We start from the raw sequence: 267,500 nt of genomic DNA on the forward strand, positions 1-267,500 counted from the left end.
ACGTGCTCGGTGTTATACTTACCCCAAGATCTTTCTCCTTGAGCGAGGTTTGCAGTCTTTGGCCACCTAGCTTATACTCCGTCTGCAGTCTTCTGTGCCCTTCCCCGATCTTCATAACTCTGCATTTGGCGGGATTAAATTCGAGAAGCCAGTTGCTGGACCAGGTGTCCAGCCTGTCCAGGTCTCTTTGAAGTCCTACCTGATCCTCATATGATTTAATTCCCTAACAATCTTTTATTATATATAAACTACACTATCTGTATACTGCATAACAGCAAAAAGGAATTTGAATTTGATTTAAATTCTGTGCATTAGGTTAATCTGTAGTGGAGGGAAGGTGGGGTAGGGGTTGGGCTAGGAAAGGTTGAGGGAGGGGGTAAAGGAGGTTTTGTGCATGAGGGGCCTTGACTTCCAGCAAGCATGCATGAGCATGTTAGATAGGAGCGAATGGAGACAAATGGATTTTAGAACTTGACGTGCTGTTGGAGTGTAAGCAAGGTAACATTTATGAAGGGTTTCAGGAAAACTGGCAGGCCAGATTTGAGCCCTGGAGATGGGAAGTACAGTGCCTGCACTCTGAAGGAGGGGTGTTAATGTTGCAGTTTTATAAATGTAGTGTAAACACACCTTTGGCAAGACAGTGATGGAGTGAATGATGAAAGTTTTTCTGTTTCGGGCCACCCTGCCTTGGTGGGAGACTGCCAGTGTGTTAATAATAATAATAATATAATGGGTTAATCATTGATAAGTAGTAGTAAAATGAAAAAATAGGGTCTGCTGAAAAGATATCAAATTCTAATCAAATTGTGGATACCATATGTCCATACTATACATTTTTTAGAATGAAATTGAGTAGAGATAGGAAATTGCAAGCAGGATTGACACATGGGTCTGTTCCTTTTTCTTGATATTAACAGGATAATCATGTATGACAAAAAATTTAAAAACTACCAATAATTGCAGTCATTATGACAGAAAGATAGCTTAGACATGGTCACTGCTTAATTTGGGCTTATTTTTTTATTATTACTATTATTCTGCTCTTTCCTTCTACTGGTGATGAGCAAATAAATCATTGTTTGTGGTAGTGTAGAAGGAGACAGTCTGTTGAGCTGCCTGATAAAATATTTTTATCACCAGAGAAGTTATTGAGATAATTTGATTATGTATAAAGAATGGAGCTAGATGGTCATTTTTAACCCTTTCAGGGTCGGCAGGCCCTCTCCTAAACTTGTTCTCAGGGTCAGAAATTTTTCGAATAAAAAATAATTATTTTTTTCTTATGAAATGATAGAGAATCTTTTCCTGATCATAATGACACCAAAAGTATGAAATTTGATGGAAAACTTACGGAATTATGCTCTCACAAAGTTAGCGGTGTTGACGATGTTTACACATCGACGATTTCGCCCACTTTGAGCCCTATTATCGGTCAATTCCAATGTACCAGTCGACAAAAATCATACCTATTTCGCTAGAACTCCATTTTGTCTATCGAATGAGTACAAGAAACCACCCATTTACCTATTTCAACTAACCAATAACGTGGTCAGAAATTGGCAATTTTGCCAATTTCACACAAATTTCAAAAGATGCCAATTTCCAAATAGGGTCCAGAATAAACCAGACAGACATTCCCGGCACTAAAATAACATTTTCTCTGTTGATTACTCACATCCCCAGGCCCCTCCCACATTTCTTTTGCTTTCCACTTTGAAGTTTTATTCTCACAAAGAATAGAAGATTTATGTTATGCAGACTACTGCATTCGTGTAGAAATGGTGTAGAAATGGTATAAAAAATATCAGCGCACTTGTGAAAGAATATTAGACTCTCCAGTTGTCATGTATTGGACATGTGGCATGATTTGTTTACCTTTGAACTTTGGCAAAAACCGAACATTTCTGCTACTTTGAGCTCAATTTCAAGGTACTTTTCATTGTTAAACTAATCAAAATCATCTCAATTTCCATAATATGTCTTCCATTCTATAAAATGAGACCAGGAAAACTAGAATACAACCATAAACAGCATACGAAAATACACTGCAAAGTCGCTGTTTTAAACCAAAAACACGGTCGGAGTTTTTTTTTCTCATTTTGCACTGTGTGCTGCAGGATTTTTTTTATACTGTGCACACTGACCACATAGACCCATTCTTTCATATGTAGGCCTACCAGCTTTCTCACTAGATTTGAAGGCGCTAGAATTTATGCGTACTAGTACAGCACCAACCCTGGCGTGCAAGCCGTACTAGTACGGCACCAACCCTGAAAGGGTTAAAAATTGATTCAGTCTGAAGAAAAGTTGAAAAGAGATGGTGAAAACAGTACTACGGTAATAAGAGCTGGAACATACAGCATTCATATGTACGGTTGTTAGATCAAGGTAAGTGAAAGCAACATGCTGGCAGCATGCTGTCGGATTGTGAGCATGGCACCAATTGAGTCAGGAAAAAAGCTAACTTAAGTTTTGATAGGATGTACAATGCTTGCACTGTGGAAGTCTGAGATGTGGCATTTGACTGGATAATCATTAATTCATGATATCTGGGAAGGCAACTAAGGTGCATTTAGGCGTTATTTTTTCTTCTTTGGGCCATGTCTTTGTGGGGTAGGGTGCATATGGGATTAGTGCTTTTCTTTGTTAATATAACAAAAAAATTTTCCAAAGGCGACTAAAATGCCAGGAGCATGGGGGCTAGAAACCCATTGTCTTATATAATTTTTTTTAACACATCAGCTGTTTCCCACAGAGGTGGGATGTCCCAAAAAGAAAAAAAAATACACAAATAACCCGCACATAGAAGAGAGGAGCTTACGACGACGTTTCGGTCCGACTTGGACCATTTACAATGTCACACTAACCAGAAGTGGAGCAGGACGGGTATATATAGGCAGGAAGAGGTAGTGGTGGTAGTAGCAGTAGTAGTAGTGGTGGTAGTAGTAGTAGTAGTAGTGGTGGTATTGGTAGTAGTGGGGAATTAAGGAGAAGGAGCCAGTCAAATACAAAGAAAGGGGAGCACCGCAAGGGAGCTAGGTGCCCACAGAGGGAAAGCAAGTGCACAGAGGTGGGGGGAAGGGGAAGTGATGAAATAAATAATGAAGGAACAGAAACACGAGACAGAAGAAAGAAAGACAACCCAGAGGAGAAAAAAGGAAAGAGGAAAGGGGAAGAGGGAGAAGAAGAAAAAATGAGGAATCAGGTTAAGTCACGGGTGTTCTGAAGTTTGGAGCATCATTCAGTGCTTTCACCATCACCTGAAAAAGAAGAAAAACTTTGTAGTTTTCTTCTTTTTCAGGTCACCCTGCCTCATCGAGAGATGGTCTGTATGTTGAAAAAAAAATAATTTGCAAGAAACATTGTGTTTAAACAAAACTTGTATCCTCTTCACAGGATCCGAAAGCAACATGAAGCATGGGTTGACAGGTTACCTTGCTGGATTGTCTGTGTTGGTGGGTGCTCTTGAGTCTCCACGAGTCCTCTCTTGCCTCACACGCTGCCAAGAAGCTCTCGATACTCCGGCCATGGAACTGCTGCAGCCCAGCATGGAACTTCTCACAAACAATGGTATATTTGTTCAGTCTCCACCTATGGTATAGCTCATGTTTAGTTGTGTAGGAGAAGGCTAATATGGATGATGACACAGTAGAAGCTTGAAATGTAAATACAATTAGGCTACTGTGGTTCACAATAATTGAAAATTTGTGCTGTGGCCTATGTAATTAAAGGTAGATATTTATATCTATGTTTTCAGAGATGACACAGATCACAATTGAAGGCAATAATGTGACCAACTTGGAGACTCTTGTCCGGCGCGTTGCTTATGTCAATGGTAGAGACTTCCCCACACCAGGACGCCGGCCTATTGCCCTCACCACTAATATTTTGTACGTATTACTCTAACTGAAGTAGAGATTTAATTCCACTCACGGTAGATGTTTTGTGTACAGCAGTATATTAGGTACAGTATTTGTTGAGGAATTAAATAAAATTAACAGTCCATGTTAGTATATAACGGTTGTAAAGTAAAAGGACACAAGTGCAACTAATGTGACATTTTATTGTGGCAACGTTTCGCTCTCCAGGAGCTTTGTCAAGCCGTAACGGCTTGACAAAGCTCCTGGAGAGAAAAACGTTGCCACAATAAAATGTCACATTAGTTGAACTTGTGTCCTTTTACTTTACCTATTGTTGGTAATTCTACCAACTTTATTACACTATGTAATGGTTGAATAACATATATTTTTACATGTTTAAGTTAGACTTAAACTTGTCCAAAATGCTCTGCATAACCATGGGCTTTCTGCATGACAACCAAATGTCACCCATCTTTGTACAAACCTTGTATCATGTGGAAATATATCTTTGTCTTCTTGCAACACACTGCCTGTATCCCACTGAAGTAGGGTGGCCCAAAAAGAAAAACAAAAATTTCTCTTTTAAAATTTACTATTTTATACAGGAGAAAGGGTTACTATCCCCTTTTATCTTTGTCTTGTGTTATTGTTTTTTTTTTTTTTTTTACGCTGAGTTGTAAGTAACTGAATAATTTTTTAAAGAACAGAGTGCTACATTAAGATTTTTACGCTGAGTTGTAAGTAACTGAATAATTTTTTAAAGAACAGAGTGCTACATTAAGAAAGATAAGACCAGGATTAGGAAGAATTAGGCATTCATTAGTCCAAAAAGGTCAAAGGTGTTAATAGCTGTTCATACTATTGTAGCAATGTAGTGAAGATGAAAACATTTCTGACTGGCCTCAGGATATGCAACTCTTATATAATGTATGAAGCACTAAGGTGCTCAAGTAATGATAGCACTATCAGTTGTATTTTTAGTGAAAGTTTGGGTGATTTGATCATTTGAAGGAAAGGTACGAGATGCACAGTGTTTAGGATGTGGAAGAATCAGAATGTTTGCATGACACATCTGAAGAAGATCAAATTTGATAAAGAATACAGACTTGAACACCTCTTTAATACCAGAAAGACTTCATTCTGCTGGAAGAGGAATCCTAAAACAACATTCTTCTTTAAAAACATAAAAAAGAAGGTCCTGCACCAATAGCATACAAGCCTGACTACCGTGTGTGTATGTTTATTGTACCTGGGAGGAGCACAGACTTGCCAGTTTGTGTTAGAGGTCACTAAACACAGCACAAGCGGTCGGCTGAGTAAAACTCTTCCTTAATGTATCCTTATCAAATTGTTTGTTTAATTCATGTTAAGAACTAATCCCATGTGGGTCATTCAGTGCAAGACATGATGGAGGCTCGATCCTCCATCTGCTCTATCCTTTTTTTTTTTTTTTTATTTATTTTTTTTTTTTTTTTTTTTTTTTTTTTTTATCACACTGGCCGATTCCCACCAAGGCAGGGTGGCCCGAAAAAGAAAAACTTTCACCATCATTCACTCCATCACTGTCTTGCCAGAAGAGTGCTTTACACTACAGTTTTTAAACTGCAACATTAACACCCCTCCTTCAGAGTGCAGGCACTGTACTTCCCATCTCCAGGACTCAAGTCCGGCCTGCCGGTTTCCCTGAACCCCTTCATAAATGTTACTTTACTCACACTCCAACAGCACGTCAAGTATTAAAAACCATTTGTCTCCATTCACTCCTATCAAACACGCTCATGCATGCCTGCTGGAAGTCCAAGCCCCTCGCACACAAAACCTCCTTTACCCCCTCCCTCCAACCTTTCCTAGGCCGACCCCTACCCCGCCTTCCTTCCACTACAGACTGATACACTCTTGAAGTCACTCTGTTTCGCTCCATTCTCTCTACATGTCCGAACCACCTCAACAACCCTTCCTCAGCCCTCTGGACAACAGTTTTGGTAATCCCGCACCTCCTCCTAACTTCCAAACTACGAATTCTCTGCATTATATTCACACCACACATTGCCCTCAGACATGACATCTCCACTGCCTCCAGCCTTCTCCCCGCTGCAACATTCATCACCCATGCTTCGCACCCATATAAGAGCATTGGTAAAACTATACTCTCATACATTCCCCTCTTTGCCTCCAAGGACAAAGTTCTTTGTCTCCACAGACTCCTAAGTGCACCACTCACCCTTTTCCCCTCATCAATTCTATGATTCACCTCATCTTTCATAGACCCATCCGCTGACACGTCCACTCCCAAATATCTGAATACATTCACCTCCTCCATACTCTCTCCCTCCAATCTGATATCCAATCTTTCATCACCTAATCTTTTTGTTATCCTCATAACCTTACTCTTTCCTGTATTCACTTTTAATTTTCTTCTTTTGCGCACCCTACCAAATTCATCCACCAATTTCTGCAACTTCTCTTCAGAATCTCCCAAGAGCACAGTGTCATCAGCAAAGAGCAACTGTGACAACTCCCACTTTATGTGTGATTCTTTATCTTTTAGCTCCACGCCTCTTGCCAAGACCCTCGCATTTACTTCTCTTACAACCCCATCTATAAATATATTAAACAACCACGGTGACATCACACATCCTTGTCTAAGGCCTACTTTTACTGGGAAATAATTTCCCTCTTTCCTACATACTCTAACTTGAGCCTCACTATACTCGTAAAAACTCTTCACTGCTTTCAGTAACCTACCTCCTACACCATACACCTGCAACATCTGCCACATTGCCCCCCTATCCACCCTATCATACGCCTTTTCCAAATCCATAAATGCCACAAAGACCTCTTAGCCTTATCTAAATACTGTTCACTTATATGGGATTAGGTCAGGGGTTTCAAATAGAGTTAGAGCTAAAGAAGGAGTAGCAATAATGTTGAAGGATAAGCTATGGCAGGAAAAGAGGGACTATAAATGTATTAATTCAAGGATTATGTGGAGTAAAATAAAGATTGGATGTGAAAAGTGGGTTATAATAAGCGTGTATGCACCTGGAGAAGAGAGAAGTGTAGAGGAGAGAGAGAGATTTTGGGAAATGTTGAGTGAATGCGTGGGGAGTTTTGAATCAAGTGTGAGAGTAATGGTGGTTGGGGATTTTAATGCTAAAGTGGGTAAAAATGTTATGGAGGGAGTAGTAGGTAAATTTGGGGTGCCAGGGGTAAATGTAAATGGGGAGCCTTTAATTGAGCTATGTGTAGAAAGAAATTTGGTAATAAGTAATACATATTTTATGAAAAAGAGGATAAATAAATATACAAGGTATGATGTAGCACGTAATGAAAGTAGTTTATTAGATTATGTATTGGTGGATAAAAGGTTGATGGGTAGGCTCCAGGATGTACATGTTTATAGAGGGGCAACTGATATATCGGATCATTATTTAGTTGTAGCTACAGTTAGAGTAAGAGGTAGATGGGAAAAGAGGAAGGTGGCAACAACAAGTAAGAGGGAGGTGAAAGTGTATAAACTAAGGGAGGAGGAAGTTCGGGTGAGATATAAGCGACTATTGGCAGAAAGGTGGGCTAGTGCAAAGATGAGTAGTGGGGGGGTTGAAGAGGGTTGGAATAGTTTTAAAAATGCAGTATTAGAATGTGGGGCAGAAGTTTGTGGTTATAGGAGGGTGGGGGCAGGAGGAAAGAGGAGTGATTGGTGGAATGATGAAGTAAAGGGTGTGATAAAAGAGAAAAAGGTAGCTTATGAGAGGTTTTTACAAAGCAGAAGTGTTATAAGAAGAGCAGAGTATATGGAGAGTAAAAGAAAGGTAAAGAGAGTGGTGAGAGAGTGCAAAAGGAGAGCAGATGATAGAGTGGGAGAGGCACTGTCAAGAAATTTTAATGAAAATAAGAAAAAATTTTGGAGTGAGTTAAACAAGTTAAGAAAGCCTAGGGAAAATATGGATTTGTCAGTTAAAAACAGAGTAGGGGAGTTAGTAGATGGGGAGATGGAGGTATTGGGTAGATGGCGAGAATATTTTGAGGAACTTTTAAATGTTAAGGAAGAAACAGAGGCAGTAATTTCATGCACTGGTCAGGGAGGTATACCATCTTTTAGGAGTGAAGAAGAGCAGAATGTAAGTGTGGGGGAGGTACGTGAGGCATTACGTAAAATGAAAGGGGGTAAAGCAGCTGGAACTGATGGGATCATGACAGAAATGTTAAAAGCAGGGGGGGATATAGTGTTGGAGTGGTTGGTACTTTTGTTTAATAAATGTATGAAAGAGGGGAAGGTACCTAGGGATTGGCAGAGAGCATGTATAGTCCCTTTATATAAAGGGAAAGGGGACAAAAGAGACTGTAAAAATTATAGAGGAATAAGCTTACTGAGTATACCAGGAAAAGTGTACGGTAGGGTTATAATTGAAAGAATTAGAGGTAAGACAGAATGTAGGATTGCGGATGAGCAAGGAGGTTTTAGAGTGGGTAGGGGATGTGTAGATCAGGTGTTTACATTGAAGCATATATGTGAACAGTATTTAGATAAAGATAGGGAAGTTTTTATTGCATTTATGGATTTAGAAAAGGCATATGATAGAGTGGATAGAGGAGCAATGTGGCAGATGTTGCAAGTATATGGAATAGGTGGTAAGTTATTAAATGCTGTAAAGAGTTTTTATGAGGATAGTGAGGCTCAGGTTAGGGTGTGTAGAAGAGAGGGAGACTACTTCCCGGTAAAAGTAGGTCTTAGACAGGGATGTGTAATGTCACCATGGTTGTTTAATATATTTATAGATGGGGTTGTAAAGGAAGTAAATGCTAGGGTGTTTGGGAGAGGGGTGGGATTAAATTATGGGGAATCAAATTCAAAATGGGAATTGACACAGTTACTTTTTGCTGATGATACTGTGCTTATGGGTGATTCTAAAGAAAAATTGCAAAGGTTAGTGGATGAGTTTGGGAATGTGTGTAAAGGTAGAAAGTTGAAAGTGAACATAGAAAAGAGTAAGGTGATGAGGGTGTCAAATGATTTAGATAAAGAAAAATTGGATATCAAATTGGGGAGGAGGAGTATGGAAGAAGTGAATGTTTTCAGATACTTGGGAGTTGACGTGTCGGCGGATGGATTTATGAAGGATGAGGTTAATCATAGAATTGATGAGGGAAAAAAGGTGAGTGGTGCGTTGAGGTATATGTGGAGTCAAAAAACGTTATCTATGGAGGCAAAGAAGGGAATGTATGAAAGTATAGTAGTACCAACACTCTTATATGGGTGTGAAGCTTGGGTGGTAAATGCAGCAGCGAGGAGACGGTTGGAGGCAGCGGAGATGTCCTGTTTAAGGGCAATGTGTGGTGTAAATATTATGCAGAAAATTCGGAGTGTGGAAATTAGGAGAAGGTGTGGAGTTAATAAAAGTATTAGTCAGAGGGCAGAAGAGGGGTTGTTGAGGTGGTTTGGTCATTTAGAGAGAATGGATCACAGTAGAATGACATGGAAAGCATATAAATCTATAGGGGAAGGAAGGCGGGGTAGGGGTCGTCCTCGAAAGGGTTGGAGAGAGGGGGTAAAGGAGGTTTTGTGGGTAAGGGGCTTGGACTTCCAGCAAGCGTGCGTGAGCGTGTTAGATAGGAGTGAATGGAGACGAATGGTACTTGGGACCTGACGATCTGTTGGAGTGTGAGCAGGGTAATATTTAGTGAAGGGATTCAGGGAAACCGGTTATTTTCATATAGTCGGACTTGAGTCCTGGAAATGGGAAGTACAATGCCTGCACTTTAAAGGAGGGGTTTGGGATATTGGCAGTTTGGAGGGATATGTTGTATCTTTATATGTTTATGCTTCTAGACTGTTGTATTCTGAGCACCTCTGCAAAAACAGTGATAATGTGCGAGTGTGGTGAAAGTGTTGAATGATGATGAAAGTATTTTCTTTTTGGGGATTTTCTTTCTTTTTTGGGTCACCCTGCCTCGGTGGGAGACGGCCGACTTGTTGAAAAAAAAAAAAAAAAAAATTATATGTTTCACTGTAAACACCTGGTCCACACACCCCCTACCTTTCCTAAAGCCTCCTTGTTCATCTGCTATCCTATTCTCCGTCTTACTCTTAATTCTTTCAATAATAACTCTTCCATACACTTTACCAGGTATACTCAACAGACTTATCCCCCTATAATTTTTGCACTCTCTTTTGTCCCCTTTGCCTTTATACAAAGGAACTATGCATGCTCTCTGCCAATCCCTAGGTACCTCTATCCTTATCGAAACAAAATTACACTAAGTAGGGGGATTACTATAACTAAAAAATCTACTGGTAATACAGGGTGTTTCACTCATAGAAGGCCCAGAGTTGGTATTCAAATAGTTGCAACCATCTTGTTTGTATATTATACAAATAAGATGGTTGCAACTACAGGAGTACCAGCTTGGAGCCTCCTACAAGTGAAACACCTTGTATAATTCAAGTATAAACTCGTGATTGCAAACAAACCATGGTACAGGTGGCACTTGAACTTGTGGCAAGTGAGTTGTAAAACATCAGGCCAGTACATAAGCCCAGTGGCTTATGCACTGGCCTGGAATTTTACCACTCACTTGCCGTGAGTTTGAGCCCCACTCATCCAGTGGTTTAATTTAAGTGTACAGTGGTATCTTGGGATACGAACAGCTCAAAATTTGAACAGTTATGTAAGTGTATTTATGTAAGTGCTTTTGTAAGTGTATTTTTGGGGGTCTGAAATGGATTAATCTAATTGACATTATTCCTTATAGGAACAAATTCGTTCGGTATCGGCACTCAAACAGCCTTCTGGAACGAATTAAATTTGTATCCCGAGGTACCACTGTATTATTATTATTATTATTATTTACTTAGTTTTACTTCAACAGGTGTGATTCTGGAAAGGCACTGAAAGTTGCAACTGCCCAGAGCTTTGTGGTGGTTATGCAGCCACATCAGCCAAGTATTGAGCTCAATGGCACCACCAACTTTGCTGAGGAGTATGAATCATTCCGCCAAGGCCTTCGTGTTTTCCCTGATGTTGGTGTGTATCTGTCAGCAGCTGCTGAGGAAGCCACTGCTCCGACCCCAGGGGGACAACTGGATGAGTGTGTAGTGTCTGTGTACCCACCTCTCAACCCTGACCATGAAACTTTGGTCCTCCCAGACAACCTTATTTCAGAACTTGGATTGGTGTCATCCATCACTAGGCAGGGAGCAACAATATCAGGAGCACACACAACACATCACTACCAGTCCATTCTTCGTCAGATTCATTATGCCAACCGCAAGCCTGCATATTACCTCAACCGTGCATTCAAACTATCTTGCTCTGAGCTGGGTGGCAGATTTACCAGCAATGAATATGTCCAGACGGTTTGTATTATCCTCTTCAATTTTTTTTTTTTTTTTTGCACAAAGTAGGCTTCTGTTACTTAATTCAAGAGTTAAAAATTTGCTGTTATTATTTCCAAAAGCTTTAAAAACTAACTTAACTACAGTTTAAATTTAATCCTTAAACTGTCCAAATGTAGATCTACGTTTTTTCAACATTTGAAAGTATGTAAAAAAAGTAGATCTTCTCTTCTTTTTTTTTACATTTGAAAACGTGTAAAAAAACTTTGATCTACTTTTTTTTTATATTTGAAAATATGTAAAAAAACGTAGATCTACTTTTGGAGCACTACGCATGTGAACGTAAATTTGTTTGGACAGTTTAAGGGTTAACAAATATTTCTGACATATGGTAAGGACTATGTAAAAAGGATTTTTGGAACAACGTATTTTTCAACATATTTTTCCCTTCCCCTTCTCAACTTGCATGTATTATGGGCTTGCTTTTTGAAGTTTTTAAAAAAATTGCTATTAATATTAAAATAAAAAAAATTTGTATACATCATTGAATTCTTACAGGTGACTGTGATCCACCCACAGTTGAGTGTTGACAGGGGTTCAGGTCTAACTGGCAGTAGCAGTCCCTTGGCCAACACCATTCCTGAGAATCCAGGTCACTCTGGCCACACCCACAGCCAGGGCGCAGAGAGTGGTGGCCCCCTTACTCATCACAACCCACTTCCTGTACCAGCCCATGCCAAGATTGCCGCTCACCATGTGGAGCTCAAACCAGCTCATACTGTCAATGACGTCTACTTCACCTCCAATGTCATGGAAGGAGTGGCAGTGAATAGCGCAGGTAAGATCACTATTGCCTATTTTTTTTTTAAATGTATATTTAAAAATTTTAATGATTAGACCTTGTTTGCAGTGAAATCCAATTTATTTGTAGTTTTTTATTTTACAAATGGTAAAGTTGGTATAATGTGTATACAGTGGACCCCCGGTTTATGATATTATTTCATTCCAGAAGTATGTTCAGGTGCCAGTACTGAATGAATTTGTTCCCATAAGGAATATTGTGAATTAGATTAGTCCATTTCAGACCCCCAAACATACGCGTACAAACGCACTTACATAAATACACTTACATAATTGGTCGCATTGGGAGCTGATCGTAAAGCGGGGGTCCACTGTATATGGAAACATGTTCACTTTGTTAGGTTAAAGGACATAGTTACAACTAATGCGACATTTTATTGTGGGAACATTTCACTTTCAATAACAGCTTCATCAAGCCTTTACCAAAGCTCCTGGAGAGTGAAACATTGACACAATAAAATGTCCCATGAGTTGTATCTGTGACTTTTTCATTAATTCTACCATTATGAGCCTGGCCCACAGGCAGGCTCCAGGAGGAGAAAGACTTGAAATTCATCAAAGGTATATATTATTTATGTTCTCTTTGTCAAGGTCAAGAAATGATACTAATATATTACATTAGTATTAGTGATACTGTACATTTCATCACTTGTTTTCTTTAGATATAGAAAAAAGTTATCCCTCATAAGAGTTTAATTCACTGCTGCATATTTCAGTGTATTTTTAAGGTGAGTATGTTAGCATACCTGTCAGTTTCTGTGGTAATCAGATTAGTATGCTGATCTCAAAATATAAAACCATTAATTCTAAATTCATGCTTTTTTTTTATAACATTTTTCAAAAACAGAATGATACACGATTCTCGGTATACCCAACTTATTTTTGTGTTTAATGTTATGAAGGTTCCATGTACCTCTTACAACAACAACTTAGTTATTAATTATTATTATTATGTGATAATTTCAATAATGGTGCCACAGGTAACTAATAAAGAAAAATGGGAAACTTTAGCCAAAGACCATGTATCAAGGCAATAGTTAAAGAACTACTATGTTTCATGTGTCTTTTTCCCTTTCTCCATATTTTTTTTAGTGGGCACGTGTGTACAGAATTTTGTTGCGGAAGCTTAACGTAGTATTTTTACTGAATATTACATATAATGTGACTACCAAATTCTTTTTTCTGTTTGTGAATTAATGTATCTGTCTGTATCTGATTTATCGTTCATGAGGGGCAGATATTGTCTGGCATTATCTCCAGGCATCTCTAATGCCTTTGAGTTTTAAAAACATGAAGGAACAGCTGTAAATTAGCCAAGGAATTCCACATGTTGGCTTGCCTGTCAGATAAATAAATGAAGCGTTTGGAACTTGCCTGCATTAATAAGAAAGTGAGGAATGATTGAAGATTACCTCACCTTTCATGTTGAAGGCAGCAATTGGTAGGGAAAAAATGAAAAGGTAACTTCTGAAGCTCAGATAAGGAAACTGCAGTGGGCAAAAACGTGGGAATGGTGTACTGGATTTTGAAAGTACAGTTTGGAGGCAGAGGAAATGAAGACCACTAACATGCACTGCTTTATATTTATCCTCTTCCCTCTCTCTCTTCCCTTCCCATCAACACAAAACATTTGGGAAAAAGACTTTTTTTTTTCCTCAACAAGTCGGCTGTCTCCCACTGAGGCAGGGTGACCCAAAAAAGAAAGAAAATCCCCAAAAAGAAAATACTTTCATCATCATTCAACACTTTCACCACACTCACACATTATCACTGTTTTTGCAGAGGTGCTCAGAATACAACAGTTTAGAAACATATACGTATAAAGATACACAACATATCCCTCCAAACTGCCAATATCCCAAACCCCTCCTTTAAAGTGCAGGCATTGTACTTCCCATTTCCAGGACTCAAGTCCAACTATATGAAAATAACCGGTTTCCCTGAATCCCTTCACTAAATATTACCCTGCTCACACTCCAACAGATTGTCAGGTCCCAAGTATCGTTCGTCTCCATTCACTCCGATCTAACATGCTCACGCACGCTTGCTGGAAGTCCAAACCCCTCGCCCACAAAACCTCCTTTACCCCCCTCTCTCCAACCCTTTCGAGGACGACCCTTACCCCTCCTTCCTTCCCCTATAGATTTATATGCTTTCCATGTCATTCTACTTTGATCCATTCTCTCTAAATGACCAAACCACCTCAACAACCCCTCTTCTGCCCTCTGACTAATGCTTTTATTAACTCCACACCTTCTAATTTCCACACTCCGAATTTTCTGCATAATATTTACACCACACATTGCCCTTAGACAGGACATCTCCGCTGCCTCCAACCGTCTCCTCGCTGCTGCATTTACCACCCAAGCTTCACATCCATATAAGAGTGTTGGTACTACTATACTTTCATACATTCCCTTCTTTGCCTCCATAGATAACGTTTTTTGACTCCACATATACCTCAACGCACCACTCACCTTTTTTCCCTCATCAATTCTATGATTATCCTCATCCTTCATAAATCCATCCGAGAACACATCAACTCCCAAGTATCTGAAAACATTCACTTCTTCCATACTCCTCTTCCCTAATTTGATATCCAATTTTTCTTTATCTAAATCATTTGATACCCTCATCACCTTACTCTTTTCTATGTTCACTTTCAACTTTCTACCTTTACACACATTCCCAAACTCATCCACTAAACTTTGCAATTTTTCTTTAGAATCTCCCATAAGCACAGTATCATCAGCAAAAAGTAACTGTGTCAATTCCCATTTTGAATTTGATTCCCCATAATTTAATCCCACCCCTCTCCCGAACACCCTAGCATTTACTTCTTTTACAACCCCATCTATAAATATATTAAACAACCATGGTGACATTACACATCTCTATCTAAGACCTACTTTTACCGGGAAGTATTCTCCCTCTCGTCTACACACCCTAACCTGAGCCTCACTATCCTCATAAAAACTCTTAACAGCATTTAGTAACTTACCACCTATTCCATATACAGTGGACCCCCGGTTAACGATATTTTTTCACTCCAGAAGTATGTTCAGGTGCCAGTACTGACCGAATTTGTTCCCATAAGAAATATTGTGAAGTAGATTAGTCCATTTCAGACCCCCAAACATACACGTACAAACGCACTTACATAAATACACTTACATAATTGGTCACATTCGGAGGTAATCGTTATGCGGGGGTCCACTGTACTTGCAACATCTGCCACATTGCTCCTCTATCCACTCTATCATATGCCTTTTCTAAATCCATAAATGCAATAAAAACTTCCCTACCTTTATCTAAATACTGTTCACATATATGCTTCAATGTAAACACTTGATCTACACATCCCCTACCCACTCTGAAGCCTCCCTGCTCATCCGCAATCCTACATTCTGTCTTACCTCTAATTCTTTCAATTATAACCCTACCGTATACTTTTCCTGGTATACTCAGTAAACTTATTCCTCTATAATTTTTACAATCTCTCTTGTCCCCTTTCCCTTTATATAAAGGGACTATACATGCTCTCTGCCAATCCCTAGGTACCTTCCCCTCTTTCATACATTTATTAAACAAAAGTACCAACCACTCCAACACTATATCCCCCCCCTGCTTTTAACATTTCTGTCATGATCCCATTAGTTCCAGCTGCTTTACCCCCTTTCATTCTACGTAATGCCTCACGTACTTCCACCACACTTACATTCTGCTCTTCTTCACTCCTAAAAGATGGTACACCTCCCTGGCCAGTGCATGAAATTACCGCCTCCCTTTCTTCTTCAACATTTAAAAGTTCCTCAAAATATTCTCGCCATCTACCTAATACCTCCATCTCCCCATCTACTAACTCCCCTACTCTGTTTTTAACTGATAAATCTATACTTTCCCTAGGCTTTCTTAACTTGTTTAACTCACTCCAAAATTTTTTCTTATTTTCATTAAAATTTCTTGACAGTGCCTCTCCCACTCTATCATCTGCTCTCCTTTTGCACTCTCTCGCCACTCTCTTCACCTTTCTTTTACTCTCCATATACTCTGCTCTTCTTATAACACTTCTGTTAATGATTATTTGGGTGAGAATAGCAACCTTTTGAATATAAAAAATGCAGTGTTGAAAATATTGAGCACTTCTTAGCCAATCAGGTTTGTTGATGTAGTGTAGAAATGATTGGAAAAGTAGCAAGAGTTCAAACTAGGGATGTGTAAGATGTAATAAGGTATTATAGGTGCTGACTGTGTATCCTACTTGTGGCCGACAGACCTGTATGGGGGTAGCAGGACTCAGGCTGCTGTGCTGGCGGCGGGTGAGCTCAATACATGCCATGTACTGTTGGCTCTATAGAGGAATAATTCATAGCACTTACTTGGGGCTTATATGCAGGCTGCTTATTGTAAAAGAAAAAAAAAGTGTATTTTGTTATTTCTAAGATCTGGTAATATAGTCCCGGGAAACTATCGAATAAAAGATGTATTTCATCTCAGTACAATGTACAGTATTCAGATTTCAGGAAATTTGCTCTCACCTTTTTGTTTATTTGCAAATAAATTGTATTGGTATTTAATATTGCTGATATATCTCTGCCACTTTGCTTTCATGTGAAAATAGCTTCTCTGATAATATAGCACACCAGCCTGGATTTTGCCCTTGCTTGTAAAACTTGCACCATTGTCCAGAACCACATACAAAGAAGTGAGCTAGATGTTTCGCACATTTATCCTGAACTTCTCAGTTTCACGTTCAGGATTATAGCACAGCTGCACAAATAGGGCACTAGTATGATTGTAAAATACAAAATGTAAAATGTGTAGTATTTATCTCCTAGCTCCTATAACTGTCTTTATATGAGATAGCATTGTTTGCCCATTATTGCAACTAGTTCTAGATGTCTGGCTGTAAATATTTTGAAATGCCACAAGTACCATAGCAATATAAGTGATGTAAAGCAAAGAGCAGAATAAGGGCTATTGAAATGGTTTGCTCCTACAGAAAGAGATGCACAAAATCATTAGGTTCACTAATGCCCCAACACCAGCCTTATACAAGTGCAATGATCACCAGTTTGACAAGTGCATGGATTGGCAGACTAAAACAGGTGCACAGATCACCAGTCTTAGAAGTGCACAGATTGCCAGCCTTACACAAGTGCACAGATTGCCAGCCTAACACAAGTGCACATATTACCAGTTATACATAAATGCATGGATCACCATCATACATTAGTGTTCAGATCACCAGTCATACACAAGTACGAGGATCACCAGCCATACACAAGTACAAGGATCACCAGCCATACACAAGCAAAAAGATCACCATCCATGCACAAATACAAGGATCACCAGCCATGCACAAATACAAGGATCACCAGCCATACACAAGTACAAGGATCACCAGCCATACACAAGTACAAGGACCACCAGCCATACACAAGTACAAGGATCACCAGCCATTCACCAGCACAAGGATCACCATCATATGCAAATACAAGGATCACCATCATATGTAAATACAAAGATCACCATCATATGCAAGTACAAGGATCACCAGCCATACACTAGCACAAGGATCACCAGCCATACACTAGCACAAGGATCACCAGCCATACACAATCACAAGGATCACCGTTACATGCAAGTACAAGAATCGCCAACCATACACAAGTATCAAATTACAGCCATACAAACATTTAGGAATTACCAGCCATACACAAGCACACCGATCACCAGTCATACACACATCAAGCATCTCCAACCATACAGAGGTGCAAGGATGATAACCATACACAAGTACAGTGGACCCCCGGTTTACAATCAGCTCCCAATGCCACCAATTATGTAAGTGTATTTATGTAAGTGCATTTGTATGTGTATGTTTGGGGGTCTGAAATGGACTAATCTAATTCACAATATTCCTTATGGGAACAAATTCGGTCAGTACTGGCACCTGAATATACTTCTGGGATGAAATAATATCGTAAACCGGGGGTCCACTGTACAAGGATCACCAACCAAGCACCAAACAACCAGTCAGACACATGTTCATGAATTAAATGCCCTTGTATCATACCTGTACTTACCATGATCAGACCACAAGCACCAATATGTAATTAGCATAGTAATTTTGTTCTGTAACACTATTTACATAAACATTTTAAACGCATTAATTTACAGCAAACATTAACTTAAAAATACGTATACGCAGAGATCTTAATGAAATAAACCTTTTAAATAATATAGTCGTTGTTTGGCAGTGATTATCAACAAACCCTTCAGTCCAGTAAACCAACACTTAAACCCACTCAGGTTTTTTTTTTTTTATATTTTGTAATTAAGAATAAAGTTGATTTACACTAATAATCCTGGTGTATAACTTTTTTTTTTGTATGGGATAAAAAAGATTGTGTTATGGCCAACTGTATATGGGTGTAGTGCCTGCAGTTTAAAAGTTGGATGGGGATATTACCATTGAGTGGGTTAACATGGAACTTTAATGCCTGTGCCATTTTGGAAATAAGTAAGTTTATTCAGGTATACACAAATACAGTTACATAGATTATCATACATAGCAGCATATGTGTAGAGAACCTGGGATAACCCAAAAAAGTCGGACAGAGTGACTTATTTCCATTGGGGTCCTTTATATAATGAAGTTTGTGAGTAATGATGAATGATCTTCAGTATTATTTCAGTAATAATGATACTCATGTTTAGATGTGCTATTAAATAATTTAGTATAGCTTTTGTGAGGTCAAAAGTACGCTTGACTTCTCAGACATTAAAATGTCAGTCTGTCTGTATCTCTGATGCTCTTTTTTTCTCTTATGATCTTACCTTTAAGAAAGTGGCCAAAATGTAATAATAACCTCTAGGCATTCCTGCTCCTCGACTAAAAATGGTTCGCCTTATGGTATTTTGACTTTATGATGATGCAAGAGCAATTACTTTCCTGATGAAACTTAAAGATAATTACCCAGCATGAAGGCGGCAAGTCCATAACTTGTAGTCATTTATTTACTTTTCATTACTGGTATTTAATTAGTTACAATAATTATTTGTTTATATACTCATTCAGCGATAGTAGTTATTTATTTATTTACTCATTCAGTGATAGTAATTATCTATGTATTTATTTAGCATATTCATATTCGACATACGTATTTTCAACTTAGGATGGATTTGTCAAAACATAACCCCATCATAAGTCAAGGAGCACCTGTACTTTCTGTGTGTCCTCATAGAATCTTTCTTATATGTCCTGTACCCCACATATCCTTACCACACTACAGAATATTAATATTAACCTGCTTTACTACTAATTCCACCTCTCCTTCCTTTTGTCACTCCTATCTTCCATACCATTTCTTGTGAATTTTCTCTCCCTTGTTTCTTAATTATACTGCATCCATTTTTTAGTTCTCTTTTGTAGCCTCAGCTTTAGATTTGTGTCTAATTCCATGGCCAAATTTTTCTTCCAAAGGCCAGGGTTGTAGGAATAATTTTTTTCAATGCTCTGGCCTTGTAGGAGTAGTCTAATCAGAAAATACATTTCAACAGAGCTAAAGATCTTGTTGAAAAGACCTGTTTTAACTAAAACAACTTATAATTTAAAAAAAAAATTTTACTGCAACACGTAATGGTTACTTTATCTTGCTTAGGAAAGGTAATTCAAAAACAAATGAGTTGATATATTTTCTTGAAAGATACTTTCACTCTGGTAAAACAAACTTGATACTGTGCTTATATGATTATGTGAATGTTTTAATGAGCTTATTATAATAATTCTCCAGTTTGGAAAGTCTCTGAGTTTGAATAGATCATTTAGAAAACCAACAAGTTGATAAATGAGACACTTGTCCAACATTTGGTTATCTTTATTCTGGAAATGTTTTGCCAGCCAGTGGCTTCTTCAGTCTAGTGCTGAGAAGCAGTGATACGTTTCCAGAATAAAGATAGCCAAATGTTGCATGAGGGTTTCATTTATGGTATCTTAAGTTAATTGTTTGCAGTGTGACAGCCAAAGGAGCCATGTGTTCAAGACTGTAAGGTGGCCTTTTTTGGATCTAGCGACAGACTATAATACAAGATTATGAAGTGATGAAGGCACTTTGAATGTTTTGAGCATGATGGTACATTGCTAAACTAGTTTTCTGTGATACTTTAAAGCATGAGAATTGTAAAAGAAAAATATGTGAATATGACATCTTTTAGAGCTTAGAAAATGTTGGAGTAATTGGGACAGTACATTAACTTGCAGTATGTTTCCTTCCCCTTTTGGTGGGAAAAGTGCCTCCCACTTTCAACATTAAGAAATGTAGTAACCTCTGTTTTCCTTTCAAGGAAAACAAATAATGGATTGATTGTTACAGTGCCTGCACTCTAAAGGGGGATTTTGGGATATTTACTGTTTAGAGTGACATCTAAACTGTCGTATCTGCAGGCCTCTGGCAAAACAGGGATGGTGTGAATGATAGTGAAAGTGTTTCTGTTTTGGGTCTCCCTGCCTCGGTGGTAGACAGCCAGCATGTTAAAAATTTACTGTATCAGTGCCATGGTATTGAACTCTACCGTACAGCTCACTTTTGCATATTATGTTTTGCAGATCAGCTGAAGACTGGTAACAAAGGTGTTCCCAGTTAACGTTAGAATGACATAATTACTATGATGCTTATTCTTGTAAATAAATCCATTGATTATAACAGGACATGCAGTGACGATCATCATTGTTGTGTGTGTGGGCTTCCTGGTGTTTATGGTGGTGCTGGGTGTAATCCGTGTTCGTGCTGCCCACACCCGTCATGCTCACGAAGATGTGGCCGATGCAGAGATGGCATGGGATGATTCCTCGCTTAACATCACAGTTAACCCCATGGAGGTATTTATTTGATGTTTTCTCAGTTTAATCTATACTTTTGATTCATGACTGAAACATTGTCGTAAGCTCCTCTCTCTTATGTTTGTGTATGTATGTATGTACATACATACACACACGTGTGTATTATATATATATATAATACACACACACACACATACATACGGCCGACGTGTTAAAAAAAAAAATACGCACACACACGTATGTACCTCATTGATTTTCTGTATAATTGTTTGCCAATGTCCACAGTTCTCAAGATTGTCAGATCATGGCATCATATCTTTGGGCCAGGGCCACTAAACAAAAGGTCACAATGGGACCCCTGTGTGTTTTAACTGTAAGCCAGACTGTTTATTGCTGTATTTTCTAAGCAAAATGTGTATCTCGTCATATGAAGGTAAATTGCCTAAGGTGTACTCTTAGAATGCCTGGTAGCAGAGAGGCTTTTAAATACAATGTTTCATCTTAAGGCTCAGCTTCGGCAATATATTTGTGTATTCCTGTAAACTAGCCTTGGGTAAAATGTATTAAGAGGATTCTCTGCTACCACTCTCTTTATTTTCCTTTGCATGAACATTGTCAAAATAATTGAGTTCCCATCTAAATGGAAGAAATATGCATTGTTAAACATTTTTTTTTATCAATGCGTACATAGCCAAGTATATGTTGCAAGTGCTGTATATGGAATAGGTAGTAAGTTACTAAATGCTGTAAAGAGTTTTTATGAGGATAGCGAGGCTCAGGTTAGGGCATGTAGAAAAGAGGGAGATATTTCCCAGTAAAAGTGGATCTTGGACAGGGATGTGTGGTGTCACCATGGTTCCTGAAATTGTAATGACACGATTGCAAACAAACCATACCGCGGGTGGGGTTTGAACCCATGGTCAGAGAGTCTCAGAACTCCAGACTGCCGCGTTAGTCACTGGGCCAGCTAGCTTCAATAAGATTCATCCAACTAAGTATATTTCTACACCATAGGAAGGTTAACATTGGAAAACCGGTTATTTTTATATAGCCGGACTTGAGTACTGGAAATGGGAAGTATGATGCCTGCACTTTAAAGGAGGGGTTTGGGATATTGGCAGTTTGGAGGGATATGTTATATATCTTTATATATGCTTCAAAACTTGTATCTGGGAGCCTCTGCAAAGACAGTGATTATGTATGAGGTGAAAGTGTTGAATGATGATGAAAGTATTTTCTTTTTTGGAGATTTTCTTTCTTCTTGGGTCACCCTGCCTCGGTGGGAGACAGCAAACTTGTTGAAAAAAAAAAAATAATAAATAACCTACAATTAAAGTAGGCCCTCCTGGGTGAAAGTTATACACCCTCAATCTTGGCACTTTGAAATTAATTAAGCAATGATTTATTAATGCTGGTCTGCAGACATGATTGTTTGCAAATACTCACACAAAAAAATTAATTAAAAATGTTCCAAGCCAGTTTTGCACTAAATGCATTGATAGTTTATATCTTCATTTTATGCAATTGGGGAGAGTTCATATTTGTTCGGTAGAGGCTGGTAAAGAATTTTAGATCTAATATTGACATTGTTCTGTTGTTCTTGGATGGCCCATCTATCCACATCCAATACCTGTCAGGGGTTGATGGGTGGGGGAACACACACACAGATGGTTGAGATGCCAGTGTGTTGGTTGGGTTGCCAAGGAGTCTTTGGAGACAAGAGACCCTCCAGTCTCTGACTGGTGGTCATGGAGAAGAGGACAAGGGTATGAGTGAATGATCTCCTTTTTTTCTCCCCCTACTCTAGCTCAGCCTGATGCACTACACTTTCACCACGACCCTTCCTCCCCATACAGTTATTCTCGCTATGCCTTCCCTACACCATATGCCCAGACACCTAATACCTTGCTATAACAGTGAGAGGGTATAGAACATGTGGAAGTGTGTTGTTTCAAATACAATGGGAAGGAGAATGGAAGAGAAGAGAATAGGAGGGAACAGGAGGGAGAGAAGAGAAGAGCTTGTACAAGTAGTACAGTGGTACCCCGAGTTTCGGCCATAATTCGTTCCAGAAGGCTGTTCGAGTGCCGTTACTGAACAAATTTGTTCCCATAAGGAATAATGTAAATTACATTAGTCCATTTCAGACCCCCAAAAATACACTTACAAAAGCACTTACAGTAATACACTTACATAATTATTCGAGTTGGGATCTGTATGAAACTCAAGGTACCACTGTACTACAAACTAGATACAGACTAATATATCTCAGTAACCCATCTCCAGTTATATGAGTGGTGTCCTTGGGAAAATTAGTTCAAATTCCAAAGCACTCGAGTAAGAAACAGTTTTCAAGAACACTTTAGGATCATAAATGGGGATGTACTATATAACAAATGTCCTACTTAATTTTCATTCACTTTTTTATTGTGGTGGATAATATCTACTGCTACATATTATTATTAATTTGTCAGGGAATAGCACCTGATGTGGGTCTTCATGATGATTCTCTCAACAACTCATAAAGACATAGCTGTTGCTTAAATAGCTGTGTCCTTGACTCAGGGTTACAGATTTAGTGTAAGCTGTACACTTATTCCAATAGGCATCATTTACCAATATAGGGCATTTTAAATGCTTACACATTGCCCAGTGAACATGTTCATTATCTCAAATACTCTACCTCAAGAGGTTACCCTGCATGTTTTTTATGTTTTTTCAACATGGTGGCAGTCTTCTATCAAGGCAGCGTGACCCAAAAAAGAAAACCATAAAGTTTATCTTCTTTTTGCATTTAGTAATTTATACAGGAGAAAGGGTTTACCCTGCATTTATAAACTGCAATTCACTTTTGTTTCAGCAACAACTGGAACTAGCAGAAACACAGCGTCTAAGAGACGAAGATGATGACGACGACGATTCATCAGACGATGGCAGCAACTTTAACGATGATGTGGATTCATCGGATGAAGATGAAGGGAAGCCCAAAGACCTGGAGTGGGATGATTCTACCCTCAAGATATAAGATTTTTTATTATTTTTTTAGTTGTCTTGATTGAGTACCTACAGAGACACAGTGGGCTGGGTCATAAATGACAGAATGATCACATCCTTCTTTAGTCTAACCCAAAATTTTAGTATTTTTTTTTTTAATTGATTTAGAAAATGTATAAAAAGCTAATAATTGCCCTTAACAGACTAATGCGACTGTAAAGTGCCAGCTAAGCATTCTCCGCATTTCTTTTTTTACTTCCACGAGTAGCTGGTCACTCTTTCCTGCCAAGCATTTCAATTTTGCTGTCACCCAGATGACTAACCTTCAGAAGATGAGCTTGGAGTGCCAGTCGTTCATTCATCAGTCCTGTATAGGGGCGTCGTAAGTGTCTCAAGAGATAGTAGAGGATTATATGCCTGCAATATTCTTTAGGGAATACTGTATTGCATGCAAAAAGTTCCTGTTTTGGGAATAGTCATACATGCCACTAGTTATTATGACTTTTTTTTTTTTTTTTTTGTTGCACCAATATTTTAGACGTATGATAGAATGTATATCACTTGCAAAATTTTATAAATTGTCTGAACATTGAAGGGTCTGTCTATGTTGAGTCACCCTGCCAAGATGCGAGATGGCCAGAATGTTAAAAATAAATAAATATAAATACACATATATATATACATATACATATTCACATATACATATTCGCATACACATACCATAACATACATGCATACATTAAACAGTTCCAGGATATAATGGCAGATGTTGGTTCATTTAAATGATGGGTCAGCTTGTACCTAGTGTAATATAGTGTTGTAAATGATTGTACAACACATTCCTCAGGCAGGTACTCTGAAGACATTGTTGTCTTTGTGACACTGAAGGTTGCTAGCAGATGTCCCTCACTTGGTGTAGTCCTCATGACTGAGAAGAGTAATAAAAGCAATCTTAAGAGTTGGATTTGGAAGTAGTTCCTGGAGGTGCAATTGGGAGACTTTGTATCCAGTTTAGTATAATTATATTTTTGAAGGGTGTGGTGGCAGCTTGTGCATTGGCAAAGACAATGACCTGGCAATATTTGCACGGAATGATAGAAATGTTTACATATCTCAACCTGCCTATATTATTTGGTATCATATTACTTTGTAGAATAATCAATATAGCAAGATATATGTATTTAGTAGTCCAATGTAGTCCAAAAATGAAGTGTTTAGTCACAAGCTATGTAAAAACAAAATACAATAATTTTGCTAATATTAATCTTTTTAAGGTGCCAGAATGTGAAGGACAAAAGATACTGGAGAAAGTATCATATGTGTGATATACAAACGTGTCACTTCACAGAAAGCCCGAGCTGGCAACCAGGCACAGGGATGGCTCTCCTACGTTGCATTTTAATGATGTGTGAGGAAAAATGGACCCTGTGGATTGTTAATGCATGGCCCAGTCACTTGACATGATGCAAATCTAGGCAAGAGGCATATCTTAAGGTGTATTATTTTCTTTATTTAGAATGTACATTTTTTGTCTGGAGATACTATTTATTCTCAGAAGGCCTTATGTACTTACAGAGAGTCGAGAGGCTTGATAGCGGCTTGACAGCACGTGTTTTAGACCTCAGGTTATCTTAGCCAGTGTGGGAGAACTATCGCTGTGTTTCACAGACTACTCCTCTCATATTGTCAGATTTTAGCATTTGCACAGCAAATCTTAAACCCAGGAGTCTTCTGCTGGTTGCTTCACATCTCTGCTATTCAGAAAACTAACACATATCATTGCTTTTATGTTCATATGTTATATTAACATCATCTTTTCTTTTAACTCTTTGTTACCAGGATCAGTGAATGTTACACAGAAATTGTGGATCTTCTGGCAGATGCAATATTGCATTTAGGTCGATATGAGAGGACAGTCTGTGTTGAATCTTTTTTATAAATATTAACCACTATCTTTTACATATTAACCTGAGTTTGAAGTTTAAGACAACATCTGTTTCAGCTCACAGTGGAAGACAAAGTTTATCAATTCAATATTTTCATTACATAACTGTATAAAGCTGAAGCTTTAGCTGTAAATTTTAAGATAGCTTCTTGTCTGACAGTGTGAGATGAGCAATAATTTGGTTATATTGTGGTTGGTATGTATCAGAAAACATGATCTATAATAAAATAGTAGGTCTCCTGTAGAGATAGCTAAGCAGCACACTTTTGTTATATTATTCTTGGCAGCCGTTTAAAATATAATTAATCTGAGAGCTTACTTAAAAATCCAGTACTAACTCTTGAAATAAAGTGTGTTTGTTGAAGCATTTTATAGAAGGCCTTCTATCTTTTGTAAATTAAATCTGTACAATGAGTCCCATCGTCAACCTTTCCTATGTCGCTTCTCAATTGTACTGCTATCCTGACATGTACTTATGGTAGCATATATTTGCCAGGATATCTACAAGCTCTTAGATAATAACAATCAAAAGGTTATCCTAAGTGTAAATGTGGAGAGGTTCGTGATTGCGACCTTTGATTAGAAGTTCTGTACGGCACATTTTCATATTAATAACACACAAAATGTGTTTTATGGAAGTACTATCCAAGGCTCAAAGATCACATCACATCTTAAATTGCAGCATTCAGGGCAACAGCCACCTTACTAGACCTCTTTCAAAATATCAAGTGCAGTGTAAACATATTGCATTGCAGTTTTAATATGCTGATCATCATTTGATATGATATGGTGATTCTTTGTATGAAACTAGTGCTTTGTGGCATCAGTTATACCCATCACTGAAGGTGCATAATTGATCATTTTTGGAAGTCGTCTGTCAAATCCTTGTTGCGCCGTTTGTTGAGATTGTTAGCTCGTATATGAAATTCTCAGTGTTGATGTAAAATATGTAATGAGTACAGATAATCTGTGACGAATCGGTAATGGATCTGTAACATTCCGTTGTAGATGACAGCAGCTGTTTTGTTGTTTGAATGATAGACTTAAAGGACCAGGTTTTTTTGTTTTCAAGGCGGCACGCATCCCTCCCTAAAGAACAAAATTTAGTTTGTGTACTTGCTTATCTTGTAGGATCTGTATAGAGCAGCAAGCAGCAGTTGCCTAACAGAGAGTCATCAGCAACTTTGTTTCTTTTAACAGTTCTATGCTTCTTGCTTGTGCTTTTATGAAAGTCACAGATAAGCTTTTAGTTAGCATATAAAGTTTTGTTAGGACTTAACCATAAACATGAATCATGATAGTTTTATTTTGATACCTCACAAAGCAAGATTTGCCAGGATTTTTGTAATGCAGCCATTTGTAAAGGAACTACCATGCACCAGTGACACCAAATTACAAAAAAAGGGGGCGGGTATACATAAAAAAATTCTATGTTGCAAATGTTAAACAATTACAATACTATGTGTATGTATGCATATTCTGTATGTATGCATATATGCACAAAATAACCACATCGTAGCCAGCACTTTTTCATGGGTTTACAATAATGGAATGGAATAATATCAGCCCAGGAAGGCAAGTCTACGGAGGCATCCCACAAGGAAGAGAGTCATGTGAGGCCACCTAGCCTGACTGCCAGGTGCTAGATGTCAAAGGTTCAAGGAAGTGTTTTAAGAAACAGCAGAAAAAGACATTCCATAAGTGTTATAGGTGTGATAATAAACAGGAGAATACATCATTAATAACGTGTCAAGAATCAAGAAAGAGCCAACGAACCTGGTAGGATGCCTCCGTAGACACACCTACCTGGGCTGATATTTATTCCTTTCCATTATTGCAAACTCTTGAAAATGTATTGGTTGCAACATGAAAGGCCTAGATTTATCATTCAACTTCCCCCTGTGGTGGTTTTGTGTGTGTGTATATATATACATATGTATACTTACAATATACAGTATATAATCATAAGAGTTATTAAATTTGTAATAAATTAATTAATTTGTGGAAGAAGTTTGTGAAATTCGACTTGAAAGAGTACAGTACAGTAATTAATGACTAATTGTTTACAGTAATTTTTTGGCGGCACTGGTGAAACGAGGCAAAAGAAGGGTTGGGATGGCGCTGGCCGCAGGGTGTAGGCAGTCTGCACAAAACCCCTGGCTTATGTAATCCGTCATCAATAAAAAACCTACACCCAATAAATTTTCTTTATGAGCCTTATTAGATATGCTGATTTATGTCATATATATACATGCAGTTTTATTGGCTAATTGAAATATAGTTCAAGTTCATCAGGCTTCCAGTGAGCAGGAACCAAGGTAAAGTGGCTTTTAAAAAAGTCAGAATAAAAAGTTGAGTATGAGACACGCTTGAACCACTCGACGGCAGAAGAGGAATGAAAACGACTTTGGAGTAATAATGTGGGAACACCTTGTGTTGCAAGCTCACAAGTGTTACAATCACATCTGCAGAGGATATGGTAGGCAGTTCACCTCTTCCCCTCTACCATGTTTCTCCTTTGCCTTGCTTCTACATGTTCATAAATTTCCCTGATTATGTATAATAATAGTTGGGTATGCATTGACACTTTTCACTTTTGCCTGTCTTCTCTTCACCTGAGAAAAAGGTTACCTGCTGGTCCACACTACCATTAATGTCTAACTTCAATTAGTCATACAGTTTTTTTCCTGAGCGGAATATAACTGAAAATATTTTCTGATGAAAACAGACTTGTATTCACGTCCTGTGTTAGCCATAGCATCAACTTTCCTACCTCATGTGTCCAGGTTTACTGCCCATGTGAAGTATTCTGCACAAGCTGTTGCCTACCCAAGTTGTGGGTAGTAAATTCCCATGCCCAGCTAAATGCAGTGCTGCACAACTGTACAGCCTCTCCTCACTTATCAACGGAGTTCCGTTCCTAAGACCATGTCGGTAAATGAATCCGTCGCCAAGCAAGGAGCATACTATAATGGTAGTGGGTTTGTGTCAACCATTTTTTATATTGTTTTAATGTCACCTTTACACCATTTATAACATTTTTAGTATATATTTGAATGTTTATACAGCAGTGTACTGTATATTGGAATAAAAAGAGTAGAGGAAATCAGCTCTAATATACATTATTTAAGTATGCATACTGGCCAGAGAGCCCGTCATAAGTCCGAGTCATCAGTAAATGAGTACATCGCTCAGTGAGGAGAGGCTGTATTTTTCAGAGACAATCTGCTTCACACAGTCTTTTAAAAGTTAGAGTATTTAAAATGATTTATAAAGTCTGTTCAATTTTGTCTTCTCTTAAGAAATCATTATTTTTAATAATTATACCTGGACCAATGTCAGTTCTCAAACTCCTATCAGCTATTGTATTGTTCTGTATTTTTTCCATTGCTCTACATTTTGATTCAATGATTCTGGATGATCTCACAGCAGTAATTGTACTGCATGAGCATGTTTGATAGGAGTGAATGGAGACAAATGGTATTTGGGACCTGATGATCTGTTGGAGTGTGAGTAGGGTAATATTTAGTGAAGGGATTCTTAGAAACCAGTTATTTTTATATAGCCGGACTTGAGTCCTGGAAATGGGAAGTACAATGCCTGCACTCTAAAGGAGGGGTTCGGGATATTAGCAGTTTGGAGGGATACGTTGTGTATCTTTATACATATATGCTTCTAAGCTTCTAAACTGTTGTGTTCTGAGCACCTCTGCAAAAACAGTGATTGTGTGTGAGTGAGGTGAAAGTGTTGAATGATGATGAAAGTATTTTCTTTTTGGGGATTTTCTTTCTTTTTTGGGTCACCCTGCCTCGGTGGGAGACGGCCAACTTGTTAAAAAAAAAAAAGCCATCACTCGCCTGTGGTCACAGGAATCTGGGAATTACCTCTCTCTGTTGTATCTGTTCACCTCTGGCAAGACTGTGATAGTGTGAATGATGATGAAAGTGTTTCTTTTTCAGGTCACTTTTTCTTGGTGGGAGATGTTAAAAAAAAGTCATCACCATTTTAGTCCTTTTTTAGGGCCTCTTCACCCTCTTAAAATTCCAGTTTTAATATGATGACTGGTTTCTATGCATTGTCCTTTTCTTTATCCCTTCTACTTTTGTTACAACCCTATATTACCACCTTATTTTCTGCTATTGCTGTCAGTCTCATAGGACTTAGGAAGGTGTATTCTTAAATGAATATCTTCGTGCGCTATGTTTTCTCTCTTGTTAACAGATCCAAGAAACTGAAGCTACCCCTATTCCTTAAGTCTGATGACCTCCCATTCCCAGGGTGCTGTATAACCCCCTGCGATTTTAGCATGTTCATCCCGTATGAATGTAATACTGATTTCTTTTTCTCGGTGTTAAATTGGCTTACCAAGCATCTGTGCCACAACATATATTGTGTATAGCCTTTTTTCTTGTAGAATATTTTTTTTTAATTTTCTTTCTACACCCTATTTTGTCTTGTTCTAACATGTTCTGCATGTAACTAGCAAAGTGTAAATATTGGTGCCACAGTTCTTTTAAATCCTTTTCAATAATGTACTCTCCTGCATTTTGTGAAAGCTATAATGTGGATCACTTAAGAAATGCAATAGACATTAATCTAACTGTTTATAGAGACGATGCACTATTTCAAACATACTGTATACTGAATTTTTTTAAGAGCGAGTATGGTAACTAGAACCAGGGCGGACTCTGGTTCAAGTCTCCACACTTCATCTTGAAAAGTTGCAATTATTTATTGTGAAGTTTGCAGTCGTACTTTGTTATTTATGTTCATTACCTAGACTAATCAATTATATTTTTGTGTCCTTATGCATTTCAAAAATTTGCTAAAGCTTTTATCTGAGTTTTTTTAGATTTTAATAAAAAGGTGGATGTAAAATTTTTGCAAATGAAAGGTAATATTATACTGTTATAAATTTTCATTTAAATGTGGAGAGGCAAGTAAGTACTATTCATTTCATTTTTCTTGAAAATAGAATAGTTTTGTTGGAATTATTTTTTAATTTAGCGAAGTACAGCGGACCCCCGCCTTAGGAACGCATCGCATTATGTTAAATCTGTCATACAAAGCATTTGAACGCAAAAATTTTGCCTCGCCTCATGATAAAAGTCTCACCTTGCGTGATTCGTCTGGGACGCATCCCATGTGTGGCCTCAGCACCAGTGTTTACAAGCCAGCCAGTGCAGTCGCATCTACGCATACATTCGGTACATTTCGCATTATCCCAGTGTTTTTAGTGCTTGTAACTGCAAAATAAGTCACCATGAACCCCAAGAAAGCTTCTAGTGCCATCCCTGTGGTAAAAAGGGCGAGAATTAGTATGGAATTGAAAAAAGAGATTAAGGAAATGTCTGCAAAGTGTGTTGAACTGCAAACATTTACGGATGAAAATCACCCTGACACAGCTACTGCAAGCCGTGTTGGCAACCTGTACAGTGACAATGTTATGGCCCATCTTAGGAAAGTCTTAAAGGAACGGGAGGTACAGAACTCTATGGACAGATTTGTTGTGCGACAGAGGTCCAGTGACTCTCAAGCTGGTCCTAGTGGCATTAAAAAAAGAAGGGAAGTAACCCCGGAAAAGGACTTGCTACCTCAAGTCCTAATGGAAGGGGATTCCCCTTCTAAACAATAACTTCCACACTCTCCCCTCCTCCTATCCCATCAATCATCACCAGATCTTCAATAAAGTTAAGAGTCATGTATTTATTCTTAGTAGAGTAGTAATTGAGCAGGTCTTCTTCAGTTTGTGTGTATTAAAATTAATATTTCATGTAGTAAAAAAATTTTTTTTTTTCATACTTTGGGGTGTCAGGAACAGATTAATTTGATTTCCATTATTTCTTATGGGGAAAATTAATTCGACTAACAATAATTTCAGCTTATGATGAGCTCTCAGGAACGGATTAATATCGTAAGGCGGGGGTCCACTGTATATCGCAGGAATTAATTAATGTCATAATTATCTACATGTATATGCACCTAAGTAAAGGCAGGCTATATACAAAGCTTTATAATTAGGCATGATAGGGCCCACACAGTTAGAAGTAAACCCAGCAACAACCAGTTTAAGGAGGGCCAAGAGCTGGGATTCAACCTCTGTAACTACAAACAGGTGAGTAATATACATATATAGGTTATTTAAAAACATTATTTGTTCAGAGTACTGTATATTAAATAATTTTTATTGGGAACAACTAAACAGTAAGAATATGACTGTTTAATAAACCGTTATTGTCAAACAAGTAAACAGTTTAAACTTGGCACTTGAATAACTGTCATAAACAAAAGTTAACAGTTTGCAAATGACATTTAAATAACAGCTATGATAACCCTTAACAAGTAAACATTTACATCTGGCACTGAGCAAAAGCGTCGACTACATATACTTATGAAGTACAGTACAGCAAATGGCATATAATTTTTTTTTTTTTAGCTGCTCATAAAATTTCTTTTAAACCTAATATAACATACTTTTTTTGGCTTCACCTTTTGTTTTTTTCCCAATATAAAAAAATGGAACATAAACACTAACTAAGAAAAACGCACTAGATGCAAACAGTTTCGTGGCGGAAAACGTGCTGATACTAAACTTTAAACTAAAATGATTTATGTTTTCAAAAGTCTGAGGTAATTGTTACAAAAATAAAAATATTCAAAATTTCTGTTGGCATTAGGTACAAAAAAAAAAAATTTAAAAAGAAGTAAAGATAACATACTGGTTTGAGAATATGGCGGCTATATAAACAAACTTTTGTCAAAAAATACTTTCTAAAATTCATACACTTACTGATTTGTATTACAAACACACATAATCCTGGAAAAATATATATATGCTCATGTATATCCAACTGAGTCTGCCAAAATCATACACACTTAATTCTAAAACATAGTTTCTTATACATCACAAAGTGACACGATGGCACTGATGATTCATCTTGGTAAACTGGAAATGTTGTTGGGAGCCGTGTTGGTATTGGTTTGTTGGTGTAGCACACAAGTATTATCATATTAATGGTATAGAATACTGACAAGTAGGCAAGAAAGACTCATGTGCAACAGGCTTGATCATGGACTGGGCTGCACGGGCATTGACCCCTGGAACACCTTCTAGGTATACTCCATGTATGAGATGCTTCACCTGTTCTGCAGTCTACCTACCTGGAGGGTGTTTTGGGGGTCAAACTCCCCTCCTTCCCCATGGTCCAGTCCTTGACCAAGCCTCCTAGTCAAAATATAGAAGAGATGCTACTGCATCTCAACTGAGAAGACTGCTGAACAGGTGAAGCATCTCGTTGCTAAAGGTAATAAACTTGCATGTATCTTGCTCAGTGGTACAGTAGTGTTAGCCCTTAGTCCAAGTTGTCAAACAATCCATCCTCCACATACTAAGTTTGTTTTAAAATCTATTTTAGTGTGTTAATTTCTGCCTAGCCTAAATGAAGACTAGGTTAACATAACCTAATAAATCCTAAATTAATCTATAGTTATGTGTACATTAGTTGATCACCAATAATGAAATTCTGTTAATAGGTGGGTTATTCTTGACAGCAGAATTGCCAGTATCTGGCAGCCTCACACACTGTTTAGGTTGAAGGACGGGTTGCATATCGGAAACTGGTTGGTGACAGTGTGCTGAATTCTATGACATATTATACCATACCAGTTGATCTTGACAGTGAAGGAAGGATGTTATTCTGTTATGTGGGTCAGCACAAGGAGTGGTGGAGGCTTGATTATCTGTCAACTTATTGTGAGACAGACACTACCTAGTTATACTTACCTAGTGGTTCTATTAGAAAAAGATATTAGTATAGAAGAGTATATGGATTTTATTGATAATGCTAGCCAATGTGTTTAACATTAGACTAGTAATGCAAAGCTTGGTAACACTGATTTTTCTTATTTAATAAAATTTCTTTTCCTGTCATCAATTATGCAAATATTTCTTTTCCTATCATCAATTATGATAGGAAAAGAAATATTTGCAATGTTGGTATTTATTATGAAAATTAAGCTGCCAATATCAACTAATAAAGTAGAATTGTGTGGGGACAGTAAAGATAGCCCTGGGCTTGTAATGTTGACACCTTATGCAGGATTCTTGAGTGCCAACAATTTTCTAGTATTGTGGGTTTCATGTGTGCCACCATAGCTAGTAGTGGTGATAGTGAATGTCACTGTTACCAACACCAAACTATTAGTCGTAACTGTGAGGGGTGCCAACAATTGTCTATTGGGAGTAATGTAATGGGGTGCCAACACTAGATTAGTAGTGGTGGTAGTCATGGTAGTTGTCAGGAGTGCCAACATCAGCAGAGGGTGGATAGGAAGAGCTGTCAAAGAGAGCTTCCAGGACACTGTAGTCGAGGGGGTCCTGTGTGTCAAGGCTAGGCTGAGGATCCAAGGTATAATGTGGAAAGTAGCCAGAAGTGAGGGAGGCATCAGCCATAGGTGTGGGGTCTGTCAGGGGTCCCGTGCCCATGCTCGGGTACACCAGGGTTGGCTCCTCGTCACCGGCTACAGGCACCTGTGGGGGTAGTGGATCATACTCGTGGGTAGTTGTAGAGGTGGGTGGGGGTACATCATATTTTTGTTGGTGTGGTGGTGGTAGGTTATACTTGTGGGATGATGGAGGTGGTGGGGGTGGCAGTGGATCATCAAGGGGAGGTGGGGGGTGGTGGTGGTGGTGTTGTTGCTGCTGCTGCACCTTGAGAGTGGATGGGGTGTTGTACTTGTGGACAGAGCTACCAGGCTGGTCATAGGAGGTATGACTGCTGGCAACATCGTAACCTGTGTCGTCACAGCAAAGAATTGAACGGGCAGAGCCTGTTGGGGGCATTACTGGTGATTGACTGACCATTGGTGGTGGTGGTGCTGTGGGGTTACCTGCTGATTGACTGACGATAGACTGGGGTGGTGCTACAGATGCAGACATGACAGGCGACTGGTTGATGGATTGGGAGGGTGGAGCCACGATGGGGGTGTAGGCCTGGGATATCTGAGCTTCGTAGGCCTGGGCGTCCTCCTGGAGGCGCGCCCTCTTCATCGCTCGAAGCTCCTGATTTAGCTTAAAAAAGAAGGCAGCATGATGCAAGAAGAATCCTTGTTTTCCTTTGGGGCCGGTTGGTGGCGGACGCTGTTCATGTTGGCATCCCTCTTCTCGTGGAGAAAATCCTCTGTCTTCACCTCTTGCAGGTAGTCGTATGTCTTGAGGGGGCCGTTTCCGAAATCCCGCATTCCTGTCGACGGCTGGAAATCTCCCGCTCGCATCTGGCCAATGGGATTCGTAAAAAGGGATTCGTTGATCCCCATTGGCTGAGAGAGCATGGGATAGCTATATCCTGGGTTATGATTGGCCGAGAATGGGTAGGAGGCAGGACCCAAAAGGTTGAGGTGGGTGGGATCATAGGAGGAGGAGTAGCTCCAGGCATCTCCAGAATTGAAGGGGGAGAGGGTGCTGAGAGAGTTGAAAGTGCCCCCAAGGCCACCGCCCATGCCACCTGTAAACAAGTTAAGACATGTTAGGGCAGTAATACTTTTAAGACTGGAATATTATTGTACTAGCAGTCCTATTTAAGGCAAACAAAATTGTAGATCTGTTTAAAGAGTACATTAAGTGATACTTAAAAGGGTCCAACATCCTTTACATATAAGTTAAATTACAAATAGACCCTCTCTGTCTTTAAGAAGGTACTTTACAAGTTAATTCAGTAAGCATGGGCTTACTGCAGTGCTACTCTATTCTTATGTTCCTGATCAGCCAAGCTGTGGTACTTACATTGGACTATGATCAGTCAGGCTATTGGTGCACCAATAGTCTGACTGATCAAGCCATCAACCAGAGGGCCTGGACCAGGAGAACATCACAGGAGGCAATGATTCCCAGAACTATCAATAAATAGGTAATCAACCCATAGTGGTAACATGCCCTCCTGTCCTACTCCTAACCCCAAGGTAGTGGAAACATACTGACTGAGGCTCAGTGATCAGCCACCCTGATAATAATTATTATTCTTGCATGCTAAAAGCAACAGTCACTGCTCAGACCGGGCCACAGGGGCATTGACCCCCAAAACCCTCTCCAGCTATACTCCAGGTATGCCCAGGTAAGGAGGAGAATTGTGATTATTTGGCTACACATTTGCCAATTTTACAGATCTTCTTTCAACATACCAGCCGTATCCCACCGAGGCAGGGTGGCTCAAAAGAAAAAACTAAAGTTTCTCTTTTTAAATTTAGTAATATATACAGGAGAAGGGGTTACTAGCCTCTTGCTCCCGGCATTTTAGTCGCCTCTTACAACACGCATGGCTTACGGAGGAAGAATTCTGTTCCACTTCCCCATGGAGGTAAGAGGAAATAAACAAGAACAAGAACTAGAAAGAAAATAGAAGAAAACCCAGAGGGGTGTGTGTGTGTATATATATGCTTGTACATGTATGTGTAGTGTGACCTAAATGCAAGTAGAAGTAGCAAGACATACCTGAAATCTTGCATGTTTATGAGACAGACAAAAGACACCAGCAATCCTACCATCATGTAAAACAATTACAGGCTTTCGTTGTACACTCACTTGGCAGGACGGTAGTACCTCCCTGGGTGGTTGCTGTTTACCAACCTACTACCTACAATTTTACAGATATACCTTTTTTTTATAGTAACATATACAAACTTTTAACTAATTTTACTGTTGCCAATGTTTTATTACAGTGTTAAGAGTGCTATATATTTTAAAAACACACTAAATAATTTACATCCTCTGAGCATAGGATTTTTCACAATACATCATATGAGTTTTTTAAGTAACTATTGATGGTATGCTTACAAATTTAGTCAAAATTTCAGTGATTTTTAGAAGCTAAAGTCGTACACTTTTAAAAATGCAATGTATCATTTGATATATCTGTTTATTTTATAATTGGCTAAAGTGTAATATAAATGATCTTTGCTTATAATGCCAATGTATCGAAATGTATGAAGGTCATTACAAACTCGCATAGAAAAAATAAAAACGGGTGATTTATTTGATAAAAAGCTAAACACGACTATTAACTACACAAAAAATATCTATCATCTATATCCTAAGTTAAAACCCCATTGATGAAGGATTTTTAATTAAAAATAAACAATAAATTGTTTAAGGTGTACTTGGGTGCTGGTTCCCTGCACCTGCAAGATTATGGATTATATAAGTTGCAGAAATGTTCACCAAAACGTAAATTTACCTGGTGGTATATAATTCTTCCTCGGCGGTTCTCTCTTCCTCCACTTGGCTCGGCGGTTCTGGAACCACACCTGAACACGTGATTCAGACAGATTGAGTTTTACTGCTAATTCCTCACGGGCAAACACATCTGGATATGGTGCTCGCTCAAAAGCTCGTTCTAGTTCCTCCAGTTGATATGCTGTGAAAGTCGTCCTGTTGAGGAAACAACAAATTTGCTTTTAGCATTAACAATAAATATACACATGGTACATATAAACATTAAATTAAATTTGTATATGCATAGTATGTATACAGTATATATAGAGTATACATGCATTCACTTTGCACATTATCATAAGATGCTAGTGAAGCTGTTTTCTTTATGTTGCATGGCAGAAAACTAATATTGCATGCCATAAATTTGAGGGCAAATAACTACTGCCCAGAGCAACCAGGCTGTGATGGATATGTGGGTTGGCAGACCACCAGCAGCAACAGCCTGGTTGACCAGGCAAGCACCAGACGAGCTTTGCCTATGGCTCAACTCCGAAAGTAGGTATGTATGTCAAAGGCCCATGTTACAAGCCAATTCCTGTTAGAACACAATGGGAAAAACAAGTGTTCTGTGAGTAATCCTGATTGTGAAATACTGAAGAGAATGATATAGGTCAGTACAGTTAGAGCCAAAGAAGGCCAAGAAGTTACTGAATATGTGGACTGAACACAAAACAAAGTGCCCCATTTAATGGCCTTATGAAAAGGGAGAATGACCCATCGTGCTATAAAACAGTGTGTGAACAGGAAGAAAAGCTGTGAAGCTATGAACCACTCTCTGGAGTAGGTGGTTACTGTTTTATCATCGGCTATATAAAGAAATATGGAATAAAATAGAACAGAACTGCATTACAGAATACCTGAGAACTCCAGTATAACAATCATCTACTTAACCTAACAACAACAACCATCCACCTCAGCCCAGTAGTGCCACACCAACCATCTTCATGCATGTCAAGGCCTACAAACACCTCCAACCAGATTTTCAGGAAAGAAATTTTTTTTTAAGTTATCTTGTATGGATTTATTTGAGATATTGGAACCCTAACCTTATATTCTCCACAAGTTCTTCACTTTGTTTAACAGGGATTTCAAATGGAAAAATTTTTTAGGAATGGAACTCCCATGTTTTGTGGGGTCTCTACTATATACTATGGGTTTAGTACTTTCTCATGGCTATAATAATTAATTTACATGTGTATAGTGTTACCTTGTCAGTGGCTCTTAATATTCCGCTAGCCTAGATAAGCTATACCTATAGGCCAACCTGAAAATTTTTAGTGGCTAGACAATAACTTCCTTTAGAGTCTACTATATAAATAGCCAAACCACAAGAATTAAAATCTACAAGCTGAGACTAACTGCATGTGCAGGAAACCTAAATGTTACTGCAATAACCCAGACCAGGTTCAGTCTGAAAAATAGGAATGGGTATTATTCCACACTGGTAGAGGTAACAGGAAAGGGGACAGGTTTACTATATATCTTGTGTCAGACAAGATATAAAGGCAGAAGGAACAGACACACAATCTGGCTGCAGTTTCTTTAAGGGCATGAAACAATAATTTTAGATGTAAACTTATGAAATGTTAACACATCCAGACATGAAAACTGGTTTTATTGCAGGATGGACATGAATGTGCTGGAAAATATACAGAGAAGAATAAAGTTGATTGCATGTAGGGAAAACCTGTGCTATGTAAACAAGGTGAAAACATTTAACTTGTACTCCCTAGAAAGTAGTAGAGGTAGGGGAGATATGACTGAAGTGTTCAAATGGAAAACTGGAACAAATATAGGGGATATTAATAGTGTGTTGAAAATATAACTTGAAAATATATAAGGAAGACAAAACTTGCAGCATGGATTGAGATTGGTGAAATCTGGATTTAGAAAGCATATAGGGAAGTGCTGGTTTTGGCAACAGAAGTGTATATGACTGGAACAAACTCCCAGGTAGCATCATTGAGGCAAGAACTTTGGGTAGCTTCAGATGACCTTGACTCACGAAATCGTAATGACACGATTGCAAACAAACCATACCACGGGCAGGGATAGAACCCGCGATCTGAGAGTCTCAAAACTCCAGACCGTCGCGTTAGCCACTGATTTTTTTTTTTCAGATGACCTTGCCTAGAATGGGCCAGTAGGCCTACTGCAGTGTTTGCTCTTGTGATACAGGTTTACCACTTCCCTGTGAATATATTATTGACCTAGCTTCGAGAGTAAGTAAAGAAGTTATTTAGGTACAGGTACACATTAGTACCATACAATTATCATACATAGTAATGTCTGCAAATACTTAGGATAACCCAAAAAGTGACTTAATTCCACTGTGGTCCTTGTAATATCTTAATTATCATTTTTTTTTTTGAGAGAGAGAGAGAGCCCATGATTGTCAGTTTAATAACACATCTGCATAAGCTAGATAAATACTGTAAATAAAAAAAGGTTAACATTCAAATATTAAGTTGGAAAATGTACGAAAAATTTTGAACTTCAGAAACTCCCTTTGATGATACAAAACTTTAAGGGTGTTTCTATATACTGGTGAGGGGCTTTTGATCCAAGGACTTACCCCTGCTCTCCACTTCCTTGGATCAAACCAGATTGCCTTTCATTATTCCAGGCAGCTATGTGAGTCCCCATGGGTTTAGCACTCCCCTTATAACTATGACAGTATAACATATGCAACACAGCATATTCAGTGGAAAAATGACCTATGGACACAAAATAGCATTTTAGGTATTTACATTTCCTTACATCAAAATTTCCGGTTAAGGTAACCCTCGTAGGTTTAGCGCTTCTTTATTATAATAAAAGATAACGTAAGGTTCTGAATTCACAGCATAGAAAAATCGAATCTTTCTGCCTCCCAATACCCGGGAGCTGTACTACCCTTACGGGTTTAACGTCCCCTAAATATAATTTAATGTCGTAGTCCTTTATTTTATTGATGTGAACCCCTCAAGGAAGGTTCCTTGATGTTGGTGAGGGGCTCTTGATTTAGGGAATTGGATCTGTGCTCCAGTTCCCCGAATTAAGCCTGAATGCCTTCCACATCCCCCCCCCCAGGCGCTGTATAATCCACCGGGTTTAGCGCTTCTCCCTTGATTATAATAATAATAATAATATTGATGTGAACGGGTTTAGCGCTTTCTTGTGAACAAAATCTTTTCTCCGTTAATATAACAATAATAAGAGTTAATTTTATAATAAAAGTTAGGCAGTAAAGTGATATTTGTGTAACAGTAACAACACAAGTCCTGGTAGCCTCTACAACAACGTGTGACAGGTTCTTCCTGGGAAGATATTGACAATATTGACAATATTGACAATATTGACAATATTTCATCATTGCTCCTCGTAAATAGTGCTAGAAATTGCACAGCATTTCCCGTATAGCTGGCGAAATTGCTGCGAAAATTCGGAGGTGAAAGAGAGAGAGAAAAACAACTAAACACATGATAAACGTCAGGCTGGCTTCCTCACTCCAGCTGAGAAGTCTTTTTTGACCCCTGTGTGTTATGGATTTATGGTTATAAAAACGTAACCGTGACAGACAAATGGAAAAAAAAATGACTGATATTGCTGGTAAGTACGTCAAAACATTCACTTCACCCCCTCCCCCCCCCCCTCTCAGTTACAGCCACATTAACAACTAGACAAACAACCCTTCTACGATTTTGACCTTTATGACACTGGTAGCATGACCGTAATTATCCCTACATTGGATAAATACAAAACCCGGAGAGTTTCTGGCGAAATATTACCCCGATATGAAATTTTTGTTTCAGTTGTGGAACAATTCGTACGGCAGTTAATATATAACCTTTCAAACAAGCTGGGTCCCCCACCATTACCTCAGGGAATGACTTAATATTCAAAGTTGTTCAGGATGTATCAGGAAGACTTGGAACTACGCAGCGTGTCAGTAAGGTACGAGTAGCTTAGTTATCCTGACGACCCTTGTGGTTTAGCGCTTCTTTTTGATTATAATAATCTATCTTGATGTATCACCACACACACACACACACACACACACACGATCCCTGTATTTTATTATCAAAACCGTATATAAGTTATTGTATGGCTAAACTCGGCACTGCATTTACAAGGTTAGGTCATTAATTATGTTTACTTACTATATCCGTCACTCAGAATTGGTTTCCTGCCACTCCATCACAATATGGAATTCGCCCCTGGTTAGGAGGGCCGGGAATTGGCTGGATTAACGTTTATGAAGGTTACGTAAGGTTTGTCTTAATCTGCTTAAAACCTTAATTTTTAAAAGGGGTGGACCGGTAAGCCAGCGGAAGGCCTCGGTCAGATGACCAAAAGCTCCAACGGTGGGTCATCATCTAGACCAGCGTCAGGAAACACTTGTCCTGTTTCCTGACGAACCTTACCTTACCTAACCTAAGGTTTGCCAGGAAACAGGACAAGTGTTTCTTGACGTGGGTTTTAGTCAGAAAATGTCCCACAGTTGGAGCTTCTTGTCATTTGACCGAGGCCTTCCGCTGGCTTACCGGTCCACCACTTTCAAAATTATGGTTATGATTATAACCATAAAATAATGATACAGGGGAAAGAGGATAGTCTCTCCTGTTTCAGACCTTCCTTCCAGAAGTCCTGTAATCTACATGGAACAGTAGAGCGCAACTAGGTTGGGCGTCTTTCGCGTGATTAGCAGGAGGATCGAGCCTCCAAAAACCACAAGAGAAATGGGTTTACACAAGGTAACGAAATCTATCAGCCTAGAGAAAATTTTATTATTTTTGTAGCTGTCACAGTAGGTCCAGCCACAAACACCGGCAGCAATAAAGGGCTGGGATGGGTTACCTGATTGTACCAAGGCCAATCATTTTATAAATCAGTTTAAGATTAGAGCTTTAGAATATATATCTGATGAATGAAGAGGCAGAGAGGGAGAAAAGTGACGCCCAAAGCCATTAACATAGCACTGTTCTATATAACCCATACGACTTTAATGCTTCTTTTTGTTTTAATGTAGAATTTATTTTTTGTGATATTCTTAAGGGATGAAGAGCCCCTCAGGGAAGGTTCCTTGATCTAGGGAATTTGATACGTGCTCCAGTTCCCTGAATTGAGTCTGAATACCTTCATCCCCCCACAGGCACTGTATAATCCTACGGGTTTAGCGCTCCCCATGATTATAATAAGGGTTGGAGATAACGTCAAGTATTATTATTATTATAATCATGGGGAAGCGCTGAACTCGTAGGATTATACAGCGCCTGTGGGGGAGAGAAGGTATTCAGGGAATTGGAGCACAGATCCAATTCTCTAGATCAAGAGCCCCTCACCAACGTCAAGGAACCTCGCTTAAGGGGAACGTCAAATATGTGTGCTTAACTTGGAAAAAATAATGACTAATGGAAGAGTCACATTGTTCAACTTTATTGGGTTATTCTGTTTTAATGTACATAATTTACTATATTAACTCACATGTATATAACCTCAGAAATATTGCATAAATTTCTATTATTGTTTTTAAAACCATTTGTAAGTTTTCTAAATAGAACCTGTGATGAGTCGGTATCTAAGCAGTGCGATGAAGATATCGTTAAGTATTTCTATCTTGGACGAAGAAGTGCTTCCTTTGTTCATTCGCCAGAAACAGCGTCCTGACATGTATTTTTCAGGTGACCCGATCACTGACTTCAGAAAGGAGGGTGGGTGATGTAAAACTGGAGGTACCGATAATGGTGGCTCCATTCATGTCAGAAAATGTGTCAGGCTGAAACCCATTGTTGGCAAGTCCTAAAACTCAGACCAATATGCTTACCACCAGACCAGCTGACTTTAATAGGATTAATCCAACTAGGTATATTTCTATACACCATAGGGATGTTATATGGGCCCTACCGTGACAAATTCTGTTTTTTTTTTTTTTTTGAGACAAAATCCACATCAGCATAACTGGCGTACTCTAGCTGAAGTCCCTTCAAAGTCGCTACATCAATGCTTTGTGGGAATCGTCTGTAAGAACTTGTATTTCTGGCCATAGCAGTGCCCATGCTAGCATCCGCTAGCATCCCTATGATGTACACAAATATACTTAACAGGATGAATCATATTAGCCAGCTGGTCCAGTGGTAAACACTGGTCTGTGAATTTTAGAACTCGCCTGCCCCCACTAGTTCTGTGATTTGTTTGCAATCGTGTTATTACTGTTTCTAGAGTCTTGGGATGGATGATTGCTGTAATATAATTGTGGCACCGGTAGCCCAATGGCAGAGGCGCGGCAAGTCTTGCACAAATGTGGTGCAAAAGTAATCTAATGTCAGCTATGCGTAGGTCGTGTCTTGAGTCTGGTGTTCTCAAAGGAGCAGCTCTTCTCAAACTCAACAAACGCAGCTGTGTGTTATCATTGGTAGAATATGCAAATAAGTATGTGCATTACACAATATGCAGTTAACGGCGTTTTATGAAGAAGACTTTTGGTTCACAATTCACAATATTTTGACTCGATAAAATGCCATAAACCTCACACTGTCTTATTCACAAACTCTGCTCTATCATATTAACAATTTACACTACCCACAAATTGATGAATAAGACACATATGCAACACTTAGATATCTTTGCCAAAACGTTTCACCTGTGTAACAGGCTTCATCAGTTGAATAAATAAGAATATAACGCTGGAGAGAGTAGAAGTGGAGAGGCAATTTTATGACTAAGCGACCGAGGGCAACTCCAATGTTCTAGATCAAGAGCCCTTCACCAGCATCAGGGACTCGCTTTTAAAGAGAATAAATCATTTTTTTTCCCTAAAACTATTTACGGACGTAGCTGTATTAGTAGTAGGTGATTCTCCTCTTATTTGTAAGTTATGTTACTGCTACTTCCCAAGTAATGGTGGTAGTGGGTGTAGACAGCCGTGAGAGCCTTGGCGGTGCTCAAACTGCGGTTTAATTTAAGAGTTTTATAATAAAACTTATACCCATCCTGTGGGCGGTAGTCAAGAGATGAGAGGCACAAAATGGGTTCAGGGACCCGGGCCCTGAAAGTTTGGATAGCTAAGCAAGTTCCAGTCGTAATTAACTAGTTATATGGTTATGATCTGGTTACAGTCGTAATACGTTGTTCATGCAGAGCCACAGGGGAACGTAAATCCATATACTCGCTTAAGAGGAATTTACCCGACAGTTCACTGGTGCTAGTAACCACGTTGTTGAAGCAGCCTAAGCTAAAACGATGGTGTTTTGTGAGATGTTGCGTCGTTCTTGTTTCTCCTGTCTTATGTGGGGATATACCGTTTACAACTCTGCGCCCTTCAAGGGAGGGGTTTTGATACTGGTAAAGGGCTCTTGATCCCAGGAACTAGAGCTATTTTTACTCTGGGTCAAACGTGATTACTTTTCGATATCCTGACGCTGAATTACTCCCTACGGCTTTAGCGCATTCTCATGAGGTAATAATAAGAGGAGACAGCTGTATGGGTCTTGTGGGTCTAGCGCTTGGTTATGATTATGACAACTCTTATCATTATTATTATTATTATTATTATTATTATTATTATTATTATTATGTACATACAGTCAACATTGGGAGCTCTCACTCAACGCCTTCCCAAAACTTTTTTGGGTGATTTATTTTTTCACTAATGATGGGACGATGCACAAATTATTGCTAATACCAATACTTTATTTTAGGCCGTTACCGATACTGTCAAAGCCGATAACCACCGATAACGATGTTTTGGCACACCCCTGTTTTTCAATATCTTTATTCTCCAAGTATCTTTTAACCTATCATGATTATAATATAATAATTTCTACAGATAACATGGTCAAAATATTACAGAACTAGTTGTCATCATTGGCATACTATATATAAATCCCCTGGTTATGCAGAGCATTTCGGGTAACATGGGTTAATCTTGTCCCCCCAGGATGCTACGCAGTAGTATGCTAGCACCCGGGTACCTACTTACTGCTAGGTGAACAGGAACAGCAGATATAAGGAAACATTTCCAACGCTCACGAGCGGACCCAAAGACACTTTTGGTATACTAGATGTAAACTAAGGCTCTGCTCCTTTAAAATCGGTGTCAGGCAAAAGCCGGGCTCATACGACATACACAGTTGCCCTTAAAAACCACACAAATTAGACTCCACCATCAAATAGACCCACGTCACTAACCAATAGAAAATTTCGTGTTTGTTTTTCAATTGTTACATATTGTTAAGATATTAATGAAAATAAGGTATTAAACATATTAAACTAATTTCCTGGATTTGCTTGCAACAGATAAGCGAACTGTAGGTGTAAATCCAGAGATACTCCCGTAAACTCTTTTGGGGCCTAGTTCCTCGGCCTTTTGTTTAGCTAGGTGCTATATTTTTGGGGCTCTAAGACCCTAGTAGGTTTAGTGCTGCTTTTTTATTATATTTTTGGGAAGCGCTAAATCTGTAAGGGTTATACATCACCTAAATAATGTGAAGCATTCAGGTTTATTTCTAGGAAGGGAGGGATGGCTCCAGTTCTCATGTCAAGATGCTGTCACCAGCATCAAGGCACATCTCTTGAAGGGTCATATCTCTCAAGAAAGGTGGCCAGATCAGTGGAATCCTTTACGTATCGGTCTTCAATTTGTGCTATAGTTTTCGAATTTTTTTCTCTATAACTTAATAAATTATCAAACTGAGATTGAAAATCAAATTTGTGCTTTTCTTTAAGAGCTCATAGAGAAATTCGCTAGTGAGAAACATGATTATCCAACATTGATAAGCCCCAGATATTGAAAATGTCAATGAAAAATATAACTAGGTTTGATGGATGAAATTGGGGTCTTCCCGTGTCTCCCCTGAAGGGAAGTCAATCATGCACTAGTTTGATACAGTCTGATGATGATTATGATTGATAATGGTGGCGGTGGAGGTGGTTGCGATAATAGTGATGGCTGACAGTCACAACCTGAAGCAGCCTACACCAGTTCATTGGTCAGTTATAAGTTGGAGTCACCCTCCCCTTGAATCAAATCCGATTATTACCCCTCGATCCCCAGGAGCTGCATGACCTATACGGGTGTAGAGCTTCCTCACCGAATATAATAATAATCGTACGGAGACATCCGTAAATAACTAATCACCAACTTTGGCGATATGAAAGGACATCTGTTGTTAGCGTTAGCGACCCATTCAGATTTAAGGAGTATTTTTTTATATATAATAATAATACAGCATACAAAAAACTCGTTGTCTTACCTCGTTTTCTTTTTTTTCACACCAGGTGTGTCTGAGGATTTCTTAGATTTAGAGTCTGACTTCTTGGTAGACGGTTCTCCTGCAAGACGAAAGGAGGGATAATTTAATTATAAATAAATATTCTTATCAGACATTATTATAGTACTACAAGATTATCAAAACTCGCCTCTCCCATCTCTCCCATTACTGAACAAAGTACAGCCCTACGATTCTAATTACAGTTCTAAAAATAATCGAACAGGTATAAGCTTTGAACTTTTTATGGGCTTAGCGTTTTCCCCTAAATATAATAATAACAATAATAATCCATCAATACATTTTGTTCATTGTTACTCCGGACACAGTGTACTGATATCACATCTAGGGGAAATTTTTGGGAAGTCTTGTTGACATCGGCGATTAATATTTTTTCGGTTTTCAACTCCTTGTGGCAGTGTTTATTTGTTCATTTGTGCTTGTCATCATGAAATTTTTTTTTTCTTACTAGGTTTCCCCGAAGAGGTACCTTTAAGATGTTGCCTGATTTTTTCCCTCTAAAGTTTTCATTTATAACTCGAGAAGGCCTTATTTGATGGGCTTCGAATTTTCAGTGTTGGTGCACTGTAACCAGGGAAAGATTTGTGCAACTGTGAGCATGTACAAGTGCCTCTGGTGAATTTTATTTAGATAATTCCCGATTTTGATTTCCGTGTGATTTCTCGAGAGTGCATATGACGTTAGTGTTAGCACTGTTACCATACTGTAGACTGACGTGTTAGCACTGGTTGCCACACTGTAGAATGATGTGAAGTGTTAGCACTGGTTGCCACAATGTAGAATGACATGTTAGCACTGTTGCCACAATGTAGAATGACGCGTAGTGTTAGCACAGGTTACCACTGTAGAATGACGTGTAGTCTTAGCACTGGTTGCCACACTAGAATGACGTGTAGTGTTACCACTGGTTGCCACACTGTAGAATGACATGTAGTGTTACCACTGATTGCCACACTGCAGAATGTCGTCTCCTTAATAAACATCTCGATCAGGGCATCATTCTTTCACCTTTCTCGGATAGCATAGTTACTGAAACACATTTTATGAGGAAAGCCAAGGCTGGAGTTGACATCGCTAGTGGCATATTAACTATTTGGGCTGTAATGTACTGCTTTCCTGGCGGTAAGTTCGCACACTGGATGAGTGTCGAGCTGTCTGATATCGTCTTTGTAACACTACTTATTCACAGGTTGAGTGCTGCTATCTAATACTGTCCTTATAACAATATACTCGCTCATACAACGAGCGCCATTCTTCAGTAAACTCTCAAGTACGAGCTCCACTCCCCAGTAAACTCGCAGAATTTTAAATATGTGGGATAATTTTGGCTTGCCAGTGTTAGTGTGTATGACTGTATATTAATATTTGAGACGAGCACTCATTGACCATCACGTAGGTCAAAATGTTATGTAACTTAAAACTTTCTACCCTCGCGTATCTGATTTCCATCCTCTCCTATAATCGCAATCCATATGGATTTTGCCCTTCAAGGAGTACCTTGATACTGGTGAAACACTTAAGGCGCTGGCCCCCGAGGGTTCAACATTTCCCCGTCAATATAATAAGGATGTACAAAATGGCGGCGTGTTTTCCAAGCTTGTTGATGACATCACGTGACCTTTACTAGAGATGACTAACATGTAGTGGTGTTACTGTAGGACTGACGTGTCTACCTGGAGGGTGTTTTGGGGGTCAACGCCCCCGCGGCCCAGGCCTTGACCTCCCGGTGGATGGGGGCCTGATCTTGTAGTGCCACACTGCAAAATGACGTGTAATGATATACATTTAGAGCCAAACTGCAGAATGACGTGTAATGCCACATTGCAGAATAAATGCCACATGCTTGTAGTGTCACACTCGCAAGTTTTATTAATATACTTGTAAAAGGAACTGAATGACGACTCTTATGAATGCAATAAATTGTTTAATGAAATAATCGCGCTGAATGACCCACGCTCGTGCAGCGGTTTTTGGGAAAATAAAAACAAGAAGAGAAAAAAGAAGACCCTGTTTAGCCTCGTGTGCTTAGACTAGTGATAGTTTAAGATATATTGAATGCCAGGGACACGAAGGCAGCAATCTACTGTACCTTGTTTAGGACATTTAAGTAAATTTTACCTCTTAGAAGAAGCTCTTGTTTTTTTAACATAACTTCTTAAAGGGCGCTAATGATTAAACTCGATATAATATGTCTTTTTTATTCTCATATATTATTCCTGTTTTTTCTGCACAGGCACCACACCAGCGGTGTTTTCCGGTATCGGCCTCACATTCGTTACTTTGGTGTTGGTGGATATTGTTCCAGAAACGATATTGTCCTTTATTCTTCATGTGTATGATCTTCCTGGTGTAATGTTTTGTCAGTGATGACCCTTGGATTCTTATTCGCTCTCTCTCTGTGTAGCTTATAATGTTTTATCACACATTTTTAACACGTTGGCTGTCTCCTACCGAGACAGGGTAACCCGAAAAAGAAACACTCACCATCATTCACACTATCACTGTCTTGCCAGAGGTGCGCAGATACGACAGTTTAGATGTCACTTTAAACAGCAAATATATCCCACCCCCCTTTAGAGTGCAGACATTGTACTTCCTTCTTGTAAATCATTCTCACAAATTAGAAGTATCGGATCAAGTACAGTAGTACTACTATTGTGCCACCGCGCTGGTGCTAGTTTTCCTGAGCAGTTTCTCGTTATCATTGTTCGTATTTTCCCTATAGATATATTTTTTTATGTGATCTAGTAAGTGCAAAAACCACAAAGTATGTTCTAATGTTTTAATCTTGGGTTATTTTGGATTTCTTAGTCATGTATTTATTATTATTATTAATAGTAGTAGTAGTGCTACAAGTAGCAGTAGTAGTAATATTATTGATAGTACTGTAGTAGTGGTACATTATTATTATTATCAGGGGAAGTGCTAAATCCGTAGGCAGCCTCAAGTAACCCGCCCACACCTACTTATGTACCGTCCAACCTATATTTAAAACTGCCTAACAGTCTTACCCCAATGACTCTACCTGGGAGTTTATAGCATTCATCAACATCTTTATTTCCAACCAGTACTTCCCTATAGCATTTGTAAATCTAAATTTCTCTGTTGCTGCGAGCCTTGTCTTGATTAGAAATTTTCAACGTGCTGTTTATATGTTGAAGTGTATAAATGCTTTCCATTTGTACACTTCAACATATCTCTCCTAATTCTAGGCCTTTCCAGGGAGTGCAAGTTCAGTGCCTTCAGTCTGTTTTTGTATGAGAGGTTCCTAATACTTGGAGTCAACTTCGTCATCATCCTCTATATATTTTCCAGCGCATTTTTGGCCATCCTGTAATGCAGAGACAAGAACTGAGCAGCTTAATTTCATTGAGGCCTTGAGAAGCCAAAAATTCTTTTAGCTTTGTTGCGAACAATAATGCACTGTTGTCTTGGCTTTAAATTTCTGCTAACTTAGAACTTCTGAATCATTTTTCGCATTTTGACTAGGAGTTACATTATTTAGCGTTTAAGTGCATATGCGATGACCTACATTCGTCACTTCTTTGATCATAATATCAACCTTTCCAAGTCATCCTGTAGCCTACTAGCGTCCACATCAGAAATTATTTGACGTATTTTAGTATCGGCAAAATCGGTTACGTTGCCTTATTCCCTCATCTGTGTAGATTGTGAACAAGGGGTTCTAACACTGACCTATGTGGCACAAAACTCGTAACGGGTCCAGAATCTGATTTCTCCCTGTTTATGCAGTCTTTCTGTTGCCTATCGGTCAGCCATGTCTCAGGAGATAATTTATCATCCTATACCATGTGGTGCTACTTTTTTAATCAGTCTCCTGTGTGGAACCTGATCAAAGCCCTTACTGAAGTACATATACACAATATCGTTTCTTTATCTTGGTCTACCACCTTGAATGCCTTAGTGAGGAAGGTGAGTAAATTTATAAGGAAAGAACTCTCTTTTGTAAAACTATGCTGAGGTTTCTAATCAAATTATATCCTTCAATGTGGTTTCGAAATGAATCAGCAATTATTGATTGAATAAACTTTCTCACAATTGAGGTTAGGCTGATTGGTCTATAATTTGAAGCTAAGGACCTATCAACCACTTTGTAAGTGTGTATCACATTTGCCATTTTCCACTTGTCCAGTACGATACCCGTTTGTAGTGATCTGTTGAAGAAACTGGCAAATGGTTTGCTAAGCACTTCAGAATCCTTGAAAACAGCTCATCAGAGGCTGGTGACTGCGACTTCGCTAAATTTTGTCTGAGAACCATATCACTAGTGACTAGGAAAACGTGGTCTAGCTAGGAAAGGGGATAGAACCAGGAGCTAAGTAATTTTTGCGGTGATTGAGGCTGGGAGTGTGGTAGGACGGTCCAGGCGTTGTCCCTGGATCTATGACATTTCTTGGCTAGGCTAAGAGAAGATGGTAGACCTCTGAAGAGCAAGTGCTTTGACGCTTGTGAATGGTTCTTGATTTACGGAATTGGAGTTACCCTTCCCATCCCCGGATGAAACCTGTCTTCCGTTCCCCAGACTCTGTATGACCCCAGTTGTTTAGCGTGACGAGAATGTGAGAATAATAATAAAATAAAATAGGCTGCGACTCATCCTTTCCTCTTGAGAAAGTGTTGGGTTATATAACACCTGGGATATGGGAGGTAACTAGGTTTGATCCGAGGACTGGGGGGTAGGCGGTGGAGCTGGGTGATATGGAGGGTAGGCATTAGGTAGACTAGATTAAAGGAAGTGGGTAGGAGGAAGCTAGGTGTGGCTGGGACTGACCTGTAGAGCTAGGAGGTTGCTGGGACTGGTTAGGTGGAGTGGAGGCCGACTGTCCTGGGTAGGATGGTCCCCCCTCATCCAACTTCCTCTTCTCCCCCACCGCTGGCCCAGGTAAGGGCGCCTCCAGGGAGCTACCGGCGTGGGCGTGCGAATGAGCGTGGGCGTGAGCTGGTTGAGCCTGGGCGTGGTTGTTTTGCACGTGCGAGTGGGCGTTTTGGGCGTGCGAGGGCGTGTGCGGGTGTGTGTTTTGAGAGTTGAGATTTGTAAGAGCGTGCTGGTTCTGCGTGTTGTAGTGAGTGGGTTGTGGGGGCGTGGGCGTGTTAGGGTGGGTGTTGACGTGGGTGTTGGGATGGGTGTTGGCGTGGGTGTGCGGCACGGGCGTGTTGAGGCCCTCCTGGTACTCCCTGTGGTTGGGGGCGAGGGAAGGAGCCACCATAAAGTCAGCGGGGAGACCAAGCATTACTTGGATACTGTGAAAGGTACCACCAGTGCCGGCCGAGCCTCCAACACCACCCCCAACGCCCCCACCGGTGCCCCCTCCACATCCACCACACCCGGCTCCACCAACACTCTTCCCTATACCGCTACCGTTCACTCCAACATTGCCTCCAACACTGGCGGGGCTAGTTGAGTTGGGCTGACCGTTCATAATGGCCAAGGATGCTGTATGGATGATCTCCGTAATGAGCTAATTATCTCGGTGGCCACTCTGCGTTGGCGGCGCAAACCGCCGTACACTTGCGAGTTAAGTGGTGGTAATTAACATGGGTGACGGGGTACGGGTGGAGGAAGTATTAGAGTAGGCTGAGTTAGGGTGGTTGAAGGTAGTTAAGGGTGTCGGGAACTCCTTAGGCCGGCGACAAGGAACACCAATGGGCACAATTGGCAGCCCCCCGCCTCACAATCCCCGAAATGGCGGGTAACGAGAACAATGTGGCGGTAATCAGCCGGTGCTGCTTTCCCCGCACCGACTCAATTCCGTCCACGCCAGCACTAACTAGTCTCAATTGGTCTCCGGCTTCCACTAATTTAGCCAGGAAGGCAAAGCGCTCAGATCGACTTGATCAAATCTAACCACCAACTTTTCTTTATATACGGCAATTATCCTTGTTAGGCCCCGTTGGCCCCACCCTCCTCCTCGGTGAGCCAATCCCACAGCTGGAAGGGGCACTGCTGCCATCTTGGTGTCAGCAGGCAGCCAATAGGAGCGCGGGACTCATTTTAGGGTACTGGCGCCGTGGTGGACCAATGAGAGAGAGCCTAGCCCTCATGCTGACGTCACCCACACGTGCACCACACCTCCCCTTCCATCAAACCACCTCCTCCCCACCACTACTGCGTGTTCACTGTTCCTTGATATCGTTGCTACCTTTGCTATGGAGTCTCAGCCGTTAGGGTATGGAGCGCAACAAGTCTTGCACCACGAGGGGAGGTTGCAGGGATGGGCAGCGGTAGAGGGGTAGGGCAGGCCGAGGCTGAGCTGCTGGGTAGCACCCCAGCACTGCCTGAGGGCTGACTACCCCTTATTATTCTATTAAAGTGCTATTACCCCTCTATTGTGACCCCCGGGCTCTCTCCCTTTCCCTCCCAGGTCTGACTCTCTCCCCTCTTCCCCACCAGCACAGTCCTCACCACAGCTACTGCCTCGATGCTGTACTTCTTGCCTCAACAGCTACATTTATCATGCATGTTGATTTTGGGTACAAAACCTGATCAGTACAGGTCAGTGTGTTGCCGCCATTACGCATCCTTACTCTTGTAGTGACGTGTTTCACTAGAGTTTTGTATGTACATTTATCAACACAAATATTTTCACTAAGTCACCATGACCACACCATCACCACACACATGCAACCATAACTACACACACCAAATTCATGGTGTGTGGTGAAACCATCAAATTGCCATCACAAACATAACACATCATCTCGACCATACACACACCAACACATACCATCACCATTACCACAGCTACCACACAAATTACCACCACGATTACCATAAAAACTACCAACTCGCACACCACAGCCCCGCATACCACCACCATATATACCACCAATAACACCACCAACGTACAACATATTAAAATAAGACATTAATGATGTACAACATATGCCAATATACGTAAACTAACAGGGGCGCCAGTGGAAATAGTCACGCTGACTTTATTGGGCTGTGTTAGGTTTAATACACATAGTGTATATTTTATGTGCCCATAAAATGTACATTGTGTATCTTTATGTATTATATGTGTGCTCTCAAGAACATTGTAAAAAATATTATGTTGTGCACCCATAGCCCAAGTTACTACTTACTTCACCACAACACCAGTGCCACAGCACCACCACCACCACCGCAGCACCACCGTCAGAGCACCACCACCACAGCACCACCGTCACAGCACCACCACTACAGCACCACCGCCACACACTAGTAAAGCTAGACTAGGTAAACAGGGATGAGGACTTGTCTTATATCTCTTAAGGTCATTTAGTTGGCCATTGGTTGGGCAGGAATTAAGTAGATAGATTAAGTGGATAGAGTTTTGGATAGTTGGTGTGGACAGATGAGGCGAATAGCATGATGGGGTAGTCTGAAGAGGCCTGTGTGTGTGTGTGTGTGTGTGTGTGTGTGTGTGTGTGTGTGTGTGTGTGTGTGTGTGAGAGTGTGTGTGTGTGTGAGAGAGTGTGTGTGTGTGTGTGTGTGTGTGTGTGTGTGTGTGTGTGTGTGTGTGTGTGTGTATGTATGTGTGTGTGTGTTTGCGTGTGTGAGTGCACGTGCACTCTCAACGAGTTGTACTCACCAAGATGTGTTTGCAAAGCATCTAGACTCAGCTCCTGGCCCCGCCTCCTGGTCTACTAGGCTTGGCATCACTGATTTCTGGCCTCTCGGGCATTATTTTATATTCTCTCGAGACTGTGTTTTGTGTTTGGCCCCCCCCCCTTCACTGCCTCATCCATTTTCAAACACCTTCAACGAAAGAAATTCTTCCTTACTACCGTATGTATCTTCTGTTTCTTCACCTGTGTCCTAATTCAAACAGTTTGTCCCTATCTATTTCTTTTAAGATTCTGTCGTAATCATGTCACTACTAATCGCAGATCTAGAGAGTGTACAGAGATCCTTTACTGCACGTATAAGTTCTGTCAAGCACCTTAACTACTGGGAACGCTTGGAAGCACTTGACTTGTACTCGTTGGAACGCAGGAGGGAGAGATATATCATAATCTACACTTGGGAAATCTTGAAAGGAATGGTCCCAAATCTGCACACAGAAATCACTCCCTACGAAAGTAAAAGACTGGGCAGGCGATGCAAAATGTCCCCAATAAAAAGTAGGGGCGCCATTGGTACACTAAGGGAAAACACCATAAGTGTCCGGGGCCCAAAACTGTTCAACAGCCTCCCATCAAGCATTAGGGGAATTGCCAATAAACCCATGGCTGCCTTCAAGAGAGAGCTGGACAGATACCTAAAGTCAGTGCCGGATCAGCCGGGCTGTGGCTCGTACGTTGGACTGCGTGCGGCCAGCAGTAACAGCCTAGTTGATCAGGCCCTGATCCATCGGGAGGCCTGGTCATGGACCGGGCCGCGGGGGCGTTGATCCCCGGAATAACCTCCAGGTAACCTCCAGGTAACTGGGGAAAATTAAGGCACACAACAGGGGGAGAAATTTTTTCCTGGGCAGAGGCATGGTTGACATATAGACAGCAGAGAGTTTGCATAAATGGGGAGAAATCAGAATGGGGGCACGTCACAAGCGGTGTTCCACAGGGGTCAGTGTTGGGCCCGTTGTTGTTCACAATTTACATAGACGACATAGATGAGGGAATAAATAGCGACATAAGCAAATTTGCTGATGACACCAGAATAGGCCGTCTAGTTCATTCTGATGAGGACATTAGAGCACTCCAGGATGATTTGAATAGACTGATGCAGTGGTCGGAGAAGTGGCAGATGCAGTTTAATATAGACAAATGCAAAGTTCTAAACGTTGGACAGGAAAATAACCATGCCACATATAAACTAAATAATGTAGATCTTAATATTACGGATTGCGAAAAGGATTTAGGAGTTCTGGTTAGCAATAATCTGAAACCAAGACATTACAGTACATAAGTGTTCGCAATAAAGCTAATAGAATCCTTGGCTTCATATCAAGAAGTGTAAATAATAGAAGTCATCAGGTTGTTCTTCAACTCTATATATCTTTGGTTAGGCCTCATTTAGATTATGCTGCACAGTTTTGGTCACCGTATTACAGAATGGATATAAATACACTGGAAAACGTACAAAGGATGACAAAGTTGAGCCCATATATCAGAAATCTTCGCTGTGAGGATGGACTGAGGTCCCTGAATCTGCACTCTCTAGAAAGGCGTAGAATTAGTAATATGATTGAGGTGTATAAATGGAAAACAGGAATTAATGAAGGGGATGTAAATAACATGCTAAAATTATCTGGCATAGACAGGACTCGCAGCAATGGTTTTAAGTTGGAAGAATTCAGATTCAGGAAGGATATAGGAAAGCGCTGGTTTAGCAATAGAGTTGTGGATGAGTGGAACAAACTCCCGAGTACCGTCATAGAAGCTAAGACGTTGTGTGGTTTTAAAAATAGGTTGGATAAATACATGAGTGGGTGTGGGTGTGTGTGAGTTGGACCTGACTGACTTTTGCTACTAGGTCTGATGCTGTGCTCCTCCGTTAAGTGAATGTGACTGACCTGACTAGGTTAAGGCATTGGCTTAAGCTGGTGGGAGAATTGGACCTGCCTCGCATGGGCCAGTAGGCCTGCTGCAGTGTTCCTTCTTCCTTATGTTCGTCCTTCTTTCCGTCAAGAGCATCAGATTCATTTTTTTCATCCTCTATGATATGTGCATTCAATTCAATTTTGGTACTAGCCTGGTTGGAAACCTTTGGACCTTTTCGAACTTGACCAGATGTGGGCACTATGATACATGGGCCTCACATTCAGTGGGTGGCCTAATGCTCTGCAGGATATACTGTGTTCATGTTTCTGAATGCTGTTCTGGGGTATACCTGGAGGGTGTTCCTGGAGTCGACGCCCCCGCGGCTTGATCCATGACCAGGCCTCGCAGTGGATCAGGACCTGATCAACCAGGCTGTTACTGCTAACCGCACGCAAACCGATGTACGAACCACAGCCCGGGTGGTGGTTCGTACGTCTAGGTGCTTGTCCAGCTCCCTCTTGAAGACAGCCAGGAGTCTATTGGTAATCCCCCTTATGTAAATTGGGAGGCAGTTAAACAGTCTTGGGTCCCTGATACTTACAATGTGTTCTCTTAGTGTACTCATGATACCCCCTTCTTTTCATTGGGGGATGTTGCACCGCCTGCCGAGTCTTTTGCTTTTGTAGGGAGTGATTTCCCTGTGAAGATTTGGAACTAGTCCCTGCATTCCAAGGAGTACAGGTCAAGGAACTTCAACCGTTCCCAGTAATTGAGATGCTTTATTGGGTTGCTAATCTTGTATATACCACAGACTTTATGAGGTTTATGTATAATACTGGTGATATGCTTCCGTCATTAATATATGCAGTTACTCTCTGCAGATACTGTACTCTTGTGTTCGATCTGCTCTCACCGTCTCCAAATCTCATGATCTTGCATTTTTACTTTATTTGAATTCTTAGAAGTCACTTGCTTGACCACAGCTGCACCCTGTAAAATCGTCTCTCCGGGTATTATACTTCAAATTGGTTTTACATCAGCAAACAAGAGAAATATAAGACTTACGCCCATCTGTTAAGTTGCTGACATATATTAGGAACGGTAGTGTGTATGTGTAACGGTAGTGGTCATAACACTGATCTTTGTGGAACCCTCACTCGTTACTCTCCCATTCATATGTTTCATCCCTTACTGTTATTCTCTGCCTTCTGTCTTTCAGATACTCCCTAACCCTCTGCGCCACTCTACCGTTCATCCCTGCCTGCTATTTTAATTTCTGGATTAATCTCGGGATACTGTATCGAATGTTTTCTTGCGGTCCAAGACGATGCAATCCACCCCAACCCTATTTTTCCTGTTTATTTCTAACTCAGTCAAAGAATTCCATTAAGTTTGTATGGTAAGCTTTTTTATCCTTGAATCCGTCCTGATTTTCTCTTAAGTATTTTCTTCTCTCTAAATGCTCCAATATATACCATTTTTCTCACAATCTTTTTTCAGAACTTCTGACATGTGAGTTCAGTGACTCTTGTCTGTCCTTTTTTATATATGGGGACACAATGGTCTTTTTCCAAGTTTCTAGAAGCTACTCTGATTGAAGAGATTGGTTGAAGGTCTTTGATATTGGGATATATATAGGGTCTCTGCTCCTTCTCTCAGCACCCGTGGATACATGTCTGGTCCGGTTATTCTTGCTATGTCAAAGTAAGTAAGTAAGTAAGTTTATTCAGGTATACACAAATACAGTTACATAGAATTATCATACATAGCAGCATATGTGTAGAGAACCTGGGATAACCCAAAAAAGTCAGACAGTGACTTATTTCCATTGGGGTCCTTTTACCTTATTATTATAATATAAAGGTTATAATATTTTCTTATTATTCTATAATGAAGATAACATCTTATTATCATACTAAAAAGACTATCTACTACACGAGGGTCACTAAGACTATCTACAATACGAGGGTCATTACTAGGAATAAGGTAAAATTTACACGTATGTTAGATAAAAAATAGAAAATCATTCCCCTCCCTTTCTGTAGCTACATTCATCAGACACCTTTCGGCACTCTTCTTGAACTGGTTCATGCTATGACTGGCTTTGACATGTGCGGGTAGTCTGTTCCATTCCTTTATTGCTGTACAATAAAAGGTGTTTGAAGCCTGGCCAATGACTGTGGGTACTACAAAGTTGTGCTCTCTCCCCCTAGTACTATGATTGCTTTGGTTCCCAACCTTGACAAAATTGACAGCAAGATATTCTGGACACTGTTTGTGAGCAATTTTATAAACATGATTTAGCTTCAGTTGTTTTACTCTGTCTTCAACATTCAGCATATCCAACTGCTGTAATTCATCCTGGCCTACATGTTCTCTTGGTCCCAGCCCCAGGATGAATTTTACGATTTTGTTCTGGGTGATTTGCAGTCTATCTTTCAGTTTTTTTGTCAAGGCAGAGTACCAAGAAGAGCAAGCGTAATCCATATGGCATTGTATAAGGGCTAGACATAGGGTCCTGCGAGCCTCAGTAGGTAGACACTGTGCTTGTCTATACAGGAACTTCAGTCTGGCATTCGCTTTCTTTACTACACTGTTCCCTATCAATTCTCCTGACATGCATGGGTCAAAGGGGATTCCCAAATATTTTACTGATGAAACCAAAGTGATGGGCTCCCCATTACATTGAACATTAAAGTTATTTACCCTTCTCAGTTTATGTTTCGTGCCAAAGAGAATGGCTTCAGTTTTCCCTAGGTGTAATGATAGTTTGTTGTCTACTAACCATTTACTGCAGGACTCTAGTTCCAGTGTTAAAACATTAGCAATATCTTGTGGGTCTTTACCTGACACTAACAGAGCACTGTCATCTGCATACAGTAGGAGTTTGCACTTGACACTGATAGGCATATCATTGACATAACATAAGAATAATAAGGGACCCAGAATACTACCTTGGGGAACTCCACATGTTATCGGCAGGGGTTCTGATTCTGTTTTGTTGATTTTGACTATTTGTCTCCTGTTGCTAAGGTAGGACTTAAACCAGTCTACAGAACCTATACCGATAGCTTGAAGTTTATTACATAATATATTGTGGTTGACAGTATCGAAGGCCTTTTGCAGGTCTAAGGTTACCATACCTATGAGGTTCCCCTTTGACATTTCAGTTCTCAGGTAATCCATCAGATTAATAAGGGAGGTGTCGGTTGAGTAGGATCTTCTAAAGCCCGATTGATAGCTATGGAGAATGTTGTTGTCATTAAGGTACTTAACTACTTGAGAATACACCGCCCTCTCTAGAATTTTAGATATTATACTGAGTATACTAACAGGCCTATAGTTGCTTACATCAGACCTACTATTTTTCTTGAAGATAGGAGTAACTCTGGCCTCCTTGAACCCCTCCGGTACGGTATTAGTGGTGATTGATAGATTTATTATGTGAGCAATAGGGATTGACAGTTCAGAAGCACCATCTTTTAGGAACTTAGACGGGATGTTATCAGGGCCTGTGCTCTTAGTTGGGTTTAACCTGCTTAGTTCTTTTTGAATAAAGTCATGAGATACACTTACTAGTTGACAACTGTTTGGGGTTACCCCTTTATTGGTATAGTATGTTTGAAACTTATCAGAGTCTGTGTTAAAGGTATTTGATGCAGCTGGTAGTTTACTTACTAGTGTTGATGCAACAGATGTGTAGTATGAATTAAAGCAATTTGCCACCTTAGATGTTTCATGGCATACCTCATTATCGATAGTGAGTACTATGTTAGACCTATCTACTGGCTTATGGCTATACCCCAAATGTTTTAGTTGTTGCCAGAGCTTTCTGGGGTTATGCTTATACTCTTCAATTTTTGAGCAGTAGTGCTTTGCCTTTGCTCCTTTTATAAGTCTCTGTACTCTGTTCCTCACCCTTTGGAATTCATTTAGTGCTGCAATATCCTGTCTGTTTGCTTTAAATCTTTTTAGCAGCTGGTCTCTGAATTTCATATTATCTAATATCTCAGTATTCATCCAGGGTTCAGTTCTTCGTTTAATCCTAACCTCTTTAACTGGTGCAATATTATCAAGGATGGTAGTGAATATTGTTTTGAATTTTTCCCAGGCATCGTTTACGTCCGTGCAACTTGTTATCTCTGTCCAGTCACAATTGTGTAGCCTATTTACAAGTGTTTCTTTACTGTAGTTTCTAGTTGACCTCATTTTTATTGTCCTGTGTAGGCCTATCCTATCCCTAGTGATTTTCCTGGTGCAGTAAATGATGAAATGATCACTAAGACCTGTGGTAATGACGCCTGGCTGACTAATGTTCTCAGAGCGGTTACAAAGTATGTGGTCAATTTTTTTTTTTTAATTTCTCTGCATTTTTATTTAAATTGAATACTTCCAATAAATAACAAGTTTCTACTCATTTTTGCCGAGAAAACCTTAATACAGAGAGGCTCTCCTGACCAGTTCTACGGGCTATAACACAGGTACATGTAAATCCAAGTTTGGCCATTATCTGCTCAATATCGGCAGGATTATTCTCCTTTAATACCAGCAAGTAAAATATCCCATGAGGTGATAAGAGACTATCTACACTTGGAAATAGTCTATCCATTACCTCACGTCCACACTCGCCACCTGCCCAAGTGTATTCCAAGTCCCCTCGTCCAACTTCTTCTGATGGAGTGACAACGTAGGGTGGATTGAAAAGCAATACATCAACAGCCCCTTTTACATCACCCATCACATCAGTCACTAAATCTGTACAAACAGCTTTAATATCCACACCATTTAGCTTTCCAGTCTCTTTGGTCACACGGCAGGCATGGAGGTTGATATCTGTACTTATATAGTGACACTGGGACCCTAGAACAGTACCCAAAGCTGTTATCACGACACCTGAACCTGAACCAACTTCCAAACATAACAATGGTTTGCTTTTGCGAATAAGATCTAAATCCTTTTCTAAAGCATCAATAAGTAGGAAACTATCTTCTGATGGCTCGTATATATGGTCCAGATCTTCAGAGGTAATATGGGAGAAAATTGGAGTCTTAATTGTATTAATTAATTCCTCTTCCATTCTGTATGCAGCCTTTTTATTTGTCTTAATAAGTAAAACCAAAGATAATGTATAAAATAATATAAAGTGGTATACAAAACAACTATCAACAATGCCTCAACAAAAGTATACAATCAGACTATAAAAAAAATATCAACTATCATGAGACTGACAAATGACTAGAGGCACAGTACTGTCTTTGAATCAGACTTGTTTACTGTACATTGTCTTTATACAGAAAATAAACATGAAAAATTAACCAAGGACAAAAACCGTACTGGAATGCCAAATCTCAAGAATACTGGCTCTCTGTTTCCTACTCGAGGAAACCTTCAGCTAGTGTATATCTGAGCATAAAATCCTATTGAAATCTGAAAACCTACAATAAATAACTACTGTATAAAACATAGATAATACACAATCTAAGCCATATTTTAATTTAAATATACCTAAATTATTTTCTCACATTAAATTATTAACTAGTTAATAAAGACATCACATCTGACTCCTGATATATAATATTCAGAGGTAAAATGCCTATGGAAATATCTTCAGAGCCACTGAAAAATCAGTTAAGGAGCATGGAGAGAAGTTGAGGGTGTGATTGACAAGGGGGATGTAGTTTCTAGCAGAGCTCTACGACGTGCATTTTCCTTATTAACCTGAGTGTGTAATTTGTTGAGACGGTCTTGTTTGTTTTGGAGAATATTGTTAACTACAACTACTCTTCTCTTAGCATTTTGCAACTTTTTAATATATGCATCAAGCTGTAAAGGACACCGGGTCTGTTCCTGCACCCGGGCCAATTCTGCTGCCAGTCCCTCTAGCTGTTGGTGCAGCTCACTCTGACTCACTCTGGTGGCACGGACCCTGTCATCCAGCTGGTCAAGACAGGGCTTGAGGAGACCCACGATGCCGTCCACAAGGGCTTCCCTGGTGGGGGACACCAGGTCTTCAGTACGGTCACCCACAGAGGTGCAGCTGCTATCTGTGTCAGCCATCTTTGTTTTACGAATATGTGGTCAATTAGGGTGGCTGAGAACTGTGTGATCCGGGTTGGAGTATTAATTAGTTGAGTGTAACTATTTAATCCTAGAATTTACTTATACCTTTTGCATAGCCCGTTATTTTGCTGCTGAAAACAGATATTGAAGTCGCCCAGTATTATTGTCTCGCAATTGTTTTCAACTCCGGACAAGACTGGAAAAGTCTTCTAAGAACTGGTCCTGGGTAGGAGGGCGGTAACTAGTTCCTACTAAGATGGGTTTGGTCTTAGGAAGCAGCACTTCAAACCATAGAATCTCCAGTTTATTGTTATTTAAATCAGGTCTTGGGTTGTAAGCTAAGTCATTTCTAATGTAGGCACATACTCCACCACCCTTTCTGTTCCTATCTAAGCGTTTTATATTGTAACCATCTATTTTGACCTCGTCGTCAGTCACCGTATCATCCAACCAAGATTCAGAGATGGTTATAACTGCCGCCCTAATTTTGTTAGCTAGAATCCTAATCTCTGCCAATTTAGGAAGAAGTGATCTTGCATTGACATGAATAAAGTGAAGGCCTGTTTTCATAAAACAATCATAATCATCAATATATGGCAATGGGTCATTTGTATTAAATTTAGGTAAATCAATGTCATCACTGCTAAAGGGTAACTGTGCCAAAGTGCATTTGTTACACACAAAATGAATTCTGGCACCGTTGCTATAATTGTACATACATCCATCATGCACCCACCCCTTACACATTTTACATAAGGTGCCTTTTCTGTTTTTCATGCGTACTTTAGTACAGTGTATGCATCTGTTTGGTAGTGTTTGAGATAATAATGGCTGTATTGTCTCACATTGACCTATGTATGCATTACATATGGAGTTAAGGTTATCATTCCTAGCTACTAGACCGTCATTATCGCCGTCATTTATCTGTCTCTTTTGCCTCTGCACAATAGTTTGAGGTCCTGGATTAATTTGGATATCACCACTTAAGAGCGCTACAATAAGAGCTGTGTGCCACTGTTTTTGTTTGGGTATGCGGTGTTGCCATACCTTGCGGCGATAGTGACATTTACTTTTCTGGTAGGATGGCAACTGTTGGGCTTTTACTGTCCAGGGCGCTGTTACCCCATTCACCTTTTCCAGCCCCCATGACTGATTTCTTTCTTCATGGAATTGAAGAAGAAATATAAATATAATTATGGCAGCCTGTACCCCCCTAATGCCTGCCATTTTCACTCTTCGCTCTTTTACTCATATACAATAATATTTATTTCTCTTTTCCAGTCCCTAGTACACTTAGTATCTGCTTTAGCAATCACCACTGAATTACTAGTAAAATTTCCTCTTCAAAACCCTCTTCACTGCTCACTTTTCCCTTAACTTCACAAAACCCTTACAGTTAACCCCTTATTACACACTCCCATTCCCATCTCACTTCACAGTCTGGCTTCCTCAATTAACTTCTAACTCCTTTCCATTCTGGTAGATCAGAAAGGTTTAATCCATGGTTTTATCCTTCCAAATCCCCCTCAATTCCATTTGTCGGGGGTTGTGCAACAGTCACTTAACACTCATTTTTGTGTGCTGCTGCTTTCTAGAACCTGTTGAACTGTGCTGGCCACAGTGCCTTCCATTAGCTCCTCACTTTCCTCTGTGAAGACCTCTTTAAATGTCTTGCTGAGCTGAAGGGGACAAGAGGAGCATGAAATAGGGGAGACACCAGGGGCATCAATTGCAGGGGAAGAGGTACGAACTAGATTACTACGAAGGATGTTAGTCTGGCTAAAAGTAAGTTTGATATCTAGGGAACGGAGTGCTGTTGAGATTAGAAAGAATGGAACTATAGGGAAGGCAGAGAACAGTAGATTTCACAGGAGTAGAGAGTTTAGGAGAGAAGAAAGTTCATTTAGCACGTGAGAAGGCAGAGTTTGTGAAATCAATGTCTACTGTTATGCTCCTCTTGTCGCCTTCAATATTTTGGAGAAACTGGATGCTCTCTTGCTGAGCTCTCTACATACCTGTCCCCTCAAGGAAGGTTCCTTGATGTTGGTGAGAGGCTCTTGATTTAGGGAATTGGATCTGTGCTCCAGTTCCCCGAATTAAGCCTGAATGCCTTCCACATCCCCCCCCAGGCGCTGTATAATCCTCCGGGTTTAGCGCTTCCCCCTTGATTATAATAATAATCGACATACCTGTCAGCTTCCCTCCATCCTTCAGCCTCATCACCTGATCCTTTACAATTATCTCCTTATTTACTAGTGGAACTATACTTTGATTCTGTTTTTGCCTTTGATGCTTTATTATTCTCAAAGTGTCTTTCAACCTCTCTAATAACTAGTCAATTTTTTATCCAGGTCAGGAACCAAATCTGAAGACTCTTCAACAACTCCAAGGCTGAGGGACTGATTACCTCACCTGGATGGCGAAACGTCTGCAGTAAAGATACCCAGATGTTGCACATGTGTCTAACTCTTCATTATGGCTTGTTTGACATGTGCAACAGTCGGATATATCGTCGAAAGCTATCGCCTGCTCAGTAATGCAAGAAGTGACTTAAGTCAGTTCTGCATTCAACTGAAGAAGCCCGCTAAGCAGGCGAAACGTTTCGTTAACATAGCTGATTGTTGCACATGTGTTTTCCGCATCTACTTGTCAGCATCGTATACAATTAATATAATGTTACATTGAGAATATACGAGTATACTCTTAGTGAATGTATAGAGATATATACACCTCCCATTCCGCAGGCATTGTATGACCCTTACAGTTTTAGAGCTTCCCCATGAGTAATAATAGTAATCCTCGGTCTGATATATTTTCTAATCATCATTTCATTACATTTTTTGTTAGTATACTCTACCTGGAGGGCATTCCGGGGGTCTACGCCCCCGCGGCCCGGTCCACGACCAGGTCTCCCGGTGGATCAGGGCCTGATCAACGAGGCTGTTACTGCTGGCCGCACGCAATCCAACGTACGAACCACAGCCCGGCTGATCCGGCACCGAGGTATCTGTCCAGCTCAACACCAGTTTTTTAACTTTTTTTTTTCAATGTTTTTTTTTTATTTTAAATTAATTTAAGATGGGTTGTATAACTCTTTTAAAACTTACATTTAAGCACAAATTAACAGATTATAAAAGTTGGCCACAATACGTCTGGCAAGCAACGAGGTGGTGAAAATAATACAGGCAGTGTTGTATTCTGGGTGTCTTTATGCACCTCTTGTGTCAGAGTGGGCTAGGCTGTGTCTTTGTAAATGATCCAGGTCGGACCGAAACGTCGTCGTAAGCTCCTCTCTCCTATGTGCGGGTTATTTGCGTATAAGATTAATTTTTTAAAGGGGCGGACCGGTAAACCAGTGGAAGGGCTCGGTCAGATGACTGAAAGTTCCAGTCAGGGAGCACTTGCCCTATTTCCTGACAAACTTTATCTAGCCTGAGTTCAACAATCTTTGTTTTGATTTCAGTGGTGTTTTCAAATTGTTTTTTGCTTTTGCTTTTAATCTTCCCTCGGCGCTCATGTTATCATTCTTTGTTTTCGTAATTTTACCACGTTTTATTTTTGAATGTCGCATGTGTGAGTGAGAATGAATGCGCGAGTTACTTCCCAGGAGCTGTGGGCAGTTTACATCAGGGCAAGTGGGACATGCCGCTGATCACACTCGCACAGTATCCCTGATAAGAATTCTCCCATGCCTTCATAGTGCCCTGATGTGTGAGTGGTACAGAGGTGATGTGGGCCTAGGCTTCATACAATGTGTCACCCATATACACCACCCCTCCTACTCTCTCTCATACCCACACCCACATTCTCCGCCCTCATCCTCTCCTTGCTCGTCCATTACATCACTCTACTCTCTCCCCTCTCCTTACCCCTCACATTCCCTCTCTCTACCCCTCATATGCCCTTTTCCCCTCACTGAAAGTCACATTCGCCGTGTTTATCAACGAGTGGTGACGTGGGTAAGTCGGGGGGGGGGGGTTAGGTCAGGATAGCGCATCACGTCACGCAACTATCACCGTTGTACAAGACCATCACAATAATACACTTGCCTCATTGACTTAAGTTCAGGAAACGCTTAAAATCACACATTATCTCAGTGCTAAGATAATCCAAAGTCCTTTCTGCTCTGGAAAATAGTCAGTTTGGCTTTTTTGGGTTATCCTACGTAATTTATATTATGTATGATAATTGTACTTGTGTACCTGTGTCTAAATAAACTCTTTAAGAGTTTAGCTCTTCCACATGAATACAATAATTAAGTTTAAAATATAGTGTAGGGTTGGTGCGGGCGGTCGCGTGGCGGAGGAGGTGGGCGTGGCCAGGGATGCGGGCGGTCACGTGACCCCCGCCAATCATGATTGGGAACACATTTTCGCGTGAAATTCTAAAGTGATTATTGGCAACGTGATACTGGTGGCGGGAAACTTCAGTCACGTGACCTCTTCTACCACCTGTCACACTTAACTAACCTAATCCTACCTATCCTATAACCACAGGAAAAACCCTTATAATAATAATAATAATAATAATAATAATAATAATAATAATAATAATAATAATAATAATAATAATAATCTCTGTTTCTACAAGTACATTACAAGGTATACAGGCCTAGCTGACATCAGTGACATACTACTATATAGAAAGCCCCTTCTTATGCAGAGCATTTCGGCAAATTAAGTTAATTTTGTCCCCAAGATGAGATTCACACTGGTTGACTAACACCCAGGTACCTATTTATTGCTAGCTGAACATGGACAGCAAGTGTCTTAAGGAAACATATCCTAATGTGTTCACCCGTACCAGGTATCGAACCACGGACCTTAATGTGTGAGTTGAGTGCGTCACCAATCTAGCTACGGGACACCTTATGGTTAAAGGGACATGTGGAAACACTTAGAACATTTTATTATGGAAAGTCCAAAATGAAATGTTTTATTGGTCAGGAGACATGACAAGTGTCTCCCAACACTGGTCATCACACCAGTGTTGAGAGACAAATTACTCAAAAATATAGCAACAGTAATTATGGAACTTAAAAAAATTGCAAGAGTGAACTTGTTCTAGGAAAATTTAATAATGCAAATAAAAATAACAAAAGATACAAGGTAAGATAATTCACAGACTTAGAGTGCTATAGATGACTAGTTAGTGTACTAGTGTGTGTTTATGTACAGTTTCTTGAACCACAACTTGTCGGTAGTATGTACTAGGCTGGGCGACCCATTTTCTTTATCCTGATCTTGTTAAATATATATACTATAGATCTAAGAGAAAAGTAATGTTAAAATATGTTATGGACATTTGATGTAAAGTACTTGTGAACTTTCTTGTGGGAAGTTCTGGGGACAGTGAGGAAAGTTGCTGAGGAGAGGTGAGGAAGCTATTGGGGAGAAAAATTGATGGGGGAAAAGAAGTGGGTAAGAAAGTTGTAATGGAGAAGAGGTGGAAAAGTAAGTTGTTGGGAGAAGAGGTGGAAAGAAAGCTGTTGGGAAGATGTGGAGAAGAAAGTTGCTGGGGAGAAGAGGTGTTGAAAAAAGTTGTTGGGACAAGGAGGGTTCGTTGTACATTGAAAGGAGAGAGTTGGAGGTGATGGGTAAGGAGAGTAGGAGTAGGAACTTAGGAGGAGGTTAGAAAGGATTGGGGAGGGAGAAAAGTTGTTGGGGGAGGTAGAGAAGAAAATTGCCAGGAGGGAGGGAGGGTCGGTAGTGTTTTGGAGGGAGGAAAGATGGAGATGCTGGGGAGAATGAGGGTAGAATATGCTGGGGAGAATGAGGGTAGAATATGCTGGGGAAGTAGGAAGGGCAGGAACTAGGAAGAGGGAAGGGAGTGCACTCACGTAAGGGAGGAGAGGCAGCAGTAACTTGGGGAGGGAGAAAGAGTTGGAGGTACTGAAGGAAGATTAGAAGGGTTGGAGTGGGGTCCGAAGTGCTGGGAAGGAAGGGTTGGAGGTGCTGGGGATGGCTTTGAAGGTGCAGGGGAGGGAAAGTTGGAGGTGCTGGTGAGGGGTGAAGGGTAGGAACGAGAAGAGGGAGAACATGAGTAATTTGGGGAGGAGAGAGCTTAGGGTTGGAGAGGCTGGGTAGGTTGGAGGCTCAGGAGCTAGGATGAGGGAGGCAAGGCAGGGATCACTTTGGAAGGGAAGGAAGGCTGGGGAAGTGACGGTTGGAGATCCTTGGGGAGGGAAGGTTGGAGGGGATGTGGTGAGGGAGGGAGTGTTAGAGGTGCTGGGGAAGGCTGGAGGGGCTGGTGTGCGAGAGGGGGGGTTTGAGAAGCTAGAGGGAGGGTTGGAGGATGTGGAAGGGAGGGAGGGTTGGAAGGTCTGAGGTGATGGGGGGAGGGTTGGAGGAGCTGAGGTGATGGAGGGAGGGTTGGAAGAATTGGGGTGATGGAGGGAGGGTTGAAGGAGCTGAAGTGAAGAGGGAGGGAGGTTTGGAAGGGTTAGGGGTGATGGAGGAAGATTTGGAAGGGCTAGGGCGATGGAGGGAGGGTTGGAAGGGATAGAGTGATGGAGATGGGTCGGGTTGAAGGTGCTGGTGAAGGATGAGGACGAGACGAGTAGGAGGTGAGGAGAGAGGGAGGGAGGGTGGCAGGGGCCGCCAGTGCCAATCTAGATTCGTTAAAACTGGCCGTGTACGACAACCCCCATTCTCTCCACCACCACTACCACCACAATCTCCATCACCACCACCACCGTCTCCATCACCACAATCTCCTTCACAATCCCCATCACTACCACCACAATCTCCATCACCACATCCCCATCACTACCACCACAATCTCCACCATCACTACCACCAAGAGTTTCCACCAACATGGTCTCCACCAACATGGTCTCCACCAACATAGTCTCCACCACAGTTCGGTACCTTGAATCAAACATGATTACCTCCCATTCCCCAGGAGCTGTACGACTCACTGATTTAGCGCTTTCCCAGATATAATAATTTAAGTCTGCCCTTATTGTGACTCCAGAAAGTTTCCGGAGACACCGTTCGTATTTGAAACATTTTCTTGATTACCTGTATGGTAATTTTAATATATGGGGTAAAAGCAAGGCGACAAAAACTAAGAGTTTCGGAAAGTTCTTTAGAAGATTCCCCCTCAAAGACTTTTCAAAATGCATGTGATGCACTCAACAGATATGTACGAAGCTTCACACGATATACTGTATACACCGAGAGGTATGCATATCTGTATATGCATAGAGAGGTATTTATATATTCATCAAGAGGTATATATTCTTATGTGCATTATGAGTTATGTATCTATATTTATTGAGTTTATTTCAAACCCTGTTTTAGGTGTCAAAGTATTTTTAATGTTTATGTATAGGTGAAAGACGACCTTAATTCTCATGTAGTCATTAGGCTTTAAACTTGAGAAAAGTGACCATGGCTTGAAAACTACTATTTGTCCTCAACGGAAATGCTAAATATGACGTGTGGCGTGCCATAAGGATTAGTCTTGGGAACAATTCTTTTCGTATACATCAGTGACATTGTTAATGGCTTGCGGTACAATAAAAATATTAGACCACAGCATGAGACTACGAAGTAGAGTAACCAAATTAGATTGCAAGCCTACTTGCAAAACTTTCTTCGTGTAAATCTTGTCAAGGAAGATGCCTTGATTCCAGAGATACTTCCAAATTTGATTGCTTTCAGTTTCTCGCACTATAATCCTTACTGGTTTAATGCTTCCACATGAATATATAATAATAAACTTGAGATTATTAACCCTGGAGGGTTAATCCAGGATACCCAAGAAAGGGTGGAGAAAAGGACACACAACAAAAGGAGGCATTGTTAAGACGTATCACCTACACGAGGCTTTATCTAGACAGCCAAACAATGTGACCTATTTTTGTTATGGTTGTTTAGACAACTTGGTAAATTGCACAAACAAAGCCAAATTAATTCCATTGTTGGTAACTGGGAAACAGTTAAGAGGTTAAATTATTCTTTGAATAGCATAGAGGTAATGAAGGTAACAAATAGCTGGGAGTAATAATGACAAATAAATGTAATTTGAAGTTTACTAAAGCGTAAAAATAACAAAATAGTTGGCTTTATTGGTCTACCATTACACTGTAACCCGAGTAAGTCGTGGTCAGTCTGTATATCGTTGCTACCTCCTATTATAGAAAATTGCATGCAATTTTGGTCACCATATTTGAGGAATGATGTCGAGCAATTTGAGGGTGTCCAGCGCCAGGCGGCGATGATATACAAACTAAAAAATGAATTGTTTGAAACCCTGTTAGATGAGGTGAATATACGTATTCAGTTTTGCAACGCGAATGTAGAGGTGACTTGATATAGGCATTTACAAGTATCAAAGGACATGGCAGTCTTTATCCTGCCCTTTCGATCCCCGTTACTAGTGGAAACGTTGAGACGTTTCCTTAAGACACCTGCTGTCCCTGTTCACCTATCTGTAAAAAAAAAATAGGCAACTGGATGTTAGTCGACTGTGTGAGTCTCATCCTGGGGACAAAATTGACCTAGTTTGTCCGAAATGCTCTGCAGGAGGCCTGGTCACAGACCGGGCCGCGGGGGCGTTGACCCCCGGAACTCTCTCCAGGTAAACTCCAGGTAAATAACAAGGGGCTTTCTGTATAGTAGTATGTCATTGATGTCAGCTAGACCTGTATACCTTGTACATGTACTTGTAAAAATATACATTATTATTATTATTATTATTATTATTATTATTATTATTATTATTATTATTATTATTATTATTATCAAAAACATTATCACCTCTCATTTCCCAGGTTGTGTATGTTCACGTACGGTTGAACGCTTTTGCCTGAATATATATGTAATATTAATATTAAATGGTCTTCCCGCCCAAGGAAGCCCTTTATGCCGGTAAAAGGCTCTTCATCCAAGAAACCGAACCTGAACTCCCTTAACTTGGATTGAACCTAATTACCTCCCGTTCCTCCAGGGGAAAAAATACCATTTCACTTCATGATAACCTTTACGAGTTTAGCGCTCCCTACACGAATGTAAAAATAATAGTAAATAGTAGCATCAGTATTTAAAACGACCAAGACCATATACAAATATAAACCATTATAAGTGTTGTGTACCAGTATTGGTATAGAGTAAACCACTTAATGCGGCAGAACTACACCAACATACTGGATACTAGTCTAAGTGTCTCCTGTGTGGTAACTCTCGGCCTTGTACGAAGTGGACTACCCACAGTTGTCCTTGTGAAATGGTCGATTCGTACCCCTGGTGCATTTCTTTGATGTTTTGTCAGCTAAACACTTGATCGTTCTAGTTTAGTTTATAGATATCGGAAAAGATGTGAATAGCAGTGTATCATGTCAGCTAACACATTATTATCGTTCTAGTTTGATTTGTAGATATTATCGTAAAAGATGTGAATAGCAGTGTATAATGTTATGCTATATTGCTATTCACACTACGAGCAAAGAACTTGACTGGCAAATTTTTACGTGCCTACAAACTCTGCAGCCTAGAATGAATATCTGACGGAAATGTGGAACATTTTTAAAGCCATCTTTCGGACACTAAAAAAAAAAAAAAAATTTGTACTCGTTTTGATGTAATAGGTGTCCCGTAGCTCGACCGCCAGCGCACTCAGCTCACACACTGAGGTCCGGAGTTCGAATCTCCGGTATGGCTGGAAAAACATTAGGATGTTTAGATAAGACATCTGTTGTCCCTGTTCGCCCATCAGTATAAAAAATGGGTACCTGGATGTTAGTCGACTGGTGTGGATCGCATCCTGGGACAAAACTGACCTAATTTTCCCGAAATGCTCTGCATAACAAGTGGCTTTCTATATAGTAGCATGTCATTGATGTCAGCTAGACCTCTATACCTTGCAAATGTACTTGTAGAAATAAATATATTATAAGTGGCAGTAAAATAACGATAGATTAGATAGTACAGTGTAAGTAATGATGTTTGGGGTAGTAGAATTCTGTTTCATAGCAAGCAGTATAAATAATGGAAATTCAAAGGTTATTCTTAAGCTTTTTGCATCTTTGGTTGAGCCTCATTTATATTATGGTGGTCAGCTCTGGTCTCCATATTATAGAATGATGGGTGTTCATTATCTTTTTAGTACTATATACTATTACTACTACCAGAATGAACATAAATATGCTGGAAATATACAGGAAAGTGAAATGTTGATTCCATATATTAGAAACATTTCTTATGCAGAGAGGCTGTTGGCACTAACGCTCTCTGGAAAGGCATGTAATTGGTGGCACTAACGCTCTCTGGAAATTCGTGGAATTAGTGGCACTAACGCTCTCTGGAAAGGCATGGAATTAGTGGCACTAACGCTCTCTGGAAAATCATGGAATTAGGGGAGATATTAATAAAGTCTACAGATGGAAAACGGGAATATATAAAGGAAATATAAATAGTTGAAAATATCTAACCAAACTAGGGCTCTTAGCAATGGACTAATGGCACAGAAATTTGGATTTATAAAGGATAAATACAAGTACATGTACTGGTTTGTCAATAGAATTGTGAATGCGTGAATCAGACTCCCTGGTCTGGAGTTTTGAAACTCTGATCGCGGGTTCTATCCCCGCCAGTGGTATGTTTTTTTCCCCTGGTAGTGTCACTGAGGCAAGGACGTTGGGTGCTTTTAAGTAGATTGGACGGATACAGGATTAGGTGTGAGTTGGGCCTACCTAGCATGGGCCAGTAGGCCTGCTGATGTGTTCCTTCATTCGTTTTTTAGGTACAGTATGTGTGTGCACATAGCATATTTTTGAGAGTATGCCCATTGCTTTGGAAATTTTCTTTGAGACATGCTTAAATGTGTTGAATATTAGGTTTCTGTAAAGATGTTAACCTAGGAATTTCCACCTCATTCTGACTTTTGATCGGTGAATTGTGTATGTTAATGTTCAAATAAATATCGTTGTTAATATTGAGTGTAAATTTACTAGGTGTCATCCAAGACGATATCCTTCCGAGCTTGACTGTAATTGGTTTAATTAGTATTATTATATATGCTTTAGAAATCCAACAAGTATACACGAATGAGACACGTGTACAACAATTGGATATTTTTACGAGTGTTGTGGAAACATTTCGCCAACCAGTAGCTTCATCAATACAGAGAAAATGGTGAAGATAGAGTTTGAGATAATTAATCCCTCAGCCTAGAAATAATGCGTTCATTTCTTGTGAGGTAGAGAGATTGGGCCAGGAGCTGAGTCTCGACCCCTGCAACCACATTTTTATAGTGTACTGCATTAAAATTTTATAACTGCCCCGCGATATTCCTTTCATGTGCATTGAAGCAGAAGGATTGGGTCCCTCGCGTCACTCAGGGAGCGCCATACATCCAGTTGGTACATGAATGGTATACAGTACCGACAAGATGAAAGTTAGACAAATGTGCTACATCTGAGTATCTTTATTGTAGACATTTCGCCATCTAGTGGCTTTATCAATACAAATTCAAGGATATAACTTGAGGACAGTAGAACTATATACAAATGGTGAGGTAATCAGTCCCTCAGATTATGTCCTAGAATTTGTATTGATAAAGCCACTGGATGGCGAAATGTTTATAATAAAGATACCCAGATGTTGCACATGTCTAACTCACATCCAGTTGGTGCTGATACTAATATTGTATTAATGGTATACAAAACCGACTAGTAGCTGAGTAAGACACCTGTGCAACACTTGCGTAGCTTTAAGAACATAAGAACGAAGGAACACTGCAGAAGGCCTACTGGCCCATGCGAGGCAGGTCCAAGTCTCCTACCGGCTTAAGCCAATGCACCCAACCTAGTCAGGTCAGGTCACATTGACTTAAGGGAGGAACACGGCAACCGACCTGGTAGCACAAGCTATCAGGTCCAGTTCACACCCACCCACATCCACTCATGTATTTATCCAACCTATTTTTAAAGCTACACAACGTTCTGGCCTCTATAACGGTACTTGGGAGTTTGTTCCACTCATCCACAACTCTATTACCAAACCAGTACTTTCCTATATCCTTCCTGAATCTGAATTTTTCCAACTTAAAACCATTGCTGCGAGTCCTGTCTAGGCTAGATATTTTCAGCACACTATTTACATCCCCTTTATTTATTCCTGTCTTCCATTTATACACCTCAATCATATCCCCCCTAATTCTACGTCTTTCTAGAGAGTGAAGATTCAGGGCCCTTAGTCTATCCTCATAGGGAAGGTTTCTGATACATGGGATCAACTTTGTCATCCTCCTTTGTACATTTTCCAGAGAATTTATATCCATTCTGCAATACGTTAGTTTAATAGTTTAATATGTTTATTATGCACCCCATACCCATCCAGTGACCAAAACTGTGCAGCATAATCTAAATGAGCCCTAACCAAGGATGTATAGAGTTGAAGAACAACCTGAGGACTCCTATTATTTATGCTTCTTGATATGAAGCCAAGGATTCTATTAGCTTTATTGCGAACACTTATGCACTGTTGTCTTGGTTTCAGATTACTGCTAACCAGAACTCCTAAATCTTTTTCGCAATCCGTAATATTAAGATCTACATTATTTAGTTTATATGTGGCATGGTTATTGTTTTGTCCAACATTTAGAACTTTGCATTTGTCTATATTAAACTGCATCTGCCACTTCTCCGACCACTGCATCAGTCTATTCAAATCTTCCTGGAGTGCTCGAATGTCCTCGTCAGAATGAATTCGACGGCCTATTTTGGTGTCATCGGCAAACTTGCTGATGTCGCTCTTTATGCCCTCATCTATGTCGTTTATGTAGATTGTGAACAGCAGGGGGCCCAACACTGACCCCTGTGGAACACCGCTCGTGACGCTTCCCCACTCTGATTTCTCCCCATTTATGCAAACTCTCTGCTGCCTATTTGTCAACCATGCCTCTATCCAGGAAAAAATTTCTCCTCCTATTCCATGTGCTTTAATTTTCCTCAATAGTCTCTGATGTGGGACCCTGTCAAAAGCCTTACTGAAGTCCATATACACAATATCATATTCATTACCATGATCTACCTCCTCAAATACCTTAGTGAAAAAAATTAATAAATTCGTAAGGCATGAACGCCCCTTTGTAAAACCATGCTGAGATTCGTTGATTAATTTATGCTTTTCAAGGTGGCTACGAACTGCCACGAACTGCCGTATTACACCCTGGGTATGACTTCCAGCAGGACTGATTATACGGTGCCCCGTGGCCTGTATGGTGGCCCATGGCCTGTACGGTGCCCCATGGCCTGTATGGTGGCCCATGGCCTGTACGGTGCCCCGTGGCCTGTACGGTGCCCCATGGCCTGTATGGTGCTCTGTGGCCTGTACGGTGCCCCATGGCCTGTACTGTGCCCCATGGCCTGTACGGTGCCCCGTGGCCTGTACGGTGCCCCGTGGCCTGTACGGTGCCCCGTGGCCTGTACGGTGCCCCGTGGCCTGTACAGTGCTCCGTGGCCTGTACGGTGCCCCGTGGCCTGTACGGTGCCCCGTGGCCTGTACGGTGCTCCGTGGCCTGTACGGTGCCCCATGGCCTGTACGGTGCTCCGTGGCCTGTATGGTGCCCCATGGCCTGTACGGTGCCCCATGGCCTGTACGGTGCCCCGTGGCCTGTACGGTGCCCCGTGGCCTGTACGGTGCCCCGTGGCCTGTACGGTGCCCCGTGGCCTGTACGGTGCTCCGTGGCCTGTACGGTGCCCCGTGGCCTGTACGGTGCTCCGTGGCCTGTACGGTGCTCCGAGGCCTGTATGGTGCCCCGTGGCCTGTACGGTGCCCCATGGCCTGCACGGTGCCCCGTGGCCTGTACGGTGCCCCGTGGCCTGTATGGTGGCCCATGGCCTGTACGGTGCCCCGTGGCCTGTATGGTGCCCCGTGGCCTGTATGGTGGCCCATGGTCTGTACGGTGCCCCGTGGCCTGTACGGTGCCTCGTGGTCTGTATGGTGGCCCATGGCCTGTATTGTGCCTCGTGGTCTGTATGGTGGAGATATTACGCCAACCAGTGGCTTTACCTGGAGTTTACCTGGAGAGAGTTCCGGGGGTCAACGCCCCCGCGGCCCGGTCTGTGACCAGGCCTCCTGGTGGATCAGAGCCTGATCAACCAGGCTGTTGCTGCTGGCTGCACGCAAACCAACGTACGAGCCACAGCCCGGCTGATCCGGAACTGACTTTAGGTGCTTGTCCAGTGCCAGCTTGAAGACTGCCAGGGGTCTGTTGGTAATCCCCCTTATGTGTGCTGGGAGGCAGTTGAACAGTCTCGGGCCCCTGACACTTATTGTATGGTCTCTTAACGTGCTAGTGACACCCCTGCTTTTCATTGGGGGGATGGTGCATCGTCTGCCAAGTCTTTTGCTTTCGTAGTGAGTGATTTTCGTGTGCAAGTTCGGTACTAGTCCCTCTAGGATTTTCCAGGTGTATATAATCATGTATCTCTCCCTCCTGCGTTCCAGGGAATACAGGTTTAGGAACCTCAAGCGCTCCCAATAATTGAGGTGTTTTATCTCCGTTATGCGCGCCGTGAAAGTTCTCTGTACATTTTCTAGGTCGGCAATTTCACCTGCCTTGAAAGGTGCTGTTAGTGTGCAGCAATATTCCAGCCTAGATAGAACAAGTGACCTGAAGAGTGTCATCATGGGCTTGGCCTCCCTAGTTTTGAAGGTTCTCATTATCCATCCTGTCATTTTTCTAGCAGATGCGATTGATACAATGTTATGGTCCTTGAAGGTGAGATCCTCCGACATGATCACTCCCAGGTCTTTGACGTTGGTGTTTCGCTCTATTTTGTAGCCAGAATTTGTTTTGTACTCTGATGAAGATTTAATTTCCTCATGTTTACCATATCTGAGTAATTGAAATTTCTCATCGTTGAACTTCATATTGTTTTCTGCAGCCCACTGAAAGATTTGGTTGATGTCTGCCTGGAGCTTTGCAGTGTCTGCAATGGAAGACACTGTCATGCAGATTCGGGTGTCATCTGCAAAGGAAGACACGGTGCTGTGGCTGACATCCTTGTCTATGTCGGATATAAGGATGAGGAACAAGATGGGAGCGAGTACTGTGCCTTGTGGAACAGAGCTTTTCACCGTAGCTGCCTCGGACTTTACTCTGTTGACGACTACTCTCTGTGTTCTGTTAGTGAGGAAATTATAGATCCATCGACCGACTTTTCCTGTTATTCCTTTAGCACGCATTTTGTGCGCTATTACGCCATGGTCACACTTGTCGAAGGCTTTTGCAAAGTCTGTATATATTACATCTGCATTTTTTTGTCTTCTAGTGCATTTAGGACCTTGTCGTAGTGGTCCAATAGTTGAGACAGACAGGAGCGACCTGTTCTAAACCCATGTTGCCCTGGGTTGTGTAACTGATGGGTTTCTAGATGGGTGGTGATCTTGCTTCTTAGGACCCTTTCAAAGATTTTTATGATATGGGATGTTAGTGCTATTGGTCTGTAGTTCTTTGCTGTTGCTTTACTGCCCCCTTTGTGGAGTGGGGCTATGTCTGTTGTTTTTAGTAACTGTGGGACGACCCCCGTGTCCATGCTCCCTCTCCATAGGATGGAAAAGGCTCGTGATAGGGGCTTCTTGCAGTTCTTGATGAACACAGAGTTCCATGAGTCTGGCCCTGGGGCAGAGTGCATGGGCATGTCATTTATCGCCTGTTCGAAGTCATTTGGCGTCAGGATAACATCGGATAGGCTTGTGTTAATCAAATTTTGTGGCTCTCTCATAAAAAATTCATTTTGATCTTCGACTCTCAGTCTGGTTAGCGGCTTGCTAAAAACTGAATCATATTGGGACTTGAGTAGCTCACTCATTTCCTTGCTGTCATCTGTGTAGGACCCATCTTGTTTAAGTAGGGGCCCAATACTGGACGTTGTTCTCGATTTTGATTTGGCATAGGAGAAGAAATACTTTGGGTTTCTTTCGATTTCATTTATGGCTTTTAGTTCTTCCCGCGATTCCTGACTCCTAAAGGATTCTTTTAGCTTAAGTTCGATGCTTGCTATTTCTCTGACCAGTGTCTCCCTACGCATTTCAGATATATTGACCTCTTTTAGCCGCTCTGTTATTCTTTTCCGTCGCCTGTAAAGGGAGCGCCTGTCTCTTTCTGTTTTACATCTACTCCTCCTTTTTCTTAGAGGAATAAGCCTTGTGCATACATCGAGTGCCACCGAGTTAATCTGTTCTAGGCATAAGTTGGGGTCTGTGTTGCTTAGTATATCTTCCCAGCTTATATCGGTTAGAACTTGGTTTACTTGGTCCCACTTTATGTTTTTGTTATTGAAGTTGAATTTGGTGAATGCTGCCAGTACACATGACTCAAGGGTCATCAAGACTTCGGGACTGAAAACCCCTTTTTCAGGCTGAGGGACTGGTCTGAGACCTCAAACTACCATCTCATGTTTTCCACTGTATTCAGTATCATTCTCTGTATTGGATTAATAAAACTGCTGATTGGCGAAACATCTTCACAATAAGATGTCCAAGTATTGTACTCGTGTCTTAGTCATCTAGTTGGTTCTTCTTTTTCTTCTTCTTCTTCTCCTCCTCCTCCTCCTCCTCCTCCTCCTCCTCCTCCTCCTCCTCCTCCTCCTCCTCCTCCTCCTCCTCCTCCTCCTCCTCCTCCTCCTCTCCTTCCTCCTCCTTATTCATCCATATGGAAGCGATAAATGTATAGATCTTACAACATCTTGGGAGAGAGAGATAATCAGGTTTAATTCAACGGGAGGACAGTTCCAGCTCTTTGGATCAAGAGCTCTTCACCTTGAAAAGAGAATACTCAAGAACATAGACTTCACATTAGTAACCCCAGAGGGTTAATAACCCAAGAAAAACCAAAGTGGGTCTTTTCCCAGGATGCAGTCCTAAACAGTCGACTAATTCCAAGGTACCCATTTACTGCTACTTTTCTAGTGTTGGAAAGTGGTGCCTTGGTGCTGGTGCTTGCTGGTGATCCAAGGAATTGAAGCTATTCTGTTTCTCGTATCAAACTTGTTACTTTCCATTCCTCAGGAGCTTAGTGGCCCGTAGGTTTAATGGATCCAGAAATATAATGATAATATCAACAACAGCAACAATAATAGAGTAATAAAGAATAATTGATAATATAATAATATCTAAATATAATATACATTTGAGGGCAAACAAAATGCAGATGCAGTATACACATGATGTAATAGCGCACAAAGTGCGTGATAAAGGAATAACAGGAAAAGTTGGTAAATGGATCTATAACTTCCTAACAAATAGGGCACAAAAAAGTAATAGTAAACAGTCAGGTCATTGTAGGCTACAGTGAAAAGCTCTGTTCCACAAGGTAAACTACTCCCTCCCATCCTTTCCCTCATCCCCATATTTGACAGAGATGTAAGCCCCTACTTAAACAAGATGGGTCCTACACAGATGACAGCAAGGAAATGAGTGAGCTACTCAAGTCCCAATATGACTCAGTTTTTAGCAAGCCGCTAACCAGACTGAGAGTCGAAGATCAAAATGAATTTTTTATGAGAGAGCCACAGAATTTGCTTAACACAAGCCTATTTGATGTTATCCTGAAGCCAAATGACTTCGAACAGGCGATAAATGACATGCCCATGCACTCTGCCCCAGGGCCAGACTCATGGAACTCTGTGTTCATCAAGAACTGCAAGAAGCCCCTATCACGAGCTTTTACCATCCTATGGAGAGGGAGCATGGACACGGGGGTCATCCCACAGTTACTAAAAACAACAGACATAGCCCCACTCCACAAAGGTGGCAGTAAAGCAACAGCAAAGAACTACAGACCGATAGCACTAACATCCCATACCATAAAAATCTTTGAAAGGGTCATAAGAAGCAAGATCGCCACCCGTCTAGAAACCCATCAATTACACAACCCAGGGCAACATGTGTTTAGAACAGGTCGCTCCTGTCTGTCTCAACTATTGGATCACTACGACAAGGTCCTAGATGCACTAGAAGACAAAAAGAATGCAGATGTAATATATACAGACCTTGCAAAAGCCTTCGACAAGTGTGACCATGGCGTAATAGCGCGCAAAATGCGTGCTAAAGGAATAACAGGAAAAGTTGGTAGATGGATCTATAATTTCCTCACAAACAGAACACAGAGAGTAGTAGTCAACAGAGTAAAGTCCGAGGCAGCTACGGTGAAAAGCTCTGTTCCACAAGGCACAGTACTCGCTCCCATCTTGTTTCTCATCCTCATATCTGACATAGGCAAGGATGTCAGCCACAGCACCGTGTCTTCCTTTGCAGATGACACCCGAATCTGCATGACAGTGTCTTCCATTGCAGACACTGCAAGGCTCCAGGCGGACATCAACCAAATCTTTCAGTGGGCTGCAGAAAACAATATGAAGTTCAACGATGAGAAATTTCAATTACTCAGATATGGTAAACATGAGGAAATTAAATCTTCATCAGAGTACAAAACAAATTCTGGCCACAAAATAGAGCGAAACACCAACGTCAAAGACCTGGGAGTGATCATGTCGGAGGATCTCACCTTCAAGGACCATAACATTGTATCAATCGCAGCTGCTAGAAAAATGACAGGATGGATAATGAGAACCTTCAAAACTAGGGATGCCAAGCCCATGGTGACACTCTTCAGGTCACTTGTTCTATCTAGGCTGGAATATTGCTGCACGCTAACAGCACCTTTCAAGGCAGGTGAAAAAATTGCTAAGATAAGATAAGATAAGATTTCGTTCGGATTTTTAACCCCGGAGGGTTAGCCACCCAGGATAACCCAAGAAAGTCAGTGCGTCATCGAGGACTGTCTAACTTATTTCCATTGGGGTCCTTAATCTTGTCCCCCAGGATGCGGCCCACACCAGTCGACTAACACCCAGGTACCTATTTGCTGCTAGGTGAACAGGACAATAGGTGTAAGGAAACGTGTCGGAATTTCCACCCGCCGGGAATCGAACCCGGGCCCTCCGTGTGTGAAACGGGAGCTTTAGCCACCAGACCACCTAGAAAATGTACAGAGAACCTTCACGGCACGCATAACGGAGATAAAACACCTCAATTACTGGGAGCGCTTGAAGTTCCTGAACCTGTATTCCCCGGAACGCAAGCGGGAGAGATACATGATTATATACACCTGGAAAATCCTAGAGGGACTAGTACCGAACTTGCACACGAAAATCACTCACAACGAAAGCAAAAGACTTGACAGACGATGCAACATCCCCCCAATGAAAAGCAGGGGTGTCACTAGCACGTTAAGAGACCATACAGTAAGTGTCAGGGGCCCGAGACTGTTCAACTGCCTCCCAGCATACATAAGGGGGATTACCAATAGACCCCCGGCAGTCTTCAAGCTGGCACTGGACAAGCACCTAAGTCGGTACCTAACCAGCCGGGCTGTGGCTCGTACGTTGGTTTGCGTGCAGCCAGCAGTAACAGCCTGGTTGATCAGGCTCTGATCCACCAGGAGGCCTGGTCACAGACCGGGCCGCGGGGGCGTTGACCCCCGGAACTCTCTCCAGGTAAACAGCACCATGTCATTCTTTGCTGATGATACCAGAATTTACATGACAGTCTCATCCATCGGAGACACTGCAAATCTCCAAGCGGACATTAACCAAGTCTTTAAATGGGCCTCTCAGAAAACAATATGAAGTTCAATGAAGACCTATTTCAATTACTCCGCCATGGAAAATTCGAGGAAATTAAAACTGTATCGGAGTATAAAACAAATTCCAACCTCACAATGGAGCGAAAAACTAATGTGAAGGACCTGGGAGTGATAATGTCGGAGAAAATAACTTTCGAAGATCACAACAATGTATCTACCACATCTGCTAGAGAAATTATAGGATGAATATTGAGAACCTTCAAAACTAGGGATGCCAAGCCAATGATTCTCTTCAAATCGCTTGTTCTCTGTAGGCTGGGATACTGCTGTGCACTAACGGTCCCTTTCAAGGCAGGCGAAATTGCAGACATGGAGAATATACAGAGAACTTTCACTGCACGTATATGTACAATAAAGCACCAAAATTACTGGAAACGGTTGAAGTCCCTTGACCTGTGCTCCTTAGAACGCAGGCGAGAAAGGTACAGCTTAATTTACACCTGGAAAATCTAAGAGAGAGTAGTCTCAAATCTGCACACACAAATCACTCCCTGCAAAAGCAAAAGATTCGGCAGGCAGTGCAACATCTCCCCCCCTTCTCAGTGAAAAGCGGGGGCGCCATGAGTATGCTAAGAGACAACACAATAAGCATGAGGGGGCCCAAGACTGTTCAATTTCCTCCCCGCATGCATAAAGGAGATTACCAATAGACCTCTGGCTGTCTTCAAGAGACCCCTCAGAGAAGGTTCCTTGACGCTGGTGAGGGGTTCTTGATCTAGGGAATTGGATCTGTGTTCCAGTTCCCTGAAATGAGCCTAAATACATTCCATCCCCCCCACAGACGCTGTATAATCCCTAGGGGGTTAGCGCTTCCCCATGATTATAATAATCCCATCTTCCATAACAGTGCTAATAATAATAATTTAAGAGTGGGTGAGAGTTTTGGGTGTGTGGAGCCCTGTGGTCTGGTGGCTCTCTCACCCCTCAAGGAAGGCTCCTTGACGCTGGTGAGGGGCTCTTGATCTAGGGAATTGGATCTGTGCTCCAGTTCCCTGAATTAAGCCTGAATGCCTTCCATCCCCCCATAGGCGCTGTATAATCCTACGGGTTTAGTGCTTCCCCCTTGATTATAATAATAATAATGGTGGCTGTCTCCTTTCACACGAGAGTTCAGATTCATTCCCAGCAAGGGTAGAAACATTGGGTGTGTTTACACGTTTTGTCTATGTTCCTCATTAGTAAAATAGGTACCTGGGTGTTAGTGGACTAGTGTGGGTCGCATCCTGGGACAAAACTTGACCTAATTTGCCCGAAATGCTCAGCATAACAAGCGGCTTTCTATATAGTAGTATGTCACTGATGTCAGCTATGGTCTGTATACCTTGTACATGTACTTGTATAAATAAAGATATTATTATTATTATAGTGAGTATCATCAGCCTGGCGCATCTTCACCTCTATGAACGCTTCTTTGGAATGTTTGCGTTGATTTTTCCGTATTATATTCAGTAGTATAAATATCGCAATTTATGTCCTCGATAAAGAATATGGTTATCAAAATTATTTCCATCATGATTTTCTATATTTACAAAATGTTTTAATGTCGAGTATTATTATAAAAGATTAGATACGCAAGTTTATAAGATAAGGATTTTACAAGGCGGAAGTAGCAGCAGTGTTGTCTGGCTAATGTTTATGGAGGCCCAGCGATTATATTACTGTAATAATCTTACTGTGAGCAACATGCGGTGATTCAGAACATGCTGAGGCCCACCAGTTGACATACCTTCAAGATGTGGCAATGTAGAAAGTGCGGCCGCCCTGTTTATTTCGGTAAATAAGAGTATTTAACAGGTACTGAGGTGGTGGGATACGCCCTTCTGGCTTCCCCTCTGCGTAGACCCGTATATAACCTTATTAATACAATTATAGCAAATTTTCACCTGTCTACTCACTCTTAGAATATTTGTTATTGATGTATTAGCTTAATGTGTCAGTGATCAAGGTGTTACGATGCTACAAAATATTAATCAATATCTACGTTGACCTCTTTTATTTTTTTTCCTTTGAGGAACTTGTTAGATTTTGTGTCCTAGTTTGTCCTTGTATATTTGTGGATTATAGATTGAATATTGAGTAGTAGTTCAGTGCCTCTAGTTCATTTTACATTGGCTTTAAGAAAAACCTGATGCACAGGTAAAAACGTTGTACCAAGATAGGTTTGGTAAGTTTATTTAGATACAGGTACACATAAGCACAATTATCATACATAGTAACATGTATGTGTAAATTACCTAGGATAACACAAAAAAATTCAAGGTGCCTTATTTATACATGTTTTATGTTTTGTTTTAAACATTGTTGGTTGTGTAGGGGATTCATCTCCATTTTCATATATAGGTGGAAAGTTTCTTTAGCATCGGTTGTAGATTCCCTAAAAAAAATTGATTTAGTATTTTCATTTGGCTTTTCTTATTCCTTTTTTTTTTTTTTAGTCTCTTGTTTATTTGAACATACGCTATTGGATAGTAAGGTGATCCTCTCCTCTTGATAACTTGTAATAGCTTCTCTTCTTGCTTATCCACTTAGGGTCATTTTTATTTAATCTGATTTCTGTGTGAAAAACATGTGTTGTTTGGGCAGTTTTTATAACTTTTTGAAATGTCTCTCACTGATAATTATTTCATTCCTCTTGTAAGATCTTTGAAATAATCCCTAGTCAGGTTTACCCCAACATAGTCTGCAGTGAAAATTTAAATCTTGACTGTTACCTTTCTTATCAGAAAAATTCAAAGTAACAGATTAATAAATTTATGATTTGATTTTCCAAGCTCTTCCTTGATTTCAGTATTTAAGCAACATTTCCTTATTTGCCAGAATCATATCATGTAAGTTGTTCTCAGTTGAAAACTGCTTTGAAATAGTTATGAGATCCTTTATTCATAGTCAGCTTACTGTACTTCAGTCAGTTTTGCAGAAATTAAAAGCTCCCATGATGACTACATTTATATACCTTGAAACCTTGATTTTATCTCATTAATAGTTTAGCTAAGAATTCAAAGCTCCGCTTTGCTGAAAAAAAGTTTTTGTATAATGAGTATTATCTCATGGTACATGTTTTAAAACTGATGGACATGCACTCCTTAGACTAGTCTAAGAGAAATCTACAATTTTAGCAGAGAGAAAGCAGTCACTGGGGTTCGACTGGCACCCAAATTGCTTGCGCTGTGAAGAATGTGGCAAGCGGCTGAATCCTGGCCAGCATGCAGAGGTAAGTATTGGGCTGTAAAAGTACCACATCTACTGCTGTATATTGTTTTAATTTTTTACGTGTACAGTGGTACCTCGAGTTACGAACTTAATTTGTTCCAGAAGGCTCTTCGAGTGTAGATGCCGAACGAATTTCTTCCCATAAGGAATAACATAAATTAGATTAGTCCATTTCAAACCCCCAAAAATACACTTACATAAGCACTTACAAAAATACACTTACATAATTGTTCGAGTTGGGAGCTGTTCGAAACTCAAGGTACCACTGTATTGGCATATCGTATATTTTATGTAAATATTTAAGCTTTTCTTTCATGCGTATTTTGCTAATGACAGTTACTGTATTTGACTTCGTTATAATTTTCTTAATAACTCTAGTATTGAGAAATTAAAATTTGACCATTTGATTATTGATCGAGTTGTTTGATGCCAGCCCTTATGGATGTTTCAGTAACTCCGAGTAGATAAAGTAGCCCCTTCAAGGGGGTGTGTGTGCTGATGCTGATGAAGGCATCTTGATCCAAGGAATTGGAGATATGTTGTCCTTGGGACCATACCTGATTACCTCCCTTTCCCAGGCATTGTTGACCCCTACAGTTTAACATTTCTCCATGAATATAATAGATATAGTAGTGTAATTTCTTGTTTTGTTTTTTTTCAGCACAAGGGAGTGCCATATTGCCATCACCCTTGTTATGGAGCACTGTTTGGTCCCCAACTCTTTGGTCATGGTACTCGCAATGAGTGTCACACATCATTTGGGAAGGTGGAGAACAGGGATGGCCAGGTGAAGAGGTTAGTTTTATTGAAGTCATCTTATTTCTTCATACACTTTACCATATTCTTTGACTTTCCTCATACCAACAGTTTTATTTTTGAAAGTCATTATCTCTGTTAGTATCAATCATCAAATACCTCTTGTTGCAAATTTAGAATAATACTGGTATGCAGATTTGAAGTCGTGTTGTTCTTAAGTGGTTTTCAGTTCAGAATTTTAATGATATACACCAGATATCCTAACTTACTAATACTGCAGGTTACAAACATCTGACTTTATGAACAGGGCCACTTAGGAACCATTCATGTTTTTACAAGAGCTGATCCACAGTATACAAATTTATAAAGTATAACCATCTTTTATACTGTTGTATTCTATACATCCAGTCCATTTGTAAGTCTGAAATACAAAAAACATAGCTTGTTTGCAAGTTAGACCTGTATATCGGTTTTATGGAATATAGATGTCCTTGGAAAATGCCATATTAATAAACAAACTAAGAAAATCCAGGTTGCAGAGCTAAGTTAGTGAATTTACTGTACCTAGCCATATGAAATGAGTTGTTTGGATGTGGGTTCTAGGCAACTTGTTTAAAAGTTCTCTTGGTGACAGTGATAACTGAATGCAAGTCATTATTATACAGTAGTAGAATACAGTGGACCCCCGCATAACGATCAGCTCCCAACTCGACCAATTATGTAAGTGTATTTTTGTAAGTGCTTTTGTAAGTGTATTTTTGGGGGTCTGAAACGGACTAATCTAATTCACAATATCTCTTATGGGAACAAATTCGGTCTATAACGGCACCCAAACAGACTTCTGGATTGAAATAATATCGTTATCCGGGGGTCCACTGTATTACTCTTCTTTAATTTATCAATGGATTTTCTTAGCATCTTCCTTCTTTATAGTGTTATAATAATGAATTCAACATTTTATTCCAGTCTGAGATAATTTTAGGGATTTTCTTATTTTTATTTTTCCTGCCAAAAATGCTTTATTTTCATAACCTGCACATTTTGGGATGCAACAAATAATGTGTACAAATAGATCCTCAATATATAGTCTGTCTGTTAGTAACTACTTGAATAAACATAAGTGCCATGTTCTTGCTCCTTAACCCTTAAATGGTCCAAACGTATATATACGTTTTTTCAACATCTGAAAGTATGTGAAAAAATGTAGATCTTCTTTTTTGTTTTACATTTAAAAACGTGTAAAAAAAAATTTTATCTACATTTTTTTTTGTTATATTTGAAAATATACAAAAAAAAGTAGATTACTTTTGTAGCATTACGAATTTGAACGTCGATCTGTTTGGACCGTTTAAGGGTTAAGGAAAAAATGAAAGTTGTTTCATCAGTAGTGAACTATTTTCCCTTCAAAGGAAGGGATACCTTAATTCTTGTAAAGGGTTCTTGATCCAAAAAATTGGGGCTATCCTTCCCTTCAAATCAAACCCTCTTACCTTCAAGGTGACCCTTAAGAATTTGGTGCTTCCTCCTGATATGTGTAGCATTGTTTGACTATGGAAATAAAATAATCTCTTAATCTCATAATTGTATTTTTGTCAAAAACATGATGACTGACTCTATTAAATACTTTATGCTCAGAATGGGAAGCAGTAAAACACATTCAATCTTTTAGTAGTATAATCTGTATGACTCTCGTGTTTCAGATCTCACATTGAAGCCAAGTTAAAGGCTTATAACCAGTACTATGAAGGTAAACCAGGAGAACTGAAGAGCAGAGAGGTAAGCAGGTCTCATATTAACCCTTTGACTGTTTCAGCCGTATATATACGTCTTACGAGCCAATGTGTTTGATGTATATATATACTCAAAAATTCTAATGGCTTCAAATCAAGCAAAAGAAAGCTGGTAGGCCCACATGTGAGAGAAAGGGTCCGTGTGGTCAGTGTGCACCATATAAAAAAAACCTGCAGCATGCAGTGCATAATGAGAAAAAAAACTCCGACCTTTTTTGGATTAAAACGCCGACTTTGTGGTGTATTTTTGTATAGTATTTATGGTTGTATTCTCGTTTTCCTGGTCTCATTTGATAGAATGGAAAACATTTTATAGAAATAGAGATGATTTTGATTGGTTTTACTATGAAAAGAACCTTGAAATGGAGCTCAAAGTAAGGGAAATGTTTGATTTTTGCCGTTGTTCAAAAGTAAACAAATGATGTCATTGTCTAATAAATGTCCAACTAGCCATTCTAATATGCAGTCATGAATGGATTGATGTTATTTATACAATTAGTACAATATTGCAGTAGTCTACATAACAGTAAATCTTCTATTTTTTGTTTGAATAAAAATTCAAAATAGAAAGCAAGAGTAATATCAGAAGGGCCTGGAGACATGACTGATGAACAAAGAAAATGTTATTTTAGAGCCAGGAATGTCTGCATTGTTCATTCTGGAACCTATTTTGAAATTGACATATTTTTTAATTTGCATGAAATTGGCCAAATTTCAAATTTCTGACCACGTTATTGGGTAGTTGGAATCGGTAAATGGGCCGTTTGTTGTACTCAGTTGATAGATCAAATGGAATTCTAAAGAAATAGCTATAAGTTTGGTCAACTGGAACAATTAGCCGAAAATATGGCTCAAAGTGGGCGAAATTGCCGATTCATAAATATTGCTGAGGTTGCTAAGAGTGTAATTCTGTACGTTTTCCATAAAATTTCATTCTTTTGGTGTCATTACCATCAGGAAAAGATTCTCTATCATTTCATAAGATTTTTTTTTTTTTTTTTTTTTTTTTGTAAAAAATTTTTAAAAACCAAGAGACACCTCAGGATTTGAGGTTGTGACAGTCAAAGGGCTAAATCTTATCACTGTTTTTTAACTCGCCCTCTTTTAATTAACTGCTTTGTAGGATATCTACATTCTGCAAAAAAAAATAACAATAATAAACATGTGGGATATCAGATATATCATGCTACTTCTATTTACACTTAGGTCACACTACACATGCATGTACACGCATATATCTGGGTTTTCTTCTGTTTTCTTAATAGTTCTCGGTCTTCTTTATTTCCTCTTATCTCCATGGGGAAGTGGAACAGAATTCTTCCTCCATAAGCTGTGTGTGTTGTAGGAGGTGACTATAATGCTGGGAGCAAGGGGGCTAGTAACCCCTTCTCAAGCTGTGTGTGTTGTAGGAGGCGACTATAATGCCGGGAGCAAGGGGCTAGTAACCCCTTCTCAAGCTGTGTGTGTTGTAGGAGGCGACTATAATGCCGGGAGCGAGGAGCTAGTAGCCCCTTCTCAAGCTGTGTGTGTTGTAGGAGGCGACTATAATGCTGGGAGCAAGGGGCTAGTAACCCCTTCTCAAGCTGTGTGTGTTGTAGGAGGCGACTATAATGCTGGGAGCAAGGGGCTAGTAACCCCTTCTCAAGCTGTGTGTGTTGTAGGAGGCGACTATAATGCCGGGAGCAAAGGGCTAGTAACCCCTTCTCAAGCTGTGTGTGTTGTAGGAGGCGACTATAATGCTGGGAGCAAGGGGCTAGTAACCCCTTCTAAAGCTGTGTGTGTTGTAGGAGGTGACTATAATGCCGGGAGCAAGGGGCTAGTAACCCCTTCTCAAGCTGTGTGTGTTGTAGGAGGTGACTATAATGCTGGGAGCAAGGGGCTAGTAACCCCTTCTCAAGCTGTGTGTGTTGTAGGAGGTGACTATAATGCTGGGAGCAAGGGGCTAGTAACCCCTTCTCAAGCTGTGTGTGTTGTAGGAGGCGACTATAATGCTGGGAGCAAGGGGCTAGTAACCCCTTCTCAAGCTGTGTGTGTTGTAGGAGGCGACTATAATGCTGGGAGCAAGGGGCTAGTAACCCCTTCTCAAGCTGTGTGTGTTGTAGGAGGTGACTATAATGCTGGGAGCAAGGGGCTAGTAACCCCTTCTCAAGCTGTGTGTGTTGTAGGAGGCGACTATAATGCTGGGAGCAAGGGGCTAGTAACCCCTTCTCAAGCTGTGTGTGTTGTAGGAGGTGACTATAATGCTGGGAGCAAGGGGCTAGTAACCCCTTCTCAAGCTGTGTGTGTTGTAGGAGGCGACTATAATGCTGGGAGCAAGGGGCTAGTAACCCCTTCTCAAGTTGTGTGTGTTGTAGGAGGTGACTATAATGCCGGGAGCAAGGGGCTAGTAACCCCTTCTCAAGCTGTGTGTTGTAGGAGGTGACTATAATGCTGGGAGCAAGGGGCTAGTAACCCCTTCTCAAGCTGTGTGTGTTGTAGGAGGTGACTATAATGCCGGGAGCAAGGGGCTAGTAACCCCTTCTCAAGCTGTGTGTGTTGTAGGAGGTGACTATAATGCTGGGAGCAAGGGGCTAGTAACCCCTTCTCAAGCTGTGTGTGTTGTAGGAGGTGACTATAATGCTGGGAGCAAGGGGCTAGTAACCCCTTCTCAAGCTGTGTGTGTTGTAGGAGGCGACTATAATGCTGGGAGCAAGGGGCTAGTAACCCCTTCTCAAGCTGTGGGTGTTGTAGGAGGCGCCTATAATACTGGGAGCAAGGGGCTAGTAACCCCTTCTCAAGCTGTGTGTGTTGTAGTAGGTGACTATACTGCTGGGAGCAAAGGGCTAGTAACCCCTTCTCAAGCTGTGTGTGTTGTAGGAGGCGACTATAATGCTGGGAACAAGGGGCTAGTAACCCCTTCTCAAGCTGTGTGTGTTGTAGAAGGTGACTATAATGCTGGGAGCAAAGGGCTAGTAACCCCTTCTCAAGCTGTGTGTGTTGTAGGAGGCGACTATAATGCTGGGAGCAAGGGGCTAGTAACCCCTTATCAAGCTGTGTGTGTTGTAGGAGGTGACTATAATGCTGGGAGCAAGGGGCTAGTAACCCCTTCTCAAGCTGTGTGTTGTAGGAGGCGACTATAATGCTGGGAGCAAGGGGCTAGTAACCCCTTCTCAAGCTGTGTGTGTTGTAGGAGGCGACTATAATGCTGGGAGCAAGGGGCTAGTAACCCCTTCTCAAGCTGTGTGTGTTGTAGGAGGTGACTATAATGCTGGGAGCAAGGGGCTAGTAACCCCTTCTCAAGCTGTGTGTGTTGTAGGAGGCGACTATAATGCTGGGAGCAAGGGGCTAGTAACCCCTTCTCAAGCTGTGTGTGTTGTAGGAGGTGACTATAATGCTGGGAGCAAGGGGCTAGTAACCCCTTCTCAAGCTGTGTGTGTTGTAGGAGGCGACTATAATGCTGGGAGCAAGGGGCTAGTAACCCCTTCTCAAGTTGTGTGTGTTGTAGGAGGTGACTATAATGCTGGGAGCAAGGGGCTAGTAACCCCTTCTCAAGCTGTGTGTGTTGTAGGAGGTGACTAATGCTGGGAGCAAGGGGCTAGTAACCCCTTCTCAAGCTGTGTGTGTTGTAGGAGGTGACTATAATGCCGGGAGCAAGGGGCTAGTAACCCCTTCTCAAGCTGTGTGTGTTGTAGGAGGTGACTATAATGCTGGGAGCAAGGGGCTAGTAACCCCTTCTCAAGCTGTGTGTGTTGTAGGAGGTGACTATAATGCTGGGAGCAAGGGGCTAGTAACGCCTTCTCAAGCTGTGTGTGTTGTAGGAGGCGACTATAATGCTGAGAGCAAGGGGCTAGTAACCCCTTCTCAAGCTGTGTGTGTTGTAGGAGGCGACTATAATGCTGGGAGCAAGGGGCTAGTAACCCCTTCTCAAGCTGTGTGTGTTGTAGAAGGTGACTATAATGCTGGGAGCAAAGCGCTAGTAACCCCTTCTCAAGCTGTGTGTGTTGTAGGAGGCGACTATAATGCTGGGAGCAAGGGGCTAGTAACCCCTTCTCAAGCTGTGTGTGTTGTTTGAGGTGACTATAATGCTGGGAGCAAGGGGCTAGTAACCCCTTCTCAAGCTGTGTGTGTTGTAGGAGGTGACTATAATGCTGGGAGCAAGGGGCTTGTAACCTATTCTCAAGCTGTGTGTGTTGTAGGAGGCGACTATAATGCTGGGAGCAAGGGGCTCGTAACCCCTTCTCAAGCTTTGTGTGTTGTAGGAGGCGACTATAATGCTGGGAGCAAAGAGCTAGTAACCCCTTCTCAAGCTGTGTGTGTTGTAGAAGGTGACTATAATGCTGGGAGCAAAGGGCTAGTAACCCCTTCTCAAGCTGTGTGTGTTGTAGGAGGCGACTATAATGCTGGGAGCAAGGGGCTAGTAACCCCTTCTCAAGCTGTGTGTGTTGTTTGAGGTGACTATAATGCTGGGAGCAAGGGGCTAGTAACCCCTTCTCAAGCTGTGTGTGTTGTAGGAGGTGACTATAATGCTGGGAGCAAGGGGCTTGTAACCTATTCTCAAGCTGTGTGTGTTGTAGGAGGCGACTATAATGCTGGGAGCAAGGGGCTAGTAACCCCTTCTCAAGCTTTGTGTGTTGTAGGAGGCGACTATAATGCTGGGAGCAAAGAGCTAGTAACCCCTTCTCAAGCTGTGTGTGTTGTAGGTGGTGACTATAATGCTGGGAGCAAGGGGCTAGTAACCCCTTCTCAAGCTGTGTGTGTTGTAGGAGGCGACTATAATGCTGGGAGCAAGGGGCTAGTAACGCCTTCTCAAGCTGTGTGTGTTGTAGGAGGCGACTATAATGCTGGGAGCAAGGGGCTAGTAACCCCTTCTCAAGCTGTGTGTGTTGTAGGAGGCGACTATAATGCTGGGAGCAAGGGGCTAGTAACCCCTTCTCAAGCTGTGTGTGTTGTAGAAGGTGACTATAATGCTGGGAGCAAAGCGCTAGTAACCCCTTCTCAAGCTGTGTGTGTTGTAGGAGGCGACTATAATGCTGGGAGCAAGGGGCTAGTAACCCCTTCTCAAGCTGTGTGTGTTGTTTGAGGTGACTATAATGCTGGGAGCAAGGGGCTAGTAACCCCTTCTCAAGCTGTGTGTGTTGTAGGAGGTGACTATAATGCTGGGAGCAAGGGGCTTGTAACCTATTCTCAAGCTGTGTGTGTTGTAGGAGGCGACTATAATGCTGGGAGCAAGGGGCTCGTAACCCCTTCTCAAGCTTTGTGTGTTGTAGGAGGCGACTATAATGCTGGGAGCAAAGAGCTAGTAACCCCTTCTCAAGCTGTGTGTGTTGTAGAAGGTGACTATAATGCTGGGAGCAAAGGGCTAGTAACCCCTTCTCAAGCTGTGTGTGTTGTAGGAGGCGACTATAATGCTGGGAGCAAGGGGCTAGTAACCCCTTCTCAAGCTGTGTGTGTTGTTTGAGGTGACTATAATGCTGGGAGCAAGGGGCTAGTAACCCCTTCTCAAGCTGTGTGTGTTGTAGGAGGTGACTATAATGCTGGGAGCAAGGGGCTTGTAACCTATTCTCAAGCTGTGTGTGTTGTAGGAGGCGACTATAATGCTGGGAGCAAGGGGCTAGTAACCCCTTCTCAAGCTTTGTGTGTTGTAGGAGGCGACTATAATGCTGGGAGCAAAGAGCTAGTAACCCCTTCTCAAGCTGTGTGTGTTGTAGGTGGTGACTATAATGCTGGGAGCAAGGGGCTAGTAACCCCTTCTCAAGCTGTGTGTGTTGTAGGAGGCGACTATAATGCTGGGAGCAAGGGGCTAGTAACCCCTTCTCAAGCTGTGTGTGTTGTAGGAGGTGACTATAATGCTGGGAGCAAGGGGCTAGTAACCCCTTCTCAAGCTGTGTGTGTTGTAGGAGGCGACTATAATGCTGGGAGCAAGGGGCTAGTAACCCCTTCTCAAGCTGTGTGTGTTGTAGGAGGTGACTATAATGCTGGGAGCAAGGGGCTAGTAACCCCTTCTCAAGCTGTGTGTGCTGTAGGAGGCGACTATAATGCCGGGAGCAAAGGGCTAGTAACCCCTTCTCAAGCTGTGTGTGTTGTAGGAGGTGACTATAATGCTGGGAGCAAGGGGCTAGTAACCCCTTCTCAAGCTGTGTGTGTTGTAGGAGGTGACTATAATGCTGGGAGCAAGGGGCTAGTAACCCCTTCTCAAGCTGTGTGTGTTGTAGGAGGTGACTATAATGCTGGGAGCAACTGGCTAGTAACCCCTTCTCAAGCTGTGTGTGTTGTTGGAGGTGACTATAATGCCGGGAGCAAGGGGCTAGTAACCCCTTCTCAAACTGTGTGTGTTGTAGGAGGCGACTATAATGCTGGGAGCAAGGGGCTAGTAACCCCTTATCAAGCTGTGTGTGTTGTAGGAGGTGACTATAATGCTGGGAGCAAGGGGCTAGTAACCCCTTCTCAAGCTGTGTGTGTTGTAGGAGGCGACTATAATGCTGGGAGCAAGGGGCTAGTAACCCCTTCTCAAGCTGTGTGTGTTGTAGGAGGCGACTATAATGCTGGGAGCAAGGGGCTAGTAACCTCTTCTCAAGCTGTGTGTGTTGTAGGAGGTGACTATAATGCTGGGAGCAAGGGGCTAGTAACCCCTTCTCAAGCTGTGTGTGTTGTAGGAGGCGACTATAATGCTGGGAGCAAGGGGCTAGTAACCCCTTCTCAAGCTGTGTGTGTTGTAGGAGGCGACTATAATGCTGGGAGCAAGGGGCTAGTAACCCCTTCTCAAGTTGTGTGTGTTGTAGGAGGTGACTATAATGCCAGGAGCAAGGGGCTAGTAACCCCTTCTCAAGCTGTGTGTGTTGTAGGAGGTGACTAATGCTGGGAGCAAGGGGCTAGTAACCCCTTCTCAAGCTGTGTGTGTTGTAGGAGGTGACTATAATGCCGGGAGCAAGGGGCTAGTAACCCCTTCTCAAGCTGTGTGTGTTGTAGGAGGTGACTATAATGCTGGGAGCAAGGGGCTAGTAACCCCTTCTCAAGCTGTGTGTGTTGTAGGAGGTGACTATAATGCTGGGAGCAAGGGGCTAGTAACCCCTTCTCAAGCTGTGTGTGTTGTAGGAGGCGACTATAATGCTTGGAGCAAGGGGCTAGTAACCCCTTCTCAAGCTGTGTGTGTTGTAGAAGGTGACTATAATGCTGGGAGCAAAGGGCTAGTAACCCCTTCTCAAGCTGTGTGTGTTGTAGGAGGCGACTATAATGCTGGGAGCAAGGGGCTAGTAACCCCTTCTCAAGCTGTGTGTGTTGTAGGAGGTGACTATAATGCTGGGAGCAAGGGGCTTGTAACCCCTTCTCAAGCTGTGTGTGTTGTAGGAGGCGACTATAATGCTGGGAGCAAGGGGCTAGTAACCCCTTCTCAAGCTGTGTGTGTTGTAGGAGGCGACTATAATGCCGGGAGCAAAGAGCTAGTAACCCCTTCTCAAGCTGTGTGTGTTGTAGGAGGTGACTATAATGCTGGGAGCAAGGGGCTAGTAACCCCTTCTCAAGCTGTGTGTGTTGTAGGAGGCGACTATAATGCTGGGAGCAAGGGGCTAGTAACCCCTTCTCAAGCTGTGTGTGTTGTAGGAGGCGACTATAATGCTGGGAGCAAGGGGCTAGTAACCCCTTCTCAAGCTGTGTGTGTTGTAGGAGGCTACTATAATGCCGGGAGCAAAGGGCTAGTAACCCCTTCTCAAGCTGTGTGTGTTGTAGGAGGTGACTATAATGCTGGGAGCAAGGGGCTAGTAACCCCTTCTCAAGCTGTGTGTGTTGTAGGAGGTGACTATAATGCTGGGAGCAAGGGGCTAGTAACCCCTTCTCAAGCTGTGTGTGTTGTAGGAGGTGACTATAATGCTGGGAGCAAGGGGCTTGTAACCCCTTCTGAAGCTGTGTGTGTTGTAGGAGGCGACTATAATGCTGGGAGCAAGGGGCTAGTAACCCCTTCTCAAGCTGTGTGTGTTGTAGGAGGCGACTATAATGCCGGGAGCAAAGAGCTAGTAACCCCTTCTCAAGCTGTGTGTGTTGTAGGAGGTGACTATAATGCTGGGAGCAAGGGGCTAGTAACCCCTTCTCAAGCTGTGTGTGTTGTAGGAGGCGACTATAATGCTGGGAGCAAGGGGCTAGTAACCCCTTCTCAAGCTGTGTGTGTTGTAGGAGGCGACTATAATGCTGGGAGCAAGGGGCTAGTAACCCCTTCTCAAGCTGTGTGTGTTGTAGGAGGCTACTATAATGCCAGGAGCAAAGGGCTAGTAACCCCTTCTCAAGCTGTGTGTGTTGTAGGAGGTGACTATAATGCTGGGAGCAAGGGGCTAGTAACCCCTTCTCAAGCTGTGTGTGTTGTAGGAGGTGACTATAATGCTGGGAGCAAGGGGCTAGTAACCCCTTCTCAAGCTGTGTGTGTTGTAGGAGGTGACTATAATGCTGGGAGCAACTGGCTAGTAACCCCTTCTCAAGCTGTGTGTGTTGTAGGAGGTGACTATAATGCCGGGAGCAAGGGGCTAGTAACCCCTTCTCAAGCTGTGTGTGTTGTAGGAGGTGACTATAATGCTGGGAGCAAGGGGCTAGTAACCCCTTCTCAAGCTGTGTGTGTTGTAGGAGGTGACTATAATGCTGGGAGCAACTGGCTAGTAACCCCTTCTCAAGCTGTGTGTGTTGTAGGAGGTGACTATAATGCCGGGAGCAAGGGGCTAGTAACCCCTTCTCAAACTGTGTGTGTTGTAGGAGGCGACTATAATGCTGGGAGCAAGGGGCTAGTAACCCCTTCTCAAGCTGTGTGTGTTGTAGGAGGCGACTATAATGCTGGGAGCAAGGGGCTAGTAACCCCTTCTCAAGCTGTGTGTGTTGTAGGAGGCGACTCTAATGCTGGGAGCAAGGGGCTAGTAACCCCTTCTCCTATATAAATTACTAAATTTAAAAAGAAAAACATTTATTTTTATTTTTTAAAGAAAAACCCCAAAAAATTCTTTTGTTTTTCTTTATAGGTCACCCTACCTCAGTGGTATACAGTGGGTTTGTTAAAAAAAAATGCAAAAGGAAATTATAAAAATGTAGGAAAGAGCAAGGTGATGAGGGTAACAAAAAAAATCTAGGCAATGAAAGCTTGGATATTAGATTGGAAGGATGGAGTATGGATAAAGTAAATGTTTTCAGATATTTGGGATTGGACTTGTCAGTGGATGGTTCTGTGAAGATGAGGTAAACCATGGAATAGAAGAGGGAATAAAGGGGAGTGGTGCATTGAGACAACTTTGGAGATGGAACTTTATTCATGAATGCAAAAAAGGGAATTGTACCAGAGTAGAGTGGTACCAACACAGTTATATGGGTGCAGAACATGGGAGGCTGTAGGTAGGAAATATATCATGTTTGAGGGTGATGTATGGTATGAATATTATGCAGAGAATTTGAAGCATGATAATGAGAAGATGGTATAGGGTTACCTAAAGTATAATTCAGAGGGTTGATATAATAGTACAAATGTCTCTTGACTCAGGAAATCATAATAACACAGTTGCAAACAAATCATAGAATGGGTGGGTGGATAATTAGTGTAATTTTGTCATTTCAGGCCAATGGGCGAATGATCTTGGAGGGTGTGTTGAAGATATACTGGGGAGTGCGTAATGTCATCCACCTTAAGGAAGAAGATGATCAGCGAACGATTGCTGTCCGTAGACGGTCCACTACAAATTCTGCGGCCTTTTACTCTGATAGTGAGGATGAGGTCAGTGCAAAAAGAATCTAAATGTTTTAGGGATCATTGTTTAAATTTTCTTACATAATGTCAGCATTTTTTTTTTTCCCACATTTTCCTATAGAGTTGAATTTCCCTATAATTTACAAAATTTGATTATCCCCCAAACATTGGAATTTCCTAAAAATTTCTTGAAAGCCTTCAAAAATATGAACATTTTTACTTATGTGCAACCCATCAATAGATATTATTCACCTTTTTATTGTGAGCTTAAGGCACCCCTAAACTGAAAAGGTAACCATAGAATTTCCATCATATTGTTTCCATTTTGGCCATTTATCTTGTATATGTTTTATTATTCTCCATGGGGAAGTGGAACAGAATCCTTCCTTCGTAAGCCATGCGTGTCGTAAGAGGCGACTAAAATGCCAGGAGCAAGGGCCTAGTAACCCCTTCTCCTGTATATATTACTAAATGTGAAAGGAGAAACTTTTGTTTTTCCTTTTGGGCCACCCCACCTCTGTGGGATACGGCCGGCGTGTTGAAAGAAGAAAGATGATGTTTATTATATACCAGATTAATGATATTTAGAGAAATGTTCTCCAAAACAAAATGAAAAAAATTGAGCATGTTGTTCTCTCAGATTATAGATTCTAGGAATGTAATCCCCATTGATGGTGGTTGTTTAACTATTTTTTGTAATTGGAGAAATTTATCAGTAGTGTACTTATGTAATTATGACTTAGTTTTGCTAAGGCTGGTCAATTTTATGTCTCATTCTTACTGCCTCACTGCTTCTCATTTACTGTCTGGTGCCCTGATTACTAGGGCATAGTATTATAATTAATATGCTCATAGCAATACAATTTATGTATGAAAACATATATTATAATTTTTTTGCACAATTTCTCAAATTAGTTTGTGTCTGATGCAGATGTATCTTATTTGATAGAAAATGTGTTGTGTATACTAAAGTTTTACTGTGTGTTTTTTTGACATACAGTGGTCCCTAGAGTTAGGGTATTAATTTGTTCTACAAGACATATTATACCTCCAAACTATCATAGCTCAAACCCCAAATTATGTGGTTTTGTGGCAGTTCATTCCAAGATCCCTGGAAGTGCAACTTTTACTGTACCTTGCTCACATATCACTTGCAGGCATTGTATCTCCCTTCATTTTCTCTCTTAGCCACCATAACAACAGTCTTTCTAGATTTGTGTTTTTGCCTGATAATAGTAGGGATGGTTGTGGAAAGCCATATTCATGCACTAGTTCTAATTGTTTCATCAGATCTTTTCACCATTTTTTGTTTGATCTTCAGAAAAATTACAAGTTTGCTGCACACATTAGGGGCCATGATAACTTCGTAACACGAAAATAGTGTAATTAAGTCACAAATGCATATCATATCTCAAATTTTTCATTGCAGCTCAATACTGAATTCATTTATGAGGGTAAATCATAACTCAGAATTATCATAACTCCATCTCATTGTAACTCCATGGACTACTGTACTGAATATGCATTCAGATTTTTAAGACATGTTCAAAGACTTGAAAATATTCTATTACAGTATTTCTTAATTATTGCTCCCAAGGAACAGACCCTTTGGCGCGATGATTGTCTAAATGGTTGGCGAACTCCTCAGTCTCCGAGCTCTCCACAAACTCCTAAATCAGCCACTGTAATAAGAAACACGGTATCCTGTATATTTCCTAGTGAGCAAGGGTTAAGGGAGAGAGACAGTGTTAATCCTTTCATCCCTGGAACATCAGCCGATGCAACACTTTCAAGAGATGATGGGACACCTGCCAGTAGTAGGATTTTGGGTGGGACAGAGTTGAAGGATCAGACACCTAAAGAAAATTCAACTGAGTTGGAGGATGAGGATGATGATGATGGAGATATGTGGAAGAATACTGACTATAAGACATGTCGTAACATGAATGCCATATTAGATGCAGAGTGTGGAAACTCCTCAAACCCATCAAATGGTATGATGCATGTTACTATGAGAGAGGACAGTTCACTTCACTCTGGGTTGCAGAGTGATGTTATCTCCCGTAACAATGCCAAAAGCAAAAACTCCTCTCCAGAAGTTATGCTCAACAACAATTCTTCATATCCAAATTATGAATCTGTTCTTGATAATGAAAACAGCAATACACCTGTGCTAGAAAATAAAGAATCAGTGGAAATTAATACTAGCATTGATGATCACACACCTTCAAGAAGGGTGGCTATGAAGACAGGAAGTACAGCAATTAGGAGGAGGCCAGGCAGACGGATGGATAAGACCAAGCTAAAGGTAGGCATCAGATGAATAATTATAATAATGTGATTTGTTCTTGTGATATATCCTCTACTGTATATCTGACACTTCTGTTGCATAGAAATTTTAAATAAAAATATTGATAATGTAAAAAATGCAGTATAAGTATTTCTCCAGTATTTTGATGTACCTGTGGGGTAAAAATTTTTTTTATCTCCAAAATTTTTTCTTATTATCAGCAAAATTTCTTGACAGTGCCTCTCCCGCTATCATTTGCTCTCCTTTTGCACTCTCTCACCACTCTCTTCACCTTTCTTTTACTCTCCATATACTCTGCCCTTCTTATATTACTTCTGCTTTGTAAAAACCTCTCATAAGCTACTGTTTTCTATTTTATTTCTTATTGTTACAAACTTCCATTCTCATGTGCTGTTGTCACCATTGTCCTATTCATTTTCACTTTGATGTAGGTTCAAGTTCTTCTTGATAAAATGAGCATTTTCACATTTTTTTTTTCAACAAACCAGCCATATCCCACCAAGGCAGGGTGATTTGAAAAAGAAAAATGAAAGTTTTTCTTCTCAGATTTAGTAATTTATACTGGAGAAGGAACCACTTGCCCCTTGCCTCTGGGATTTTAGTCACCTCCTACAACATGCATGGCTCATGGAGGAAGAATTCTTTTCCACTTCCCCATGGAGATAAGAGGAAATAAAGAAGAACAAGAGCTATTAAGAAAATAGAAGAAAACCCAGATGTGTGTGTATATATTTATGCATGTACATGCATATGTGGTGTGGCATAAATGTAAGTAAAAGTAGCAAGATGTACCTGATGTCTTGCGTGCTTGTGAGACAGTTGAAGTACGAGCAATCTTACCATCGTGTAAAACAATTACAGGTTTCCATTTCACACTCACTTGGCAGGACAGTAGTACCTCCCTGGGTGGTTGCTAATCTACCAACCTACTACCTAGGAATTCTTTATTTATAAACTCATAAATCATGTAGCTTTGGTAACACATGTAAATACTGTCATAGGAAAAAGTGAAAGGAAATATTCTTTGTCCCAATTGATGATTTTATTTCCATAGCTTCAGTTACATTATGGCACCTTTCAGTGATCACAAGTCACTTATTAATTTCATCACTGATTTTTTTTTCTTTTTTTAAAATGTCAGCCGTTTCCCACCAAAGCAGGGTGACCCAGAAAGAAAGAAAAAACTTTAATCATCATTCATCATTTTCACCATCACTCATACATGATCATTGTCTTTGCAGAGGTGCTCAGTTATGTTTATAAAAGGTCTCCTTGATTTACATGGTGTATGGTTTAAAATTACTATTCACTTGGCTTTTGATTGTAGGAAATAACACATTATATTTATGAAGTATTAAGGTAGTAGGTTGGTAGACAGCAACCACCCAGGGGGGTACTACTGTCCTGCCAAGTGAGTGTAAAATGGAAACCTGTAATTGTTTTACATGATGGTGGGATTGCTGGTGTCTTTTGTCTGTCTCATAAACACGCAGGATTTCAGGTACGTCTTTCCACTTCTACTTACACTTAGGTCACACTACACATACATGTACAAGCATATATATACACACCCCTCTGATTTTTCTTCTATTTTCTTTCTAGTTCTTGTTCTTGTTTCTTTCCTCTTATCTCCATGGGGAAGTGGAACAGAATTCTTCCTCCATAAGCCATGCATGTTGTAAGAGGCGACTAAAATGCCGGGAGCAAGAGGCTAGTAACCCCTTCTCCTGTATAAATTACTAAATTTAAAAAGAGAAACTTTCGTTTTTCTTTTTGGGCCACCCCGCCTTGGTGGGATACGGCCAGTGTGTTGAAAGAAAAGAAGAAGATTTATGAAGTACTACAATTACAAAAGAAGTTTATATAAATGACATTAAGAAATTAAAAAGAAAAATCAGAGACTTTATTACATGAATTATTAGGTACAAACATAGCATCATTTGGACTTGAACCAGGATTAGCCAGGTGGCATCCTTAACCTTTAATATTGGCATGGTATGAGGATGCCACCTAGCTAACCTAGGGGCAAATTCACATGACAACTTTATACAGTTTGTTACATTCATGAAAGTTTGGTACTTTAGTTTACATGGGTTATTAATTTCCCATGTCATTGACAGAGACGGTGCTCCATCAATGGCCACTTCTATTTAAGAGAGACAAGCTCCTTCACCCCTCCCCATGGGTCGCCATGTAGTGTGTGGGTCACATCCTTAGTTACAGCAGAGGAAGTTCTCAACATGCTGTTGGAGAAGTACCGAGTGGAAATGTCAACACGAAACTTCGCCCTGTTTGTGATTAAAGACAATGGAGGTAAGAAGTGGCATATTCATAAATTGTTGAGGTTCTTCATATATGTGACTTGCCTTTTTTGTTTATTAAAAGTGTAAGTGAATACTGGAAGTTTTATCGCAAGCATCTTCTTTTTCCAGCTGTTAGATTTTTTCTACTACTGCTTTCACTTCCATCACATTCACTCATGGATCTTCAGTTATTTTAATAGTTCTCATTGTTTCTCATCCTAAACATGAAATTTCGGCCTCTGTTTGATCTGTTTTAACCAATTTCTTAAAATACAATAAATCCTTGATGTAACAGACTTTGGGAATACAAGACAAAATCTGTTGGATCACTTGTTTTGGAAATAACAGACAGTCCTTTGATTACAGAATTATTGTTATTGTTATGATCAAAGTCAAAACAGTCTCATCTCATTCCACCACAAATGCCATTGCTGGCCACTTGCTCCCCCATTAGTACATTAAATCAAGGATTTTCTATATTCTCATCTGTCACATCTCCCTCTTTATTCAGCATTTTACAGTGGTAGTAGTAGTAGTAGTATCATTAGATTAAGCAGGAGGCACTAAACCAGTGGTAAGTTTCCAGTGATAGACCTCACACAGGTTTCACTCTTTAAGACAGGCCAGTAGTAGTAATAATATTATATAGCTAACAACTGGATTCCATCCTGATTTTTTTTCAATGTGGTATTCAGTTTTTATCCAAAGATGGTAGAAGCCTGATTTTAATAGTGTGTTTTTTGTGATTAGCAGACAGAGGAGCGAGTATCTGCCATTCCTTGCACTGAATTATAGTAACAGATTAAGCTCTTCACATAATGGTGGGAAGAGGAGTGATTGGTGGAATGACAAGGTAAAGTGGGAGAATTAGTTTTTTTTTTTTTTCAGCATACCAGCTATCTCCCACCGAGTCAGGGTGACACGAAAAAGAAGAAAAGTGTGATTTTTTTTTTCTTTTTACACACAGTAATTTATACGGAAGGATTTAGAAATAGTAAGCCATGAGAAGTTTTTACAGTTTAGAAATTATATGAGGAAAAGAAGTTAAGAATGGTGAGCCAATGAAATTAGATAAGTCCTAATCAGTAGGTTTTTGGTGAGAAGGAACAGTGATGGAGAGAGATTAATGAAGCCAGAAAGCCTGAGAAGCAAATAGATTTGGCAGTTAATAATGGAATAGAAAGATGCTGGATGGGGAGGTGGTGGTACTGGAAAGGCAGAAAGAATATTTCGGTGAATTGTTGAATACTTATTATGAAAGGGAGGAGGTGACTTCATGTATTGGGCAGGCAGGAATAACATCTTATAAGAGTATGGAGGATCCATAAGTGGATGTGAGGTATAGTGCTTGATGCAGTGGGTGGCATGAAAGGGGAATAAACAGATGTTATTAAGACTGAGATATTTAAAGTGTAACAGGAAAAGTTACTAAGGACTGGCAGGGAGCACATATAGTTCCTTTGTACATACAAGGAAAAAGGGGACAAAGGAGATTGTGTAAGAAATTATAGGTGAATAAGCCTGTTGAGTATATGGGTAAAGTGCATGGTAACATTAATGAAAGAGGTAAGGGTAAGACAAAGTAGGATTGGAAATATAAACACATATGCAGTATAATGTGATCCTTTATTGACTACGTTTCGCCCACACAGTGGGCTTTTTCAAGTCACAAACAGAACTACCTGGGGTGGAAGGAACGCGAGTATTTATAGTCAGGTTCAGAGTGCTGAGGTCAGGTGGAGAATGCTGCATCTGATGATGTACCGAGTGAGGTTATAGAGTCTAAAATCTTGGGTAGCTTGGAAAGGAGATTGGACAAGTTTGTGAGCAGACCTTCTACAGTGTTCTTATGTGGGATAGCGATGAAGAAGCTTCTTGGCAAGTGGTTCAGCTATGTTATAGAAGCCACTATTCTGGTTGAAGTTGTCGGATATAGAAATAAGTGATGATTCCAGGATTCTTCGGTATTGAGTGTTGTCTTCTGTGGCGATAAGTCTTGAGTTTCTGTAGTTTATCAAGTGGTTGTGTGAATTACGGTGTTGTACGCAGGCATTCCTTGTGTCGTCAGACCTGCTTGCGTATTGGTGTTCTGAAATACGTGTTTGGAGGTCCCTTGATGTTTCACCAACGTATAACTTGTTGCAGTCATTACAAGGGATTATGTATACCCCTGCAGAGGGTGGAAGCTTGTCCTGTCTATCACTGGTAATGTCCTTGATGGTCGTGGTTGTGGAGGTAGATACTTGAAATGAGGTATTGGAAAAGATGTTGGAAACGTGTTTGGCAATGGAGTTGGTGGGGAGGACTTCAACCAGAATAGTGGCTTCTATAACATAGCTGAACCACTTGCCAAGAAGCTTCTTCATCGCTATCCCACATAAGAACACTGTAGAAGGTCTGCTCACAAACTTGTCCAATCTCCTTTCCAAGCTACCCAAGATTTTAGACTCTATAACCTCACTCGGTACATCATCAGATGCAGCATTCTCCACCTGACCTCAGCACTCTGAACCTGACTATAAATACTCGCGTTCCTTCCACCCCAGGTAGTTCTGTTTGTGACTTAAAAAAGCCCACTGTGTGGGCGAAACGTAGTCAATAAAGGATCACATTATAGTGCATATGTGTTTATATTTCCATTGTGTCGGTATTTTATACCATTTATTTCCACAAAGTAGGATTACAGAGGGACAAGGAGGGTTTAGGAAGGGCAAGGGATGTGTAGACCAAGAGTTTACATGACAGCATATAAATAAGAATTTTATAAATAAGGATAAGGAGCTGTTTATTGCATTTATGGATCTAGAAAAAGCATTCTATAAGGTGGATAGGGAAGCAGTGTGGAAGATGCTCTAGTTGGGGACTCGTCAGAATTGTGATGTCAGTACACATAACAGCGAATGAATAAGTGATGTTTCCTGTTTTGAGTTGCCCTATCTTGGTGAGAGATGGCTAATAAAGTAAAAGAAAAAATAAGAACAAGAAAAATGATGTGTGTAGTAATAAAAGATCATTATATAACTAATATTGATCTGTGTTTTATAAGTGAAAGCAGGAAGTTGTTGAAATGAAAGGTACTAGAGATAGAATGTTTTCAGATATGTATCGTTGAATGTAAATGATAAAACAGTGCAAGAAATTTTCTGTTTGGAGTGAGGAGGACTGAGATACTTTTGACTGAATAACAAGTCAAAAGTAAGTCTGTGGATCAACAAGGAAGTTAAAAACATGGGCATTCCATTGTTCCTTGCTGTAGTTAGTGATATACTTTTTTTTTTTTTTCAACAAATTAGCTGTATCCCACCGAGGCAGGGTGACCCAAAAAGAAAAACGAAAGTTTCTCTTTTTTACATTTAGTATTTTATACAGGAGAAGGGATTACTAGTCCCTTGCTCATGGCATTTTAGTCGCCTCTTACAACACTCATGGCTTAACCCTTTCAGGGTCCACAGGCCCTCTCCAAGACTTGTTCTCAGGGTCCCCCAAATTTAAAAAAAAAAATTATTTTTTCTTATGAAAAGATAGAGAATCTTTTCCCGATCATAATGACACCAAAAGTATGAAATTTGATGAAAAACTTAGGGAATTATGCTCTCGTGAAGTTAGCGGTCTCGATGATGTTTACGCATCGGTGATTTTGCCCACTTTGAGCCCTATTTTCGGCCAATTCCAGTGTACTAGTTGACAAAAATCATAACTATTTCGCTAGAACTCCATTTTTTCTATCGAATGAGTACAAGAAACCACCCATTTACCGATTTCAACTATCCAATACAGTGGTCAGAATTTAGCAATTTTGCCAATCTCACACAAATTTCAAAAGATGACAATTTCCGAATAGGGCCCAGAATAAACAAGAAAGACATTCCTGGCACTAAAATAACATTTCCTCTGCTCATTGGTCACGTCCCCACGCCCCTCTTACATTCTTTTGCTTTTCACTTTGAATTTTTATTCTCACAAAAAAATAGAAGATTTACTGTTATGCAGACTACTGCATTAGTTTAGAAATAGTATCAATAATATCAGCACACTTGTGAAAGAATATTAGACTCACCAGTTGACGTGTATTGGACGCATAGCATGATTTGTTTACTTTTGAACTTTGGTAAAAATCGAACATTTCTGCTACTTTGAGCTCAATTTCAAGCTACTTTTCATTGTAAAACCAGTCAAAATCCTCTCAATTTCTGTAATATATCTTCCATTCTATAAAATGAGACAGGAAAACTAGAATACAACAATAAATGCCATACGAAAATACAGTGCAAAGTCACTGTTTTAATCCAAAAACACGGTCGAAGTTTTTTTTTCTCATTATGCACTGTGTGCTGCAGGATTTTTTTTATACTGCGCACACTGACCACATAGACCCATTCTTTCATATGTAGGCCTACCAGCTTTCTCTCACTAGATTTGAGGGTGCTAGAATTTAGGCATACTAGTACGTCATGGACACTGGTGCGTAAGCCGTACTAGTATGGCCGAAACCCTGAAAGGGTTTTAAAGAGGAAGAATTCTGTTCCACTTCCCTATGGAGAAGTGATATACATATGAACATTTAAGTACTGTACTTACAAATAATAATATGGATCACACCAAGGACCACTTGCCTCATAAAGTGGGACTTTTTGTTTTAGAGAGACGAAGAATTCGAGACGACGAATATCCCCTGATAACACGTGTGATGCTGGGACCTCATGAAGATGTGGCACGTGTATTCATTGTGGATGCACAGCAAACAGAGGAGATTTCTCCCCAGGTCTGTAAAAGATGTTGTGTCAGAACTGAAAGTTAGTGAGTGATATCACTTCTAATCAGTGAATGTCACATAAACTCACTGACAAATACCTGACTCTTCAGTGGTGGTGCCTTGAGGCTAGTGAAGGGCTATTCATCCCAGGAATTGAAATTACCTTTCCCTTGGATCAGATGTAATTACCTCCCATTCCCCAGGTATTGTACGATCCCTATGGCTTGGCACTTCCCCATCAGTAATAATAATAATAGCTAGTAATGAATATTATGACAGTGAAACATAACACTGTATATCACATCTATGAGAGGTTATTTGCATAGGATTTTTTGAATATCCATGTTACCAAATTATTAACCCTGCTACTCAGCATGACCCATACAGGCTTATCGCTTGTTTATAAATATACAAACATTACCCTGCTCTTGTCAGGTTAATATTTATAAAGTAGAAATACGTACAGTGTTACAAGTTGATTTTAGGTATATCCTTGCAATATTTTTTTTTTTTTTTTTTCAAAGAAGTGTAACAAAGGCAGAATTGTATTATTTTTGTTGGCCATGAATTATCCCCAAGCTTTTCTTATGTTTAAAATTCTTCTGTATGGATAAGTGTTTGTTTAAAAGTATATTACAATGTCTTGAGTCTCGTTAGTGAAGAATTTACCCCTTATATTCGTGCATTTATTATTTTATTCTTAGGGTAGCGCTTAACTTGCAGTGGTCATGCAATATAGGGGAAACGGCAGGTAATTAGGTTTATTACAAGGAGCTGAAGCATTAACCCCTAAACTGTCCAAACATAGATCTATGTTCGCTCACATAGCGCTCTGAACTTAGACCTACGTTTTTTTACATGCTTTCAAATGGGGAAAATTAAAGTCGGAGCGGTATGCACATAAACGTAGATCTACATTTGGACAGTTTAAGGGTTAAGATTAGTTTATGTACGTTTCCTATGTACTGTAATACAGTGGACACTTGACCAACAATTTTAATCCGTTCCAGAGAGCTTGTCCTTAGCCGAATTTGTCGTTAGCCGAATTAATTTTCCCCATAAGAAATAATGGAAATCCAGTTAATCCATTCCAGACAGCCAAAAGTATTAAAAAAAAAAAATATTTTTACATGAAATATACATTTCCCTACAAAGAAAACAATGAGACATGCACAATAAATACATAAATAAATACTAAAAATGACACTTACCTTTATTGAAGAGTATTGATGAGACACTGTTTTTCTTGAACACTCTGGCATTTTCAGAGTGATACATGAGTAAAGGCTTCACTTTGCAATCCCCACTAGCATTACAACAAAACATGAGAGTTAGCCTGTCTTTCATAGGCTTGTGTCCTGGGAGTGCCTTTCCTTCTGAGTAATGTAGGTCCTGTTTGGCATTTTCTTCCAGAACAGGCCTGTTTCATCACAATTGAACACTTGTTGGGGTTGGAATTTTTCAGCTTTACCATGCCTTGTCACACTGTGTATACCACTATGATTCTTAAATCTCTCAAACCAACTTTTGCTGGCCTTAAATTCGCCAATATGAGCACTAGTTCCAGTCATTTTTGCCTGTTCACCTGGGTGTTAGTCAACCAGTGTGGGTCGCATCCTGGGGAACAAGATTAACCCTTTCAGGGTCCAAGGCCCAAATCTGGAGTCACGCACCAGTGTCCAAGAATTTTCAAAAAAAAAATTTGTTATTTTTTCTTATGAAATCGTAGAGAATCTTTTTGTGAAGGTAATAAAACAAAAAGTACGAAATTTGGTGGAAAATTGACGAAATTATGCTCTCGCGAATTTTGATGTGTCAGCGATATTTACGAATCGGCGATTTTGCCGACTTTGACTCCCATTTTAGGCCAATTACATTATTCCAGTCAACCAAATTCTTAGCTATTTCACTAGTATTACTTCTATTCTATCGATTGAGCACAAGAAATCGCCAAGTCAACTGTTTCAACTACAAAATAAAGTGATCAGAAATTGTTAATTTGGCCAATTTAACACAAAGTTCAAAATATTCCAATTTCAAAATAGGGTCCAGAATGAACAATTTAAGCATTCCTGGCACTAAACTAACATTTCCTCTGTTCATTAGTTATGTTTTGAGGCTTTACAAATAAATTCCATTTTGATTTTTTATTCACATAATGAATTTTTATTCACACCAAAAAATAGAAGATTTACTGTTATGCAATACTGTAATAATTGTATAAATATCATCACCATATTTGTGAATGTATATTAGACCCACCAGCTGATGTGTATTAGACGTGTGAGGTCGTTTGTTTACTCTTGAATATCGGCAAAAATTTAACATTTCTGCTACTTTGAGCTCAGTTTCAAGCCATTTCCAGTGCTAAAACCAATCAAAATCACCTCTATTTCTGTAATATGTCTTCCATTCTATCAAATGAGACCAAGAAATCGCAAATACAACTATAAAAAACATACGAAAAAACACTGCAAAGTTGCTGTTTTAATCGAAAAATCATGATTTCATTTTTTTTCTCTCATTATACACAGTGTGCTTCAGGATCTGTTTTATGTGGTGCACACATACCACATAGATGTATTCTCTCATATCTAGGCCCAAATGTACCACTCACAGTTTATCAGAGTGAGCTGAGCTCATGGCGTATATCTACGGTTTGGACCCTGAACGTAAAGCCGTAGATCTACGGGACGGACCCTGAAAGGGTTAAGGGCCCCAATGGAAATAAGTTGAGACAGTCCTCGATGACGCACTGACTTTCTTGGGTTATCCTGGGTGGCTAACCCTCTGGGGTTAATTGTTTCTCATTAAGCCACACCAACAACACACACTCCATATATTCGAGTAGTACAGTTGACAGTGGTACAGCAGCAGCTGATGGTGGTGCAGCAACAGCTGACGGTGGTGCAGCAGCAGCTGATCGTGGTACGATAGTATTTCTCACCCTTTTTACCACAGGGTTGGCACTAGAAGCTTTCTTTGGGCCCATGGTGGCTTATTTAGCATTTACAAGCACTAAAAGCAATGGAATAATACAAAATGTATTGAATGTATGCGTAGAACCGTCTGCCCTGGCCTGTAAACAATGGCACACTAGCTGAAGGCAGGGCAGCTGAAGCACTCAGGCTGGACAGACAGGCGGACGCGTTTGGGACGAATGTCCTTACCCGAGTTTTTCATCGTTGGTCGAGCCAATATTTTTACACAAAAACTCACCGTTACCCGATTTTATCGTTAGTCGATGCCATTGTTGGTCGAGGGTCCACTGTACTAACAAAAACTATTGTATAAATGTGGCATGAATGTTCTAATAATTATGAGGAGCATTGAAAATAAAATGTAGTGTAACATTAATTATATACTTATTTGCATAAAATTTACTTCAGGTGGCACAGTTCCTTAACTTGAGCCTGGCCGAATGTCGTGCCATCCTTCGACAGTACGAGCAAGAAGAACTGCGGCAAATTCTTGCTGTTAAGCAAAAGTGAGTTGAACCTCCCATGTACTTTTTCCAGAACTTATTTTTTTTTTTTAACTCAACGGTCACATCCTGCTCAGTCAGGGCGTCCCAAAGTAGACGGCACCTTTGATGAGTTCTGAGAGTTTTTTTTTTACTCACGGAGCCTGGCCTTGGACCAGTCAGATTCCCATCACTTTTGCATTTGTATATTACAGCACTGAAGATGAAAAATATGATAAAAAACTTTGTTTTTTATGTATAAAATTAGGAACTTACTTTTATTAATTGGGTAGAGTAGTTTACTGTATGATTCCTCTTATTGCAGGTATGAAGACATGGCATTTTACATCCAACGAAGAATGAAGGAATTGCGTGGTGTATGAATTTAGTAGATCTGATAATGTCCCTGTATAATGTTGTATTTGCAGTATGCCAACAAAAGATGAAAGTTTGTTTAGAGCAGATTATTGCACTTTAATAGCAAAAATTATTTGGCTGCTGATAATAATTAAGGACTTAGAAGCTCAGATCTGCAACAGAGTAAAACTCTCACATTTAAGGTAAGTAGTGATTTGCCTTGATAGACCAAGAGACTCTTTTTATTTATTTTTGTTGTTGTGTGTATGTGTTTGTGTGCATGTGTGTGCGTGCTCACCTGTATGTGGTTGCAGGGGTCGAGTCTCAGCTCCTGGTCCCATCTTCACTGGTCACTACTAGGTTCATTGTCTCCTTGTGTGTGTGCATGTATGCATGCCTGTGTGTGTGTGTGCGTGTGCAGGTGGAGAAGCTTCACACTTGAATTTGTTTTACAATCTGCAAGTGCAATAATATCTTAATTCTTCCATGATATATTGCAATACACAGGTTTGTAGAGGGGTGTTATGTATCCAGAAGTTAGTTATCAGTACCATTGGGATCATTATACTGCACAAGTATGAATCAGAATTACATTCCAAAGGCACTGTATTCTTATATAGGTATGGTGTACCCTCATAAAGGCATTTTAATAATAAAGTAACATGTGCTACTATCAACTTTGTATTGCTCCAGTGTTAATGGAGGTTTGGCCTGAGACAGCTCTTAAAAGTTTAGTAGCACTGGTGAATGGCTACAATAATGTGTAAATAACATAGCTCAAAAAATTTTCAAAACATTAAAACTAATTACTTAAAGAGCTATCTGCAGCTTCATATAATGTGAGGTTAACTTTTTAACATAGGAACACGAGCTACTTCAGACTGTGGATGCCACAACATCTCGTGTTGTCTGAGACTTAGGTACTGAGGGACCTACTGGTTTGGAGCATACACTGTGCTCCAAATACAAGGTGTTTCACTCGTAGGAGGCTCCGAGTCGGTACTCCCATAGTTGCAACCGTCTTGTTTGTATATTATGTCTGTAGTAAATGATAACTCAGGACTTCCTACCTGTAGGACCCGATTTATCGTTTGCTGAAGACATAATACACAAACAAGATGGTTGCAACTACGGAAATACGATCTTGGGGCCTTCTGTGTGTGAAATACCCTGTAGTTTGTGTGTACAATAATGAATTGATAATTATGATTGTTATGAATTTTAATCACGCTCTTGGGGACTGATGCTAAAGCCCTTGATTTATGAATGATGCTGAAGAAAATATTTAAAAAATTATATGATACAGTACATCAGTCATAAGTATTGATAATATATTCCTTGTTTTGCAAGAGACTGTAGGCATAATTTTCATCTTTTAAACACTAAGTTAAAGAAATGCAGGCTTGAAGTAATTTATAGGAATGCAAAGTTAATAGTGCCTTTTTTTTTTTTTAATTTTGTGCAATGTATGTAGTATGTAGTTATTCTATGAAAGAATTGTGGTGCTTTCTTAAAAATTTATGCAAAAAGGCTTCTTAGATACTCGAATGAGATTAGCTAACACAGAAAAGCAAAGAAACATTAGATATGTGGAAATAACTAAAACTGAAGTGAGGTATGTGTGCATATTACTTCTGTAGCCTGAAGTTACTGTGCCAAAGAATTAACAGTGAATACTTTAACACCACACTGTGTGTAAAATTGTATGTACTTTACCTGCATGTAGAGTCATGTCTGAATTATACACTAGCCATGCTTGATTTATTTTCAGTTCATCTTATGGCTTAATTGTGGTTTACCATGCTGCTTATCTACTTTAAAGGCCCTGTAGAGTAAAAGGTATCATTAATAATCACACATAATAACATAATCATTCTTTCATGATAGTAGTTTTTCAATGTTTCTAACTTAGTGAGGATATAAAGAATAAATAGGCAAAACACCGTGACTGGAACAGTACACAGATAAACCTACACATAGGAGAATGAAACACATGATGATGCTTCACTCTGACTTGGACCATTAACTAGTCACACAGAAGCATGAAGGGAAGGGAGTCATTATATATATATGAGAGGGGGGGGTGGGGCCAAGAGTAGTAGGAAGACAAGAGGTGGTAGCAGTTACAGTAGTACAGTGGACCCCCGCATAACGATTACCTCCGAATGTGACCAATTATGTAAGTGTATTTATGTAAGTGCGTTTGTACGTGTATGTTTGGGGGTCTGAAATGGACTAATCTACTTCACAATATTTCTTATGGGAACAAATTCGGTCAGTACTGGCACCTGAACATACTTCTGGAGTGAAAAAATATCGTTAACCGGGGGTCCACTGTACCTTGGTACTCGAACTTAACTCATTCCAGAAGGCTAATCGAGTGCCGATCTATTCAAGTACCTAACTAGTTTTTCCCATAAGGAATAATTAATAACAATTTTTCATCTCTGTTGTGACTCTTAACCAATTTTCTTTTTGGCTGGCTGTTATCACTAACCCTCTTAGGCCCTATGGTGACTTATTTATACAAATAATATAAAAACACTAAAAATGCGAAGAAACATGAAATAGTTTACAGCGAAGTTCAGCGGAGTTTTGCACTAAGTGACAGCTGCAGGGAGACAGACGCACATATTTGGTCAAGTGCCGAGCAAACAATTGACTACCGAGCAATTTTTTTTACCGGACAAAGTGTTTGAATACTGAATTGTTTGAGTTGGGAGCTGTTCGAGTACCAAGGTACTACTGTATAGTATAATTGTAGAAGTATTGGTAGAGGTAGTGGTGGTGGTAGTAGTAGTAGTAGTATTAGTAGTATAAGTACATGTATTGCAACAATGCCACTATGCCACTGTTACACTATTTGTATTACTACTGCTACTACTACCAGTACCTCTACTTCTAAAATTATACTACTACCTCTACTTGTCCTACTACTCCCAGCCCTGCCCCCCATCTCATAAATATATATATTCTTGCTTCCTTCCCTTCATGAGTGTATGTGACTAGGTAATGGGTCAAGTTGGACCAAAATGTCATAGGTTAATAGTGAGGATATCATATTGACATAGCCAAAAGTGGGTCCATTTTTTCTTTTAAATTGTGGAAAATGCTAAACCAATAAGGATCATATAGTACCTGAGGAATGAAAGGCCTTCAGGTTTGATCCAAGGAAGGGAAGGTTAAGTCCAGTTCCCTGTATCAAGTGTTCCTTCATTAGCTTCAAGGCACCTTGAGGGGAAGAGTTAGTATACTTTATGCATGACTTAGCATATTTTAATTCATACATAAACCTTGGGTTTCAAACTATTGCTCAAATTGTTTTGTCAGAATGGTCACTAATAAACAAATGTGGATTTGTGAAATTGTGGCAACAGCCAATAAGAAGTGATAAAAGCAACTTGATAAGCAGGAACTTTTGTTTATGGAGCTACACAGTGTTTCACTCAGCATAGTGAGCTTTCTTGAGTGAATTTAGGAAATCAAAGAAATGCTTATATATATATATATATGAGGTGTTGTGTAGTAATAGAAAATAAGTGCAGTCACGGCCAAAATCTGGGTTAGTGAACAGGTAGTTTCCTTAATGTTTTGTCTGTTTGTTGTAATGTAAGTTAGGCTCAGAACCCCAAAACAAAGTATGGTAACTTAAGCTTCACATCTCCAATCTTCCCCATGCATGCATTTTACTCTATTGTTTGAATGTGGCGCTTATTCTTTTCTGCTGGGCAACACCTCGTATATTCAGGAGGAGAATAATGCATCAGGTGTATTGTGTTGAATTATAATGCATATTGTAACTCCCAGCATCCTGCAAACATACAAAACATGGAAGGCTTTGAAGCACTTTATTAAAATAGCAAAAAACTGAGCGGGTGATAGTTGACAGATTTATCTTAACTCTTATAATAAGGTAGTATTTGGAACAATTAGTCATGGATAAGCTAAAAACTTATCATATTCTCTAATATACTTGACCATTAAAGATTGTACAGTATTCAGTAAGCATGTTACCTCTATTCTTTGCTGAGTAAGAAATTTGATGTGCAAGAGATTGAACATGGTTGGTAGGAGCAGCATCATTTGATACAGTATATATTCCAGCAAGAGTCCTTGCTTAGCCTACATGGTAGAGCATCTAGGCTAAGCCAGGATTTTTTTTTTTTTTTAACACGTCAGCTGCTTCCCACTGAGGCAGGGTGACCCAAAAAGAAAGAAAAAAACTTTCATCATCATTCAACACTGTCTCCATCACTCATACATAATCACTGTCTTTGCAGAGGTGCTCAGATACAACTGCCAGTATCCTAAACACCTCCTTTAAAGTGCAGGTATTGTACTTCCCATTTCTAGGGCTCAGATCCCTGAATCCCTTCACTAAATATTACCCTGCTCACACTCCAACAGCTCGTCAGGTCTCAAAAACCATTTGTCTCCATTCACTCCTATCTAACACACACACTTGCTGGAAGTCCAAGCCCCTCACCCATATATATATATATATATATATAAATATATATGTGCACAAAAATTTTCTGTATTCTTAGTAGAAAACGGCCAATGTGTTACAAAAAAATATTTCAGCACTTTAATTTTCTTCTAAAGGCCAAGATATTGAAACATACCAGTAGGTTTATTAGTAGCCACTATTATAGTTAATACTGTAATGTATTGTTAAAAAAAATAATTTATTACTATAAAAAGTGTGCTAAATCTGTATGGGTCATGCAGCAAAATAAAAAGTTCAATCATGCCATATTGTAATAGTGCCATTTATTTTAGTTTGCATCATTTTGAGGTTTATTACCCTTTCACAATGTTTGCCAAGTCCTCTTAATTATTCCTTCCAGTTACCTTTAGCTTTCTGCATATATTTGTTCCCAATTTGCATCTTTCCATGTTGTTACCATACCTGTTTGTAATGACCTCCTTCCTTAGGCAACTTGTATTGTAACATACCCAATCTTTATTTCAAAAAATATAGTGACTACTTTACTTAAGCAGTAGTCATACTAAGCATGCTAAATTCACTGGCGAGTGCTGTAAAACACAGGTAATGTTCTGTATGATAAGACATGTGCAATACCTGGGTATCTTAATTGAGAGATGTTTCACCTGCACTGTAAGTTTTATCAATGTAATACTGAAGCAAGTGGAAGAAGTGGAGAGATGCAGCAGTTCAACATGTGGTTAAGTGGCAGAGCCTGTTGGTGGAGGAAGGTTAGGCCCATAAGGTGGGCCATGGATATAGCAAGAAGTTGTATCAAGACCCTGTGGTGTTGCTTTCTCAGACAATTATCATTAAATCAGTGGTATAATACTAGCAAGTTGATGACTAAGACTTGTTTACAACACCTGGATACTCTTACTGAAAGGCATTTCACCTTCACATTAGGCCTTGTTGGTAAACCTATCCAGGTTTGGCACCTGTTTTATTCATCAGCTTGTTGGTATTGTCCCTTCAGTCTAATGATACGTATGTGGCACAGTAATGACATTAAATCTTGGTACAGAAAATATCTTCTACAATTCCATTACTAATCTCTGGCCCAACTTATGCCCCCCCCCCCCTATGACCATATCTTCAACTGCTACATCTCTAGTACTAGCTCCAGTATATAAGGATCTATCTTCATGTCTGTGTATTATAGTAAGAAAGCCTGTTGCATAGGTGAAACATCTGTCAATAAGGATACTCGTGTATTGCACACATCTTACTCATCAACTTGTCAGTATTATAACCTTACTCTTATGATACAGTACTGCATAGTACTATGAGAGTAATAAGGAGAGTACCTGTAATACTTGATGGTGATATTGCTTCAGAAAAGCCATGTAATGAATATAGGAAATAAATTTTTAATACATAAGCATTTAGTCAAAAAAATAGAGCCATGAATTAATGGGAATATTGTAACATCTTACAGTATTCAGACACATTGGTTTTGAATATTCAAAATCAACATTGTGTTGAAAAATTATTTCACGTTTGATTACGATCACTTGTTTTAAAATTAGGTTTTTTAAGATGTGTTTAGATGCATTTTAAAATGTTCAAAACCCAGAAAACTTTCTCTGTGAAGAGAAATTAGGCTAAGGTAGATACCTAAATAAGTCATTTCTTAAATTAATAATAAATAAATGGTTCCTCTGACTTGTGTTTTGAGAGGAAAATGAATAAAATGAATTTAGGAATTACTGTGATACAGTGAATTGTGAGTGTCAGTGCAGAAGAGGATGTGCTAGCATAGGAAAGGATAGATAAGAATAGTGTTCACAACTAACCCACAGATTGGAGATGAAAATAGATGAAGCAGGTTGTCCTGAACCATTATCAAGGCATCAGACTGTGATTTGCCCTCTTTAAGAAGAGTAGGATAGGGGAGAGAATGAGTAAAGTGGGAGCAGGTACAATATTGAATATTGAAAGGTATTCAGTGGATCATTGGAATGAAAGTATGTATGTCTGCTTTTCTAACTGTGGCTATTGTTGTTGACAACTAAATACAACAGAGAGAGCCTTAACAATTAAAATTATATCACAACACAAATACTGTATTACAGAAATGTACAAGATGGCTTAGCAGGGAAAAAGCTTTATGTGATGAAATGTTGCCTTGATGTTTGACTGTTTTGCATTTATTATGGGTCATTGCTAAATACACATATTTCAGTAATATTAAGATGAATATTGTGTAAGAGATTGAAGCTATTAGAATGAATTTGTTGAATTTTTCTGAAATTAGTACTCATTTCCTTGCTGCACTTAGTATATTAGGTGCTGCACAAAAAGAAAAAAAGAAAAAAAAGCACTTAAGGTATATAATAAAGATAGATTTTTTTGATAGATTTTGTAATCTGCAAAAACTCTCACTAGCTTTAGTAATTCATGTACTTTGTTTAGGACCAAAGAGATCAAAGACTTGATTATGCAAAAAATATAGGGAATGCAATAAGCTCTGACCATGAGTCTCAGACAGATGCACTGCTGGATGCATATATCTAGTTAGTAAAAATGTTAATGTGATTTGTTAAGTCTATCCTCATCTTAAACTTTCCATGGTGCCCCATTAAGTTTCTTTTCTTTTGATCTACTTAATTATTATGTTTGGTACTTCCAAATATGACTGATATTTTCATATATTGCCTTTTTTTCAATGCAGATGAAGGTCTACATCATATTTGTATGTATCTAGAGCTGTCAAGTGTAACGTTTTCAGATATATTGGAGGCAGCATTATTTATGCATCATACCTTGAGGATAGGCTAAATGCATACGATTAATATCATGTATATAATCATTTCATAGTTTGGGCATTGCATTCCAGTAAGGGTTACAACTGTTAGAAATAAGGCAGGAAAGTGTGACCAGTAATACAGTGATAAATGCCAGTTGTAAGTATGGTAAGGTTTCACATATCTGGGCCTTAGTGATTACTGACCAGGTCTCAAAAGTCTGTCTTTCAGCCAGCTGTCAAGAATGTGTTAAATGTTTTGTTGTACTGTAATGACAAGTCTTCACTCATACTAAAATTATTAGTTTGTTGCATGATAGAGTATAGATTGATATGGTAGGTAGGCTTTTAGCAGTTTTTATCAAAGTATGGAACTGTAATATGTAATTTAGCTAGAATTTTGCAGTAATGTACTGTATTTTAATTATATTCATGGTAAAACACTAAACTTCGAGATCATGTGGTAGCTGGGGAATAGGAAGTAATCAGATATAATTCAAAGGGGATAGTACCTGTGCCATAGGAGGTAAGCAGGTTAGATTTAAAGAAAAGGATAGTGCCTGTCCCATAGGAGGTATTCAGGTTTGATTCAAAGAAGGGGATAGTGCCTGTGCCATAGGAAATAATCAGGTTTGATTCAGAGAAGGGGATAGTGCCTGTGGCATTGGAGGTAATCGGGTTTGATTCAAAGGGCATAGTTCCTGTAGTATAGGAGGTAAATGGATTTGATTCAAAGGGAATAGTGCCTGTGGTATAAGAGGTAATTGGGTTTGATCGAAGGAGTGGGTAAGCTTTAATTCTTTGATAATTTCACCATCATCAAGTACCCCTTTCCTTTGAAGGGATACGAAGTGCCAGACATCATACTACCTTATGCTGGGAAGTGTGATTCCACACTACAGACTTCACCAGACACTAGAAAATTTGACCCCGTTCATTTTTACGAGGGCATTATAAATGTGCTAGGAACTTCAAAAAAGTTCTTAAATATTGGTATGTTTTCCTTCCCTTACTTCACACTAGTGGCTTATTGAATTTAAACTTCCAATAATATAACTGATAGTCATATTAATGCCTTATTCAATTAAGGATACAAGTCAACAGTTGTGGGTTGCTCAAACACACTGGTACCTATTTACTGTAACACAGCACATGCAAGGTGATTTGACCTGCCTGGAGATCGAACCCAGGACCCTTTGGTTGTTTACCAGATAATCTAACCACAGCTCAGCCAATTCTTTGTTAAATACATTTTCAATATTACATATATAATATGTAAATTTTAATTATTTTGCTAATAAACTCCTCAAAATAGTTAGCACGAAGCTCTTTGTTGTTTTCAATGTTTATTGCGTTCAAGTCATGATGTGCTGTTGTTTCTACATATATGGCTGTGCACTTGTGCAATATAGAAGAATGCATGTTAAATTGATGTTCCCATTTTGTCTTCCCTTTAACTCTGACATTCCACCAGAACCTATTGATTTTGCTACATTCTTGTAAAGCTCTACCTATGCTTTGTGCTTTTTTCTAATTATGTTGCTTAACATTTCTGTTATATAATTCCATAAATTTGATTATTTACTGCCTTTTATATTGCTTATATGAGCCTTAACTTTGGCATAAATATATTCGTGATGTACTTCTGCATGTTCATTCCCAGTATTTTTCCATTATTCAATGGCTTTACTGGCCTTGGGATGGACAAGAAGCCTGTGCTTGTTTAGTTTGTGGGCAATACTACACCCCAATGACAGTTCTTTTATGCTACGTATTTGTGCCTTAGGGCAGAGCTAATTAGGGAGTCTAATTCAGATATTAACATTATCTTTTAATATTACAGCATGGCTTTTTGAAAAATGAGCCTACTTTGGAATAGTATTACATAATATCATTTGTTATGAAACACTTATCAGTAATTGATGGTTTATCTTAGAAGTGATTATGATAGACTTCATTAGTAAGGAATTGGCACTTGGACAGTTCATGTGTTATACTTTTATCTGCAAACACAGTATGTGTCTTAAAATCTTATTCCAAGATTTCAGGTAAATAGGCTTTATCTTGATGTATCCTGCAAGCAAACACATTGTTGTATATTAAGATCTCTTTAATACCAGAATAATGTACCAAATTGTTGGGTAATAGTCATTAAGAAAAGTGTTGTCAATGAGTGTTTCATGTGTGGAAACTGTTTAAAGAGTTTTGTGTAATGAAGCAGTATTTTGTGAAATATATATATATATTCAAATGTACTCTCATACTAGAAAATCACTGCCAAAACCTACATTTTCAAAATAGAAAAACTAAAATGAATATGATATTTCACTTCTTACCCTGCGATCCTCCATAGTGCAGTTAAATATTTTCTCTGTGCTGAAGAGGTTCCCAGACCGGATCAAAATATAGCTCATTTCCTCTCTATTTTTATAATGCGGGTTGTCGGAGTGATGTCATTGCATCTTTAGTTTTAACTTAGATATCTTAGTGCTATATTTGAGTTATATGCAAGCAAACACTTTGTACTGTAGCTTAATTTAACACTATGTACCTTTTTTAATTTAATGCTGAAGATTACAGTTGTATTTTAAGAGTTTTTTTTGTAAGGAAACTGCATTGTATTCTACTTTAAAAAAAACTGCACAAACAATTTCACATTAAATAAAAGTAGTATTATACTGTTAGCCTACATGAAAGCAGACAAGAGCCCTAAAAAATAACTTGTAGTGTAGTGTGATAATCCATGTGTTGACTCAGAAGTGCCATTTTTATCTTACATGGTGTTTAAAAAATTATCAAGTGTTTCACTGGTACTGTTTAAAGGCTGTTTGGATGTAAATCATTTAAGAAGTATAATAAATATTTATATTGTATCCACTCTTTTTGGGCATTAACAGTAATAGCTTTACTATGAAACTTTAAATGTTTATATTACCCCAGCTTGTCATTTCAGTAATGTCAAGACATTTGTAAAGATATGATACAAGTGGAGGCTAATGAAAAATGTTAATGATTCTCATTGTTCAACAGCAGGGATACACAACCTTTTCATTGAACAAATATTAATGACTGAAACCTAAGTACAGTTTGCAAACTGAGTGAAACAAATGAAAGGTATAGTAGACCACCACCTTTTGTGTGGGTTACATTCTTGAAATTGGAACTATATATAAACAGATTGGAGGGAATTCTAAACTGTCGTATCGGAGCGCCTCTGCAAAGACAGTGATTGTGTGTGAGTGAGGTGAAAGTGTTGAATGATGAAAGTTTTTCTTTTTGGGTCACCCTGCTTGGTGGGAGACGGCTGATTTGTTAAAAAAAAAAAAAAAGGATTTTGTTCCTGAAACTTCAAAAAAATCTAACATGTATTTTTAACTTAATTTTGCAAAAATAAGAAAATAATTATTTTACAGTGGTCTTGGGGGGGGGCACATATTATGGGGAAGTGGAACAGAATTCTTCCTCCGTAAGCCATGCGTGTTGTAAGAGGCGACTAAAATGCCGGGAGCCAGGGGCTAGTAACCCCTTCTCCCGTATAAATTACTAAATTTAAAAAGAGAAACTTTGGTTTTTCTTTTTGGGCCACCCTGCCTTGGTGGGATACTGCCGGTTTGTTGAAAAAAAAAAAAAAAAATTGTGTTCAGCACATTATATAAAATTAGGATAATTTAACCTAAGTTAACCCAGTGAACCCAAACAATGTGAATGCTGTATTTGCTATCTTAAATTCTGGTTGTTGATGCACGATGGGTTTGACTCAGTGGAAAGGGTTACTGTATTGAACCCTCCTATTTTTTCATCAGGTCATGGTTAGTCATGGTTACTTGTTACACAAGCTCTTATCCTCTCATTGTCTTGAATTGAATGAATTGTTGGTTCTCTTACACCAAAGGCAAAAGTTGCCATCTTCATATTTGAACCACCTTTGAGCGTCTCAAGCAACTTTCGTTTTCACTAGTTTCATTCTTAAACTTCTTAGCACCTTAACTAACATTAGATATTCTTTTTGATGCCATAATTAATATCCACGTGAGACAATGTGATGAAAATATTGGAAATGGAATGATAAACACAGGAGAATAATGTCCATGAGGCAACTGGTGGTGGCATGGGTGGGGGTGGGTATAAACACCACAGTGATGTTTGGTTTAGGGTAAAACATTAGAGGCCAGAGGTGCATGGGAGGGGAAATATCCCACTTGCACTGGAGCAAAAACTGAAGAATTCTATTCGGTTTGACTAATGTTAAAATTCTCTTAAATTATTACATAATAGAAAGACAGAAATAGGACATAAAATATGAATGGTGAAGTGTAGGAAATGCAGTAGCTGGAAGCTCAAAAGGTGGTGATCTACTGTATTCAGTGTCGCAAGTAAGCATTAGTGTTTCTTTTTTTTTTCTTCTTCTTTTTTTTTTAAGACATCAAGTGCCACATTTGTAATGCTTGGTGGCAACCAGTTGTGCATTCCTGTTCAGCAACATGTAATTTTTGCACTAACTTACAGTAAGCCCTCGATTTAATGGACCTCAATTTAACGAACTTTTCAAATACAAATAAAATCCACCAAGTTATTTGATTCGGAATCAAAAGAAAACGTCCATTGGTTACAGAAGTGATCGTTGTTAAAATTATGGGAAAACAATCTCATCTCGACACAGCATCACTGGCTGCTCACACCTTCCCTATTAGTGTATTAAATCGAGAGTTTAGTGTGATCATGCGTAATTAACTGCCCAGGGATTTTGGAACTGTTAAGTGTCTGAAAGCATATTTTTCCTTAAATGCTTGTTGTGTACTTGTACAACTGATTATACGTGTATTTGTAGATGTCAGCCATTATCAACTAGTTTTTAATACTACCAATTTCACATTTCATTTCTTCACTGCAAATACAAATGCTCAAATCTCACCTTAATGTAAAATTGTACTGCATATGTTAAATGAGCCAAATATTCAGGTTTATATTTAAATTTAAGAGTTTTCTGTAAACTATATTACAACTTCAAAATTCTTTAAAATACTCATATTGGTGTACAGTATATTACTACACTATAATTGTACTTTCATATCTCTTTTTAAATATTCTTTGTCTAATGTTATAAAAGACTTTGGTCTTTGTTAGTCAGCTACAGTATTTAAATGTCATCAACTAAATGTATCTTGGCAGATTTTTAGATACCTAAACCACACATCATATTCCATATCTTTAGATTTAGTACATGGTAAAGATTTAGTTTAGTTACAGAATTAAAGAATACTTACATAAAAAGTTATTGTACTTTAGAATTTATTTACACATTTCAAAACTATATTTACAGGATTTATAAATAAATCTTTTATTAAATCTTATTTTAATTATCTTTTATATTTTTTTATGTAATATTTTAATTGTAAATCTAATATGCATGATATGAATAAAGCAGGCAGCTGAGTGATTATATTTATCTCCTAGTCTTCAGTGAGCATGTATGTAACAAGATAAAATTAGATTTACTATTCTCATAAATGCACCTATGCTTTCTATCTTCAGACTTCTCAAGTGAAAAGGGTGACTTTATTAAAAGAATTGGATCTGCCATTCCCTTGAATCAATCTTTCTTACAGTAATTCTCATGCCCAGGTGTGTATAACCCACTTCCATGTGGGTTTAGCTCTTCCCTGTGAATATATTCATGAGAAGAGCTAACCTGTAGGGTTGTACTTTGCCTGAGGAATGTTAGGCAATCAAGTTTGGTGCAAGTGGAGGGCAGCTGCAGTTGCTTACATCAAGAGCCCTTCAGCATCAAGATGCCCCCTTGAAGGGTAAGTATGCATAAATTTTGTATGGGCGACCATAATTTCGACAAATGACAAACATGCTGCATGACTCCACACAGGTTTGGTGTGGAACCCGTTACCAGACCTATTATATACTGTACTTATGTAATCTTTAGACTGTTGCTCACAGGATGGGTATAGGATGCATAATATAGCTTATCAAAGTAAACTTGTGGGTTTGCTGCACTTGTGCAAATAATTGATCATTGTAGATCTTTATAGGCTGATGCAATCAACTATGGAAATTCAAATATATTTCCAGTATTAATACTCTTTTTTTTTTTTTTTTTTTCAAGCTTATGAAGATATCCAAGTAAAGCCACTTGACTTCTAATCACAGCAAGGAGTAACTAAATCTCTTGTGAAATTCACACTTCAAATTCATGCAGACCAGGGCCTCACTGCCTGGCCATGGACCACGCTGCAAGGGCATTGACCTTTAGTATAACACAACCAATGATTTTGGCAGGAAGAAAGAGTTCAGGGCACTAAATACTTTTCTCAGGGTAGAATTATAATTGGCTGTGGAGCCCATATTGTACATAGTAATAATATTCAGTAGTATAGCAATTATTTACCTGTTATTATTTTCACAAAAAATTGCTAAACCCATTAGTTTTTTAATATCTTTATTTTACACCCCAATACCCATCCCTAGGGCAGCAGTCTAAAGATTAGAGGTTAAATGATGAGCGACTGGATTCCATGCTAAACTTGTGTAGGCCATATATATTTACCTGTTAATGGGAAGTAATGGAGTACTGTAGTAGGTCTTTAGTCCATGCCAGGCAAGCTAGTTTACACTCACTCTTAATAATAATAGTAAAGCTATCCAAGGTTCTCTCCTCATTGACACCAATTGGGAGTTTGTTCCACTCATCTACAACTCTATTGAATGAATATCAAAATGGTGTACAAAACCGACAGGTTGGTAGGTAGTAATAATGTTGGTAGAATTACCAACAATATGTCAAGTAAAAGGACACAAGTGCAACTAATGTGACATTTTTATTGTGGCAACATTTCGCTCTCCAGGAGCTTTATCAAGCCATTACAAACAGTACATGGACACAGAGGGTATATATAGGCTCAGAGTGAGGTGCAATACTAGTAGTAGTAGTAGTATTAGTGACCTAAGTTGTAGTAGTAATACAATATGGTAGAACAATTAACTTACACATGAGTAAAAGGATATAAAAGCTATTATTTGGGTAACATAAAAAAGGTTAGACAAATATTTCTATAGGAGGCTGGATAGAGAAGGCCTGTTTCAATGTTCATTCTCTGTAAAGTGCTTGTGTAGTAGGAGAGACTATGTGATGGCAGGGTTTGCTGTTTTCAGGAGAATTCTTGCTAAGACTACAGAGATGGTGAAGCTGCCTTTGTTTTGTTTAATTGTATTAGAAACAGCGATTAGTGATGATTCAAGGCACTTGCGTCTGCAGAAATTAGTTTCTTTGATCACTAATTGGGCATCCCTGAATTTCATGAGATGATTGGTGGAATTTCAGTGTTGTATGCAGGCGTTGTTCAAGTTGTCGTTCCTACATGCATAAATGTGTTCATTGAGGTGGGTGTCGAGGTTTCTTGCTCTTTCACCTACATAAATCTTGTCGCAGCCTCCACAGGGTATAGTGTAAACCCCTGTGCTGACTGGTTCGTGGTGTTTTGATTTTGTCTTGGTTAGATCCTTTACTGAAGTGCTGGAAGCGATGGCGACTCTGGTGTTAGCTTGTGAGAGTACTTTAGAAACGTTCAGTGCAACCTGGCTGATGGGAAGAATTATAACTTTGTTAGGAGTGGTGTTGGTGCATGGAGAATTAATGATCTGAAGAGCTCTTTTCTTGCAGTCTTTGATGAAAAAGGAAGGAAAATGTAAATCAGTGAAGGTTTGGTGAATGTACAACAACCGAAATGCGTACAACACTGAAATTCCACCAATTATCTCATGAAATTCAGGGATGCCCAATTAGTGATCAAAGAAACTAATTTCTGCAGACACAAGTGCCTTGAATCATCACTAATTGCTGTTTCTAATATGATTAAACAAATCAAAGGCAGCTTCACCATCTCTGAAGTCTTAGCAAGAATCCTCCTGAAAACAGCAAACCCTGCCATCACATTGTCTCTCCTACTACACAAGCACTTAACAGAGAATGAACATTGAAACAGGCCTTCTTTATCCAGCCTCCTATAGAAATATTTGTCTAACCTATTTTTATGTTACCCAAGTAATAGCTTCTATATCCTTTTACTCATGTGCAAGTTAATTGTTCTACCATATTGTATTACTACTACTACTACCACGACTTATGTCACTACTACTACTACTACTACCACTAGTATTGCACCTCACTCTGAGCCTATATATACCCTCTATGTCCATGTACTGTTTGTAATGGCTTGACAAAGCTCCTGGAGAGCGAAATGTTGCCACAATAAAAATGTCACATTAGTTGCACTTGTGTCCTTTTACTTTACAGGTTGGTAGGTAAGACACACAGACAACAGTTTGGCAACTTTATTCCTAAACGTTTTGCCTACAAATTAAGTTGCTTCTGTTGAGAACAGACAGTAGGCAGGAGCAGTAGAGATGTGTAGATGATGTAATCAGTCCACCCTTGATTTGAGGTTGTCAGTCACTTAGCCTCTTCTCCAGGCTGAGGGACTGACAACCTCAAATCAAGGGTGATGGATGATTTTCTACAAACTCTTCATTAATCTCGAGATTATTTATCAGACATAACTTGTTTTCCAGAACCATGTCAAGCAGGTTTATTCCTCTAGTTGGTTTACCTTTTTTTTCGGTCTGTGACCAGGTTTAGACACTTTTGAAATGCAATCCTGAACTATTTTTATCAAGTTGCCAGATTCTTGATTTCCATTCAGATTGGCTAGTTAAAATTCCTTATTGAAACTACATTTTCATATCTGGATGTCTTAGCACTTTAATCCCATGATCACTATGTAGGTTTGGAATCTGTAGATTGTACACAGAGTTAGCATTTCATACCCATTAAAAACTGCAACCAAACTGATTCTGTCTGTTCCTTCCACCTTCATATTTATGATTCAACATTTTAAATTCTTCCCATCATACCTAGTAACTCTGCCCCTATCTATTCCCAGCTGCAAGTGGGGAGGGGGGTACATAAGTTTACACTGGTTTGTGTATTAAAAAAAAATGTTTGAAAGAGAAGGTATCAAAGGATTGGTAGAAAACAAGCATAGTTTCCCTGTATGAAGAAAAAATGATACGATTAAACATTTAGGGAACAAGCTTGTAGTGTACACTGGGTAGTAAATAACTCAAATATAAAAAGGTTAGGGAAAGGAGGATTTAGGAAGGGAAGGGGAGGTGTAGGTTAAGTGTTTGCATTAAAAACTGAGCAGTGCATACATAGGAAATATTTCATTTATGGACTTGGAAAAGGCATGTGATAGTAATGCAGTAGGTAGCAGTGTGGAAAATATTTAATTTTCTGAAGTTATAGTGACTGATAGGTATTTAATGTGTTGATGTTGGTCAAAAAAATGTATTTGAAAATGGAAGAGAACCAACAGGGAACCTCTGTGCCTGCATCGATGGGGAGCGGGGAGGCCGAGACAGGGCATCGGGAGTCTCGTTGGGGATATAGGCCTGGGAGAGAGTGCTAGTTAACATGGAACCAGGAAATTGGCGGTTCTGATGGTCAAAACGTGATTAGTGGTCCCACTTCATAATAGGAAGTGTCGTAACTGTTCCCAACGAAGACCACTATAACTAGGTGGGTCCGACGGGGCACGCCATGACGAGTGTTTGGGGGGAAGATTACCAGACTATTTAATCAACGCTCATCGAGCTCAGATCTTAATGGAGCGACCTCTAATGTGTGTAAAATTCACGAGACGTTAAGTCGTCTTGTGAATTGTAGTGAAAGCAGTGATAATAACACTTAAGGAATGGTTGAAGTGATATGAGCTGCCATTCCCCGAATGAGTGAGCACATGTTAACCTCATGATTCCGGTCCTGGGAATCGTAGAGGTTTTACGGAGTCATGGTTCCTAAACCGGGACAAACCAACAGATACCTCGTCCTGCTGGAATAAGAACCGTATCGGTGTAGCAGGACATCGAAATGAGATGGTGGATGGAGGAAATAAGGAGCATCAACCACCCACAGTTAAGTAGCCTTTCTAGTTACAGCAAACTGATACTGACCAGTTAGGTATGTTATAATATGATAGGTTGTGGGTGATCCAGCTACATTTTTAGATTTTGCCACTGAAGTGGCTAGTTTATTGTGCACCCCATATCCATCCTGTGGACGGTAGCACAAGAGCATATGGATACACAAAAGGCCTAGGAACTAGGCCCCAAGGGGTTAACATGAATACATATGGATTTATATCTACATATCTATAGTTCACTTATCTGTTACAAGCAAATTTAGGAAATTTGCTTAGTATATCTGGTATCTTATTTTTATTAATAAGATATCTTGACATGTCACATAGGTTATTATATTGTCTATCTCTGTATTCCTCAATAAGTGGACAATTAAGCACATAGTGTTCAAGACAGTGACCATATGCCTGATCACATAATTTACATTTAGTTTGATCATCATCTGTGTGTCTCCCTGATGTAGTGGCCTAAGCCTGGCCACTACATCAGTCAGTCTGTTCACATTGCAAGTTGCTCCATAAACATGCTTATCTACGTTCGTGTTATCATAGTGGGTTATAGATCTACTCAGGCTTCTAACTGCATTCCTATAACAATCATTTTCATTATTTACTTCTCTCCTAATATTATTCCTAATGCTAGACACAGTTATACCAAAGTTATATTCTACATTGTCCTCCTGGGTACTCTTCTTGGCTAACATATCAACTTTATCATGAATGAGTAATCCAATGTGTGAAGGGATCCATAGCAACTGTACATTAATTCCTTTGTCCCTGATTTTTGAGTATCTATACCTGGCTTCTCCAATGAGCATGTTGTTGGAGTCATTATATGAGTCAAGAGCCTTCACTGATGACATAGAATCAGTAATGATGATAGAGTCAAGCTCGGTGTCATAGGTTAGCTTTAGCGCCATTAGGATTGCAAACAATTCAGTTTGCAGTGTAGACGCCCAGTTGTTAATTCTTATGCCTAACTCAACAAATTTATTATCGTTCTTAACTAGGGAGGTGGCAACAAGAGCAGATGCAGCCCTGCCAGAAGACTCCTGTTTAGATCCATCAGTGTATATAACTTGTGATAACTTATTACTACCAGCTAGACGAGAAATTTCTTCTTGAACAGTTGCTTTAACAAGTGATTTAAGGAAGGGATTACTAGCAATGAGCTTCTTGGGAGGGACTTGCAGGTATGTGATATTAAATGAACACATCTTCCACGGAGGGTTAAATGAACACATCTTCCACAGAGGGGTGAAATGCTCTTGTTGTCTACAGTGATAAAGTTCATGCAGGTTATGAAACTTAATGCAATTGCACGTTTTCACAATCCATTTAGATCTGTGTGCATTTACCTCTAGACACTCAGTAAGATTCATTGTGACAGAGTCTGGTTCATTTCTCAACATTCTAATACCGAGTACAGTGTTAATCTCAACAATCCTATCGCTGATACTAGAAATACCAAGCTCTTTCCTCATATTAAGAACCTTTGTAGATCTGGGACACCCAAGAATAATTCTGAGAGCTTCATTCTGCATTAACTCCAAGGGTCGGAGAGAACTTTCCCTAGCTAATATCAACATGGGAGCAGCATAATCAATTAAGGACCTAACGTAGGCTATGTACATCATTCTCACGATTCTCACATTAGCACCATAGTTAGGGTTGTAGCCAGCAACAGCTTTGAGAGCATTTAGCCTATCTTTGCATTTCTTATTTAGTTGCGGTACAGTAGATTTATTAAAGGGTACATCTACACCAGGATGAGCCACCTGCAGCGACCCCAATGGAAATAAGTCACTGACTTTTTTGGGTTATCCTAGGTTCTCTACACATATGCAGCTATGTATGATAATTCTTAGTAACTGTATTTGTGTACCCCTCAAGGAAGGTTCCTTGATGTTGGTGAGGGGCTCTTGATTTAGGGAATTAGATCTGTGCTCCAGTTCCCCGAATTAAGCCTGAATGCCTTCCACATCCCCCCCCAGGCGCTGCATAATCCTCCGAGTTTAGCGCTTCCCCCTTGATTATAATAATAATAATGTATTTGTGTATACCTGAATAAACTTACTTACCAGGGTGGCTTAAGTTTTCTCGCACATGGGGTAACTACTGTAAACAATATATGGTTGCCACCTCCCATGAGATTACTTCTATGAATGTAATGTTGAGGTACGTGAAAGTTATTTAATTTCCAGAGGCAGGTTATTAACTAATAAATGGTGGTGTGAAGTGTGTACGTAAACAAAAAATAATGAATTCGATTTGAAGTGGGAATTTCTACATTTGTTAATGGCTGCTCTCGGGAGATTGGGAAGAGAAATTGCAAAGGTTGGTGAGGATGGCTGAAAGGTTAAAGTAAAAAAAGAGCAAGATGATGGAATAAAAAAAATCATTGACATTGAAAAATATCATATTGAGGGAAAAATTATTATTATAATCAAAAAGAAGCGCTAAGCCACAAGGGCTATACAGCAAATATTGAGGGAAGAGATCCACGGAGTGCTACTGGTTGATCTGCTAATGGTGGTTAAGTCTATCAACTACACGACGGGTCATTAATGGTGTATGTCACCTATTCACCGCCAGTCAAAAACACTTTAATCCCTAAAGCAGAGAGAAAAAAACATCTTAAACACATGGTATATACAGCATGAAGCAGAAGTCCCACACTCATGCGTCCAGTCACCAGGTAAAGTAATATTCTTTAAACCATAATATGCTCACTTTTATATTGATAACAATATATTTAATATTAATTTGTTTTACTATAAACTTTAGAACAAAAGCTTATATAACTGCATAATAAGTAACATTTCCACTCATGATGTCACAGCGTAAACAAACCTCTCGTCTGCAGTCTTCACAAGGTAATTTTATTCATATTTATACATATATTGCTGTATGTTATTGTTACTTTTCGGCATTTTTTTTTTTTTTTTTTTTTATTCACCGGTATTCTCCCGGCCCGGGTCTTTTCCAAGTAGTGGTGACCCGGCCTTGGCTCCCTATCTGGGGAGTGTCTCGAGACTTAAGTCCCCCATGGGAGGAAGGACAAGTACCTCCTCATCTTTGGGACCAAGTGTCCCCAGGCCTAGCCACATTCCCCGCCCTCACGGGGCTCGTAGATCGTGAAATGACATATGTGAAGGTGGAGATAGTGGAGGAGCCTAAGTAACCGGAGTCCTCCAGGACTGATCATGATATATATCACTAAAACTGTCTTCCCTACTTCCAACTTTAACAGTCGCCGTCTGGTTGAATCCTCCCTAATAAACAACTTTCCTTGTATGAATCTTAGTACAGGCTTCGTCTCTGTAGATACCTTCCTCTCCCACTACATTGTAAAATGCTCCGAACTTCAGAACACCCGTGACTTAACCTGATTCCTCATTTTTCTTCTTCTCCCTCTTCCTCTTTCCTTTTTCTCCTTTGGGTTGTCTTTCTTCTGCCTTGTGTATTTGTTCCTTCTTTATTTATTTATCCTCCCCCTCTGTGTTCTTGCACTTGCCCTCTGTGGGCAACTAGCTCCCTTGCAGTGCTCATCTTTCTTAGTATTTAACTGGCTCCTCTTTCTCCTTTCTACCTCCCCCACTACTACTACTACCACCTCCTGCCTTTATATACCCCTCCTTCTCTCCTTTTCGTTAGTGTGACTTTGTAAATGGGCCAAGTCGGACCGAAACGTCATCGTAAGCCTATCTCTTCTATGTGCGGGTTATTTGTGTGCATATCACCACAGCTCTGATCCCAAATATCCTGAAGTTAAGTTAAGGGTGGTTCTTTGATGCCACTGAGGGGCTCTTGGTCCAAGGAATTGGACCTACGCTCTCCTTGGATCGAATCGAAGAGCTGTACGATATTTACAGATTTAGTGATCATCCATTTGTCATTTAGTGATCATCCTAAAAGTCATTTCAAAGTCGTGCTCTGTCTGTGGTATACCGTACACGAGGATGGTGACGCAGCAGTCAGTGCCCAGACCCATCATGTACAGAAAGACTTCTTTATATCACTATCCTTGCCAGGGAAACGAACCCTGCACCTTACGGTTGTGAGCCGAATGTTTTTTCCTGAGTCCCTTTTTTTTGGGGGGGGGGAGGAGACGTGGTATAAGGTGGCTTAACCATAGATTAAAGCCCAATATGCCACCATACCCCCTTCACCAGATGGTCAAAATCATCGCCATCAATCCTTTTAGGTACCAGTATGACTTCAAAAGATGTCAATAGCTTGGGTTAAGACCCTGGATTAAAGGATGGCAGCCTATTAAAGATTGTGGGTGGAAAATACAGCCCCCATTGCCCCCCCCCCACAAGCAATTATTGAATATGGTAGGGAAACAGTTATATTTTGTTCTCTTATAGAATAGTAGCACATTGCTGATGTACCCAGTTTTACTTTAAAAAAGCTACCATTACTTAGTGGGTGGGGAGCAGCTGACGAAGGTTGGTCTGTGATTTAAATAGGAACATTTTCTCATTTGCTAAAATAGCGCAGTATGACACCAACCACATCTGTTTTGACTGCCTTTCATTCCCTAGGTGTTGTATGACTACCGAGAATTTAGTGCTGTTTAACCCCTTCCTCCGGCTGTTAATGTAATACTTTCGGCTTTAAGTGGTCCGGTGACAGAGTACTTGACAAACCAAACTTAGTCGTAGTTATGTGCCACTCAATGGAGGTTCCTTGATGCTGGTGAAAGTCTCTTGATCTAGGGAATTGGATCTGTGCTCCAGTTCCCTGAATTGAATCTGAATACCTTCCATCCCCCCCACAGGTGCTGTATAATATTCCTATGGGTTTAGCACTCCCCCATAATTATAATTATAATAATGTAATTATGTGCATGTTTCTGTCTCCCGCGATCTTCAGGATAAGAATGTGCTGTTACCAGAGGACCTGACGTACTCCATCACTATCTGCGTTGAACATCGCAAGGAAAGGAATAATAGAATTGTCAGACGGAAGGACGTGAAGTTACTCTAATAACATCTTGTGTTCTACCATATTTAATTATTTCATTTGTACTGCTCAAGGGACGGGGGGGGTGATGGGGGTCTTGATAGTGGAAAAGGGATCTTGATCTTATCTGATTAAGGCAGCCTTTTTATATTTTACAGTCCCGCCAGTGTTAATATTTGTTTTAGAATTCAATTAAATTGTTATATTTTTATTTCCGCCAGTGCAAATTTTTCCTGGTGCTGTTTCTTTTTACATTTGGAAATGTTTAACTCGGGATTACAATTTCTAAAAAAATATGAACTTTTATTTTCTAATTATATTTAAATATCTTTTCATGCTTCGTTAATAATAGGTTTTGAAAGTGGTTCAGTAATACAACCTCTAATGAAATTATTTTTACAACTGCTCAAAATTATTTTAATCTTCATTGATAATATTTCTTTGAAAGTCATTCCCATATCAAATGTTGCATTTAATTATATTTTTACTCGCATCCCCGTTATTGAAATCTGAAGCAAATGCATGTAAAGCAAAAAGTAAGTCTGGTCTTGCCTCCCATTCCCCAGGCGCTGTGTGACCCCCACCCAGTTTCACGCCCCTCTCATTAATATAACAATCTACCCTTTGTGATATTATGTTATAGTCATACTTATACCCCATCCTCCTTTCTGTCCCCTCACGTATGTACTCCACGTGAAGCTCTCACCCATACGGGTTTAGTGTTTTTTGTATGAATATTATAATGATTTAATAATGTGTTGATCTTCAGAGGGTTTTTATTTGTAAGGATAATATGACGAGTCACTGATGCTCGATCTTTGCCTTTATTTACTTTTCTGTTTATTTTTTGTGGAATTATCAAGATACGGATGTGATCTATGAGTTTCGCAACGGAGGAAGTAACTGCATTTAGATATGTTGGAATGAACTTAGCAGATGGGTGTGAAAGAGGTGAACCATACAATGGACGAGGGGGGGAAGGTGAGTGTATGTTTCAGGCATTGTGTAAGCAAAGAATTTTAACTATGGAAGCAAAAAGGGGAATGTAAAAAAGTGTAGTGCTACTAACATTGTTATATGGGTGTCAAGCATGGGTTTTTCAACGTTGCAACGAGGAGGAGGCTGGAGGCAGTGAAACTGTCATGTTTGAGGGCGATGTGTGGTGTGAATGTAATACAGAGAATTAGGAGCTTGGGGATTATATGATTAGAAGATGTGGGTTTGCCAAAACTGTGATTCAGAGGGCTGAGGAGTTGTTGAGATGGTTTAGACATTTAAGGAGGTCGGAACCGAGTAGGATGGCTAAGGAAGGGTGAGTGTAAAGGAGGTTTTAAATACAAGGGGGGCTTGAGCATCCGACATGTTTGTGTGAGCGTGTTAGATCGGAGCCAGTGAGGACAACTGGGCTTTATGACGGCGTGCTGTTGGAGTGTGAACAAGGGAAAATTTATGAAAGGATTCAGGGAAAGTAATTAGCCAGACGCGAGTCTTGGAGGCGGAAAATACGGTGCCTGTACTCTGTTTTGGGCGAGGATGTTGGCGTTTGGAAGCTCATCTGAACTGTAATGTCATAGCACAGTCACAGCAAGATTTAGTTGTAAGAATATACTAAAATAATGAATACGTGATTAAGTGTTGTGTGCCCCGCCACTTGTAAGTGTTACACTTGCCTCACCACTTGTAAGTGTTACACTTGCCTCACCACTTGTAAGTGTTACACTTGCCTCACCACTTGTAAGTGTTACACTTGCCTCACCACTTGTAAGTGTTACACTTCCCGTTTTGTTCCTTTGTTTTATTTTTATTCATAATTTTCATATTTCTTTGAACAAATTCACTCTTGATGTAATTTCAATTACTTTTAACGTAAAGTGTTTTCTTTACTCTGTTTGAGTAAACTGTTTTGTCTAATTTACAATTAAGAGTTAAAGTGTTCAATCAGTTTTTTCTTCATATTTTTATTTTATTATTTAACCTGAGTTTTCCCAGTGACACTTTATTACTGCAGTGATTATTTCTACACCTTATTTTGTTGCACTTGTTCTGCAGTGAATTATTTTGTTGCACTTGTTCTGCAGTGAATTATTTTGTTGCACTTGTTCTGCAGTGAATTATTTTGTTGCACTTGTTCTGCAGTGAATTATTTTGTTGCACTTGTTCTGCAGTGAATTATTTTGTTGCACTTGTTCTGCAGTGAATTATTTTGTTGCACTTGTTCTGCAGTGAATTATTTTGTTGCACTTGTTCTGCAGTGAATTATTTTGTTGAACTTGTTCTGCAGTGAATTATTTTGTTGCACTTGTTCTGCAGTGAATTATTTTGTTGCACTTGTTCTGCAGTGAATTATTTTGTTGCACTTGTTCTGCAGTGAATTATTTTGTTGCACTTGTTCTGCAGTGAATTATTTTGTTGCACTTGTTCTGCAGTGAATTATTTTGTTGCACTTGTTCTGCAGTGAATTATTTTGTTGCACTTGTTCTGCAGTGAATTATTTTGTTGCACTTGTTCTGCAGTGAATTATTTTGTTGCACTTGTTCTGCAGTGAATTATTTTGTTGCACTTGTTCTGCAGTGAATTATTTTGTTGCACTTGTTCTGCAGTGAATTATTTTGTTGAACTTGTTCTGCAGTGAATTATTTTGTTGCACTTGTTCTGCAGTGAATTATTTTGTTGCACTTGTTCTGCAGTGAATTATTTTGTTGAACTTGTTCTGCAGTGAATTATTTTGTTGCACTTGTTCTGCAGTGAATTATTTTGTTGAACTTGTTCTGCCTTGTTCTGCAGTGAATTATTTTGTTGCACTTGTTCTGCAGTGAATTATTTTCTTTTATTGATATTTTTATGCATTATTATTCTCAGTTCATTATTGCATCTTGTTTTTCATTTTATTAATTTTCCTGATGTTGTCTTTGCATTATATTTTAATTTTGTTTATGCATTCTTAGAAAATATTTAAATTTCCCAGTTATCTCTCGTTGCATACAATTTAGTAATTTTATTTTATACTTTTTACATTGATTTAAAATTTTATTAGTTAATTCCTTTATTAGCAAGAGTAAAGACAGCTCATTTTGCATTTAATTCAGTCTCCAGTAATATTTTTACTTGTATATTTCAATGTAATTTTTTTTTCTTGGCCAATAGTCCTTTACATTGAGTTGTCCTTCCTCTTGCAGTGTATCTTAGACATTTTTTATTACTTCTGCAGAATTAGTTGCATCTCTTTTATTTCAATTCTAGCATTTTGTATCATTTTTATTGTTCATTATTTTTGCCTTATTTGTTCTCGTGCAACTTCTTTGCCATTATGTCTCACATACCGTCAAGTGATACTTTAGTGAATGTCGACACTCAGACCTCTCAGGCTACTGCTGCTCCTGTCATCAGTCCTCACAGTTCCTTAGCGACTGACAGACCGACCCAGACACCGAGATACTATAGTTATACTCGTGATTCCCTTGATGCGTTACCTTTATTCAATGGCCATGTACATAGTCTTGAAGCATGGTTTACTGCCATTCGTTCTCGTGTTAGTGCTCTAGTTGAAGGTCCTCCTTCAGAGGAAAGTCTTATCAGACTTGCTAAAGAAGCTCTTCATCGATCCCCTGCTGCTGTTCACGTTGTTGATCTCCTTGATATGCGTGACTTCAGGAATCTTACTAAGTGGTCACAATATGAGGAACTGATTCGTTCTTTCCTTGTCCCAGTAAAAACAGCTGATCCATATGTCGTTCTTAGGGAACTAGTGAATGCTACACCCATGAGTAATGAATCGTTGAGTGCATTTGCTGTTAGATTAGACAAACTTTTATCATCATTTATCAATGCTGTCCAGTCATCAGCTTTTCTCCCTGAAGAGGTTAAACCATTCACAGAACCGTTTGCTAAAATAGCAGCTTTTGGAGCAATCAAAGAACTAATGCCACCTGCTTCCGTGTGTGCTTATGAGGCTCATCCTCCAACTGTGACGATGGAACCACTTACAGCCTTAAATCATGTACGTTCCTTGTGCCCCCAGGGTACTTTCCCATGTATCAAAAGTAATTTCACACCTATGCCTCAGTCTGCACCACCTCTTGTTTGCGCCACAGAGACAAATCGTGGTCGTCAACCATCTCAGAGATCACCAAGAACCAGTGTACAGAGTCGTTATAAACCTCGTAGTATTCATAGTACATTCAGTAACCATAGTCGGCGGACTTGTTACAACTGTGGTTTCCGTGGCCATATTGCAATTAATTGTCCTGATAGTTACCCTAAGAGACGTCGTACTGATGATGAGTACCAGTCAGATCTTCCCTACTGTACTTATCATAGAATACATGGACATGACACATCTGAGTGCAATGCTCTCTATAACCTTCAGTACTCTAGGTCTTTCCGTGGCCGTTCCAACCGCAGAACCCGTAGAGGAAACAGACGTCGTGGTTCTCAAACTACCAGAACCAGGCTCATTCTTCCAATTCGGGGGAATTCGAGCGCCCCAGTCAAACCGTCCCATGGTGACAGTAGGTGATAATGAGTACACCATCCCCGTTCACAATTCCTTTGAAGCCTTAAGCAGTCTCGAGAATGACAATCCTGCTGATGATGTTGCTTCACATGTCTCTGACATAGATGATTTTGGGGATGAAGTGGAACAAGTCTTTTCTGATGACAATCCACCTTTTTGTTTGCACATAACTTCCAATGCAACCATAGGCCCTATAGTGCAAGCATCTGTTCATAATGCGCCCGTTCATTTGTTCATGGACTCTGGTGCGCAAGTCAATATTATTAGGTCTAGTTTGTTTAAGGATAAGCAGTTACGACATGTCCTTCTCGTAGAACCGACTCATGTGTCCTCCCTTAGTGGAGTAGCTGGTTCTCACCTGCGTGTCCGAGGTCGGACTTCCCTAACTTTTTCTATCCAAGGTAGAGACTTCACTGCTTCCTTCCTTGTTGTCGACCAGATTACTTTCCCTGGTGACCTTCTACTGGGATTTGCTTCCATGCGAGACTTACGCATTGTGCTCGACCCGTACCGATGGCATGCCCAAATTGACGACTTGATCGTTCCATTCTGGGGTTACCAGCTTGGATCAGAAATCTGTCATACTGCTGCAGAGTATGATGTACGGATTAAGTCCTTACAAGCCAATGCATTCTCCAGTAGCGTACCCAAGCGGTCAGGCACTGGTAATTCTGTCACTCCCGTCTGCGTTCCACCTATACCTTCAGACTTGCAGGATAGTCCGTTGCCTCAAGTGTCCGAGGACACTCAGACTGCCTTGAGTGCACAACCTATCCTTGCAATGACTGCTAGTTCGAGTAGTAGTTTCTCCACAGGGGATGCCTTGTCAGAAAACGATTACTTGAAACTAGTAATGCCATCTCTTGTTGATGTCACATGCCGTCTGCAGAAAGACGTCTCTGTTGCGGCTAGTGCTCTCACTAGAGTGTCTGTAGTTGTTCCTAGTGTTCCAGATGGTGATAACGTCCTAGTTGACAGTGATTCCTGCAAAGTAAAAGGTCTATTTGTTGAACCATCCTTACATGTTGTAAGAGATAGTAAGATCCATTTCTTCCTAGCTAACACTTCTGGTCACAGTGTTCGTCTCAGAGCCAATACCAATCTTGTTGACCTTGTTCACTATCCTTACCCTGTTCAGGTAGAGGATGAGTTGTCACCTGACCAGTGGGTCGGTGCTATTTCTGCCGGGGAGACCTCATCCACTTCACTGGATCAATCTGTTCCACCAGTTGAGGAGAAAGACTTAGCTCCCACTGACTTCCCAGATGAAGTCAAGCGTTTGTTGACTCTGTTGAACAAACGTCGTAAAGCCATTGCCTTACCAGGTGAGAAGATGGGTATAACGAACTTATTGTCCCATCGTATTCCACTTGAACCTGGTACTAGACCTATCTACATACCTGCGTACAGAATGCCTCATTCACAAGTTGCTGTCGCAGAAGAATTGATCAATCAAATGCTTGATGATGGAGTTATTGCACCTAGCAATTCACCTTGGAATGCACCCTTGATCCTAGTACCTAAGAAGGATGGTACTTGGCGCCCAGTGATTGACTTTAGGAAGTTAAACGCGAAAACTATTCCAGATCGCTTCCCACTTCCTGTACTGGGTGATCTTTTACGTAACATCGGAGATAACAAAGTCTTTTCAACCCTGGATTTGTTACAAGGGTTTTGGCAAGTCCCTCTTCACGAGGACAGCCAAGAGCTAACTGCATTCTCCACTCCTACAGGTCATTATCACTTCCTCCGTATGGCGTTTGGATTACGATCCTCCCCTATCACGTTCTCAAGGCTCATGACTAATATCTTTAGAGGTCTCATAGGTAATGCACTTATGGTGTACTTAGATGACGTAATCGTCATGTCTAAAGACGTGGATACACACTTGAAAAGACTTGATGTAGTACTTGGTAAGCTTGAAGAAGCCAATTTAAAGATCAAACTGTCTAAATGTCAATTTTTCAGATCAGAAATTAAGTTTCTTGGTCACGTAGTCACTCCTAGAGGGGTTACGACTGACCAAAGTAAAGTAACTGCAGTACTAAATTTTCCAACACCCAAAACTGCTGATGCCGTAAGATCCTTTGTGGGCTTAGCAGGTTTTTATAGATCTTTCATTGCCAATTTTTCTTCCATAGCTGCTCCTCTAACTGAGTTGCTTAAGAAAGATGCTCCTTTTGTTTGGACCTTCCGTCAAGAAAGAGCATTCCAAACTCTAAAAGAAAAGCTAACATCTGCTCCAATTTTGAAATTTCCAGATTTTTCTAAGCCCTTCTATCTGACAACTGATGCTAGTTCAATTGGCATAGGTGCCGTACTAGCTCAGAAGACCGATGGCAAGTACAACGCAGTTGCATTTGCTAGCCGAGTCCTTACAAAGGCTGAACGTAATTATACAGTAACTGAGCAAGAAGCTTTAGCAATAGTATGGTCTTTAAAGCACTTCCGAGACATTATTTATCAGTACTCTGTTCATGTCTTGACAGACCATGCTCCACTGATACCTTTATTCCAGAACAAACAACCTACTGGAAGGTTAGCCAGATGGACCTTGACTATCCAAGAGTTCAATCCCACCTTTGAACACTTACCTGGCAAGTCAAATGTAGTCGCAGATGCCTTATCGCGACATGTTAGTATAGTAACTGCAGACCCTCCATTTAGTGCTGAAGATGTAAAGAATGCTCAACGAACAGATCCCATGTGGTCTGGTGTGATTCGATTCCTGCTCCAGGAAGATCTTATTCTGACTGTGAAGCCACCAGCACCCATCAGTGACTTTGTCATGAACCAAGAATTACTGTATCGAACAGCCGAGTTGGGTACTCCTAGCAGAAGAGTATACCAGTTAGTAATTCCACAGTCACTAGTGAATGTAGCCTTACAGCTAGTTCACGATGTACCAGGTGTTGCACACCCTGGTATGGATCGTTCAGTAAAACAAGCCAGATTGAAATACTTTTGGCCTCGTATGGCAACTGATATTTCTGAGTATGTTAAGAAATGTAGTGTCTGCATGCAACATAAAGGTAATGCTAATGGCCCTAATCCAATCCAAGTGTATCCAACTACTAGCGAACCGTGGGAAAGAGTTGCGCTAGATTTGTTAACTAATTTCCAATGTTCCCTCCAAGGCAACAAACATCTGTGTGTTATGGTAGACCATTTCACCAGATATTGTGAGTTAGTTCCTATTGCAGATAAGACTGCCGAGACAGTAGCTAAAGCGTTTAAAGAACGCATTATCTGCAGGCATACCACCCCTAAGTCCCTAGTAACAGATAATGGAGGTGAATTCTGTAATGAGATTCTTGAAAATTTGTGCACCTTGTACAAGATCTCTAAATCCACCATTGTTCCTCATCATCCTGCCAGCAATGGGTTAGCGGAACGAACCAATAAGAAAGTACTTGATGTCTTGAGAGCCACTATCAATCCCAACAGTGAAACTTGGGATGAAGTTATACCTGATGTGCAGTGTGCTATAAATTCTGCTTACAATGTTTCTATAGGTGACACTCCACATTATGCATTGTACGGTGTAGATAAACGTTTGCCTTATGAGTTGTTATATTCTAATCCGAAACCAAATTACAACCCTGATGATTTCATAGCAACTCGTACCAGCTTAGCTCAAAGTGTTTTTAGAAGAATCCGTGAAACACTTCATAAATCAACAGCAGAATTTACAAGAGTCGCAAACACTCGAGCAAAGCCATCCAAAATCAAAGTAGGTTCGAGAGTTATGCTGACTAACTTTAACAAAACGTCTGCAATGCCAAAGCTTGATCAAAAGTTTGTTGGTCCTTATCGAGTAGTTGAACATATCACTGGTAATAAGTATAAGGTTAGAGAAATTAGTACTGGTCAGTATAAAGAATCGCATTTAGATCATATGAAGTTAGTATGTGATGATAATGATGTTCCAACCCAGACTAATGTGACAGACTCTGACAATCCTCCTGATCCTGTACTCTCTTCCTCTGATACTCAGTCAGACGATCAACCTGAATGTCGTTATTCCCTACGTACACGACAGGTATTGAGAAATCCTCAAGTATCATTTGTAACTTCCAATTCAGATTTGCCTCAAATACAGCATGAGTTAGCCAATGCAACAGAGTTTGATCCTCCCAGAGATGACACCCATTCTGCATATGTCAATCTTACCCTAGCAGAGTTGGGGTTAAATGTAAATAACCTGTATAGATGAATAATTACAGTATCAACTTATCAGTATTCAAGAATTTTTTTTTGTGTTCACGTTCTCTCCGAATTCTGAGAGTTAACAGTCTAGATTTGAGTGCACCGAATCTGCCTTTCTGTTAAACACTCTTTCTTTGTATATATTCCTTCCTCAGAATCCGTAGATCACATGAATACAGATCGATCGATCAAATTTTTTTTTATCACTTCTATTGTGTAATCCCAACGTTGAGTTTCATTCGATGAGTTGTGCTATATTATACCTTGTATTGCATTACAGTTTCAGTTACGTAAGCTTCCATTCCAATGTTCTACTTATGTATGTTATAATGTTCAATTGTTGTGTACTTTGACATTGTATAGAATCAGCCCAAGCCGTATACCTGCCATCTCTAGTTTGTATTAGTTGTATGTCGGGACGACATACGTTAGCGTCGCCGAGCTCTCAGTAGTAGTAACCAGTTACCAGTAACCAGTGTACCAGTAGATGACTCACTACCAACCGTCTCTGCGTGAATCACTGTCTGTATTCATATTGTGCTGACCACAGCAGTATTCAAACACCCCCCTGGGGTTAGTCAGTTTTACGAGAGTGAGCAAGGAGGCAGGTCATGGCTGTTTGGGCGCTTCCCACATTATCCGTAATATACGTACTTCCAGCCTACGTGAGTATTTCTTTACCCTATCCACGTGTTCGAACCCCACATGATAGCATCCCCTGTACCTTCACTGTGCCATATAGAAAAGATCGGTTGTAGGGCAAGTTTTTGTGAAAACATTTTGCTCTACGTAAAACTTTCTTAGGTTCTATGTGGTATGAAGCTTCACAATTAAAAGTTTGTTCTACACTCATATCTTTAGCGTAGGCAATACGTTGTGTCCCCACTGTGTCATGTTTCTTGGTACTTCTGGCACGGCAAGAGTTGGAGGATGTTGCAACTGCGTATCGCATGACTCATTATGTTGTCACAGCTTGGATCTTTCATGATGCTGTTCGTGCACACACTCCCTTCATTACATAACTAAACTGTTAAATTCGAGAGGCAGAAGTGTAGGGAATATTTATAAATACATACATATTATAGACTTTACTATAAACAATAAAACACCAAAAATAATAGTAATAACTAAGAGGTGTGACTGCTTGCACTTAGTTTTATGAGGGTACCGGATGATGATATATTTTTGTTGGTTAATGGGATTCAAAGCCTATCACGAGCGTCATAAGCTGCATATTAACCTCTACCACCAGTCAAGAATAATTTAACCCTTAAAGATAGGATTAAAGAAAACCTTCACTGTATTTACATCCAGAGACGTAAACCTCGGTGTATATATCCGATGTATCTTCCTGTTAAATAGTAAACTTGATATCCCTCTTCTCTTAAGGAGTGGCTTATGTTCATAAATTTTTAACTTAAAATATTTAACAATTGCTGCACCTTACATATGTATTATGTACTCTTTCCGATTCAGTGTTTTTGGTCTATCTTGCGTTAATTTCTCGTGAGTGAATATCCGCTGTTGTAACCTCTTTGCTTAATATATGTATTTATACGTTGTACTTAAAAATAACTGAACGAATTTCGTAATAATTTGTAGCGGTCTAACACTGCTGTAACATCCATTACTCCATCTTGTTCAAGTTTATTTTAAATTGTATAGTATAGCCAACAACTGATTTAAAGATACAACACAAGACCTTTATTAGGTACATCTACGTTAGGATTTATAGGTACTTAATAAAGCTTGATGTAGGTGTAACGTCAAGGAGATCTTTATTAGGTGCAATTACATGAGGATTAATAGGTACATAATAAAGCCTCTTGTAAGTAAAACGTCAAGAGGTTAGGCTAGGTAAGGTGTGTCAGGAAACAGGATTAGTGTTTCCTGACGCCGGTCTTAGTCATGTGATGACCCACAGTTGGAGCTTTTGGTCATCTGACAGAGACCTTCTGTTGGCTTACCCTTCCACCCCTTTAAAAAAATTATGGTTATAATTATAACCATTTTGCTAAATATTTAAAAAAAAAATCAAGACCATTGCACCTCGTGTAGGTGTAACGTTGCAGTAATAAAGGTCTCCTTTTGTTGTATTTTTTAACCACTTGTTATAAAATATTGACTTCCCTCAGAACTTTTAACAGTTTAAATACTTTCTCTTTCAATCTTTAAAACAACTTGGTGTAAGGCTGCTGCTTGACTGCACAAAGTTGAACCAGAGTTCCCAAGATATGTTAGATTTTTTTTTTCTTTTTAGTAAGCAAGACATTTATTTTGGCTCGACATATATGAATTTAGGACAGATATCAATATTAGAATCCTTTGTTCAACTGCAAACATCAGTGCTACCCTCCACCAGACGAGCCTGGCCCATGGCCGGGCTCAGAGAGTAGAGAAACTCGAAACTCTTCAAAGGTATATCAAAGGTAAAGGTATATCCCATATTTTATATCATAAGGAGTTGTACTGAAATCTGTTAAAAGAAAAATTTTTCTGTGCACAGCTCTTTAGCACTGAGCTGCCCCCCCCCCTCACGAAGCCTCTCACCTTCAACAGTCACTTTCTCTTGGATTTTTAACAGAAACTGACTTAGATTACTGAATAACTTTCCTCTTTACCTCATAAACTTACCCTTCACATTTTTACCCTGCCGTCTGCGCCCCTTCCCCATATGGCTCTAACCCACACGAGTTTGGCGTATTTTTGCGAATGTAAATTAATTTTTTTTTTCCGAATCCGGCTGGTAATTCACCCATCACTTTTTTCCTGTATCAATTTTTAATGCCTTGGCGGTCGATAATATTCAGTTTGGGCGGAAATAGCTATTTGAGATTTTTTTTTTTTTTACCAACCGTCTGGATACCATAATCATGTAGCCTAAACTAAAATATATTATCCTTATTGTAGTCGAACCTAGCATAACCAATTTGGAAACTTGAAGATGCATTGTACGAGCGAATGGAAAGGATAATGGAATTTTTTTTGGCACTGTTTCGCCCACATATTGGGTTTTACCAAGTCACTGTCGAGCCTATATTGCTAAAACCTTGTCAACCAATGCTTGATTTTTACTGATTTTATGGCTCCTTTTCCATCATGTCGGTATTTTATACCGTTTCTCTCCATATGAACCAATATTGACGGAAAAAGGTCAAGTGATCACTGCTGACAGGTGGAAAAACACGGATAAAAAGTTCAACATGAAAAAAAATACGAAAATCAGATTTTTCACTCCCCCCCCCCCCCAAAAAAAAAAAATAATTTCATGACCATAAAACGGCACTAGAATATTTAAATTATGGGACCGTTTGCCAGATTCAGCGGAAGTTTAACCAATAATAAATCTTAACAACAATACTTCCCACAACAATGGGCAGATAATCACTGGCAGACTGAATAATATGTACAGTGTGAGCTCCACAGCCACTTCCTATCAAATCTCTGCAGTGAAAAACGTTTTAGTTTCCTGAATATATTATTGCCCTACTTTTTGCTCACCAGAATTATTGTTCGTGTTAACTCCACGGACGTTAGCTGTTCAGATCGTGTTTTGCAGAGTTTCAGCATATCATCACAAGGTTTGAAGTTTCACTTGGTTGTGACTTAAGGTCAAGTAGTTACACCTGGCTGTGACCTGAGGTCAAGGAATTTCACCTGGCTGTGACCTGAGGTCAAGGAGTTTCACCTGGCTGTGATTTGAGGTCAAAGAGTTTCACTTGGCTGTGACTTAAGGTCAGGGAGTTTCACCTGGATGTTATTTAAGGTCAAGGCATTTCGGACACCATAAAAAAAATACCGCTTACAATGAGAGGTGCCTCTTGAAGCTGGTGAGAGGCTTTTCATCCAAGGACTTCAAATTACCTTATTTCTCGTGAAAAAAATATTATACAACACTGGAATGTACAGTGCCGGCACTCTGAAGGAGGGGTGTTAATGTTGCAGTTTTATAACTGTAGTGTAAAGCACCCCTCTGGCAAGACAGTGATAGTGAATAATGATAAAAGTTTTTCTTTTTCGGGCCACCCTGACTTGGTGGGAGACGGCCGATGTGTTAATAAAAAAATAACACTGGAAATAGCTTTACATTTCTATGGCTGGATGAGTCAGTTAATAAAGTTATCCAACGAACATCTCTCCAATAATATTAAAAACGATTATGAAAAAGGAAACATTATAGAAATACAAACTATTAAGAAATACAGGAAATATATGTGCGTATGCTGATTGTAAGTAGAAAGTGCAGTCAGAATTTTGTACGTTGCAAATTCCTCAATTTTACTTATCAGATGGGCGATCATAAGAGTGCATATTGAAAATGACATTTTTTAGATGGACTGTCAATCCTAACTGCATATTATGGTGATGTTGATGGCTGGTTCTCAAGGTTAACTGTTACAGCGTCTTATGAATGCAGTATACGAGGATAATAATCAAAGTTTGTGGGCTACAATCTTTACCTGGGTTATTTAATAGTAAAGCTGAACATCCTGGTAGAGAATTCAGAGAAAGAATCGCACAGTGACATATTGTGCCAATTTTCCCGTCCACCCTGGCTTATTATCAAGCCTATTGAAATGATTAACCCTTTACCCTCATAGCCTTACTCTACACACATTCAAACACTAATGACAATAATGATGACTCGTGTGTGTAATATATTATATATATATATATATATATATATATATATATATATATATATATATATATATATATATATATATATATATATATATATTGTATGTGTGTGTGTGTACTGGATAGGTAAAACTGGTCAATTAGCAAGAACTCGTTTAAAATTAAGTCCTTTCTAAATTTTCTCTTATAAAGTTATATTATTTTCATTTATGTTAATGTAAAAATTAATAATTTTGTGCCAAAAGAACCTTAGAAAACTTACCTAACCTTATAACAAGAGCAATTTAATTTAGCCTAATCCAACTAAATATATTTTAGACAAATTTACAGTAATTTGATAAACAAAGACAATGAAATATATTTTTTCGTTAGGTTCAGAATGATTTTTGCGAAATATTGCACACACATATAGTATATACATGTATATATAATACGCATGCATGAATGCCTGGTACGACCTCTTATTTCAGCAACCTTCACGTACGTTTAAACTGAAATCAGAAATTTCTAGTTTTTTGTAGACTTGTCATGAGGAAGTTGTGCTATACGAGGGCAAATAGCCATGAACGTCCAGTGCAACAACATAATGGATCATGGATTCATGCAGACACTAGTACTCGTTGTGGGGCAGTAACCCAGTCTAGCTAAAAAAAAAAAAAAAACTTATGACACGCTTTCTGCTTTTCTTCGTCTTCCTCTCTGTGTTTCTTCTTCCTCACTCCTTTTATGAAATAGTTTTAATATTATTTCTCTTGTGTACAGTCTGCCTAGCGTCAAAAAAGGTAAAATCACTCCCTCTCTCCCTTCTTTCTCATTTCAACAGCAGCTGCAACCACACCCTCCTGCCTAACAAACTCTCCAAACTCCACACAGGACCATGCAAATACCACACTATCTCTTACTCCTGTTGCAAGAGTGAAAACCTTTACACTACTAACTCCAAGGCTGAAGTGAAGAGAAACAAAACGGAAAAGTAATGGAGGAACAGGGAGGGAAAAAAGAGAGAGTGATTGAGAGAGAGAAAGAAAGAGAGAGGTGGATGTATGAAGGGCATCAGGGTGTGACGTCACAAATGTCAACACACGGGTAGTGGGGGGGGGGGGGGTAGTGCCCGGCGCTGCTAGCGTGACGCGGCGAGGCAGGGAACTTGACGGCAGGGACTACCCCTTCATGGCAGGGAACTTCCTTGACAGCGGTATTTACACTGAGAAGTGTACAAGTGAATCGAAGCCTTTAATTAACCCACATAGAATGATAGGTTTTAACCCTGCTAAGTAAATTAAAATTCCTGAGGAGGGATTTGTTGCTTGACTGGAGGGAATCGAGGGCTATGCCTGACTACTGCTCACTTTATATATATATATATATATATATATATATATATATATATATATATATATATATATATATATATATATATATATATATATATATATATAATATATATATATATATATATATATATATATATATATATATATATATATATATATATATATATATATAATGTCGTGCCGAATATGTAAAACTGGTCAATTAGCAAGAACTCATTTAAAATTAAGTCCTTTCTAAAATTTTCTCTTATACGTTTAAAGACATATTTTTTTCATTATTGTTAATGTAAAAAATTTTAATTTTGCACCAAGAGAATCTTAGAAAACTTACCTAACCTTATTATAACAATAACAATTTATTTTAACCTAACCCAACTAAATATATTTTAGATTTGTATACAATAATTTAATACTAAACAAACACAATCAAATATATTTTTTCGTTAGGTTCAGAATGATTTTGGTGAAATTATTGCATACACAAATTTTCGCTTGTCCTATATGGCAAGATGAACGTTGCTATTTAAGCCAAGATCGCAAGTTCTGCCTATTCGGCGCGACATATATATATATATATACATCCATCTAGGTTTTTCTCCTTTTTCTAAATAGCTCTTGTTCTTTATTTCTTCTATTGTCCATGGGGAAGTGGAAAAGAATCTTTCCTCCGTAAGCCATGCGTGTCGTATGAGGCGACTAAAATGCTGGGAGCAATGGGCTAGTAACCCCTTCTCCTGTAGACATTTACTAAAAAAGAGAAGAAAAACTTTATAAAACTGGGATGCTTGAATGTGCGTGGATGTAGTGCGGATGACAAGGAACAGAAGATTGCTGATGTTATGAATGAAAAGAAGTTGGATGTCCTGGCCCTAAGCGAAACAAAGCTGAAGGGGGTAGGAGAGTTTCGGTGGGGGGAAATAAATGGGATTAAATCTGGAGTATCTGAGAGAGTTAGAGCAAAGGAAGGGGTAGCAGTAATGTTGAAGGATCAGTTATGGAAGGAGAAAAGAGAATATGAATGTGTAAATTCAAGAATTATGTGGATTAAAGTAAAGGTTGGATGCGAAAAGTGGGTCATAATAAGCGTGTATGCACCTGGAGAAGAGAGGAATGTAGAGGAGAGAGAGAGATTTTGGGAGATGTTAAGTGAATGTATAGGAGCCTTTGAACCAAGTGAGAGAGTAATTGTGGTAGGGGACCTGAATGCTAAAGTAGGAGAAACTTTTAGAGAGGGTGTGGTAGGTAAGTTTGGGGTGCCAGGTGTAAATGATAATGGGAGCCCTTTGATTGAACTTTGTATAGAAAGGGGTTTTATTTATAGGTAATACATATTTCAAGAAAAAGAGGATAAATAAGTATACAAGATATGATGTAGGGCGAAATGACAGTAGTTTGTTGGATTATGTATTGGTAGATAAAAGACTGTTGAGTAGACTTCAGGATGTATATGTTTATAGAGGGGCCACAGATATATCAGATCACTTTCTAGTTGTAGCTACACTGAGAGTAAAAGGTAGATGGGATACAAGGAGAATAGAAGCATCAGGGAAGAGAGAGGTGAAGGTTTATAAACTAAAAGAGGAGGCAGTTAGGGTAAGATATAAACAGCTATTGGAGGATAGATGGGCTAATGAGAGCATAGGCAATGGGGTCGAAGAGGTACGGGGTAGGTTTAAAAATGTAGTGTTGGAGTGTTCAGCAGAAGTTTGTGGTTACAGGAAGGTGGGTGCGGGAGGGAAGAGGAGCGATTAGTGGAATGATGATGTAAAGAGAGTAGCAAGGGAGAAAAAGTTAGCATATGAGAAGTTTTTACAAAGTAGAAGTGATGCGAGGAGGGAAGAGTATATGGAGAAAAAGAGAGAGGTTAAGAGAGTGGTGAAGCAATGTAAAAAGAGAGCAAATGAGAGAGTGGGTGAGATGTTATCAACAAATTTTGTTGAAAATAAGAAAAAGTTTTGGAGTGAGATTAACAAGTTAAGGAAGCCTAGAGAAAAAATGGATTTGTCAGTTAAAAATAGGAGAGGAAAGTTATTAAATGGAGAGTTTGAGGTATTGGGAAGATGGAGGGAATATTTTAAGGAATTGTTAAATGTTGATAAAGATAGGGAAGCTGAGATTTCGTGTATAGGGCAAGGAGGAATAACATCTTGTAGGAGTGAGGAAGAGCCAGTTGTGAGTGTGGGGGAAGTTCGTGAGGCAGTAGGTAAAATGAAAGGGGGTAAGGCAGCCGGGATTGATGGGATAAAGATAGAAATGTTAAAAGCAGGTGGGGATATAGTTTTGGAGTGGTTGGTGCAATTATTTAATAAATGTATGGAAGAAGGTAAGGTACCTAGGGATTGGCAGAGAGCATGCATAGTTCCTTTGTATAAAGGCAAAGGGGACAAAGGAGAGTGCAAAAATTATAGGGGGATAAGTTTGTTGAGTATACCTGGTAAAGTGTATGGTAGAGTTATTATTGAAAGAATTAAGATTAAGACGGAGAATAGGATAGCAGATGAACAAGGAGGCTTTAGGAAAGGTAGGGGGTGTGTGGACCAGGTGTTTACAGTATTCAGATAAGGCTAAAGAGGTCTTCGTGGCATTTATGGATTTAGAAAAGGCGTATGACAGGTTGGATAGGGGGGCAATGTGGCAGATGTTGCAGGTGTATGGCGTAGGAGGTAGGTTACTGAAAGCAGTGAAGAGTTTTTACGAGGTTAGTGAGGCTCAAGTTAGAGTATGTAGGAAAGAGGGAAATTATTTCCCAGTAAAAGTAGGCCTTAGACAAGGATGTGTGATGTCACCGTGGTTGTTTAATATATTTATAGATGGGGTTGTAAGAGAAGTAAATGCGAGGGTCTTGACAAGAGGCGTGGAGTTAAAAGATAAAGAATCACACATAAAGTGGGAGTTGTCACAGTTGCTCTTTGCTGATGACACTGTGCTCTTGGGAGATTCTGAAGAGAAGTTGCAGAGATTGGTGGATGAATTTGGTAGGGTATGCAAAAGAAGAAAATTAAAAGTGAATACAGGAAAGAGTAAGGTTATGAGGATAACAAAAAGATTAGGTGATGAAAGATTGGATATCAGATTGGAGGGAGAGAGTATGGAGGAGGTGAATGTATTCAGATATTTGGGAGTGGACGTGTCAGCGGATGGGTCTATGAAAGATGAGGTGAATCATAGAATTGATGAGGGGAAAAGGGTGAGTGGTGCACTTAGGAGTCTGTGGAGACAAAGAACTTTGTCCTTGGAGGCAAAGAGGGGAATGTATGAGAGTATAGTTTTACCAACGCTCTTATATGGGTGTGAAGCATGGGTGATGAATGTTGCAGCGAGGAGAAGGCTGGAGGCAGTGGAGATGTCATGTCTGAGGGCAATGTGTGGTGTGAATACAATGCAGAGAATTCGTAGTTTGGAAGTTAGGAGGAGGTGCAGGATTAGCAAAACTGTTGTCCAGAGGGCTGAGGAAGGATTGTTGAGGTGGTTCGGACATGTAGAGAGAATGGAGCGAAACAGAATGACTTCAAGAGTGTATCAGTCTGTAGTGGAAGGAAGGCGGGGTAAGGGTCGGCCTAAGAAAGGTTGGAGGGGGGGGGGTGTAAAGGAGGTTTTGTGTGCGAGGGGTTTGGACTTCTAGCAGGCATGCGTGAGCGTGTTTGATAGGAGTGAATGGAGACTAATGGTTTTTAATACTTGACGTGCTGTTGGAGTGTGAGCAAAGTAACATTTATGAAGGGGTTCAGGGAAACCGGCAGGCCGGACTTGAGTCCTGGAGATGGGAAGTACAGTGCCTGCACTCTGAAGGAGGGGTGTTAATGTTGCAGTTTAAAAACTGTAGTGTAAAGCACCCTTCTGGCAAGACAGTGATGGAGTGAATGATGGTGAAAGTTTTTCTTTTTCGGGCCACCCTGCCTTGGTGGGAATCGGCCAGTGTGTTAATAATAATAAATATATATATATATATATATATATATATATATATATATATTATATATATATATATATATATATATATATATATATATATATATATATATATATATATATATATATATATATATATATATATATATATATATATATATATATATTTTATATATATATATATATATATATATATATATATATATATATATATATATATATATATATATAACGTCATGCTGAATATGTAGAACTGGTCAGTTAGCAAGAACTTATTTAAAATTAAGTCCTTTCTAAAATTTTCTCTTATTTAAAGATATATTTTTTCATTTATGATAATATAAACATTAATGATTTTGTACCAAAAGGACCTTAGGAAAGTTACCTAACCTTATTATAACAAGCGTAATTTAATTTATCCTAATCCAACTAAATATATTTAATATAAGTTTATAACAATTTAATAATAAACAAAATGAAATATATATTTTTTCGTTACGTTCAGAATGATTTTTGCGAAATTATTGCATACACAAATTTTCGCTTGCCCTAAGTGCGTTATTGTTTAAGCCAAAATTGCGTTTTACTTATTCGGCATGACATTATATATATATATATATATATATATATATATATATATATATATATATATATATATATATATATATATATATATATATATATATATATATATATATATATATATATATATATATATACTGTTGTGTAAACAGTGGGTTCAAATCCATGTGAGAAAACGAACACTCCAACACCTGTACCACGATGGTTCATTCCCACGACCTATAAGCAGGCACTACACTGACACTACAACTAGGATGTCTCCTAAAACCACCAGTTGTGATAGTTTCTGCTGTTGCCACAGAGCACGTTTTACGCAGTACTCACCCTCCAAAGAATGTGCCTTTGTAAAAAAGTGAGATATGAGGCAGGAAAAAGGGGTTGGGGGGTTAAGGTTCTATAGACTAAAGGTTATGAAGCTGAAGGTTGGAGAGGAGACCGGCAAGTGATGGGATTAGGCGGAGTAACCTCCATGAGTTAAGAGACTCGTATTAGTTGATGGGTGGTAGATGACTAGTGAAAGGGGAGGAATAAAAACTGATAAAATACACAAATAAAATGATGAATAATATAGAAATGTAAGGACATATGGAGGGTTAATTATTATGTTACTGTATCTCGGGAAGGCAAACTGACTTCGACCTGATGGAGTATGACAGGAAAGCCATCCCTGCGTGATGGAGTGTGATGGGAAAACCAATCTGTGTACCATAATAGAGTATGAGAGGATTATTATTATTATTATTATATGAAGCCCTGAACCTGTGTGGATCATCCAAGTGTGACAGGAAAATATCCTGTGTGTAGTATGACAGGAAAAATGTTCTGCTTGATGGATATGTTAGGTAAGTACAGTTCATGCTCCAGACTAAAATGTCATATTATAGTTAAGGATAACAGGTGTAGTTCTAATTTTGATAAAATAAACTGAGCGTGCTACAACAATTTTTTACGTAGTCGAAGTAAAATAGGGGTTTTATTTTTTATATACATCTCTGTATGATGTGCGTTCTTGCCTACCTGCCTCTAGTTAACATGAATTCAGTTCTAGGGTCCTCGCTCCTGCAACCTGATTTCAAAGTTGACAACTCGTTCTGAAGTATGTGGAAAGGTAGGTAAAGGTAGGAATGTAAACATTAGGGTATTGCTAGTCTTCTGGCTATAGAATGTAAATGTCTCATTATTACGGCAGGTAAAGCCCCAAGGATGCAATATAAAACACGTAGTAAAAAGGATGTCGTATATTTCGGTCTCAATCAGAGACCCGCTTTAGTAGGAGACATTTTGTCACGTCTCCGAGTGTATCAGGAATGTAAGCTACTACGTAGTGTGTATGTTTAAGTATTTCTCTGTTGTGTTTTGTCGTGTGTCTGTGTACAGGGTGTGTGTGTATATGTTGATGTATTTGTATGTGTTGCCTTTGGTTTAGTTAGTGTGGTATTACCAGTCGTGGAGACAAGGGCAGAGGGAGAGCTGTCACCGTTTACAACTTAACCATTTTAGGCAATTGTAAGTAGAACCACTCACCACCTCGCACCCTGCCTGCCCGCCCGTCAAACTTACCTCACCCTGCCTGCCCCCCCCCCCCCCGTCAAACTTACCTCACCCTGCCTGCCCGTCAAACTTACCTCACCCTGCCTGCCCGCCCGTCAAACTTACCTCACCCTGCCTGCCCCCCCCCCGTCAAACTTACCTATGTGCGGGTTATTTGTGTATGTTACCTCACCCTGCCTGCCCGCCCGTCAAACTTACCTCACCTTGCCCGCCCGTCAAACTTACCTCACCTTGCCCGCCCGTCAAATTTATCTCACCCTGCTTGCCCCCCCCCCCCCGTCAAATTTATCTCACCCTGCCTGCCCGTCAACCTTACCTCACTCTGCCTGTCCGCCAAACTTCACTCTGCCCTCCCGCCCGTCAAATTGACTCCACCCTACCCGCCCGCCCGTCGGACTTACTCCGCCCTGCCCGCCCACTCAACCTACCCACCCTTTACGCCCGGTAAACCCACCCTCCCAAATTATATAACTCCCGCAGACCTACCTAAATAATCCAATAGCATTACCAAAACTTACCTGCCTACTCAGCTAACAACCCACGTAATCCGCCCAACCCACCCACCCACATTACCCGCACACCCTCCCAACCCACCCACATTACCCGCCCACCCTCGCAACCCTGCCCACCATTAACACCGGTTAAAGCTAGCTATTTACTGCTTGTAGTATAAAACTGGATAATGCGAACGCCAGCTTAGAAAAGAAGGTAATTCCTGGGAAATAAGCTTGAATATTACCTTACCTTGATCCTTTCTGATTGCTCCTGGCTGGCGGAGCGCTCTCTCTCTCTCTCTCTCTCTCTCTCTCTCTCTCTCTCTCTCTCTCTCTCTCTCTCTCTCTCTCTCTCTCTCTCTCTCTCTCTCTCTCTCTCTCTCTCTCTCCCCCTTCCTCCAAAGACCAAGAGATCTGATACTCTCAAGGGTATTTCACATGCAAGGCGATTTGGCAACGCTAACTGCATACTAAACGCGTAGGCTAGAGAAAAAAAAATGCAATACAAACGTGGTAAGGACTTTTTCGCTTACAGAATCATAGAAAACTGGATCATATTGTCCTCCATTATTGTAAGCGTAAACACAACATAATCTTTTAAGAAATATTTGGATAAACATGTTGCAAATGTTGGATTCAATTAAACACAAGACAAAGAGTAAACTACCAGAGTCACCGTGTTATTTATTGGATTATTAGGTTTAAAGCCAATCATCTACACGAGGGTCACTGAGGCTGAATGTTACCTATACACCGCGATGTATATTGTATATACACCGAGGGATACACACTTCTTGATGTGTATACACAGGATATACACTTTTTGATGTGCATACACAGGGATACACACTTCTTGATGTATATACACTGTGATACATATTTTTTATGTGTATACATAGGGATACACACTTCTTGAGGTGTATACACTGGGGTGCACACTTCTTGACGTGTATACACTGGGATACACACTTCTTGAGGTGTATACACTGGGTGATACACACCTCTCGGCTGAGACACTCGAGCAAACACTAGGACACATTTACTAAAAAACGCTTCGATCCTGGAACTTTATCAAGGTCCCAGGACCGAAACGTTTCCCAATGCGTCTCTAGGTATATATAAGCAGTGTTACACCACTTGGTGTAGGATACACAAAAATCTGCATCTCTCGCTGTATGAACATTCAGAAATACACACCTCTTGGTGTATATACTTATAAATTCACACCTTTCGGTGTATATATACTGAGGGTTACTTCTGGTATGAATATAATAATTGGCTTAGTGTGATAGTAATAATAATGGAGGGTGGGAGGCAGTGCTTAAAGAAGAGAGCATGACGAGTGTTCACGTGAGAGCAACCTTGGAGCCGAGGCCTCATGAAGGCTTTGAAGCCGATAGATAACTCACAGCGATCGGCAGTTAGATAACTGAGGATGACAGGTAAGTAGGCAACCAGGGAGTTAGCCTGGCAGGCAGGTAGGTAGACAGGCAAGCGAGTAAACAGCTAGCCTGGCAGTACGGATAAACCCCTGTATGGTTTTTCCCTATAGGGCACAAGCATGGACATAACACCCCTGTATGGAGTGAACTGGGATATAGCACCCCTGTATAGAGTGAACCAGGATATAGCACCCCTGCATGGAGTGAACCGGGATATAGCACCCCTGTATGGAGTGAACAGGGATATAGCACCCCTGCATGGAGTGAACAGGGATATAGCACCCCTGTATGAAATGAACTGGGATAAGGTATGATGTCTGAAATAGTCCCTATAAGGCGCAGTCCGTGATGCTCACCCTGGTAGAACAGTCTAGGCCACAGGAGGGTAGGTACCCTTCCATGATAACCCCCACCCATCAGCTTCACCATCACCTCTAGCAGCAGTAATAATAATATCTCTATTTTATCAAGTATATGTACAAGGTATACAGGCGTAGCTGACGTCAGTGGTATACTACTATATAGAAAGCCCCTTGTTATGCAGAACATTTCTGGCAAATTAGGTCATTTTGTCCCAGGATGCGGCCCACACCAATCGACTAACACCCAGGTACCCATTTTACTGATGGGGAACATACACAACCGGTGTAAAGAAACATGCCCAATGTTTCTACCCTCGCTGGGAATCGAACCTAGACCCTCGCCGTGTGAAGCGAGAGCTTAACCACCTGGCCACGGGGCACCATCACGTCCTGTTGGGGCGATGGTCACCGCACATCTGACCAGGTCTCTTTGAATGATAGGGTTGAAGGGCACTAGATTGATAAGAGAGAAGGAACGGAACTCCTGACGAAGGGAAGTTTTGGAAGAATATAGGAGAGTTGGCAGTGGACGAACGGAGAGGTGTAGGAGGGTCGTGGCTAAACCATGGGAGGTATGGGCCAAGGTTACCGGGGGGATGTGAGTGGATGGAGATTCCAAGTGCTGCAACTCCTGAGATCTACCCCTCACTGGGATGTGTTGTGATGGTGGTGGCGAGCAGTTCGATGAGTGACCGTGAGTAGGAGCTGTGATTCCACCCATGGATTAGACCGACCTCCCTGACCACACTTTCTACACCTCCCAGACAGCACCTCACGGAGGACCCATTTCAGAGATCACGCCTTATAGGGCGCACTCCACAGGGGTCCCATATCAGAGTTCACACCATACATAGATGCCATTTCCAGTTTCCCACCTTTGTAAAACCCTATAAGGGTTTTACCCCTATTTGCAGACAACCAGGGAGGCAGGTATACTACACGCAGAGGCTACGGGCACGGACCCCTAGGGCAGACGCAAGACCAGTTGGCGAGACAAAAGACAAGGATAACTACCAACAAATACCATCGGTCGGCCTCGGTGACGAATTTTCGTCCAACATTAATTGCTCTCTGGCTCAACTTGGTAAAATTAATTCAAGAGCCATCTTAAGGCTGTAACTATCCTTAAGTTAAATTAGAAATGACAGTGACGTGAGAGGAGGAGGAGGCGAAGGAGTAGAGAGAGAGAAAGGACGAGAGAAATGGGAATAAAAGAAAATTGAGAAAAACACGAACTTACAATTTACATCTACTGAGGAAACTAAACTATTACAGCATGTGCTACTACAACTTGTCTTAATTTTAGTACGTTAATTTTGGACGTGATATCCAACGTCAATTTGTTAACACGTTCATTTTTTCTATTCTCTTTATTTATGTTGGGTTAATTTAAGTTTAGTTTGGCTAGGTCAGGTTCATACTACCAGCAAGTAAAAAGATGAAAGCGCCTAACACTAGTCCGTGTTGAAAATCCTGCAACAATGTCTTCTCAGGAATAAAAAATGTTTTGGCTAAGCTTTTGTTGTACGAATTTAGAAATCTTGCGTAGAAATTTTTCAAAAAGAATTAATGTTGACGATAAGTTTTCCGCAACTATTATAACTGCTACTAATTTTTTTCATTAATTTAGCATTAACGATTTATTTTATAACTCAAAATGTGGATGGTTAGGATTTACGTATATATTGTGATGCAAATGTAATGTTACGACCTCTGAATCTGGTTATTATTACAGTCGTGAATGTTTATCTTCTGTAAAATAGTATAATTCTAAAATATATCGGGAAGTGACCAGCCATCAGTCAGTCCTGCTACTAATGGGAAGGAAATTAACATAAATACATTAACTATATACATATAGGAGAGAGATGTTGACCTTTGATCTTACATTAAATCAAAACTGAATAGGATATTATGCACCTTGATGTATGTCTCTCAATGTGTACTTTATGTACAGAGTTTACTTTAATCCTTTTAATGGGTTAAAGTATTATTTATTGGTGAAAAGATGGTATGTTGCCTTAATGAGCTTTGTGTAGTCCATAGACTTCAACGACCCTCGTGTAGTCCATAGACTTCAACGACCCTCGTGTAGTCCATAGACTTCAACGACCCTCGTGTAGTCCATAGACTTCAACGACCCTCGTGTAGTCCATAGACTTCAACGACCCTCGTGTAGTCCATAGACTTCAACGACCCTCGTGTAGTCCATAGACTTCAACGACCCTCGTGTAGTCCATAGACTTCAACGACCCTCGTGTAGTCCATAGACTTCAACGACCCTCGTGTAGTCCATAGACTTCAACGACCCTCGTGTAGTCCATAGGCTTTAAGCCCAATTAACCAACCAACCTGAAGAACAAAACACTCCCAGGGATATTCTCAAAATGTTTATCCATCTGTTTCTAAATGTCTACAGTGCATAATTATGCTTGGGTTTTCAGCATCCAGATGTGATGTGTTCCAGTTTTCTATGAATTTACAAGCAGAGACATTTTATCAGCCTGTTACACCTGCTGTCCTTTATTGCACTTTACTAAAAATAGCCTTTCATTAAAAATCACTCGTCTGGTTTGAGTTTTTCAAATATATTCAATATTTTAAAGATTTTAATTTGATTTCTCGGTGTTTGCTTAATTAGAGAAAATTTAATTTTTTTTTTTAGTCATTTCTTGACATGGTTTATTTCTGAATATTATTATTATTATGCACGAAATCGTAATAACGCGATTAAGTTTTACGACTCACTTGCCATGGGTTCTAACCTCACCCTTACCGTAGTTTTATTATTATTATTATTATTATTATTACATTAAGAAAACAGACGTTAAACCCGCATAGCTCATATAATTCCTGAATGATTATTTACACTAGAAATAATAATAGTGATAATCTTACCTGAGCTCTTTCCAGGTAGCTTCTCATATAGGTAGTTTGGAGGTGGCATTGTACACTTATTCAAGGTCAGTATTGGTTATAAAGTTTTATCCTGCCTTGATGTTCACAAATGGATCTTCATCCACATAACTGAGGCTACCTTTCTTTCGTGGGATTACATTTGCTTACCTCTCAATCCCCAGACGCTGGTCAAGCCTTCACTAGCCTGATATCTAACTTTGTTTTCTTTGTTTTCTGACGTACCTTGTGCTCTTTGTCATTGTTAATGACTACTGCAAGACCTTTTCTATCTCTGCTTGCATTACCTATTTACTGCTAGAGCATTATTATGATTATAAAAACTAATCACTAAACCCACAAGGGTCATACAGCTACTAGACGAGTTTTTTTTGTTTTTTGTTTTTTATCCTAGTGAGGGTGGTAGATATGGAGATGATGGTGGGAGAAGATATTATGGAGATGATGATGGGAGAAGATATTATGGAGATGATGATGGGAGAAGATATTATGGAGATGATGGTGGGAGAAGATATGGAAATGATGGCAGTGGTTGATGTTGTGATGGTAGTGGTGGCTGATGTGGATATAATAATGGTAGTAATATCGAAATGGTGATGGTAGATATTGTGGAAATGGTAGTACTGGCTTTGGATGCTGTGATCTCATTCATATGTATGTATGTATGTATGTATGTATGTATATATATATATATATATATATATATATATATATATATATATATATATATATATATATATAAATATAAGTATGCATACACATTTGCACAAATGAAAAAAAAACTTCGAAGCGTCACAAGTTCGCATGCACGAATACGTATTCAAATGAGCTCACGTGATATAATAAATTTTAATGAAACATGCATGTTTAAAATACATTTACACATATACATATGAATGTATATTAATCACGATAGTCGTGTAAGATTGACAACTAATAACCAGGAAGGATATTTAATGGCTTTAAGCTTTTCTTATGCCTTTCTTTATGGTTATCCATTATTATATACATGCATTCATGCATGCATACATACATACATACATACATACATACATATGAATGAGATCTGATGTCCACAGAGAGCATAAACAGCACAGGCACGGGATTCAGGTTTCAAAGGGATGGTTGTTAGGCTAGTAGAAAGCCACACTATGATAATCTACACTAGGATAAGCCACAATAAGATAAAGCCACTCTAGGATTCCCGGAAAAAATGATGGATCAAGTAGTGTGGTGGAAGTGTCTTGGCACGGTGACCGTCCATCCCACCACAACTGTCCCACTATCACCCCTACCTCTTCCCTCATTACTGCTTTCACTGCCTTCAACTCCTCCATCATTTCCATCTCCACAGCATCCAAAGCCACTACTACCATTTCCACAATATCTTCCATCACCATTTCGACATTACTACCATTATTATATCCACATCAGCCACCACTGCCATCATCTCCATAATATTTACTCCCACCATCATCTCCATAATATCTACTCCCACCATCATCTCCATAATATCTACTCCCACCATCATCTCCATATCTACCACCCTCATCACCCCCACTACCACTTCTAAACATTAAAATGTGTAGACAGACAGTCGCTTTTGTCTAATCCGAACCAACGAAGTTAATTAGAATTTCTATAGCGCTGACGCATGAGGGAGGGAGGGAGGTTGAAATACGAGATTTAAAAGATGTCTTGTGCTCGAGAAGGAGCAAAAATGAATGTAGTTATGGAAGGTTGGAAAGCGTTCGTATCCCCCTCATTTTCCCCCACCACTTTTTTTTCTTCCCCGCCACACTAAGCCGGGCAGTTGCGCATGCGTGGGTTGAATGTTTAGCCAGTGCACGTTTGGAAGTGATGGTGTGAGGACGTACCGCGACCTTCTCTGGATTACTGCCACACAAAGTATTGCTTTTTTATCCATATCACCGACGCCACCATGAGGATTTACCTGATCATCGGATGTATAGCCTTGATAGGGCCCGTCTCGCAGCACAAGGTAGGAGGGCGTAGTCAAGAGACCCCCGGCTGCATTCCCAAAAGTTTTAAGTTTGTGGCTAGCGCTCAAGCAGTAGACGGTGAGATGATCGTTTTGAGGGCTGCCTTCGTCCCCTTACATCCTCCTCTAAATAAATTTAAAGTTTATATATATACCTTAGCGTGCCTTTTTAGGAGCATTAGTGGCGATGGGTGGGTAGGCAAGTAGTGATTGTGTTGTGGGATTCGTAAGCAGGTTTGGTTAGGTATCAGTCATACTACCCTACCCCAGTACCAGTACTAGGCATGATACATTGTCTGCAGTACCCTACCCCAGTACCTGTACTAGGCATGATACATTGTCTGCAGTACCCTACCCCAGTACCTGTACTAGGCATGATACATTGTCTGCAGTACCCTACCCCAGTACCAGTACTAGGCATGATACATTGTCTGCAGTACCCTACCCCAGTACCTGTACTAGGCATGATACATTGTCTGCAGTACCCTACCCCAGTACCAGTACTAGGCATGATACATTGTCTGCAGTACCCTACCCCAGTACCAGTACTAGGCATGATACATTGTCTGCAGTACCCTACCCCAGTACCAGTACTAGGCATGATACATTGTCTGCAGTACCCTACCCCAGTACTAGGCATGATACATTGTCTGCAGTACCCTACCCCAGTACCAGTACTAGGCATGATACATTGCAGTACCCTGCCCCAGTACCAGTACTAGGCATGATACATTGTCTGCAGTACCCTACCCCAGTACCAGTACTAGGCATGATACATTGTCTGCAGTACCCTGCCCCAGTACCAGTACTAGGCATGATACATTGTCTGCAGTACCCTACCCCAGTACCAGTACTAGGCATGATACATTGTCTGCAGTACCCTACCCCAGTACCAGTACTAGGCATGATACATTGTCTGCAGTACCCTACCCCAGTACCAGTACTAGGCATGATACATTGTCTGCAGTACCCTACCCCAGTACTAGGCATGATACATTGTCTGCAGTACCCTACCCCAGTACTAGGCATGATACATTGTCTGCAGTACCCTACCCCAGTACCAGTACTAGGCATGATACATTGTCTGCAGTACCCTACCCCAGTACCAGTACTAGGCATGATACATTGTCTGCAGTACCCTACCCCAGTACTAGGCATGATACATTGTCTGCAGTACCCTACCCCAGTACCAGTACTAGGTATGATACATTGTCTGCAGTACCCTACCCCAGTACCAGGCACGATACACTGCCTACAGTACCCTACCCCAGTACCAGGCACGATACACTGCCTACAATACCCTAACCCAGTACCAGGCACGATACACTGCCTACAATACCCTACCCCAGTACCAGGCACCATACACTGCCTACAATACCCTACCCCAGTACCAGGCACCATACACTGCCTACAATACCCTACCCCAGTACCAGGCACGATACACTGCCTACAATACCTTACCCCAGTACCAGGCACGATACACTGCCTACAATACCCTACCCCTTGTACTCGTACTCGTTGGAACGCAGGAGGGAGAGATATATCATAATCTACACTTGGAAAATCTTGGAAGGAATGGTCCCAAATCTGCACACAGAAATCACTCCCTACGAAAGTAAAAGACTGGGCAGGCGATGCAAAATGCCGCCAATAAAAAGTAGGGGCGCCATTGGTACACTAAGAGAAAACACCATAAGTGTCTGGGGCCCAAAACTGTTCAACAGCCTCCCATCAAGCATTAGGGGAATTGCCAATAAACCCCTGGCTGCCTTCAAGAGAGAGCTGGACAGATACCTAAAGTCAGTGCTGGATCAGCCGGGCTGTGGCTCGTACGTCGGACTGCGTGCGGCCAGCAGTAACAGCCTAGTTGATCAAGCCCTGATCCATCGGGAGGCCTGGTCATGGACCGGGCCGCGGGGGGGTTGATCCCCGGAATAACCCCCAGGTAACCCCAGTACCAGGCACGATACACTGCCTACAATACCCTACCCCAGTACCAGGCACGATACACTGCCTACAGTACCCTAGCCCAGTACCAGGCACGATGCACTGCCTACAATACCCTAGCCCAGTACCAGGCACGATACACTGCCTACAATACCCTAGCCCAGTACCAGGCACGATACACTGCCTACAATACCCTAGCCCAGTACCAGGCACGATGCACTGCCTACAATACCCTAGCCCAGTACCAGGCACGATACACTACCTACAATACCCTACCCCAGTACCAGGCACGATACACTGCCTACAGGACCAGGCATGATCCACTGCCTAGAGTACCAGGCATGATGCATTGCCTAGAGTACTAGGCATGATGCATTGCCTAGAGTACTAGGCATAATACATTGCCTAGAGTACCAGGCATGATGCATTGCCTAGAGTACTAGGCATGATGCATTGCCTAGAGTACTAGGCATAATACATTGCCTAGAGTACCAGGCATGATGCATTGCCTAGAGTACTAGGCATGATACATTGCCAAGAGTACCAGGCATTATGCATTGCCAAGAGTACCAGGCATGATGCATTGCCTAGAGTACCAGGCATAATGCATTGTCTAGAGTACCCGGCATGATGCATTGCCTAGAGTACCCGGCATGATGCATTGCCAAGAGTACCCAGCATGATGCATTGCCAAGAGTACCCGGCATGATGCATTGCCTAGAGTACCCGGCATGATGCATTGCCAAGAGTACCCGGCATGATGCATTGCCAAGAGTACCCAGCATGATGCATTGCCAAGAGTACCCGGCATGATGCATTGCCAAGAGTACCCAGCATGATGCATTGCCTAGAGTACCAGGCATGATGCATTGCCAGGAGTACCAGGCACGATGCATTGCCAGGAGTACCAGGCACGATGCATTGCCAGGAGTACCAGGCACGATGCATTGCCAGGAGTACCAGGCACGATGCATTGCCAGGAGTACCAGGCACGATGCATTGCCAGGAGTACCAGGCACGATGCATTGCCAGGAGTACCAGGCACGATGCATTGCCTAGAGTACCCGGCATGATGCATTGCCTAGAGTACCAGGCATGATGCATTGCCTAGAGTACCCGGCATGATGCATTGCCTAGAGTACCCGGCATGATGCATTGCCAAGAGTACCCGGCATGATGCATTGCCAAGAGTACCCGGCATGATGCATTGCCTAGAGTACCAGGCATGATGCATTGCCTAGAGTACCCGGCATGATGCATTGCCAAGAGTACCCGGCATGATGCATTGCCAAGAGTACCCGGCATGATGCATTGCCAGGAGTACCAGGCACGATGCATTGTCAAGAGTACCCGGCATGATGCATTGCCAAGAGTACCCAGCATGATGCATTGCCAAGAGTACCCGGCATGATGCATTGCTTAGAGTACCCGGCATGATGCATTGCCTGGAGTACCCGGCATGATGCATTGCCTAGAGTACCCGGTATGATGCATTGCCTGGAGTACCCGGCACGATGCATTGCCTAGAGTACCCGGCACGATGCATTGGCTAGAGTACCCGGCACGATGCATTGGCTAGAGTACCCGGCACGATGCGTTGCCAGGAGTACCCGGCACGATGCGTTGCCAGGAGTACCCGGCACGATGCGTTGCCAGGAGTACCCGGCACGATGCGTTGCCAGGAGTACCCGGCACGATGCGTTGCCAGGAGTACCCGGCACGATGCGTTGCCAGGAGTACCAGGCACGATGCGTTGCCAGGAGTACCAGGCACGATGCATTGCCAGGAGTACCAGGCACGATGCATTGCCAGTAGTACCGGGCACGATGCATTGCCAGGAGTACCAGGCACGATGCATTGCCAGTAGTACCAGGCACGATGCATTGCCAGTAGTACCAGGCATGATGCATTGCCAGTAGTACCAGGCACGATGCATTGCCAGGAGTACCAGGCACGATGCATTGCCAGGAGTACCCGGCACGATGCGTTGCCAGGAGTACCCGGCACGATGCGTTGCCAGGAGTACCCGGCACGATGCGTTGCCAGGAGTACCAGGCACGATGCGTTGCCAGGAGTACCAGGCACGATGCATTGCCAGGAGTACCAGGCACGAGGCATTGCCAGGAGTACCAGGCACGATGCATTGCCAAGTTGCCAGGCACGATGCACTGCCTAGAGTGCCAGGCACGATGCACTGCCTAGACTGCCAGGCACCATGCACTGCCTAGCGTACCAGGCACGATACGCTACCCCCAGTATCAGGCACGATACGCTACCCCCAGTATCAGGCACGATACGCTACCCCCAGTATCAGGCACGATACGCTACCTCCAGTATCAGGCACGATACGCTACCCCCAGTACCAGGCACCATACAATGCTTAGAGTACCAAGCATGATACTGACCTAGTACCAGTGCCAGGCATGATACACAACCCAGTATCAGTGGTAAGCATAAGTACCAGTTATACGTTACCCTCGGTACCAGTCATAATACATTACCCACACTACCAGTCTACTTAGAGGGTGTTCGTGATACATTAACCACAGTACCAGTCGTGACAGTAACCACAGTACCAATCATGGTACATTAACCACAGTACCAGGCAAAATATACTACCGACTCCCTACTAGGAATTCTTCAGGTCACCATGCGTCACTCGCATCTCTCTCCGCCTATATATAGTCTTTCAACCTCTGTATGTTAGACGTGATTCAGGTTCCAAGACCGAAACGTTTTCTAATAAGTATGTCCAAGTGTTTGCTTACGTGTTTTTCTAAACCATGCTGCATTATCCCAGTATTGGTACTAAGCATGCTACAGTATCCCGGTATTGGTACCAGGCATGCTACATTATCCCAGTATTGGTACCAGACATGCTACACTACTCCAGATCAGAGTTTATTTTAGTGTGAGTCGGCAATTTTTTAATTTCCAGGGTACCCAGGGGTGCCTGCAGAGACCTCTGGGAAATGTTATGAAACCTAATCATTTTTAAGCTGATTAGCTAAGTAAAATTTTAATATATATTAACTTCAATGTGTTTTTTAAACGACTTTGGATCGAAGCCCCGGCCTGTGTCACGAGAGAGAATGCTGGGCTGAGAGTTGGTATCTGGGTAGTTTAATTTATAGCATACTAGTATCCCATCAACCGGGAGGACCCAGTCTCAGACCGGGCCGCGGAGGCCATAACCCTCCCCTCCAGTGACAACAGGTGGGTGGGGAGATTACTTAACGTTCAAAGTAAACTTAAAATTACTCTTTCTTTTAAATTGGGTTACAGTAGGCTACATAAACCCATAAATAGGTGTAATTTACCGACAAATAAGCAGGTGGAATAGCGGCCACGACACGTCAGGCAGTGCGGTGAGTGTGCTGCACCAGGAAGCGTTCAGATATGCATGAATCTCACTGGTGGTGCGAGAATGTGATGAAGGGTGCCATTAATACCTTGTGTCATTATCTGGCAACTTTGAGAAAATATATACAGTGTATATCCCTATCCATTGAAAACCAGGTTAAGGACTCCATGATAGGCTGACAATGATTCCACATAGATTCCCACTTCCCCAGTTTGGCGAAGGACATTGTTGTTATGATATACGGTACAGTAATATGTCACTCCTGTATTTCGACTAAAGAAATCTGATGAACAAGCGAAACGTCTCGGTAAAGATACCCAGCTCTTTCCCACTAGTTTATTATTATTATTGTTATTACTTTTATAGTTATTACTTTTTGAGGCTACCAGGTTTGAACCAAGGAAGGAGAGGGGTAACTGTAAAATTCCTTGGATCAAGAGCCCTTCAGTAGCATCAAGGCACCGTCCATGAGGGTGAGGAGCAGGTGAGCGTCTTGGTTAATTAACACAGGTACACACAGCCCCGCCTTAATTATCGGTGGAGGGAGTGTGTAAAGGAAGAACTGGAGTGATCCATCCCGCGGGTGGATCTGGAAGCCATCAACAAAAGATGTGAATACCCCACGAGGCGGATAGTGAGCTTTTTTTTTTGGGGGGGGGGATAATTAGGTTGACCGTGGTTATGTTGAGAACGAACAATCTGATTCTGATTGGATTGGACTGTGATTAGATTGGTTATGATGGAAATATCCCTCCCCATCCCCCCCTCCCCCGTCTCGCCCCATAAACAAAACAGTATCAGATGAATTGTCAAGGCTACAAGGATAGACTGTTTAAGAGGCGGGAAACAAGTACTTTGGGAACACATGAATCATTGAAGTCGGGAAGTATTTCTTCAGTTTAAGGATGGTCAGGAAGTGGAATGACCTCGACGAATAAGGGGAGGCAGACCCTATACATAGTTTTAAAAATATCCACCAGGAAGCTTGATCACGGACCGGGCCCCGGGGGCGTTGATCCCAGAAACTCTCTCCAGGTATAGGTACGATAAGGCCCACGAGGCGAGAAGTAAATCTAGCAAACGTCAAGTTGAGAGGCAGGGCCAGGAGCTAAGAATCGACACCTGCAACCACATGTAGGCGAGTACACACAGCACCGGCTACCATTAAGAGTTTTACAATAAGTTGGTGACACCAGCCAGCCAGTACATGTAAGAACACTTTACTGAACCTGCGTCAGCTGTGTAATCCCCCTGTCAACGTCTGCCTACCTTGTGTGTGTGTGTGTATTAGTGAGAGAGAGAGAGGTGGAGGAAGAGAGTGAGAGATAGAGAAGCTGAGGAAGGGAGAGAAAAAAAAAAAGAGGAGGATTAAGGAATGGAGAGAGAGCCTAGAATGCTACCGAAAAAAGATTAGAGCCTGAAGTATAAGGTTAGAAAAGCGTGAGTAGGGGCAGTGTAAAGGTCACTAAATTCCTTCGCTGTCATGGTTATATTTAGTTTAAATGGTACTGTTCGTCAGTGTCTCGCTAGGTCGCTGAATGCCCTCACTACCATAGTTGTACCTTATTTAAACCTGACTGTTCACAGCGTTGTCTCTCCATTACATTAATGGTACACAATACCGGTAAGGTGATGAATAAGACACATGCATCACCTAAATAACTTCACTGACATGTTTCGCCTGTCCAGCAGACTTTTTCAGCCTGGTGTGCACGCGAACCTTCTCGTCAGAGAAGTTATACAGATGTCGCTCATTTGCTTTATTCCTCAGCGTCGTCTTGGAATTATTTCCGTACAGAATAAACCCGAGTTCTTCACCTTGTACCTGAGATGAGAAGGCATGTCCGGTGTACCTGGTCTTGTAATTCCAGGGCCCCGCTCCACGAGTCCTCCCTTCCCATTTTAATAAATCTTCCTTACCTAATACTATCTCCCACCTATTGAAAAAAAGAAAACTTACACTACCTACCCAGCAATCCCCTCTCCTCTCCACCCATTCCCATACCGTTCATCCCCATCGAACTCGTTAAATGAATGGTGGCGAATGTACAAGCTCGTTGAACGAATGGTACTGAATGTTCAAGGCCGTTAAATAAATATTCGAAGTCGTTGAATGAATGGTGCTGGATGATCAAGCTCGCAGAATGAACTGGGGTGAATGTTGAAGCTCGTTGAAGGGTGCCGAATGCAGAAGCTCGTTCAGTGAATGGTGTTTAATGTTCACAGTTTATTGAATCGTACTCACTGTTCGTTATTTACATTAATCTGGTAAAACAACCAGTACTTGGACGCTACGGCCCCTCCTAGGAGGCTCCTTGACGCTGGTGAGGGGCTCTTCATCTTGGGAATTGGATCTGTGATCCAGTTTCCCGAACTGAGCCAGAATACCTTCCAGTCCCCTCCCCCCCGCACAGGCGCTATATAATCCCTACAGGTTTAGCGCTCCCCCACAATGATAATTGGATGTTACGGTATCTGAGATTTTTAATACCAAAGCTCAGGATTAAATAAGCTCTAATTACCTAGGTTTTATAACTTTTTTAATGAACATTAGATACAAGGACGCCGTTTACCCAACACTTGAATACTTCCAGTAGGAAATGGAGTTTCATGCACGAACAACTGTGTTTCTTACACTGGGTGTAACATTCCAGCAATACTGGTGTTTCTTACACTGGATGTAACATTCCAGCAATACTGGTGTTTCTTACACTGGATGTAACATTCCAGCAATACTGGTGTTTCTTACACTGGATGTAACATTCCAGCAACACTGGTGTTTCTTACACTGGATGTAACATTCCAACAATATTGGTGTTTCTTACACTGGATGTAACATTCCAGCAACACTGGTGTTTCTTACACTGGATGTAACATTCCAGCAACACTGGTGTTTCTTACACTGGATGTAACATTCCAGCAACACTGGTGTTTCTTACACTGGGTGTAACATTCCAGCAACACTGGTGTTTCTTACACTGGATGTAACATTCCAGCAACACCAGTGTTTCTTACACTGGGTGTAACATTCCAGCAATACTGGTGTTTCTTACACTGGGTGTAACATTCCAGCAACACTGGTGTTTCTTACACTCGGTGTAACATTCCAGCAACACTGGTGTTTCTTACACTGGGTGTAACATTCCAGCAACACTGGTGTTTCTTACACTGGGTGTAACATTCCAGCAACACTGGTGTTTCTTACACTGGGTGTAACATTCCAGCAACACTGGTGTTTCTTACACTGGGTGTAACATTCCAGCAACACTGGTGTTTCTTACACTGGATGTAACATTCCAGCAATATTGGTGTTTCTTACACTGGATGTAACATTCCAGCAACACTGGTGTTTCTTACACTGGATGTAACATTCCAGCAACACTGATGTTTCTTACACTGGGTGTAACATTCCAGCAACACTGGTGTTTCTTACACTGGATGTAACATTCCAGCAACACTGGTGTTTCTTACACTGGGTGTAACATTCCAGCAACACTGGTGTTTCTTACACTGGATGTAACATTCCAGCAATACTGGTGTTTCTTACACTGGATGTAACATTCCAGCAACACTGGTGTTTCTTACACTGGATGTAACATTCCAGCAACACTGGTGTTTCTTACACTGGATGTAACATTCCAGCAACACTGGTGTTTCTTACACTGGATGTAACATTCCAGCAACACTGGTGTTTCTTACACTGGATGTAACATTCCAGCAACACTGGTGTTTCTTACACTGGATGTAACATTCCAGCAACACTGGTGTTTCTTACACTGGGTGTAACATTCCAGCAACACTGGTGTTTCTTACACTGGATGTAACATTCCAGCAACACTGGTGTTTCTTACACTGGGTGTAACATTCCAGCAACACTGGTGTTTCTTACACTGGATGTAACATTCCAGCAATACTGGTGTTTCTTACACTGGGTGTAACATTCCAGCAACACTGGTGTTTCTTACACTGGATGTAACATTCCAGCAATACTGGTGTTTCTTACACTGGGTGTAACATTCCAGCAACACTGGTGTTTCTTACACTGGGTGTAACATTCCAGCAACACTGGTGTTTCTTACACTGGATGTAACATTCCAGCAACACTGGTGTTTCTTACACTGGGTGTAACATTCCAGCAACACTGGTGTTTCTTACACTGGATGTAACATTCCAGCAACACTGGTGTTTCTTACACTGGGTGTAACATTCCAGCAACACTGGTGTTTCTTACACTGGATGTAACATTCCAGCAACACTGGTGTTTCTTACACTGGGTGTAACATTCCAGCAACACTGGTGTTTCTTACACTGGATGTAACATTCCAGCAACACTGGTGTTTCTTACACTGTGTGTAACATTCCAGCAACACTGGTGTTCCTTACACTGGATGTAACATTCCAGCAACACTGGTGTTTCTTACACTGGGTGTAACATTCCAGCAACACTGGTGTTTCTTACACTGTGTGTAACATTCCAGCAACACTGGTGTTTCTTACACTGGGTGTAACATTCCAGCAACACTGGTGTTTCTTACACTGGATGTAACATTCCAGCAACACTGGTGTTTCTTACACTGGATGTAACATTCCAGCAATACTGGTGTTTCTTACACTGGATGTAACATTCCAGCAATACTGGTGTTTCTTACACTGGATGTAACATTCCAGCAATACTGGTGTTTCTTACACTGGATGTAACATTCCAGCAACACTGGTGTTTCTTACACTGGATGTAACATTCCAGCAATACTGGTGTTTCTTACACTGGATGTAACATTCCAGCAATACTGGTGTTTCTTACACTGGATGTAACATTCCAGCAATACTGGTGTTTCTTACACTGGATGTAACATTCCAGCAATACTGGTGTTTCTTACACTGGATGTAACATTCCAGCAACACTGGTGTTTCTTACACTGGGTGTAACATTCCAGCAACACTGGTGTTTCTTACACTGGATGTAACATTCCAGCAATACTGGTGTTTCTTACACTGGATGTAACATTCCAGCAATACTGGTGTTTCTTACACTGGATGTAACATTCCAGCAACACTGGTGTTTCTTACACTGGGTGTAACATTCCAGCAACACTGGTGTTTCTTACACTGGATGTAACATTCCAGCAATACTGGTGTTTCTTACACTGGATGTAACATTCCAGCAATACTGGTGTTTCTTACACTGGATGTAACATTCCAGCAACACTGGTGTTTCTTACACTGGATGTAACATTCCAGCAATACTGGTGTTTCTTACACTGGATGTAACATTCCAGCAATACTGGTGTTTCTTACACTGGATGTAACATTCCAGCAATACTGGTGTTTCTTACACTGGATGTAACATTACAGCAATACTGGTGTTTCTTACACTGGATGTAACATTCCAGCAACACTGGTGTTTCTTACACTGGGTGTAACATTCCAGCAACACTGGTGTTTCTTACACTGGATGTAACATTCCAGCAATACTGGTGTTTCTTACACTGGATGTAACATTCCAGCAATACTGGTGTTTCTTACACTGGATGTAACATTCCAGCAACACTGGTGTTTCTTACACTGGATGTAACATTCCAGCAATACTGGTGTTTCTTACACTGGATGTAACATTCCAGCAATACTGGTGTTTCTTACACTGGATGTAACATTCCAGCAATACTGGTGTTTCTTACACTGGATGTAACATTCCAGCAATACTGGTGTTTCTTACACTGGATGTAACATTCCAGCAACACTGGTGTTTCTTACACTGGGTGTAACATTCCAGCAACACTGGTGTTTCTTACACTGGATGTAACATTCCAGCAATACTGGTGTTTCTTACACTGGATGTAACATTCCAGCAATACTGGTGTTTCTTACACTGGATGTAACATTCCAGCAATACTGGTGTTTCTTACACTGGATGTAACATTCCAGCAACACTGGTGTTTCTTACACTGGATGTAACATTCCAGCAATACTGGTGTTTCTTACACTGGATGTAACATTCCAGCAATACTGGTGTTTCTTACACTGGATGTAACATTCCAGCAATACTGGTGTTTCTTACACTGGATGTAACATTCCAGCAATACTGGTGTTTCTTACACTGGATGTAACATTCCAGCAACACTGGTGTTTCTTACACTGGGTGTAACATTCCAGCAACACTGGTGTTTCTTACACTGGATGTAACATTCCAGCAACACTGGTGTTTCTTACACTGGATGTAACATTCCAGCAACACTGGTGTTTCTTACACTGGATGTAACATTCCAGCAACACTGGTGTTTCTTACACTGGATGTAACATTCCAGCAACACTGGTGTTTCTTACACTGGGTGTAACATTCCAGCAATACTGGTGTTTCTTACACTGGATGTAACATTCCAGCAATACTGGTGTTTCTTACACTGGATGTAACATTCCAGCAACACTGGTGTTTCTTACACTGGGTGTAACATTCCAGCAACACTGGTGTTTCTTACACTGGGTGTAACATTCCAGCAACACTGGTGTTTCTTACACTGGATGTAACATTCCAGCAACACTGGTGTTTCTTACACTGGGTGTAACATTCCAGCAACACTGGTGTTTCTTACACTGGATGTAACATTCCAGCAACACTGGTGTTTCTTACACTGGATGTAACATTCCAGCAACACTGGTGTTTCTTACACTGGATGTAACAGTCATTCAGATCTGATTTAATTGAGGCCTATGACTCGAGCGCTGTTTGACCCTAACGGTTTAACCCTTCCTTATGAATATAATACAATATATTACTACTACTACTACTACCAATAATAATAATAATAATAATAATGGATTTTGGTTTCGCAGTTCAGTGTCGTTCGAATTTTGATGTTTGAGCACTTTAGGCAAGACAGCTGTTGAATGAACAATGGTGAATGTTTTACCATCTTTGGGTCACTACCTTGGTGGGAGATGACCCATGTGATAAATGTATATTAAAAGCTATTTGTATGCTTTCACTGATCTCTCTCTCTCTTTTTTTTTTTTTTTTTTTTTTTTTTTTTTTTTTTTTTTTTTTAAGTTATCAAAGTTTCTTTGATGATGGGGTGGAAGTACGTCCCCAGATGCCCCCTACGAGTTTACCGCTTCCCGGGAATATAATTTATGGCTGAGATCTTGAGGGTGAGATTAAATAACTTAAGTCTTGGGTAACTTACAGGTGGAGTTTTCAAGAGTTGATCAATGGACTTCCGCTTGTTATCGTAGCTTAACCTAAAGGAATTACCGTTCTTTACGCCATCCCTCACTATACTGATAAGTTCTGAGAGAGAGAGAGAGTACACACATGGAAAGGTTGATAGCAAAATTTCGTTTATATGGAGACTGTCTGAGGACTAATTACCGTCTACCTCTAATTTTGTTTAAATAGATTAGAAACAAGGGGACTTGAGCTAGAGTACGCCACAATCATGCTGGTGTGGGATTTGTGGGTAAAAACTTAGAATGTAGGGAGTGGGACCTATGGAATCCTCTAGTGTATAAAAAATATACCTTGTTAGATGAATCATATTAGGCCAGCATGATACAGAGGATAGCACACTGGACTACTAGTGTTGGGACCTGCTTCCCAACTTCAATCCACACCCGTTCAGTGAATGGTATATAAGAGGGAGGTAGAGAGAAAACGTACGTGTTTGTGGACTGGAGTCAGGGATAATGAGTAAGGCATTTCCCGTGTTACCCAGCCGGATACAAGCACAGTCTACCTAGCAAATACTTTTCAGTTTTTTTTTCAACCTGAAGCCCCTCAGGAAAGGGTCCTAGATGACGATGAGGGACTCTTGATTCAAGGAACTGAACCTTACCTTCCTTTCCTTAGAACCTAGTTGCCTCCCATTCCCATGAAAGGTAATAAATTTTACCTGAAGCTCGTCAACACATCTCCTGTGTGTCTGAGGTCCCTCACACCCGCCTCTGAACGATGGAGTAACTGTGTGCGCACATGTTAGTGTTTGTCAGGATCGAGCCATGGTTCCTAGCCCCGCCTCTTTAAATTCTTTCGACAGAAATAACTACTTGTACAGTTTTTACCTCCACCACTTGCGCATCAGTTCATTCAACCTTCTATCCTGTGACTGAAACACTTTCTACCCTACCAGCTAAATTAACTATTAATATTATTTTTAGTTTTTATGCCAATTGTTTCTGGTCCACACTTGTCATTCTGCGTTCCCTATCAACTTCTCTGGGTATCTTCTATGCCACAGTTCTCTCTCACTGGATTATGTCAGTCTCCTCAATTTAGCTTTTCAAAGAAGGTTCCTTGATGTTGGTGAGGGATTGTTGATCTAAGGAATCGGACCAATGCTCCAATTCCTTTATTCAAGCCTGAATGCCTTCCATTCCCCGAGGCTCTGTATGACTCCTATGGGTTTAATAAGAACATAAGAAAGAAGGAACACTGCAACAGGCCTACTGGCCCATGCGAGGCAGGTCCAAGTTTCCCACCGGCTTAAGCCAGTGATCCAACCCAGTCAGGTCAAGTCATATTCACTTAAGGACTGTCCTCAGCGCGGCACAAATAACCTACACACACAAACTTATGACCACGTTTCTATCCAACTTGTGACCATTAACTAGTCACACTAGTTTTTCTCTTACGTGCGGGTTATTTGTGTTGCTCCAGTCACGGTATTGTGCCTTTTTATTCTTCCTCAGTTCTGAAATTAGTCTGGTTGTAAACCTGTGTTGTTTTTCATTCTTACGAATGATAATCGCAAGGGGAGGGACTCCACCCAGGTGCTGCATATTTTAAGATGGACCTGGCATATAATGTGCACATTTCTGAAGGCTTCTTTATTGAGCTTCCTGAGATTCGCCAACCTCGCATGTGCAACCTAAATTATACAGTTGGTGTGTTCCTGGGTTCACCTGGAGAAGTGCTCAGTGGGATATTCACTCTTAAGTCGACGTTGTCAATTTTTCAGTCTGTATTCCTCCGGAGTTCTCTTGATCTCGTCCATTGATATTGGCATTGTTCAGCAACAACAATATTTATAGTGATGTAGAACTCCAGTAGTTTTGCAAGACGATATTTGCATGTAGTCGACTTCGGTAGTCATCGTCCCATCGTCATATTCATGACCTGATCAATAATTTTTAGTGTCGCTAGTAGCCCAGTTCACCGTTGGCACCACAGCCAGCCACCCCGAATTCGTGTTGGTTTTCATTGATAAAACTCCTCTCCATTTGCCCCACTGCATTCCTCACAATCTCCACTGTTTTCAACAGGATGCAAGTCAGTGATACCGGCTATCTGTAACATGCCTGTGACCTGGATCTAGGGTTGTACCCTCACATCCCGGTCAGGGGACCAGGTTGACTACCAGGTCAGTTATAGCGCAGTGATGAAAGGGGTTAAGTGAGCCTATTGCTTAAGAAGTACTTTGAAGATGGAAGACAGCGCCTCCTGTCTGTCCTCTGCCTGGTGTTTACTAGGTTATTGGTGCTAGCTGCACGAAGTTTAACATCAACACCACAGGCTGGCTAAGCAGGGACTAACATGATAACCTTCTTCACTTCTCTCTTAAAGACAGCCAGAGGTCTGTTGGTAATCTCTCTTATGTATGAATGGAAGACCCTGAAAAGTCTTGGTCCCTTTACACTTACTGAGTTTTCCCTGCCTTGATGCTGGTGAAGGGATCTTGATCCAAGGAAACGAAGCTTCCCTCTCCTTGTATAAAATTTGATTACCTCCCATTCCTCAAGTGCTGTATTGCCCTCGGGTTTAGAGCTTCCCAATTAGTATAAGTCATTTCCAGTTAGTGTGGCATCTTTAGCCTTTACCTTTATGTATACCTTTGAGTTTCGAGAGTCTTTCTACTCCCGGAGCCCGGCCTGGTCAGGGACCTGGCCGAGGGAAGCCAGTGGTCCTGAGAATAGACTACAGGTAGTCTACAAGTAGACATGTTAAAATGTCCACCGTAGACTCCATGGTTGTGTTGTTTCAATACCCACGTGAATACATTGTCAGGCACCCTGGCTTTTGTTACGCCCCGTTCTTTCAATATCTTCTTCGTCTGTGTATGTGAAAGGAATGTGAGGACGGGGGGAATAACAACTATCCAGCCAGCGAGTCTTAGCCTTCCACTCTGGACGATGAATTTCTAGGATAAGAGCTGCTATTCTGCTTCAGCTCATTTCAAAGCCTAACACTTTGGAAGGTTTGTTATTGTCCCACGGGATATCACCCCCAGTAGTTGATCGACATCCAGATAACTATTTTCTGCAAGGCGAATATGAGAAGCGGCTTCATGGAGACTTTTCCCATATGTCTCAGTCCGGCATGACATCGAAACCAGGTCCCTTTGGTTTATGCGAGCTACAGTTCGTGTGTGAAGGGAAGAAAGTTGCGGGAATTTTACAGTATATAAATTTCTAATGGTTGTGTATGTATTTTGCCTAATCTTCAACATGTGTTGGTGTTGATACAGTGTATATCGTAGATACCTGGAATTATGATACCTAAACGGCCCAATTAAAACTAAAAAGACAAAGACAGAGCAAGCTTTTATTGTGATAGTATTTCGCTTTAGAGATATGTTACCTTTTGATAAAACTCGACAAAAAAAAACTAAGACAGGTGGAACTGCAAGTCTGGAGAATATAGAGAGCTTTTCACTGCTGTCTATTCTAAAACCTAAACTATTGGAAACTCCTAAAATCTCGTAAGACATGGTATGCAGGAGAGAAATATATTTTATAATTTCCCCCTGAAATGGTACTAGAGAGAATAATTCCTAATCTGCACACTGAAGATAACTGTTTACAAGAGCTGGTGGCACGGTAAACGGTGCAAAAATATCTCCTCGGATTCCTCAAACTGTACTCCCAGGAACGCAAGCAAAATCTATAAACAGTTTGTACATGGACGATACTAAGAAACCGGTTCCAAATCTGCATACTAAAATAAATCCTTACTAGAGTGGGAGGCTCGGTGGGCGGTGTAAAAATACCCGTAGTGAAAAACAGGTGGAGGAAAAAATGCACAGACGTAGCAAGAGTCCAAGACTTCAGATATACTGTAATGTTATATACCATCAAGAAGAAGCTTGGCAGGATGTTGTAAATCGTTGCTGATCAGCCAGGCTGTGGGGTTTGTTGGACTGTGAGTAGCTAGCACCAATATTGGCTGATCAAGGTATCAAGTAATGTAAATGAAACCTCTCTTACAGATAAATAGCTCAGAGAATGGATAAGTTGATGAATGAGACACTGCTGCAACACTGAGGAAGCTACTGGTTGGCGAAACGTTTCTACGATAAAGATACACAAGTATTGCACGATAGATACAGAATCTCGCTCCGACTAAAGCTTTGTGGAACCATGAACATAAATCTATACTCAGAGAGGAATGTTATTTATTATGATTTGTTCTGCCTGTCATCCTACAATCAGGAGACCTGGTGGGGCTGGGCGGTGATCACCGGAAATAATTTCAGGTACATTCAAGGTAAGGTCACGTTTCCTAATGGTATTGGTATCTCATAGCTTAACAGTGTTATTTTTATTTATTGCGTGTATCCCCCGCTTAGCAGTGCGTATTTCCGGTCAATACTTTGTAGGCTTTTATCGTGATAGAGGTGAAGGGAAAATGTGTTTAAGATTTAGTAAGCTGCTAGACAGCACCTATCCTAGGAGGTATTACCTTTGTCATATAAAACAGAGGTTAGTAGACAGCAACCCTTCTGGGATGGGCTACCTCCTGTCATGTCAGTGTCAAACATGCATAGCAGGGAGGTCTTACGTTTGTTGTATATGAGTGGAGTATATGTAGCTTGGTAGACAGCAACCATCCTGGGAGGTGCCACCAGAACCAGAGACTCGACCCCTGCAACCACAAACAGGTGAGTGCCTTCTGTTAAGTGTGAAACATAGTAAGTTCGTAGATAGTATTTATACAGGGAGGTCCTGCCTTCCTGTCATGCAAGTGTGAAACAGGTAGTAAGCTGATAGACAGCAACCTTCTAGGAAGGTGCTATTCTTCAGTCGTGTAAGTGTAACATTGAACCCTGTTAAATATTTTGCACTCTGGCGAGATTGCTTTTCTTCTTGTCTAATAATTTTGTAAGTTGGCAGCGACATCTTAAAACCTTCAGTTTACAATGACTATATGTTATACTATATTTCTTAGTAGTTTTGTCTGTATATATTTTTTTTTTAATAAAAGCGTGGTATAAAATCGGGCAGCGGGAACGATGAGTCCCGGAACCATCAATAAATTTATAAATATTTTTGCTGATGGTCTTGTGTACCATCGTGCCTTAGAAACTAATAGTAAAAATGGGTTTTGTGAAGTTTATTGTCAGCCAAGGTTATTGAAGGGGCGAGGGTGTGTGTCTTGATGCTAGAGAAAGGTTTTTAATTCAAGGTGCCTTCCCATCCCTTAGAATCTTAGATCAAAATTGACTACCATCCATTTCTTATGCTCTGTATTATCCCTATTGGTGTAGCACTTCCCCGTGTATATAATACACAACTCGCATGTAGAGAGAGAAGCTTATGACGATGTTTCAGTCCGACTCAGACCATTTACAGTCACACTGACACACGACGGTGAGGGAACACCGGGACGGAGGACTTTCACTGTACATGTCCCGTTGGCTTTAGTGTTGTTAGTCAGGGTGAATGTCTGAACCCTGTCTCGCATTTAAAGTGCCAAGGGTAAGCACGTATATGATCTAAATCATGTTAGCCTTTTATCGAGACCAAGGGACGGAACACCTCTCGAGGGAGTGGGTTTAATTACCTCATCTTTCACTTCCTTCAGTAAATAATCTGTACTGAATCGAAAAAGCCACTGGTTGGCGAAATGTGTTCTTAACAAAGATGTCTGGGCGCTGATTACTTCTCGGTGTTGACATTAATTCAGGGATCACGTTGCCTATGACAGTGTTGTACGGTTTCCAGTGTTTTTTTTCCAGACCTCGCAGCCCGATCTAAGACCATGATTTCTTGCTGACTTGCCGGCTAGCGGGCCCCAGGCTTGCATAACCAATACAACCTGCCAATATCTTTGATGAGTTCCGAGAGATTTTATACTCCCGGGGCCCGGCCATGGGCCAGGTTCGTCTGGTGCTAGCCTGGTCAACCAGGCTGTTGCTGGTGGTGGCCCGCTGGCCCACATATCGATCACAGCCTGGTTAATCTGGCACCTGGTGACGATACTTACCCAGTCCCCTCTTGAATACTTCTACATTTGCCCCAGCAGTGTTTCTGGTATATTTTGGTAAGATGTTAAATAGTCTGGGGCCTCGGATGTTGAGTGTTCCCATATTGTGCCCACCGCACCCCTGCTTTTCACTAAGTTTATTTTGCACTTCCTCCCATATCTCTCACTCCAGTATGTTATGGCAGTGTGCAGATTTGGGACCAGGCCCTCGAGTACTTTACAGCTCTATATTATCATGTATTTCTCTCTCTCTGTCCGCTCCAGTGAGTACATATTTAAGACTTTAAGGCGTTCCCAGTAATTTAAATGCTTTATTGGCTCTATTCGAGCGTAAACTATCTATGTATCTATTTCAGCTCTGATATTTATCTTGCTTTAAACGGGGGCAGGAGTGTTGTAGGTAGTGGTCCGGTTTCCTCTTGAAAGCCTCTGCTTTTGTTTTGGTAATATTCGTCCTTTGGCTGCAGGTTGAAGTCTTGGCCATCGGGTGTTGACACATTACAACACCGTGATCTTAAGCTAGCGTGCAGCTAGTGTACCAGCCAGCTTCAAGCTTTGATTTTCACCTAGCACCTAGTGTGCAGCTAGTGTACCAGCCAGCATCAAGCTTTACCTTCACCTAGCACCTAGTGTGTAGCTAGTGTACCAGCCAGCATCAAGCTTTAACCTTCATCTAGCGTGCAACTAGTGTACCAGCCAGCATCAAGCTTTACCTTCACCTAGTGTGCAACTAGTGTACCAGCCAACATCAAGCTTTACCTTCACATAGCACCTAGTGTGCAGCTAGTGTACCAGCCAGCATCAAGGTTTACCTTCACCTAGCACCTAGTGTGTAGCTAGTGTACCAGCCAGCATCAAGCTTTTACCTTCACCTAGTGTGCAGCTAGAGTACCAGCCAGCATCAAGCTTTAACCTTCACCTAGCACCTAGTGTGTAGCTAGAGTACCAGCCGGCATCAAGCTTTAACCTTCACCTAGTGTGCAGCTAACATGTTAGACAGGATCAAACTCTGTTCCTTACATAGTGTGCAACACCCTTCATATAGTATGCAACACCCTTCATATAGTATGCAACACCCTTCATATAGTATGCAACACCCTTCATATAGTATGCAACACCCTTCATATAGTATGCAACACCCTTCATATAGTATGCAACACCCTTCATATAGTATGCAACACCCTTCATATAGTACTCAGCTCTCGTGTTTTAATCAGTTTCAAACTATCTCATTTAGCCAGACAGCAAATTTACCAAACATGCAACTCATTTGCCAATCACCGTTAACCTTTTTTTCACCCAGCTGGCTCGGACCAGTAGTTTTGCGATAGGGTGTACAAATCTATACATACGCAGTTTACGTGAATCCCTGTTTTAGGGATCAGGATTAACTTGATAGTGTTGCAGTAAAATTGTGGCCTATGGAGAATATTGTGTTTCATGGGGAAGCATCTGGGGAATGATGGGCAGTGATGGGTAGGTCTAATTTCCCGAATCAAGAGAAATATAATTTCGGCGGTAGTTGGTTAAATAGTTGAGTAGTCCTCCTAGTTTAATTGGTGTTGCGATAGCTTTTGGATAATATGCATGAAGGTAAGGTACTGAGGCAGGGAGATGTGGTGGTGTGAGCCAGACATGACTGAAGGTAAGGTACTGAGGCAGGGAGATGTGGTGGTGTGAGCCAGACATGACTGAAGGTAAGGTACCGAGGCAGGGAGATGTGGTGGTGTGAGCCAGACATGACTGAAGGGAAGGAACTGAGGCAGGGAGATGTGGTCGTGTGAGCCAGACATGACTGAAGGGAAGGTACTGAGGCAGGGAGATGTGGTGGTGTGAGCCAGACCTGACTGAAGGTAAGGTACTGAGGCAGGGAGATGTGGTGGTGTGAGCCAGACCTGACTGAAGGTGAGGTACTGAGGCAGGGAGATGTGGTGTGTGAGCCAGACATGACTGAAGAGAAGGTACCGAGGCAGGAAGATGTGGTGTATTCCTCCCTGGTCACCTGCTGTTAGGTCTGCAGATGATCCTGGGATCGTTCATCTCTCACTTTTCCCCCCCCTCTCTCTCTCTCATTCACTCTCACTATTTCACTCATTCTCTAACTCATTCCTCTCTCTCGTGAAAATTGTCCCGAGGTCAAAAATGTGCAGATCAGTTTTACTTTTTATGTACAAGTAGGTTTTCACCTTTACCTCGTCAACGTCTAAGACATTTTTGTCCACTGAATTTTGTCCAGCGAGTTGTTTGCTAGGTTCGATTCGCTGCTTCTGACCCTTTTTCTCAGGCTGACTTGATCAACATGCATGCATATCAATATATATATATAGATATATATATATATATATATATATATATATATATATATATATATATATATATATATATATATATATATCGTGCCGAATAGCTAAAATTGGTCAGTTAGCAATAACTCATTTAAAATTAAATCGTATCTAAAATTTTCTCTTGTACATTTAAAGATATATTTTTTTCGTTTATGGTAATGTAAAAATTAATGATTTTGACCAAGAGAACCTTAGAAATCTTACCTAACCTTATTATAACAAGCACAATTTAATTTAGCCTAATCCAACTAAATATATTTTAGATAAGTTTACAATAATTTAATAATAAACAAATAATGAAATATATTTTTTTCGTTAGATTCAGAATGATTTTTGCGAAATTATTGCATACACAGATTTCGCTTGCCTTATTCGGCAAGAAGAGCGTTGCTGTTTAAGCCAAAATAGCAAGTTTTACTTATTCGGCACGACATCTATATATATTAGGAAATTAATGCTACTCGGGCCGTCATACCTGCACTCTTAGCTATTAAGCTCTACAGTCGAAAGTAATTGAGAGAGATGGGATCTGTTTCATAATTGTCCAGAAACCTAGCACCGGTTCGTCAGTGGTTGCTTGTCACTGAGAGGGGAGTCATATAACTTTACACCAGCGTCACGAGATATTTTCACTGACCAAGAATATACCACCACCATCACCACCCCTTGAAACTGTGACTTTAGTTTGCTTTTACTGCTTGGTCTAACTCGTTCCATTCCTCATCCCCCTGAGACTAAATTCTTTCTAACACATCCTTGACTTGCGTATCTCTGTTTTTTCTTGAGGCTCCGTCGTCCCTTTCTGGAACACTGTGTATGTGCTCTGTCTGGTTATCTTAGTATTTTGTTTATCGCAGTAGAGCAACTCCCTTTGTCTCCTGTACTCCAGGGTCGTCAGGTTGTTCCTCGAGTCCTTTCAGTTCTGGGACAAATGTTGTTGCAATGTTTTGGATCCTATAGTTTGTGCGCATGCTTAATAAGGTAAGGACTAGAAGCTGGGTCTGGATTATACGACTGGCTCTACATTCTTTGTAAATATAAAAATATTAATATTTATATTTTTTGTTCAGGTTCCTGAATGTGGTGCTGAGATTTGTTAGACCTGCTTATACCACCGATGTTATCAGGAATATGTTTGTCATGATGCTGACTCCCGGATCCTTTTCTTTCGTTGATTTATACAATTGTTCTCTCTTTTTCCTTCTTCAATCTTTGTTACCTTGAGTTTGTTCACGTTGAACTTCAGAAGTAGTATTTTTTTTTTCAACATTCTTTTAGCCTTTGCAGGTCTTCTGAATTTTGTTTCTGCTCTTCTGTTATTTCATCATTCTCGCTGGTTTCACTTCCTTAAGCAAATATGGACCTGTAAGGTTCCATTCCGTCATCTTGATGACTTGAATATATACAGAGTATATATAAGAAACGGTAGACCCAGTACCGAGCCTTGTAGTACTCCCCTTGTTACGCTAGCCCATTCTGACATTCTGTTACTGTTTCCTGTTTTTCAGGTATGCCCTGATCCATTTGAGCTCTTGTTTTTTTTATGCCCTTGCCTGTTTTTCTAGTTATTTATTAATATCTATGATGTAAGACACCAGAAGTTTTAAGAAAACTTGTGGCCGATGCAACGCCCTGAGCCCTGACGTTCTCGTTGTATCTCGAACTATTTTTCTTTCTTTACAAGTCACGGAAAAAGGCAGTATTTCCTGTCATTAAAATTTTGCTTGTTTTCTCTGGTGAATTCACTTATCTAGCAGCTCAACTAACCACTTACAGTCCATGAGATATTTTAGTGGTTTTGGGTTTGAGAAGGGCGTGCCTGGTATGGGCCAGTAGGCCTGCTGCAGTGTTCCTCCTTTCTTATGTTCTTAGGCTCTTAAAGTAAATGTTGATGTTCTGTTGACTAAAAAATGCTGTATGAATCGATCCTCCTCCTGTACACTTGACCCCCCCCCCATATCTTCGATCCCCCATACACTCGACCCCCTATACCTTCGACCCCATACACTTGACCCTTTTTCACTTCTCCCCATACACTTGACACCACTTCCTCCATACACTTGACACCATTTCCTCCATACACTTGACACCATTTCCTCCATACACTTGACACCATTTCCTCCATACACTTGACACCATTTCCTCCATACACTTGATTCCCCTACCTTCGACCCCCAAACTTTCGACCCCCAAACTTTCGACCCCCATACCTTCTAGACAGGAGACACGAGTATCACCACCAGGTCGTGGAGGGCGGCACCAAGCTGGAGATGGCTGTTAATTTTATTGATATCACTGACACACCGGCCGTCTCCCACCAAGGTAGGGTGACCAAAAAAAAAAAAACTTTCACCATCACTCACTCCATCACTGTCTTGCCAGAGGCGCGCCGATACTACGGTTCAGAACCTCGGCTATCTCTTAAAGATGCCGATGATATTCTGCTCTCTTTTTTCCCAGATATATTTCAGTTCTCCTATCTCGTGGCCTTTTAAATGTTACAGAAAAGACGTTGCACAATAAGCTTTTATTGGGACATTTTTCTCAAAGTTTTATCAGTTGTATAACTTGATAGTTCTACCATGGAAAAATAATAATAATAACAGTTTGTTCTTTTCAATATCGTCGGCTGTGCTCCATTTGTGTTCATCCTGTTCATTGTCTTTAGTATGGGACTCTATAGTTTCTTATGATTTAAGTATACATGTGGACGGTTTCGAGGGTTTTTCTACCCCTCGCAGCTCGACCTGGGACCATGTTTCTCTCTTGATTGTTCAAACAGGCTCGTGTTGTTTGGAGCCCACGGCCCACATAGTCATTACAGCCTTATTGATCTAGCACTTGGCAGCGTTAGTGATCCATTTTCCTCTTGAAAACTTCCATACTTATTCTAGCAATGTTGTTGATATCAGGTGGTAGTGGCACGTTGAATAATCTTAGACCGCGGATGTGGCAGTGTTCTATTATTGTGCCTGTGGCGCCTGTGCTTTTCACTGGGTCAGTTTTACGTTTCCTTTCATTATTTCTCAATCCAGAGCGTTATGGTGGTGTATAAATTTGAGACCAAACCCTCAAGTATCTTGCATGTACCTATATGCAGTAATCGTAAACAAGCAATATAAGATGCAAAACAACCACAGGGGGAGTTGAAGAATAGCTCTAGGCCTTTCGTGCTACAATCAATACATCTTCAGAGCTTGCAGTGTTGCAGAAATGAGTAGGAAGTCCGGGTAGACTCGACTTTAGCTAGAGTCGAATCTACTTGAACTTCCTACTAATTTCTGCAACATTGCAAGCTCCTGAAGATGTGTTGATTGTAACACGAAAGGCCTAGAGCTATTATTCAATTCTCCCTGTGGTTGTTTGACATGTAACTATATATTATCAGGCATCTTTGCTCTAAAGAGTACATTCCAAGTACTTTTGAGGTATTACCAATAATTAAAATGCTTTATTGACTACGAGGGCAGTAAACACCCTCGGCATTTTTCCCAGCTCGTGTGTTTCTGCTGAGTTAGTCGGACGGAGCTTTTAAAACAGAACATTATTGTAGCCTAGAAAACACTAAGTGATTGAACGGTGTCACTGCTGGCATCGTTTCTCTTGTTTTGAAAAATCTTGTTATTCAACCTGTCGTTTTCCTCGACTTTGTTACCTTTGTTTTATTTTGCTCTCAGTGTTAATTTGAGATGATCCTCCTGGTTAGAATCCAGTGCTTTTGTCAGCCTTTCAATTTTTCCTTATCTGAGTAATCTGAATTTGTTACCATTGAATAACATTTTTTTTTTTGCTGCCAACTGGAATTCTTTATTGATATCTACTTCCATTTTTTCCGTGTCTTCTACCACGGCGACTTCCATACTAATTTTGGCATTGTCCGAATCGTTCGAAGCTGTGGCTATTGTTATTATTTGTCTTTATGAAAACAAACAGTAAAGGCACCAGGACAGTTCTTTGGTGTGCTGAACGTTTATATTTTGCTAAGGTTACATTTTGTTTTGTTTACTACGACTCGTGAAGATTTTATATCCCTCTTTCCTGTTATACCTATTGACGTTTTATGGCCCATCACTCCATGATCGTGTAGATCAGATCTGTGGTTTGGTTTCCTTCCAGAGCTTCCGCAAGATGATCATGAACTAGTAATTGGGAGAGGTGCGATCTTCATGTAATCCATGCTGATTTGGATTGTGTAGTTCGTGTTGCATAATATTAGAAATTTGGCATCTGGATACTCAGACACTGTGTGTGTGTGTGTGTGTGTGTGTGTGTGTGTGTGTGTGTGTGTGTGTGTGTGTGACGTTAGTGCTAATGATTTATATTTTTCTTTTGCCAGTGTTCTACTGCTTCCTTTGAGTAGAGGAGCTTTGAATGTACATTTTAATGCCTCTGGGATTTCACCTATATCAAAGTGCTTACTCAAAAAAATAATGAATGCTCGTGCTAGTGGTATATTGCATTTCTGTATAGACAGGGTTCCAGGAATCAGGTCTAGGTGCTGGATATACATGTATATGCATGTTTTTTATTTTCAACTTGGGGGGGATTTGTTCTTATGTCAGATATATGATTTGTAAGGTGGGCAGATGTAATTATAAAAACTACCTGCATCCTTGAAGACATGTACATACATTGTTTTTGTTGTATCTAGTACCTGAGTTAGTGCAATTCCTCCATCTTTTTGACTGCTTCCTAGGGGTTACTGGTTACCTCTGCACCTGCTCACGGGTGGGTGGGTGTGCGCGCGCGCGCTCATGTATTCACCTATACGTGGTTGCAGGAGTTGAGCCTTAGCTCCAGGCTGCGCCTCGTTGCTAGCCGCTGTGTCCACTCCTGGCTTCGAGAGCCTTATTGTACCTCTTAAAGCTATGTGTAGATCCTGCCTTTGCTATTTCACTGTCCAAGTCGTTCTACTTCCTGGCCACTCTGAGCTAAGGAAATGTTTCCTAACATCCTGAGACTCCTGTGCTTTGAACTTCCAGCTGTGCCCTCGTATACCCATTTCCGTTCTGGAGCAATTTCTCCCTGTCCATCCTATCAATTCCTCTGTTTGGTACGTTATCATACCATCCCTAGTTCTTTCCTGTCACCAGGTTTAGCTCCCTTAATATCTCATGGCTCCTGCTCCCTTAGCTAAGGGACTAGTTTAATTGTAAACTTTTGCGTTTTTTCCGGTTTCTTCATATGCTTAATCAGGTGTGGGGTACCATACTGGTGCTGCAGACTGCATTGTGGGCCTGACACATCCGCATACACTGTCTTAGTTGAGTGTGTGTATACTCGGCTATTTGTGGTTGTAGGGGTCGATTCACAGCTCTTGGCCCCGCCTTTTTGCTGATTGCTCCAAGAGCTTTGTCGTACCTCTTAAAGCTATGTATGGATCCTGCCTGTGTGTGTGTGTGTGTTTGGGGGAGTGTTGGAAGGGAGGGGTGTGAGGAGTGAAGGAGAAAGTGGTACAGACACGTCACCTGGCCAACCTACACACCTTAACCTCTCTTGGCCGCCAGCCATGGTCACCCACATGCCCGCCCGCACACCCTGCCTCTGTTAGACCTTACCTTGCCTGCCCCTGCTATGGCCTGCTTCTCTTGCCCCTGTCTCTCTCTTGCTTGATAAATCTGCACGCAAGAGTCCCAGGGAGTGGCGGGCGGCAGTGTGGCACACATTTTTCCAGCTCCCTACCCTGCCGTTCCTCCCCCCCCCCCACACTGGAAAGTAGCTACTATGGTCCAGTAGGTCTTCTGCAGTGTTCCTCCATATGTTCTATAAGCGCAAATGAACGAAAATGAAGGGAGCGAGTATAGAGGTCAGGGTATACTACCTAGTAGGAACATAAGAACATAAGAAAGGAGGAACACTGCAGCAGGCCTGTTGGCCCATACTAGGCAGGTCCTTTACAATTCATCCCACTAACAAACATTTGACCAACCCAATTTTCAATGCCACCCAAGAAACAAGCTCCAATGTGCAAGTCCCTCTCAAATCCAACCCCTCCCACTCATGTACTTATCTAACCTAAATTTGAAACTACCCAAAGTCCTAGCCTCAATAACCCAACTAGGTAGACTGTTCCACTCATCAACTACCCTATTTCCAAACCAATACTTTCCTATGTCCTTTCTAAATCTAAACTTATCTAATTTAAATCCATTACTGCGGGTTCTCTCTTGGAGAGATATCCTCAAGACCTTGTTAATATCCCCCTTATTAATACCTATCTTCCACTTATACACTTCGATCAGGTCTCCCCTCATTCTTCGTCTAACAAGTGAATGTAACTTAAGAGTCTTCAATCTTTCTTCATAAGGAAGATTTCTAATGCTATGTATTAATTTAGTCATCCTACGCTGAATGTTTTCTAACGAATTTATGTCCATTCTGTAGTATGGAGACCAGAATTGAGCTGCATAATCTAGGTGAGGCCTTACTAATGATGTATAAAGCTGCAGTATGACCTCTGGACTTCTGTTGCTTACACTTCTTGATATAAATCCCAGTAATCTATTTGCCTTATTACGTACGCTTAGGCATTGCTGTCTTGGTTTAAGGTTGCTGCTTACCATAACCCCCAAGTCCTTTTCGCAATCTGTATGGCTAAGTTCTACATTATTTAACTTATAAGTGCTAGGGTTATGGACACTCCCGAGCTTCAGAACCTTGCATTTATCTACATTGAACTGCATCTGCCACTTTTCTGACCAAGAGTAGAGTTTGTCTAAATCCTCCTGAAGTTCCCTAACATCTACGTTTGAATCAATTATCCTACCTATCTTCGTGTCATCGGCGAATTTGCTCATATCACTAGCAATTCCTTCATCAAGATCATTGATATATATTATAAACAACAACGGGCCCAAGACTGATCCCTGTGGAACGCCACTTGTTACTGATCCCCACTCGGATTTAACCCCATTTATGGACACTCTCTGCTTCCTGTCTGTGAGCCATGACTCGATCCACGAGAGCACCCTTCCCCCAATGCCATGAGCTGCTACTTTCTTCAACAGTCTTTGGTGCGGAACTATCAAATGCCTTACTAAAATCTAAGTAAATAATATCAAATTCTTTATCGTGGTCAACAGCCTCAAAAGCTTTACTGAAGAAAGTTAATAAATTAGTTATACAAGACCGGCCTCTTGTGAATCCATGCTGAGTATCATTAATCAAGCTATGCTTATCGAGATGGCTTCTTATAACCTCAGCTATAATTGACTCTAGCAACTTGCCTACAATTGAGGTCAGGCTTATTGGGCGGTAATTTGACGGTAACGACTTGTCCCCTGTTTTAAAAATAGGAATTACATTAGCCATCTTCCACATATCAGACACTACACCTGTTTGAAGAGATAAATTAAAAATATTAGTTAATGGTTCACAGACTTCCATTTTGCATTCCTTAAGAACCCTTGAAAAAACCTCATCAGGACCCGGTGACTTATTTTGCTTCAGTCGGTCTATCTGCTTCACAACCATTTCACTAGTGACTGTGATGTTACATAATTTATCTTCTTCTGATCCACTATAAAAATTAATTACCAGAATATTATTAGTGTCTTCCTGTGTAAAAACCGAGAAAAATAATTATTTAAAATCGAGCACATTTCATTCTCTTTGTCAGTAAGATGCCCATAGTTATTTTTAAGGGGACCTATCTTATCTCTGACTTTTGTTCTATATACCTGGAAAAAACTTTTTGGGTTAGTTTTAGAATCCCTAGCAACTTTAATTTCATAGTCCCTTTTAGCTTTTCTTATCCCCTTTTTAATGTCCCTCTTAATGTCAATATACTGATTCATAAGATGACCCTCGCCTCTTTTGATACGCCTATAAATTCCTTTCTTATGCCCTAGTATATATTTCAGCCTATTATTCATCCATTTTGGGTCATTTCTATTTGATCTAATTTCCTTATAAGGGATAAACGTTCTTTGAGCAGCATGTATTGTGTTCAGAAAACTGTCATATTGATAGCTCTCTTCGTTACCCCAGTCAACAGATGATAAGTGTTCTCTAAGCCCATCGTAATCTGCTAAGCGAAAATCTGGGACTGTTACTGAGTTATCCCTACTATCATACTTCCATTCAATTCTAAATGTAATTGATTTGTGGTCGCTAGCCCCCAGTTCCTCTGAAACTTCTAAATTATTAACAAGGGATTCATTGTTTGCCAGAACTAAGTCAAGCAGGTTATTTCCCCTTGTAGGTTCTGTCACAAACTGCTTCAAAAATTCCTCTAAATGAGCTCAGGCGTTATTCGTAGTTTCACTACTAATTTTATATATTTGCAAATAGGCGTCATACGTGATTTCTTCATTATAACCACCCAGGGAGAATGATAACTTCGTCACTAGCATTACCTACGCTATAACTTCGTATACCAAACCAGCTTAGATAATGAAATATTACAGCAGACTTAAGGCACAAGTGGCCTCAGGAATCACCTGTAAGATTAAGGGAAGATGAGTTAGTTACCTTTCCCGCGGCACGGTCCCAGACCAGGTGGTCTTTATGATGCCTACCCCACGGCACGGTCCCAGACCAGGTGGTCTTTATGATGCCTCACGGCACGGTCCCAGACCAGGTTACCTGGAGGTTACCTGGAGGTTATTCCGGGGATCAACGCCCCCGCGGCCCGGTCCATGACCAGGCCTCCCGATGGATCAGGGCCTGATCAACTAGGCTGTTACTGCTGGCCGCACGCAGTCCGACGTACGAGCCACAGCCCGGCTGACCCGGCACTGACTTTAGGTATCTGTCCAGCTCTCTCTTGAAGGCAGGCAGGGGTTTATTGGCAATACCCCTAATGCTTGATGGGAGGCTGTTGAACAGTTTTGGGCCCCGGACACTTATGGTGTTTTCTCTTAGTGTACCAGGTGGTCTTTGATGCCTCACGGCACGGTCCCAGACCAGTTGGTCTTTATGACGCCTCCCCCACGGCACGGTCCCAGACCACGTGGTCTTTATGATGCCTATCCCACGGCACGGTCCCAGACCAGGTGGTCTTTATGCCTACCCCACAGCATGGTCCCAGACCAGGTGGTCTTTATGATACCCCACAGCACGGTCCCAGACCAGGTGGTCTTTATGATGCCTACCCCACGGCACGGTCCCAGACCAGGTGGTCTTTATGATGCCTACCCCACGGCACGGTCCCAGACCACGTGGTCTATGATGCCTATCCCACGGCACGGTCCCAGACCAGGTGGTCTTTATGCCTACCCCACGGCATGGTCCCAGACCAGGTGGTCTTTATACCTACCCCACAGCACGGTCCCAGACCAGGTGGTCTTTATGATGCCTACCCCACGGCACGGTCCCAGACCAGGTGGTCTTTGTGTCAGCATAGTTGCTGATCCCTGTATTCCCTGTATTATATAGCTTAGCATATTAGTATCATCCATGTGCTTTAGATACGAGATCCCTTGTAGGCCTGTGGCTTTGTGTGACGTCACGGGATGCAGATGTGTAGGCTCATACCTCTGCCCCGGTCTCACTCGGCGGCAGACCATTCAGCGGACAGGCAAGGCAGCTGGGGCTCCATCCCTCATCATCTCAGACTGACAATATAGTTACCATCCTACAAGTGTGTCTACCTTCAACCTACGATATCTCCATTCAAGAACCCTTTACGATATTTATGATGCCTACCCCACGGCACGGTCCCAGACCATGTGGTCTTTATGATGCCTATCCCACGGCACGGTCCCAGACCAGGTGGTCTTTATGCCTACCCCACGGCACGGTCCCAGACCAGGTGGTCTTTATGATACCTACCCCACAGCACGGTCCCAGACCAGGTGGTCTTTATGATGCCTAACCCACGGCACTGTCCCAGACCACGTGGTCTTTATGATGCCTATCCCACGGCACGGTCCCAGACCAGGTGGTCTTTATGCCTACCCCACGGCACGGTCCCAGACCAGGTAGTCTAAACACTTGTTTTTCTTACAGAGGTCCCATCAGGGAGTCTGATCCTGCCCTGCCATGGAAGATAAATATTTTCTCAAATCTCCCAAAACTTGCATTTAACCACAAGCATATTAAAGGTAAAGTGGATTATTATTATTATAATCAAGGGGGAAGCGCTAAACCCGGAGGATTATACAGAGCCTGGGGGGGGGGGATGTGGAAGGCATTCAGGCTTAATTCGGGGAACTGGAGCACAGATCCAATTCCCTAAATCAAGAGCCCCTCACCAACATCAAGGAACCTTCCTTGAGGGGAAGGTAAAGTGGAGTAGTTGTGGCAGCGCGGTGTCTGGGTACCCCCAGGCAGCGTTCAAATATATACGGGGTATTACGCGCGGTGTGTGAATTTGTTGTTTTATTAAAACCGACAGTTTTCAAACCCCCCTCCCGCCAGGTACACACATCAGTAATTGTGCAAATTTCAGCGTTTCCTGGTGGCCCCTCCGCCACTTCGTTGCCAGACGTGCAGTGTTTGTAATTTGCTTATTTGAGGCTAAATGTGCGATAAGGCAGTTTTCAGTGTTTTGTTTTCTTGGTTACACTCTGCTTAAAATTCTCTACAATACTTTAAAATTGGCTTTAAGGAGGCAGTTTACAGCTGGAATTGACTCTCGGGTAGGCAGTTTACAGGTGGAGTTGACTCTGGGGGAGGCAGTTTACAGGTGGAGTTGACTCTGGGGGAGGCAGTTTACAGGTGGAGTTGACTCTCGGGTAGGCAGTTTACAGGTGGAGTTGACTCTGGGGGAGGCAGTTTACAGGTGGAGTTGACTCTGGGGGAGGCAGTTTACAGGTGGAGTTGACTCTGGGGGAGGCAGTTTACAGGTGGAGTTGACTCTGGGGGAGGCAGTTTACAGGTGGAGTTGACTCTGGGGGAGGCAGTTTACAGGTGGAGTTGACTCTGGGGGAGGCAGTTTACAGGTGGAGTTGACTCTGGGGGAGGCAGTTTACAGGTGGAGTTGACTCTGGGGGAGGCAGTTTACAGGTGGAGTTGACTCTGGGGGAGGCAGTTTACAGGTGGAGTTGACTCTGGGGGAGGCAGTTTACAGGTGGAATTGACTCTCGGGTAGGCAGTTTACAGGTGGAGTTGACTCTGGGGGAGGCAGTTTACAGCTGGAATTAACTCTCGGGTAGGCAGTTTACAGGTGGAGTTGACTCTGGGGGAGGCAGTTTACAGGTGGAGTTGACTCTGGGGGAGGCAGTTTACAGGTGGAGTTGACTCTGGGGGAGGCAGTTTACAGGTGGAGTTGACTCTGGGGGAGGCAGTTTACAGGTGGAGTTGACTCTGGGGGAGGCAGTTTACAGGTGGAGTTGACTCTGGGGGAGGCAGTTTACAGGTGGAGTTGACTCTGGGGGAGGCAGTTTACAGGTGGAGTTGACTCTGGGGGAGGCAGTTTACAGGTGGAGTTGACTCTGGGGGAGGCAGTTTACAGGTGGAGTTGACTCTGGGGGAGGCAGTTTACAGGTGGAGTTGACTCTGGGGGAGGCAGTTTACAGGTGGAGTTGACTCTGGGGGAGGCAGTTTACAGGTGGAGTTGACTGGGGGAGGCAGTTTACAGGTGGAGTTGACTCTGGGGAAGGCAGTTTACAGGTGGAGTTGACTCTGGGGGAGGCAGTTTACAGGTGGAGTTGACTCTCGGGTAGGCAGTTTACAGGTGGAGTTGACTCTGGGGGAGGCAGTTTACAGCTGGAATTGACTCTCGGGTAGGCAGTTTACAGGTGGAGTTGACTCTGGGGGAGGCAGTTTACAGGTGGAGTTGACTCTGGGGGAGGCAGTTTACAGGTGGAGTTGACTGGGGGAGGCAGTTTACAGGTGGAGTTGACTCTCGGGTAGGCAGTTTACAGGTGGAGTTGCCTCTGGGGGAGGCAGTTTACAGCTGGAATTGACTCTGGGGGAGGCAGTTTACAGGTGGAGTTGACTCTCGGGTAGGCAGTTTACAGCTGGAGTTGCCTCTGGGGGAGGCAGTTTACAGGTGGAGTTGCCTCTAGGGGAGGCAGTTTACAGCTGGAGTTGACTCTGGGGGAGGCAGTTTACAGGTGGAGTTGCCTCTAGGGGAGGCAGTTTACAGCTGGAGTTGACTCTGGGGGGAAGCAGTTTGCAGCTGGAGTTTGGGGAAGGCGGTACATTTGCATGACTCTGGGACCTGGATCCTGGGGATTACCGGCCTGCCTGGCTCTATTCTGGAATCGATTCCATAGACTTGTTTTACTTCTGGGAATTTACCAGTCCCCCCTTTTTAGGACTGGGAATTTACCAATTTTCCCTCTTGTTGCTGGGAATTTATACCAATTATCTTTCTTACTGCTGGGAATTTATGCCAATTTTCCGTCTTTTACCGCTGGGAATTTACCAGTTTTTCTCTCCGTTTCCCAGCAGCATTATTTATTAGGAGAGTACAAGGCTTTGGCAGACGGTGTAAAATACCGTCGATGTCAAGCAGCGACGCCGTGACTGCGCTGAGACACAGTAAGTGTAAAGGCACCAACATATTTCAACACCCTCCCTTCATACATTAAGCGATCTAGACTGTTTTTTATTAGTAACCTTCATCCATGTGTGTAAAGGGACTAAGACTTCAGTAAACTCCCTTCATATGTGTAAAGGGACGGACTAAGACTTCAGTAACCTCCCTTCATATGTGTAAAGGGACGGACTAAGACTTCAGTAACCTCCCTTCATATGTGTAAAGGGACGGACTAAGACTTCAGTAACCTCCTTTCATATGTGTAAAGGGACCAAGACTTCAGTAACCTCCCTTCATATGTGTAAAGGGACGCAGGATTTTCCAACTAGCTGTCTTGAAGAGGAAGCTAGATAAGTTCCTCAGGTTAGTTCCTTAAAAGCCAGGCTGTGGTGTCTGTGTTGGACTGTGAGCGTCCAGCACCAGTAACCTGGTTGATCAGGGTGTATAGAAGAGGCCTGATCTGGGACCGAGCTAGGGGGAAGGCGAGGTCGGTGACTCCCGGAACGGTCTTTTGATAACATACAAGTAAATTCCTCCCTTCCCTTCCATCCCATCTCCCTCTCCCTTGCCTTCCATTCCATCTCCCTCTTTCCCTTCCCTCCTTCCTTCCCTATCTCCTCTGCCTCTTCTTTCTTACCTGTGTGTTAGCTATAATTGATTACGTGGTTGACTAAACAGGAAGCCTGGTCCTAGACCAGACCTCCACGATGATGGATTGATCTATCAATTCAGTGTAGACACCTCTGCCTGGATGATCACCAACTGATTACAACTTATCCCTTCCCTAGCTTTTCCTATCTACCTTTATTATTCGTTTTTCTTCACTATCATCCTCCCGTTTGTTTCCTTTCATTTCCCACTCTTTTTTCGTTTTTTTTTACTCTACCCTATCTTTTTCTTCCTCTTCTTTTTTATCCCCTCTCTCCCTTCTCTTTCTTTCCTCTTTCTCCCCCACTTAACTTTCTCCCCCACTTCCCTTTCTCCCCCTCTCCTCTTTCTCCCCCTCTCATCTTTCTCCCCCACTCCTCTTTCTCCCCCTCTCCTCTCTCTCGCTTGCCTTCCTCGTGTTCCCGCTTCAAAAAATCTGGCTACACGTGGAGCAGAGGTTGTGTGTCATGCCGAGCGATCCATGTTGCCAGCTGGTAGCTATGTTGATGTGTGTGTGCGTGCGTGCGCGCGCGTGCGTGCGTGCGCGCGCACACACATACACACACAGACACACATTCTCCTTTTAAACTACAAAATACTTCGTATAAGGGGATGTTGTGCCTTCAGGCTGGTGAAGGGCTCTTGATCTAGAGAACTGGAGCTATCCTTCCTTTGGATCAAACCTGACTACTTGGCATTCTGGAGGTGGAGGTGCTCGTGTGTTTGAACCATTATTCGACTAGAAATAGCTGAGTATACCTTCCGTCTCCTCCAGACGCTCTATGACCCATAAAGGTTTAGTGCTTTCCTGTTACTGTAACAGTGTGACTGATGTAGTTCCTGCCTGACTTCTGGCTGCTGCTAAATTTTATCTATACACAAATAACCAGCATACTTATACTCAGAAAGTTCTCTCTAGTTTCCTTGCTTCACACAGGACGTCAGCTTTTACACGCGTCGCCTTATACCTCCCACACATCCCCTTATACTCGTCATATATACCATGTACAAATTTACACGACTCATTTCTGTATATCTGTTATTTTTTCTCTGTAAACACACACGCACACACAAGGCTCATAGAGCAGGGAGAGATTGGAACTTGCGAAAAAGCGGGGCCAGGAACTACGACTCGACCCCTGAAACCACATTTTCCCCGTTCACTTCCCCTCACTTTCCTGCCCACCACTTGTCGATACCCTCATTGCTAACTGAAGTTTTCCCCAGCTCAGGCTAACAGATTTCAACACTTTTTATAAACCCGTCCTGTTTGATGGAACATGACAGGGAAAACAACTTTTGTACCCACTGTGTAACTATCATATAGAATATTGTAGTAGCACACTGTTGGTCTTCCCACTGTGTAACTATCATATAGAATATTGTAGTAGCACACTGTTGGTCTTCCCACTGTGTAACTATCATATAGAATATTGTAGTAGCACACTGTTGGTCTTCCCACTGTGTAACTATCATATAGAATATTGTAGTAGCACACTGTTGGTCTTCCCACTGTGTAACTATCATATAGAATATTGTAGTAGCACACTGTTGGTCTTCCCACTGTGTAACTATCATATAGAATATTGTAGTAGCACACTGTTGGTCTTCCCACTGTGTAACTATCATATAGAATATTGTAGTAGCACACTGTTGGTCTTCCCACTGTGTAACTATCATATAGAATATTGTAGTAGCACACTGTTGGTCTTCCCACTGTGTAACTATCATATAGAATATTGTAGCAGCACACTGTTGGTCTTCCCACTGTGTAACTATCATATAGAATATTGTAGTAGCACACTGTTGGTCTTCCCACTGTGTAACTATCATATAGAATATTGTAGTAGCACACTGTTGGTCTTCCCACTGTGTAACTATCATATAGAATATTGTAGCAGCACACTGTTGGTCTTCCCACTGTGTAACTATCATATAGAATATTGTAGCAGCACACTGTTGGTCTTCCCACTGTGTAACTATCATATAGAATATTGTAGCAGCACACTGTTGGTCTTCCCACTGTGTAACTATCATATAGAATGTCTTCCCACTGTGTAACTATCATATAGAATATTGTAGCAGCACACTGTTGGTCTTCCCACTGTGTAACTATCATATAGAATATTGTAGCAGCACACTGTTGGTCTTCCCACTGTGTAACTATCATTTAGAATGTCTTCCCACTGTGTAACTATCATATAGAATATTGTAGCAGCAGCAGATGTACCAAATGTTGGTAATTAATAAATCCTTCCATCACTTTCTGAATATTTTCTCTCCTCATTATCCTTCATTTTTTACTTCCTTCTCTTTTCGTCTGCCTCAGAAAATGTGGAAACAGTTGGTATGGAATTACGATGTCTCAGAAAATGTCTAACTCTTTCTTTTATCTTGCCTCAGTTAACAGGTCGGGATGGGTGATAAACTCCGTAAGCTCCCGTAGAGATATTGTTTATATACGGTATCCGTGTTGGTATACCTGGAGAGTGTTTCTGGGGTCAACGCCCCCCGTGGCCCGGTCCATGAGCAGGCCTTGTTGTATCCCTATTGTTAGTGTTGTATCCGTGTTTGGTAGTGTTGTATCCAGTTGGCAGTGTTATATCTGTGTTGGAAACACAGCCCTGGTGACTGACCCAGTGAGTGCAAGAAAAATCAGTGACTGCAGTGAAAACTTGTTACTTTTGAGTGTTGTTTTGCGCGCTGGGCTGTGTTAAAACACTGTTGTTCCCCAGTTACCATTGCTCTTAGTAATAGTCTTCTGTATTATGATATACTATTAAGTAGTAATGCTGCGTTGGCCAGGCTGGCGGCACAGTCCTCAGAGGTGAACCTGCACTTTTAAACGAGCATTATAACGTGTAGTAAGTATCGTAGGCATGTTCAGTATCGTAGCTTTCACTGAGTTGTGTTATAGCAGCGTTGTGCGCTATAACAGAATTATTTTAGGTTAGACTAACGCAAATTTTTTTTTTTTTTTTTAGGTTAGACTAATGGAAATTCATATTATTTTTGGCAGGGTTACCTGTAGCTAATTCCGTGAATCATCTCCCGAGACCCGGTCCCAGTCTCGTTGATGGACTAATCAATAAGGCTGTTTGTGTTGGTCGCTCGCAGTCCAAAGTAGACATCACAGCCTGGCTGATCTGGAACTGTATTGAGAAACTATTAAGGTTCCCTCTTGAATACAACCAGGTGTCTGTTGGTTATCTTGTGTAGGAAGGGCGGGTGTTGAAAAGTCTTGGTCCCTTGACACTTACTGAGTTATCTGTTAAGTTTACCCATTACACACCAACTTTTTATTACGGGTATTTTGTATTGTCTCTCGAGTCTCTTCTCGTTAATAAACTACCAACATCCAGGCAGATAATTTCTTGTTATATAAGTGTGCAGTGTTAATCTAATAAGTATTTTTGCAGTCTGGCAGGATGACTTCCCTTTGTATATATGCTCGTGTAATACCAGAAATTCTGAGAATTTTTTATGCAATTTTACTTTGTTGTGTTTCTTAATAGCTGTGACTCTGAGAGTATTTCGTTTACAATTTAAAAGGTCTGGTTTGAGACCGTGGCGCGAGGTCAGTGGTCCCGGAGACATTAACAGTTAATACTGATAACATGATATATGTGATGGAATGAAAGTTGTAAACAAGATAACCTGACCAGTGTTGGGTAAAAGGACACAAGTTATTGTGGCAACGTTTCGCTTTCGAGGAGTTTTGTCAAGAAGTTACAAACATTGCAGAGACACAGGGTATATATAGGTACAGTGAGACGTGCAAAGAATAATATAATCGTTGTAGACAGTAGAAGTACTTGTGGTGGTAGTTGTAGGACTTGTAGTAGTCGTTGTAGGACTGGTGGTGGTGGTAGTAGTAGTAGTAGTAGCCTCACTAGTTGCGCTAATGTCCTTTTACCTAACATATTGTCGGTAATTTTACCAACTGATTTCAGGATACCTGACGAGGAGTCTGAGGGTTATGTGGGGTTGCCAACGTTTTGCCCTCACAGCGTCCCTTTGAGGGAGGGTGGGTGTCTTCTTGCTGTTGAAAGGGGTTTTTCATTCAAGGAACTGGAGCTATTGTGTCCTTTCCTTAGCTTTCCTTAGCTGCATGACCGCTACGACTTAAGCACTTGTCTGTGAATATCGTAATAATAATAATCAGAGTTGTAATTGTTGGGTCTAAAAAATTGCTTATAACCCTCCTTCACCATCTTGTGGAAAAGTTGCCTATAATAAATGTCCAGAACTGTACACAAATGACCTTATCCACAGTTTGGCGGTATCACTACTATTTACAACCTTGACCTTATTCACTGCTTCTGACCCCGTCTTTAATACTACCCTGACCGACATTCACTGCATTCTTTTTCTCCCGGTCTCCTTCACCACTACCACCACCACCACAGCCGCCGCCTTGTCTAGGTCACTTCGTTTCTTTACCCCGAGACTGAAGTAAGATTCCTTATGGCTCATCTGAATCTTTGTTTCCACCTGCGTCCCCTTGTTCCTGGTCCCCTCCTCTCGAAACAGCCTGTCCCTTTCTACCCTGTCAATTCCTCTTAGAATTTTATGCGGTGATCATGTTTGCTCTAACCTTCCTCTCCTCCTGGGTCGTGAGGTTTAGTCTCTCTTCATGGTTCATTCCTCTCAGTTCTGGGTCAAGTCTCCTTGCAAGCGATTTAAATTCTTCGTCTCCGTATGCGCTTGATTGCATGGATGCTCCACGCTGGTGTATGTATATATTCTGCTGCACGATAGTTTGTTTAGGATCTAGAATTCTGTTCCCAGATTTGCTAGCCTCACACATGCTGTTGAAACTACAAGGTATGTGTTTTGTCTGTAAATATGTGCATTGTGTAAATGTGTCTTGTCACTAACACTATGTATAAGTGATATATGTGTAAATGTTTGCGTTACATCAGTATGTTTTTTTTCACTAACTGCGTTTACTGTATCTCTTAACTATGTTTTGCAGCTGCGTGATTCTATCCACCCAAGTCGTAGCTATGTTTTACGAGTGTGTAAACGTGCGTGATGTACGTTTGGTAATTCACAATAAATAGTTGAAATAATGAAGTACAGGAAAACTGGTCTTAAGCTTTCATTTACAAATCTTATAAATAAAGGACCGAGATCTCCTGTCGTCGACATTCAGCGTTTTTATGGGAAGAATGTGTGTGTGTGTGTGTGTGTGTGTGTGTGTGTGTGTGTGTGTGTGTGTGTGTGTGTGTGTGTGAGAGAGAGAGAGAGAGAGAGATCGCGCAATTTTTTTTTCTTTAGTCTATTATTTTTAATTGTTTTAAATTAGTATATTGTTTATTTTGGGATTGTCAGAGACTCTCACGTCTCTCACCTTTGATATTGTAGATGTTGAGGTCTTATCTCCAGGCTGGTCATTATCCATGCACCGCAGTGACCTAGTTACCCACCTGAAAGTTACCCTGACCTTTGGTAAGGTGCACGTGCTCCAGGTGACCTTTGCTAAGGTACCCAAGTACCAGGTGGCATTTGTTGTGGCACCCAGGTACGAGGTGGCCTTTGCCTCAGTTGACAGTTAAACTTTGGTGTACAGAGGTGACGTTTGCTAAGGACCTTTGGTTGACGATTAGGTTTATTAATGTACACATCATTACAGCTATGATAATTACACATGTAGACTACAGAGGCCTGTAATTCAACATGTGTAACCTCTTTGAACTTACAAACGTTGTGTAGTGTAGGATGAAATATAACAAATTCTCACCTTGCCGAATAAGACAAGCGAAAATGTGTGTATGCAATAACTTCGCAAAAATCATTCTGAACCTAACGAAAAAAAATATATTTCATTGTGTTTGTTTATTATTAAATTATTGTAAACTTATCTAAACTATATTTGGTTGGATTAGGCTAAATTAAATTGCGCTTGTTATAATAAGGTTAGGTAAGTTTTCTAAGTTTTTTTTTTTGATACAAATTTATTAATTTTTACATTAACATAAATGAAAAAAATGCATCTTTAAACGTGTAAGAGAAAATTTTGGAAATGACTTAATTTTAAATGAGTTCTTGCTAATTGACCAATTTTACCTATTCGGCACTACACACACACACACACACACACACACACACACACACACACACACACACACACACACACACACACACACACACACACACACACACACACACACATATATATATATATATATATATATATATATATATATATATATATATATATATATATATATATATATATATGCCTCCAAGAAGATATAAACAAAGTTTTCCAGTGGCCAACGGTAAACAATATGATGTTCAATGAGGACAAATTCCAACTACTCCGTTATGGAAAACTGGAGGAGATAATAACTAGAACAGAGTATACTACTGACTCCGGCCATACAATAGAGCGGAAAAATAATGTAAGGGACCTGGGAGTAGTAATGTCTGAGGATCTCACTTTCAAGGATCACAACAGTGCCACGATCGCACGTGCAAAGAAAATGTTAGGATGGATAATGAGAACGTTCAAAACGAGAGATGCCAAGCCAATGATGATCCTTTTCAAATAACTTGTTCTCTCTAGGCTGGAATACTGCTGTACATTAACATCTCCATTCAAAGCAGGTGAAATCGCAGATCTAGAGAGTGTACAGAGGTCCTTTAATGCACGCATAAGTTCTGTCAAGCACCTTAACTACTGGGAACGCTTGGAAGCACTTGACTTGTACTCGTTGGAACGCAGGAGGGAGAGATATATCATAATCTACACTTGGAAAATCTTGGAAGGAATGGTCCCAAATCTGTACACAGAAATCACTCCCTACGAAAGTAAAAGACTGGGCAGGCGATGCAAAATGCCCCCAATAAAAAGTAGGGGCGCCATTGGTACACTAAGGGAAAACACCATAAGTGTCCGGGGCCCAAGACTGTTCAGCAGCCTCCCATCAAGCATTAGGGGAATTGCCAATAAACCCCTGACTGCCTTCAAGAGAGAGCTGGACAGATACCTAAAGTCAGTGCCGGATCAGCCGGGCTGTGGCTCGTACGTTGGACTGCGTGCGGCCAGCAGTAACAGCCTAGTTGATCAGGCCCTGATCCATCGGGAGGCCTGGTCGTGAGCCGGGCCGCGGGGGCGTTGATCCCCGGAATAACCTCCAGGTAACCAGGTACACACACACACACATACACCAAACTACGGCAGGCCAGGATTCGACCCTACGAACATTGTGCCGCCTCCAGAGACAACACAATGTACGTGTCGCCCTACCACTTGAGCCAGCGATCCTACGAAGATCACGCATGCAGCAAAGCTACATGTTTTTCTCGTGATCCGAGGACACTCGTGGCTACCTGGAGGTTACCTGGAGGTTATTCCGGGGATCAACGCCCCCGCTCTGTGCCTTGTGGAACAGAGCTCTTCACTATGGCAGCCTCCGATTTAACTCTGTTGACCACTACTCTTTGTGTTCGATTTGTTAGGAAGTTGAAGATCCATCTCCCCACTTTCCCAGTTATTCCTTTAGCACGTATTTTATGCGCTATTACGCCATGATCGCATTTGTCAAATGCTTTTGCAAAGTCTGTGTATATTACATCTGCATTCTGATTTTCTTCCAGTGCATCCAAGGCCATGTCATAGTGATCCAGCAGTTGTGAGAGGCAGGAGCGACCTGCCCTGAACCCATGTTGCCCTGGATTGTGCAGATTTTGGGAATCCAGGTGATTTGCAATCCTGCTTCTTAGCACTCTTTCAAAGATTTTTATGATGTGGGACGTCAGAACTATTGGTCTATAGTTCTTAGCTAATGCTTTGCTGCCACCTTTATGGAGTGGGGCTATATCCGTTGTTTTAAGTGACTGTGGAATTTCACCCATGTCCAAGCTCCTCCTCCATAGTGTACTTAGGGCACGCGAGAGGGGTTTCTTGCAGTTCTTAATGAAAACAGAGTTCCACGAGTCTGGGCTCGGGGCTGAGTGCATAGGCATGTTGTCAATGGCTTTTTCGAAATCTATCGGAGTTAGGGTAATGTCGGAAACCTGGCATACATTTATGGAGTTTTGAGGCTCGTTCATGAAGAAATCATTTGGGTCGTCGATCCTCAGACCGATTAGTGGTTCACTAAACACAGAGTCGTACTGGGATTTCAATATTTCACTCATTTCCTTGTTGTCATCTGTGTAAGTCCCATCCTGTCTGAGTAAGGGCCCGATACTAGATGTGGTATTTGCCTTGTTTTTGGCATATGAAAAGAAATATTTTAAATTTCTTTCAATTTCACTACTAGCTTTAAGCTGCTCCTGCCTCTCCTGGTTCCTGTAAGAGTCATTTAGCTTAAGTTCGATAGTTTCCACTTCCCTGGTCAGCGCCTCCTTTCGTGTATCAGATATTCTAGCACTCCTGAGGAGCTCAGTGACTCTTCGTCTTCTGTAGAGGGAGCGTCTTTTTCTCTCCAGTGGCAGTGCTATCTCGAGGATTAATTTCAGCCTTCTCCTGTTTGAATACTTGGCCTGCCACAGTTTGATAAATGTTTCAGAATCACTTGTTTCATGATTTCATTGCTATATAGACTGCTTGTTGAGGCGAGTATTCAAACAGGAGGAGGCTAAAATTAATCCTCGAGATAGCACTGCCACGAGTGTCCTCGGATCACGAGAAAAACATGTAGCTTTGCTGCATGCGTGATCTTCGTAGGATCGCTGGCTCAAGTGGTAGGGCGACACGTACATTGTGTTGTCTCTGGAGGCGGCACAGAAAAGTGGCAGATGCAGTTCAATGTAGATAAATGAAAAGTTCTAAAGCTAGCCGTAGAGATTGTGAAAAGGATTTGGGGGTTATGGTAAGCAGCAACTTTAAACCAAGGCAGCAATGCCTAAGCGTACGTAATAAGGCAAATAGATTACTGGGATTTATATCAAGAAGTGTAAGCAACAGAAGTCCAATATATATATATATATATATATATATATATATATATATATATATATATATATATATATATATATATATATATATATATATATATATATTAGTATTGCATACAGACTCAGAGTACCGGAGAAGCAAGAGAGGTTGGTGGAGGCCATGTGGTGCTGGTGTAGCAGTCTCTCCTGCTGGCTGGCTGGCCTCTCTTTACAACTCTCCCCCCCACACACTACCTCCCTAGTAAGCCCCGCCGACCGTCAGACACAAGCAAATCACACACTTGGATCACGTCGCTGCTCGCAGCCTGGACGACATGACCGGGAAACCAAGCGAGCGATATTTGCAGCGTATTAAAGGTCTCCACTCAAGGTCCACTGGCGCTTCACAACCATCAAAATGCTAGCGCGACCTGCCCTCCCACCTCACCCTCCCTCTCCCCAGTGGTTAAAACTTGAACAGGGCAGGCTGAGCCACAGACCACCACCACACACACCACGGGTGGGTGAGTGGGTGGAAAGTGGGTTTTTGGCTGGGTAAAGCGGATAGATGATACTGACGCGTTTTTTTTTTTTGTCATATATATATCATTAACAGAACTGTGGCTGGCCAAGACTCGATCCTGCGACGCCATGCCCAGCCCTGGACTGAGACGCAGAATCGTGTCCTGGCTCGATTCTGTTAATGAATGTGTGTGTACTCACCTAATTGTTGCAAAGGTCGAGACTCGGCTCCTGTGTGTGTGTGTGCTATGTCACACACACACACACACACACACACACACACACACACACACACACACACACATATTTACTGGCTTCTGATCTCCGCAACCAAATCGTAACCATTCTTGGCGCTCTGTATGCAGCTTGCCTCGTCCAGGTAATTCCACTTCTCGACTACCTTGAGACGCAACAAGTACTGTACTTTTTAACGTCTCTGTGGCTCATCTGAGTGTTTCCACTGGCCTGAATGACTAACGAGTTTAGCGCCTCCCTGCGATTATAATAATTCTTTATTCTCAGATTTGGAACTAGTTCCGTTGTAAATATTTGGACCTTTCCTAGTTTCTGCGCGTGTTGTATGGCGCAGGTATGTAAGAGGCGAAGTGCGCCAAGAGACATGATTAATGCGAGTGTGACAGATCACAGCACCTCGGAGATGCGTGCCAAGAAAAGCCACACATATTAAGATTAAACGCATATTTGTCAGTTTGTCGTCCCTGGCTACAATGTTGGTTATCTGCTGTATGAAGGTTGACCCAGTTGTCTAACGGGACTTGACTAGTTGTAAAACAATGCGTGCGGCTAGCAGTAAGAGCCTGATTGATCAGGGCCTGATCCACCCGTTGGCCTGGTCAAGGACTGAGCCGCGGGGGCTTTGACCCTCAGAACCAGCTCCAGGTACACAAAAAAGCTGGAAAAATGCCTGAACAGGGAGTAAGCATTACTGCTGCTGCTACAACTGATGAAGCAGGTAAAAATATCGAGTTGGTTGTTGTGGGAAAGCCAACAAATACAGACAGGAAAGCAGATGCGAGCGTGTATTGTAAACAGTCGAGAAATTGAATGATTTTGCTCTACAGGAAAGAGGACAACTGTCTCCTGAGCTAGTTTCCTGTTCCAGCGACTCAGCGCTGCACTTCAGAGGGGTAACGCCTGCTGTATGTTGGGCACGCGCCCCAGCTCTGAGGAACTGGATGAGATTTTCACCTTGTAATCTTTGACACACACAGCAATATGTACTTGAATGTATTCGTCACACCTCGTGTGCTATATAACATGACTCCATGAAAACACTTGCATATTACACCAAAAACTGCACTTCAGGGATCACAACGAATGTTTTAGGCTGATATACACTCCATTTAAAGAAAACAGGGGATCACTCCTACGTGATAAAGATAAATTAACCAAAGAGAGTACCTTGAATGAAGAAGTTTAATATAACGTGGGTATGTCTGCGTCAAGAATTAGAAATCATGTATACAGAGAAATGAAGAGAATGACATGAAAATACAGTTAGAAGCCAGAGTGAATCTATAACTTGAATGTAGATAAGCACATTGATGAAGCAACTTGCAGTGTAGACGTAACTGATGTTGTGTTTGTTGGTCTTAAGCTGAGTTGCAAGTACTTCTGCTGACTGTCATATACACAGACGATGATCAAACAAAATGTGAAGTATGTGGTCATCCTTGATCTACCATGATTAATTATGCATTGTTCTAGTATATTATATGTCCTTGTAGAACGTTCAATTGCATTGTATAATATCAGGCCAGAGCTAGCTTGAGGGGTCTAAAAAACCATACCCCCGGTCGGGATTGAACCCGCGGTCATAGAGTCTCAAAACTCCAGCCCGTCGCATTAGCCACTAGACCAGCTAGCCACAATAAGATTCATCCAACTAGGTATATTTCTACACCATAGGAAAGTTAGCACAGGCACCTCTGTGACCACAAATGCAATCGTGTCATTACGATTTCTTGAGTCATGTTGAGGTGTCTACTGTATGCAGAGGATACCATACCATAGCTTTGCCGAGCTGTCAGTGGTACAAAACTTTCATAGTATATTGTGTGTGTCACCCCTATGTGGCCCCTCTGTCCGTTACTCTCACATGACTTCACTTGAACAGTGCCCACTTGAGCATAGGCCAAGCAAGTGAAGCTCAAACATACAAGACCGAGCTTCGTTTTACTTCCGCCAGTACAAGAATAACAGCTCCTCCAGTTGTGTCATTGCTACCACAGTTCCTTGTATTGGACTCCCAATACAAGAGATTGACAGTACACATGTCTAAGAATCTTGTGGCTTTCTTTGTGCTTAACAATATTTTACTATATGTAAACTACACATTGTAGTTTATGCAAACAAATAATTTTTTGAAATTGGAATGTGTTTATAGATGAATATAAATTGTAAAAAGTCAGATAAACAGTTTAGTAACCTACGTCATATATCCAGGTATATTAATGAAAATAAGATACCAGACATTCATTCTTATGTGGTTATTGATCAATATAAATAGTAAATATGTTCATATGTACTACTGTAGAGAGGAGGTAGAGGAAAATAGAGGGGAAAAATTTAAAAGCAGGAAGGGATGGGGAGGGGAAAAGAGAGATGGGGGGGGGGGAATAGTTTATCTCGTGTGTAAGATCCCAAAATCACTGCTGGGTGTGCTGTGCCAACGTTACGTTGCCACTCTGCTCTCTACCTCCCTCTTTATCCTGCCTGCCTCTCAGCCTCTTTATCTTGTTTGCGCCTCCCCCCCCCCCCCTCTCTCTCTCTCTCTCTCTCTCTCTCTCTCTCTCTCTCTCTCTCTCTCTCTCTCTCTCTCTCTCTCTCTCTCGTGTGTGGGACAAACGCTGTCAGTAATAAAGATACACGGAGTGTAACAGTTATTATTAATAGAGGTATATATTGCATATATGTGTCATAAACAAAAGCCTCTCTGTATGGTTAGTGTATCTGAGTAGATCATTGTCAAGTCATGACTTGTAAATGTTCATGGACGAAGCACTGAACAAATAAAGGCTTATTGTTCACACTTGTTCTTTGTTCACGCGGTCTCCTTGCTCCTTCACTCACACTCACATAGCCAGTTCTGACTATTCTCGTGGCCAATTTTGGCCTCAGGCTGTACTGCCAGAGTAGGAAGACTGGAACCTGGTCACAGATGAGTCAACTTGTACCTTTTGACAATTTTCACTATTAATTATGACTATAATAATAATAATAATGATAAGTTTGACAATTTTTTCAGCGGATTTGATTCTGTGGATAAACGGACAGACACTTTTATATACGGTTAAGGCCTTTTATTAGAGGAAACGTTTCGCCCAACTGCTTCTTTAGTCTTCATCCTCCTTTACCTTTGATATACCTTTGAAGATTTTCGAGAGTTTAACTACTAATGTAAGGGACCTGGGAGTAGTAATGTCTGAGGATCTCACTTTCAAGGATCACAACAGTGCCACGATCGCACGTGCAAAGAAAATGATAGGATGGATAATGAGAACTTTCAAAACGAGAGATGCCAAGCCCATGATGATCCTTTTCAAATCACTTGTTCTCTCTAGGCTAGAATACTGCTGTACATTAACATCTCCATACAAAGCAGGTGAAATCGCAGATCTAGAGAGTGTACAGAGATCCTTTACTGCACGTATAAGTTCTGTCAAGCACCTTAACTACTGGGAACGCTTGGAAGCACTTGACTTGTACTCGTTGGAACGCAGGAGGGAGAGATATATCATAATCTACACTTGGAAAATCTTGGAAGGAATGGTCCCAAATCTGCACACAGAAGTCACTCCCTACGAAAGTAAAAGACTGGGCAGGCGATGCAAAATGCCGCCAATAAAAAGTAGGGGCGCCATTGGTACACTAAGAGAAAACACCATAAGTGTCCGGGGCCCAAAACTGTTCAACAGCCTCCCATCAAGCATTAGGGGAATTGCCAATAAGCCCCTGGCTGCCTTCAAGAGAGAGCTGGACAGATACCTAAAGTCAGTGCCGGATCAGCCGGGCTGTGGCTCGTACGTCGGACTGCGTTCGGCCAGCAGTAACAGCCTAGTTGATCAGGCCCTGATCCATCGGGAGGCCTGGTCATGGACCGGGCCGCGGGGGCGTTGATCCCCGGAATAACCTCCAGGTACTCTCGGAGGCCGGCCATAGGCCGGGCTCCACTTTATCCCCAATTCTCTTTTATAATTGTATATTCTTGTACATTCACTGTGTGGCTAGGATAATCCCTGCACTGGTTGACCCTAAGTCACTGAATCAACCACTTTCTCTCACTGTTACAATATGCGTTATGTATTGTTGATTTCAGTGACTTGTGGATAGCGGTGAACCTGTGCAGAGATTATCCCATGGACGCAGTGAAGGTGATTACTCGGGCTTATGACATTAATTGTAATTAACTTACCGGGGGAGGAATTAGGTGTAACGCTCAAGTTCCGACTGGACACTGCTGCTGGTACTACTACAGGTGCTGCTGCTGCTGTTTTTGGTAGTGCTGCTGATGGCGCTGTTAGCAGTGTTGATAGTGCTGGTGGTGGTTCTGATATTGGTAGTGCTGCTGAAGGTGTGGTGCTGCTGGTGGTACTCTTGGTAGTGCTGCTACAGGTGGTAGTGCTGCAAATATTATTGGTAATGCTGGTGTGTTATTGGTGGTGGTGCTAGTGCTGATGGTGCTGTTAGTGTTGATAGTGGTTCTGATATTGGTAGTGCAGCTGATGGTGGCGGTGTTCATAGTGCTGCTAAAGGCGTGGTGGTGCTTGTGGTGCTGCTGATAGCAGTGCTGGTGCTGGTGGTGGTGGTTTTGCTGTGGACGTGTTTTTTAAGTTGGGTGTACATGGCAGTGTTTACAATAGTTACCCTATGTTCTACACATGTGTAAATACTGGTTTTTCTTAGTATTGTGTGTTTATTCAGTGAATTTTGTTTACGGGCGTTGAATAAGAGCTCCTGGACCCATTCCTTAACATACAGTCTGCTGGCATTGTTAGATCCTAGCTTTTATTTTTTATACAGTTCAATGTTCGGGCTAAACCTTGTCTTATCAAAGTCCTTCCAGTGTAAGGTAAACTACCGTCCCTCCCATCTAAGGTAAACTACCGTCCCTCCCATCTAAGGTAAACTACCGTCCCTCCCATCTAAGGTAAACTACCGTCCCTCCCATCTAAGGTAAACTACCGTCCCTCCCATCTAAGGTAAACTACCGTCCCTCCCATCTAAGGTAAACTACCGTCCCTCCCATCTAAGGTAAACTACCGTCCCTCCCATCTAAGGTAAACTACCGTCCCTCCCATCTAAGGTAAACTACCGTCCCTCCCATCTAAGGTAAACTACCGTCCCTCCCATCTAAGGTAAACTACCGTCCCTCCCATCTAAGGTAAACTACCGTCCCTCCCATCTAAGGTAAACTACCGTCCCTCCCATCTAAGGTAAACTACCGTCCCTCCCATCTAAGGTAAACTACCGTCCCTCCCATTAAAAGTAAACTACCGTCTCTCCCATTTAAGGTAAACTATCGTCCCTCCCATTTAAGGTAAACTACCGTCTCTCCCATTTAAGGTAAACTACTATCCCTCACATTTAAGGTAAATTACCATCCCTCTCATCTAAGGTATTCTACCACCCCTCCCATCTAAGGTACACAACCACCGCTACCATCTAAGGTATACCACCACTCCTACCATCTAAGGTATACCACCACCCCTACCATCTAAGGTATACCACCACCCCTACCATCTAAGGTATACAACCACTGCTACCATCTAAGGTATACCACCACCCCTCCCATCTAAGGTATACCACCACCTCTACCATCTAAGGTATACCACCACCGCTACCATCTAAGGTATACCACCATCCTTCCCATCTAAGGTATACCACCCCCCTCCCATCTAAGGTATACCACCACCCCTCCCATCTGAGGTATACCACCACCCCTCCCATCTAAAGGTATACCACCACTCCTACCATCTAAAGGTATACCACCACTCCTACCATCTAAGGTATACCACCACTCCTACCATCTAAGGTATACCGCCACTCCTACCATCTAAGGTATACCACCACTCCTACCATCTAAGGTATACCGCCACTCCTACCATCTAACGTATACCACCACTCCTACCATCTAACGTATACCACCACTCCTACCATCTAAGGTATACCACCACTCCTACCATCTAAGGTATACCACCACTCCTACCATCTAAGGTATACCATCATTCCTACCATCTAAGGTATACCACCACTCCTACCATCTAAGGTATACCATCATTCCTACCATCTAAGGTATACCACCACTCCTACCATCTAAGGTATACCGCCACTCCTACCATCTAAGGTATACCGCCACTCCTACCATCTAAGGTATACCGCCACTCCTACCATCTAAGGTATACCACCACTCCTACCATCTAAGGTATACCACCACTCCTACCATCTAAGGTATACCACCACTCCTACCATCTAAGGTATACCACCACTCCTACCATCTAAGGTATACCACCACTCCTACCATCTAAGGTATACCACCACTCCTACCATCTAAGGTATACCACCACTCCTACCATCTAAGGTATACCACCACTCCTACCATCTAAGGTATACCACCACTCCTACCATCTAAGGTATACCACCACTCCTACCATCTAAGGTATACCACCACCCCTACCATCTAAGGTATACCACCACTCCTACCATCTAAGGTATACCACCACTCCTACCATCTAAGGTATACCACCACTCCTACCATCTAAGGTATACCACCACTCCTACCATCTAAGGTATACCGCCACTCCTACCATCTAAGGTATACCACCACTCCTACCATCTAAGGTATACCACCACTCCTACCATCTAAGGTATACCACCACTCCTACCATCTGAGGTATACCACCACTCCTACCATCTAAGGTATACCACCACTCTTACCATCTAAGGTATACCACCACTCCTACCATCTAAGGTATACCACCACTCCTACCATCTAAGGTATACCACCACTCCTACCATCTAAGGTATACCACCACTCCTACCATCTAAGGTATACCACCACTCCTACCATCTAAGGTATACCACCACTCCTACCATCTAAGGTATACCACCACTCCTACCATCTAAGGTATACCACCACTCCTACCATCTAAGGTATAACACCACTCCTACCATCTAAGGTATACCACCACTCCTACCATCTAAGGTATACCACCACTCCTACCATCTAAGGTATACCACCACTCCTACCATCTAAGGTATACCGCCACTCCTACCATCTAAGGTATACCGCCACTCCTACCATCTAAGGTATACCACCACTCCTACCATCTAAGGTATACCACCACTCCTACCATCTAAGGTATACCACCACTCCTACCGTCTAAGGTATACCGCCACTCCTACCGTCTAAGGTATACCGCCACTCCTACCATCTAAGGTATACCACCACTCCTACCATCTAAGGTATACCACCACTTCTACCATCTAAGGTATACCACCACTCCTACCATCTAAGGTATACCACCACTCCTACCGTCTAAGGTATACCACCACTCCTACCGTCTAAGGTATACCGCCACTCCTACCATCTAAGGTATACCGCCACTCCTACCATCTAAGGTATACCGCCACTCCTACCATCTAAGGTATACCACCACTCCTACCATCTAAGGTATACCACCACTCCTACCATCTAAGGTATACCACCACTCCTACCATCTAAGGTATACCACCACTCCTACCATCTAAGGTATACCACCACCCCTACCATCTAAGGTATACCGCCACTCCTACCATCTAAGGTATACCGCCACTCCTACCATCTAAGGTATACCACCACTCCTACCATCTAAGGTATACCGCCACTCCTACCATCTAAGGTATACCGCCACTCCTACCATCTAAGGTATACCGCCACTCCTACCATCTAAGGTATACCACCACTCCTACCATCTAAGGTATACCACCACTCCTACCGTCTAAGGTATACCACCACTCCTACCGTCTAAGGTATACCACCACTCCTACCATCTAAGGTATACCACCACTCCTACCATCTAAGGTATACCACCACTCCTACCATCTAAGGTATACCACCACTCCTACCATCTAAGGTATACCACCACTCCTACCATCTAAGGTATACCACCACTCCTACCATCTAAGGTATACCACCACTCCTACCATCTAAGGTATAACACCACTCCTACCATCTAAGGTATACCACCACTCCTACCATCTAAGGTATACCACCACTCCTACCATCTAAGGTATACCGCCACTCCTACCATCTAAGGTATACCACCACTCCTACCATCTAAGGTATACCGCCACTCCTACCATCTAAGGTATACCACCACTCCTACCATCTAAGGTATACCACCACTCCTACCATCTAAGGTATACCACCACTCCTACCATCTAAGGTATACCACCACTCCTACCATCTAAGGTATACCACCACTCCTACCATCTAAGGTATACCACCACTCCTACCATCTAAGGTATACCACCACTCCTACCATCTAAGGTATACCACCACTCCTACCATCTAAGGTATACCATCATTCCTACCATCTAAGGTATACCACCACTCCTACCATCTAAGGTATACCACCACTCCTACCATCTAAGGTATACCACCACTCCTACCATCTAAGGTATACCACCACTCCTACCATCTAAGGTATACCACCACTCCTACCATCTAAGGTATACCACCACTCCTACCATCTAAGGTATACCACCACTCCTACCATCTAAGGTATACCGCCACTCCTACCATCTAAGGTATACCGCCACTCCTACCATCTAAGGTATACCACCACTCCTACCATCTAAGGTATACCACCACTCCTACCATCTAAGGTATACCACCACTCCTACCATCTAAGGTATACCACCACTCCTACCATCTAAGGTATACCACCACTCCTACCATCTAAGGTATACCGCCACTCCTACCATCTAAGGTATACCGCCACTCCTACCATCTAAGGTATACCACCACTCCTACCATCTAAGGTATACCACCACTCCTACCATCTAAGGTATACCGCCACTCCTACCATCTAAGGTATACCGCCACTCCTACCATCTAAGGTATACCACCACTCCTACCATCTAAGGTATACCACCACTCCTACCATCTAAGGTATACCACCACTCCTACCATCTAAGGTATACCACCACCCCTACCATCTAAGGTATACCACCACTCCTACCATCTAAGGTATACCACCACTCCTACCATCTAAGGTATACCACCACTCCTACCATCTAAGGTATACCACCACTCCTACCATCTAAGGTATACCACCACTCCTACCATCTAAGGTATACCACCACTCCTACCATCTAAGGTATACCACCACTCCTACCATCTAAGGTATACCACCACTCCTACCATCTAAGGTATACCACCACTCCTACCATCTAAGGTATACCACCACTCCTACCATCTAAGGTATACCACCACTCCTACCATCTAAGGTATACCACCACTCCTACCATCTAAGGTATACCACCACTCCTACCATCTAAGGTATACCACCACTCCTACCATCTAAGGTATACCACCACTCCTACCATCTAAGGTATACCACCACTCCTACCATCTAAGGTATACCACCACTCCTACCATCTAAGGTATACCACCACTCCTACCATCTAAGGTATACCACCACTCCTACCATCTAAGGTATACCACCACTCCTACCATCTAAGGTATACCACCACTCCTACCATCTAAGGTATACCACCACTCCTACCATCTAAGGTACTCCTACCATCTAAGGTATACCACCACTCCTACCATCTAAGGTATACCACCACTCCTACCATCTAAGGTATACCACCACTCCTACCATCTAAGGTATACCACCACTCCTACCATCTAAGGTATACCACCACTCCTACCATCTAAGGTATACCACCACTCCTACCATCTAAGGTATACCACCACTCCTACCATCTAAGGTATACCACCACTCCTACCATCTAAGGTATACCACCACACCTACCATCTAAGGTATACCACCACACCTACAATCTAAGGTATACCACCACTCCTACCATCTAAGGTATACCCACTCCTACCATCTAAGGTATACCACCACTCCTACCATCTAAGGTATACCATACCTACCATCTAAGGTATACCACCACTCCTACCATCTAAGGTATACCACCACTCCTACCATCTAAGGTATACCACCACTCCTACCATCTAAGGTATACCACCACCCCTACCATCTAAGGTATACCACCACTCCTACCATCTAAGGTATACCACCACTCCTACCATCTAAGGTATACCACCACTCCTACCATCTAAGGTATACCACCACTCCTACCATCTAAGGTATACCACCACTCCTACCATCTAAGGTATACCACCACTCCTACCATCTAAGGTATACCACCACTCCTACCATCTAAGGTATACCACCACTCCTACCATCTAAGGTATACCACCACTCCTACCATCTAAGGTATACCACCACTCCTACCATCTAAGGTATACCACCACTCCTACCATCTAAGGTATACCACCACTCCTACCATCTAAGGTATACCACCACTCCTACCATCTAAGGTATACCACCACTCCTACCATCTAAGGTATACCACCACTCCTACCATCTAAGGTATACCACCACTCCTACCATCTAAGGTATACCACCACTCCTACCATCTAAGGTATACCACCACTCCTACCATCTAAGGTATACCACCACTCCTACCATCTAAGGTATACCACCACTCCTACCATCTAAGGTATACCACCACTCCTACCATCTAAGGTATACCACCACTCCTACCATCTAAGGTATACCACCACTCCTACCATCTAAGGTATACCACCACTCCTACCATCTAAGGTATACCACCACTCCTACCATCTAAGGTATACCACCACTCCTACCATCTAAGGTATACCACCACTCCTACCATCTAAGGTATACCACCACTCCTACCATCTAAGGTATACCACCACTCCTACCATCTAAGGTATACCACCACTCCTACCATCTAAGGTATACCACCACTCCTACCATCTAAGGTATACCACCACTCCTACCATCTAAGGTATACCACCACTCCTACCATCTAAGGTATACCACCACTCCTACCATCTAAGGTATACCACCACTCCTACCATCTAAGGTATACCACCACTCCTACCATCTAAGGTATACCACCACTCCTACCATCTAAGGTATACCACCACTCCTACCATCTAAGGTATACCACCACTCCTACCATCTAAGGTATACCACCACTCCTACCATCTAAGGTATACCACCACTCCTACCATCTAAGGTATACCATCACTCCTACCATCTAAGGTATACCACCACTCCTACCATCTAAGGTATACCACCACTCCTACCATCTAAGGTATACCACCACTCCTACCATCTAAGGTATACCACCACTCCTACCATCTAAGGTATACCACCACTCCTACCATCTAAGGTATACCACCACTCCTACCATCTAAGGTATACCACCACTCCTACCATCTAAGGTATACCACCACTCCTACCATCTAAGGTATACCACCACTCCTACCATCTAAGGTATACCATCACTCCTACCATCTAAGGTATACCACCACTCCTACCATCTAAGGTATACCACCACTCCTACCATCTAAGGTATACCATCACTCCTACCATCTAAGGTATACCACCACTCCTACCATCTAAGGTATACCACCACTCCTACCATCTAAGGTATACCATCACTCCTACCATCTAAGGTATACCACCACTCCTACCATCTAAGGTACCACCACTCCTACCATCTAAGGTATACCACCACCCCTACCATCTAAGGTATACCACCACTCCTACCATCTAAGGTATACCACCACTCCTACCATCTAAGGTATACCACCACTCCTACCATCTAAGGTATACCACCACTCCTACCATCTAAGGTATACCACCACTCCTACCATCTAAGGTATACCATCATTCCTACCATCTAAGGTATACCACCACTCCTACCATCTAAGGTATACCACCACTCCTACCATCTAAGGTATACCACCACTCCTACCATCTAAGGTATACCACCACTCCTACCATCTAAGGTATACCATCACTCCTACCATCTAAGGTATACCACCACTCCTACCATCTAAGGTATACCATCACTCCTACCATCTAAGGTATACCACCACTCCTACCATCTAAGGTATACCACCACTCCTACCATCTAAGGTATACCATCACTCCTACCATCTAAGGTATACCGCCACTCCTACCATCTAAGGTATACCGCCACTCCTACCATCTAAGGTATACCACCACTCCTACCATCTAAGGTATACCACCACTCCTACCATCTAAGGTATACCACCACTCCTACCATCTAAGGTATACCACCACTCCTACCATCTAAGGTATACCACCACTCCTACCATCTAAGGTATACCACCACTCCTACCATCTAAGGTATACCACCACTCCTACCATCTAAGGTATACCATCATTCCTACCATCTAAGGTATACCACCACTCCTACCATCTAAGGTATACCGCCACTCCTACCATCTAAGGTATACCATCACTCCTACCATCTAAGGTATACCACCACTCCTACCATCTAAGGTATACCACCACTCCTACCATCTAAGGTATACCATCATTCCTACCATCTAAGGTATACCACCACTCCTACCATCTAAGGTATACCGCCACTCCTACCATCTAAGGTATACCATCACTCCTACCATCTAAGGTATACCGCCACTCCTACCATCTAAGGTATACCATCACTCCTACCATCTAAGGTATACCACCACTCCTACCATCTAAGGTATACCACCACTCCTACCATCTAAGGTATACCACCACTCCTACCATCTAAGGTATACCACCACTCCTACCATCTAAGGTATACCACCACTCCTACCATCTAAGGTATACCACCACTCCTACCATCTAAGGTATACCACCACTCCTACCATCTAAGGTATACCATCATTCCTACCATCTAAGGTATACCACCACTCCTACCATCTAAGGTATACCGCCACTCCTACCATCTAAGGTATACCATCACTCCTACCATCTAAGGTATACCACCACTCCTACCATCTAAGGTATACCACCACTCCTACCATCTAAGGTATACCGCCACTCCTACCATCTAAGGTATACCACCACTCCTACCATCTAAGGTATACCACCACTCCTACCATCTAAGGTATACCACCACTCCTACCATCTAAGGTATACCACCACTCCTACCATCTAAGGTATACCACCACTCCTACCATCTAAGGTATACCACCACTCCTACCATCTAAGGTATACCACCACTCCTACCATCTAAGGTATACCACCACTCCTACCATCTAAGGTATACCACCACTCCTACCATCTAAGGTATACCACCACTCCTACCATCTAAGGTATACCATCACTCCTACCATCTAAGGTATACCACCACTCCTACCATCTAAGGTATACCACCACTCCTACCATCTAAGGTATACCACCACTCCTACCATCTAAGGTATACCACCACTCCTACCATCTAAGGTATACCACCACTCCTACCATCTAAGGTATACCACCACTCCTACCATCTAAGGTATACCACCACTCCTACCATCTAAGGTATACCACCACTCCTACCATCTAAGGTATACCATCACTCCTACCATCTAAGGTATACCACCACTCCTACCATCTAAGGTATACCGCCACTCCTACCATCTAAGGTATACCACCACTCCTACCATCTAAGGTATACCACCACTCCTACCATCTAAGGTATACCGCCACTCCTACCATCTAAGGTATACCACCACTCCTACCATCTAAGGTATACCACCACTCCTACCATCTAAGGTATACCGCCACTCCTACCATCTAAGGTATACCATCACTCCTACCATCTAAGGTATACCACCACTCCTACCATCTAAGGTATACCATCACTCCTACCATCTAAGGTATACCACCACTCCTACCATCTAAGGTATACCATCATTCCTCCCAGTTTCTACTGTCAGGTTTTTCCATCTCTCTTCTTTATAAGATTGTAATTATTTTCATATTTTCTTCACTGGTTTTTATCTTTCTTCTCCTTTAAATACTTAATACCAATATTAATACCTCCATCTTTGTCTTCCCTTGATCTTCACCTCCATCTTTGTCTTCCCTTGATCTTCACCTCCATCTTTGTCTTCCCTTGATCTTCACCTCCATCTTTGTCTTCCCTTGATCTTCACCTCCATCTTTGTCTTCCCTTGATCTTCACCTCCATCTTTGTCTTCCCTTGATCTTCACCTCCTATCTTTGTCTTCCCTTGATCTTCACCTCCATCTTTGTCTTCCCTTGATCTTCACCTCCATCTTTGTCTTCCCTTGATCTTCACCTCCATCTTTGTCTTCCCTTGATCTTCACCTCCATCTTTGTCTTCCCTTGATCTTCACCTCCATCTTTGTCTTCCCTTGATCTTCACCTCCATCTTTGTCTTCCCTTGATCTTCACCTCCATCTTTGTCTTCCCTTGATCTTCACCTCCATCTTTGTCTTCCCTTGATCTTCACCTCCATCTTTGTCTTCCCTTGATCTTCACCTCCTATCTTTGTCTTCCCTTGATCTTCACCTCCATCTTTGTCTTCCCTTGATCTTCACCTCCATCTTTGTCTTCCCTTGATCTTCACCTCCTATCTTTGTCTTCCCTTGATCTTCACCTCCATCTTTGTCTTCCCTTGATCTTCACCTCCATCTTTGTCTTCCCTTGATCTTCACCTCCATCTTTGTCTTCCCTTGATCTTCACCTCCATCTTTGTCTTCCCTTGATCTTCACCTCCATCTTTGTCTTCCCTTGATCTTCACCTCCATCTTTGTCTTCCCTTGATCTTCACCTCCATCTTTGTCTTCCCTTGATCTTCACCTCCATCTTTGTCTTCCCTTGATCTTCACCTCCATCTTTGTCTTCCCTTGATCTTCACCTCCATCTTTGTCTTCCCTTGATCTTCACCTCCATCTTTGTCTTCCCTTGATCTTCACCTCCATCTTTGTCTTCCCTTGATCTTCACCTCCATCTTTGTCTTCCCTTGATCTTCACCTCCATCTTTGTCTTCCCTTGATCTTCACCTCCATCTTTGTCTTCCCTTGATCTTCACCTCCATCTTTGTCTTCCCTTGATCTTCACCTCCATCTTTGTCTTCCCTTGATCTTCACCTCCATCTTTGTCTTCCCTTGATCTTCACCTCCATCTTTGTCTTCCCTTGATCTTCACCTCCATCTTTGTCTTCCCTTGATCTTCACCTCCATCTTTGTCTTCCCTTGATCTTCACCTCCATCTTTGTCTTCCCTTGATCTTCACCTCCAACTTGATCTTCACCTCCATCTTTGTCTTCCCTTGATCTTCACCTCCATCTTTGTCTTCCCTTGATCTTCACCTCCATCTTTGTCTTCCCTTGATCTTCACCTCCATCTTTGTCTTCCCTTGATCTTCACCTCCATCTTTGTCTTCCCTTGATCTTCACCTCCATCTTTGTCTTCCCTTGATCTTCACCTCCATCTTTGTCTTCCCTTGATCTTCACCTCCATCTTTGTCTTCCCTTGATCTTCACCTCCATCTTTGTCTTCCCTTGATCTTCACCTCCATCTTTGTCTTCCCTTGATCTTCACCTCCATCTTTGTCTTCCCTTGATCTTCACCTCCATCTTTGTCTTCCCTTGATCTTCACCTCCATCTTTGTCTTCCCTTGATCTTCACCTCCATCTTTGTCTTCCCTTGATCTTCACCTCCATCTTTGTCTTCCCTTGATCTTCACCTCCATCTTTGTCTTCCCTTGATCTTCACCTCCATCTTTGTCTTCCCTTGATCTTCACCTCCATCTTTGTCTTCCCTTGATCTTCACCTCCATCTTTGTCTTCCCTTGATCTTCACCTCCATCTTTGTCTTCCCTTGATCTTCACCTCCATCTTTGTCTTCCCTTGATCTTCACCTCCATCTTTGTCTTCCCTTGATCTTCACCTCCATCTTTGTCTTCCCTTGATCTTCACCTCCATCTTTGTCTTCCCTTGATCTTCACCTCCATCTTTGTCTTCCCTTGATCTTCACCTCCATCTTTGTCTTCCCTTGATCTTCACTTCTCCATCTTTGTCTTCCCTTGATCTTCACCTCCATCTTTGTCTTCCCTTGATCTTCACCTCCATCTTTGTCTTCCCTTGATCTTCACCTCCATCTTTGTCTTCCCTTGATCTTCACCTCCATCTTTGTCTTCCCTTGATCTTCACCTCCATCTTTGTCTTCCCTTGATCTTCACCTCCATCTTTGTCTTCCCTTGATCTTCACCTCCATCTTTGTCTTCCCTTGATCTTCACCTCCATCTTTGTCTTCCCTTGATCTTCACCTCCATCTTTGTCTTCCCTTGATCTTCACCTCCATCTTTGTCTTCCCTTGATCTTCACCTCCATCTTTGTCTTCCCTTGATCTTCACCTCCATCTTTGTCTTCCCTTGATCTTCACCTCCATCTTTGTCTTCCCTTGATCTTCACCTCCATCTTTGTCTTCCCTTGATCTTCACCTCCATCTTTGTCTTCCCTTGATCTTCACCTCCATCTTTGTCTTCCCTTGATCTTCACCTCCATCTTTGTCTTCCCTTGATCTTCACCTCCATCTTTGTCTTCCCTTGATCTTCACCTCCATCTTTGTCTTCCCTTGATCTTCACCTCCATCTTTGTCTTCCCTTGATCTTCACCTCCATCTTTGTCTTCCCTTGATCTTCACCTCCATCTTTGTCTTCCCTTGATCTTCACCTCCATCTTTGTCTTCCCTTGATCTTCACCTCCATCTTTGTCTTCCCTTGATCTTCACCTCCATCTTTGTCTTCCCTTGATCTTCACCTCCATCTTTGTCTTCCCTTGATCTTCACCTCCATCTTTGTCTTCCCTTGATCTTCACCTCCATCTTTGTCTTCCCTTGATCTTCACCTCCATCTTTGTCTTCCCTTGATCTTCACCTCCATCTTTGTCTTCCCTTGATCTTCACCTCCATCTTTGTCTTCCCTTGATCTTCACCTCCATCTTTGTCTTCCCTTGATCTTCACCTCCATCTTTGTCTTCCCTTGATCTTCACCTCCATCTTTGTCTTCCCTTGATCTTCACCTCCATCTTTGTCTTCCCTTGATCTTCACCTCCATCTTTGTCTTCCCTTGATCTTCACCTCCATCTTTGTCTTCCCTTGATCTTCACCTCCATCTTTGTCTTCCCTTGATCTTCACCTCCATCTTTGTCTTCCCTTGATCTTCACCTCCATCTTTGTCTTCCCTTGATCTTCACCTCCATCTTTGTCTTCCCTTGATCTTCACCTCCATCTTTGTCTTCCCTTGATCTTCACCTCCATCTTTGTCTTCCCTTGATCTTCACCTCCATCTTTGTCTTCCCTTGATCTTCACCTCCATCTTTGTCTTCCCTTGATCTTCACCTCCATCTTTGTCTTCCCTTGATCTTCACCTCCATCTTTGTCTTCCCTTGATCTTCACCTCCATCTTTGTCTTCCCTTGATCTTCACCTCCATCTTTGTCTTCCCTTGATCTTCACCTCCATCTTTGTCTTCCCTTGATCTTCACCTCCATCTTTGTCTTCCCTTGATCTTCACCTCCATCTTTGTCTTCCCTTGATCTTCACCTCCATCTTTGTCTTCCCTTGATCTTCACCTCCATCTTTGTCTTCCCTTGATCTTCACCTCCATCTTTGTCTTCCCTTGATCTTCACCTCCATCTTTGTCTTCCCTTGATCTTCACCTCCATCTTTGTCTTCCCTTGATCTTCACCTCCATCTTTGTCTTCCCTTGATCTTCACCTCCATCTTTGTCTTCCCTTGATCTTCACCTCCATCTTTGTCTTCCCTTGATCTTCACCTCCATCTTTGTCTTCCCTTGATCTTCACCTCCATCTTTGTCTTCCCTTGATCTTCACCTCCATCTTTGTCTTCCCTTGATCTTCACCTCCATCTTTGTCTTCCCTTGATCTTCACCTCCATCTTTGTCTTCCCTTGATCTTCACCTCCATCTTTGTCTTCCCTTGATCTTCACCTCCATCTTTGTCTTCCCTTGATCTTCACCTCCATCTTTGTCTTCCCTTGATCTTCACCTCCATCTTTGTCTTCCCTTGATCTTCACCTCCATCTTTGTCTTCCCTTGATCTTCACCTCCATCTTTGTCTTCCCTTGATCTTCACCTCCATCTTTGTCTTCCCTTGATCTTCACCTCCATCTTTGTCTTCCCTTGATCTTCACCTTCATCTTTGTCTTCCCTTGATCTTCACCTTCATCTTTGTCTTCCCTTGATCTTCACCTTCATCTTTGTCTTCCCTTGATCTTCACCTTCATCTTTGTCTTCCCTTGATCTTCACCTCCATCTTTGTCTTCCCTTGATCTTCACCTCCATCTTTGTCTTCCCTTGATCTTCACCTCCATCTTTGTCTTCCCTTGATCTTCACCTCCATCTTTGTCTTCCCTTGATCTTCACCTCCATCTTTGTCTTCCCTTGATCTTCACCTCCATCTTTGTCTTCCCTTGATCTTCACCTCCATCTTTGTCTTCCCTTGATCTTCACCTCCATCTTTGTCTTCCCTTGATCTTCACCTCCATCTTTGTCTTCCCTTGATCTTCACCTCCATCTTTGTCTTCCCTTGATCTTCACCTCCATCTTTGTCTTCCCTTGATCTTCACCTCCATCTTTGTCTTCCCTTGATCTTCACCTCCATCTTTGTCTTCCCTTGATCTTCACCTCCATCTTTGTCTTCCCTTGATCTTCACCTCCATCTTTGTCTTCCCTTGATCTTCACCTCCATCTTTGTCTTCCCTTGATCTTCACCTCCATCTTTGTCTTCCCTTGATCTTCACCTCCATCTTTGTCTTCCCTTGATCTTCACCTCCATCTTTGTCTTCCCTTGATCTTCACCTCCATCTTTGTCTTCCCTTGATCTTCACCTCCATCTTTGTCTTCCCTTGATCTTCACCTCCATCTTTGTCTTCCCTTGATCTTCACCTCCATCTTTGTCTTCCCTTGATCTTCACCTCCAACTTTGACTTCACCTCCATCTTTCTTCCCTTGATCTTCACCTCCATCTTTGTCTTCCCTTGATCTTCACCTCCATCTTTGTCTCTTCCCTTGATCTTCACCTCCATCTTTGTCTTCCCTTGATCTTCACCTCCATCTTTGTCTTCCCTTGATCTTCACCTCCATCTTTGATCTTCACCTCCATCTTTGTCTTCCCTTGATCTTCACCTCCATCTTTGTCTTCCCTTGATCTTCACCTCCATCTTTGTCTTCCCTTGATCTTCACCTCCATCTTTGTCTTCCCTTGATCTTCACCTCCATCTTTGTCTTCCCTTGATCTTCACCTCCATCTTTGTCTTCCCTTGATCTTCACCTCCATCTTTGTCTTCCCTTGATCTTCACCTCCATCTTTGTCTTCCCTTGATCTTCACCTCCATCTTTGTCTTCCCTTGATCTTCACCTCCATCTTTGTCTTCCCTTGATCTTCACCTCCATCTTTGTCTTCCCTTGATCTTCACCTCCATCTTTGTCTTCCCTTGATCTTCACCTCCATCTTTGTCTTCCCTTGATCTTCACCTCCATCTTTGTCTTCCCTTGATCTTCACCTCCATCTTTGTCTTCCCTTGATCTTCACCTCCATCTTTGTCTTCCCTTGATCTTCACCTCCATCTTTGTCTTCCCTTGATCTTCACCTCCATCTTTGTCTTCCCTTGATCTTCACCTCCATCTTTGTCTTCCCTTGATCTTCACCTCCATCTTTGTCTTGTCTTCCCTTGATCTTCACCTCCATCTTCCCTTGATCTTCCTCCATCTTTGTCTTCCCTTGATCTTCACCTCCATCTTTGTCTTCCCTTGATCTTCACCTCCATCTTTGTCTTCCCTTGATCTTCACCTCCATCTTTGTCTTCCCTTGATCTTCACCTCCATCTTTGTCTTCCCTTGATCTTCACCTCCATCTTTGTCTTCCCTTGATCTTCACCTCCATCTTTGTCTTCCCTTGATCTTCACCTCCATCTTTGTCTTCCCTTGATCTTCACCTCCATCTTTGTCTTCCCTTGATCTTCACCTCCATCTTTGTCTTCCCTTGATCTTCACCTCCATCTTTGTCTTCCCTTGATCTTCACCTCCATCTTTGTCTTCCCTTGATCTTCACCTCCATCTTTGTCTTCCCTTGATCTTCACCTCCATCTTTGTCTTCCCTTGATCTTCACCTCCATCTTTGTCTTCCCTTGATCTTCACCTCCATCTTTGTCTTCCCTTGATCTTCACCTCCATCTTTGTCTTCCCTTGATCTTCACCTCCATCTTTGTCTTCCCTTGATCTTCACCTCCATCTTTGTCTTCCCTTGATCTTCACCTCCATCTTTGTCTTCCCTTGATCTTCACCTCCATCTTTGTCTTCCCTTGATCTTCACCTCCATCTTTGTCTTCCCTTGATCTTCACCTCCATCTTTGTCTTCCCTTGATCTTCACCTCCATCTTTGTCTTCCCTTGATCTTCACCTCCATCTTTGTCTTCCCTTGATCTTCACCTCCATCTTTGTCTTCCCTTGATCTTCACCTCCATCTTTGTCTTCCCTTGATCTTCACCTCCATCTTTGTCTTCCCTTGATCTTCACCTCCATCTTTGTCTTCCCTTGATCTTCACCTCCATCTTTGTCTTCCCTTGATCTTCACCTCCATCTTTGTCTTCCCTTGATCTTCACCTCCATCTTTGTCTTCCCTTGATCTTCACCTCCATCTTTGTCTTCCCTTGATCTTCACCTCCATCTTTGTCTTCCCTTGATCTTCACCTCCATCTTTGTCTTCCCTTGATCTTCACCTCCATCTTTGTCTTCCCTTGATCTTCACCTCCATCTTTGTCTTCCCTTGATCTTCACCTCCATCTTTGTCTTCCCTTGATCTTCACCTCCATCTTTGTCTTCCCTTGATCTTCACCTCCATCTTTGTCTTCCCTTGATCTTCACCTCCATCTTTGTCTTCCCTTGATCTTCACCTCCATCTTTGTCTTCCCTTGATCTTCACCTCCATCTTTGTCTTCCCTTGATCTTCACCTCCATCTTTGTCTTCCCTTGATCTTCACCTCCATCTTTGTCTTCCCTTGATCTTCACCTCCATCTTTGTCTTCCCTTGATCTTCACCTCCATCTTTGTCTTCCCTTGATCTTCACCTCCATCTTTGTCTTCCCTTGATCTTCACCTCCATCTTTGTCTTCCCTTGATCTTCACCTCCATCTTTGTCTTCCCCATCTTTGTCTTCCCTTGATCTTCACCTCCATCTTTGTCTTCCCTTGATCTTCACCTCCATCTTTGTCTTCCCTTGATCTTCACCTCCATCTTTGTCTTCCCTTGATCTTCACCTCCATCTTTGTCTTCCCTCGATCTTTGTCTTCCCTTGATCTTCACCTCCATCTTTGTCTTCCCTTGATCTTCACCTCCATCTTTGTCTTCCCTTGATCTTCACCTCCATCTTTGTCTTCCCTTGATCTTCACCTCCATCTTTGTCTTCCCTTGATCTTCACCTCCATCTTTTGTCTTCCCTTGATCTTCACCTCCATCTTTGTCTTCCCTTGATCTTCACCTCCATCTTTGTCTTCCCTTGATCTTCACCTCCATCTTTGTCTTCCCTTGATCTTCACCTCCATCTTTGTCTTCCCTTGATCTTCACCTCCATCTTTGTCTTCCCTTGATCTTCACCTCCATCTTTGTCTTCCCTTGATCTTCACCTCCATCTTTGTCTTCCCTTGATCTTCACCTCCATCTTTGTCTTCCCTTGATCTTCACCTCCATCTTTGTCTTCCCTTGATCTTCACCTCCATCTTTGTCTTCCCTTGATCTTCACCTCCATCTTTGTCTTCCCTTGATCTTCACCTCCATCTTTGTCTTCCCTTGATCTTCACCTCCATCTTTGTCTTCCCTTGATCTTCACCTCCATCTTTGTCTTCCCTTGATCTTCACCTCCATCTTTGTCTTCCCTTGATCTTCACCTCCATCTTTGTCTTCCCTTGATCTTCACCTCCATCTTTGTCTTCCCTTGATCTTCACCTCCATCTTTGTCTTCCCTTGATCTTCACCTCCATCTTTGTCTTCCCTTGATCTTCACCTCCATCTTTGTCTTCCCTTGATCTTCACCTCCATCTTTGTCTTCCCTTGATCTTCACCTCCATCTTTGTCTTCCCTTGATCTTCACCTCCATCTTTGTCTTCCCTTGATCTTCACCTCCATCTTTGTCTTCCCTTGATCTTCACCTCCATCTTTGTCTTCCCTTGATCTTCACCTCCATCTTTGTCTTCCCTTGATCTTCACCTCCATCTTTGTCTTCCCTTGATCTTCACCTCCATCTTTGTCTTCCCTTGATCTTCACCTCCATCTTTGTCTTCCCTTGATCTTCACCTCCATCTTTGTCTTCCCTTGATCTTCACCTCCATCTTTGTCTTCCCTTGATCTTCACCTCCATCTTTGTCTTCCCTTGATCTTCACCTCCATCTTTGTCTTCCCTTGATCTTCACCTCCATCTTTGTCTTCCCTTGATCTTCACCTCCATCTTTGTCTTCCCTTGATCTTCACCTCCTTGATCTTCACCTCCATCTTTGTCTTCCCTTGATCTTCACCTCCATCTTTGTCTTCCCTTGATCTTCACCTCCATCTTTGTCTTCCCTTGATCTTCACCTCCATCTTTGTCTTCCCTTGATCTTCACCTCCATCTTTGTCTTCCCTTGATCTTCACCTCCATCTTTGTCTTCCCTTGATCTTCACCTCCATCTTTGTCTTCCCTTGATCTTCACCTCCATCTTTGTCTTCCCTTGATCTTCACCTCCATCTTTGTCTTCCCTTGATCTTCACCTCCATCTTTGTCTTCCCTTGATCTTCACCTCCATCTTTGTCTTTTGATCTTTCCATCCTTGATCTTCACCTCCATCTTTGTCTTCCCTTGATCTTCACCTCCATCTTTGTCTTCCCTTGATCTTCACCTCCATCTTTGTCTTCCCTTGATCTTCACCTCCATCTTTGTCTTCCCTTGATCTTCACCTCCATCTTTGTCTTCCCTTGATCTTCAACTCCATAATTGTCTTCCCTTGATCTTCACCTCCATCTTTGTCTTCCCTTGATCTTCACCTCCTCCATCTTTGTCTTCCCTTGATCTTCACCTCCATCTTTGTCTTCCCTTGATCTTCACCTCCATCTTTGTCTTCCCTTGATCTTCACCTCCATCTTTGTCTTCCCTTGATCTTCACCTCCATCTTTGTCTTCCCTTGATCTTCACCTCCATCTTTGTCTTCCCTTGATCTTCACCTCCATCTTTGTCTTCCCTTGATCTTCACCTCCATCTTTGTCTTCCCTTGATCTTCACCTCCATCTTTGTCTTCCCTTGATCTTCACCTCCATCTTTGTCTTCCCTTGATCTTCACCTCCATCTTTGTCTTCCCTTGATCTTCACCTCCATCTTTGTCTTCCCTTGATCTTCACCTCCATCTTTGTCTTCCCTTGATCTTCACCTCCATCTTTTGATCTTCACCTCCATCTTTGTCTTCCCTTGATCTTCACCTCCTCCATCTTTGTCTTCCCTTGATCTTCACCTCCATCTTTGTCTTCCCTTGATCTTCACCTCCATCTTTGTCTTCCCTTGATCTTCACCTCCATCTTTGTCTTCCCTTGATCTTCACCTCCATCTTTGTCTTCCCTTGATCTTCACCTCCATCTTTGTCTTCCCTTGATCTTCACCTCCATCTTTGTCTTCCCTTGATCTTCACCTCCATCTTTGTCTTCCCTTGATCTTCACCTCCATCTTTGTCTTCCCTTGATCTTCACCTCCATCTTTGTCTTCCCTTGATCTTCACCTCCATCTTTGTCTTCCCTTGATCTTCACCTCCATCTTTGTCTTCCCTTGATCTTCACCTCCATCTTTGTCTTCCCTTGATCTTCACCTCCATCTTTGTCTTCCCTTGATCTTCACCTCCATCTTTGTCTTCCCTTGATCTTCACCTCCATCTTTGTCTTCCCTTGATCTTCACCTCCATCTTTGTCTTCCCTTGATCTTCACCTCCATCTTTGTCTTCCCTTGATCTTCACCTCCATCTTTGTCTTCCCTTGATCTTCACCTCCATCTTTGTCTTCCCTTGATCTTCACCTCCATCTTTGTCTTCCCTTGATCTTCACCTCCATCTTTGTCTTCCCTTGATCTTCACCTCCATCTTTGTCTTCCCTTGATCTTCACCTCCATCTTTGTCTTCCCTTGATCTTCACCTCCATCTTTGTCTTCCCTTGATCTTCACCTCCATCTTTGTCTTCCCTTGATCTTCACCTCCATCTTTGTCTTCCCTTGATCTTCACCTCCATCTTTGTCTTCCCTTGATCTTCACCTCCATCTTTGTCTTCCCTTGATCTTCACCTCCATCTTTGTCTTCCCTTGATCTTCACCTCCATCTTTGTCTTCCCTTGATCTTCACCTCCATCTTTGTCTTCCCTTGATCTTCACCTCCATCTTTGTCTTCCCCTTCCCTTGATCTTCACCTCCATCTTTGTCTTCCCTTGATCTTCACCTCCATCTTTGTCTTCCCCTCACCTCCATCTTTGTCTTCCCTTGATCTTCACCTCCATCTTTGTCTTCCCTTGATCTTCACCTCCATCTTTGTCTTCCCTTGATCTTCACCTCCATCTTTGTCTTCCCTTGATCTTCACCTCCATCTTTGTCTTCCCTTGATCTTCACCTCCATCTTTGTCTTCCCTTGATCTTCACCTCCATCTTTGTCTTCCCTTGATCTTCACCTCCATCTTTGTCTTCCCTTGATCTTCACCTCCATCTTTGTCTTCCCTTGATCTTCACCTCCATCTTTGTCTTCCCTTGATCTTCACCTCCATCTTTGTCTTCCCTTGATCTTCACCTCCATCTTTGTCTTCCCTTGATCTTCACCTCCATCTTTGTCTTCCCTTGATCTTCACCTCCATCTTTGTCTTCCCTTGATCTTCACCTCCATCTTTGTCTTCCCTTGATCTTCACCTCCATCTTTGTCTTCCCTTGATCTTCACCTCCATCTTTGTCTTCCCTTGATCTTCACCTCCATCTTTGTCTTCCCTTGATCTTCACCTCCATCTTTGTCTTCCCTTGATCTTCACCTCCATCTTTGTCTTCCCTTGATCTTCACCTCCATCTTTGTCTTCCCTTGATCTTCACCTCCATCTTTGTCTTCCCTTGATCTTCACCTCCATCTTTGTCTTCCCTTGATCTTCACCTCCATCTTTGTCTTCCCTTGATCTTCACCTCCATCTTTGTCTTCCCTTGATCTTCACCTCCATCTTTGTCTTCCCTTGATCTTCACCTCCATCTTTGTCTTCCCTTGATCTTCACCTCCATCTTTGTCTTCCCTTGATCTTCACCTCCATCTTTGTCTTCCCTTGATCTTCACCTCCATCTTTGTCTTCCCTTGATCTTCACCTCCATCTTTGTCTTCCCTTGATCTTCACCTCCATCTTTGTCTTCCCTTGATCTTCACCTCCATCTTTGTCTTCCCTTGATCTTCACCTCCATCTTTGTCTTCCCTTGATCTTCACCTCCATCTTTGTCTTCCCTTGATCTTCACCTCCATCTTTGTCTTCCCTTGATCTTCACCTCCATCTTTGTCTTCCCTTGATCTTCACCTCCATCTTTGTCTTCCCTTGATCTTCACCTCCATCTTTGTCTTCCCTTGATCTTCACCTCCATCTTTGTCTTCCCTTGATCTTCACCTCCATCTTTGTCTTCCCTTGATCTTCACCTCCATCTTTGTCTTCCCTTGATCTTCACCTCCATCTTTGTCTTCCCTTGATCTTCACCTCCATCTTTGTCTTCCCTTGATCTTCACCTCCATCTTTGTCTTCCCTTGATCTTCACCTCCATCTTTGTCTTCCCTTGATCTTCACCTCCATCTTTGTCTTCCCTTGATCTTCACCTCCATCTTTGTCTTCCCTTGATCTTCACCTCCATCTTTGTCTTCCCTTGATCTTCACCTCCATCTTTGTCTTCCCTTGATCTTCACCTCCATCTTTGTCTTCCCTTGATCTTCACCTCCATCTTTGTCTTCCCTTGATCTTCACCTCCATCTTTGTCTTCCCTTGATCTTCACCTCCATCTTTGTCTTCCCTTGATCTTCACCTCCATCTTTGTCTTCCCTTGATCTTCACCTCCATCTTTGGCTTCCCTTGATCTTCACCTCTATCTTTGGCTTCTCTTGATCTTCACCTCCATCTTTGGCTTCCCTTGATCTTCACCTCCATCTTTGTCTTCCCTTGATCTTCACCTCCATCTTTGTCTTCCCTTGATCTTCACCTCCATCTTTGTCTTCCCTTGATCTTCACCTCCATCTTTGTCTTCCCTTGATCTTCACCTCCATCTTTGTCTTCCCTTGATCTTCACCTCCATCTTCCCTTGATCTTCACCTCCATCTTTGTCCCTTGATCTTCACCTCCATCTTTGTCTTCCCTTGATCTTCACCTCCATCTTTGTCTTCCCTTGATCTTCACCTCCATCTTTGTCTTCCCTTGATCTTCACCTCCATCTTTGTCTTCCCTTGATCTTCACCTCCATCTTTGTCTTCCCTTGATCTTCACCTCCATCTTTGTCTTCCCTTGATCTTCACCTCCATCTTTGTCTTCCCTTGATCTTCACCTCCATCTTTGTCTTCCCTTGATCTTCACCTCCATCTTTGTCTTCCCTTGATCTTCACCTCCATCTTTGTCTTCCCTTGATCTTCACCTCCATCTTTGTCTTCCCTTGATCTTCACCTCCATCTTTGTCTTCCCTTGATCTTCACCTCCATCTTTGTCTTCCCTTGATCTTCACCTCCTATCTTTGTCTTCCCTTGATCTTCACCTCCATCTTGATCTTCACCTCCATCTTTGTCTTCCCTTGATCTTCACCTCCTATCTTTGTCTTCCCTTGATCTTCACCTCCATCTTTGTCTTCCCTTGATCTTCACCTCCATCTTTGTCTTCCCTTGATCTTCACCTCCATCTTTGTCTTCCCTTGATCTTCACCTCCATCTTTGTCTTCCCTTGATCTTCACCTCCATCTTTGTCTTCCCTTGATCTTCACCTCCATCTTTGTCTTCCCTTGATCTTCACCTCCATCTTTGTCTTCCCTTGATCTTCACCTCCATCTTTGTCTTCCCTTGATCTTCACCTCCATCTTTGTCTTCCCTTGATCTTCACCTCCATCTTTGTCTTCCCTTGATCTTCACCTCCATCTTTGTCTTCCCTTGATCTTCACCTCCATCTTTGTCTTCCCTTGATCTTCACCTCCATCTTTGTCTTCCCTTGATCTTCACCTCCATCTTTGTCTTCCCTTGATCTTCACCTCCATCTTTGTCTTTTGATCTTCACCTCCATCTTTGTCTTCCCTTGATCTTCACCTCCATCTTTGTCTTCCCTTGATCTTCACCTCCATCTTTGTCTTCCCTTGATCTTCACCTCCATCTTTGTCTTCCCTTGTTAATCAACTCCATCTTTGTCTTCCCTTGATCTTCACCTCCATCTTTGTCTTCCCTTGATCTTCACCTCCATCTTTGTCTTCCCTTGATCTTCACCTCCATCTTTGTCTTCCCTTGATCTTCACCTCCATCTTTGTCTTCCCTTGATCTTCACCTCCATCTTTGTCTTCCCTTGATCTTCACCTCCATCTTTGTCTTCCCTTGATCTTCACCTCCATCTTTGTCTTCCCTTGATCTTCACCTCCATCTTTGTCTTTGATCTTCACCTCCATCTTTGTCTTCCCTTGATCTTCACCTCCATCTTTGTCTTCCCTTGATCTTCACCTCCATCTTTGTCTTCCCTTGATCTTCACCTCCATCTTTGTCTTCCCTTGATCTTCACCTCCATCTTTGTCTTCCCTTGATCTTCACCTCCATCTTTGTCTTCCCTTGATCTTCACCTCCATCTTTGTCTTCCCTTGATCTTCACCTCCATCTTTGTCTTCCCTTGATCTTCACCTCCATCTTTGTCTTCCCTTGATCTTCACCTCCATCTTTGTCTTCCCTTGATCTTCACCTCCATCTTTGTCTTCCCTTGATCTTCACCTCCATCTTTGTCTTCCCTTGATCTTCACCTCCATCTTTGTCTTCCCTTGATCTTCACCTCCATCTTTGTCTTCCCTTGATCTTCACCTCCATCTTTGTCTTCCCCTGATCTTCACCTCCATCTTTGTCTTCCCTTGATCTTCACCTCCATCTTTGTCTTCCCTTCATCTTGACCTCCATCTTTGTCTTCCCTTGATCTTGACCTCCATCTTTGTCTTCCCTTGATCTTCACCTCCATCTTTGTCTTCCCTTGATCTTCACCTCCATCTTTGTCTTCCCTTGATCTTCACCTCCATCTTTGTCTTCCCTTGATCTTCACCTCCATCTGTCTTCCCTTTATCCCCGTCTTCCTGTCCGTCTTCCGTGGCTGATTAACCCTTGTTGGAATGCTTGACCATATCCTGATTGCCTCACTCAAGTCTCCCAACTCAGGCTGATGGATTTCAACACCTTGTATGAGCTTCATCCTGAGTGGTGGAATATGACAGTCAAACATTCCTTGCTTTGTCTTCCCACTGTAATCATAATGTAGCTCCACACTGCTGATGTTTCCGTTTTTTTTTTTTAATAATTCTGTTCCCTCCCCCCCCTCTCCCTCTCCCAACTATCCTCTTCTATCCTCTCTCCTGTCCACTTTGCCGTTTTCCCCCACTTATCCTTCCCCCTCCTCGTTCTTCTTCCCACCCATCCTGTTTCCTTGTCTGTGTCACTTTTCGGTGGTTGCTTTCCTCTTCATCCCGAGTGAGGTAGTAAGGTCAGGAGGCAGAGTGAGGTAGTAAGGTCAGGAGGCAGAGTGAGGTAGTAAGATCAGTAGGCAGAGTGAGGTAGTAAGATCAGTAGGCAGAGTGAGGTACTAAGGTCAGGAGGCAGAGTGAGGTAGTAAGGTCAGTAGGCAGAGTGAGGTAGTGAGGTCAGGAGGCAGAGTGAGGTAGTGAGGTCAGGAGGCAGAGTGAGGTAGTGAGGTGAGGTCAGTAGGCAGAGTGAAGTAGTGAGGTCAGTAGGCAGAGTGAGGTAGTAAGGTCAGTAGGCAGAGTGAGGTAGTGAGGTCAGTAGGCAGAGTGAGGTAGTGAGGTCAGGAGGCAGAGTGAGGTAGTAAGGTCAGGAGGCAGAGGTAGTGAGGTCAGTAGGCAGAGTGAGGTAGTAAGGTCAGTAGGCAGAGTGAGGTAGTAAGATCAGTAGGCAGAGTGAGGTAGTAAGATCAGTAGGCAGAGTGAGGTAGTAAGGTCAGGAGGCAGAGTGAGGTAGTAAGGTCAGTAGGCAGAGTGAGGTAGTAAGGTCAGTAGGCAGAGTGAGGTAGTGAGGTCAGGAGGCAGAGTGAGGTAGTGAGGTCAGGAGGCAGAGTGAGGTAGTGAGGTGAGGTCAGTAGGCAGAGTGAAGTAGTGAGGTCAGTAGGCAGAGTGAGGTAGTAAGGTCAGTAGGCAGAGTGAGGTAGTGAGGTCAGTAGGCAGAGTGAGGTAGTGAGGTCAGTAGGCAGAGTGAGGTAGTGAGGTCAGGAGGCAGAGTGAGGTAGTAAGATCAGGAGGCATAGGTAGTGAGGTCAGGAGGCAGAGTGAGGTAGTGAGGTCAGGAGGTAGTGAGGTCAGTAGGCAGAGTGAGGTCAGTAGGCAGAGTGAGGTAGTGAGGTCAGGAGGCAGAGTGAGGTAGTGAGGTCAGGAGGCAGAGTGAGGTAGTAAGGTCAGGAGGCAGAGGTAGTGAGGTCAGTAGGCAGAGTGAGGTAGTAAGGTCAGTAGGCAGAGTGAGGTAGTAAGGTCAGTAGGCAGAGTGAGGTAGTAAGATCAGGAGGCATAGTTAGGTAGTGAGGTCAGGAGGCAGAGTGAGGTAGTAAGGTCAGGAGGCAGAGTGAGGTAGTAAGGTCAGGAGGCAGAGTGAGGTAGTAAGGTCAGGAGGCAGAGTGAGGTAGTGAGGTCAGGAGGCAGAGTGAGGTAGCAAGGTCAGGAGGCAGAGTGAGGTCAGGAGGCAGTAAGGTCAGTAGGCAGAGTGAGGTAGTGAGGTCAGAAGGCAGAGTGAGGTCAGGAGGCAGAGTTAGGTAGTGAGGTCAGGAGGCAGTGAGGTAGTGAGGTCAGTAGGCAGAGTGAGGTAGTAAGGTCAGGAGGCAGAGTGAGGTAGTAAGGTCAGGAGACAGAGTGAGGTAGTAAGATCATGAGGCATAGGTAGTGAGGTCAGGAGGCAGAGTGAGGTAGTAAGGTCAGGAGGCAGAGTGAGGTAGTAGGGTCAGGAGGCAGAGTGAGGTAGTAAGGTCAGGAGGCAGAGTGAGGTCAGGAGGCAGAGTGAGGTCAGGAGGCAGAGTGAGGTAGTGAGGTCAGGAGGCAGAGTGAAGTAGTGAGGTCAGGAGGCAGAGTGAGGTCAGGAGGCAGAGTGAGGTAGTAAGGTCAGGAGGCAGAGTGAGGTAGTAAGGTCAGGAGGCAGAGTGAGGTAGTAAGGTCAGGAGGCAGAGTGAGGTAGTGAGGTCAGGAGGCAGAGTGAGGTCAGGAGGCAGAGTGAGGTAGTGAGGTCAGGAGGCAGAGTGAGGTAGTGAGGTCAGGAGGCAGAGTGAGGTAGTGAGGTCAGGAGGCAGTTAGTGAGGTAGTGAGGTCAGGAGGCAGTTAGTGAGGTCAGGAGGCAGAGTGAGGTAGTAAGGTCAGGAGGCAGAGTGAGGTAAAGTCAGGAGGCAGAGTGGGGTAGTAAGGTCAGGAGGCAGAGTGAGGTAGTAAGGTCAGGAGGCAGAGTGAGGTAGTAAGGTCAGGAGGCAGAGTGAGGTAGCAAGGTCAGGAGGCAGAGTGAGGTCAGGAGGCAGTAAGGTCAGTAGGCAGAGTGAGGTAGTGAGGTCAGAAGGCAGAGTGAGGTCAGGAGGCAGAGTTAGGTAGTGAGGTCAGGAGGTAGTGAGGTCAGGAGGCAGAGTGAGGTAGTAAGGTCAGGAGGCAGAGTGAGGTAGTAAGGTCAGGAGGCAGAGTGAGGTAGTAAGGTCAGGAGGCAGAGTGAGGTAGTAAGGTCAGGAGGCAGAGTGAGGTAGTGAGGTCAGGATGCAGAGTGAGGTAGTAAGGTCAGGAGGCAGAGTGAGGTAGTGAGGTCAGGAGGCAGAGTGAGTTAGTAAGGTCAGGAGGCAGAGTGAGGTAGTAAGGTCAGTAGGCAGAGTGAGGTAGTGAGGTCAGGAGGCAGAGTGAGTTAGTAAGGTCAGGAGGCAGAGTGAGGTAGTAAGGTCAGGAGGCAGAGTGAGGTAGTGAGGTCAGGAGGCAGAGTGAGATAGTGAGGTCAGGAGGCAGAGTGAGGTAGTAAGGTCAGGAGGCAGAGTGAGGTAGTGAGGTCAGTAGGCAGAGTGAGGTAGTAAGGTCAGGAGGCAGAGTGAGGTAGTAAGGTCAGGAGGCAGAGTGAGGTAGTAAGGTCAGGAGGCAGAGTGAGGTAGTAAGGTCAGTAGGCAGAGTGAGGTAGTAAGGTCAGTAGGCAGGGCGGTGACACATGGAGTGTTGATGTTCAACTGAAGGTCACCTGACGTGTTGGTCTCACATGCTGCACTTTAAGACTAGGTCAGTAGGGGACAGGAGTCGCTGCCTCTTGCCTGACCACTACCACCCAGTGGCGTGCAGAGGTCTGCTGATGCCCGGGGCTAACTCCTTCATTATATGCCCCAGACACTCGAGTATAAGGCCTAGTACTGAGAAATATTATGAGAAAGGAATATATTTTGAATATGTAAACACAGATAAAACATGAAATAAACATTTGATTTGATTTAAATATAAATCAACCAAATTTATTAAGTTCTATTCTCCAAATGATACCTCCTTCACTTTTTACATCAGCTGTGAGAAATTCTTTTTCAGTGCTAATTAGAACCAGGTTGGTCAGTCGCTCCTGTGACATTCAAGACCTCAGATATGTTTTTATTAATTTCAGTTTTGAAAATGACCTTTCACAACTTGCGACTGAAAATGTGATTGTAAGCAGTAATGTGTGTGTAATACACAACGTGGGAAGGACATCCCTTCCATACTGCAGTAAAGACTCCACAGCATCTTTACCATCACGGGGAGTTATATTCCCTCCAGCTCGAAGGACCATCACAAACTCAATAATTTCGTCATATAACTGAATGGCTGCCGCATCATTATCATAATAATTTGCCGAGTCCGAACATTCCTTTTTTTAATTTCTCTCTTTCTTGTTCATCTTCAATTACTACTGAATTCAAGTTCAGAAAAAAATGAAAATCGGTCACTGAGTCCTTGAAGACGGACACTGCGGTCTTCAATTTCCGTTTTTAATCGGTTCACAATGTCTATCATTACTCTGTTCATTTCTTCTTGTGCTGTCACTCCACTATCTCTTGCTGACTGTCCAGGCATTATTATTATTCTCCTTGTTCGTGCAATTGGTATTCCCCAATTTTCACAACATTCATTAGCCAAATGTATTGCATTGTGGATAATTTCGTCATTCTTCAAATTCAAGATATGAACAAGCCCTTTCAGATCACAAGAAGCTTCATGGAACCCCATTTTCGGATCCTGCAAACGTTTTAAGACTTTCTTCACTGATGAAACTGTGGGGGAGGGGGACCATTTTCTCTGGACTAAAATTGTACACCGTGTTAAAGGGATAAAGGTCTAACCACTGCTTCTGTACTGCTGTGAGCCTCCAAAAATTGATTTATCACCGCTGAAATTTCAAAATCACTATCTCATTTCCCCCTCTAGTTGGAGGCCCCCCCTATTAGGATGCCCGGGGTCACCGCCCCTTCTGCCCCACTCCTCTGCACGCCACTGCTACCACCATGACTGCCAGGTCAAGCAGGTCGACTCCCTCCCTCCCCCTCTCTCTCTCCCCCCTCCCTCTCCCCCCCCTCTCTCCCTTATACTGGAGCGGTAAACCAGTATGAGTCATACAGCACCTGGGGAGTTGGGGGGGCAACCAAATTTGATTCATGGAAATGAAGGGTAGGTACAGTTCTTTGGTTAAAATAAACACTTCATCAAAGCAACCTCTTACCCTACCTTTCAAGGGGTGTGGGTGTGTTTTGGTTCCTAGATGATCGCCCCCGCGTCCCGCTCTCAGACCAGTCTTCATGAATAGGAAAGGAAATAACTGTCGTGGTTACCTGCTCTTCCTTCCTTCCTTCCTTCCTTCCCCTCTTTGTTGTTCCTTTCTTCTTGCACAGAGAGTCCCCTTCAGCTGTTGTCTTATTTTTCTATCGACTGTTACCTGCCTGTGACAGTTTCCAGTCCACATGTGGATCTAATGCACAAATAACCCGCACATAGAAGAGAGGAGCTTACGACGACGTTTCGGTCCGACTTGGATCATTTACAAAGTCGTGGTAATCTCCTCTCTTCTATGTGTGGATTATTTGTGTATTGTTCCAGTCACGGTGTTGTGCCTGTTTTGTTATTCGTGGATCTAATAGTTTGTAGCTATGTTGTGTAGCTTCTTATACGTCGTATAAAAAATTACAATTAATTACGTAAGCTGTATCACACTTTTCATTAGTCTTTTATATGTGTAAATTAAATCAAATTACTCGGGTGATAAGAGAAGCAAAACACAATGAATTGCAGTTTAATTATTTTTTTTTACTTTGCTGGGTTAGTGGTTTACTTAGGTTTAGCGTTTAAACACCTGACTCCTGGCTATACCTGTGATCGGTTTCGAGGGATTTTCTACCCTGCCAGCCAGGCCATGGTCAGCCAGGCGTTAGCGGTACGCCGGCTCGTGTCACCTATCTTGTTTAGATATAAGATCGATTGCAAGAATGGGAAGAGAGAAGATTGGGACAGGATGGAACTGTGATATATACCTTTTATATACCTTTGATGAATTTTGAGTCTTTGTTCCCTGAGCCCGGCCATGGGCTAGGTTCGTCTGGTGCTAGCCAGGCTCGTCTGGTGCTAGCCAGGCTCGTCTGGTGCTAGCCAGGCTCGTCTGGTGCTAGCTAGGCTCGTCTGGTGCTAGCCAGGCTCGTCTGGTGGGTGGACTGGAAGAAATAGCTAAGAAACATCATGTGGCCTGACCACTTTGGATGGATTTTGAGTTTTTTTCTTTTTGTTACAGTGACTTGTGCAGTATATTTTAATTTTACAAGCAGGTTCATGTCTGATAATAGGCAGCGTATTTTGTCTATCCGTGTAGATAAATGGTTCAGAGAACCATTGTTTATTCATATTTTACTATGCTTATAGTGAATCATATTTAGAGGTCATGTTGCTAGTATTTTGTAACATAGTGACCAGTTCTTTATATGACGACGTAAGCCATGACAGTCTGGCTGATCTGGTACTTGTAGAAGGTAGTGGTCCAGTTTCATTTTGAAAACGTCTACTACATTTGTTTTGGTAATATTTGTGATTGTGTGTGTGTGTGTGTGTGTGTGTGTGTGTGTGTGTGTCAAGTTGTAAACAGGCCAGGCCACCTGTGTGTGCCTTAGCTACTGTGTTGGTCATTATGTACGGGTGTCGTTCTGATGTTATTCCTACTGATTACGAATATTAGCTTGTGTGTTGGTCATCCACTGAGTTCATGTATATAAGGAGCTTCTGAAACGTTATTCTTGTAAACAACGTCTGTATACTAATTAGTGTGCTGCTCTGTTTTTTTCTTCTTCCTCTCTCCTGACCCTGTCCTCCTCGAGTATATAAATTGGTGTGTGAAGAAATTCTCCAGTTTTGAGAGGGGGGGGGGGATATGCAGCTGAGCTGTTTCATCTCGAGATGTGAGAACGAGGAAGCTAGATCGTTCTCTACCCCCGTTTTGAGAGGGCTACCCCGTTTTGAAAAGGGGGGGGGGTATCGCCCCATTCATAAACTGGAGAATTTCCTCCACATTGACTCGCTCACTCTCCTCTGCCATTGTGTCTTGTAAATGGTCCAAGTCGGAGCGAAACGTCGTCAAAAGCTTCTCTCTCCTAAGTGCGGGAAATTTGTGTATTGTGTAAGTGGTTTATATTAGGAGCCTACCTATGTATACTCTAGTGTGTTGGCCATTCATTTAGGCTCATGTATACAAAGAGCTCCACTAATGTCACTCCAGCAAACATTGTCTATAACCTCATCTAATGACTTATAACTATTACGTTGTAACTTCTGATTATTTGTGTAAAATATTTCATGTATTGCTCCGAGAACACGCATCAACATAGAATGGAGACACACAATAAGGAATCTTTATATGTCGCAAAGTTTGGAGACTAAGGTAACCAGGTATTTCACACTTATCAGAATTTTGTCATTTGCAGTATTATGTGTTATAACATTTCGATGGAGGGGAAATGTTATCAGGGATACATTAATAAAGTTCCTGTTGAAAGTGGAACGTTGGTGGTTGTTTTTGCACTCGCTTGTTGCTGCCTCTTCCGTCTTTCTAGGTCACTCGTTGCTGCCTCTTCCGTCTTTCTAGGTCACTCGTTGCTGCCTCTTCCGTCTTTCTAGGTCACTCGTTGCTGCCTCTTCCGTCTTTCTTGGTCACTTGTTGCTGCCTCTTCCGTCTTTCTAGGTCACTCGTTGCTGCCTCTTCCGTCTTTCTAGGTCACTCGTTGCTGCCTCTTCCGTCTTTCTAGGTCACTCGTTGCTGCCTCTTCCGTCTTTCTAGGTCACTCGTTGCTGCCTCTTCCGTCTTTCTAGGTCACTCGTTGCTACCTCTTCCGTCTTTCTTGGTCACTTGTTGCTGCCTCTTCCGTCTTTCTAGGTCACTCGTTGCTGCCTCTTCCGTCTTTCGAGGTCACTCGTTGCTGCCTCTTCCGTCTTTCTTGGTCACTTGTTGCTGCCTCTTCCGTCTTTCTAGGTCATTCGTTGCTGCCTCTTCCGTCTTTCTAGGTCACTCGTTGCTGCCTCTTCCCTTTTTCAAGGTAACGTGTTGTTGCTGCCTCTTGCCTCTTTCAAGGTCACTCGTTGCTGCCTCTTCCCTCTTTCAAGGTCACTTGTTACTGCCTCTTCCATCTTTCAAGGTTACGTGTTGTTGCTGCCTCTTCCATCTTTCAAGGTCACTTGTTGCTGCCTCTTCCATCTTTCAAGGTCACTCGTTGCTCCCTCTTCCATCTTTCAAGGTCACTCGTTGCTCCCTCTTCCATCTTTCAAGGTCACTCGTTGCTCCCTCTTCCATCTTTCAAGATCACGTGTTGTTGCTGCCTCTTCCCTCTTTCAAGGTCACTTGTTGTTGCTGCCTCTTCCCCCTTTCAAGGTCACTTGTTGTTGCTGCCTCTTCCATCTTTCAAGGTCACGTGTTGTTACTGCCTCTTCCCTCTTTCAAGGTCACGTGTTGTTGCTGCCTCTTCCCTCTTTCAAGGTCACGTGTTGTTACTGCCTCTTCCCTCTTTCAAGGTCACGTGTTGTTGCTGCCTCTTCCCTCTTTCAAGGTCACGTGTTGCTGCCTCTTCCCCCTTTCAAGGTCACGTTGTTACTGCCTCTTCCCTTTTTCAAGGTCACGTATTGTTGCTGCCTCTTCCCTCTTTCAAGGTCACGTATTGTTGCTGCCTCTTCCCTCTTTCAAGGTCACGTGTTGTTACTGCCTCTTCCCTTTTTCAAGGTCACGTATTGTTGCTGCCTCTTCCCTCTTTCAAGGTCACGTATTGTTGCTGCCTCTTCCCTCTTTCAAGGTCACGTGTTGTTACTGCCTCTTCCATGGTCAAACCACTTAATTGATGCTTTGTACAAACTGGCTGCGATCAGCAACAGTCTAGTTAATCAGTCAATAGGGAAGCTGACCTCAGGTCCCACAGAGTAAAAGTCTCTAGAAACCTTTCACAGGTATGTCACAGTGTATGTCACAGTGCATGTCACAGGTATGTCACAGTGCATGTCTCAGGTATGTCACAGGTATGTCACAGTGTATGTCACAGGTATGTCACAGTGCATGTCACGGTGTATGTCACAGGTATGTCACAGGTATGTCACAGTGTATGTCACAGTGTATGTCACAGGTATGTCACAGTGTATGTCACAGTGCATGTCACAGGTATGTCACAGTGTATGTCACAGGTATGTCACAGTGTATGTCACAGTGTATGATGCTCTACAACTGTGAAAGTTGAAGGTAGCATTCTCGTGGGGTTCTTGATCCAAAGACCATGAGCTACCCCGCGTTAGGATCGAACCTGTTTCTCTGCCATTACCCAGAAGCTGTATGACGGCTACGGGTTAAGTGATTACGAACAAGCTGTGTTAAGTCAGTGGTTTGATAAAGTTAGCAGTAAGTGGTTTGATAACGATAGCAGTAAGTGGTTTGATAAAGTTAGCAGTAAGTGGTTTGATAACGCTAGCAGTAAGTGGTTTGATAAAGTTAGCAGTAAGTGGTTTGATAACGCTAGCAGTAAGTGGTTTGATAAAGTTAGCAGTAAGTGGTTTGATAACGCTAGCAGTAAGTGGTTTGATAAAGTTAGCAGTAAGTGGTTTGATAACGCTAGCAGTAAGTGGTTTGATAACGCTAGCAGTAAGTCGGTACCTGGGTACTAACCGACTGGTATGGGTGGCATCCAGTTTGATTGTAATAAACTTTATCGCAAATTTTACAAGCAATCTTATAGACACATCCATCAGCATTTTGGGGGGTATTCTTTATCAAAAGTTTTTTTTTTACTGTATCAAGATTTTTGAATACAACTTTAATATTAAAAGTCTTAAGAAGAGAAGGCATATCAACCAAGTTTCCATGGTAAGGGAGAACCAACATTTTTTAGTTGAATAAGGCAGGTTGTCCCTTTTTGGATTGTAAAAAGTATTTCTAGCAACTTTAAAAGATTATCAATTACATTTCTTGGGTATTTCAAATCATTACCTATTTCATAAATTTTGGATATTTCCTCATCTATGAACTCTGGACTACAAATTCGTAAAGCTCTCAAAACATTGATGAGAAAACAGACAGTTTAACTCTATCTTGATGGGAAGTATAATAGTGGACATAGGAACAGTTATTTGTAGGTTTTATGTAAATTTTAAATTTGAATTCATTATTACCCTTAATAATTAAAACATCTAGAAAAGGCAACGAGTTATTTTCTTCAAATTCAACAGTAAAATTTATAGAATGGGCTAAGCTATTTAATTTGCCAAGGAAATGGTGTATATCTACATTTTTGGGCATAAGACACAAAATACCATCAACATATCTGAACCATTTAGCTGTATTAGGGAGGATTGTGTAAAGCAGCCTTGTTTCAAAAAATTCCATGTATAGGTTACTAAGAACAGGTGAAAGAGGATTCCCCATTGCCATACCAAACTTCTGAGTGTAAAACTTATCATTAAATACAAATTTTGTAGTAACAAAACAAAGTTTAATAAGTTTAATGATAGTAGGAACTGGCAATGGTAAATCATAATTAACGAGTTCTTCAGATACGAAACTTAATAAATCATTAACAGGAACTTTCGTAAACAAGGAAGTAACATCAAAACTAACCATGTTAAAATCATTTAAGTCTGTCAAGGAGCTTAATTTATCAACTAAATCTATGTTGTTTTTAACATTAAAGTTATAAATTTTGCCAACAATAGGGCTCAAAATATCAACAAGCCATTTAGATAATTTATATGAAACTGACCCTATGGAGCTAATAATTGGTCTGACTGGATTCCCTGGTTTGTGTGTTTTTATTAGTCCATACATGTAAGGTAAAGATGGATTAGTGGAAGTAAATTGTTTGACTAATTCATCTTTGCCTTTCAGTAGAAGTTTTATTGTTTTATTGAAATTGTTGCTAACGGTTTCTAGGGGATTTTTTCTAAGTTTAGAATAGGTTTCAGTATCATCTAAGAGATTATTCATTTTTTCTTGGTAATCATTTTCTTTCATAATTACTATTGCATTTATTTCATCTGCTTTAGTAAGGCGCAAATTTTTATTGTTATTAAGTGTATCATAAGACTTAAAGAATCTTTGAGGGCAATTGGGAATGTTTGGTTTTAACATAGAGCTATATACCATTCCTTTACTAATATTAATTTCATCAGAGGATTAATCAGAAAATTTCTCTAAGTTACAAAAGGCTTTTGCAATTTCAACATTATTAAGTTTTTTTGAAGTTGCAAAACTTAGGCCAAAACCTAGAGAAGCAGTTGTATGTTTGTCTAAAATTTCATCTGATAAGTTAATTACAAAATTATTATTAGCATGCTTTGTCCAATCACTATTTTCAATTAAAATGTCTAATTTTCGTTGTAGTTTGTCTTTGAGTTCATTACAAATTCTTCTGAGTTTATTATAGCAATGATCCAACATACTGTGTCTCCATTCTGATGGAATGGCCTGATTAAGAGTATTTTTTGTTTCTCAATATTTTGAATGCTTCCTTCTCCTGTATTTTAGTTATTTCAATGTTTCTGAAGAATAATTCTCATAAAATCATCAAAAGGACGATCATGTCAAGGATATTGGGTAAAAGAGACTTCGGCAGAACTTGTTCATTTAAAAAATTTTTTAATGAATTTTTTTATGAAAGAAAATGATTACCAAGAAAAAATGAATAATCTCTTAGATGATACTGAAACCTATTCTAAACTTAGAAAAAATCCCCTAGAAACCGTTAACAACAATTTCAATAAAACAATAAAACTTCTACTGAAAGGCAAAGATGAATTAGTCAAACAATTTACTTCCACTAATCCATCTTTACCTTACATGTATGGACTAATAAAAACACACAAACCAGGGAATCCAGTCAGACCAATTATTAGCTCCATAGGGTCAGTTTCATATAAATTATCTAAATGGCTTGTTGATATTTTGAGCCCTATTGTTGGCAAAATTTATAACTTTAATGTTAAAAACAACATAGACTTAGTTGATAAATTAAGCTCCTTGACTGACTTAAATGATTTTAACATGATTAGTTTTGATGTTACTTCCTTGTTTACGAAAGTTCCTGTTGACGATTTATTAAGTTTCTTATCTGAAGAACTCGTTAATTATGATTTACCATTGCCAGTTCCTACTATCATTAAACTTATTAAACTTTGCATTGTTGATGCAAAATTTGTATTTAATGATAAGTTTTACACTCAGAAGTTTGGTATGGCAATGGGGAATCCTCTTTCACCTGTTCTTAGTAACCTATACATGGATGTTTTTGAAACAAGGCTGCTTAACACATTTCTCCCTAATAGAGCTAAATGGTTCAGATATGTTGATGATATTTTTTGTCTTATGCCCAAAAATGTAGATATACACCATTTCCTTGGCAAATTAAATAGCTTAGCCCATTCTATAAATTTTACTGTTGAATTTGAAGAAAATAACTCGTTGCCTTTTCTAGGTGTTTTAATTATTAAGGGTAATGAATTCAAATTTAAAATTTACATAAAACCTACAAATAACTGTTCCTATGTCCACTATTATTCTTCCCATCAAGATAGAGTTAAACTGTCTGTTTTCTCATCAATGTTTTTGAGAGCTTTACGAATTTGTAGTCCAGAGTTCATAGATGAGGAAATATCCAAAATTTATGAAATAGGTAATGATTTGAAATACCCAAGAAATGTAATTGATTAATCTTTTAAAGTTGCTAGAAATACTTTTTACAATCCACAAAGGGACAACCAGCCTTATTCAACTAAAAATATGTTGGTTCTCCCTTACCATGGAAACTTGGTTGATATGCCTTCTCTTCTTAAGACTTTTAATATTAAAGTTGTATTCAAAAATCTTGATAAAGTAAAAAAGACTTTTGATAAAGAATTCCCCCCAAAATGCTGATGGATGTGTCTATAAGATTCCTTGTAAAATTTGCGATAAAGTTTATTACGGTCAAACTGGTAAAAATCTCGAACTAAGATTAAAACAACATAAATATAGCATTAGAACTGGACAAGATTCCAATGCTCTATTTATTCATGTAAGAGATTTTAACCATCCAATTGATTTTCAAAAAGTTGAGAAAGTAGTATCAAGCAAGTCCATGGTCGACAGGAATATAATTGAATCTTGTTTCATAAAAAGCAGTTTTGACAATAATATGAATATTTCCTTTGGTTTATATAAATTACATCCATTTATAATTAATAGAATTTGGGAAGAATTTAATACACTGGACAAATAATAATTTTCAAATTTTCTTGGGTAGAATAGTTTGTTGGTGAGTTGTGCAAAGGACCTGTCCAGTTGGGTCGGCGCGCGTCAGGTGTTTAACCGTTGTGGGATCTGATAGTGAGGTGCTGGCCAGACCCCTTATATAGCTTCCTTGGATGCTTTACTTTCATAGTTCCTTGATAATGTGAGTAGTCACGAAAGCGCTTGGAATTTCTCTATTCTTTCAGAGTGGTTGTTTTGCATATATATATATATATATATATATATATATATATATATATATATATATATATATATATATATATATATATATATATATATGGTGAGAGAGTGCAAAAGGAGAGCAGATGGTAGAGTGGGAGAGGCACTGTCAAGAAATTTTAATGAAAATAAGAAAAAAATTTGCAGTGAGTTAAACAAGTTAAGAAAGCCTAGGGAAAGTATGGATTTGTCAGTTAAAAACAGAGTAGGGGAGTTAGTAGATGGGGAGAGGGAGGTATTAGGTAGATGGAACTTTTAAATGTTGAGGAAGAAAGGGAGGCGGTAATTTCATGCACTGGCCAGGGAGGTATACCATCTTTTAGGAGTGAAGGAGTGAAGAATGTAAGTGTGGTGGAGGTACGTGAGGCATTACGTAAAATGAAAGGGGGTAAAGCAGCTGGAACTGATGGGATCATGACAGAAATGTTAAAAGCAGGGGGGGATATAGTGTTGGAGTGGTTGGTACTTTTGTTTAATAAATGTATGAAAGAGGGGAAGGTACCTAGGGATTGGCGGAGAGCATGTATAGTCCCTTTATATAAAGGGAAGGGGGACAAAAGAGATTGTAAAAATTATAGAGGAATAAGTTTACTGAGTATACCAGGAAAAGTATACGGTAGGGTTATAATTGAAAGAATTAGAGGTAAGACAGAATGTAGGATTGCGGGTGAGCAAGGAGGCTTCAGAGTGGGTAGGGGATGTGTAGATCAAGTGTTTACATTGAAGCATATATGTGAACAGTATTTAGATAAAGGTAGGGAAGTTTTTATTGCATTTATGGATTTAGAAAAGGCATATGATAGTGGATAGAGGAGCAATGTGGCAGATGTTGCAAGCATATGGAATAGGTGGTAAGTTACTAAATGCTGTAAAGAGCTTTTATGAGGATAGTGAGGCTCAGGTTAGGGTGTGTAGAAGAGAGGGAGAATACTTCCCGGTAAAAGTAGGTCTTAGACAGGGATGTGTAATGTCACCATGGTTGTTTAATATATTTATAGATGGGGTTGTAAAAGAAGTAAATGCTAGGGTGTTCGGGAGAGGGGTTGGATTAAATTATGGGGAATCAAATTCAAAATGGGAATTGACACAGTTACTTTTTGCTGATGATACTGTGCTTATGGGAGATTCTAAAGAAAAATTGCAAAGGTTAGTGGATGAGTTTGAGAATGTGTGTAAAGGTAGAAAGTTGAAGGTGAACATAGAAAAGAGTAAGGTGATGAGGGTATCAAATGATTTAGATAAAGAAAAATTGGATATCAAATTGGGGAGGAGTAGTATGGAAGAAGTGAATGTTTTCAGATACTTGGGAGTTGACGTGTCGGCGGATGGATTTATGAAGGATGAGGTTAATCATAGAATTGATGAGGGAAAAAAGGTGAGTGGTGCATTGAGGTATATGTGGAGTCAAAAAACGTTATCTATGGAGGCAAAGAAGGGAATGTATGAAAGTATAGTAGTACCAACACTCTTATATGGATGTGAAGCTTGGGTGGTAAATGCAGCAGCGAGGAGACGGTTGGAGGCAGTGGAGATGTCCTGTCTAAGGGCAATGTGTGGTGTAAATATTATGCAGAAAATTCGGAGTGTGGAAATTAGGAGAAGGTGTGGAGTTAATAAAAGCATTAGTCATAGGGCAGAAGAGGGGTTCTTGAGGTGGTTTGGTCATTTAGAGAGAATGGATCAAAGTAGAATGACATGGAAAGCATATAAATCTATAGGGGAAGGAAAGAGGGGTAGGGGTCGTCCTCGAAAGGGTTGGAAAGAGGGGGTAAAGGAGGTTTTGTGGGCGAGGGGCTTGGACTTCCAGCAAGAGTGCATGAGCGTGTTAGATAGGAGTGAATGGAGACGAATGATACTTGGGACCTGACGATCTGTTGGAGTGTGAGCAGGGTAATATTTAGTGAAGGGATTCAGGGAAACCGGTTATTTTCATATAGTCGGACTTGAGTCCTGGAAATGGGAAGTACAATGCCTGCACTTTAAAGGAGGGGTTTGAGATATTGGCAGTTTGGAGGGATATGTTGTGTATCTTTATACGTATATGCTTCTAAACTGTTGTATTCTGAGCACCTCTGCAAAAGCAGTGATAATGTGTGAGTGTGGTGAAAGTGTTGAATGATGAAAGTATTTTCTTTTTGGGGATTTTCTTTCTTTTTTGGGTCACCCTGCCTCGGTGGGAGACGGCCGACTTGTTGAAAATATATATATATATAAATATATATATATATATATATATATATATATATATATATATATATATATATATATATATATATATATATATATATATATATATATATATATATATATATAAACAAAAGCAAAAGCTTTGGGCCAGCTTACAAAGAGGTAAGTATTACCTGCAGTTGGTTCAGCTACAAATAGTTGTTTAAGATAATATTACCCGCTAAGTGAAACGGCTAAATGAAATACGATATTAAATCGCTGTTGTTGCAGCTACACACTGCCTTTCCCTGTCTTTGATACTCTCGGAGCCCGGCCGTGGGCCAGGCTCGTCTGATGCCTGCCTGGTCAACCAGCTTGCTGCTGCTGGAGTCCCGCTGCCCCACATATTCATCACAGCCTGGGTGATCTGCTTGTAGGAGTCTGCGGTAACTTCCTGAGACTATCTTACCCTTGAAGGCAGGTGCAGTAATGAAGGGCTCTTGATTATAGGAATTCGAGCTGTCTTCCAATTCCTTAGATCAAGAGCCACTCTCCAACATCAAGGAACGTTCTTGGAAGTGTTATCCAGGTGCAGCATTGATCAAGGTGGATCAAGGTATATTTCCCATTTCTTGTATACCTTGAACATTACGAGTACCAGTTACGTATACTTCATTATTGTTTAGTTTTGGTATGTCCATCTCGTGTATATGTCGTGCCGAATAGGTAAAACTTTGCTATTTTGGCTGAAAGAGCAACGCTCTTCTTGCTGAATAAGGGAAGCGAAAATTTGTGTATGCAATACACAAATTTCGCAAAAAAATCATTATGAACCTAACGAGAAAGATATATTTCATTATTATTAAATTATTGTAAACTTATCTAAAATATATTCAGTTGCATTAAGCTAAATTAAATTAATAATTACAAAATTATTAATTTTTACATTAACATAAATGAAAAAAAATATATCTTTAAACGTATAAGAGAAAATTTTTAGAAAGGACTTAATTTTAAATGAGTTCTTTGCTAATTGACCAGTTTTACATATTCGGCACTACATATATATATATATATATATATATATATATATATATATATATATATATATATATATATATAATATAATGTATGAATTTATAAATCATTTTCGTTCGCAACGATAACGTGTTTTGTGGTTAGAAGGGAGTGTACAGTCTGTCTGATGATTGAGTTTCTTTCACTTGTTGCTTGCTGTTGTTCCCCCTCCCTCCCTCCCTCCCCCTCCTCCCCCCTCCTCTACCCCCTCCTCTCCCTCCCTCCTCTCCCTCCCTCCTCTCCCTCCCTCCTCTCCCTCAACCTTACGTTGCTCACCTTGTCCCACACTATGTTTGACCTTTGACCTCTCCCTGTCTCTTTCCCACACCTGCCTTGTCCTGTCATACATTTCAGAGTATGTACACAAATAGAAGGGTATATCTTGGCGTATATAACAGCTTCAAACACACACACACACACACACACACACACACACACATATATATATATATATATATATATATATGTATATTGCATTGTGGTAAGAAAAGCTAGGTATATTTCCCCGTCATAGTCCATCACATAGCAGCAACCGTCCATGGAAGTACTGTCCTCTTATGTGAATTTATGATTAGATTACAGGTAAATCTTAAAACTTCTGCTTACATGCAGTGTGTACTTACCTTAGTTTTCCTGTGTGCTTCTTAATAGTTGTCAAACTAGTAATATTACCTTTCCAGCCTGGGAGGCCTGGTCTGAGACCCAGCCCTGGGTGAGATAATCCCCAGAACCACTAGCATCTTCCAGCCTAGGAGGCCTGGTCTGAGACCCAGCCCTGGGTGAGATAATCCCCAGAACCACTAACATCTTCCAGCCTAGGAGGCCTGGTCTGAGACCCAGCCCTGGGTGAGATAATCCCCAGAACCACTAACATCTTCCAGCCTAGGAGGCCTGGTCTGAGACCTAGCCCTGGGTGAGATAATCCCCAGAACCACTAGCATCTTCCAGCCTAGGAGGCCTGGTCTGAGACCCAGCCCTAGGTGAGATAATCCCCAGAACCACTAGCATCTTCCAGCCTAGGAGGCCTGGTCTGAGACCCAGCCCTGGGTGAGATAGTCCCCAGAACCACTAACATCTTCCAGCCTAGGAGGCCTGGTCTGAGACCCAGCCCTGGGTGAGATAGTCCCCAGAACCACTAACATCTTCCGGCCTGGAAGGCCTGGTCTGAGACACAGCCCTGGGTGAGATAGTCCCCAGAACCACTAACATCTTCCGGCCTGGAAGGCCTGGTCTGAGACCCAGCCCTGGGTGAGATAGTTCACAGAAATGCTAACATAAATTGTCGTTAATTTAATAAATTTAATTTTCGTACGAAATTCCCATAGTTTTTTAAGTTTCCCTAAAATATTTTCTTTATTTTTGGTTAGATTGTCTTAAAACTATTAAAAGTAAAACCACAAATAAGGAAATGAAATTGGGTTGTAATGGGGTTGAGTGGGTTAGTGTTGAAAAAGTGAGTGGGGTGGTGGTGATGGTAGAGAGAGGGAATGGAGTGTGTTGGTGGTGGTTAAAATGAGTGGGATGGAGGGAGTGATAGTGGTAGAATGGAGGGTGATGTGGTTGATGGTGCTTAGAAAGGGAGTGGGGTGGTGGTGGTTGTGGGTGTGTTGGTCGAGATATGCGGTGGGCGTGGGGATGATGGTGGAAGGTTGGGTGGGGTGGTGGGCGTGGCTGCCATGCACCTGTTGAGGGGGGTCACTTGTTGCAGCTGATGAGAGCTATTGATTATATTTTACTACCAGCCTCTCTAGGTACTCCACTCCTCTTGTATCTCCTCTTATCTCTCGTCTCTCCTCTTCCTCTCGTCTTATCGGCATCATTTCTCTTGTGTCTATAATTCATTCTCTCTCTCGGTCTGTTTTTTAACTTGATCTGGTATATATATGTTTTAATCATGCTATTACGTTTTATTGCATGTTAATTTTTTTTCTTACGTATTGTATTTTATCTGTTATTGCCACACGGTCAAATTTCAGATAACCGTCTTCCCATCTGTTTCTCTCTCCCTATTCTTCTCTCCGTCTTTTCTTTCAGTTTTTGTTTTTCTCGAGATCATCTATTCCTGCTTCACTCAACCATTACATAACCTTGTTATTTTATATTTATTTTTATTACACGTGTACAGAAAGACGTCAGTTTTGGAGGAAGGGGGGAGAGAAAGTTGGAGAAAGTAAGAAATCTGGTGAGAGGTGTTCACTCAAGGTCAAAGTTCCACCTCTAAATCGGTACAGTGGAACTCTCGTAATCAGTAACCAAGAAATGGCTGACCTATTGGTAGCCTGTGTGTCTTCTATTGTGAGATATATGCCTAGACCTTGAAAATACCACGATTTTGCTAGCACCTAAAACTGTGCCAAACATGAGGGCTAACGAGGACCAGACCTATTAAGATAACCTTTGCTAGTTTCAAGAAGTGTTGAGTGTGTCAGAGGTTATAAAACAGACATGCAAAAATAACTTCCTTTTCTAGCTTCAAGAAGCATGTCAAGGTTTTCAGAGATGACTAGAAAACACGAAATCCAATTGTTTCTTTAACAAGATAATAGTGATGAGGAAGACATATGTACGACACTTGTTTGTTTTCACGTTGCACACACGTCTTGTTCACTTTCTTGCGACTTTTGCCTACCAATCATGTAATGGTGACACTGGAAGGGTGTGTGAGGGCAGGTTGTCTCACTGGTGCATACTTCTTGCCTGAGTCACTCACGAAATCGTAAAAACACGAGTGTAAACAAACCAGGGAACGGGTGGGGGTTGAACCCATGGCGAGTGAGTTTTAAAACTGACAGTCCTGGCAATAATAATAAAAAATCCTGTGATAACTATTGTGGTGAGGGATACATGAAATCCTAGATTACTGAAAATATTATGTATTTTAACCTTACTCGCTGGCTGAGGTAAAATTTTTGGCTACAAATATATATATGTATATATAATTTTTTTTTAATATATAGGGAGGTACCACCTCTAGAACTTTACTGGGGACCCTCATTCTCAGAGAAGACAATAAACGTACCTCAGGGAAAACTCAAGGTTCTCCCCGGAGCTGTTTGAATATTTTCTTCTCCTACCACCCCCTATATTTTATATTACATGTGAACTTTATTAATAGACAGAATACATTGACAGAAAACACAAACATGAATACATTGGTGCAATATGTCAAAGGTTATGAATCTCCTCCAGCTCCTCCGAAGCCAGATGCGAGCCCAATATGCAGCATGCATTTCCCCTCTGGATTGCCACGCTGAGCCTAGAACCCAGTTCTTCAAGGAAACGTGTGGCATTTTTCCCCCATGATCCCAAGGTCTCTGATCCTGCTGGGACAAATTGATACTGTTGGCTTATGTCCCTGTACTTGTCGATCTTGTACTCCTCCCTGTGGTCAGCAGCTCCTCCCTGTCGACCGACACTGTGATGGATGTATTTGTCAGCCAGCGTCGACACACAGGTATAGTCCCATGCTAAGAGCTTGCCATTCTTCCAAGGGTAGCTGGTGATCCCGTCGGGGTGGTTTGCTGGGTTGTGGGTATTGTTGGCTGCTAGTGTTCGGGGCTCTCGGCTGGGCATCCAGCTGTAGCAAGGGTTCTCTTTATGATGTCATTGACTTCATTGTGTCTTGCATGCCAGCCCTTGGATTTGGAACATTCTGTATTAACGTACACAGAATTGAAAAATAATTTGATATACGAGCTGATACAAGTATATGTGATAATATTGAACATAATCACATTTTGTTCACACTAACAATTTCCCAAGTTAACACACACATCAGATTATTACACAAAATAACGTTAGGTCTCCAGGGCACACACAAATGTAAATAGTGAAGCTTTGCTCGTACGACTTCGCGTGTGTTGCCGTGGTTGACACATTAACACAGTCAGGGGTATATGTAGCGAAACCTGAAGCTTATTTATGTTGAAGATGGTGTAAAATACTGACGAGTTGATTCAGATACATGTGCAAAAGTTTTGTATCTTTGTTAAAACGTTTCGCCTACACAGTTGGGCATCCCCAGTCAGATACAGAGGCTTCAGGTGTAGTAGTGAAATGATGATGTAGTCAGTCCCTCAACCTTGGAGAAGTAGTATTTGAGGTGGTCAGGGACTGAACAAAGTTGATGGACTAATTATATCATTTCACTACTACATCTACTGCCTCTGTATCTGACTGAAGACGCCTGCTATGTAGGCGAAACATTTCAACAATAAAGATATCCAACTGTACTTATGCGTAAATTACCTAAAATACCCCAGAAAAAGGTAGTGACTTTCGTCTAGCATACAGTGATAGTCCTTATACCTAAATAACGAGGAGCTCAATGAAGTATATACGCAGAGATGTGTAATGTGTGTGTGTGTGTGTGTATACTTAGATTTTTGTGTGTGCATTTACGCGGAATTTAATCCCTGAAATAATGCCTTAACCCACCGCAGGAAATAGTTCTTTGACCATTATGGGTACTGCACTTCTTCCCTGATATATATTACAGGCAGGAACACAGCCACAGTTCCTCTCTCTGTATATCAACTTAACATATAATTGAGCTGGTTGCAACAGGTGACCTTGGAGTTGAATCCTCAACAACATACACAGAAGAAAACTGTGTCAGCAGGCAAGATAGCTACAGGGATATGTAAACATAATTAGTGTGATTCGTGTGGCGGCGTCAGTGTGGGAGGGGAAAGTTGTTTGTGATATAAATGCAATTTCCGTGACATCTTTGGTGGACGGGAACAGCTCTTCGGTATATACTGAAAGTGATGATGTACTTTGCTTGTGATGGCTCAGGTGGTGGCGGAGGCGACAACGGTCCGCTGTTTATATGGTGGTATTTGTGTTTTAGAAGAGTTGGCAAACTTATGTGATGTGTAGCTGTAGGAATGAAACAGTAGTAGTAATAGAAGTGGAGTAAGTCTAAGGACAAGAAAAACTAGCACTTTAGGAGAGCTAATTTTCCACAAGGGTGAGCCCTTAGTAGTGCTCCTTTTTTCTTGTCCTTAGACATACTCCACTACTATTACTACACCACTACTACTACTACTACCACTATACCACTGCTACTACTACCACTATACCACTGCTACTACTACCACTATACCATTGCTACTACTACCACTATACCACTGCTACTACTACCACTATACCACTGCTACTACTACCACTATACCACTGCTACTACTACCACTATACCACTGCTACTACTACCACTATACCACTGCTACTACTACCACTATACCAGTGCTACTACTACCACTATACCACTGCTACTACTACCACTATACCACTGCTACTACTACCACTATACCACTGCTACTACTACCACTATACCACTGCTACTACTACCACTATACCACTGCTACTACTACCACTATACCATTGCTACTACTACCACTATACCACTGCTACTACTACCACTATACCATTGCTACTACTACCACTATACCACTGCTACTACTACCACTATACCATTGCTACTACTACCACTGTACCACTGCTACTACTACCACTATACCATTGCTACTACTACCACTATACCACTGCTACTACCACTATACCACTGCTACTACTACCACTATACCAATGCTACTACGACCACTATACCATTTCTACTACTACCACTATACCACTGCTACTACTACCACTATGCCATTACTACTACTACTACTATACCACTGCTACTACCACTACTATACCACTGCTACTACTACTACTATACCACTGCTACTACTACTACTATACCACTGCTACTACCACTACTATACCACTGCTACTACTACTACTATACCACTGCTACTACTACTACTGTACCACTGCTACTACCACTACTATACCACTGCTACTACTACTACTATACCACTGCTACTACTACTATACCACTGCTGCTACTACTACTATACCACTGCTATTACCATACTACTATTACTACCATACTACTACTACTATCTGATATGTCAGCGAATGCCTAACACTGAGAGGGTAATCATTTGGCGAGAACCCCTTCAGAAGACACCGCTGTTTGTAGAGGGATGAAACGCCAACACCACAGTGACCTCGTGTATAATACACACGACACATGAACGTTTAATATTAACTTTCCCTCACTTTATGTATTACTGTATAGTTTGTATTCTTGTGTTTTCCCGTTTCACGGGACCTGTGAAGGGACCGAGATTTTCAACGCCCTCTCTGCGTATACAAGGGTAATTATCAACAGACCTCTGTCTTCAAGAAGTAACGTATTCGTGGAGTTACTTCCTGGTCAGCCGGAATGTGGTGGTGCTTGCGTTGGACGGCCTGGTCTAACCGTCAACAAGGTCGTGGTCTGGTCTGAAGTAGAGTCGCGGGGGTGGGGGCGATGACCCCCCCAGAGCCATAAATAGTTTATATGAATATAGAGCACTTAAATTTCAGTGCCTAACATTCAACCTAACTTAATGAATCAACCTGCACATCTCTCACCTGTGCCAAGGTGATGTTGCTCCAGGCACGGCAGTATTTCTCTTAATTTTTCTGCATAGGTGAGCACGTGTAAGTAGGTAATGTTAGTCTTGCCACTACCGTATGGAGGATTGTAAGTATTTAGGTACAGGTACACATAAGTATAATTATCATACATAGTAACATATGTGTAAATTACCTACGATAACCCATGGACGGAGGATCAAGTCTCCGTCACTTCTTATACTGAATGACCCACACGGGTTTAGCACTGCACAAGAATAAAACAAAATGCTTCATGCAGTTATCCATTCTGGAAGAGGATAAATACCGCTGTCATTGAGAGTGAGGCAGTGGATAGTTACACCACCGGTGAACCAGTGGATGCTTAACCTTGGCTTATATAACACTGGTAAGCCACAGCTTTAACCATGGGTTATATAGCACTGGTAAGCCAGGGCTTGCTTAGCCATGGGTTGTATAGCACTGGTAAGCCAGGGCTTGCTTAACCATGGGTTATATAGCACTGGTAAGCCAGGGCTTCCTTAACCATGGGTTATATAGCACTGGTAAGCCAGGGCTTGCTTAGCCATGGGTTATATAGCACTGGTAAGCCAGGGCTTGCTTAACCATGGGTTATATAGCACTGGTAAGCCAGGGCTTCCTTAACCATGGGTTATATAGCACTGGTAAGCCAGGGCTTGCTTAACCATGGGTTATATAGCACTGGTAAGCCAGGACTTCCTTAACCATGGGTTATATAGCACTGGTAAGCCAGGGCTTCCTTAACCATGGGTTATATAGCACTGGTAAGCCAGGGCTTGCTTAGCCATGGGTTATATAGCACTGGTAAGCCAGGGCTTGCTTATCCATGGGTTATATAGCACTGGTAAGCCAGGGCTTGCTTAACCATGGGTTATATAGCACTGGTAAGCCAGGGCTTCCTTAACCATGGGTTATATAGCACTGGTAAGCCAGGGCTTGCTTAACCATGGGTTATATAGCACTGGTAAGCCAGGGCTTCCTTAACCATGGGTTATATAGCACTGGTAAGCCAGGGCTTGCTTAGCCATGGGTTATATAGCACTGGTAAGCCAGGGCTTGCTTGACCATGGACTATGTAGCATTGGTAAGCCAGGGTTCCCTTAACCATGAATTATATAGCACTGGTAAGCCAGGGCTTGCTTAATTAACCACTGATGGTGTTCAGCAGCAGTTTCATAGAGGGTCGTGATCTGACGAAGACCCGCGTCAGGAGACGATTCCTGCTCCTTAACAAGCAGGAAGCCAACACCTACTACAAGTTTGAGCTGTTATATAGAGGAGGAGCTGCACACTGCCCTGAGTCATCAAGCAACTGTCGTTGCATCTGCTTTTGGCAGGAAATGACAGGTTTCGTTTTCGCTTGATTACTAGACAGCCTGCCTGCTGCAAGTGCCGGATAAGTTAGGTTGTGATGGCTTGCGGGGCTTTAGTATCAGTAACCAGGTTGACCAAGCAGTCTGTGCTCCGGTAGGGTTGAAAGGGTAGAGGACACTGGAACTGGCCATAAGTAGGGTAGAGATCACTATGGAACTGGTCATAGGTAGGGTAGAGGACACTATGGAACTGGTCCTAGGTAGGGTAGAGGACACTATAGAACTGGTCATATGTAAGGTAGAGGACACTATGGAACTGGTCATAGGTAGGGTAGAGGACACTATGGAACTGGTCATTGGTAGGGTAGAGGACAATATGGAACTAGTCATTGGTAGGGTAGAGGACACTATGAAACTAGTCATTGGTAGGGTACAGGACACTATGGAACTGGTCATAGGTAGGGTAGAGGACACTATGGAACTAGTCATAGGTAGGGTAGAGGACACTATGGAACTGGTCATAGGTGTATACAAGTCACCTAGACATCGTTGCCACACTCGCCGCTACCATTTATAGGTAATGTATGATCTTTCTGAAGAACAAAAAGGCACAGTACCATGACTGGAACAATACATATCATAAGCTTCTCTCTGTGTGCATATTATTTGTGTATGATCTTGTTGAGTTCGCCTTCAGCTAATTGTGCAGCTTCTCTTTCTCTAAGATAATCACTGTGTCGGGACAAACTTTGTTTCCAGCACAGCATGGATTGCGTACGTTAAAGAACTGTGTGCGCCTGGCGACGATTTTACCGTTTACTACGTAGTTGTGGGATCGGCAGTTGGGACAGCTTCGAAGATGTTCATGTGCAAATTACCATCCTTGAGAAGATATGGAGTTGAGGGATGTTTTTACTGATGAAGGTTTGATCCTGGTGTTGTAGTGAAGTGGGAGATACAGGAAGATGGAGGGATGCAAGAAAAGGTTAGAGGCTGGAGGATGGGCAGGATAGTGGTTGCAGTGTCAGAGGCTGCCTGGTAATACCCAGATAGGCGTGGGAGTGGATGGGGTGACCTGGACTGTTGCTGATGAGGTTGCCGTTGCTGCCAGTGCTAATGCTGGAGGCGCAGAATAAACACTCCTTGCTACTCCAGTGCTAAGCCCTTCCCCCCCTCCACTAATATCACTCATTATATCACTTTTACCTTTTTCTCTATAACATTCGCCTTTCAAGGGGAACCTTGATGCTGGTAAAGGGCTCCTTATTAATGGAATTGGAATCTACCCCTCATCTTCCATAAGGGTTTGATGTTTCTCAGTAAATATAATAAATAATGACATTAAAAGTTATTGTTCTTGTTTATCAACGGGTTTTATCATATTTTATTAATACCAATCAAAGTATTTTTAGGTTTGTGGTACAAGACGATGAGGCAAAGATGGAGGATACAGTCAGTGTGAGTGTGGAAGATGGAGCATACGTGGAGTTTGTGGTGTGTAGGCAGGTAGAGGGTAGAAACAGTGTGAATGAAGGCAGGTAGAGGGCAGAAACAGTGATGGAGGAAGAGAGGTAGAAGGTAGACACAATGATAGGTGTGTTGAAAGAAGATGGAGGATAGGGAGAGTGATGGTGTGTGAAGGAAGATAGAGGGAGTTACTGGCATGTGGGAGAGGCTAGGCTGGGTGCCCAGGGGTAGGTCAACACGGGGAGGTGCCAACTAGTACTATCCCTGCCTATCAGCACCACCCTCCTCCTAGCCCCGTGCCTCACGTCGCAAATACTGATGATGACGCTGGCGCGACCGCTGCTGCTAGTGCCTCTGACTCTACTTTTACTAGCTTCTACTGCGTCTGACACTATTACTAGCTTCTACTGCGTCTGACACTATTACTAGCTTCTACTGCGTCTGACTCTACTTTTACTAGCTTCTACTGCGTCTGACACTATTACTAGCTTCTACTGCGTCTGACTCTACTTTTACTAGCTTCTACTGCGTCTGACACTACTCTTACTAGCTTCTACTGCGCCTGACACTACTCTTACTAGCTTCTACTGCGTCTGACTCTACTTTTACTAGCTTCTACTGCGTCTGACACTACTCTTACTAGCTTCTACTGCGTCTGACTCTACTTTTACTAGCTTCTACTGCGTCTGACACTACTCTTACTAGCTTCTACTGCGTCTGACTCTACTTTTACTAGCTTCTACTGCGTCTGACACTATTACTAGCTTCTACTGCGTCTGACTCTACTTTTACTAGCTTCTACTGCGTCTGACACTACTCTTACTAGCTTCTACTGCGCCTGACACTACTCTTACTAGCTTCTACTGCGTCTGACTCTACTTTTACTAGCTTCTACTGCGTCTGACACTACTCTTACTAGCTTCTACTGCGTCTGACACTATTACTAGCTTCTACTGCGTCTGACACTACTCTTACTAGCTTCTACTGCGTCTGACACTACTCTTACTAGCTTCTACTGCGTCTGACACTACTCTTACTAGCTTCTACTGCGTCTGACACTACTCTTACTAGCTTCTACTGCGTCTGACACTACTCTTACTAGCTTCTACTGCGCCTGACACTACTCTTACTAGCTTCTACTGCGTCTGACACTACTCTTACTAGCTTCTACTGCGTCTGACACTACTCTTACTAGCTTCTACTGCGCCTGACACTACTCTTACTAGCTTCTACTGCGTCTGACACTACTCTTACTTGGGCCCGACACTTCTCTTACTGGGTTTCCCGCGCCTGACACTACCTTTTCTCTTTCTGCGCCTTTAACCCTTTAAATGGGTTCCCGCCCTTTTACACTACTTTCCCGACTTCTGCGCCTGACACTCTATTTAATTTTTCCGGGCCCGGCCTACCATTACGACTTCTCCTTTTTGGCCCCACTTTTGACTTCTGCGCCCACACTATTCCAAAGTCTCTGCGCCTGACACTACTATTACTGACGTCTCTGCGTGACACTACTATTCCGGCGTCTACCGCGCCTGACACTATTTCTGACGTCTCTGCGTACACCCACCATTCTGACGTTCTGCGCCTGACATACCTTTTTCACGTCTCTGCCCTGACCTACTATTACTGGCGTTCTGCGCCCGCCTCTATTTTTTAACGTTCCCGCCTTTTCCTCTTTTTTCTGGGTTTCTGCGCCTGACCCTCCTTCTTCTTCCTGCCGCCTGACTTACCTTACTGGCTTTCCCCTGTTTTACCATTTCGGCCAAACTTCCTGCGCCCGACACTCCTTTTCCCAGCCTCTGGCCCGACCTCTCTTACAAACTTCACCCGCGCCTGACACTACCATTACTATTCTCTGGGCCCCCCAAAACCTTTTCTGACCCTGCGCCTGACCTACATTACGACTTTTACCCGGGCCCGACCTACTTTACTGACGTCTCTGCGCCCGACACTCCAAATTTCTGACGTTCTGCGCCTGGGCCCACTTTAAATGACGTCTACTGCGCCGACACCTTCTGACGTCTCTGGCCTGAAAACCCTTTTCTGGCGTTCTGCGCCGGCACTACCTTGACGTCTCTGCACCCACACACAGCGTCTACTGGGCCCGGAAACCCCATTCGCCCCCTTGCGCCTGACACTATTACGACTGCCCCTGCGCCCCAAATATTACCCGACGTTACCGCCCGGCCTCCCATTACTGGGCTCTGCGCTTGACACTTACCCCGACGTCACTGCGGCCCGACACTTTACTGACGTCTACTCGCCCGACCTACTTTACTGACCCCTGCGCCTGACCTGCTTTCCGGGGTCTCTGCGCCTGAACCCCTTTTTAGTCTACTGGGCCTGACACTTTACTGACGTCTACTGCGCCTGAACCCCTTCTATTACTGACGTTCTGCCGACACTTACTTTACGTTCCCGCGCCCGACACTCCCACCTGACGCCCCCCCGCCTGAAATCCCATTACGCGTCCCGCGCCTGACACCCCTTTACTAACGTTCTGCGCCTGACACTCCTTCGGCGTCCACTGCGCCTGACACTTTACGGCGCGCTCTGGCCTGCCCCCTTTTCTGACGTCTACGCGCCCGGCAATACTTTCCCCCCGTCTACTGCGCCAAAACTACTATTACTAACGTCTACTGCGCCTGACACTACTTTTTTACTTTACGTCTACTGGCCCGGCACTATTACTGACGTCTACTGGGGCCTGGCCTTACCCGACCGGGCTCTGCGCCCGACACACTATTATTTACGTCTACCCGCGGAAATACTATTAGGCTTCTCCCCGCCGACCTTTTTGGGTTCCCACTTCGGCATTATTGGTTCTCTGCGCCTGACCTTTTAGCCTTCTGGGCCCGACTTTTTTTGGGTTCTACTGTTTTGACATTATTATTGGGTTCTACTGCGCCTGACATTGGGGTTCTACTGGGTTCCTGGCATTTTGGGTTCTTTTCGCCTGAACCCTTTATTTTCTTTTTTGCCTGAATTTGGGGCAATTTTGGCCTGAATTATTGGGTTTCCGCCCCACATTATTAAGGTTTTTAATGCGCCTGAAAAAATTATTATTGGCCCCCCCGTGCCTGACATTTTGGGCCCCCCCCACCCTGACATTTTTGGGTTCACCCGCCTGACATTATTATTGGGGTTTTACTCCCTGAATTATTGGGGGTTCCCCACAAAATTTTTTGGGTTCCACTGCGCCATTATTGGGTTTTACTGGCCCCCAAAAATTAATTGGGCCCCCCCCGGTCCCTGCGCCTGACATTATTGGGTTCTACTGCGCCTGACATTATTATTGGGTTCTACTGCGCCTGACATTATTGGGTTCTACTGCGCCTGACACTGTGTTTAGTGGAGTAAAGAGTGTACTGTAAGTATTTAGTGCACTTTAGTGCTTGACTTTTTTCCGTCACTCGTTTCAAAAGTAACTTAAGACTTTAACACTTAAATTCCCCTCACAAGGCAAAGTATCTCACTGACTCAGTCATGAGTAACAACTTGTATATATTCAAATATAAACAGTTAAAATACTTTTGTTGAAGTGATTCTTTTGTTGACGTTGAAACAACGGTCTCTTAGTCAAAGTCGTGTCATTACTTGCGTCACCACATGTATTAAGCTCATTTCCTAAATTTGCTGCTGTATAGTCCTTGTGGCTTAGCGCTTCTTTTTGATTATAATAATAATAATCCTAAATTTGCTTGGAACAGATAAGTGAATTGTTTATATAAATCCAGATGTACACCTGTTAACCCTTTTGGGGTCTAGTTCCCTGGCCTCTTGTGTATCCATATGTTCTTACGTTCTCGTCCATCCTTCTGTTATTGTTATTCGTGTTTCCCTCCCTCTTATGTTATTCTTCTTTCCATCGCTTTATTAAACCTGCCTTTTTGTTATCCTCTCATCCCTTTTCCTCTATCTTCTCCCTGCCTTTTTACTTTTTTTATCTCCCTCTCCTACTTTCCCTTTTATTAGTCTGCTCCATCTCTACTTTTATCTCCCTCTTTATTCTCTACTTTGCCGCCTCTGTTGTTCTCCTCTCGCTTCATTTTCTCTGCCACTGTGGCTCTTCCGACATTCTTTTCGCCACTCTGAGTAGTTTGTGTCGCTGTGATGGTAGAGTTAGACTTCTAAAGTGGTGAAGTTAGCAAACAAACATTGGAATGGCGAGGAGGTTTTAAAAGCGTTTGTATTTGCACGCAGGATTATGCATGGTTTTACTGACTAAATTACCTTCGCTGAAATATTTTGACCGTTGTGTTGCTTTGCCTCTGTTGGCAAAATGGCTTTTGATAAATGAGACACTTGTGCAGCATTTGGGCGTCTTTATTCTGGAAGCGTTTCGCCACACAGTGGTTTCTTCAGTCCAGTACAGAGAAAGATGAGGAGTTGAGGTAATCAGTCCCGAGGGACTGATGAGGTGAACGGGACTCGTGCACTTGGAGATTTGTATTTGAGTGGGTTGAATCTTAGCTCTTGGCCCCACCAAAGCTAAGATTCCTGCGTAAAGTAGGAATGCGGTAATTATACACAGAAATAATTAGAGCTCAGGACTTTTCAACTTCCTCCGATCAGATATGAAGGAAATTGCCAGTAGACCCCTAACTGTCTTAAGGGAAAATGATATTTTTAGTGATCAACCAGGCTGTGATGTTTACGTAGGGCTGCGTGCAGCCAGCGCCCACATGAGGTTGTCGACAGTGAGGCCTAGTTGGGATTCCGACCGCTAGGAGGAGGATCCAAGAAAATAAAATAGCTTTAGGTAAACTGTTTTCACATGGCATTTCCCTGCCATCCTGAGACTTCGAACCCATTCATTAATGTTCGTGTAAGTTAATGTGTTTTTAGCTTCAATTTGGTACCTTGTTTCTCGTTCTCGTATTGGAGTATATTCCTGTCAGCACTTACCATTTTCTGATGAGTATCCCTTTCGTCGTAATCCCTAGTTCTTTCATGCCGAGTCATCAGGATCAGTTTATAGGCTCTCCACATAAGGCACGTCACCTTCAGCCTTGGAACTAGTCTGGTTGCAAATACCTTGTAGGTTACTTTGTTACCTGTAGTCGCTTCCGAAGGTCACCTTCCCCGCGGCCTGGTCCTAGACCAGGCCTCCTGGTTGCTGACCTGATCGGTCAGGACGTTGGTCCCCCCCCCCCCAGTGCATGCACCACAACCTGGGTGATCAGGAGCAAATGTGAGGAATTTGTGGAGTTCCTTCTTGAAGACTACGTATTCGTTGGTAATTCCCCTTGTGCATAAAGGGAGTGTGTTGAATAATTCAATCGATAAATTTATTCATTCCTTGCTTTACACCGTCTGCCATATCTATGGACCTTGTAAAATGCTTGTAAACCTGCATGGATAAGGCGGGTGGTTCACACTAGTGCTGCATGTTCTAGTACGGGAGTGACATGTTACGAAGGATTCTCTAGTTTCATATAGTCTTCAGAAGTCATACGGTTGATGTCTTTATGGCGACTTATTCAGTGTGATGTTCACTCTCAGATCCTCGTCTTTCATTGGTGTCTAGTTTATCTCCTACCACTTTGTACTCGGTCTACCTCCTCTTCTCGAATTGCACAAACGTGAACTTATTTGGATTTAACTTCAACAGCCACGTGTTTGACCCTGCAACTTGTTTAAGTCTCCCCCCTGAAGGTGGTCATCTTCCTGTGTTTGTGTTTATCTCGATAGCTTCACAATAACTACAGATACACACACACACGATTCGCTATCTTCTAGCATGTCATTTAGGTATATCAAGAACGGTAGTGGCCCTGGTATTAATTTTTATGAGATGTTATTTTTATGCCCTCTCTACCTCGCTGTGCCCTGGATTACCTGGAGGTTACCTGGAGGTTATTCCGGGATTCAACACCCCCTGCGGTCCGGTCCATGACCAGGCCTCCCGATGGATCAGGGCCTGATCAACTAGGCTGTTACTGCTGGCCGCACGCAGTCCAACGCACGAGCCACAGCCCGGCTGATCCGGCACTGACTTTAGGTATCTGTCCAGCTCTCTCTTGAAGGCAGGCAGGGGTTTATTGGCAATTCCCCTAATGCTTGATGGGATGCTGTTGAACAGTCTTGGGCCCCGTCATAGGGCTGCCCCCACCATAGGGCTGTGAACGGTACATCACTTGTACCAACTCCGACACTCCTTCGGGAGCCACTGTCAGGTCACCACATGGAAAAGACCCGAGCCAAGACCCGTCTTGGCAAACCTACATGAACCTGAACCAGCCCTACCTGACAGTTTCTCCCGTACTGCCATTCTGCCTTCAGTCTTTCAGGTACTGTACTCCGTGGTCCACAGGAACATTACCCTTTCCACCCCTGCTCGCTTTTCTAGCTTGTGAGTCAGTGTCTGGTGAGGAACGGTGTCAAATATTTTCATGCAACCTAGAAAGCTGCGGATCACCCCTCTCTGATGTCATATCAAGTATCAAATAATATTATACCAGAAAGAATCCCTGGAGGTAACTCAGATGAAAAGTCTTATACACATGAGTTGCTAAATCTTCGCAGTAAATACACCGTAAGCCAACAGGTAGTGGAGCCAACAAGACTGGAAAACACACTTAACCTTAAGTAAGAATCACAACAATATCAAAAGCAGTGCTGAAAAAAATAAGTGGGTTCGGAGTTGGAAATCTTTAAGTGGTTACTTAAGTGGTAATTGCTAATTAATTCTTCCGGGAGTAATTAGGATTCTCATGTCTTTCATTAGGTAGGATCTTGTATTCTCAAACATACTGCCATAAAACTTCATTATATTCAGTAAGAGTTGTCTCTGAATTCATGTTGGTTTTCACCAGTGAAGTTCTTCCCCTCCAGCTGTTATATTATCCTCCTCACAATGATATTCATTACTTTGGCCAGAATATGTGTCAGTCGTACCTGCTCGTAGTGTTCAGTCATACCTGACTAGTTTTCAGTCATACCTGACTAGTTTTAAGTCATACCTGACTATAGTTCAATAACTCCAGTGTTCCAATCTTTAAACATTTGAAGTGCGGTACCCGTCTATCTATTTTGTAGTTATTCTATCTCCAGCAACTTGTTGAATATCTTGTGTTGTATCCATCTCCTTTCTCCTAATTCACCTTATTGTGGTTGCAGGGGTCGAGTCTTATCTCCTGTCCCCGCCTCTTCACTGGTCGTTACTAGGGGGTGAGGCGTAGGAGTAGGAGTGTGTTTGTGTTGTTGTAAAGCATTGGTGAGTTGGGAAGATTTTGTGGGATAGATGTATGTTTGGGTAGCGATGGAGGGTTAGTGTGGGTGGGAGACAGGGTGTGGAGGTGAGGGAATGTTGAGGTTTGGGGCAGTTGTGGGAGTTAAGGGATTTGCAAAGTAAGGATGTAGTGTGGTGGCGGTGTGGAAGCGGTACGATGCAGCAGATTCACTGTACGGTATGTTTCTAGCTGGAACTAGACGTGTGGACTGGGTATCACCCAGAGACAGTGCTCGTTCCTGTGACTTGCTCCTCCTGACTCCTATCTCCCCCCCCCCTCTAAACACACTGGTTAGGCAGCATCCTGGATGATGTTTACTGCCTATTCTAATTCACACTGATGTGTGAGACTGCTTCTGTGTCCCTCGCTGCTCCTGCATGTGTACTCACCTGTTTGTGGTTGCAGGGGTTGAGTCACAGCTCCTGGCCCCAATGTGTGTGTGTGTGTGTGTTTCCACCATTGCACCACTTACAGCTAGGCTTTAAATATTAAGACGCTGCAAGTACCCTAGTGGAAATAAGCCACTGACTTTTTGGGTTTTTCTTAGATAATTTATATACATGTTAAGCTGTGCAATAAGATCACAGTAAACAGTTGATTTCACAATATGCAAAACAGTCACTGTGAAAAAAATAGTGAACTTCCAATTGCTTTTGTTATTTCTCACAAGTTAAACTGTGTGTGATAATTGTACTTATGTGCACCTGTATCTAAGTAAATTTACTCTCTACTAGAAGTGTGCTCTAGACTTGTACCTTTCAAGACAAAAAGAAGAAAAGAGGCAAAGTAAGAAGAAACAAGACGCCCCCCTCTTCAGGGGAAGATGAAGGGGTCTCATTTTTCCTCAGTACCTAAGAAAAATGCTTGTGAGAAAGATGGCTGACGCTTAGGGCATGAAAGACACGGTGGAAATTTGGGGGGGGGGGGCAAAAATTTACTAATAATATTGAAAGGCTTATTTTTTTTCTCGTGTGCGAAATCCATTCCAAAACTACAGCTAGTATTGAACCCTCACTTAGAGGAGAAAATCTTCATTTCTACAAGTACACGATACAACTTATACAGACCACAGCTGTCATCAGTGACGTACTATATAGAAAACCCCTGGTTATACAGAGCATTTCAGGCAACTTAGGTTAATTTTGCCCCCCAGGATGCGACCCCCACCAGTCGGCCAACACCCAGGTACCTGCTTATTGCTAGATGAACAGGGACAACAGGTGTCTTGAGGAAACTCGTCCTAATGTTTACATCCGTACCGGGGATCGCTAGCAACCGAAGTCATAATACGTCCTTTGCGTTCAGCGAGCCGTTAATCGAACTAAAGATTCACAATCCCAACGAGTTTTTCATTGATCGGACTCCAAGCTCTGTTGACACCTTCATAACTCCTCTCATAACTCTAACCCCCACTCCACTTCAAAGAAAGAATTGATAACATGCCCACGCAGTGCCACAGGTCCAGGCTTGTGAAGCTGTATATACATCCGTAAGTGAAAATAACTATTTCGTGCCTTACATAGCCTGCGACTGCAGTAAAGCAATCGCAAAGACACTATAGACTGATAACACTAACGGCCCATATTATCAAAATTTTTTGAAAGAATTTTAAGAAGCAAGATTGTTAAACACTTGGATTCACAGCAGTTGCACCAACCAGGGCAACTGACTTCAAAGCAAGTCGCCCCAGTCTCTGGCAATCGCTGAAGCGTTACGACAGTCCTGGATGAACTGCAATACAAGCGAAATGCAGATGTAGTGTACACAGACTTTGCTAAAGCCTTTGACAAGTGCTGTTATCATGTAGTGGCGCCAAAAGATGCGTGCAAAAGTAATAACTAGAAGTGGGTAGTTGGATATTTAGCTTTCTAACATGTGCAAGTAAAAGGCTGAGATCTACCTGGAAGGTGTTCCGGGGGTCAACGCCCCCGCGGCCCTGTCTTGGATCAGGGCCTGATCAACCATGTTCTTACTGCTGGCCACACGTACTCCAACGTACGTACGGCCAGCCCCTTAATTATTAGGGACGATTGAAGTCCATTGAACTGTACTCCTTGGAATGTCAGGCGAGAAATATTCGTCATAATTTATACCTGGAAAATTCTAGGGGGACTGGTACCAAATTTACACACCGGAATTATTTCCCACGAGCGCAAGAGGCTTGGCAGATGGTACAAGATGCTTCCTACGTAATGCAGGGATGCACTGAGTACCTTGAGATAAAACAAGTGTCAAGGAACCAAGACTCTTAAATACCCTCTCCTCATACTCAAAAGAGAATTACAAACAAAACCCTGGTTGTCTTCAAGACTCCTGGTTGTCTTCAGGACTCCTGTCTTCAGGATTCCTGGCTGTCTTCAGAACCCCTGGCTGTCTTCAAGACCCTTGAGTGTCTTCAGGAAGAAACTTAAGTCCTTCAAGTGAGTTCCTGCGTATTTTGGACTGCGTGTGGCTAGCAGTAACAGCCTGATGGATAAGAATATCAGCCAGGTGTCGTGGACTGGTACCTGGCCGCAGGGGCGGTGACCCCCAGAATTATCTTGAGGTAAGTTTCAGATCATGAACAAGCGTTAAACCTTGGAGGTTGTGCAACACCTGGGGATTGAGAAGTACTCAGAGTAGGTCTGATTCCTTAGAACAAGAGCTCCTCACCAGCATGAAGGCACTTCCCTCTCTGCAAGGTCTAAATAGTT

At 41.6% G+C, this 267,500-nt stretch overlaps 3 protein-coding genes and 2 pseudogenes across 4 annotated transcripts; 2 read left to right on the forward strand and 3 right to left on the reverse strand.

The window, feature by feature from the left end:
- The first annotated feature begins 3,371 nt into the window (after positions 1-3,371).
- On the forward strand, positions 3,372-28,043 carry Cals (calsyntenin 1). The gene is made up of 6 exons (XM_070082574.1): positions 3,372-3,570; positions 3,758-3,890; positions 10,731-11,217; positions 11,755-12,034; positions 20,769-20,941; positions 23,763-28,043. Exons 1-6 carry the CDS (start codon positions 3,411-3,413, stop codon positions 23,925-23,927), a joined length of 1,398 nt encoding a protein of 465 aa, XP_069938675.1. The 5' UTR covers positions 3,372-3,410; the 3' UTR covers positions 23,928-28,043.
- Positions 28,044-31,991: 3,948 nt separating this feature from the next.
- On the reverse strand, positions 31,992-53,457 carry repo (reversed polarity). The gene is made up of 4 exons (XM_053774177.2): positions 51,169-53,457; positions 46,341-46,419; positions 37,070-37,263; positions 31,992-35,344 (listed from the first exon to the last, which is right to left on the reverse strand). The coding sequence occupies exons 1-4, from the start codon at positions 51,815-51,817 to the stop codon at positions 34,908-34,910; spliced, it is 1,359 nt and encodes a 452-aa protein (XP_053630152.2). The 5' UTR covers positions 51,818-53,457; the 3' UTR covers positions 31,992-34,907.
- Positions 53,458-60,208: 6,751 nt separating this feature from the next.
- On the reverse strand, positions 60,209-60,939 carry LOC128686907 (methyltransferase N6AMT1 pseudogene; annotated as a pseudogene).
- A 547-nt stretch (positions 60,940-61,486) lies between these two features.
- Positions 61,487-61,936, reverse strand: LOC128686906 (SNARE-associated protein Snapin pseudogene; annotated as a pseudogene).
- A 21,257-nt stretch (positions 61,937-83,193) lies between these two features.
- On the forward strand, positions 83,194-122,877 carry Rassf (Ras association family member). 2 transcript variants are annotated; one of them, XM_053774172.2, is made up of 10 exons: positions 83,194-83,354; positions 84,698-84,792; positions 85,453-85,586; positions 87,248-87,323; positions 96,894-97,049; positions 98,620-99,330; positions 101,454-101,646; positions 106,277-106,398; positions 109,779-109,876; positions 110,178-122,877. In XM_053774172.2, exons 1-10 carry the CDS (start codon positions 83,315-83,317, stop codon positions 110,233-110,235), a joined length of 1,683 nt encoding a protein of 560 aa, XP_053630147.1. In that variant the 5' UTR covers positions 83,194-83,314; the 3' UTR covers positions 110,236-122,877. The 2 variants fall into 2 exon arrangements, with proteins under 2 accessions (XP_053630147.1, XP_053630149.1); XM_053774174.2 differs by having other exon boundaries at positions 98,626-99,330.
- Positions 122,878-267,500: the final 144,623 nt, after the last annotated feature.

Source organism: Cherax quadricarinatus, chromosome 7, assembly GCF_038502225.1.
Source record: "Cherax quadricarinatus isolate ZL_2023a chromosome 7, ASM3850222v1, whole genome shotgun sequence".
Lineage (NCBI taxonomy): Eukaryota > Metazoa > Arthropoda > Malacostraca > Decapoda > Parastacidae > Cherax > Cherax quadricarinatus.

What these genes read in the sequence shown, in the direction of transcription:
- Cals (XM_070082574.1), top strand. Translation starts at nt 3,411, where the DNA reads ATGAAGCATGGGTTGACAGGTTACCTTGCTGGATTGTCTGTGTTGGTG. An exon ending in GGAACTTCTCACAAACAATG is followed by an intron (nt 3,571 to 3,757) that starts GTATATTTGTTC and finishes CTATGTTTTCAG; the next exon opens with AGATGACACAGATCACAATT. An exon ending in GCCCTCACCACTAATATTTT is followed by an intron (nt 3,891 to 10,730) that starts GTACGTATTACT and finishes TTACTTCAACAG; the next exon opens with GTGTGATTCTGGAAAGGCAC.
- repo (XM_053774177.2), bottom strand. Translation starts at nt 51,817, where the DNA reads ATGAACGGTCAGCCCAACTCAACTAGCCCCGCCAGTGTTGGAGGCAAT. An exon ending in GCAACCTCCTAGCTCTACAG is followed by an intron (nt 46,420 to 51,168) that starts GTCAGTCCCAGC and finishes TTCGTCTTGCAG; the next exon opens with GAGAACCGTCTACCAAGAAG. An exon ending in GTGAAAAAAAAGAAAACGAG is followed by an intron (nt 37,264 to 46,340) that starts GTAAGACAACGA and finishes TTTCCTCAACAG; the next exon opens with GACGACTTTCACAGCATATC.
- Rassf (XM_053774172.2), top strand. Translation starts at nt 83,315, where the DNA reads ATGTGGCAATGTAGAAAGTGCGGCCGCCCTGTTTATTTCG. An exon ending in ACTCTGATAGTGAGGATGAG is followed by an intron (nt 97,050 to 98,619) that starts GTCAGTGCAAAA and finishes ATTGCTCCCAAG; the next exon opens with GAACAGACCCTTTGGCGCGA. An exon ending in ATTCTTGCTGTTAAGCAAAA is followed by an intron (nt 109,877 to 110,177) that starts GTGAGTTGAACC and finishes CTCTTATTGCAG; the next exon opens with GTATGAAGACATGGCATTTT.